This window comes from Numida meleagris, chromosome 4, assembly GCF_002078875.1.
Source record: "Numida meleagris isolate 19003 breed g44 Domestic line chromosome 4, NumMel1.0, whole genome shotgun sequence".
NCBI classification, from domain to species: Eukaryota; Metazoa; Chordata; class Aves; order Galliformes; family Numididae; genus Numida; species Numida meleagris.
In genome coordinates, this window is record NC_034412.1 from 34897705 (window position 1) to 35156734 (window position 259030).

General features: G+C 41.2%; 3 protein-coding genes and 3 long non-coding RNA genes across 22 annotated transcripts in view; 2 read left to right on the forward strand and 4 right to left on the reverse strand.

The window, feature by feature from the left end:
- Window positions 13338–132479, reverse strand: RNF150 (ring finger protein 150). 2 transcript variants are annotated; one of them, XR_002438174.1, is made up of 8 exons: window positions 131796–132479; window positions 65466–65716; window positions 58388–58459; window positions 57901–57983; window positions 50685–50781; window positions 44141–44351; window positions 21272–21745; window positions 13338–14497 (listed from the first exon to the last, which is right to left on the reverse strand). XR_002438174.1 is itself a non-coding variant. In XM_021395412.1 (7 exons), the coding sequence occupies exons 1-7, from the start codon at window positions 132259–132261 to the stop codon at window positions 21627–21629; spliced, it is 1299 nt and encodes a 432-aa protein (XP_021251087.1). In that variant the 5' UTR covers window positions 132262–132479; the 3' UTR covers window positions 16897–21626. The 2 variants fall into 2 exon arrangements, 1 of the variants encoding a protein (XP_021251087.1); XM_021395412.1 differs by lacking the exon at window positions 13338–14497 and having other exon boundaries at window positions 16897–21745.
- LOC110398183 lies at window positions 138512–158881 on the reverse strand. 3 transcript variants are annotated; one of them, XR_002438252.1, is made up of 4 exons: window positions 151161–151301; window positions 146612–146830; window positions 143026–143150; window positions 138512–139934 (listed from the first exon to the last, which is right to left on the reverse strand). It is a non-coding gene; the product is annotated as an uncharacterized LOC110398183 (long non-coding RNA). The 3 variants fall into 3 exon arrangements; XR_002438251.1 differs by lacking the exon at window positions 151161–151301 and adding an exon at window positions 158788–158881 and having other exon boundaries at window positions 138512–143150; XR_002438250.1 differs by having other exon boundaries at window positions 138512–143150.
- ZNF330 (zinc finger protein 330) lies at window positions 158848–169895 on the forward strand. 2 transcript variants are annotated; one of them, XM_021395612.1, is made up of 10 exons: window positions 158848–158978; window positions 161878–162007; window positions 162250–162269; window positions 162374–162444; window positions 164362–164441; window positions 165165–165291; window positions 166026–166130; window positions 167331–167377; window positions 168444–168561; window positions 169209–169895. In XM_021395612.1, exons 2-10 carry the CDS (start codon window positions 161888–161890, stop codon window positions 169481–169483), a joined length of 963 nt encoding a protein of 320 aa, XP_021251287.1. In that variant the 5' UTR covers window positions 158848–158978; window positions 161878–161887; the 3' UTR covers window positions 169484–169895. The 2 variants fall into 2 exon arrangements, with proteins under 2 accessions (XP_021251287.1, XP_021251288.1); XM_021395613.1 differs by lacking the exon at window positions 158848–158978 and adding an exon at window positions 158993–159685.
- On the reverse strand, window positions 192939–213993 carry LOC110398821. 5 transcript variants are annotated; one of them, XR_002438643.1, is made up of 4 exons: window positions 212815–212891; window positions 212656–212697; window positions 200312–202303; window positions 192939–193060 (listed from the first exon to the last, which is right to left on the reverse strand). It is a non-coding gene; the product is annotated as an uncharacterized LOC110398821 (long non-coding RNA). The 5 variants fall into 5 exon arrangements; XR_002438642.1 differs by lacking the exon at window positions 192939–193060 and adding an exon at window positions 194039–194118; XR_002438644.1 differs by lacking the exons at window positions 192939–193060; window positions 212815–212891 and adding an exon at window positions 213932–213993 and having other exon boundaries at window positions 196396–202303.
- Window positions 229251–259030, forward strand: part of IL15 (interleukin 15) — a 64065-nt gene continuing 34285 nt past the window's right edge. Inside the window, exons 1-4 of one of the 8 annotated variants that reach the window (XM_021395684.1) lie at window positions 243301–243375; window positions 243591–243752; window positions 244841–245321; window positions 255801–255930. In XM_021395684.1, coding sequence (XP_021251359.1) covers window positions 255868–255930 — 63 coding nt within the window. In that variant the 5' untranslated portion in view covers window positions 243301–243375; window positions 243591–243752; window positions 244841–245321; window positions 255801–255867. Of the gene's footprint in view, window positions 229491–243289; window positions 243432–243590; window positions 243753–244840; window positions 245322–255800; window positions 255931–259030 lie in introns of those variants that run through there. The other 7 variants (XM_021395690.1, XM_021395683.1, XM_021395688.1 and 4 more) reach the window with 7 other exon arrangements.
- Window positions 255946–259030, reverse strand: part of LOC110398223 — a 9505-nt gene continuing 6420 nt past the window's right edge. For both annotated transcript variants that reach the window (XR_002438268.1, XR_002438267.1), the window contains one exon: window positions 255946–258386. This is a non-coding gene — a long non-coding RNA (uncharacterized LOC110398223). The remainder of the gene's footprint in view (window positions 258387–259030) is intronic.

Genomic DNA, 259030 nt, shown 5'->3' on the forward strand with positions numbered 1-259030 from the left:
AAATAGAATGAGAATGCAGAAGAAAATATTTTAAGGAAAAAAAGATACATAAACAAGGTAAGAGAAGCAGAAGAGCACCTAGTGGAAGAGTATGGAAGGAGTGGAGAAGAATTAGAAGGGAACTGGCAGAAACAAAGAACTGAAGCAGCTTACAAGGGATAGTTTTTTTTTATCTACAACATACAGCAGACAGAGCTTTTAGTGGCACATAACCACAACAGGAAACCACTTGCACCACTTTCATTCATTTTTCTAGCTATGACTAAGTATGAAACTATTTCATAATACCTAAAGTAATGGACTTGTTAGTCTTCAGTCATGCTGTTAAGCATATTTTTAAGGTCTCTCCCTATATATATTAGCAATATTAGTCCGTAAAATATCAACTATGAATTATACAGAGCAGCCCATAAACAAGCCAACATCGGAAAAGATAAATCTCCTTTCTAAGTAATTTATGACCTAGCTTAGACCAATTCCAAGCTGAAATTGAGTGCAAAACATTGAAGTTTTCTATTAACAACAGTCCACCACTTTTTAACAAGTGAACATTTCGATCACTTAGAAGCTCTGAAATAACTGTTATTTTCTAAAGTTCACACTGATAAACTCTGTTGATTTCTTTAAAAATCAGCACAGGCTCCAATCATCCCTCTGGAGGTAACCATCCTCTAGTAGTTAAACTTGAGTTTGAAGAGTTCCTGATGGCACAAGGGCATCTTTTTCAGCAGATCAGAAGAGGGCAAGCCGTTTGTCAGTGCAAAAGAAGAACATAAGCTCCTTCCAAAGGAGGGACTTGACCCCAGCCTCCCTGCTCTATACTGTGCAAATTGCACACTGAGCAATGTTACTGGTTGGCCTACACCATCTATATTGGAGGTCAAGACCAAGCGAACAACCTGGTTTATTTTTAATCTAGGATAAAAAAATCTTCTCATCTGTGACTACTGAGTGGATATTCCAGCAGGACTGTTGCCACACGACAAATCAGCCTATGCTTACTCACAGGGGAACTAGATAGAGGATCAGGGGTTCTATCATACATTGAGCAGGGCTTTGCTACTCGCAAATCTAAGTTTTGTCTTGTGCTCACATGCTTGGCTACTTTTTAAAACTAGATTTAATTCCATTTTGATGGTGAGTACATGCATTATAATTACATGGAATCACTGGAAAAAATCTCTACTTAAACCACAAACAGTAACAAAACAAAGTTTTATAGTAAGTCCCACATATATATGCATGTGATACATTTAACTGTAATTTTCACAACAAGAAGTTCAGGAGAAACGGTTACTTTATATCTCAGCACAGTTTCTTTTTAAAGGGTAACTATATACATGCACAGAAGTGGGATTTCCCACCAATTGTGGGAAATCAAGGACATAAATCATACAACTTTGGACTGAAAAATATTGAAGGTAATCGGTCAAATCCACTTCACTGAAGAAAATATTGATTCAGTTTTACATAACAGTCATTAAACTAGGTACAGTCCTAGCACATTTCAAAAGATACACATACATATGTATATAATTTTATATATTCATAGTGGAAAAACCCTCAGAAGTCTATTTACTGTATTTCGAAAGAAGGAGCCACCAGGAATAACTTCAGTTCTTTGTATGGCTGCATGACTTATTTTATTAGTGGTTTATTCTGAGAAGGTGAAATGTAATTGCTCTCAAGGCAAAAAGTGACTGAACTTGTCAGGGACTGGAAAGTCGTGCGTGTCTTGATCAGACTTTTGTCCTTTTAAAAGACACGCATGACTTTCCAGTCCCTGACAAGTTCAGTGTCTGTTCTTTCCTTGAGATGACAAAAAAATAGGGAAGAAAACTTGAAACAGAAGCAGATTGTTATAGAAGGTGAAGACGGGCTCACATACACGTGCACACAATGAATTTGTGTAGCTGAAGTTCCTGTTGTTACATGCAAGTTTCAGCAAAGCAGTCACAGGCCTTCCTGCCTATTGTCGGCGCTTGGTCCCGTTACAGAATTCCCCCAGTCAGTGTGGCATCAGAATAACAAGTCCTCTGAATAGCAAGTTCTCAGAATAGCAAGTTCTCTTAATAGCAAGTTCTCTTTATTGTGTTTTACACACACCTTATATATCCTTCACTCGTAAGCAGTAAATCCACTCACGGTTAATTATCCTTAAGTTCTTCACAACAAGGTAGATAACAAAGGGTTGCTTAACTGTCCCAGAAGTGACCACATTAGCTCTGTGCATACTAAAGAGTATTCTGTTTACACCTTAGCCCTGTCTCCAGACTCCGGAGGCCTCATAGAGATAAGATCTACTAGAGTCTGTTGGGCTCTTTGTTGTTAAATCTCCCCCCACAGCCTATGTATTTTTTATTGTTTTCATTTTATATATATTCGTATTCATATTATATATATATTTTTTTATAAAAATTGATGATATAATCTGAAATGCCTTTGTGTCAACCCTCCTAGTTTCTACTACCTCCCCACTGTAACCCTAGATGTACTATCTGTTGGACATGGCTTTGGCTTTGGCACTGCTTGTGCCTGTAGGAGTATCTGACATCCTTGATCTGAATCTGTGAGATCACAGAGTGTCCCAAGAAATATTAAAGGAACTTCTCACGTTTTGAGACAAGAGGCATCAAACACCAGGAAGGGCAACAACTTGAACCATCACCACCCTTGTTGATCATTTCCTATCATAGGTGGTCATCAACAAGGTAAATTCAGTTTAAATTTAGAGTTGTCCCGCTTGGCTTGGCAAATGCAGAACTGTACATTCTTAATGCAGAGGGACCTTAAGGGTGCTCATCTGTGTGGGCCGTCATCAGGATGAGAGGACAGTGCAGGCGATCCATAACATTTAGTGTACCCCAGAAACAGTTATGATCACAAGTGGAGAACACGCAAAATATTTACACATCAGTTTCCTCTAACTTTCCTGTAAGCGGATAGCAAAACCAAAAACAAACAACTGATTTATAGAGGCATTTACCTTCAGATAGTCTTGATAATAAAATGTGAGTACTAATTTTAAAAAGCAAGGGAAGTAGTGCTAGCACAAAATTACAACCTGGTGAGTTTTCATGGGCTGACAGTCAGCTGTATCAGCATTTCCCATGTGCTCTTTAGATCTTCAAAGACAAACTCAAATGTAGCGAGCAACCTGTATTCCAAAACAACTCAGATATTTATTTAATAATAATTTTACTTCCCAAGCCCAGACGATGTCCCAAGAGCTAATGTCTCAGCCACTCCTGGAAGAGTCCAGAACAATGCCTGAGAAACAGTCAGTCATGGGAGTGGACCTGGTGTCACCTTTTTTGTTTGGCTTGTGGCCAGTGACTCAACCAATCCTGAAATGGAACCGACTACAATTCCAAACAGGGGCTGGGTCTGCTGCTGCTTCCCTTACGTGCCATGTGGAACATCCCTAGTACCAGACTCGGGATTGGCCCTTTCATTTATTTCTCTCTTTTTCCTTTTCCTCTTAAAGTTGCGAAGTAACACAAGGCTTACTTGAATTTCCTGTAGAACCACACAGTTTAGGCAGATGTAATTGTGGGAGGGCCAGCACACACAGGATAACCATTTTGTAGAAATCTCCTGTTAAAGTTGATATTTTTTCCTTTTATGTATAGACCTTGAGTGTCATTTCACCTTAAACTAACAGAGGGGATATGTGAATCTGGATGCCACTTCCTCCCTTCATGACACTTCCATAAATTTGAAAGTGAATTATACTCATCTGGATTAAGGGATTCATTTTCCCCCAGAATAAAATAATGCTGCGAGGAGTAATTCAGGTACAATTGTAACAGTATAAATTCACAGTCTTTTAATTTTAATGCGTTGACCTATGCCTTGTGGAAAGAAAAAGCTAAAAATGATTGTTGTAATGGATATTTTCGAATGCTGTGTCTTAGTCAATTAATCACTGATAATCTAGAGACTTGGATCTCATGCAATCAGTAGAAAATGAACTGGTGGCAGTTGTTGCTCATTTCAACAGAACTAGACCAGAGTAAGACTGGAGTGAAAATAAAATGAAAGCAACAAACAGCTTCTGCCTGCTGCAGATCAGCACATCAGACTTATGCTGTTGTATTTCAGATGCGTATCTCTGGATTATCTTGATATATATTTAATGACTTGATATTTTGTTTCCAGGCATCCTGTCCTGGCCTGTCTGCTTTCATACCGACAGCTTAGATAGCCAGAGGCACCCTAAACATGTTCACCTGCATGTTTAGATAGAGAGCAGTCTAAGAGGAGCCAGAATAGCAAGGCCCAACATTGCGGGAGTTCCTTCCCTCCTCTTCTCCTGTCTGTGCCCATGGAATGTTTATTTGATGAAGCAGCACTGTCTGCTTAACCAATCAAGACTTTCAAAATTATTTATGAGGGATGACAGACGGAGTTACAATGTAGAGGAAAACTGATAGACAGTGAAAGTATATTACCATAACAAGATGATATGCAAAATTATTCTTTGCTTATTGAGAAGGAACAGGCCCCCCTAGCATGCATAAGCACTTCATTATCTGCTGCACCTTCATTGTCCCCAATGCAGGAATAAGGACAGCCGAAGCAGGGAAATGTTATTGCTAATCTGCATTTATTTGGCTTATAAAAGTGCATCTGCTTAAGCCTGAAGGTCATGGAGGAATACTTATTTACAAGTCCCTTGGTAGAAATATTTTCTTTTATAGCATGCATATCAGTACCAAGCAGTAGCAGTGGAAGATTTAAACGTTTCATCCTTTTGAATATTTAAATCTCTTCCAAATAACTGCATTAGTTCAGATACCAGCCAGGTCACTTCTCTGGTCTCCCTTGTACTATTGGTTCCAGATCCTCAGCCCTGCCTTTGCTCCAACAGGATTTGGATTTCAGAGTGCAGCAACCAGTCCCCTTCCTCCTCATCTGCAAGTCCTCTATAGGACATAGCTACTCTCCTGTCCACTTTCACCTCTCATAGCCTCCAGGCCTGGATAGGAGCTCAGAAAGTGGGGATCATTCCACTTATCTTGAGAGCGCACCTTTCTGTGGCGCTGTGGGTGAATGGTACAGATTTAAGCCACAGAATGCGCTCCACCGAACCCAACTACCTTTCCTTGCTGGGGCAAAAAGCTTTTTCACTGTGTACCAAGAAGGAGTTACCTTGCTACAGGAGTCAGGCTTCAGGATGTTAAAAACAACAAGAAGGTATTCTACAGGTACATAGGTCAGAAGAGACAGGTCAAAGAGAGCACACCTCCTCTGCTAAAATGAGAAAGGAGAACTGGCTACATCAGAGGTATGCAGTGTGTTCTTTGCGTCAGTCTTTGCTGGCGAACAGGATTCTCACATCCCTGAACCTCACATCCCTGAATCTGAATCTCTAGGTGGGAACTGAGGGAACAAACACCCACCCACTCTAAGGGTGGAACAAGTCTAAAACCTGCTCATGAGACTGAATGTGTACAAGTCCATGGTGCTGGATGACACGCATCCCAGAGTCCTAAGAGAGCTGGCTGATGTTGTTGCTGAGCTGTTGTCCATCATATTTGAAAAGTCATGGCTGTCAGGCAAAGTTCTTGGTGACTGGAAAAAGGAAACATGACTCCCATTTACAAGAAAGGGAGGAAGGACAGCCTGGGGAACTACAGGCTGGTGAGCCTCACCTCTGTGCCTGGGAAGATCATGGAGCAGATCCTCCTGGAAGTCACGTTAAGGCACGTTATGGATGAGCAGGTGATCTAAGACAGCCAGCATGGCACCACCAAAGGAAGACCATGCCTGACAAATTTGTTGGCCTTCTGTGATGGAGTGACAGCATCAGTAGACAGGGAAAGGGCGATGGATGTCATCTACCTGGACTTCTCCAAAGCCTTTGACAGGGTCCCTCATCACATCCTTCTCTCCAAATTGGAGAGGTATGGATTTGAAGGATGGACTGTTTGGTGGATTAAGAACTGGTTGGCTGGTTGCAGCCAAAGGGTTGTGATCAATGGTTCTATGTCAAGGTGGAGGCTGATCATGAGTGGTGTCCCCCAGGGGTCGGTCTTGGGACCAGTGCTCTTCAACATCTTTATCAATGACATAGATGATGGAATCGAGTGCACTATATGATCTTTAAGGTCCTTTTCAACCCAGGCCATTCTATGATTCTATGATTAACATACAAGCGGGTAGCCCAGCCAGCAAAGCATTTGCTATCCAGCAATAGCTGTCAGCACCAGCACCCAGTCTGCTCACTGTGATGCATTCTCGTCTTCCCTTGTGGCAAGTCCGATGCCTTCTGATGCAGGACTTCCCTCCTGATTGCACCTAGTCAGCTCTCTAGGCATGGGAAGGGAACCACAGCTGCACCTCCACCACATTCCACAGCCCAAACTTGAACTTTCCACAGACCATCTCCTACCCCTCTGAGAAACCACATCCACGGTATTGTACTGCCTCTAGAGTCCAGAGATTTGCTGCATCTTAGCTCCTAACAGGTTTTAAATTTATTTCTCACTCTTCTTGCTGTGAAGGGACACTCCACACTTCCAGACAGACGGTCCCTCTAGCTCTTTCCTGCTTAACCATTATCACTCATACCTTCCTGGCTGTACCAGATGTCGTGCAGTTGTACCCATGGACAATACAGTCACCCAGTTTTTAAATTATCACTTCAGACTAACCAACAAATAACTGTTAATTTCAGCTCTACCCGGGGGCCACAGTAATAGCTTGTACTGCACATGCTGCTAGATAGACCCAGAAGATATGTGGAAGTCTGAGTCAGGAAATCTGCAGCCAATATCCTGTGCAACTAACGCAAGTCAGTTTGCCTTCGTGTCTCTGCTTCTACACCTGCAAAATGGGAAAGCAGATCCAAGAAACATGATAGTTTCATTGCTTCGTACGTTGGAAGCACCCTGGATTTGCCAACAACCAGCAGCACAATAGCATTAATTAGAGCTGCTTTGTAATAATGCAGAAAGAGCTTGTTCTATCATTTTGAATATATATTTACATATATATATATAAGCACCAACCCATATACGTGTCTTTTAAATAGCTCAAGTATATAGTTAATATCAGGTGTGTATCTGGAATCATGAAGCTTCATTTTTAATCAGCCAATGACTTTGGCTAGGCTGACATTTTCCTGGCTATTTTTAGAGCATGACTCAGATGCTGTGCTACAGAGCCTGCAAAATCCCTGTAGGCTGATACCAGAGCCTCATTCAAAGCTATACTGAGCATCATGCAAGAAAGGAAAGGAAGTCAAAGAGGACAAAGGCTTTGTTCACACAACGTGAGGTCTTTCTGTACAAAAGGAAATAAACTTGAAAAACAAGGTGTTACAGCAACATAGAGGGATACTTGTAACTGCAAGGGAACTCCTCCATACATGGCTCTCAGCATTTTCATAAGGAATCACTGGCCTGGTAGAAATAAAATTGAGCCTTGTAAATGCTGTTTCCAGATGTGACTGAAAACCCAGAAGAGAGAAGTGTTGAATTTTCAGCCAGTCCTGTGGGTAATTGAATCTCTTGCCTCCCTGTGCGTATCAGAATCCATTGCTCACCTCATCTCCCTGAGAGCAGCTGCCATGAAGAAGAGACCCACACACCTGATCAGTGACTTTATTTACTGAAGTCCAAGAATAAAGGAGCTACTGAGGGCAGGGAGGGGGAAAAGCAGGCATTAGAGAAGGGGATCTTTTGTGAACTGGCTTGTTCTCCTCTGTAACTTTGTAATGCATCACTTCAGAAAGGGCTGATATCCTTGGAGAGTAATTTCATACAGGTTTAATTCTCTATGCAGTCTCCAGGAGCTGCCTAATGAAGCAGCACATAGCTGGAGCAAAAGCTATTCCTGTGAACTAGGTTTCTCACAAGAAAGATAAGGAACTGAGCCTTCATCCATCAACTTTAATATGCAGTGAAAGTAACCAAAATTCTCAAGAATCAAATCCTTTTCTCCCTGCAATTCCTGGGTTTTATTTGTAGTTATTTTCCTTTCCGATAGCAAACAGAGAATAAACATCCTTCATCTGAAGTGCAGTGGAATCTCTGGCTGTGTACTGGGAAGAAGTCATGTGAGCAGTTCCTGTTGCTTGGTCTTGCTTGGAAGATGCCCTGAGCATGTATCTAACCCAAGTGTAAGCAGACAGCAAGGTATGGATACGTGGTTTGGATAGGGATAGCCAGGAAGCTGTGTGGGTGGCAGAAAGACCAGGAGCTCCTCCCCACCAGCTCCCACAGAGCCTGACCTTCTCTGTACCCTGAAAACAAGAAAGAAAAGCTGCTGTAAAGGCAGAGATGGCTATGTGCAAGTACAACTTAAATTGTGATTGCAATGGATGGCACTGGCAGACTGTTCCAGCCCTGCTTGAGTCCTCTGCCAGTGCTTTTTGAGGGGTGCTGGCTGTTTAATGCAGCAATAACATTTAGGGAAAGGTTGAGCTGGCACCTTCTTATCTCACCTCCTCCAGCTCTCACTGCCCAGCCTGCTAATATCTATCATCTGGGTTTTGCTGGGCTAGTTATTACACATCAGTGTATTAACTGAGGATTCAAATTAAAAAAAAAGTTTTTAGCAACAGCTTTGTAACACATCATAATTAAAAGTAGTCACTTAGTGCTGTGGTGCTGCTGATTGCCCCTTGACTGCAAATGGACGTCACCTGTACAAGAAGACAGCCATGCAGCTCTAAGCCATTGCAGCCATCCTGTGTGTTGGCAAGTAGGTGCACCACTAGTAGGAGACAGTATGAGATCCTTGCCAATGCTCCCACCTCCAGCACAAGGCTGAGAGGATGGGTAAAAGCTACCTGAGCCCACAGCAAGGGCAGCCCACCTCTGAAGTCAGTGGTGCTATATCGATTTATATCAACCAATGGTCCGGCACTCAGCCTTCCCAAGTACGTGCTGGAAGCTACTCTAGAGCGAAACATAAAAGATTCATAATACATGTAACCAAGCACTGCGGTAAAGTGCATAGATCACAGAAAGCATTTCTTCAGCACTCAACAGAAAAGCATTAAGAAAAATTTACGTCTGAGAAGCTTGTGTTCTCATCCCATGATTGTTTTAATTCTGGTTAGTAAAACTAGAAGTGTTATTTGTGGCACAGTCATCCTAAGTAGCAGTGTAATCCACAGATCAATAGGGCATTGCAGTATAGCATTACCTTTCACTGTTCTTAGGTGCCTTTATTAGGTGCCTCTTTCCTGCCTTTATTTCAGACAGGAGTGAAAAGCTATGATTGCTTTCTACATTTTAACTATCTTGAGCTTCCTGTACAAGCCATCCAACGAGCTTTGGTACCTACAAAGTTACATCTCTCTAGGTGGTTCCTATGGCAAATAGCTTTTGAATTCTGCTTAGAGATGCCTGAGAGCACTGCAGATGCAGGACTTCACACCAGCTGATACGAGCCCTGTTGCAATTACTGGCCCTTCTGAAATATGTGCCACAAGAGGCACAGCCCTCAACAACGAGTTATCGCCTCCCCTTGCTAACTGCATTGCCAGCAGGTGTTTTGTGTAACATTTGAGTAGAGCAAACTTCTGCCATCAGATTGCCCAGTAACTTTACTTTCTAGTGCTCTGAGCAAGCATGCAAGCAATGATAAATGGAAGTGGATGGCAACCATTACTACAAGAGACAGCTGGCTACTGACCTTTTGTAAATATGAACTGGAAAAGGACAACAGACTCACCATAGCCAAGAAAAAAAATAAGCTTTCCTATCAGAAAAAATAAAAGAAAAAAAAAGCTATAAACCAAGAAGTACTACACAAACAAGATATATCCAGTGTACTTTAAACTCGTTTATATGTACTCCAAACACAAAAACCTTTTTTTCTGATAAGCAAAAAACAGGCTACAGTTGTGAGCATAACCAGTGCAGGAAGATACTGCCATGGAAAATCTCCTCATTTATGACCAGAAAACAAGCACAAAAGAAAACAGAGGGTAAAAAGTGTCATCTTTCTGAAAAGGATTAAACGAAAGTATGAACGCTGTTTGAGCTTGAAATACCTTAATACTGTTCTGAACCAGGTTATTGGAGTAATTGCAGCTTCTGCGTGCGTTATTTGGCATCAAATGACCACAAGCCTTTGAAGGGATACAGCAAAGCGAGGGAGAAGGAGAAACAAGAACAACCAATATTTACTGTGAAGTAAAGCAGAAGAAAAGCATTTGACTCCCTGCTTACCATCAAGCATTATGAAGCCCCAAAAGTAGAAGCTATCTCCATTTTCACCCAAATTAAAGAATAAACAGTACAGATAATATTTCCTAATAACAGCCAAGTAATGGTATTTAGGGAAGTTTCTGGTATTACAGTCAAGAGACAACAGGAGCAAGCTGACACTGCTAGAAAGAAAAAAGTAATCCCATTTACACAGCATGCTGTTTGCATGTAATGTGTGTCTTTCGTGCAGAGTCAGATTTCATGTCTTGGAGACAGTCAAATGCATTTCTGAATTGCTCTGCTTAACACTCAGATGGACCAAGAGTGAGATCCAGTAGCGTGGATTCACCCCCCGGCTGGCCAAACCAAATCCCTGGAGAGATGATCTCACAGCTGCATAAAATTACCTTCAGCACAAAAGAGAGAAACTCTCACGGTCAGAGCAAAGCTGCTTCACCACTTATGAAGACTGGTTGCTGACAAAACAGGCATGCAATGCTCAAGCAATAGCTATCAAAGCAGCAGGCAATTTACTGCTTATGCGCTCTTTATGCTCTCACTCAGTTCTCTCAACTAGCACAAACAATCGATTTATTCAGACTCACAGATTAAATCCCTACTTACATAAAGATCATCACTTGCCCTACAGCCCCCACAGACTATCACATTCCCAGCATGCTGAGCACCTCCATCCCCACACACCTGGATATACAGCTGACCTGTGCTGGTCATTGCTCATGACTCATCAAATACATCTAGGGAGCTTTGCTCTGAAAAGGATTGTTAGTGCTGGAAAAGCCATTTCAGTTTGCCTACACTCTGTGAAGTCCTAAACCCAAGCAGCTGGCAGTTTCCTAGCTGAAAGTGTGTGTAATTTGCTGTCATTCCTCCATAAGAAACACCACCCCTCCTTCTCTATTTCTTTAGATCAATTATAAAAACAACAAACAAAAACCACCCAACCCCCAAACCACCACCCTCATCAAAGTAACACTGTAAGTAACACACCCTTTGTGTGATTCTTCCCATCCATTTTTTTGTTGCTTTTCTCACTCTAAAACCCAGCCACCTCCAGAGCAGGGGACAAAAGCTGATCAAGTATTTCACATGCCAAAGCATTACCACCACACTGTGTTTTATCTCTTGGGCCTGAAACCTGGCCCGGGCAGGTGCAGATGTTGGCTGGAGGTGCTGAATGCTCCCGAAGTGCCCCTGAATTTCTGTTGGGTTGTGCTCCTGTAAAGGTGCCTGTGTGCAGCCAGGGGTTTCTCATGGTTGGGCTGCAGCAGCACCCCACAACAGGCATCATGCTTCGGTGTGGCTTTTCTCTTCACCCAAACCCCAGCTTTGGTTCGCGTGTGACTTCTCATGCAGGGTGGCCCTGGCACTTTGTGGCCAGGCTGGTTACTGAGCCAGACCGATCCTCGGTCAGCTGAAGTCGTGCCAAAATAACCCGCTTCCAAGTGAATGTAAGTGCACGCACACACAGAAGTTCAACTGATTTGCTTTAAAACCACTCCTTAGCTAAACCCTGGCTAAAACGTGGCATCTCCTTCATCCAGGAAGCTTCGGCTGGGGAGCTAATTTAACTAACTCAAAACAAAACAAAACCCAAACAAATCTCAGCGGACAGGATCACAATAAACACGGGCACCCATCGCCGTTGCCAGGACGATAGCTGAGGCTCCGACACGCGGCTGCACGGCGCCGGGAAACGCATTTGCAGGGCGAGAGAGCCTCCTGTCGGGGAAACGCCGTCGGTGGAAAATGAATCCGGGTTTGCGGCAGCGGGTGATGGTCAGCAGCCAGCCTACACCTGAGGGGAAAGCGGCGTTCGTCCATCGGTCGTGTACACTGCGAGCTCTGGGATACCTCAGCCTCCTCTTTGCTCTCCCTCACAGTGGCTGCCTGCCTCTGTTTTCCCCGTTTTGCTTCTGACCCCCAATTTTGGCAGCCTCTGAACACCCACCCACTGTTGCTGGCTGAAAGGATGTTACCTGGTGCTTGCTGGCTTCAAACTGCCATGTCAGTATCTTGAGCCTTAGGTCTCATAGCTGGGACTTCCGTGCCGTGTAATTCATGAGAGGCTCGTGGGGTTCGGAGAAAGGCAGCAAGGATGTGCCAAGGCATGGCACAGCAACCACACGAAATGCAACTGAGCGAGCCTAGCCCCTGCTGCTAGGAAGCCCCAGTGCTGCAGAGATGTGCCAGGGACCTGAAAGGCCATGAGCAGCATGAAGAAGACAATCACCTTGGTTCTGCTCCTTTATGGGCATCTGCTCCCAGCCTCACTTGAGTCAGATATGGTTCGGGTACAATTTGGGTTGGGGCCAGCACAGCTGCCCTGAGCAGGAGCAGAGGAACAACCTCATCTGAGCTCTGACAGATAAGGGGCATGGCCAACACATCTGATGCATTACCACTCCCAGACGTCTGCTTTTCCCTCTGCCGGGAGCTACCATGCCTCCCAGCTGGAGCAGGAGGAGGACATGTGCCTGGGCTTCAGCCTCTGCGAGTCACTCTTGGCCTACCTGTGCAAGCCTGTCTGCCATCTCAAATAGGATGCCAGGCTACAAAGCCAAGCTGCTGAGATGTGTTTGTCCAGCAGGATGGCGGGAGGAACACAGGGGTGGCCTACAGCAGAGGGCAGCCCAGGCACATGAGATTGGTGATGCCTTCCTGCTTCAGCTGTTGCCAGGGCTTGCTTGCCCTCAGCTTGCCTGCATGGGGAGTGAAGGCCGAGGAATGAGCGTACTGCAAAACTGCACCCTGAGTTGTTGAGTACTGACTTCCTATGGCTCATCTGTGGTGGATATGAGTGCATTAACACATTATAGGTTTCTTCTTGGCCCTCAAGTCCTCTTATTCTTTGTGGGATGCCCCCAGACCCTCTCACCCTATGTTGCAGTGCTGCCTTCTCAGAGCCTTAGGCCCCTTCAGCTGTGCAGTACAAAGCTTGCTTGCTTTCCTGCCACATTTTGGGTCTCATGGGAGAAAAGGGACCCTGGGTTGGCTGGCACAGTGCAAGTCTGGATAATGCTCTTAGAAAAGACTATCCAGTCCTTTCTATTGATTGTGATGGGTCTGAAGGTCACCTCCTTGAATCATGGGAGTGAGTACATTTTGACTTATTCCTTTTGGAGGAAAAAAAAAAAAGCATGGAGCAGCAAAGCTTTATAGCTTTATTTCTCGACTTGGACTAGAAATGAAGCTCATTTGTGGAGAAAAGAGTGATGTAACCCAAGCCCTACGTATATGCTTGCAGCCTGGAATTAATTGCCTTACGCCCCTGGTTATTTATAGCCTTGATGCCATTCCCAGCAGCTCTGCACTGGGTTAGTGCTGCTGCGACACCCGAGCGTGCTGCCGCCCACAATATCTGCAGCAGCAGCAGCAGCAGAGGCAGCTGTGTTGTGTGTGCAGATCACATAGCAACTGTGCACCGCTGCCTGCGGGGAGAAACTGGCCCTGCTCTCTCCCATGGCCACCCCCGGTACTTGGACTTGGGACAAAGCAGGAGGGAGACGTGGGTCCTGGGCTGGCAGTACCTCAAACCTTCCACTGCAGCCCAGGGGTTGTTTTGGTGATGTGGAGCGGGGCTGGTGGGACAGGTTGCTCAGGCTGACACAGGTTGAATGGGCAGTAATGATTCCCAGTGTTGCTGACAGAACCACACTAAACCACAGCTGATTTCCTGCTCAGCGGGAGTGAGCAAGGCAATGAGACAGGGCAGTTTTGGGGCTCTGGGTCTGACCTAACCCACAGCTGCTCCTCGCTTCTGGGGGACGTGCATTAGTCCCCAGCAGACCTGGCACGTCCATGCACTTGGACGCACTACTGCGGCAGGGAGCAAGGCATGCCTTCCGGGAGCACCAGCCGGCAAGCTGAAATCATGGGCCAGCACACGAGCTTCTTGTAAGCAGCACACCTATGCTGCATGTATCAGTCCCATGGGCTACATATATGACAGTCCCATGACACCTTTGGGGACGAGGGATCCAGGGAGGAGCAGCCAGATGACTCCTCACACTGGCAGCCCCATTCTTCCTGTGGCATCACACCGTAAGGCTGATTTAACACCCAGTGCCTAGGGTGACCACAGCTCTCCCTTGGGGATGCGGAGGTGTTCACCCCCGCCCAGCTGCTGCTCTCTGATCAAAAGCAGCTGGGGCACAATGAGAGCGAGACAGAGGCTGGTGGCCAGGCTGCAGCTCGGGTCCCTCCTGGCTGTAGCTTCTGCCTTCTGCCGGTGCCAAAGTTTGCAGCGTCCGCGTTCAATGAGAAACCATCAGCGACTTTCACACATCAGAGAGTGCCAGCTTGATTGTCTGTTAGAAAACATGTAGGACATGGTCATCAGATTCGTTTTATTAAAAAACTTGCAATAAAATTCCTTGAAATTCACAATCTTAACTTTGATAGTTGCAATATTTTACTAGTACATAATAACACAGTCTCACATATTTACATTATAATCTTCTATATAACAAAAATAGCCGTGTTGTACTACTGAATAATGCTTCCAAATATTAGCCTTAATATTTCAGTACTTCTCCCAGCTGAGTCACTGTCCATGCTCTTTAGCATTTACAGTATGTAACAAAGCAAGATGAAAAAAAAAAGCGCGTGCCTCGTGATTTCAGGCAAATCCCTTTAGGATGGTGGTTCTCTGACTCCCACATTTTTTCAAGACAGATAAAGTGCATTGGAAGGGAAGATGTACACATTATAAAGTATCAGCAAAGAGTTAAGCTGTGTTTGCAATGCTGTACAGAAAGTAAACCTATAAAAAAGGCTTGCTTCACAAACTGCTACTGCTGTTTTGGCAGCAAATTCACAGGTAAGAGGGGGGAAAAAAAAGCTGATGGTAAGAAAAAGAACTGCCTATGCAAATGCCACAGTGTGATTTTGTCATGGTCTTTCCCTAGGTGGTTCCCAACCCAAAGTGCAGCCACTTGAAGAAAGGAACCTTTTTTTTTTTTTAACGTGGAGCTGGAGGGTCATTCCCACGGGCAAAACCAGCACAGCACCAGTAACAGCAAACGAGCTTCAGCCAAAACCGCATCCCAATCCTGATGGCCCTGCAGGTGACAAGATGCAGCGTGCGAGTGTGACAGCCTCGTCCTGTCCTCCTTGTTTTTCGGGCCGTCAGCTGGGGCATGGAGAGGCGGGGCTGAAGTACGCCTTCTCTCCTGGTGCCCACAGTGGGACCGACCGCCTCTGAGAATTTCACTGATGCAGAACGTTGTTTCCTAACTGGAAATCATTTTGGCAAGCTGTGCACCGATGCATATGGTATTTATTCATTTTTTTTTTCCCCTCCCTTTTTAACACTGGCATTTGCTGGTGTGGCTCTGCAGCATGAGAGAGGGGACGTCGCTGGAAAAAATGTTGGGGCCATCACTCCAAACCAGAAAACTTCTGCTCTGTTCACAAACCGCATACGAATAGAACGCCACATTGTTTTGGTTTGCTTATAAACTACTCTAAATAAAAATAATTCTCTTCTGGAAACGGATGGAATGTATATCTTGACAAGTACAAAACCATTTTAAGTGTTCACTAAATACAAGGAACATCTTGCTATAAAAATAACAGACCCTCCCACCCGCTGTCCCCTCTTTACATTTCTAATTACAAAATGGTACAGTAATTTCAGCTTCCTAACATGAAACAAGAAGGAAGGATGGCATTACGCACACATACAAAACGTTTAGACACTTTACATCTGAAATAGCCGTATACATTCGGAGCAACCAAGCATCTTGATCTTGCTATTGTTTTTAACACTACACAGGAGTGAAGAATTGGGAAATAAACAGAAAAGGAAAATGCTTTTTTTTCTTTAGATTCCTCTTCTTCTTCTTCGTCTTTTTTGGCTTTTGCTCCAGAAAGAAATAGCTTCCACCAATTCACAAAATAGTTGAGAGAGGCAAGATTAATTTCAGATGGAAAATCCATCCATTGTCTTTTCCCTCAAAATCTGCAACGCATTTAATCCATCTTTCCTCCTCTGTTTCTCTCTTTGAAATACAGCTCGTGCTGAGAAAGCTTTTTTTCCATGGAAAAGAAGTACCAGGGGAGAGGAAGTCAGGTGAGCAGCTCGGAGCCGAGATGATGCTGCACGGCAGAGGGCAGCCTTCGCCCTCGCTCGCCGCCTCCTAGCCCGCAGCTGCCATCTGCTACGTACGCATCCCGAGCAGAGCGCCCATCTGGCGCTCCTCTTTCAGCTGCACAAGTATCCGTCCGTCCAGGTAACAGCTTGTTAGAATTCAAGTGCTTCTGCTGGATCGATTGTCCCTATTAAAAAGTCCACTAAAACAACACACCCCTCCCCTTACGAGAGACACAGGCAGCACAAATGGCCAGAGAGAAAGCTGACTGGTGTTAGCTTTATCCCACCAATTCCCTTCCCTGCAATAAAGGCTTGCGCTGGAGCGATCCTTTGTGACGGGATGGATTTCTCTGCTATTTCACTCCTGCAGAATGGATGCAGCAGAACAGCAAACCAAGTCCTGCCTTCTGTTTAGACAGCCAGCTTGTCCTGGCCCGTATTTCTAGCAGACCAGTAACTTTCATCCTGCAACAAGGCTCTACAAGAACAACAAATGGTTAAAAAGTCTCCATTATTGCTAATGAAATAGAAGGTAATAAACGACTACTGGTTTTCATGGTTTGCACAGCCTGTGAACTCATACTCCTGGCTTATTTCAAACTATATGCTTAGTCATGAGATTTTCTATGGACAGAGACCAGGCAGGAATGAGGTTCTTATAAACAAATCCTGGGAGACTCCCAGCTGCCCGGGCTGAAATGCATCTCCTGCTGCCAAACACAACCTGTGTTGTCATTTCAGTGCAGACCAATTGCCACCACGAGGACCTGCAGCCTGCAGGTTGTCCATGAAGGCTTGTGCCCTGATCTTTGCCTGTTTGCCATTGAATCTCCTCTTAGGGCTGTAATGTACATTCCAAGGAAAAAGTTTGCAACGCAAAAGACTGGAAAATCTATACGACAGCTGCATTCCAGGTTTAACCAGAATGGGAACTAAAATACATTTTATGGAAAATCTGCCACTGTATACTAATGACACAGAGGTGTTAAGGGGACTACAGAAAGATATCTGCCAGGGCAACCCATCCAAGTGCAAACATCCTCTGAGCTTCAAATTTTTCAAGTTAGACGAGCACTTCTTTTTATTCAGCAAGGAGGAGAAGAGGCTGGATTTCCAGGTTTGACAACAAAGACTTTAGATCACAAAATGCATATTCTTTGTGAAACACCGAATTCTGAGCTAGATCTGTCTCCAGCGCTTGGATTCATTTTGTTCACAAAATAAGAACATATCACAAACTGGTTGTTCAACAGGAGACAAAGTACTGACCTTCTTGCAACAACATCATCTGGATCTGACCCAGATTTCGTTAAAGTAAAGTAGTGAGATCCTGGGGACCTCTTGTATGTGATTTCAGTATTTTTATTTGAAATAGCTTCTATAAAGCCTTTTTCTTTATTGCCATATTCTCTCACATATGGAAACACTCTAAAAATGGCAGCAGCTTGTTTTCACGACAGTTTCCATAGACATATCAATGTACTTACATACCCATATGTGGAAACGTAATTCTGTAGAATGCTTAAAGAACAAACTGTAGCACTACAATCATCCCAATTCTGTTTCCTGAGGCTCTAAACCAGTCAGGGAAAAGAAACAACCCCCCAAACCCACAGCAAGGGTCTCCACCAGCATGGGTGAGCTGAGGAAGAGATTCAGGACTGGTGTCTTGCACAACTGCGCACATACATTAGGTTGGTTATGAGCACAGAATTCATACAGTTGCTTATGTCTCCTACCTACGGAACAGACCTTTGGGAATGCAGCTTAGTGAAACCCACGAAAACTGAAGGGAATGCAGAGCAAGGGCTCTGCTTGCCCAGGTTTTATTCTGCAACACAGCTGGAATGAAGACAAGCTGGCAAATGTTCTCCCACATGCTACTCACTAAATGGAAATCAGAGGAAAGAGCCTCAGGTGACAGGAGCAGGAAGAGCGACAGGAACACTTCTCAGAGAGCTGTGCTGTCCTCTCGCCACCAGCCCTGTGGAGGAGGCAGCCACTGCCCCATCCCTGCTGTCCTGGCAGTAGGCAGTGGCTGCAGCAGTAAAGCCACGCTGTGCGAGTGTGCAGAACTGCATACTTGAGCCCTATTGGTCAGAGGGCACATGAGGATTTTATTTTTCCATCACTGCAGGCCAAGGGCCACTCTCTGTTCTGTGCCCCCAGCAGCTGAATCCCACCAGCTTAATGGCAGAGCCCCGGGCTGGTGGGCAACAGTAATGAAGAATTGCAAAATGCTCTCAGGAAAGGACTAATTTTGCCCAAATGTGCCAGTGAGGAGGTTTCATTTTACCCTGTGAAGAATCACGGTGGAGAGATTCACATAGGCAAAACTGTGCATGGGCATGCAGATCTGCAGAATTAAGGCTTTCGTCTGTTACAAACCAACCTCTGGGGTCTTAATATTTATGAAGCACCTCAAATTCCCAAGGCATTTCACAGGTCATAGGTACAAAAATCACTGGTAGCCAGGTCCTACTTTAGGAGAACATTTCCATTTGACACAGGGGCTTAAATATGTTCATAGGAGACCTGTTGAAAATAGTGTGATTTCAGTACAAGTCCAAAATTAACCATAAGTGCTTTTCCGAACAAGGATGGATTAGAACATTTACGTAAGTGCTTTCCTAGGTTCTGCCTTCAGTGATGTGCGACCTGGCTTTGCACTTGTGATCACTTCACAGCACTCAGAGCTACACAACACTGAAGGAGAGAGATGGAGAAACATCTTTCCTGAGCAAAACTGCAGGTAAACAAAAACCTTTTGTTTTTGGAAAACAAAAGCCAAAACACTCTTGGCCCAGATTTGCTAGGATGACTCTTTTGAAAGACTAGAATATGGTGAGACGTAAAAACATCTTACCCAGCCAAGCGCCGTGCCCATGAGGGTGGCCAGCCCTGGGCGCCAAGGGACTGATCTAGGATGGGATACTTAGGAGAAGTATTACTGCTCCTAGCAATATGGGCAGGGGCTCAGTTACTACATGCTGCTGCATTTAGCATAGCACCCTTTAACGATTTTGCCATGCAAACGACCCTCTCCACCATTAACTGGATGTTTCACCTCCTGCCTCGCCTTTTTTACAGCCTCTGGTGCAAGCACAGACCTCGTTTGCTGTGCTGTACTGCAGGGGACTCCATTATAGCAACAGATAATTAATCAATTTGTCCATTAACTTAATTCCTCTGGCGAAACAAAATGAAGACTTTCTGGCAGGTCCTCCGAAACTACAAGAGCTTTGTCTGTGTGCTGGGCTGCAGCAGGTGGGTGTGAAAGGATCACTGACAACTCGGACATCGTGTTCATGATGTTCTGTGACATGTAGCACCCAGGCTCCAGTGCTAGAGAAGATAATGTACCAGTATCTGTACTTCCCATTGGGAGACCTGTCTGTGTATAACCAGCTTCTCTCTTTTCCCTACAGTCATCAGCAATGTTTCACTACTATGTAAAGGGCCAACAGGAAGTGTAAGCACCACTTACATCTCGTTTCAGCACAGTATTCAGAGCTTAAGTGGAGCTGATGTGGTACTTTGTGTAAACTCTGTTGTGAAGAGGTAAATTTAAGCATTGTTCCCCTGACAGTGGGGGCCTTACCCAGAGTGGCAGGGAATAGAGAAGACATTAAAGAATACAGAAAATATAGTAACAGAAACACAAATATTGGCAAGAGTGACTCAGCTGCATCCTCCCTAACAATCTCTAATGTCCTTTTCAAATCAAACAGATTTCAAACCGCTTGCATCTCTTTAATTAAGGAGAGATGTTCTTTTGAATGGCTAATAAAAACGTAACAGTGCATATCTGGATCATGGTTCTCAAGCCTCAAACATACCCTACAATTCAGGGACTAAGAACATTAAAAAAAAAAAAAGCTGTAAAACGAATGGAATTCTAGCTGAACCCAAAGCATGGAGTATAATTCTTCTTTCTTCCTGCAATAAACAAGCAAGTTGTCCAGAATTTTAGGTACAGTTCTAAACACATTTATTCCTGAATAAAATCTGACGAGCTGAATTTTGGGTGGGAGCTGTTTTCCACAGCTGAGCTGTGGAAAAGGAAATTTAGATACAGCAAGAAACCCTAACAGTTGTGTTTTGAGATGCTGCTGTGATACAAGTGAAAATGTTTGACCTCTCCATGAAATTTCAATGTAAGATGAATCGTTGATTCTGCTGACTTACTCAGGAGGCAGTAATGTGATTCAAATCATCTGACTGTCAACAGAAACTCTTTACTCTTGTAGAACAGGAAGCTAAGAATGCTTATTCACAGTTGAATATTTTGACTGAAAAATGAAATCTTACGTTGAGCAAGTAATGATGAGCTTTTCCCTGGAAGCATAGTTCAGGATGGATTAAATGTAATCACAGATCATTATTATTTTGATGTTTTGATTTGTGTTACTTCTGTTAATTTCCAAATTCCTTCCTCTCTACCCAGAACGGTTTGGTATATGTATAAGCAAGTAGGTACATACTAACATGTAGTACGTACTGACATACTACATGTTAACATACATGTTGACATACTAACAGCATAAAATGCAGCAAAGGACTACGAGGATGAGGTGAAGCTTGATGCACTTCTTTGTCTCCCTCAACTCTGTATCATACTTGTCACAAAGAGAGCTCTATGTAGAAGCCAAAATAATGCTGTTTTGAACCAAATCTCAGAAATCTTTGTTAATTCAGAGCTCTCTTACAAATAAAGACCTTCAGATTACAACATTTCCCAGGCTCCACTTAATGTAAGCAGGTTTCACATTAACACAGGATGCTGGTGCACCGTCCCTCTGAAGCCATGTGTACTTCATGAAGAAACAGCAGGAAATGATAGATCCTGGAGTGGGATCATTAAGTGACCAGTGAACGAGGAATTCTGGTTTCTGGATTGAACTCTTGAAAAAGCTGGGGTCAGTCAATGAAAAGAATGTCTATTCATAACAAACTATAAACAAACAAACAAACATAACAAACATACCTCTTCAAAAAAAAAGAAACAAAAACGCGATCAAACAAGTGTAGAAAACACTCAAGCTGTCATTTCAGTTGCGTAGTTATGAGCCACTGAAGAGTTACATGACTGCTCTCAAGCACGTGGGCAAACTGGAAGCGTTCATCTCCCATATGAACATTATGAATGTATGTAGATGATGAAACTGCATCCAGGCAGACACAATTGTTGCTATTGCTTTTCGTGACCATCTCAGAATGGAGTGTGCAGGAGTGACAGTGATCTGGAGGCAAGTGTGTGACTGGTCCAAATCCTAGAAGGTTGACTCGGTCCCTCCCTGTGGCCCTCCCCTGTAGTTTAGTCTCAGAGCTCTGTTTGTTTTTCAAGACTTCACCTCTTCGCAGTCTTGGTCAGTGGAAAGCTCCACATCGGACAGTCCAACCTCCATGGCCATAATCAATGAAATATCTGAATCGCTGCTGACTGCTGGCTCCTGTTCATCTGTGAGGGCAGAAAAGACAGAAAAAGGGCATTATGCTCATATCTTTCAGTCAATATATTACTATTTTTTAAAATCTGCAGATATCCAAAGAAACCCCGGTTTCTCCAGAGCTGAAGTTGTGCTTAGTTTCCAAACTTTGCTCTTACTCAGTATATGTCTAAAACATTTCTAAAACATCACAGATTTGACACCACCAGTAGAGGGAAATGTGATGACAAGGACCCTGGATGAGTAGCCCTTTCTTCTCTTCCTCATCCTGTTTAGGCCCTTCATTTCCACAATCTTCCTCCCATGCACCTGAGTACTTCTTTCCCCCGCCCGTTCCTTGATGTGGCACCATCCTCCTCTCTCCCCCAAAGGAGATGAAATAAGGACAAAATCATGGGCACATGGTGGAATGGGTTGGTCACCACTTCCAACTGGAAAAAAATCTGTTCAGAGCCTCATTTGGTGCTACAATCTCTGTGACTTGAGGCTTTTAAGAGGGTGCAAGGTGAATTTTTGGAAGGAGCAACACAGGTGTCATTAGTTATGCCTCAGGCACGGGACCAAGATACCTGCCTTCTCTGGTGCCTCCCCTCTCATTTTTAGGCTCTTTTTCTATTCATCCTCTGCCTTGATTTGCAGATAACTTGCGGGTTCCTGATCCAGGCCCAAGAGATCTACTTTAATCCACCCTGATCCCAAACACAGTAAGAATCAGATTATTGACTTCACCAAACAGCAAATCCTATCAAAACTGCAAGTGTGGGAGGAATAACTTATTTTTCTTTTGATTCTGCAGTGCTTATTCTGTGTGTATTTACTAGCAGCTAAAGCCAACAGATTTGGGAGAACCGAAAGCTAATTATAATTCAAGAACAACCAGGAGAAGCAAAGCATGTTGGATGTCTGGGGAGATTTTCAAAGGCACAAAAATCACCTAGGTGGCCAAGTCCCTGAGAGAAAAAGTTGACAGTTCATATTTTCAAGTGGTTTAATTACAATAATGGTACTAATACTGTAACAACATGATGTATTTAAATGTGTGGCAGTTTTTCCTTTACATATTTTATTTTTCAGACAATAGAAGCAGAGCTTGACTGATGCTAAAACGTCTAAAATTTGTGTATCTAAGAAACAGTAAATACGAAAGATTTAGAAGCCAGGAAAACAGTAAGTCCTCACAATTTTAATTATTCACTTGAAGCTAAGGGAGCACAATTAGTCTCCTCTCAAGAGCTACATGATTTTTAAGTCAGTTTTAGAGAAAAAGCATGTATTTACTTGTGCTGTACGTTCTAGAGAAAAAGCTTCAGTGAGGTCTGCATTATTCAAACTGAAAAAAACAGTGTGTTCCTTTATAACTCTCCCCATCTTTCACCCTGGATTATTTTTATACTTTCTTGATTGCAAGATAAATAATTAATACACCCAGCCTCTCTGTAACTGTGTATTTTTTCCTAGTAGTAAAATGTTTCCAGGCACTGCTTCAGACTATAAATATTTCTACTGGGGACAGAGTGGATGCTTACAAACTGAATGGTATAGCTTGCAGACTTCAGTGGGCTTCAATTACATGTAACCGTGCAGTGAACTGATAGATCCAAGAGTGCAGAAGTGCAGCACATACACCTCCATGACCTAAAGCACCATCTGTAGTGGTGACAGCTCCCTGAGCCAGAATGATGTGCTTCCAGACCACTGGATTATTCTGCAGTCCCATATAACTAATAAAGTTCTCCAAAACAAAGACAATGGTGGTTTAAATGTAGGCCTAAGAGCGAGTTTGCATTTGCCTGACAGAGTTCCCAGGGCTTGGGAATTCAGCCTTGCTGAATGCTTGGAAGCATTCTTGAGAGAACAGTGATTTTCATCTGAACTAGCTGTGCAAGGAAAAACTGGCTGAATGGAGTGACTGAGCCACAGGCAAGCTGAAGGGGTGGTCTGAGCGGCCAAAACCAAGTATCAGAGTCAAATGAGACGCATTTGTGGTGCTGAAGTGCTATTTCAAGATTTGCTATTTCTTCCAGGGCTGCACAGCAGAAAAAGATCTCAAGTGCCTTCAAAACAGACAGAGCAGAAGCAGATCTGCAGCTCACCTACCAACAGTCTAACCCACAGAGCTACAGAAGCTCATGCTTTTCAAAATGGCAAACTTGAATTTTACGTTAAACTTTATATACTTAGAGGAATTCTTGTATCTTAGTCTTTACAAACTATGGTCTATGCAGTTTGTTTTCTTTGGGAGTGAAGTGCGGGTCAATAGGAACAATGAACAAAGGATCGTAACATGCCCATGTGCTAGCATTGCTTCTCCAGTGCTGCAGAAGTGCCCAGGAACACAGATGCTCCATCTCCCTTGCTTGCTAACAGTGCAGTTCTTCAAAACCCAAAAACTTCAGCCTGCTGCTTCAGCAGAATGGGGAGAAAAGCTCAGGCATACCACTCCTTACTCCTTCCCATTCTGCAGAGTAAGAAGAAGACAACACAAAGAAATTAATTCACCCCCCAGCTTTCTGCGCTCGATTCTGTAAATAGGTATCCTACTGCTGACCACAACACGCACACAAAGCTGTCTCAGGGAGACTGCAGAAGTTACACCAGCTGCTGCTGTATTTGGGCGCAGATCTGGCTGTAAGTCTTCAAATTGCCTCGCTGTGGCTCCCCCTCATAATGCAGGCTTCCCAAACTGGCATAAGGTCCCTTTTGGCCAGCTACGCAATAACATGAGCTAGCACAGTCAGGGGACTTCGTTAAAGGTAAGCAAACCTCAGCGAGACTGCAAGTGCCAGGAGCTTCGCCTGCATTCCACATTCCCAGTTTTTAGATCCTGTTTACAATGACAAAGTTTATACAGTCACACAGCTTCTACAGGACATGCCTGGCTCACTGTTAAAAATGTTTACAACAGTTTTGTAAGCTTTGTAAAATGTGGTATATGTCTCAGGTGAGGATCTCAGCTTTTTTTCTCTTAAAAATAAATAAAATTCGAGAAGAAAAAGGAAATAGTTGAGTTTTTTTACAACCCTAACTTTTAATCGGATCATATTTTGGAATATATGACTTGTGATTTTGGATGTTTGAGAATGACAGTCCTGCTTAACAACAAGTACTATAATACTCCTACTGTGTTCTATAGCATTTCATGCCACAGGCAAAAAGCCTTTTGCTTAATGAAGCAAAAAGCACAACCCAATCTGCTTTTCAGCCGGAGTGCGAGCGCCTACAGCCAGCAACTGTAGACCTCGCTGCCACATTCCTCTCATGTCAGCGAAATGCAATACACCACAGCATGCTGCCTCTTGCCAGACTTTTTCCACTCACTTACATTCCCTGACACACATTCATTTGAGAGAGGCACAGTAAAACAAACTCTTTCTCTAGTCAATGTTACTTTAAACTTAACTATGTTAAAGCGGGAGGAGTATTACCATGTAAATATGAACTGCCCTACATAACAGTAGTAAAGCCCTTACTTTTCACAAAGTTCATTAAATTATGTTTATATTTGTTTACAATTGCAATCAAACATGGATGAAAATAGCTAATTACTCTGGTGCTTTCAAACAGTAAGACTGCACACTAGTGGTTGTCTCCTGCTGCTGCTACTCCTAATACAATGGGTAAGTGTGTACCTGTGGTAGACTAATAAATATTCCAAAAGAAGGACAGACTACAGGTTTCTAAGAATTCCATACTGTTGCAAGAGTCCTGGGAAGGATTTAGGCATTCAGCGGTGAGTGAAAAGTGCATTTACAAAATGTGCAGGTAAACACGTAGGCATGGGTACAAATCGAGATACAGTTGAATGACCAAGCAAGGATGAGAAGCAAACCAATGTACCTGTGTTGGGTTTTGTACTCACAGAGGCCTTACTTCTGCTCCCCACTGTGCTCCCTCCAAGAAGGTTGCATCTGACACTGTACTGTGATGTCCCTAGGACATGGGCTGTGCAGCAGAGCTCTCCTAAAATTGCTCTTGCTTACCCCAGATGCCATGATTCCCCCTAAGCTCACAGGGCTAGAAACACTGCAGAACCTTCTGACTGGGCTAAGAGGCCCGCAATCAATCTGCATCCAAGAAAATTCAGCAGAAAAAGAACAATATGGAAAAATGTCATACAGCTAAAGCTTCTCAGCATAGAATGCAGACAACAGACTTGTTTCTTCCTCTAGACTTTCAGGTAGCTACCTCCTTAGGGGAGTAAACAGAAGCATTGATTATCAGATGTCAAAAGAGACCTGTCACCAAATGTGTAATTAGGGTTTTAAAAAAAGTGTAACCAAAGGCAGCAATCTCCTATTCTTGTGGATTAAAAACATGGTCTGCAGCAATAAACCATTCAGCTGGGAGTCAGCCTCCCTTCCCTCATCTATTATCAGTGCTCCGTGAACCAATTCAGCATACTAAGGAACTTAGCCTTGTGCTGAATGCAGTTAAACCACTGCACAGAGCTGTGCAGCTGCCAATGGTCTTTTTCACCTTACAGCAGGAATCAGAGAGTAGAAAAGACTGCTATTGTGCTACTGACTGAGGTGTAACCTACCTGCCTAGCTCTAAAGATGAACATTTAACACAAGCCCTCTTTCCCTTTTGGCCCAGATCTTCCATTCTTGATAGTAGATGTCCAGCTTTGAGGAGAAATGCATAATTATTGATTTCTTTGTCTAATGAAATGCTTTGAAAAGTGTATGTTACTACCCAACCTTAACTGAGAGAAACTGTACAGTGGACAATGGGACTTCATCTAAAACCTGGTTCCGACAACAAATACACAGCAAAAAATGAACTTTATTTCAGTATGCATGCCACATTTTTCACTGCTGTGAAATATATCCAGTTTCAGAACTTTTATCTTCTTAAGGTAGAACTAAGCCAAAACACAAACTCTTAGGTGACAGGTATGCCTTCAGGTACAAAGATATATCTAAGCTTTATGTTGAAGCATAAACCTTATTCTAGTCCAGTGCACACTTCTATTTAACCAACAGTGCTCCCAGTCAGATGTGTCTAGAAACAATTTGTTCCAGAAGAAATTAGAAATGTGACCACCAGTTGGAGCTATGAGGACTTGAGAAGAATATATATCCAGGGTCAATAGAGGCATTGAAATGGGATCTTTACCAAAACAGATTCTGGTCAGTACAAAGCCACAGAGACATGCCAAGGCAAGCAGTGCTATTCCAATTTTGCTTCCAGTATAACAACCTGAACACATTATCCGTCACATTTGATGTATGACAAGGAGAGAGGAGACATTTCTAGAGCTATTTTTCTTTGCCCAAGAATGCACTTTGTTATTACAGAGCTTACTGCTCCCTCTCAGTGTAACCTTGCCACAGAATCATGTTGCTGCTTATGGTCTACAAAAAAAAGGAGCACGGTCCTACGGACTCAGTACATCAAATGGCAACTACTCCACAGCTAAACAAATTTCTTTTATTGCTAAGACTCTTTTCTTTAAAAACACCGATTCTTCAATTTACTCTCAGATTAATCATCCAATACTTTCTATTGGATCATTTCACAATACGTGCAAAATTCCTTCCACATCATCTTGATAATCAACTTACTTTAGAACAGGCCATAACTGTGCTAACAAAACAACTGACTAAAAACATGCCTATACATTCTCTAATGCAAAAGAAGCAGTGGGAATACATTTGAGTAGAGAGGGTTATAAAAAAATGTGTTACTAATGAAGCCCTTTATGCAGAGGCTAATAAAATGGATGAAGAAGTCTGCAGCTGAGAATGAAGTACTGGGGAAGTATTTTTATTGATATTCCCTGGCATCACTGACAGACTTATCTGCACAGCGAGGGAAAATGTACTCGTGCATGGAAGGTCCTCTTGGAAGGAAAGGCAAGAGTTTTTTCCACAGATTACAAGCCAGAGCTCTGTGAATGTACTAATGGCAGCATTGCCTCATTCAGAAGATAAAGCAGCAGCACATGGAACACATTGCAAATAATACCCAAACATCAGCACACCAGAAACAACCAAATGCCGTGACTTGACAAGATTCATTTAAGAAATGATTTCAAAAATCTGTTTAACTGGATCAACCTCTAAGCAGCTGAGAGATATCCTAGGTGGGTCTGGACATGACATAGAACACCAGAATTCTACGCAAAGAGCAGAATTCTGCAAAGCTGACTCGCGTTAGCTTCTTATTCAGTGAAAAAGCAACATACTTTTTCCTTTAACTTTTCTTGAGGAGATGTATCTTGGGAGAACATACAGCATCTTTCATGGGAGACGGCCAAAGATGTAGCTCCCCATTTTCAAACATCCTGTAGTACAAAGGGTAACATCATTCTGGAGACAAGCTACTGAGATGGAGAGACACGGCTGTTCAAGGCATTCACTAACTCTGTGTGACATCCTAAGACATCCTAAACCTTAGCTTTCAGCTGTAGCGTTAACCTGCACACTGTATGCTCCAGGCATGTCTTTTGCTGCCTTCAGGTACAGCATTAAGTACTTAGCGCTTTTGGAAATCATATTCCAGTATTTCAAATCAAGAATAATAAAAAAAATTAAAAAAAGAAAAAAAAAAAGAAGGGCATATTATTAGTATTATCAGTAATGCAACCAACTTTCCAAAGCCTAGATTTGGAACATACTGTACTTCAGTGATAAACTTTGATTCCAGTTACCTGAAAAGACATCCTGTTATAGTTTTAGCAAGATCAATAAACTCCTTTTCCTAAACAGTACGGAAAGTGGAAAATATCACATGAAACACATGGAACAGATAAGTAAGCGCATCTGCAGAAAGCTGAGCAAAATGGAAAGAACATATCCCAGATGTTATTGCATTGAGACCTGGAGACTTGATTGGCCGGAAAAGCAAACTATTTTTTTTTTCATTTTACACACACACACATATGAGCACATACTCTTTATGATTTCGTCCATGAATTGGAAGATAAGTCCCGGAAATTCACAGCATGCATTAAAATCATTTTTGGAGTCCACATTTTGGACATTAGTCTTCTGCCTGTAAGAGGCCGGCTGACATTTTGGGAACTCTTCATCTTAGCAGGGAGCCGCCTGCCCTCTTCCTGATACAGTGAACACGCTTCTGCCAAGTATGACACAAGAAAACCTAGAATTTTTGCTTTTAGTACATTTTTCTCATTCTCCTTACTCTTATGGGTCATGCTCAATATGTTCCTGCCCTGCGACTGGCAAGGAAACTCCTTCTGTGGCTTAGTTACTGCATTATCATGTTATCCCCTCCCTATGACTAGTCTTTCCTCTTGCTTCTTGGAAACTCAGTAGAAATATAATCAGAGAAGTTACCTGACCAGATGAGACAGTCATCACACAAGGGTCTCTGCGTGGACCACTATTCCCTTGTATCAGCTAGGCCCCACATTTGATTGCCAGGTAAGAACCACTGTTTCCTTTACAGTAGGGCATTCAGACTCTTAACGCTTTGCAAGGCCCCTCAAAGCCTTCCCGCTGTCTGGAAGGAGAGAGTAGCCGTGGGAAGCCACTGTCCATGCCAAAACACAGTGCTGGCTGCACCTCTGCTCAGGACTGCATGTTCTGATGCCCCACAGCAAGTTTCAGAAATAAATGTGAACACATTTCGTTCAATGTACAGCCTGCTAAAGCACGCAGTTGATTCAAAATCAGAAAATGAGATTTCTCATAAAAAGAAAAAAGCTTCAAAAGTACTGAAGAATGGAACAGCAACCACATGACAGTTTTGATTCTTAAGGACCTTTGGTAACATTTTTAATACTTAAAAGATTTTTAGTTTAGCTCCTTTTGGTAACACCCTGCCATTTTCTACACTACTCTAAAAGTTCAAAGAAACAGTAAACTACATTTTCAGTTTAATGTCAAGCAAAAAGTCTAATTCAAATCTTTGCCAAATTAACTTACAAGAAGCCTCTTAAGCCCAGACTGAACCAAAATCACATGCAATCCCAAGCAGCGTTACGAACACATGTACAGGTATTATTCTTTGATCATTTTTATTAATCTGAAATTTCTGCATGAAGACCTGCTTTCTGACTCAGCTCAAGCACAGATTGGTGTAGGAGCAGCATGACAGAGCCAAGTGGTGAGGTTCAGCTCCCTGCCTTATCTTGCCCTCCTGTCACCTAGCCCTCCCATTCCTCTGGTTGGCCAGGAAGTTAACTTACAAAGATACCTGAAAACTAATTTGAAAAAAAAGTTTGCTAGATTAGCAACTGAATAGGCTGGCCCAGAAATGGGGCAAATAATGCAGCCAACTTCAGGAAAGAATCATAGAATGGTTTAGGTAGGAAGGGACTTTTAAGACCATCTACTGCCGCCCTTCCTGCTATAGGCAGGGACACCTCCCTCTAGATCAGGTTGCTCACGGCCCCATCCAGCTTGGCCTTGAACACCTCCAAGGAGGGGGCATCCACAACCTCACTGGGCAATCTGTTCCAGTGTCTCATCACCCTCACAGTAAAGAACTTCTTCCTAATATCTAGTCTAAATCTACCCTCTTCCAGTTTAAAGCCATTTCCCCTTGTCCTTTTGCTACCTGCCCTTAAAAAAAGTCCCTCCCCAGCTTTTCTGTAGGCCCCTTTCAGGTACTGGAAGGCCACTATGAGGTCTCCTTGGAGCTTTCTCTTCTCCAGGCTGAACAGCCCCAGCTCTCTCACCCTGTCCCTGTAGGGGAGGTGCTCCAACCCTCTGATCATCTTCGTGGCCCTCCTCTGGGCTTGCTCCAACAGCTCCATGTCCTTCTTGTGTTGGGGGCACCAGAAATGGATTCAGTACTCCAGGTGGGGTCTCACAAGAGCAGAGTAGAGGAGCAGAATCACCTCCCTTGACCTGCTGGTCCTGCTTCTCTTGATCCAGTCCAGGATATGGCTGGCCTTCTGGGCTGCAAGCGCACACTGCCGACTCATGTTGTCTTTCATCAACCAGCACCCCCAAATCCTTCTCCTCAGGGCTGCTCTCAAGCCATTCTCTGCCCAACCTGTATCTGTGCTTGGGATTGCCCTGACCAAGGTGCAGGATCTTGCACTTGGCCTCACTGAACTTCATGAGGTTGGCATGGGCCCATCTCTCAAGCCCGTCCGGGTCCCCCTGGATAGCATCCCTTCCCTCTAGCACGTCAACTGCATCACTCAGCTTGGTGTCATCTGCAAACCTGCTGAGGGTGCACTCGATCCCACTGTCCATGTCGCCTACAAAGATGTTAAATAACACCAATCCCAACACCAATTCCCGAAGAACGCCACTCATCACCAGTTTCCACTCAGACACTGAGCCGTTGACTGCAACTCTCTGAGTGTGACCATCCAGTCAATTCCTTATCCAGTAAGTGGTTCATCCATCAAATCCATTTTTCTCCAGTTTGATGACCAGGATGTCATGTGGGACAGCATCAAATGCTTTGCACAAGTCCAGGTAGACGACATCAGTTGCTCTTCCTTTCTCCACTGATGCTGTAACTCCATCATAAAAGGCCACCAATTTTGTCAGGCATGACTTACCCTTGGTGAAGCCATGTTGGTTACCACCAATCACTCCATCTTTATTTTCCATGTGCCTTAGGAGGGCCTTTAGAAGGCTCTGCTCCATGATCTCGCCAGGCACAGAGGTGAGACTGACTGGCCTGTAGTTCCCTGGATCTTCCTTTTTTCCCTTCTTGAAAATGGGGGTTATGCTTCCCCTTTTTCAATCAGTGGGAACTTCACTAGACTGCCATGACCTTTCAAATATGATGGAGAAGCACGCAGAAGAGGAAGGAAGGGAAGGAACTCTCTCCATTCAACATCTATCCCTGCTGCACCACAACATTAAACCTCTAGGCCACCAGGTGTGGCACAGAGACTACTTTTTTACTTTGTTTTCTTGGCAGCTGCTAAATGACCAGGGCTCCTTGGTGATGTTGCAAAACAAATAGCATTAAAGGACCAAGTTAAAAATGATTGTGCTTGGTCATGTTAACGGTGTGTAAGGAATATTGCAAGGATTTTTCCAGTAGCAGAGGTGAGAAGTGTCTAACCCCAGCTTGTGTTACTTGCTCTATGGCCTAGTGGCAGGCTGTCATAACAAAGAGACTTTTACATACAAGAAGTATAATCACACAGTCTAAGTGGGTGTATCTCTTTCCATGGGCTATCCTGGTGACTGCTATTGCGACTGACCTTTTTATTTATATTTTAAAAACCCCTGTCAGCAGTGTGCTCTGCTTCCTGCAAGCCTGAAAGGAGAAGGAAATTACAGGCTGACTCAGACACATAATGCACTGGATTCAATGAACAAGCATCTAATGGTAAGAGAAACTTCAGTTCCGTTCTTTTCTTAGGGAACAGAGGAAGAAACATCTTTTCACAGAGTGATCTAGAGACATACTGGCCAAATCCCTCACTGCAGTCACACAACACACAACAGAGATACCCTGGTAACCCCAAGCATGACGTAATATTAAAGCATAAGGCTTAACATAAGCTAGTAGTTGGCAAAACCTTTTTCTTGGTTTATTGCAGCCTCTCCTTGGGAACCTCCTTGGCAGAAGAAGCTGCACAAAACCATCCTTCTCCTTTCTGGTCCCTCTTGACCCAAGCTGTGCCTGTAGCTGGGAGGTGGCTGCAGCTCATCATGGCCTGATGGACCAGGGCCTGGGGCAAACCGCAGCCTATCGCTGTGATCTGCACCTAATGGCCCTGGCACGGCAGGATTCTGCACAGGCACCTAGAGCAATGGCCTGCCTAGGAATGTCACCTCTGATACTTAGGGGAACAGGAGAAGTGCGGCTTAGTGCCTGGAGGAGGCACTCATCAAAGGCACTACAGGGCTGGGACATCACAGTGGACGGGCAGAGCCTGGCCTGGCTAGATCAGTTTATTGCAGCTTTTTTTCAAGGCTGTCACAAACTTCTCACTCCTACTTCAGTTCATGTACAAGGTGGCAACTAGCCAGTGAAAATCTGCATGGGGGCAATTAATTCTGAGAACGTGGTGTGAAACGTAGGCTGCAGTGACAAAAGAAATCCATTTTTGCTTAATCACTATGAACTGCTTCCTCAACTACAAGCATGAACACAGCTGTAAGAGAAAACAACAGCTTGCTTTAAGGCAAACTCCTGTTAATTCTTGAATGAGGGGGTTGAACGAGCTCACACCAGCCTGGCTGTTTGCTTGTCATAGCAGCATGTGCACAATTTCATTTCTGCCTCTCTAAATAGTATGTACTGCAAAAGCTCTCAAAAAACCCTAGGTCACTAGCAACCCACCACACTGATGAATCATAGACTGAACTTTCAAGAGGAGTTACAACAAACAGACCTGTGCGAAGGCATCACAAAAATGGCTGTGCATATATTAGAGGATTTAACGAGAAAACAAGCACAAGTAGATGGCTGACAAAAACAACAGTGGTGGAATTACTCAAATAAAGCACACGCACATCTTCTTTCCTCCTATCTCCCACGTGGTCCTGCCTTCCTTTCCAACAGAGGGCTCCACCTGGGATCTCCAGACATTTCCAGAGGGTTAACTCCTTAGCCCAGTGTTTGAGCTTTGTGCATGTCACTAGAAATTTCTTTCTCACCATGTACGTTGGTAATGGTGTTCCTTTGCTGAAATTTCATTCCCTTCACACAGGGATGCCTACTCATTAAATATGGAAAGAATGCACATAGTGATGTAATTAAAAGAGAGAAAAAAAAAACACAGAAGGAAACACAGTAGAGGTTATGTCATCCTTACTGCCCTCACAAACAAAACACAAGTTTTAAAAGATGAACTTCCACCTTCAGCAGGAAACAGCCTTCCCTTCTTTATGATACAAGAGAATAACATGTCTGAGAACGGGTCTGGCTCTGCAACAGCTCCAGTGCCTGAAGCAGGGCACAGCTGTGGGACTGCTGCGCCTGCCAAGTCTGGGCAGATCAGGATGGCATTCAGTGGACATCCACAGAAGGCTCAGCAGCCTCTGTGCTACCCAAGGGCTGCCCACAAACAGCAGGCATGCACAGAGGCTGTAACAACGTATGCCACATTTCCCCTGCTGCTGCCTTTTCCTCTGACACCTTGCAGCAAACCAGTGTCCTACTGTCCACCAGCCCCATGCTGACTTGCAGGATTTGACCTTCTCTATTCTCCCAGCATATGCTCATGCCCCTGTAGAGCTGTTAGATAAATGCCCCCAAAACACTTGGAGATATGCGGCCAAAGCATGCTGCTTAGGTTAAAGATGACTTCTCAGGAGTCCATTAAGATGGAGAATACATCACAGAAGCAGCACAAACAGCCAATGAGAATAAGTTCTTGAACTTCACAGGGTGGCCCAACCTGATTTGAATTGGACAGCTTAATTATGTATTTTATTACAGGCCATGGCTTATCTACTTAGGATAGATATTAGGAGGAAGTTTTTCACACAGAGGGTGGTGACGCACTGGAACAGGTTGCCCAGGGAGGTTGTGGATGCCCTGTCATTCAAGTCCAGGCTGGGCGTGGCTCTTGGCAGCCTGGTCTAGTGGTTGGCGACCCTAGACTTGAGACTAGATGATCTTTGAGGTCCTTTTCAACCCAGACCATTCTAAGATTCTATGATTCTATGATACTTACTGTAGTTCATAAGATAAATATTGATTTAAGAGTAATTCAGCTGTGGAAGAAATCTCTTGTAGAAAAACAACAACACAGAATCATGGACAGAATCATGGAGCCTCAATTGCACAGTCTCAGTGACTCTGTAAAAGGCCTGCCATTTCACAGTCTCCTTCCTACAAGTTTTTTGCAGCCTTCATACACTTCTGAGGCCTCTAGGAGTACATAAAAACTCTGCAAGAAAGCCTTCTTTAATATTCAATTTCACAAAACCGTTATATAGGGAAATTTTACTCTGAGAACAGTCTAAATGTCACTTGTAGTGCACAATGTTCACATGCATTCTTGCTGGTACGTATGTCCCATCCTCCCTCATGCACACACAGAGAGCATAGCCCTGCCCTCCACTGAACAGGGAACACCAAAGACGACTCACTACCTACTGCTGGAGCTACCACAAATGTCTCCTTTAAAATAAGTAACCTGAAAAGAGTGAAGCATTTCAGATTTTTCATCTTTTATGAAGTCTCAGAGACAACACTGTTTTAAAACAATAATAGCAAGAAAAGGCAGACAGTGCAGAATTCATGCTTCAAAGCAACATTTTTTTTTAACACGTGGATTATTTCTTTTTATGTAAAGAGGAAGCTTCAGGAGACTTGGTCTGGAGGGGACGTCCTGGGTAGTTGAGCCTACTCTCTGCTATTGCAGTGGCTGCACAATACAATCCCTTTCAGATTCACTAGAAATCAGTACCATTCACTGTACAAGCTCCCCAGCCACTTTGTTCATCTCTTTGTCAGTGCAGAACCACAGGCAGGTATCAGTTAAAAGCTATGATGTTGAGTTTTCAAAAGAACACTTCATACAACAACCCGCAGAGATTAATTTTTTTTTTTTTTTACATCCAAGATGACAGATGAGTTCAGCTGCTAAAACCTCTCTCTTAAACCTCACAAACCCATCAAACCTTGCAACGCATTTTACATTCTGGTGCAATTATACAGGTTTTGAACAGAAATTATTCCCCCTCTGATCTTTTCTGCAGCCTACTCAATAGTTTGCTATTGGTAAGATTTTCCACCTACAGTTGTGACCATCTCTGCTCTGAGTGAGCACTGAATGCGACTCTGGACACAGATATAAGTACAAAATAACAATCGAGAAAAGCATTCATTAAGGAAAAAGTAGATAGTTTCTTCGAAAATGCTGCAGCAGTTGAACAGGTTTGTTTTTTTTTCCCATTAAAAATTAAATATTTCACCTATCAGGCCAGGCCTGCTACGTTTGAATCTTGTCTGAAAATATATCTATAAAGATGGCTTATTTAAAGACAAGTCAGACTTTTCATAAACAAAGATAGAGTTAAATATTTTTAATTAATTGAATTGATCCCCTCTCTCATTTCTACTTGTCTCTCTTTCCTCTCCAAAATGAACCTTTATAAACAAGAATACGGCACAAGCTTAACTGATGTCTTCCTGAAATGTGTTGCCAACTATTTTGTTTCATAACCCTGAAGCAAGGGTCCCAGCATTTTTTCACTCTTTATTTAACTAGAATCTCGTGCTTTCCTAGCTCTCAATTCACACGAGTAACTTCACAACAAAGTTAGCTCTACTTAACTGCGTACAAAATGCAAGATATGACACACAAAGCCCAGAGAGAGGCAACCATGACAATCAGCAGCAAGACTAACACAACATCACCCAAAGGCCACAAGAGCCAAACATCTCAGTCCTAGCACTCAGGTTACCTTTCCATTGGCAATTTGCACTCAAAGGCCTGGGGCTGGCTGGTAGGAAACCTAGTAGAAACATCAGTAAGAAGCCTGTCTTAGGTTACATAAACCTAGGGCCATTTAGCATTTCCCTTCGAATAAGCTTGCAGTCACAGCCTAGTTTTAAGTGAGCAGCTTCTGGCATCAGAAAAACCCCTCCAAGCCATTGTCTCACAATGGATTTTTGCTGACACATTCATGAGAACATGTAAAAGGCCAAGACAGAGATACCAGTTTCCGGAGTTTCTTCTTGGTAATGGAAGGGTAAGGTCAATTTAAGTTTTGACAAATTGCAGCTAGAACTTTACAGGAAAATATGGTCATTAGGTCACTTGGACACCACCACCATCATCAACACCTCCCTAACACTCCCCAGGTAAAACACTGGAACAGAGTAATTTTTAAACATTGTCCTCTGCATTAAAAAAAATTGTCTGTTTCAATCTCATTGGTGAATATATACTTCTATTCCACCTTCTTTTGAATTGTAGGTGTTTACACTCTTCAGAGAGGCAGAAGAGATATGCACTGGTAGGTACTAGGGAAAGATAAAATATCAACACCTGGAAACCAATCACAGAACCTCAGCAAAATGAAAATGCCTTTGCACTGACTCATTACTATCACTCTTGGGAACTTTACTGCAAAGTCAGAGTCAACATTTCATGACATTAAGTTCATTTTTAACCCCTTCTGCTCTTGCTTTTCCATTCAACACTTCTCATCGAGAATGATGGTTCCAGAAGAATACTTAGGCCTTGGGATGTTGCGTTTTTTTTTTTGTTTTTTTGTTTTAATCCTGAAGTTAAAATATTGTTATGTCACTTAGGAGAGCTTTTAGAAGGTGAATATAAATTTAAATTCTCTGTTATACTTTCTGTTTTTCCAAGGAAAGATGACTTGCTTGTTTCAATCATAATCAGGAAGAAAACTGAAGGATTGATTAAAAAAAATAGAGAAAGGAAGAAAGAATTACTGCAAATAAATAAATTTGTTTCCATCCTCTGGAATATGGAGCCATTACAACATTTTAACAAAGCACTTTTGAGGGTGAACAACTCGAAATACAGTCTTTCTATCACAGCTTCTCTTCAAAATTGTTTCCTATCAAGGGTACCTTCAGGCTGCAAGCTGCTCAACACCTGGGAGCATACATTCCATCTCCCAGAGCAGGCTGCAGAAGGAACTTTTCTAAAATCTCCAACTCTGAGACTATTTTGGCCTTACAGACAGAGAGCTGTTCATGCATAGAAAGACAATTTGCTGGTGCCATCACCTTTTCAACAGCAATTACAAAGTTTAGTAACATCTCATCTTCAATATCACCTGCACAAAGCAAAACCTGAAGCAAGGGTAGTCATATGCACATGACATCGCACTTGGAGGCTGTCTAGACAGTGGCAAATAGAGCAGAAATTCACTGCAGAGATCTCCAGGTAAGTTGTTTTGCACATTAATATGTGTGTTAACATAAGGTTTAATTATTGCCAGAACAGAGCATATGTTCTTGCCTGCTCCTCAGGTGCCTCAGAAATGAGTTAAACAGGAAAAGAACAGTCAAAGGTATTGGCACTTGTAAAGGTAGTCATAATAAAGAGGATGAGTTGAGAGGATATTCCATCATATATTCCCTGGCCACTTTGGGAGTCCATTAATGCAGCTCTGATGCCGCTGTGCACCACACCAAGTACATCCTGAATATGTTCCTCAGGATACTGCCCTTGCCACTTGTTCACAGACTATCCTAGAGGAATAAGGAGAAAACACAATTGACTGAAAACAGCACATCAGTAGAACTCTTGCCTGGCTTACTTCTTCATTTGAGTCAGCTTCCAACTCCTCAAGACGCTGTGGGAGCGCTGAAGCAAACGTACACTCCATCAGGAAGCAACGCAACCAGAACAGGAGAACATGCAAGCAGAATCAATGATGACTGCAGCAAATGCAGCACTCCATTCTATAAGCACCTCCAACAGCTCAGCCTCAAGTTTTCACCCTCCCACAGGCACAGTTGGCTTTTCACTGTCTTTCTTTTCACACTAAATGTATTAGTTTGCTCTCTATTATCTGTGAATGTTTCATAAGTGGCTTCATCCATTCCTCTTTGTGTATATTAATGACTGCTATAGTGGACCCCGACCCGAGGGGTCTCTGAGGCCTGCACAGTATAGTTGAGCACTAATTTTGCTTTGTTTATCTGCCTGAAATAACAGCAGCAACCAGCAGGACTGGCCCTGGAATCCTGTCTTTTCTCTGCCTGCCTGGCTGCTGCTTAGTCTGATTTCTTAACTCTCACTTTCAGATACTGATTCAAGCTCATTCCTTGTGTCTCCTACTTGTCTTTGTCCCTGAAATGGTCACAAAAAAATTCAGAATATCTGCAGCACACTGCATCTAAAGCAGCTCTTCCTGACAATTTCAGTGGAGGCTTTTGTGTAAAAACTGATGAGAACAAAAACTCCACATACATTGGAGATGGAAGACTGAATCCAGAATAATCAAGCAGATTGCAAGCAAGATGCTGAACATCCCTTGCAAAGCAAGGCCTTCATTCTCCAAGTATATCTCAAAGAGAACAGTTATTATTAAGTGATCTGGTCTCTCACTACAGTTCAGATTTGTATTCTACTCTACGCTGTTTGCTTTAAATACATGTTGTTCAATGCTTTATCTAGCTGTCTGTTTGAGATGGTGAAGTATAAGGAAAGATATAAGCTATGTTGAGCCTGATCCCAGTCCTCGATCCCTTTTTCCCCTGTACACGTATAAAGCACAGCCAGAGCAATTGGAAGTTGTAATTCTACGGACGTGTTTGTGTGCCATCACAGCTTTTACACAGACACTTTTCCTTACTGAATTTCATCACAACATGATAAATCTCTCAAGTCTTTCATATTCAGCGGCCACTAACAAAATGCTTGTATATGCCAGTGTGAACTTTCAAACAAAAATTGAAACGTCATGCTTATTCTGCCTATTTGTTTATCCTGATTTCTGGACAAAACAGACAGCTGTGCAGGGTCTCGCTGTACTTCTGAGATAGTGTGCTTGCTTTTGGCAAAGCTGGCTTATACGGCCCTCTTTTCTATTGCTCTCCACATTTCTTTCCTCCTGTTTACTGGCACAATTACTTCTGCATCAAGGAACTGATCCAAATGGAAAATAACCCAGAAGAAACTCAGCTAGCTTCTGGATTGGGCTCACAATGTAGCTACACAACAGAAGGGCAACACAGAGGCAGGAATAAGTAATCTGTGACAGAGAGACAAGGTGGTAACTGCCACAGCATTGGCATGCAGAGACAGACGTACTGAAGGAGAGTATTTTCTCCCCAGCCTCCCCAACCTTGGCTGCAGGGATGCCAGAGAACTGTTTTTGCAACAATTTAAAAATGTGTTACCTCAGGATTTCATAGACCTGATGGGATGTTGATTTTTCTTACAATTATATTTAAACTGCTAGGTAAAGACTGTCAGCCTCTTTCAGAATCAAAGCCTGGGCCAGGTCTTTCCTCTGCCACTTGCCCTTGGTTTCTGCAGGAGGGAAGCACAAGTCTGAGAGGCAGAGATGGGGGCACAACTGTATGCACCTACCCTGCACCTTGATCGTGACACAGGGACAGCTTAGTGTGTCTGTGGGGAAGAAAAGAAATATGGGAACCAACAGTTTCATTTTAGCTCTATATACAATGCCAATGTACACAACATGTGAAATCAAACAAAAAAAAAAACAGACTTTAAATTTGTTCCTTGTTTCACAGCATTTTTCCTGCTGTTTGCTCTACAGAAACACTTTGTAATTCACATCTCAACATATGGAAATGAAAAGCAGTTTTGTAACTGGAAAGCTTTACTCTTCACTCACATAGCCTGGCACGAGTTTCTGGGGTATATGTAACAATCCAGGGCACATTTTTAGTGCCAGCTAAGCTTCACTTGGTGACACTTTCAAACCACCACTGGCCTTCCAAACCACCAACGCTACGCTGGCAGTGGTGTGAGTCTCAAAATGGACCTAGGACCTCAGCTCACTGGAATTTTCAGTCCATGGTAACTATTTAGTGCAACATCCGCACAAGCTTTTAATAGAGCCACCAGGACTTATGTCATACTCCAGGCACACAGGGCCCAATCTGCTCAGTCTTTAACTAGGTCCCATCAATATTTTTTCTTCTCAAGGACTGTGCTAAGTGCTAATGCAAGTGTTAATAACTTTCAGTATTAACTAGTGGCTAGGGAATTTTTCCACCTTTTCCTCCCCCTTTACATCTGCTTAAAAATACCTCTAATAATAGCAACGAAGAGCAGTCAAGTGGTTGCAAGACAACAGTGGATCAGATTCTTACCATGCGCTTTCATCCTCTTCCAAAGACTGATTATTCTTCAGAAAGACATTTTAGATATACACAGATCAAAATAATTACTTGAGAAGTTATATTAATAGATTTAATGAAGAGCTATCAAAGAGAGCTGAAGGTGTCCTAACAGTCACGATGAGTATATGTTGCCAGGGTTTTATGGAAGGAACAAAATGGGAGGCAGAAGAGAAACTGCTGGTATTCCCTAGACTGGTCACATGGCTGTACAGCCTGCCAAACTCAGCAGACTTTGCAGGCAACAAGCTACCGTTGGGGAGACATTGTGTTTTTTCATATTAAATCCCCTCCCGGGTTTGCAGTAGAACTATCTATGAATATTCCTCCAACTGCAGAGACAGTGTAGGATGTAGGCTTGGATGTTGGTAGAAGCCAGCTGAAAAAAATTGCTGGTGCACATTTTAGTGCTCAGTGTTACTACACAGGAGAGGCTTGGTTTAGCAAGGCACTCTACAGGGAAAGGCCTCCAGATGAAGACAATCCAGATGTTCATAGCACACCATGCTGCCAAAGTTCCTACGGGAGACATTATCTATTCTAGAACATGGGGAGAAAAAAGAGAGGGAGAGAAATGTCTGCTGAGCACACACACAGAAATGAAAAGAAAAGCACTGGCTGAGTTCCAGAAATGAAAAACTAGCCTCACTGAAGAAGGTGGGAGCTTTGCCACCAGATTTCAATGGAGACAGAATTTCGCCCAATGTGAACGGTACTCTGGAAATATCCTCCCTCCAGACACACTGTGGGAGCTCTTCTGGCTCTGAATGCTCACTGGAAACACAGAAAGGGAAATTAAACCCAAACCAAGAAAACAATACCAGAATTATTAATCAACAAGCCAAAAGGATGCAATGACAATTAAGCAAAAAGTATTGAAGAAATGAAGGAAATTAGGCTGCAAGTCCATTACCTCCTGGAACATTGAAATTCTGCCTGGAAAAAGAAGGGATGCAAGGATGGGTGCTTACACTGCTGGCTATAAGGACGTCATGTCAAGACTGCATTGGAGGCAGTCAACAGAGATTCAGTAACAAGAGGAAGAAAAACTTCTAGCATGAATTCAGCCTTGCAGTGTGTTCCCATCACTAGTGCTATATAAAGAGGCCATAATCTAGTAACTTCAGCAAAGATTCCTAGGAGCAATCAGTGTCAGCACTTATAAATTCCCAGGCAGGATAGTTCACAGAAAGGGCGCACTCGGCAAGCTCTGAAGTTGTGTAACTACGAGGATTCTGGAAATGACAAATATAATGCCTGAATACAATAAACCAATACAACACTTATGAAGCTCCAACTATATGACAGCTATGACCCAGTTATTTAGCTTAAAGTTGCCCTCTGATTTAGTTAGCATTTAGTCTCATACCGCAGCTATACAGCGGTCCTAGATGTTTCCTTTTCTCTGCCTGTGATGCTAAGCTCTACCTTTCAGAGTGCCTGAACATGAACAAAGCCACATACGCAACTCAAGGGGACAAATTCCCATCACTGCTGGAATCAGCCTCTAGCTTCAAAACAAAGAGCTCTTCTTTGCTGGGAGCTCCACTACAAAAAGAGACCAAACAACTGCTTCTGGGAACTACTGCACATTGCACTGCTTCAGATGTGGTGATGACAGCAGGCAAACTTGCACACCTACAGCTGACTAGCATACAAGTACTGTACTCCATTGACATGAGAAATCCAGATGAAGATTCCTAGCTACATATTAAAGACAGTTGAGTGAGCTCCATGGTTTGCTGCCAGCTGTGTGCCTGGACAGATCACTGGCTTTCCTGCAAGTTCTTAGTCCGTGGACTCTGCCGTCAGCCCTCAGGATGGCCTAGTGTTAGTGACTATTGCCGAGAGATATCAAAGCTTACAGGAAAAAGGGAGGACATGAATGCAAAATAAAGCATCTCTACAGGCCTATTGTGCTCCTCTGGCTCAAAGCAAGTTTTTCAAACAGTTACTTAGCTGGAAACTTGGAAAATGAAGAACAAACGTGTTTGGACTGACACTGTTCTCCTACAGACTCTGGAAACAAACCTGGAGGGGAAGAGAGTGGCTGGAGCATTACTGAGCTCTTGTGCTCCCTGGCTGCTTCAACACCATTGTTACCACTGACAGCAAACCAAAGGAACTGCTTCTCAGCGTGCCAAGATCCTGGGATGAAAAGCACGCACTGCCCGCATACTGGGTTTTACACCAGGCTGCTGTCTCTTCTCAGTGTGGGCCATGCAGCTGTTGGTCTAAAGGTCCTGCCTTTCCTACCTGAGTACTGAGCCTTGTAAAGAAGAGTGGGAAAAGGGTACTCCTGCTAGGGGAGCTGCTGCCTTCAGGAACATTACAGAGGTACAGCTGAAACCAGAGTCTAGCTCAGTCTTTAGCAGTACTGAGATAATGTGATGTAAAACACCTCCTTCACAGTTTAAATCAGCCTAAAATGTATTTAAAAACCATTACTGGAAGGAACAAAATGACATCTCATTTTAAACAGCCCTTGCCAGCACCCAAGGAGGCTTGAGAAAGTCACAGCTGTGTCTATAACCTTGCTGGATCCAGGATTTTGACCATAAAAGGACCCAAACTGAAACAAGTACCTAACCCACAGGAAGAAAAATTAAAAATCCACTTCTGGGTCACTTATGGCTAAGGTCACAATAATCCAGTGTTTCACTGCCATGACACTGGCTATTATTGCTTGGCTTTGCACACAGTCCCAGACTAATATGAAAAATCCTCGATTTCTTTTTTCTTTCCCAGGACCCATGCTAGCTCCATACACAAACTTGAATTTTCATATTCTTCTAACTCCCCTCAAGTATATCTGATGATTTTCTACAATATTCTTGTCAATACTAATACATATCTGTTTGATACCAGTTCTTGTATTTTCTACTGATCTGCTATTTTACCTAAAAATGAGAGTTTTAGACTACTACAGTCCTCATTCAAAACAGCTGACAACCATTCTTTTCAAACTGTCGGTAGATTTTCAACAAAGATCATTTTTAGGAACAGAGTCACGCAGACATTTTGAGAATTACTAGCTGAGATGGCACTGAAAATATTCAAAATTCTCATTCTTAGTAAGAACTGGCAGCGTTGTTTCACCTTGCTCAAATTTTCAACTGCAGGAACTCTGACCATCAAGCCTTGCCTTATAAAATGAGAAAACCAAAAAAGAATAAATAACCAGATGAACTCCAGTTGACATAAGAAGATAAAAGAAAAGGCAAAAATCAGTATTCAGCTTTCTTTTTTTTCTTGACCAAGGGCAGTGGAAGAGATCGTTGCATTTACTATTTACTTTATGATATGCAGGAAAGAACAACTTCCATATGGTAGCACGTAGTCCAGCAAAGAAAGGCAGGCCAAAGGATGCATATAAGGTATCTGAAGACAATCATAAGTCTGTCTTACTTTGTACTGACTGAAATAGTTTGTTCTGTCCATGCAGGGGACTCCAACTAACATTTGTTATTGTATACATGGATTTGCACACAGGCAAACACTGCATGCAGTGTTTGTAGTACAACAAAATGACATATTTTTAACTACTTACCTTGTGGAGTTCCACTTGGCTTAACGTTAAGGCCCTGCTCCAGTATAAAAGCCCTCAAAGGCCACTTTTCCCCCATTAAGTATTGGTTTGTGATTCAAGTTTCTAACCATTTCTTTCTGTGCAAATTCTGCCAGGAAGAAGAACTTACTGCTTGTTGTGAAGTTACCCTCCCCAGCCTGGGGAAAGGAGTCTACGTCTTGGATTACTTGTAGCACTCCCACAGTCCGCACCGGGGGATCCAGGGCTACAGAGCTCTCGTTCACTGTTATATCACTGGCTCCTGTTATCTGGTTGGTTGGTGGTCCTCCTATGGAGGCTTCCAAGTCCGGAGGTATATCATCCATACAATCCGCGTTGGGCTAATGAGAAGGGGAAGAAGAAAATTGAGCTTTTACTTCAGAAAAACATTTAATTCACCTACTCTCACTTTTCTGGGCTTTTCCACTTTTTCTTAGGCCCACTGCTCCTATTGCCACTTTCTCGATTCCCATGGAAGTGCTTACAAACAAGTACTGAGAATGGCAACATATGATGAACGAACATGTGCATTTTGGGTGCTTGATACAATCTGTTGGAAGAGAGACCCAAAGCACGCATCAGAAATATTCAGTGCTAAACTCTCATTCACAGCTTCTAAATACCATTATTTATACTGAAAGGTTTTTGGAAACATGTAAATTGAAAAAGTAGTCCACTTATCAATATGATCTGCTCAACATAGGCAGACTGCTGAGTCAGATTATGAATGTAAACAGACAGTAACTGAAGGAGGATGGTCACTGTTTCCCTAAATATACATTTTATAGAGTGGATATCAGAGCTTCCAGGAATAGGAATTCACGGGAACTGCCTGTGGGCACATCTACATGTGAGGTGCAAAAATAGAAGCTAAAGCTGTTGATAAGACAAGTATTTTCAAATCACAAGATTGCCCCCTTTGCTAATGCTACATTTTCCACATAAATAGAATGATGATAAAATAAACAAACAAACAATAATGGAAAACTGAAGACTTGTTCCAGATTCTTCCTTGGTTTGTGATTCAGACACCAGGGATGGAATCCAGTTCTGTGTAATTTCTTCTCTTTTGCAGTTTAATAGTGAACATGACTATTCGTACAGAATGAGCCAAGCTCTTCAAGTCAGGTGTTTGCATTTTCACTGAGCCTACAGGGTAGAATTAGAGTACCTACTCATGAAGAACACAGAATTCAAGTAGGCACCAGAAGGCAGGAAGAATTGTTTGTCCAGCAAGAAGACTATGTCCAAGCTGGGCACTTAAAGCAGTCAGACTAATTTCTGCCCTTGATCTCTCTAGGCCTGTTCAAAATCTGATGCTATCATTCATATATCAGCAACTACTATGGAGCTCTCTATTAACAATGGTGAAAATCATAGAGGGAAAGAGCCTTTTTACTCCCAAGAGGAAACAGATTCTTGTGCCATTAGCCCACGTAGGAAGGTTTAGTTCTCCCCAAGACATGGAGAAAAATTTTTGGCATAACTATTTCAAGAACTGGGTTTTGAAGTTTTAATATACTGAAAAAAAAAAAGTTATTTCAGAAATGAAGATAATCTATGTCAGGATGTGGGGGTACAAAGCTTTTAAAATGACAGAGGGCCACTGCAAGGTTGAGCTGCATTTACGCAGATAGCTTGGTCATTTAGGAAATGTGTAAAGTTAAGTTGTTCCCATTTATCTTTATTGTCCCAGAGTCAGATGGATAGTCTGGATTAGTCATTTAGCCTTCCTCTAACTTGAATGACCTGAGATAATTCTGCTGTGTGATTCCTTCCCCTCAGTGGTTAAGTGGTATGAGCTGCCCCCTCTACCTTCCAACTGATCACCACTAAACCAAGAGAGGGCTTAAACTGCTAGACTGGAAACTCAGTGTCTGGAGGGCTAAAGTCAGAGGAGATGAACTCTGCCCTGTGAATTAGATTTTTGCTATGCCTAGGTATCTCATATGCTAAGGCATGTGTGTCCAACCTTTTGGCTTTTCTGGGATGCATTGAGTGAAGAGGAACTGTCTTGGGCAGCATATATGTAGGTCGCTCTGAAAATAATGCCTCCTATTTTTTTCCATGGAAATGACACAAGACACAAAGAGTATAATAACACTATTTAATAGAGCAAATTCTCAGCTGCAAAACACTATTTCAACATAGCCACTACCATTAGCTATGCATTTTTGCTAGTGACGAACAAAAGACTGCATGCCACGCTCACCAAACTCTGCACCAGTGGAGGTGACCCACTGTTGCTGTCACCACTGCTGAAACATGCTACCCACTGCCTCACTGTGCTCACATCCACTGTTTGGTCTCCATAAATATTCAGCAAGAGCCAGTGAATGTCAGTGGGTGCCACTTTTTCCATAAGGAGGAATTCAGCAACACACCTTTGCTTTGTATCCACTTCCATGTCAGATGCCATTCTGGTCCCTCTGCTGCCAGCTGTCGCACAGCAACAACACAGAATGGGATACTGGGGGGGTGCGGGGTGGGTGCAGCCACGGGTTGGACATGCCTGTGCAAAGGCATTTCTGAATAGCTCTCTACCTGCCTGCCTCCAACAGCAGGCATCTAGAAACTAAGCAAAATTTACAGCAAAAACATAAACACAGGCTTAGCTTTAAGCACAAGAGTAATCCCTTTGAACTCAGAAGGTTACCATATGCTGGCTTTTTTTTGCAGAACCAGGAACTTAGCGCGTTTTCTCATACATTCCTTGCCTGTTTGTTGCCACCTAATGACTATTTTTTCACACATGCTCCTGACAAAAAAGACGGGAATTTTACGCAACCCTCAGACAACTGATATCCACAAGCTGAAGTTTGCGATAAAAATTAAAACTGCTGCGGTCAGGCTCCAGCATAATCCACAAGCAAGGAGAGTTCCATGCAGCTGGGATAAAGGCTCACTCAGATATACGTAGCTTTAATGGAACCCACTGAACTTCTGCTTTCCTAAGTGAAATCCCAATTATTTATCTGTAGGACTTGGATTCAAAATTATTCATTAGATCTATCATTCTTTCCATTGCTTTTAGCTGTTATAACAAATGCCTTCAGAATTTCATTTTTAAATTAGATTTGGCTTTGAGGGCACTGTATCTTAAAGAAAAAAGACCTGTTTTTTTCTTTTTTACTACAAGCAAAATTATTTCAATTTTTTTTTTCAAGGGATCGCTTGTCTGTCCTTTGCTCCGATTCCAGCTATTCCTAGAATGGGGCTTTATTGCCAACTTTTAAACCTTTAAAAACAGGGGATTATAATTGAAAGCCAAACCAAACATTAAAGAACCTAAAATAACACTGCTCAGTATAATTAATCCCTTTACTCCCAAACGATTCTAGTTGGAAAAACACCCCAAATTAAGCAGCATACTATAAAATCAATGATATGAAATACTGATTGAAAAAAATATATTAAAGGTTTTGCTGTGAAAGTGACCCAGATCCATTTCCTAAGTTTAATTATACTGGTTTCACTCATTCCCTGCTTGTAAGTGCTTTGAGGGCACAATTCCACTACAGTCAAGGGAAGGCTTTGTATTGACTTCTGAGCACTTGGCTAAGGCTCTTAGTGAATAGCTTCAAGTCACCCAATCCACTGCCAAAAATGCAGCTGTCTGCATATCCAGCAGATATTTGCAGAAAGGAAGGAGAAGCAGAGGCAAAATATTTTATGTGATATGATCACCCCAAAAGCAATGTAGGTCTTTAAAAGTGAAAGACACTTCCACAGTCAGAAGAAGACAAGTCTGTGAGCTGGATTCACCAGCAAAGACAGTGGAAAAGGTGACACCAATTGTTTGCTGATAGGTATTTAGTTAATTATCCTCTTGAGCTGCAGAGTACCCCACTGAAAAGCTGGGATGTTAGGGTGCTCAGCTACCGTGAAAATCAGCGCAGTCACTCTGGTGCTTCATTGCAGCCGAAGAACCTGGTTTTAGGGCAGACAATCTGAAGTCTTTTTTACAAAGTGGAGAGTTTAGATGTGAACTGAATTGAAATATTTAGACTTTTGTTATTTTAACTAATCATTTCCCAAAAAATCCTGGGTCTTCCTGCTAAATGAAGCACAATCTATCCACAGTTGCACAACATGCAGTTGGCAGGAAAAACGGTAACAGGCCTGCCTACGGTAAGATTTCCTCATTCCTCCCATTGTACAAGTCTGCAAAGGATTTGGGCCATTTATGCTCAAGCCTCCAACTCCAACTCCCTGCTGTCTGCCTAAGGCTTCTTTTCTCTGTGTGGAAATTTCAGCTAAGATGGCTCAGCAAGACTCAAGAAAGTGGTTAGGGAACGGCATTTTGCTTTACCCGCTCTACAGAAATGTTTGCCACCTCTCGCTGAGAAGCCCTAGAGCTTTACAGCTTCTTCCTCAGAAATGCCTTTTCCAACAACAACCTCCTGACATCTAGATAAATTATGAGCCTCTGAAAAAATTAGTTCGTGTATGCTGATGGAGCCCAGCGACTTATTTGGGACTGACGACTACAGGGCTTTCTGTGGTGCTGGGAAGCTCTCTGGGGCACCAGAAAGCACCACACAGGAGCCATGTCCTCCTGGGCCACCCTCAGCTTCTGCCACCCAGCAAGGAGAAGGGTGAGGACGCACAGTCTGTGTGCAGCTGGAGAAAGATCCTGAAGTTAAGAATATATATTCTTCTGAGCAAACTCTGCTATTGGCACATTAATATCCAAGTGCTTTATTTTAGTGTTACGAGATGAGTACTGAGGTTGACTGAAATCTTAATTTGACCCAGTTGTGTATGTGGGTTACAACAGTATCCTTAATTACAAGAACAGTAGAATTATTTCCACAGAATCTCTACGTGGGAAGCTCTCATTGAGGGAAACAGAATGGATCCTCCTTCTGCTACACAATGTAGAGAGAACAAGACTGGGAGCTGTGAGAACTAAAACAAAGGCTGAGTAAACTGAATGGTGCTTTAAATTATTCCTGGCAATTAAGCTCCATACCTGCTGCTACAGAGTTGTTTGTGTATAGTAAAGCCAGTCATGAAAACCAGAACTTTTGCACACGGCCTCTATGTGTGTTCTTCCTCCCCTTGATGTACCAAGCCTCAGATAACCTGTGGCTGATTTGCAGACATGCTTGGCCTTCAGCAGCTGTCAGTGAGGTCTCTGAGAGCCCTCTCTGCATGTAAATATCGACTGAAGGTACTAGATTTTCAGGAAAGACTGTAACATCTCACCGCAGATCAGTGGAGGTCTGTATTTATTTGTACTGGTAATGAAACAAAAATACCAAAGGAGGAATGGACAAGCCTGAGAGCAGGAATTGCACAGTGTGCAAGAAAGCCATGGGATGTATGCTAGGTTTGGTAAAGAGGTGTCAAAATCCTGGGTGACTGCTCACTGGCAGGTCTATGAACTGCGTTATGGAACCTGGGGAAAAAATTCTGTATTTGAACCTGCACGAAGCAATGCTGGATGGCAGAGGCAGCCTTCACTGATCCTTTCCTGATGTTTGAAATACTGATTTAACAGTTGTTTCATCTGTTAGTATTTCAAAGATAATTTACACTTACAGTAGAAAAATTATCCCAAGTGTAATGATGAGTTACTCTAACTACAACGCTTTATGTAATTTTCCCACTGCATTTTTAGCTTGGATTATGTTAGGCTGATTAACATACTTGCCTCCTCCTATGAAGACAAACATCATCACTCACTGTAAAGCTTTTTCTGCAACAACCTGTCCCTTGTCTCCAGAAAAAAGGATCTTTTGGGGAGTGGCTGCATCAGCTTCCCTAATATGTTCATATGACCTATTTTACTTAATATAACGCTTTCATTTGTCAATTGACATGCCACCATCTGTAACTGGGGAGGGTATTTACAGCACCTGTTAATGTACTGACCAGCAGTACTTCAGTATTGAACTTCACTGACACGTGGTAAGGCTCACACACTGTAAGAAAGTGACTCACTTCTTCCTGGATAAGCCCCTGATCTCCGATAACTGCAGTTAGGAAACTGTATGGCAGACAGGATATGCACTATCTGAGTGGAAACATACAACCTGAAAAGATCAGTTATTTTAACAGATTCTAGCCACATCTAAATGTACCAAACAACAAAGAGCTTAACCATTTCTTATACGGCATGTGATCTGCCACATATTTAGTTACTGGTAGAAATCTTCCTAATCGGAATTAGCAGTACAGAACTTGCCACAGATGAACTTCAAGAGAAATCTGACAGAAAAGAGATTTGGCACCCTAGAATAAGCAATTAGCTGTCCTCGACTGGTGTGTCAGGGAAAATTTTATTTGTAGATACTCTGCTTTGAGATTTAAACTCCGTGTGGGATTATAAAAATAAATCCAGCCCTGATTTAAAACATAAACAAAAGCAATAGGAAGGAATATAGATCCACCCGAATACCAGTCAACGATACCCGGCTCCACAAACTGGGCAGTAACAGACACATGAACCCCAGTGCCCAACACAGACTCCTCCTTGCTAACATAAGTGGGGTGAAGGAGAGAGGTAGCTGCCCAGACCAGCTTGTATTATCCTTAGTAAATTAACTAACAAATCAATAACATGGTCAGAAGAGTAAGATGGGAGCAGACAGGCAAAGGACTGGGGATGCACCCAAGTGGCTGGTGTTCCCTTTCTGCCCCACACAGCTCCCCTGTGATGTGCTTACCGGGATCCCTAGAGCTTTTAAAATATTCATTTTGCACATAGGGCAGGTACGATGGTCGAGCAGCCAGGGGTCTACACAGGACTTGTGAAAAAGATGCCTGCAATGAGAAACAAGATGTTTTAATTCAAATCCGTGATAGCACAATTTACCACTTAGCATCAGATGCTTTTTTCTGAATTCAGTAAGGTGCAAGCGTTTCAAATAGTGTGGTTTGTGACCTCTGCAAGGACTGCCAGACTATATCCTCTGTAGATAAGGCTTTACAATGATTTCTGCAGCATGTCAAGCATGCATGCAAAGTATTACTCGATTGAGTTTGGAAAAGAAAATGTACACAATTAGAGAACTAGGAAAAATACAAGAATTTAGTACCAAAACACATATTCTTTAAATATTAAACACCATAAAGTAAACAAAACCTACTACAGGTGAAATCACAGTATGGTTTCTTGATGGTTCTGCAAACAAATCTGATCACACATTACACAAAGATGAAGGCACTGGGGTCCTGGTATTATTTTTAAGGATGCAGGCATAAGGAAAACAAGAGAAATAAATAAATAAATAAGCATATCTTCATTTCAATGGAAAAATCAGGATGATGCCTTTTAAAATATGTTCCCTGACTTCCCTGCTCTTTATAATTTACCCATCGGAGTGAGCTCCTAAACAATTCCAGCCCTGAAGGGATTGTTCCTAAACCCATGCTTCATCTGAAGAGACCACTAAGCAACTACCTGAGACTCATGGCTGCTGGGGGGCAAGGTTTTTATATATATATATAACCCAGGCGGAGGAACTCAAAACTTATTATCTAACTTAGCCTGACACACACTGTGATTGAACATGGAGATATTCAGCACACGAACCTGACTGACAGCGTTATTTTCTCTTGTTAGCATGTTCTGTTATCTTGTGGTTACAGAGGATGAACGTTAAAAAACACAGGAAAATAGGGCTCGGGATTTTAAGAATGCTGGTGAGGAGGTCAATTAGAGCAGCTGGGGCTCAGCATAAGGCAGAGAAGTTCCTCTCTCTTGCTCCTTCCTCCTTTTCTCTTAATTAAAAGGCCGTATATTTGGGCTGATAGTGGTGTGCCATTGGCTTATGTAATGCACCTGCTCTCTATTGAAAGTGCTTTATGGCTTGGGATTGTTTGCTCTTGGCTGGTCCCATTCCTGCAGAAAAGGAGGAGAATTTCCTACCACATTCATAGCCTCAGAAACTACACTGACACGTAGGAAAATCTTTTTTAAACAAAGAATAGCCTAAGCAAAATCGGAAGGGATTATTTTATTTTGTAATACGAGGATCAATATATGCAGACTTGCTCCAAGAGGTGGATGTTAAGACTTGCTTTAAAATAACACGTAGATCAGCTCTAACATCCCTAAGGCCTGAAGAGGTGTCCCACATCTTAGCTGGCAGAGCCTGAATGTCCCATTTCAGCCTGGTTGAACTTTCACATTTGAAAACAGGCAGGCAGAGGCTGGAGATTGCTGTCGCAGACAGTCACACCACCTGCCATCCAAGCCACCAGGTATCGGCACGGGGGCACAGGTCACAGCTCCCCAGCATACCACCTGGGCTCAGCAGCACACACAAGCCTCCAGCAAGAAATGCAATCTCTGAGGAAGTCAGAATCACTAAGTGCACCCAAATAATTTTAAATATTTAAGTGGTACCCATTCAGCTGAATGGGTCGGCTGCTGTATCCTGTCGCAGACTCTCTCACATAACAAGATACACGCAGCCTGTCAGCCTGATAGAAGACACGAGCTGCTCTTTCCTCAATATCGATTTGCAGCCACAGCTCATAGTAATGTGTGGTGGCCCACATACTGTCTGGTGTACTAGCTGACTTCAGTCCTAATAACACTAGAAATTCAAAGCCACAGCTGTGCGAAATCTCAGAATCTTATTCTTTTCTCTTCTATGTTTTTCTCACTGCTTCTAGAAGAGACAAATCCTTTGTGAAAAAAAGGCTTTGTGGCGAATTGTCACTTTGCTGCACTTGGTCTGACTTCACACAGCTACGGGAAAGGGCAGATCCCTACTAGGCAGTTTGACCTGTCTAATTATATCAGTTGGCTGCGATACAAAACTTTGACACACTCATCTGATCCTGTCTGTAAGCATGATTAACACAAATGAAGTATCGTGATACTTGAAGTTTAAGTCACTACTTTACTAATGCTACTGCAGTTCACAGCCCTCCTTCAAAAAAAGGCTTGCCTGACCAGATAAAAACACAATGCACTGAATTCCCATCTCTGTCCTGCATGACTCATCTTTTTATCCCAGGAGGGAGACATGCAGCACACCATCAGGCAAGCATTTTCAACACGTCAAAGTGCAACGATACAGGAGCATGCAATTCCACATTCAGAAGCCTAACCTACAAAAACTGCATTATTTCATGCAGAGTATTGAAAGTACATGTCTTGTTTTTCAGCTGTTTGAAAAACTACTCAAATCTTCACAGCGATTGGCTCTCTTCAATTATGTACTGACATCCATAAACAAATATGCTTAACTGCGTGGATGTGAAAAACATTGTGCCAAAATACAAATACAAAAAACCTGAGATATTTATGCTCTTGGGGAAAAAAAATCACAAAATCTGTTTTGGATTAAAAAAACCCACAACGAAGCTTCTATCAAGCCATTTTACTGTAGACTAGAAAGTCCTCTTTTGTTTTCAAGTTCAAGCTTTGCAAGCTTCAGTCAAGCTGTGGTTCATATTACAGCATTTCATAATGCTTGTTAGTCACCAAAAGCTTGGAATTTTCATGCCTCTTTAAGGCACAACTTCACAAACTGAAGTTTAGCATTTTTAAAGTTGGCTTCAACAATGATATTGTAAAAGAAATCCTACCAGTGCAGAGTAATTTAAACACATGACAGATCGTGTCATTTAGCACTTCTCAATACTACATTATTAGGGCTCCATTAATTTTAGATTTAATATGTACAACAGAAGGATCTTGATTATTTGACAAAATCTACACAAAAATGGAATGCTACTGAAAATAATTTTTGAAGTTTTGTATTGCATTATACAGTTTGAGAGCTTGTATTATCTACAAGCGCACACTTAAACATTTTGTGTGGAAAGCTATATGCTCATTTATTACGGCTTTCAAGAAGTTGATTGATAAATGTCCTGATGAGTTTACCATCTAAATTGAGGTAAAATAAGGATCTGCACAAAATAAGATAAGGGCGCAACTATGATATTTCAGCCATCCTAAGACAAAGATGTAAAATGATCAACTGCATTTCTACCTGATTCAAATTTTAAAAAGAAGGAGAGGGTAGAAGCATTATGGTTGAGTTCAGAATTAATGACCCATGCAGGGAGACAGTAAGAAAGATATTTCAAACACAGGCTAGGAATATGGCTTTGATAATGAAAGTCATAGCTGCAGAAAAGATGGCTTTCTGTTGTTGTTGTTGTTGTGTGCAACCACAAGCATTGCAAAATTATGGTGGTTTGGATGGGTTGAGAAGTTTCTCAGAAGGACTGTAATTGATTAGTTGAGAGAGAGGAAGGCAAGAGGAGAGATGTCATAAAAATCCTCATAGAAGACAAAGGTTTCCATAGGCAGAAAGGAAACAAACTGTTCTTCACCTCTCCTAGGGATAAGAGACACAATGATGTGTTTAAATTGCAGCAAGTGAGATTCAGGTTACACAATAGGGAAAGCTTCATCACTCTTAGGGTGGCAAAACGCTGTCATAAATTACCGGGAGAATCTGCAGAGTCTTCATCCTCGGAGGCTGCAGTGTGTTGGAAAAACAACTCGCAAGAACGACACGTGCACAGCCAGTGCCCCTGTACCCCGGAGCGGGTGGCCTCCCGGGATCCCTCCTGCACTGTTCTGTGGCTGCACAAGGCTGTGTACTGCTCACAGCGTCCAAAGCAAGAAAAAGAATCTCAAACATCCTGCAACATTGCAATTACCGTTATCTAATTAGCACTTGATATATTTGTTAACCAGAAATTATTTGTGTCTGAAATGCATTTCAAATTTTCTTTAAAGCTGCAATTTTAAACATACAACAAAAAAAAGAGATTTATTTTGGGCTAAGCCCAAGAATTATTATAAAAATTTTACTATTGTAGAACTGTTGTAAAACTTTCAACTTGCCAACAATTTTAAAAAACCTTTTTTTCCAGGCTAAGGGGAGTTGTTTTCCTCCCACCTTCCTGTTCTAGTTCCAGCTTTCTGACGTGCGTGCAAACAAACCTAGCAGTCACATGGGTTGATTGTTTTTTTTTCCAGAATAAAAGCACAAAAGGAGCCAAAAGCAGAAAGAAAGGTACATTTCTAGAGACCGGGGCTAAGATCATCAGCTGCTCATCCCTACGTCAGATGTCAGGCTGCAGCAGAGGACTGAGAATGGTTTTGATGAGAGACTGAGCAGCACTGAGTAACTGACAAGAAGGTTTGAGCTTCTGGGAATGGATATGAGCTACTGTTTGCTTTTTTTTAAGGCAGAAGAAGGAAGGACAAAGAGACATGATGATGAGCATAACTGAGAAAATGGAATAAAAAAGGAAGAAGTGCTGTGATGAAATGATTTTCACAGGAGACTAATGAAAAGAGAGGGAAGGAGTGGAACAGTCTGTGAAATCACAGTTGTTCACTAGAGGTTCAGAGGAGGCGTGCGAGCTCTAACAGTGTCTGTTGGTGACAGAAATGGAACAATCCGAAAAAGAGGTTACAAAGAAATAGAAAGTTCTCAGTAGAGACACGGCTGAAAGAGTTGTCCTCTCTCTCTGTTAGGAAAGTTAGGGGAAGTTTAGTGAGAGGCAGACAAAGGGGAACGACAGCATCAGTGATTTCTCCAAAGAAAGTGCAGAAAAGATGGAGTTTTGATGCTGGATATGGAATAAGGAAGATGCAGAAGGAAGTAGGGCTGTGACAAAAGAAGTGACTCTGGGAACAATGAACTTGCCTATGTTTGATTTTGTGTCAATGCCCTCACAGCGATGCATGCTCCCATTTTAACATAAAACCAGCTGCCAGCCAAGACTTTCTTCACTATCAAGTGTCAGTATATGTTTATTTAACACACTGTAGAGTGAAGTTTATTTATACAGTCAGTTGTGGGAGTTGGCTTCTGAAGAGGAAAGAGAGGAAGAAGCACAAATTAACAAGAATTCTCCTCCCAGCTCTCCAGCAGAAAGAGGACATTTGGGAAATCAGCCTCAAGTAACACAAAATATAATTTCAGACCTCATCCACTGAAATAGCATCCAGTGGATTTTTGGTACCAATTTCTGAGCAGATTCAGGACCCAGAAGCCTAAAAAGAAATCTGAAGATATACAGGGCTTTATACTGAGTGTGTCTGCTAGCCGCAGTTTTCCCAGTACAGCCTGCAGGACAAAGCAGCTGATCTCAGGGTGCATTTGGCTATGCAAGTAGAAAGTTGTGCATCTTGTGCAGCTCCTGCGCAGAAACACAAAGGTCAGCCGGCGCTGGTGTCATGGTGTAAGCTTCTGTCAGACTTGGTGAAATGCCAGCCTCTTATTAAATACCAGACTAACGCAGATACTGTACTGAAACTGAACTGCATAACTGAGGATGCTGAAGGAAGAAATCTACAGTGTCTGTAGGTCTTTATCAAGATACAAAAAAAGTGCTCTCCTACTCACTTAGCAGGGTCTGTTAAGTAGCTGCTTGAGAAAGATCTTTTAGTTTTTATAATTCAGAATTGCTCAGGCTCCAACTGTGAGCATTTTACAAGACAGATCTGCTGCTGCTAACCTTTTAGCATGAGTCATTTTCTAGGCGACCTTTTAAGTCAGCCAATAACTGAACATCACCTGTTAACTATGTGTTTCCTATTCACTCTGCTTGACTCAACACTGTGCATGACAAAGTCTGACTGGAGCCTCATTGAATTATGAGGCAAGACACAAGTGAAAGCTAGAGCTGAGACATTTTTTTGCTCTTGTATAACTACCTCTGAAAACTGCCTGTCCCTATCATGTTAAATGTCCAAACTTTATTATGCTTTATGAAAACAAGCTTGACGTCAAGCCAAGGTCCACATTTTTTTTCGATTTCTCTTTTTTCTTTTGTATTTCTGCTTCATGAATTATTTGCAGAAAAAAAAAGTTCATATTCAATTTGTCATTGTGGGGGATTTAGAGTAGGTCAAATTTATGATTAATCTGTTGCTTTTTGTTTGCCATTTAGTGATGGCAGTAAACAGATTAATGAGTCACATGAATGAATACAAATGGACAGCTTGTTACACTCAAATATCTACTAGGGAAAAACACAGTAGGAAAAGAAACAAATATTTCAGTTTTTCAAGCCAGTAAACATGTCTCCAGCAGAAGAAACTCTAAAAATCTATGCTCTGTATGCACCACATTTGAGATCACTGTTTCTAGGGAAATCAAACATTTGATCCTCTTCTCTTAAGGAAACCACTGTTTATAGGAAATTTCTTAAGAAATTGATTTCCTTTGAGAAATCTTTTGTTAGCTAACATGCCATGGAAGACAATACAATGGTACAGAGAGGTGAATGCAGCTCTTACTGCTGGCAAGAGGCCACACTCCTGCATCACATAATTGTGAGCATGCATGCTTTGCTGGGCACGTTCACACGAAGGGAAGAAAAGAGAAAAGAAAACCCCAAAAGCTCTTCTTGTCATCTCCATATCTCATATGTTGGGGAATATTTCCATGGCAGCAATAGACAACATTGCTCTCTCCGCACCTGGTCCCGGCACAGGAGAGCACAAGAGCTTCTAACTTCTTTCCGTGGGGAGCAGTTTGCCTGCTCTATCCCTGCTTGCTGTGCCTAGGACTCACCTTGAAGTCAGAGACGGGTTCTTCTAAGGGAGTTACTCTGGACTAACATAAAACCAGTGAAAAAAATAGAGGAAACATAACCTTTAAATTAAAATTCTACCGAAAACTTTGTAATATATCCAGATCACACACATTTCTGACTATCATGCTAAATTCAGGTTTTTACCATTACTAACGTTAATTTCACTTCAAGTAGAAAAAAAAAAGAGCCATTTCAGATATCTTTACAGAATAGATTAGGAACAAATCAAAACAATTAACTTTCCCATCTCCCCCAAGCTCTCAGGCAACCTCAGAGTGATACTCTGAGAAGAGAGCCTAACTTTTGAAACAGACAGACAATCAGAGTTAGAAGCTCCTTCACCCTTCAACTTACCTGCAAGGTAAAATTCTGACAACATCATTGGGTTTGTAACCTTCAATACAAACAGCACAGTTATCAAAGTCTGGTTCAGTTTCCTACAGGAAAGAGAACATCATTTTCATTTTTGTCAGCTAATCTCTTCAAAGGAGAGTCTATGTGACAAAATAAAACAGTCCCTGATGCATGCTGCATATTCAGTAATGCATTTCAAGAAAAGCAAGTTAGATTTTCAACAAATATCTGGTTGGAAACTTTCCCTGGGAATCATGCAGATTTAGGTAGCACATTTGAACTTCCAGGATTTTCTGCATCTTCACATAATTTCACCTCCTCTCCCTACTCCATTCCTCCCATAAATTACCAGTATTCCTCCACCACCTGGCGGACACATATGAGCTTCATAAGCAATTGCCATTTCTGTTCTTCCTCTTTGTCCTGATGGTCTGAAGGAATATTCAGTGCAGTGATTCATTTGGTAATGAGCAATTTGAAAAATTACCTTATCACCTTTCCTGATTGTTCTGACTTGCAGCTTGCTGATTGCTTTCTTTGCAGCATCTCCAAGCCGGCGCTGTAATACAAAATTTGTTCTTAAGCAAAGAGTAGCTCTTCATGCAGAATTCATCATTTTTCCTCCTTAGATTTCTTAATAATCTCAAGTAGCTGTACATGAAACCAGACAGTTCTGTATAAATGCGAACAGATGAGGTCAGTCATGCTGTTATTCAGAATAAGTGCACAGTAGGTATTTTAGGCTTGTTGGTAACCCATGGCTGATGAGGCAAAGTTATGCTAATTCAGTTCCAGAGAGGGCTGCACATGAGCCTCCTGTGATATTACACTATGGCAACTATACTATTTCAGTGAGTAGCAATGTACATAACAAGTCAGCTGTTTTGGTATCCCACTTCTTTCCTCTCCTTTTTTTAATGACATTTGTAAAAAATACATTTTTAAATGAAGCCTGGGCTGCTAAGCGTAATGAACGATGGACTTAAGATTCAGGAGGTCTTTATTCTTACTTTATTCCAGTATCAATTCATGATACCCAGCAAAATTTAAGTGTTGCAATTGAGGCAATAATTTGTTAATGATGACAAACTCAAGTTATCTTCTCAACTCTTTTGCTCTTCTTTTCTACTGCATAGAAGTAATGTAAGATATAAAAATGAGGCAAAAGCATCTGCAGTTTCTTACAGGTAAAACAATATATAGTCCTGCAGTAACATCCTGTTCATACCTAATAGTTTGCTTTTTCTTTTCACTCCAGCGGACTGTAAATTGCTTACCATGTGACAATTCTGACTGTTCTCCCATTTTTCCAGAACACTGTTGCTGTGCTGGGTGTCACTCGGGATTAAAGTAAGTAATAACAGCCTGATGCAAAACACTGTTCTCAAAAGTTGAAGATGGAGACGAGGCTGAGAACAATATGGGGCAGTTCCCACAATTGCAGCTCTGTGGAGCTACCTCTGCAGGCTTCTGATCTTGTGCCTGCATCAGCACTCCTAGGACTTGGCTGCTCACTGTGCTAACGCAACAAGGAGACTGGGAGACAGACTCACAGGCTGGAAAGGTCTTGGGGAGGTCATGGGCTCCCACCCCCTCTTCAAGGCTGGGTCAACATCAAAGTCAGAGCTATGTCCAGTCAAGTTTTGACTATCTCCAGGAAGGGAGATTTCACAACCACTGTGGATAATTTGTTCCAGCGTTTCACTGCTCTCGCAGTCTTTATCATTACCAAATGAGGGGAATTTCCCTAGCTGCAATTTGTGACTATTATCCTTGTCCTTTCTCTGTGCATCTCTGAGAAGAGCCTGACACTGCCTTCCCTCCAAGCATGCACTGTGCCACTGGAGGCTGCAGGCAGAGCCCTCAGCCTCCTCCTCTCCCAGCTTACTAAATGAGGTTCCCTCCACCTCTCCTCACTCATTGTACGCTTCTGTCCCCAGAACACACTGGCGACCCTCCTCTGGGATCTCTCCAGTTTTTTCTTGTCTGTCTTGCACAGGATCACACAGCACACTACTCCCATGACATCCTGTTCGTTTTATAACAGTTTATGATACAGTGCATTCAGAGTTGCTACCAATAAATGACTTAAACTCTTCTTCTCGCCCACTTTTCCCATCCAGTTTCCAACCATGTGCTGTTACTTAGGCAGGAGATTTAGGAGCTCTGGTGACTCAGAAGACATTCAACTTTCAGAGCCGGGAACACCGCCTGTGCTGGAATTCTGAGGGCATGTCAATTGGAAGCGTTTCCAGCTGGAAGGGTGAGAGCACGAAGCCAAAAATGAGAGGAAGCTGAACGCTGACTGTAAATTGGGACCTCATCATCACACAGATATGATTGATAAATCGCCGCTTTGTTCTTTGGATTCAATTAAAACCACTGCATTTAATTTAGAGGGTGAGTTTATTGGATTGGAAAGACATAGAATGTGTGTAATCCTGAAAGCAGCCAGCAATTTCAGGCCTGGCTAAAGAGATGAAAATGATCTTGGCTATCATATAAGATTTACGTATGTGCTTTCCAGCACAACTAATTATTACATGTGAGGGAGTTCCTTGTAGTTACGTATCTTTCCTTTGGTACATTTTTCTCACAGTCTCCCTTCAATAAACAGATCTGACAAGAGCTGGAAGCATTTCTTGCCAGCTATTTGTTTCTTCAATGTAAATCAAAGACAGACTGATAACACAGAGCGAGACAAGAGCCATTGCACCCTGCTTCAGGAATTGCTTGTGATTCCTTTTTATCATTATTATTACTTAAACTAATGAAATGTCTCAGCTTTTTTTTTTTTTGTACATTCTTCAAGGGGATAGGACAAGATTAAAGACTCATGTACATCTTTGATCTGCTTGTTTTCATGTTTGCATTCTCTCGTCTATCTTAAGTAGTCAAGTTCATGACTTAAATGCAAATAAGAATTATTTAATTTTTGAAAGAACGGGATTATCTTGGAGTAAAGTTGTAGTTCCAAAGAATTCTTCTATTTGAACAAAAGGCATGCTATCACTGACCAATCATTGTCCCTAGAAGATAAGAGGCATTACAATAGTTTAAGGGTTTAAAATGAAGCTTAGAGATTTATAATCATAAATCCTATAATCTCATTAGCAAGACTGCAACATTCAATATTGGACTGGAAGGAGTTAGATGATGCTACTATTTAAAAAAGAAAGGACGGTAGCATGGAAAGCATCACCCGTCTGCTCCTGTGGAAGTAAATGACAGTAGATGCTCTGCAAGAGAAATAAAGAGTGCCCCTCTCTTAATAGCCTTACTGAACTGTCACCTTTTGGGGAAGGAGATCACGTTGTGCCTTGAGCAGAATGAGGTACGCCATCAGGATGAAGTACCAGCCACATCGCCACAGATCTGATTTGCAGACTTTCATCATGGGAAGCATATTCCTAAGACTGCTTCAAATATGATTGCTCTCTCCAACAGCCCAAAACTCTCACAAAAAGTCATGACCATTTGTTTTCTTTCTCAGAGAATTGCCTGACCCTCCATACGCTGTCAGTTACACACTAAACTAGATCCTTCCCTGGATATTAACCCAGGACATGCAGTCCTAGTGGAATAACTGCCTGCTTTGGCTGTTGCCATCCTGCCAGACCGGAGCCCACCTAGCTTCAAAATGATTTTACATAAAATTTCTTCTTAACAAGAAGCAAATGGGAAGAAACAACATGGAAGAAATCTTGCCAACAGATGTGGAACTCAAATATCTCCTGCTTGCTGTCTTCCTATCCCAGGCTCACAGACAACAGAAAGAGATCTCTGATCTCAGAAAGAGATACTACTGGTGAAATATGAACTCTGACACACTCATGTGTTATTTTATTTTTTAAAGCCTGTGTCCTGGCTGCTACAAGGCTAAGATGGCAAGTCACAGTTTGCTGAATTACCTCCAGGACTTCACTTGTCATGTAATTTCAAACTGCTTTCAATTAGCTCTGCAACCTGATGTTGCTTGATACAAACAAGTCCCATAGTCTTTCATGGACACAGTCAGAATTCTCACTTTCAGGAGGGCTTCAGGAAAAAGCTGCTGAGGAAACAGGTTGACTATGCTTTTCTTTCTCAAAATCATTTGCTTAATATCAAAAGAGAATATCGCTGAGAATATCCACTTCCTGGACATTTTTTTAGGTGGGAAAAGAGAAGAAAAACTTGGGATTTTCATGCACACGAATATTACTACCTACCTTCTACTTTCACTCATATCATACAGTCATCTGTGCTAAAGACACTCTTAAAAGCTCAAAACATTAAAATAAAAATTGAAACATAACCATATTTTCTATGACTGCAGAAGCATGATTGTATCTGTAGATGACACCCTAGCTGCAGAAGCACAACCCCATAAATGAAAGACAATTTTAGGCTCCACTGCAGAAATTCCCAACTAAGTTTACATCTTCATGAGTGGGCCTTGGCATGCAGTGGGAAGCCTTGCAGTCCTGGTTCTCCACTCAGCTAAACCAGGCACCTATCTGATTCTCCCTTCTGGCACATGAGCCTGGATTTTGCATAGGTGTTGAAGGAGAGTGATAGCTGAATATATATGTATGTGGTATATGCCCAAGTTTCATCTCTCTAAGGAGTAACAGGAGTAATCCAGGAGATTCTTCGGTCTTCCTAGCTGCCTGTAATATTAGCCAGAATTCTTCTTGGAATTACTGTCTGATCAGCAATCTCATCTGTGCACAAGATGGGAAGCAGACCTGGGAAGCAGAGTCATTGTATATTGAAGAACAGTGATTGTATATGGAAGAACAAGGAGGTAGAGGTGGTTATGAGGCTTGACAAAAAGATGCTCCATGTTTTGCAGGAAACCAAGACACAGTTACACTGAGTCAGCTGGGAAGAAGTAAAATGAAAAATGACTTAGGGATACTTGAAGTAATCAATGAAAGATGTTCAGAAATCTTGGTTTTCTATAATTTGACTTTTTCTGCTGATCTGAATTTTGCAGTTGGCTACCCTGTCCCACTCCCTTAGCACAGAGCCCAGGCTACCAATCCCGAGGCTGAATTGCTCCTGGTAGCAGCCTTGCTATCAGCCAGAGCTAGGAAGGGTATGCGTGATGGAAGTTAGCAAAGAGGTAAGCGCGAGTTCTTCTTCAACTAAGAAAATACTGGCCCTCACAAGCTCTTGTTTTAAAAATGTGGGATTTAAAATCATTCAGATGTCAAAACAAATGTAACCTCCTTTTTTTTTTATTATTTTTAAAACTGAAACCTAATTTACGAGTCACAGCTTTTCACACTTACAGAGACAAGCAGTCAGCGTGCAGTTAGATCTTCAAGCACCCTGGGTAGGAACTGATGGCACAACTTCTCTCAATAGGCCAGCTGGCTCCCTCTTCACCTGAAGCTCTATTTGTACAAACATCTCAACCTTACCCTTTGAATAAACTTTAACTAACAAACAGAAGAAAGCACCTTTCTTTACGCTGGCCAGCAATGAAGGTGCTTACAAGAAATAAGCACAATACCTCATACAGATGGACAAATGCAAGCTAGAATGGCAAAAGCTTTTGAGATAAATGACAAAAGAATCATGTTCTAAACTCTATCCCCACAAGCAACAAAACACATTTCTCTTGAATATATCAGAATATCCAAGAATTTGTTCTTCCATCTTCACATTACAAAAAAACGATGCTCAAGTAAAAAAAAAAAAAAAAAAGCAGAACATTTGAAGAAGGAACCCTCATGAAAAAGGCAAGAGCAAATTGAGCTCTTCTGACAGCTACCTACATTTCTATACTCCACAGCCAGGACTAAAAAGGTCACTAACAGAAATGGTTGGATTTTATCCATGTGTGTCACCATGTTCCATTTTTTATAAGGAAAATGCAGTAAGGGAATTAGAAGATAGGCAAAACTGAGTGAAGAAAGTATATAAAGAAATTGTAGTTTGTCCTGTATAATTAATATGGCTTTGGAAAAAAAAAAAAGGAATAACTGCTTCGGAGGCCTGTTTTCTTATTCTTTTCAAAAACAGAATTAGTATTAATAACAAAGTTATCAAAACCTCTGCACAGGATAATTGTTCATGCACATGTTAGTCTTGTTTAAACTTTGGAAAGAAAAGATTGGAAAGAAAAACTGCTTGAACACATAAACTTGTAATTGCAAACTATGATGTATAACCTGAAGGGTGCTTCTTATTTTACTGGGTTTCATGTTTATGTATGTCTACTTACACTACTAATCTGTATAATTACTTGATTGAAAGCACACTCAGGGTACTCACATACATAAATTAGGCACACATGTGCTTTAGCAGCCAAAGCATCTGAAAATTACCACAGCCACTAGAGTCACAGTGATTCTGCTGCCAGTGATGCTCAAATTCCAGCTGGGATGGTCTCATTTTTACTATTCAAAATTTCATGGTCTATATTTAAAAGTAAAATATACTCTTTCTGTCTGTAAATACAGAGCAGCTGCTCTCTATCTCTGAGGATGCCAGAGCTTCAATGGGAGTGGTGAGGGATCCCTATACATTAAGTTTATGTCTGAGTACAGCAGTACTTTCTTCTGCAAGAGAATTATTAACAATCCCAGTTTGAGTTTTTCAGCAGAGCAAGCAAAGCAGCCCTCCTTCTGCTGGAACAGGAGTTTATTAAGGGTCCAGAAACATCTCTGAGTCACAGGGCATTATTTTTCCCACAGTAAAACGGTCATCTCCTCAGATTTCATACACTGATAACAGTTCCTACTGCACCATTAGAATGAAATGTAGAAGACTCAGTTTTGCAGTTCTGCTGATGCCAAGATTAGTTGGATCCGGTCAAGAAAAGATGAAATTTATTATCAACATCGCTACTAATATTCATTGCTGAACTACTATAAAGATTCAGTGAGCTTTATAAACCCAGAGGGCCTCAGGACCTACCACCCATCACACGATGCTGCTGGCTTCTCTCCAGCTCCACAGGTTTTGTGTCTCTTCCAGGGAGAGGCTGGACAAAATGCCATAACCAAAACCAAAGGTTTAATAATATGGGTGGCTACCACTGCACCACTTACATGTTCAGTGATCCCTGCCAAATGAACAGAAACATCTTTTCCTTTAAAGGCCCTTCTGAAGAAGCATGAAAACACTTCCTGTTCTTTTTAATCTTCCCACATTTTGCAAAACCTTATTTCCCACATATACTTTCACATGCCTCACCACATTTTAGTTATCATTTTGATCGTAAGCGTTTTTATTTTTATTCATTTCTACATCACGTCGCTATGTATAACAAACTAATCTTCTCAATAATACACATAGTCATTCTTTCTGTCTGTTTTATGTGTGAAAAAAACCCCACATAATACACACACTCTATATTCATTTTTTTTTCCTTAATCCCATCTATACTTGAATTCTTGGCTTCTTCCACACACGGGTATTTTTATATCCTCATTCTTTCCACCACTCATCATTATTTCTTTTTAAACCACACATTTATTTCCCTCAAATTTTACTTTAATGCTATTTAAAATTGAATCCCACGGTGATTATTTTATTGGAAACCAAGACCCATGGCAGCGCTAACTCACCTGATTCCTGTCCCTGGCATTTGCGTAGCGAAACCGCTGGATGTAGTAGAAGACCAGCCACGCCAGCGAGATTATCATCAGCACGATGAAGGAGATGGAGACAAACACCACGGACGTCCGGCTAACGTACTTCTGCAGGTTTCGTGTCCCTATTGTTATATACATCATCACAGTGATGTTCCTCTCCAGGAGGCTCACTATCTCTTTTCCTTTGGGTTCAGGAATCATTATTGCTACAACATCATCTAGGCCTGTCATAGAGGAGAGAGAAAAGGAACTTTAATTAGAACAGCTGAACGCAATGTAAGAAAATGACAAGACGCTGAGGTAAGGCAGTAAAGCAAAAACAGTAACAAAAAGCTCCTCTTTCTCCTGATTTTCATCAAGAAGTAAGCTGGATGGATGTGGTGAAGTTTTCAACCGGAATAAGTTACACAGTTCACTCCTATAAAGCTGATCTCTGTGAGATACATAAAACACGTTTCATGGTTTGACAAACACAGACATCCAGTTCTGCTGAGGCTTATCTAGCGGAATAGTGCTGTAATCACCACAGAAAGAGAGACGTGCTGGAGCTAGCGTAATTCCCTCCAACACCCCATACACTTATCATAGCCCATTTTGCACAGCCACGAAGCCCCTCCAAATTCCCACTCAGACCAGAAGTGCTTCCAGTCACCGATTCCCACAGGGCTGGAGGGTGAATGCACCAAAGCGCTGCTGTTTTTGCCCAAGGCCAGGGATGGGAGAGGGCTGCGGGGACAACAGGATCTCCACACGTTCCACGTGGAGCTCACAGCTTGCCCTGTGCCACCAAGGCACTCCACAGCCTGAGCCTACCCCGGTGTTTACGAGCCATGCTGAGAGTCAGCAGCACCATTTTATTTCATAAAAAATGTTACTGCTGCCCAGTTCAGCCCCTGACATAGTTTACAGCACAGCCCCACAAGGACATGTGTCAGCCCAGCCAAGGTGGTAAAGGGGTGTCCATTACTAGGATGGGGTAGGCTCTTTCTACTATCCTCAGCCCTTCTGAAGCCATAGCCCTGCAAAACTAGACCCTTCCATGACTCTGCATCATTTTTCCTTTATGTGTAGTGGTGGTTTTGTTTTATCTATGTTACACGCTGCTGAAACTATTTTCCTTTCTTTTATATGCCCTGTGTACACAACGAATAAAAGTCTGAAATTGTCTGGGATGAGGTGGCTTGTTAGATGCCTCTTCTAGCTTTATGGATAAAAAGAACTCCTCTATGGTTAATATTAAGAATAGTGTTCTTTCCCTACACAAAACAAGCGTATACAATTTTTACGGCTAAACTATATTTGGCAATGGTCAAATCCAGAACTATACTAAATAGCTAAGTACAAACAATATGTACTTTAACACAGAAACATGCCAGATACAATAGCATCTACAGTGATCATGAACTGGAATTCAGAAAGGAAGGTACAAACTTGAAGGGGGGGAGGAGGGTTGAAGTCAGAGAGGTGAAGCAGAGGTGAGAGCTTTGACATTTCAGCTGAAATCCCAGAAGATCAGTTCGCATGTTGTAAACTCCATTGCCACCTGTATTTTGACTATGGAAGGAGGACAAAAATCCACCTACTGTGGGACATTCATAGACGTGGGAAAGGATTGCCTACCTTCAGACTGCGTTTCTGACAGCATCCCCTTCCCAACCCAGGCAGCACCATGACCCTGTCCCCGTGGTCCAGCTCAGATATTACACCACCAAAAACCCTTGGGAAGTATAAACCAGGTTTTCAAAGGCATTTAGATACCTAAAGATTTCAAGAGGAGTTTCACAAAATTTCAGACATACTAAAGAGGACAAGTGGGTAGCGTTCTATGGAAAATGCTAACTGTGGTGGAAATTGTTTCAAATTCTGCTGGATGCCTGGGTGGCTTGGAGGTACTGAAATAGCCATGACAGACTGTTAGCTACTCACAGACAAGATATGCTGCAAAGCTGGGAACAGAACCCTCCTTTCTCAAGTCTTGGAGCAGAGGTGAAAATTGCACCACTTCTACGATGGAAAGCCTCACGAAAGGGCTACATCCCTGATTATGAACAGGCCAGTCAATGAATTGGGTGACATCACTGGTTTACCTGGATCAAAAGAATTTTAAATATCCATGACAGACAATTTAACCTTTCTGCTGATATTCTTCCATAAAGTGTAATGATTTTCAGGTACTTCCTTTTCTTGTCTAGTGAGGCTCCGCCTTCAGCAGTCAAGATAAATTTACCTTCGCAACATATCCGATACCTGTTTATTATCAAAGACTAATGCAGACATTACCCTAATGGGCTATGGAAAATTTGCCGTGTTTCATAATGGCCAAGAAAGGCACCGATGATGTGCCATGTCACTAATTTTCCTACGGTCAGTAAGACAAACTGTCTGGAGCACTGCTAGTCTTTTTCACAGCTGCTCATATGCCTTACTTAATTCCCTTTTTTAAAGAAGAATAACAACTTCAAATCACTCCATATGCAAACCAAAGCAACAACCTCACAAACAGCCACAAAGTACCCACAGCAAAAAATTCCACAGCCAAAAACAATGAAAATAATTTCATCAGCTTCTCTCAAAAGCCACCACTCTGATCCCCTTCCACAGAACGGCCATCTAACATCTTCACTGTGATGTACGATGTGGTATGGAAGATATTACCTGAAAGTCCATGCTAATGGGAGGGACAGATGCAAATATTTTCAGTAGAAAATACAGGTAGCGTCTTAACTGTTTGATTATCCTTAACCTAAAATGTCTTTAAAACATGCTTTTAGCATCTTTACTATGTCTAATTCATCTGAACAGAGCTCAGTATATTTCTGGAGAAATATATTTGATGGACAATGGCCATATATAACACACTGCAGTTGAAGAATCACACTCAATTAATTATGGCATTAATGCACCTATAATAACAAAACAAGGATTTCACAGTAATGTCCTACCTTCTTTCTTTAATATCAAAGAGAGAGACAAAAATTATGATCTCCTGGATAAGTTTGACCTCATTCCTGTTCTTCAGCACCTGCCCTTTCTGATCAAACTACAGTGCAGCTTTCAGTCTTGGATTCACTATGGAAGCATCATGGAGTGATGCTCCACTAATACGAACCACACATACCTTCTCTCTCGTCCTTCCATCTCACTGCTAGGACGACCTACTGCCATCTCTGGTCTAGGGCCTTTCACGATACACAAAATGAGATACTAAGTATATTGCCATGGATGTATGCTAAGCAAAACCGTGTTTAGAAATGCAAAGTCAGAAGGCAGCTATTTGCAAGAAGCAGGCAGCTGCTTTTATTTATTCAAACACTTAATGTACTCAAATTGTAAGCTATCTGGTTACTTTCTTGGAAAACATTACAGTTTGTAACATGGCATTCTTGGAACAAAAAACAACAAAATGTATCAGCAACAAACAATCATCAGGAAGATTTTTTTTTAGCGCTTTATTAAGTTTATGATAATTTCTCCAAGGCATTATAGAGCATGCCATTTGATCAATGAAGCTATTCAGTTTTTAATCTCAAATACAACAAATATTGGGAAGAAACAACGATTACCAAGTATTTATCTTCCTTTCCTCCCTCACATCACAATATTTTTATATTATCAGTGTTTCAGTATCTGATGGCACATGGGAAGCTTGTATATACAGGAAAACTATACATACTCCAGAAGAGAAATCATGTAAGGAGCCATCAAGGCTACAGATGATTTCTATGCTCAAGTACACATTTGTTCAACAGACTTCAGAAGAACTATCTGGTAATATGTACTGACGCTTCTCTTGTGAGCTAGATGCTAACAATGCCTTTCATTACATCCACAATGGCAACTGCACTTTGTGGCGCTCTTGTTACCTAACACATTTCTTTTCTTTTTCTGGCCAAGATTAATGCAGACTTTGACATGATTTTTTAAATAGCTGTCAGGATGAATCAGAGATTCATAAATCAGAGGTATTCAGGCTGCAGTGAATGGATTTTCTTCTTCTTCAGCTTAGGAAACACTTAACATATCAATGTTCTCTCCTCATGTGCCAATAACAAAACAAGTAAGGTAGAACTTGCAGGCATTCGGGATGTTTAAACTCCCTTCAGATTGTTGAAGCACATTCACCTCACCAAACATTTCTGGGTGGAGAATACACGCTGCTGATCTGCAGGCAGCAATTCAGCTTCTGCACTCTGCATTCCCTGCTATTATGTAGCACTGCCAAGGGGGGGCAGGCTTTGCTGGCTCCAGAGGGGCAACACTGCAGCGCTCTGTACAGGCTCAGCTTGGCTCCCAGTCACAGGGTAACCCTGTGGCTAATCCATCAGTGGCAGAACAGTCCTACCAAGCTGTGGCTGCTTTGTTCACTTAAAAAGAGTTGTTCTGGAAATAATTCTGAATTGCCCAGGCACTATTCCATCCAGCGTGGGTCATCCTGAACTCTCCCTTACCCCAGCCTGCAGGAAAAGGAGTAACATTTTGCCGCCATCCAAGGACAGGAGTAACCGTTGAAGGGAGGGAGGGAGGTGGATGCAAAGAGTCTGCAGCGAGCTCCAGCTCTCCTCTGCCTCCTGCATGAGGTGGTGCTCAGCAAAGCGGCAATAACATCAGAGAGTATTTTCAATGGTGAGATGCGCACTTAAGAAAAATACCTGGGAGAACCTCTCTAAACTGTCCTCCCCCTGCCACAGCACTTGGTTGTGAAATGCATTTCAGCTGGGAGGCTTTTTACGCCGAGTTGCAAACTTTTTAAAGTGTAACAATCTATTCACTGGTGACACGGGAAAACAAAGACTTTGGCTCTGTAACCGGTGGCTTTTATAGCCCTTACATCTCAAGAAATAAAGAGATTTTACGGGCAGAAGATGTTTGTAAAATTTTCCACCTTGTAAACAGGCTTTGGCAACAATCCTATCACGTTTCTTGAGTCTGCTTTGGGAGCTGTGGAGTGACATTGAAAATGGTCCTCTGGTCTCTCCATTAGCAAACAGGTCCAGCAGTGGGGGGCTGCTTCTTTAATGCTTTGTCAGCTTTTGATTGAGGCTCTAACAAATGGTATGTTTCTGATACATCTTGGAAAATTTAATTCTTCATGCTTGGCAACTGCCAGAAGTCAGAGAAATAATTAATTGAATTACTTGAATAGAATTCTAATTTCGGAGGTATATAGCTCTTCTCCAAGATGTCCTTTCAAGATGTCAATGCGGATTTCTCTTAAGCTGTACATCAAAATCAGCTACTAAAGTATTTCCTTTCACAGACTCTGTAACAGAAAACTCAGACATCATTTTAGAGTTCAGAAACTGCCTTAATGCAATATTGCTCATAACCTGGTTTGCGCTGGAGGCCAGGAACAGACGCCTCACAGGATGGTGCAAGAACCTAAGCAATTCTTCCTTGACACTTTAAAGAAACAATTTCATTTGTAGGAATCAATTTCATTAACTACCACCTATGGTGAAGCGGTGAGACAAATGCAAATCTAAACAATCTGACAGCCTGCCAGTGCCCAGCTCAGACTGTAGTGTTCTGGAAGCCCCACGCAGCATGAGCCAATTCAGCAGTTGTGCTTCCAGACAGCTCAGCAGCCTAGGCTCTGCACAAGCACTGGCTGTGCTGCCACCCATGTGGTTGCTCTCCTGCTACAGCCCTGCTGCTGCCTGAGTCTGCGCGAATTACAATACAACCCGGATTATGTGTAACATTTTAACGCAAATTTGGAGCAAAGCATGGACTTTAGGATAGTATTTTTTTTTTCTGCAGAACAGTAGCTTAGCTGGGAAATAAGCATCAAAGAGGAAGAAAAGGAATTCATGCTGATGGTGCCATACTTGTGATTGCCTAAGACTGTCTAATCAAGACTGGTGTGTTGGACTATTAAGAAGACAGGACCTTTTGCTACAGGCTTTGTTCTCTTTGAAAATACTACTGCTTATAATACTGTTTGGTTTCTTTACAATGAAATGACATGGGAAATAGTACATATGTTAATCAGATGGCATTTCAATTGAATGTTAATGCTGTATAAATTGTTCCAGTAATTTCACAGTTGCAGCAAGAGTAACGTCTTAAAGACCATCTGATGAGAGCCAGATCTTAGTTCTTCTTTATGGCACAATTATAAAATGACCAGAATATCAGCTGATCTGTTTTCTTTTCCCTTTAGAAATAAGCATAAGCTTAAATTACATTTTTGTGAGCTCAAAAATTACTTTTGGAAATCAAAGCAATATTTTAGGAGAACTCATTTCTGAGTCTCAACTGTTTCAGAGAAGTAGCACTGTAAATAACACTTAAAGTCTTGGAATTTTACATAGGCCAACTGTGAAGAACTATCTGAGTAAAAGGATAGTACCCTGCAGGAAATCTCCTTTATGCTGTATTTGCAGCACTGGTCTCAAATTGAAGCATTAGTAACTGAGACAAGAGGAAAAGATTGCCATAGAGAAGAACAATATATAGTAAATAACAGTAATACACAGTTGATATATCGTATATCTTAGGTGAAATGGCTACAGATTGTAATCTACAACCTCTTGCATAAAACTAGCTTGGCGCCAGAGGACTAGAAAAGACACCAATTTCTAATGAGGTTTCATTATAGGCAAATACAGGTACTTGCAAGTTATTCAGTAAGGTTCCTCACGAAAGACTCTTAAAGAAAAAAATGTCATCTAGCCATCTCTGAACAAAATGGGAAGGGCCTCGCATGAAAAAATAAGAGGTTAAAAGCAGGACCTTTGTGCTGCAAATCAGAAAGCTACCAAATAGCAGAGATACCCAGGAACCACAAATCGCTGGAGGATGAGAAGGCAGGACTCAACATTCACCATGCTTATATTATTCCCCAGTTAGGTACTGTTTTTGTTGTGTTGTTTTTTATTTTACCAGACAGTGGGCCACAGGCCAGACAGACCTTTGGGCTTAAACGGTAGACTTAACATAAAAATGTTAAGTAGGCATTAAAATTTGCATCTGCCCAGGACAGAAGCAAGATTAAGTCAGGTCTTGACAGCAAAACTACAGGGCCAAAGTCAAAGGTCTGATGAAGCCAAGAGGCCCCTCTGCACTGCAGTGGGGAAGGCACACCTGTTTCTGCAGCCTATAATAAACACGAGAAGGGATAGGGCTGAGACAGCTGGTGCCTCTTGCTTCCCAAAGCCTTTCCCCAGGGGAAAGGGTATGCTCTAGGTGCAGAGGCTCTCATCTTGAGGTGAGGGCAGGCTGCAGAGCAGGGTGGGATGCACGAGACTTTGTCCATTGCTTGCTGCCTGCGCCTGGGTGCCCAGCCAGGAAAGGAGGGCAAGAGCATAGCCCTCAGCCCTTGCTGCTGCTACAATGCAGAGCCAAGCACCTCCTAGGGAGCACAGCCAGAGGAGAAAAACACACAGGGGAAGGCCAGAAACAGGGACAGCGGAGCAGCACGTAACTCCATTTTGATGAGTGGCAGGGTAGATAGGCATGAGAACGCAAGTTTTCACTGTATGCTCTTTTCTCCTAATTACTCCAGAGCCCTTGCTTTGCAGTGACGTGGGTTCTTTTATCTCCTCTCATCCCCGTTCCCACTTTGCTTTCCTATATCTCTGTTTATAAGCAGAAAGAGATTTTCTTCAACTTATCCTCTGCCTCATTTCTCGCTTCTTCTTGGCACTGCTAGTGCCCTCCTTGGTCCCTTGCCCATCTTCCAAAACACTCAGCTGTAAATCAGGCCTCCTTATAAGGCAAGCACAGCGTCTGCTGGAAAGAGGAGTGACACCTTTTCCCTCCAGCGATTCCTTTTCCCTGTTATAAAAGAAGGAAACTCTTCCACGCAAACTCTTCTTTTTTTTTTTCCCTTAGACAATCTTATTGTCACAAATCATTTCTCTCTGCAGAAGTACAAATATCTAATGGGACAGTTAAAGAAAAAAAAACCACTGTATTTAAATAACTGATACTGAAGTTTTCTCTTTGGTCCTGAGGTGAACAACAATAACCTCCAGCTGAGATATTCTCGGTTCATTTCTTTTGATGCTGAAACTAGGAGAGGCAAGATGCTTCTGGCTGTGATCTTCTCAGCAAAAAGCAGTCTCGGGCACTTTTTATTACTGTTGAGGGAGAAAGAAATTTCTGTTCATGTTTTTGTAATCAGTGCTGATCTTATCAAGGCTGTAAGAGCTCAGAATACATTGACTTCCTCTAATTTTATGCAGAAACTGCAGCAAAGGAGAAAGAAGTAAACAGCTATAAAACTTACAAAATCCAGCTCAGCATGATAGCTGCATTCATCCTGGGCTTGTTTCCCATAGTGTCAGCTCACCAGAACTAACCAACACTAATGAATCAGCGTGTTGTTATTTATTCACCTTAATTACAGAAGAAAAAGGACGGTTCTCTGGGAGGTTTCCCCAAGCCCAGGCCGAAACCAAGGCACAAGCTTCAAGGCTTTCTTATCATAGCCAAGAAAGTACTTAATGATAACCCCTAATCATTTGTTCTGAAGGTATCTCTGGAAATCCCCTTTGTTTTCTAAACAATATTTGATGACACGTGCCACTTGCTCTAAGTCTTCCGTTCTAGAACTTGCCTTGCAATGCTTTGCATTTTCTTCATGTACAAGATGATCAGAGAGAATCCTTCAGGCAGGTCTTACAGCTAGGATAGACTTAGGCTCCAGCTCGTAGCAAAACATGCCACAGCGATAACCTTGTCAGGGCTGTGACAAGGAAGAAGCCTAAGCAGAAGCCGCCTTGCTAACTTCAGTGGAATTATGCCAAAAGAAAATATGTCTTGAATAGCATCTGAAGTAGCTGGGATAGAGTGCAGTCCAAACACAAGCCAGTTCCTGTGCCTGGCACTGTTAGAGCAGTATAAATACATTTTCATTTACAAATGGGGAAGCTCAAGCAAACATGTTGAACGACTTGACAAAGGATCACTGAAGACAAGTGCAGAGCATCTAAATCCCAGCCTCTGTGAAGGAAAGATGAATCAGCAGAATGGCTTGTGCTGCTCACATCCTCCCAGGGCTCAGCACAGCCCTGTGCCTACCTCAGCTGCCCTCTCCTCCTAGCAGATCGTCCTGCATGGGGACATGCACGCAGCTTGTCACAGCAGCTTATGTTAAGCCCTCCTCCCTTCAAACTACAGATCCCTTCTCAGGTATGTCTGTACTTTGGGTAATTAGGACGTTTGCACCGAATGGAAGAGAAAATTGAGGTCAGTAGGTAATACTGAAACTTGGGGAGGTCTGCAGTGGCTCCCACAGCACGCTACCCAGAGACATGCCAGCAGCCAGGAGCAGTGAAAGTTAACACAAAGCATGGCTTCCCACTGCAAACACTCAGTTATCCCACAGCCAGCTGCAGCACACACCTGGAATTCTTCCTTGCAAACTTTAACCCCATGCCTTGACAAGACCTGAACACATATGAAACACGCAGGTACACAAAGAGCTGTGGAGTACTCAGAGATAAAAACAGGAGAAGCAAATAAACGGTGCTGGAAGTAACTAGAGCTGCTGTTTGTGTAATTGATTAAGCTATATGGAATTACGCCCTGCTAATAGAGTTATGTTCTGCTTGTTTTGCAAAGTTCATGAGCAAGGAATATTGAAAACACACAGGAAATTAGGAAATAACCATGAGACTATACACAGAAAAAAAAATGTAGTCATTACCATGCAGATTAATCAACAGCTTTTCATCTACAGAAGCAGTGATTTTTTGGTGTTATAACAAATCCTGCTTGTTTACTCATGAAGTCAGAGAAGATGCTAAAAAAAAAAAAAATACTAGTGCCATATGCAAAATAAACAACAGTTGAACATGGAGAGGAAAATATAATTAGGAACTTTCTGAAGAATTAAAAAGAGGAAAAGAGAAAGAGAGAGAGAGAGGAACAGAGAGAAATGTGTAAAAAATCTCATTTCAGCTGAAACACCCAAGTTCTAAAACCACATTTCAAGCACTTCTAGCACAGCTGGAAATACCTCTCAAGCCCATGAGGTTTCATCTACAACTCTAGCTGAAAACTGTTAATTACAGAAAATAGATGGGGACCAGAAAAAATCATTGGTTCTCATCACTGGTCCTATGACTGGGACAGCATCAATTCCCAGCAGAAGTCTAGGCATCTTCAGAGTCTTGTAGCCCCCTCATACCCTCTCCACCTCTGCCTGCAGTACCTGGGTGTAGCAGATTAACCCACGGGTCAGCAGAGCTCTGGCTTAAGGTCGTCCACCTTGGCAACTGAATTAGCAAGCAGGGACAGCTCAAGAGTGCCATAGCTTTCCCATGACCTTCTCAGCCTCATTTTCACACTGAACCAAGGACCAGGCATTGCAAGCTGGAGGAAAGGTGATATGGAAACACTGCTGCTGGGAGAGGGGCAACTATGTACCTCCTCCACTTGTGCCATCAACCTGCCACTTGAAGTAGCTTTACAGGACACCTGATTTTCTCCAGAGAAGAGATAACTTCCCAAAAGAGGCCCTCAGACTCCTTTGCCTATTAATCCAACACAGAAAATCCCCAAACCAAAAGATTAAGTGTGCTTTTGAGCAATGCTGTTGGGCGTGTTCCAGTGTAAGTGAGTCCTGATCAGCTGGGCGAGAAACAGGTTCAGAGCAGCAATCCTGAAACTCTGTGGAATTGCTACAGGGGATTTCCTCTTTCATATCTCAGATGAAACTTGGCCACAAGTGGGAAAGCACCAGATACCTGCATTGCTCTGCGCAGGGTGGATGGGAGTAGAAATGACTGACAAGAACAGTGAAAGAAAATGTAGTGAAAGAAAGTGGTGGAAATGAATGGCAAATGTGAAACAAAGGGACAAATAAACCTCATCTCAGGCAAAGGGTCAAGAACACTTGGGCAAAATGAAACGAGAAATAAGCTAAATCTGAGGGGAAGTATTGCTGACACGCTGTCAAAGCCTCCAGAAATTGCTGTACATCCCTCAGCGTCACTGGATTTTTATGGGAGTTTTGCAGACCTCCATGATAGGAGCCCTTAGTCATCCCTTTGAGTCCTGTCTTGCTCAATCATTCCTCATACCTTCGAACATACTTTTCCATGTAGGGGATGGAGAGGTTTGATTAACAGTGGCATGTTTGCCAACACTTTTTCTAGTTGCTGCCATCTTAAAGAACAAGACTGAAGAAAAGGTCTTCAGTCATTATGCTCAGCTAAGTCGCAGCCACAAGCTTGAGCCTTCATCTTTGTCACCTCATGTTAGCATCACAGAGATGATCGATGCCACAAGTCTTTGTACCTTCCACAAAGGCGGCAGTCTAGCTTTCATGTAGAATTAGATTTCATTCGTTCTTAATCAGTGATAACAAATCATTCAGAAAACTACAAAGAAATGCTGAAGTTTCCTCAGTTCATGTAACCTTTCCCTGCACTGCTTCCCAACCCTTGGAAAAGCATACACTCCTGGGGGCCCAGTAAGAGCCGCACATCTGACCTGCAAAGAGTCCTTTTCTGAGAGCAAGTCAAGGGAAGCAGGACAGGCAGGGTGCCAGGAGCCATACACTGCACACTAAATAAAGGCAGACTTCTCTACATATGCTATGCTGCATTGAATCTTAGCAGCTCACTGTGCTATCATGGCCTTAGACATTTTCCAGCTCTCTCGGTACATTGTACTGCTGAAATGGCAACTGGTGTATTTTTTAAATTTCCCATCAGATCTCCTGAAGACCAGACAGAAGTTGAAAAACCCCTCAGAGAGTTATTTCAATGTTACCACGTGGGAAGATCCTGTACTGATGCCATGAGTGGCATCATCACTAGAGACTGGCTGGGTTAAAGGAGAATAAAACTGATTGGAGAGAGGAACCCAACGTGCTTAGTACCTCGAAGGAGACCAAGTGAAAAAGGACTTCAGAAGTGCCAGCTGCAAGTTCCCGTGTCAGCAGATACCAGCACCATATGTCTTCCAGGTCTGTAGACAATGGGAAAGAAGTCATCCTGGGTGTACTGAATGACCCCGAGCCGAGGAAGGAAAGGAAGAGAAACATGCAAGGCTGTGTCAGCTGCCTCCTTCAACATGTCATTCAACCAAACCACTGAACCCACCCCAGTTAAGGCCATAAACCAATTAGGAGGGAACATTTGTAGCCTCTGGCTGTTTGTGAGCTGTAAAAAAAAAAAACAACCTACCAAATGCCTGCAAATTTTGGAATTAAGCAAACACTTCAAAATAGAGAGGGGTGTGTCTTATTTTGTTTTACATCAGATATAAACAAGGATAATAAAGTCTGCCTTGTTTTTGCTGAAGAGGTCTTGTTTGCTCAAGAACTTTGTGAAGGAAACCTTCCATCCTGAGGAAGCGGCAGGACTGCAGAATCTTTGGGCCATCCTTTTCAGGTGCTATGGTAAAGGCTACTTACAACAAGGGACATGTTCCATATGCTGAAATCAGAAAGGCAAATCTAGGGAAAATAAGACAAAAATCATGGGAAAATGTATTATCTAGCCTGAATAAAACTCACATCCTTTCTCACAAAATTAATTTTTATAACATTAGTCTCTCTAATACCATTAGCTTTGCATTTCTCCAGCTGTCCATACAATCCCTTAGGTAAACAACACTTAAAATGTCTAATGTAAAAAGGAAAAAAAAATAAGATAAATGTTAGGTCTTAGGTCTTTCCTGTATTATAGCAAGCATAAGCTCAAACAAGATTGAATTTTGAATCAATAAGGTTAAATTCTCAACGCTGAGGCGAACCAGTTTAAAACCATTTTTAAGCACATCAACTTCTAAGAATGCAAGAGTACAATAAAACTTCCAGGGATGCTTCACACATCAGGGAGAAGGTCTGGCAGGCAAAAACTTCGATTTTTAACTATAATATTAGGGTTTCTAAAGACATAATTCAAGTAAGAGGTTGGGTTCATATGATAAAAAAAGAATAACATAAATAGAGATGTAATTGAGAACAACTGAAACAAAATTCAGAACAAGTCACCTAAAAACACTGATGGTGAGGGAGATGTTTGCTTCAATGAATTCCTAGATATTTTTTTTTTTAACTTTTTTGTTGTTGTTTGTTTGGTTGATTTTTTTCCTACCCTACTAAGCTATATTGGTATTGTTAATATTCTCCTGACTGATTCAACTGCCAGCTCTGTAGTTTGGCCTAGGGCTGATTTAACCATGTCTGATGTCTGCTTCTGTTCGGCCTAAGTCAACAACCAGCCTGAGCCCTGCCTCTCACAGCAGAACATGTGGCAGCTGCTGAATTCTCCATGTACCGTTGCCTCTGCAAAGCTCTCTCTATGCCAGTCTTTAGCTATACACTGGTGAGTTCAGCTGAGCTGCCTAGTGCCAGAGATTTGCTTTTCTGTATTTGACTCTGTCTAGAAATGATTTTCTGATTCCACAAAAAGGTTGGAAGATACTCCCTGGAGCAGTAACACTGAGGTCCTCTACGGCAGCTGTAATGAGGTAGGTAAATATCATCAGCTTAGAGAGGGGCAAGGTGTCTAAGTCACAGAGAAACTCAACAGCAGAGCTGAAACTGCAGCTCTGTTTTCCCAGCTCACCCATTCAGGTCTGCAAGCTCCCCTTCTGGCTTCACTAAAGCATAGGGATGAGCAACCCAAAATACCAATGACTTGCATGCAAAATAAGGAACAGTTTCTGATTCATTAGATCTTGCACTTACTTAGTGTAACTCCCCAAACATACCTAGTAATGCACTGGAGGATAACCTAGCCCAACCACGAGCCACGACACAGCCTGTTTCTCATACAAGACAACATAAGAAAGCAGATCGGCTGCAGGGGAAAGCTGTCATAGCTGAACTAGGCCTGGGCCCCTGAAGTGATACACAGAGCCTGTACTTGCCTACGAGCAAGGTGGTGCTTTGAGGAACCAGGAGCCAGGCGATGCAAACCAACACGAGAGGGGAAAAAAAAGAAAAAAAAAAAAAAGAGACTGAAATCTGGAAAGCAGTTAGTCTGACTGGACAGCCAACCAAACAAAAAAGCACCACACTGGGACAGAGTTCAAGGGTAATCTTATGGCAAAAAAGTATGAGCCGGGGATTTATAAACAGGAAATAGTGAGCAGAAGCAGAGGCACTGAGAGTAAAATCAGAATAACGCAACTGTTCACAGATGCAGGGAAAGTGTCTCAGGGAGGCACAAAACATATGCAGAGCTCGGTTTATTGAAAACAGGATCAGAAGGTGACTTGATTGTATTTATGCATGAACGTATCTCTATATATGCACATGTCCTCAGAAAGTAATGGTTAGTAATAGAGCCTCTGTCTATCTGGAAGAAAGGTATAGCTAGAATCAACAGCTGGAATCTTATGGTAAACTTTTCAAATTGTAAATAAAAAAAAAAATTCAACTGTGAGCGTTATTAAACAGGGGGAAAAGGATTTCTTTATTTACTGAGCAGGTCCTTTGGGATGAAGTACATATGCAGCTAGTACAGGAGAAATTGGCAGAAACAGATAAGATTAGAAAAACCTAAACATTCCTTTGTGGTTTTTAAAATGTGCACTTCAGCTTCATAGAATCATAGAATGGCTTGGGTTGGTAGGGACCCCAAGGATCATCAAGTTCCAACCCCCCTGCCACAAGCAGGGCCACCGCTTCTCAGAAGCCTGGAAACCTCAGGGTGGTAAACTTATCAGGTCTAATTTCAAATACGTCCAGCTATCATAAGAACAAAGTCTGACAAAATATGAACATTACTGAGTTTCTTTCCACGTGGACAAATGTCCAATTAACTCTTCAGCAAGGACTTGCCTTTGGTTCAGTTGCCAATATCTGCCATTAGAACTGTAACCTTTGGGGCTTAAAGTAACCCGAGTACTGAAATGACACTGTTAGATGGGAAGTTAAAGATCACCAGACATTGCCATTCACATGCAGCAGTCTCACTACAGAATTCCTTCACAGAGCTGGGCTTCCTTGGCTCCCAGAGCGTGACCAAAGAGGCACTACAAGCAGCATGCTACAGAACATGTACTATCTTTCATATGGAGATGTTCCAACCCCAGCACAGAGCAGAAATCCTGAGTCAAAGCAAGAATCAAAACAAACAAAAACAAGCTGAAAAGAGGAAAAACTCCAGAACTGAAATACAGCAGAAGTGTTTTTTCAGGCCTGAACTAGACAAATGAACTATGTGAACTGAGGAATAGTTGGCAGTGGTAACTAAACCGCAAGCTCTGCAAGATACATCCACCTTTAGCTAAAACTACACATCAAGCCTGAAAACGTTTGGAATATGTAGGTCTTTTCATAGCAGAAAAAAAAACCAACCAAAAAACCAACCAACCCTTAACAGCATGTAAAAGTCTGAATGTCTTGGAAAAAAACATTTATGCTTCTATAGAGGCAGAATGTTTCTCTCTTGATCTCATGTGGAAGAAGTTGCAAGAATCCTTTCTAATGCAACACAGAGAAACAATTATGCTTTGGAACCTTATGCTTATCAAATTCACGTGGAGCTTGGACACACAGCTTCTTTTAAAACTCTTTATAACATACACCTTGCTATGGCAGCAATATGAATATCTCAAAAAACACACTCGTAATATATGAAAAGCAAAGGCCTTATAAACCTTATTTTCCCACTTTATGAGCAAGTAGGGAAGGTATGTATTACTATTCATGGACCTTTTCTCCGTAAATCTAGTTCTCCCCGCATTAAAATTGAAGTTATATCTTCCACTGGTTTTTAATGACGCAGGGCCAGAGCCTTAGTATGTAAGGCTAATTATGTCAGGTCTACTGAAGAGAAGGAAAAACATACCACTACTCAAAAAAAGCTGGCTATTTTTATTTATACATTGCCTTTTAGACAACATGCTTTATGAGAGTGGCTTACTGGACTTATTTTCCTAGCACAGGATATGAGCAATTCCTATCGATTATGTATGGAAGTTACAGACATCCTGGAGAAAGGGAACAGGGCCCCAAATGTCCTGGCAGGTGTAAGAGAAAACTTTTTCTTAACGTGCTGCAGTATTTCCAGCATTTTACAGCTTGTCATTGTCAGCAAAGTACAACTGCAGTCTTCATGAAATGACATTTTAAACAGCAGCCAAAGGCACTGCCAGGTATATGCCCTGGCTAAAACAACTCTGCAATCTTATTTCAGAGATGTTATTCCCTAAGAGTTACTTAAAATAAATTGTAATTATTGAAAAACAGTCCCCCTCATAGACAAAGATATCCTCTTCTTCTGCTAAGTGTATCTTTTTTCCACTGTCAAATGCATGCAGGCATGATAAGAAGGAAAGGGTTATAGCTCTGATGTGCTTTTCAGATATTACATCTCTATTTTTCTTTACAGATGCCATTATTCTTATGTCACCATTACCAAATCCTATAAAGATGTGTGTTTCATAATTGAATGATACAGAGAAATTAATCTTCCTCATCCTTACATGGAGCATTTCGTAGCCTTCCAAGTATTGTTATTGGAAATGTAGACTTAGGAAAATGTGCAGTTCAACTCAAGTTGAGGTAGATCTCTGACCACACTGCAGTGGCTTTGCAGGATATATACACAGCTGCATATTTCTGTTGATATGTGCTACATTAGGCAAGGAAAATCTTGTGTTTCCTTAAAGTGCTACTTATAACATCAGGGTAGTTAACAGTAATCTCCCTCCGTGAAAACACCAGCCAACCGTTTTATTTCAGGCAGTCTTCTTAGCCAGCAGTTTTAGTGTATTTATTCATCTATATTCTTAAGACGCTTACTACAGAAAGGTTGAAAACAAAATAAGGAAATAAAGCAGCGTTACCTGCACCACAGGGAGGTACTCTGCATTAATCAGGCAGTTGTTGTGTTCTCCCTATCTACTCCCCAGGGAGCAGTCTGGTTTCAAGAGAAGAGTCACCATCACATAGATGGAAGGCCTAGATCTCACAACGTACTTGAAAAGACCCACAATTCTCAGAGAACATAGACCTTTTGTCCATACTTGATCTGGAAACATAAAACAAAGTTCTGCAGTAATCCTCTGGTCCTAGCAAAGAATTCAGCATTATTCTGATGCTGAATGTAGAAGGCTCAAAAATAGGGGTCCGGGACTTCTACGACAAGCACAGCATGAATGCAAAGCAGGCAGAACTGATGGTAACCTGGATGCAAGCAAAGATATAAGGACAGCAGAAGATAAGGTACATGTGGTTTTCTTCCATCAAAGCTGCACCTGCATCAGGTGTCAGAGCTCATCGAAAGGAAAAACGATTTCCTGAGAGGCCATGATACCAAACAATGGTAATTCTGAGAATAAAATGTTGTAAACCTTACTGTATTATGTACACATTTAATAACAATGCAGCTGTCTGCATGCTTGAGAGTTTAAATCTCTGTGTCATGAGACAGGAGCACTGTTATCCCATGGTCCTTCCTGCTGAGATTTCTGATTCTGCTCTGCTCACGTTCAGGATGGTTTAAAGCAGCACATCAGTTACCTAATTCTTATCAATATTTTGGAGCTCTTAGTATTTAGGCCAGGGCCTCACAGTGCCTCTTGCTTATGTTAAAGTCAAGTTTGACTAAGTCCCCTCTCACTTCTCATTTTGTTTCTGTGCACCTAGTCTTGAAGCAATTCAAGGACAGCAATTCAGCAAATTCTATGTTATTTATCACATTAAAGAAATTCAGAAATAAAAGAGGGAAATACCAAAGCTTTAAAAGGAATTTAGTCAATAAGCAACACTCTACATGAAGCTACAGTTTATGTAAAAATTTCCCAAAGCAGATGAGTTCGACGGTCTCAGAGACTGGTATATCAACAGACAACATGTATAGATAGATCTTCTACTCCAAAAATACACTCCAAACATTAAAACCTGGATAGCCACATCCAGAAGTTGGAATAAAAAGAATAAAAAGACGTCAAATTCAATTCAAATCTTCTCCAGCCCAGACTTTTGATGATCAGTTCTTTAACATTCTTTTAACACAAGACTGAAATAATAAAGAAGTACATTGATAAAGACTTCAGATTTGTAAGTAAATTCTTCAGAGTTCCTTTTCTCCCTGCCGATGGACAACTGTTTTGTTGTAAGTAGCACTGTCAGGTTACTAAGAACGTAAAAGGGAGGACCATGGATACAGAGCAGTAGTTTCAGACAGTTGTCGCATTTGCAAACAAAATAAACCTAGCTCAGAAAGAGTCATGCGTTTTGAATGTTCTAGTGCGTTGTGAAAAGCATTTAAGTCAGTACAGAAAGGGCATTGATGAGGAAGAACACTCTTTAATAAAAACACAGACCAAGCTTTGCATTCTGTGTGAACAACAATTACAGTCACTCTTGCCTTAAAAAGGTAGAGAGATGGCCTAAATGACTTTTTGAGGTCCCTTTCAATGCTATTTTTACATGATTCTCAGTTACTGCATTGTCGCAGGCATCATTGTAGTTCCCAAAAATATTCAGCTGGTATGTACTTGCAAAAAAAGAAAAAAAAGAAAGAAAAAAGAAAACAATAGAAACAATGCATTCTACCTGAAACCCTTTTACAGATCAGTTGCTTGTGAGTTTTTTCTCAAAATCTGAATATGGCAGCTTAAATCTTGGAAGAAAGACAAGAAAAACATGGATAAGTTATATCTACTATTCTAAATGTTGGATGCCTTAACATCACCTCAGTCCAGCTGGTAACAAGCTAGCTATGTCGATGTTCTTCCTGCAGCTTAAAAAGACAAAATGTTCACTCTATGCAGACACCTTGCTCTCTTCTTCAACAACAAATAGATCTCACCTGACTCATTCAGATTAGTGGCCTCACTTTTAGATAAATTGGGGAAAAAGAAAAAAAAAAGAAAGGATTAATACCCTCCAAAGCAATTCATACACTTAGGCAAGGGCAGGCTGGATGGGGCTGTGAGCAACCTGCTCTAGAGGGAGGTGTCTCTGTCAATAGCAGGGGGGTTAGAAGTAGATGATCTTAAAGGTTCCTTCCAACCCAAACCAGTCTACGATTCCACGATTCTATGACTAACCAAAATCTGCAGGTGAAGGAGGAACTTGATCTCCACACACCAAAGGCTGCTTTTAACTGCAAAGCTGTTTATCAGTTTACAGTAATTTGTAAAAAGTTGTTGCAAAAAGCCCTTTGGAAAGAATGACCACCCTAGTCAGCAACATACTTTGTTACAAGGAATGAGAGAAAGACCAGGAGTGGAATATGGTTTTATTATTATTTTTTTATCCTTCATCAGAGGTCATAGCAGAAGTGCATGTTTTTAAAAAGACAGGCTTTGTCAAGGATACAGAAGGGAGGTCACTAGGCAATTATCTCAGTAAGATGCATTGACCTAGAGGTTTGAAATCTGTCGGTCCATTCTATTTTCATTCCCCATTCAGACTTCTTTCTAGGAAAACATACTGTGGGCAGCTTTTAAATCAGTTCTCCCACGTCAGGCAGATTAGTACAAAACAGAGCACAAAAAGACAAACAAAGCTGACTTCCAGCTAACCCCAGAGAAACTGGGAGGACAAGTTATCCCAAAACATACAGAATCCTGTTTCCGAATGGAAGTGGTGGACTTTGCATGTCAAATGATAGCTGCTACATAAACACTGACAGGGGGTGCTACCATAAATGCTACAGAGCAGTAGGACTCTCCAAAAAAAAGAAAGCAGTTCATCTGCCATATTGCAAATCTACATCTAGTAGCTTTTGCAAGGTTGGTTATTCCAACTTTTGATTAACTGTGGGGAAAAAAAAAGTAATGGTTGGGCCAAATAATGCAAAGCAGCTTCCCTGGATCAATGATATTAGTTCAGAATAGCAGTGGAGCTTTGATTGAATTGCGAAGTTTTCAGAGCTCATGGGAAGAATCAGCTGACATTCTCATATCACTTTTATGTGGCGGTCTACAGTACTGGCTGAAAATAAGCCAAACGTTACCGAGTTGCATATAGGTAATGCCTTCTGCAGTCATTAACACATAATACTTGGCTGGAGTGCAGTGAGCTAAGATAATCAGTTCTGAAATTCTCATACCACTATGCCTGAGTAGAAAAGTGAATCCCATAAGATTTCCTAGGTTTGATAAAGTTTTCTCGTGTTTTAAGAACAGAGGGCTGATGTGTTACTCTAATGCGCTTAAACCACTGAGGTATTATCAATTCCCTGTTTTGTTTCTCACTCAAATGTACTTCAGCATTAAATGGCATGTTCTTCATTTGGCTGTAAATATCTGTATGCAATAACAAGACACCTGGATTACAGCAAATGCTGCCCTTTTCAGTTTCCTTGTTTATTCAGCCCTCAATAGCTTATGTATGTTATGTGAACTGTTCCTGGGGGATTTGGTCTTGAATTATGCATGACTCTTAAAATCTCTAGTCCCTAATACAATGCTTTCTACATCTTGCAGTAGTTGCTTAACTCAGTAACTCCCCTAAAACCAACTTGTTTACATTAGAAATGAACATTTATATACTTGCTGTTCTTTATTTTCTTCATTTTTTACAAAGGAACATTTGGAAAACTGAACTGCAGCTGTCAGAAGCCACCATTCTAAGAATCTGTTATATAAGCAAATAAGTATTTACATACTCATGACATACAGATGATTAATCTTCAAAATATCTCAAAATTAGCCAAATGCTGGCTAATTTTGGCAAAATCTTCCTGGTTTCTCTGAAGTTACACAAGACCAACTTGAAGGAGCTGAAGAAGTAGGACCCAAAAAAAGGCTAAATTTAAAACTGTAAGAACAAAGACTACTGTAGTTCTGTGTCTAGGGCCAAGGTGGGCTGATAGTGGGCTTCAAAATGAAACAAAATTGCTGCCTGAACTGCACATGGCCAAGCAGATGCTTTGTTTCTGTCAGATTTTCAGAGAAGCTTGCTGAATCAGAGGGAACGAGAGATTTCATGGCGTTGTGGAAGTTGGCTGCCCACGCTGAACCCCTCAAAATGTTGGATGCCAGCTCAGATTGACTGACTTCAATAATCAAATAAGGGCAAAAGGGCTACACTTGCAACAGGGCTAAGGGCTAGGGCAAGAGTAAAGAGGAGAGACTAGGGGAAAAAAAAAAAAGAAATTAAAGGAAAAATGTGAACTCAGAAAACAAAAAGAAGATGGAAGAACCTGGACTGCTCTAGCTTCCACTGTCTGCCACCCTTTGGAACAATGGGGTGCAGGGGAGATGGAGGACCACCACCTTGGATCACTGACAGAGAAGGCTTGGTTGTGACCCTCCTAGCTATTTGTCATCCCCTCCAGAACCACAGCTGCTCTCAGCGTTTTGTGCTGTTGAGGCCTTTCAAAAGACCAGTTGGCATTTCTCCATCTGTTGCCTTCGGGATTTTCTGAGGACCACAGTGAGAAGTATCATGCAATTCACACACTCCCCATGGACAGAAATACCTAGATACAAGCAAGGCAGGTGTATGAGACGGGCTGCTTCACAAGCTAAGTAAGCACAGCATCCCCAAATAAAATACACACACTATGACCATGGGACTTCATACTGAGATTTCCTGTTATTCTGGCAAGATTGTCTAGTCCCTGGCTTATCCCCTACAGTTATTAGTTCAGCCCTGTGACTGCTGGCTGAAATCTCATTCTGTGATATCAGAAGTAATTCCTCCACCATTTAACCTAGAGACAGAAGTTAAATGCAGTTCTGAAAAAGACGAGATAGAGTTTTAATGCTTATTACCAGGCTGATTATCTCTCAGCTTCCCCATAGCACTCGCTGCAACCTGTGAGACCTGCCTGTTGTTTTAATTTCATTAGGCTTTTACCTCCTGTCAGTTGCTATGTGTTAGCTAACATCATTTGTTCTTTCCTTATGAAGAGGCTTTCTGAAAGCTGAAGCTGCAGTCTGGATTCAGCCTGCACAAATACGCTGTGCTAATCTATTAATGCACTCGGGGTCTGCACCAGGGTGCCCTTGTGATGTGCTCCTCAGCTGCAGCAGTAATATGGCTAAGAGACAGCAAAGCCTCTGAGAAGCACACACAAGGCACAGATTTACTCATCTAATTAGACTTAGGTCTTCCCTGCCCCCCAATTATATCATGAAATTAAAAAAAAGACAGCTACAGGTTTCAGTATTCAGACATTATAGAAATATCAAGCACTGTATAAACTGCTACTCAGGAGTTGTCAAGATCCACAGACCAATGGACTTAAATGAAACAACAGAAAGCCAATGCAATAAACATTTTCAAAACAAGACCTATTTTCAGCTTTCCTCTAAGTCAGGATCAACCAGACTACATAGCTTCCGTATGCATGGTTATATACACTGAGAAATAGTACTCATTTATAGAAAAAGGAATAAGGTTAAAAGCAGCATAGCTCTCAATTCCATTCAGAAAAGACGCACACGTATCAGAAAGATGAGGGAATTGTGAATTTAACTAATCAGGTTATGTTCAGCATTAAAAAGTGATGAAAATGAGTAATCACAGCATTATAAGCTGGTCAAGGGAGTCTGGTAGTGATAAAGCATGGCTCGTTTTTTCCAGAAGGGAAGTTGAGGAGAAAAGCTAATGTGATGAATGTGTTGGCTGTTAATGCCAAATTCCATAGACAACAGCCTGAAATCTAATCCCACGAATCAGTAAAAGGAAAATGTTAGCTTCCAACAGCTTGCTCTCCTAAGTGCCCCTGCCCTGAGCCTGTTCCTGAATGAGATGCTGTCACTCAGCCCCCTCCTGGAACACATCAACAAAACAGATTAACTGTTAGATAATCTGATTTAAGGGGAAAAAATGGGAAAAAAAGAAACGCTACCCAGCAGCCATGCCACACACTGCTTAAAAGTACAGAGCACCAAGAGTCATGAAAATTAGGCTGCAAAGTCTGGTCCTCCCATTGCCTTGTACCAAGTTTGGAAGCATTCTTCTCCAGCCAAGAAAGGCAAAAGGATTTCATATGGTGACAGTCAGGTCCTTGCCTGAAATACCCATGAAGCACATGGATGTTGCCCTCTGATTTACGAGATTATTCTAGACAGATAAGCATTGCAAGTTATAAAAAAAGTTGCATTCTCTTTCCTTCTTAATGCATAAAACAACTTTATGTATGCTTTTTAGTAGACGTTTAGACCCTAGTATGCCATCATCTTTTTATTTTGCTTCCAGCAGTTTTTTATTAGTTAAGCCTATTCTTCTCTATCCTTGCAGCAATCCTTTCCAATTGGTTTTACTTCTTGGTATCAAGTCAATATAAATGGCTGCTGCTGAATTAGAGAGATCTGCTTTTCTTCGTCCAAAGAAGTTATATCATGAAGCACCTTCCACAAAAGAAACACGAAATGGAGCACAGCAGCTGCTCCTTTTCCAGAGGAGCTGGACAGCAACAAGCTGAAAACATCACAGCATTACAATGGCTTTTCAAAATTAGGACACAAGCTTGCTTTTTGTAATTTATTCCTTTGCATACTTACACAGGTGCAAAGAATCTTGATTTGCTTTGTCTGGGCTTCAGAAACAAAACCAATATTTTGTGTGCCTAAGTGTTTTATAAGTATTGTAAAAGACTTTGAGCTCTTAAGTGCAAAAGGGGAAGGAGATGTGCACAAAGATACTGGGAAATACCTGATTCTGAAAGTCATATCCCAGACCATCCTATGCCATCTTTCAGGATAGAGAAAGTTTTTATGGATTTAAACAGTGATTAGAGAATTATTAAAGTGAAAGTTTTATTCCATTGATTGTTATTTTAACAACTCATTTATAATAATCCTAAAGTGAGGTTAAGGGCCAGTAATTTTAGCTCACCAAAGACTCCATTTTTCCTTACCTGTAGGTATCACAGAATCATAGAATGGCTTGGGTTGAAAGGGACCCTAAGTTCAAGTTCCCTGCCACAGGCAGGGCCACCAACCTCCAGATCTGGTACTAGACCAGGTTGCCCAGGACCCCATCCAACCTGGTCTTGAACACCTCCAGGGACAGGGCATCCACAGCCTCTCTGGGCAGCCTGAGCCAGTACCTCACTACTCTCTCTGCTCTGTGAAAAACTTCCCCCTGACATCCAGTCTAAACCTTCCCTCCTTGAGCTTAAAACCATTCTCACTTGTCCTATCATTATCTACCCCTGTAAAACGTTGATTCTCCCCCTTTTTATAATCCTCTTTTAAATACTGGAAGGAAAATATTGGAAGGCAATTTGTTTCTAAGCTTTCTTTTCCCGGTCATTTTGTTTCACTTCTAACTGTGTGGAATATCTGCATTATAATACTGAAGCCAAAAACTTTCATAAGACTGCCCTCAACATACCTGAAGAGAGCTGTCAGCAAGAAATCGCTCTGTCTTATCTCTGTCCTGGGGACCTGAGCAATGATGCCATTGTAGCCCTGTATCCTGGGGCTGCAGCTTAGAAGATCCCTACAGCCAGGAGACATACTGCTATGCAGGTGCATTGGAGCCAACATTGCATGTGCAGGGCGACACTCATCTCTCTCCATACAGCAACATTCACATTCACTTGCATATGGGACGTAGGTTCCCCATGCAACAAACCCGCTTCCTTGCTCAGTTTCTGAAACAACTACGAAGGCCCTAAACTGGCCCACACGGATTGTGCAGGTGAGAGAATTTTACTCTGTAAGCCTGTTTACCACCTTGTGGACAAAGAGGCAGCTTAGCACAGCTACCTTAGCAATTAGAGCAAGTTAAAGGAATGAGATCTGTTCAGAGAAGAAGGGGTATTTGAGGCTTATTCTTTGTACCTTCTCCCCAAGTTTACTTCCTTACAGTGGCATAAACTTCATTTAAAACTAGAAAAGCAACGATCCAGACTTAAATTGTCAGTACAAACTCTTTTTATTTTGTTTAGGCTATTACGTTACATGCTAGAGGGTATGGAAGCATCACCCAGATTTTGAAAAAATGACACATACTGACAAAAGTAGACTGCACTGTTTAGTACAGAGGACTAAGTAAAAGAGGAATTTTTAAGTACGGCCTAAGGACTGATTTAGTGCATATGCAGGGCTACTAGATTACAGCTGAATAACAGCACTGACATGCTGTTCTGTACCCAACGTGTCCAGATGGGTGAAATAAGATAAAAAGAAGCTGAAGGAAAAATGACCTTCAAGCTACAGAACAAAACAACTGCTCACCAGCACATCATCCATGCAACATATGTATGGAGAGCTTAAGAGAGAGAGGTGAACAAGTGCACATTTGGCACTCATTAAGAGTTAGTGCCTGCAATTAGTCAGAATCCTTGACCATTAATCCTAGAGAGTCCTTGATACAGAAGATGTTCAGTCATTTGTCCAGATGTTTCTGACACAGCCTTTAAGAGGAATTGCTGTATGTCTGCATCATAAATATTTGACTGTCTTAGTCATTAGACAATGGAACTTTATTTAACCAACAGCTTGTTAATAAAAAGACAACAAACGTACAGCTTCCTAGGGATGTTTTAGTTCTTTGCCATACAAAAATTGCAGGCAGCATTCAATGAAACAATACTGTTATGAATCATTTTTGCAGGGGAGCCATGAATCTACTGAAATCACAGTAATGATCTCTTTGGCTAAAGTTGTGTGAATTATTTGCTGCCTTTATTGATTTAGAAATGTACTCTTGCAATTAAGTCAGGCAGCTAACTAGCTCTGTTAAAATGAATAAACTACCACAGCCTCAACGCGCATATATTTTTTGAACAAGATCAATTATCACTTCAAGCAAATAAACAAAAAATATTCAGAAAGTGGAAGCAGAGATTAGACTAAATGGAAAAAATATCTAACAATGCTTCACACTTCAAAGCCTATGAGAAACTCATTTCTACTTTTCCAAGGAAAAAGAAAGCAGAACCCATTTTTCCTTGGAATGGAAATGTGTGTACTTGAGTGGAAACAGTAAAGGGCCACGTGTGCAAATTTCTTCCACCACAGTTTAACTAGCAGAAGCCTGGGTGATTTCTCTGTAAGTATACACTTCAGTTGTTCCTGGATGCAAAGTCTCTTCAGAAATCCAGGCACTTCTGTACTGTTAACACAAAAAATCCAAAGCCAAATCCTTGGATCTGAGCACAGTCAACCTCTGAGGACTATCTATGTCTAAACAAAACAGAAAACTGATACTCAACAGGGCAAAATTTCAAAGATAACTGTAGCAGACTTAAAAAGGAAAAAGTCCAAAACAGTCTTTTGCATGGTCACATGTCTTCTGTACTCAAGATATTCTTAAGTTATAACAAGACGTGTAGACCTTCAAAATATTAGCTGAGTTTCTGATCCAACCTTTTCTTGGTTGTGAGATTTTATGCTAATTCTAGCCCAAAACAGGAGAAATTATGGACAAACCTCTATTGCAAATCTAACACGTCACATATCACACTGCAAGTGTTAAATGTTAAGGCATTCTGTATTTTATGGTCTATGTGTGTATAGCCACTGCCAAGAAATACACATTGCTATTTGAATCTTCAACTTCTGTGTGTAGCCTTCGGGGTTTCCCACAGTAGTTTTTTTTTGAAAACATTAGCATACAACTTCTTGGATCCCTCAAATCTGATTAAGGAACCACATTTTTTTCCTGTTTATAAAATTATAAATTAGCCAAAACACTCATAACAAGGAAAGGAACATAACCACAGGTAAAGAAATTGCCTTTCTGTTAAGCTGAAGAGATTTACTGCACGCGATTCTTCATTCCCCATATAAAGTTACTTTTCCTTTTTAACACGCTGTAAAAACCATTTCAGCGCCGAGGCACCTTGTATGTAGTGAAAAATAATGGGGGATGTAGAACCAGATAGCAAGGAAGCATGTCTCTTTAATGAGGTGTCAGGGAAAGATGTTTAAGTTCCTCGCTCTCAAGGCACCGGTTCAAAAGAACAGAACAGAGAATTTAGAACAGCCACCTCAGCTTTTCAATCTAATTCTTTAGCTTCTTCCTCCTGCCCAAACAGAGGCAGCTGGACGAAAGGATTTGGATCCCTGCTAAGACAAAATATCATTTATCTTTACCTTTGTTTTTGTGTCCAATAAGTCTCAACAGAGTTTGGTGTCAACAAATGAAGTTTTGTTAAAATCAGAAAATGGAAGGGTAACAGAAGTTCTAAGATAAAAAAGCTACATTTTATGAAGGACTTGCAAGAGATACATTCAGTGACATTTTTCACCACATTATGCTGCACTGTATTACATTATGCTCACTAAAAGCAGTCACTGAAAATGTTCTATGGTTTTCTGTGTTTCATTTTTTGAAGCTTCTTATAGTACCATTTAGGAATCCAGTGTTTAGTAGGCCCACCATTCCCTGTAGCATGAAAAGGCAAAGCACTACGCAGTGTAAAGCTTTTACTCAACTTCTGCCAAGTGGCATTTGATAGATGACCTGCATGTCAAGTCAATCTGGCCACCGTCGATAGATCTGTTCTGCTCCACAACTGCACAAGTATATGGTGCAGTTTTCAACTGCAATCCTGTACTAAAGTAGACAGTCTAATTATTCTCAGAACAAACCGTTTTCAAGAAAAAGCTGGATTAAAATACGAAACTAATAAACTTCCATCACAGTGTTGCAGTTAAGCAGTACATAAGTTTCTCATTCAAATTTTGGGCCTAACCCTGCCACTTCTGCACTCTGCGAGGATCCTAACTGAATGAGTAACTGATGAACGTGAAGCAGGAAGCAAAATGTGACATTTTATGACTAATAAGTAAGAATTTATTCCATCTTTGTTCTTTTCAGTCTGCTAAACTATTGTAACCTAAGTAGTGGAATATTAGCTCTGACATATTTATTTTGTTGGATATACTACAGCCGAAATCAGTTTTCCACCCTTCAGTAAGCAACGAAGAAACAAAAGTTGCACAATTCCCATTTCTCCACTTCCATTCTTTCCTCCATTCTGTTACTAGCAAGGTGCATACAACAGGCTTGTTTTCTCTGTTGAGACTAAGCACAAACCAAACATTTCTGTGCCATATAGCCCTGCAGTCCATTTAAAAACCAAGGTTGTTTTGCAGAGTTACAGCTTAGTGCATGCATAAAAGAGAGTGAGAGAAAAAAAAGCATCATTCTGTGGGCATTACTGTACCAGCAAGCTGAGAACAAGCAATCCCTAACCCAGCTACTGAAATAAATTGTACTGTATTAGCATTACATTTTATCAGAATGATGTTCCATATTAGTGGAAAATGTACACAGATGCAAGAAAACCCAGCAATTTTTCTATGGCTTCAAGAATTAGTAATGTTGCTTTGCTTGATGTTTATGTGCATACTGCATTTAGACATAAGTAACTTTGTTACAGCCCATCTGAGAAAACTGGTTATAACTTTTATCATCATTCTTACAGTCCTTCGCTCAGAACAGTATTCTGCACTCTTCTTTAACCAAAAAGTGGTAGAAATCTAGGAGCAGAAACAACTGGTGCAAGGATTCTTGGATCCAAATTTTGTTTCCTGTGGAGTAAGTCATCCATGTCAACACATAAATCTCTCTCTCTCTTTTTTTTATTTATATTAAAAATATTAACAAGACTTTGCTGGAGAATGAAAGATGAAACTTTCTATGAAAATTTCTACCAAGTGTTCTGCCATTTTCATGCATTTTCCTACCCAAATCAATCCACATTTGATGTATGCACATTTTCCTTAAAAATTCTGAACAAAAAGGCCACCTTTATGTGTATAGAACCTAAGTCTGTCTTTCTTTAATAATTTAGCCTTCAAATTAAGATGCAGAAGAATTTGGCTTTTTTAATATCAGTTTAGACCGTGCATTTCAAAGAAGACAAAGAAAGAAAGAGTGGATCCCATAATCTTCTTTTTTTTTCTGGAACTGTATTATATTTCTAATAGTCATTACTCACAACTGACATATTATGAACCTCATGAGGTAGAAAAAAATATCATGATGGCTCATCACAGCATGCTCTAATAGTAAAAGATTTTTCCTGAATCTTGAATCACAATTTATTTGATTTTCAGTTATGACTTTCCTTCTACAACTGCTTTTCAGACACAAGTCAGGTTACAACCAGAAATACTACATTAAATCAAGAAAATAAAACCTTTAAGGCTGTTGTTGTTTTTTTGTTTTTCATTTTCTTTTTCCAATTGGCCTATTTTTTTCCTCATTTTAACGCACTATGAAAATATGCTTTTGCTATCAATGGCTTCTGCATTTAAAGCACATGTATGAATCTTTCCAGGATCACTTATTATGTATGTGCTGCAGGAGTGGTAATTCACAAGCCTGGATGTATGCATCACTTCAAGACTTTTCTTAGTGAAAAGCAGCGCAAAATGAAAGACTTGGGAACTCAGGTACTCTTGCTTTCTATGAGTTGTCTTCTGAGAGCTTTGGATGAATAACTCATTAATATTCCACTGGGGGAGAAAAGGAAGAAAGAGAAAAGTTACAAGATCTTTTTCTAACAAGTACAAAGTGTGAAAGAGTATATTTTCAGAGCAAAGCCAACAGCTCATCTTTCAAAGAACACATACATCCATAACACAGCAGAACTGTAATAACTTATTTGTTGACAAAGAGATTATTTCACACTTAATTTGGAACTTTCATTTCAACAGTGTAAAAAATAGCTTAAAAAAGAAAATCTTCAAAGAAACACATGAAATGACTGAGAGGAAAATGACAAAGCTAACAGCACGGTACAGCTACAGTCTTGAATTTTTGTTAAGACTCTGTAACAAGAATAGTTACTCTTAGGAACTAGAATCACAGTTTGGAAAAATAATGAAAAATCTGAATGCATCCACAACTTCCATGTACTGGGCTTGATAAATTTCTCATAAACATAACTGGAAAACTGACTGTAATGGGAGGCCTGATGAGGGTTGGGAAACGCATGCAAGTATTTAACAAGTTGGTTTTCCATTCACGCTCTTGACTTTGTATATGCCCATGCCTCCCACCTGCAAACGTCACTACAAAGTTGGCTGGAAGATATGCAGCTCTGCAAGTCTGTCCAGAAATAAAACATCATCTGCTTAGCATCGTGCCTCAGAAGCTGCACATTCTCACACCTTGTTGAAGCTCTGGGTAGTGCCTGTGGGATGGATGACAAAACATTGAGAAGCTGCAGGAACATCCTGGTGTGGGATGCTTCAGCAATCCCTTACAAGGCTGAGGGTGTTTGGCCTGTCCAAAGATAGCGATGGGGCCAAGCTGAAACCATCCATCTTCTCTCCAAAAACAAATCCTCAGAAAAAGGTTGATCTGAAAGTAAGATGGCTAAATGGAAGAGTTAAGGGGAGTAAAAGGACACTGCGTGGAGGAGGGAAATATTTAGCAACAGCATGAACCTCAACTTTCTTTAAAAGATGTTTCTGGAGCTTAAAGCTTTTTCAGGGAAGAAACAATAAGCCTTAAAAAAATGTGAAAGCATAAAACTACACTTCAAAGTCTCGCACAAGAAAGTGGCAAAGAAGGAACTTATAGCACTTTTATTAAAAAAGAGAGAGATTCACCTTTTCTCATTCTACTTTCTCACATCCCTAAGTCTTTCTCACAAGCAATGTTATGTAAAGATTAATTACACAGACAAATAAGGCTCTTACTCAAATTTACATAAAATTCTATCCTTTTTTTTATTTATTCAAATAAATGTCACTATATAACAATCAGAACTCTTACTGTTTATTTTAAGAAGGATTAAGTAGCATCACTACTACTACTTTTATTTTGGGAGATTTTTCAGTCCTCAAAATTCAGAAATCTGACTGTCCCAGCAATTTTGTTCTCTGTGACACAAACGTTACTTGCTAAAAAGGTTATGTTATTCTACTTCCCCTCAGCAGAGATGAGGATGAAAAAAGGCTTCTGTAAAGTGCCAAAATGAAAAGTTCAAAACTGATATGAACAGAGCAGGGAAGCTGCTTATTAAAAAAAAAAAATCAAATTAAAAAAGAAACAGAAGGAAAATAAAAACAAAACATCCTCTATGCAACATTTATATTTCTGCTTGTGGAAATCAGACAGCTGAATGTTTAATCTACCTATCTGCACACTTCTCCATCATCAGTATTCATCTTTTGTTCTCTTCTTCCGTATGTCTAACTACAACATGAGCTTCTCAAGCATGTCTTTTTTCTGTCTACCTCCTCTTTCCAGACTAATGCTGATAAGACTCGTGAATAAATTCTTAAATGGTGGGATAGGAGTATATATCACAGGCCTTCTCACTCGACAGCTATGATCAGCAGCAAGCAGACAGATATACTTATGTTTTAGTAGTGCTAGACTTCATCTCCAGACATCTCCTCTTACAGGCTGTAAATGAGTCTTAATACTTTCACCTTGTCAAGGACAGGCACAGAATTTGTAAATGATATTTTTCCTTGACTGAAATATTAGCCAAGAATACGACCCTGGAATTTACAGATGACACAGAGGAGAGGCAGTGGCTGCAGCTCCTATGCAAGCATTCAAAGTGGGGAAATGAAGGTAAGCAGCAAAAAGGATATGCATTAATACAATGTTCATGTTTAATGGTGAAAAAGGGCAAAATGGTTGAGAGAAGGAAATCACATCAGTGAAAGATCCATGGTAATCTAAGAGTATTAACGATTTATCTCAATATATCATTGGAGAAAAAAAGCTTGAAAACGTGTCAAAGAGGGTAACAAATGTTGCAGAAAAGGCATAAGCATTAAAATGAATTAAGTAAATTTAAATGATAATATAGAAAGATAAAACACTGTATGGTCAGTCTCATGTTGATCCTCTGCAAGTCTAGGAAAAAAGGTATGCGGGATGTACTAATAAAAAAAGAAAGAATAACAGCATCAAAAAATTAAAAGAATGTATCTCTTTCTCAAATGGCTATGTTAAGCAGATGTGATATGATCTTTATGCTATCACAAGGTTAGAAATGTCACTGATACACAAATATTAAACCTGACCAAACACATCTCTTGGTCAAGAAACAATAATAACTGACCTAAGCAAAACTACCTTTACAAAGCAGATTTAAAACCAAGCCCTGCTGTCTCTAGATTCACAGCTACACTTGGTCACAAAACAATGTCATCCCTTCTGTTCAGTGAAATGAACTAAATTTGACACAGCCTTTGACTTATGGAAGAAAGACTTGCATTTTCTTTCCTTCTCTAACCAGGAAAGAGCATCCAGAGGAGTTGGGGAAAAGATGGTCAGAATAATGTTTCATTGTTTTAGTTCTACATAATCACCTAATTGTAACTCCACAAGTACAAGAGAAAGAAGAGTCTTTTGCCATGCACTGAAGAAACAACCCAAATTTTGCCGCGGTGTATACCCAGATGCTTACAATAGGTAAAATGAGTTCAAAAACTATATCCCAGATGGAGTAGCAGAATACACAGATCTTTTTTTCTCTTGACAATAAAATAAAATAAAATAAACCCACAAAACTACATTTTTTTTCCTCTTATCTGTTTACTTTTCTACAAGAATCAGAAATTTTGTGACACTTACTTACAGATCTTTATCAGGTTACTAACTTCATGTGCTAAGTAGCTAAGCTGCTTAATTGCAAGGTTTTAATCCATTGCTCCTCCTCATGGCAAAGTCCTAGCAGAAACTACCAAACACAGCAGTTACTATTCAACAATGACACCTTGCTAATATCAGCCTTACAACACCTGTTTCAAGGATATGAGCACGTCCTGTACAGTTTGCCATTCAGAGTTCAGAAAACACTTGAGCCTGGGGCCTCACGCAGGCATGTTCTACACTAGCTTAAGCCAGAATGACTAGTATTTTTTACAAGAGCCAACAAAGATGTTGGCTGTGGAGGGCCGGACACCAGTGCACACTTGGAGAGACCTGGAGCACCCAGTGCTCTCCAGACACCTGCTCCTGGGCATATCCTGCAGCACCTGGATGCCAACAGCCAAGGGCTGCTCACCAAACAAAATAGGGCTGTTTTCTTCTTCACTGCCAGAGGCTGGAGCAGGAAGCATCTGCTCCTACATTTGCATAGAAATACTTGCAATACTTCATCATGTTATTTTGAAATCAATGCAATAATTATAAAAATACTCAAACTCAAATGTTCTGCCCACACATTGCTGGCTAAGACTTAGGCTAACTGAGCTCTTGACCGCTCATGAACAATCACAGTAACTCGGTCACTTGGTGCTGCTCTCAGCACAGTAAGAAGGCGCCACAGACAGTGCCAGGCTACAGGGACATGGCCAGCAGAGCAGTGCAGCCAAGTCCAAGCTTGGCCTCTGGGCAGCTCAGGCCCACGCAGCCTTAGCCCACTGAGCTGCTTGCTCTCAGACTGTTTTGCCTGTGGCCAGTATCTTAAATGTATGATCTTATTATTTAAATTCATTAACATTGCACTCATGTCTTGGTAGTTTAAGCAGATCTTGCTTCCCACTGCAGCATATATGTGCTACATTTCTTTCCATGTGGATTTTGGTTTTTTGAGCATGGCCTAGTTAGTGACATCATTGCTAATGGCTTTCCAGTCATGACTGCTGCACGCATCTTCTTTTCCTTTATTTTTGGCTTTATATTTTCTCTACTTCAAAACATTTCTGAACCATCAATTTGGTTCACATATGCTACATACAGCCTTGACAAATAACGTGACTTTGCAGACTGCAATTTTGTCAACAAACCTTAGCCACGGAACAACAAACTACAAGCAGGAAAAGAGCTACTGAAAGACAAATCCAGACTGAACTACCTTTCTGTTGCTCCAGGAGGGGAGCAGTTAATGTGATTCCATCAAGAAACATGTCAATTTATAAAAATCAGGCTACTATGTTTTAAGTTTCTTTAATTATCTGCCTGTTCCTCAGCACCTACGCTATTTCCTTCCTTTGCCTCATGCACACTCCCCTTACAGTGCACTCTGGCTGTGCTCTCATTGCTGCCCAGCACTCCTGGCATTTCTTCCATAAGCCCTCCCAGCAACTTTCTTTTGCTGCAAAATTCAAGGACGCAAAGAGCGGTGCCCTGTGCCACTGCAGGCTTCCCATGGTATATGAAAAAGCCACAAAGGGCCTGCAAGCTTGATGCAGGCCTCTGGGAACCCTGAGCACCTCTGGGCAGCAGGGTACGTCACAAAGCCTTAAGGAGTAGTGGGTTCTACGTTTAAGTGACTGAATCCTGCTCCAAAAGTTGTCTGTTTTTGTTCTAGATAGCAAACACCTAAGCCACCCTACTGACATCCTTTGCATCTGAGAGGGCATACACATAACCCATGTTTTCCGTAAGTACAATGTGCTTTTAATGGTTTGTTACCCATATTTTCAAGATCCATGCCTTTTCAGAATCAGACGTCAAGTAAAGTCTTAAATGCCAGCTGTGATATATAGGTGACAAAGCAAAGCTGGGCAGAACAGAAGAACAGGTCCTACTGGTTCAGTGAACGGAGGTTGTCACACCTTGCTGGGATCTCTTTTTCAAGTATGCATTACTCTTATTCTAAACTTCCCTATTAAAACGCAGCATTTCCAGATTTGAAGCCCCCTAGTTGTCACTCAAGAACTTAAATTAGCAAACAGAGAGAGATACAAGAGAGACAATGAGAAAACAGAAGCATATTAGAGTTACCATTAGATTTCATTCTCTTAAGAAGTACATTAAAAAAAATACTCATCAAAACACATCTGTTTGTGTTATACCCTGGAACTGTGGTGAGGACAAAATGCCCGTTGAATGGGGATGTAACAGACACTTCATCAGCAGACTGCTACAATGCTAATGTCTTCTGCGGAAGCAGTAATCATGAGCAGAGAAATACTGCTTTGTGGGATTCTTGTCTGGAACAAGAAACAGAAAGAGGGAGACGGAGGCTAAGGAGGAAACAGAAATCCCAAGGATTCTCTCATCTTTCTGTCTCCCTGAAAACAAATGATGGAGTTCTAGAATTTGAAAATTTCACAGCATTCATATGTGAAGTGTCTGTATACAAGCACGTACGTGTGAGGAGCAAATAGCCTTACAAGGAAAGCACAAAGACTCCATGAGAAATCAGACAGCAGAAAAACAAAAGACAGAACAAGAAAAAAAGATACCAGATTTTACTACTCTATTTTGTTTGAAAATTATCAGTTTTCAACCAGTCATCTCACTGGTCCCAGGTAATGGTGTTATTCAGCTTAGTCAACCACCCATACTTTGGCTTGGCAAAACTATAAAACAGTCAGATTCTTCCAGTCACACACCTATGAACTTCATTCTTATTCTGACCTTCAGGACTTAATCAGCACATTGATCCAACTTTGAGATCAGGGCCCAAGCTTCTGCTTAAGCACGAGATGAAGAAAATTATTTCTTTGCAAAGGATGCACTGTGAGAGCTTGGTTATAAAAGCAACGAGGAAAATGACTGTAAATGAACATAATGACTCCTCTTGGAAGGGAGAGGAGACATCACTGCATGCACAACATGACCCTAATTTTCTGTTTGTACCAACTACCACTGCCATTCTTCCTCAAATGGAAAGTGGCAGATAGTGTGGCCCAGAAACCAGCAAGACATCATGAACGCTGCTTAGAAGAGCTGTTTCATTTCCCAAAGGCTGCAGGCATATTCCTCATAGAGCTGTCTATCTAAAGCTTACACATTGAACAGGAGACCAAATTCTGGGACTGAGACCTACCTCATTAGTAGAGCTATATATCAAACCACAGAAAAAGCAGCCTCATAGACAAGCACATCAATTATATAAGCAACCTGCTGGCAGCAGTTCACCCTCTTCTGCTTCCACTGTATTTGTACTCAGTTTATTTAAAAATTGCCTGTATATCTATATATATGACTCCATGCATTCCTTATGCTTACGTGTTGTTTACGTTACCTTTTTTAGTGTTTGTACTCTCTGGCCCATGACCTGTTTGTTATTTAAAATAAAATACTTGTGGAGTGTTTACAGGAAAAACCCTCTACTCACAGTAGGGGGGAAAACTGCCATGTATGCAAAACAGTGCAATGACAAACCCATAAAATTACAGGGTATTCATATTTTTTCCTGTAACTATCTTTGTATTTAGCTTTTGAAGAAGGGAAATTAAAAATAAAGATGACCACTCTGACGTTCATTCCCAAGAAGAATAAAAATGAAACAGAACCAACCTTAGCAGCCAGATTTTTCTTATCATTTCCTTTTCTTCTGCTAGCTTTGCCATGACAATACAGCATGTCTTTTTACAAGACAGAGGGCAAAAAGTCTCACAGTGTTCAGGTGTAGCTGGGAACAAGGATGAACTCTGCTCCTCCATTCCCACTACACTGCATCAGAGCAGATTATTCTTTCAGAGGATGTTTTTTAGATAATCTTTCCCTGCAATGCTTTTTCTGGTGGTGGCAGCAATTTGTCCATTTGAGTGCCAGGAAACAAACCAGCAGTTAGGCAAAAATGTGACTGCAGCTGGCAGAGAGTCTGCAAACAAAGCATACTTATGGCATGCTGTTTGCAAGGCAGTTCTCACAGTTTATGCTATCATATTTAGATTAATGATGCTTTTTACTTTCTAAACAAGCTGAATTCCCTCCCTCCTCTCCATTTCGCTTGCATCTCACATGCAGATGCTTCCATCATAAAACTCCCTGCCCGGCTAGGTATGATTTAGCTACCCCTCGCTACAAGTCAGTGTTTGATACTGAACTAAAGGAGTTTGATCTGAAATAGGCTTCCAGAGGCAGCAGTAGTACTGTGCCTTTATAGCTGTCCAGTCGACCTTTGCTCATTAAGCAGCACTAAATAGTCTCTGCTTAGTTCCATCAACTCAGATTAAACATTCTTTCAAAGACAATGACTTTCTGAGGAAAACTCAGCATCTTCCATGACTAAATGCATCTTCACAAGAACTTAAAAGCCAAATACAGTTAAAAATGTGTCTGTTTGGTTTTACTACAGGTGAATGGAACACTGAAAAGGAGGTTTTTAAAGGGTGGTTAAATAAACATTCCATCAACTATTTAACTGCTGAATTGACAATGACATTCGAACAGCACTGAAGTCATGACACAGAAACCAACCACAGCCAATATTGAAGTCTGCTGTCCCAGTTACAAAATCTGCTGGGAAAGCATCCTGACTATGTCAAAAACTAAGTGGAAGTCCAGGAGCTGTTACATGTAAGCAGAGGTCTGCTGTGAGAATTCTCACATGGCAAATATCACTCAAACTGTACAAGTTTTGGTCTCACTTGCATCCTACCCTGCTGACAATCTTTTCCAGGTTCATCATTCACCATTCCAAAGTATGGGATATATCATGAGGGAGCTCTGTCTTACAAGGCTGTAATTTTATCCCATCGGGGGTCACAGTCACCTAGGCACTTTAAATGTTACACAAATCCTCAGTTATGTCCAGTTTTCCGAGTCCTTTCTGTTGCCAAGCTATCACACTGGAAACACTCCAAAAACAAATCAGTACATACTGGGAAGTTCCTGGCATCCACTTCACCCTGAAGAGAATGTAGGTAAATTACCACTGCTGTGACGTTACAAGTGTTCCCGGTATCTAAACCTCCATACTAACAAGCCTTGTTGCACCTTAAAAAAACCAGCTCTCTCAGAAATAAGAACTGCTCTTTCCCTGGAAATGATAAAAGCCATTTGGTCAACATTAAAATCGAAGGAAATGGACAGTCCAAAGACAAAAAGAGTCCATAACATTGTGACTCTTCCAACAATGACATGCATGTAGTTCCTTTTCCACCTTCCTCCTAGCTTTCTGGTAACTGCATTCCTTCTTTTTTTTTTTTTTTTTTAAATGTTCTGTGGAGCAGAATCTCATGACTTCAAGTAAACAAAAGCATCTTTTGTTTGCGTATCATCCACTCTTGTTTGTATTTTTGGCTTTTAAGTGCCTCTGTAATGACATATGAAAAAAGTGAATTTTGCTTATTTATAGGTATTTGTATTCTCTGACTAAGCTGAAATGAAAACTATTCCATTGCTGCAATAATCTCCTTAATAGGCCTGAATCACTGAGAACATCATTATAAATAAGTAGTGCTAAGAAAAGCATACTCAGGGATAGGAAAAAGGAGCCTTTCAATCCAAATGCTGTAAAGGACTAGCTAGAAAATCTTCATGTTCAAAATGTTTCTGTTGCTCAAGGTTTGATATTACTAAACTGATGGTGATGCTTTCTCGGAGAAAGCAGCCTGGGGATGTGCTATAGGTTTTTCCGTGGTCACAATCATTGTGATTGCTGAAAGACGCGGAACCACCATGCTCCTAATCGTACATTGGAGAATTTGCACTGAGATAATCACTTACTTTGTTAATAGTTCTGAACTATGACAAGAAATGGGATTCTGAGGACCACAGCTGTTTTTGAGTTGACTGGTGAACTCCTTTTCAGAGGGCCTGAATATCCATTTTTTCTACTACATGGAGAAAAAATAAAAAAAGAATTGCAAGTGGTCTCTCTCTCTCAAAATAAAATAAAATAAAATACAAGACCACACACACAGGCAACGCTAAATCATGAATGAAAAGGACACAGCTGTTTTAACTTTCAAACTGGAGAACATATAATAATGTAAATCTCTCATTAACACTGAAACATAATCTGAAGCACTGACAGGCAACAGAACAAACTTAACAATGTCTCCATGTGCTTAAAGCCTATGCATACCTATGCGAAAGAACATACACTTAAAACAGGAAATCACATTTTTCTTTTAGCTAGTGCGGAAGAAACACACAGAGAAAACTGCCAAACTTTTAACCTGAACCTGACCTCAGCAAAAACAAACTAATTCAAATACCTCGTAACTGAATTTCTGCTTCACAGGACAGAACAGTTTGGCAAAGGTGAGTAGTCCTGACGATTCAGTTCAGCACTGAACAAAATTAGCGTCTATTAATAGCGTAAGCATGTTCAGTCCCCAAAACATACCACTTTGTCACCTGTGGTGAGAGGCTGCACTGCATGCATCTCAGTGCATATCCCCCTCCTAAGTGATCACTGAAGAGCACTGCAGCAGCCATTCAGAACAGCTCATCCTATCTGACTCACCATACTCTGCAACGTTCACGAATAGGCTGCTGCTTCCACGAGAGCTGGTGAGAAATGGCACAGGATTACGTCTACCCCGTTAGCTAGAAAAGATACATCTATGTCACAAAGCAAGCATATTATAAGGATTTATTTGTTAATAATTTTTTCCGCCTGAAAAAAGACAGCATTGGTTCTCTCAACGTACTCTGTGACACACACTGTATTTGCTTGACCTTTACTTTATTATTGTTTCTTGTTCAAGTTTTTTTAGTCTACTCATTCCATAACTGGAGAGCCCCAGCTTGGTGTGGAAATAAGAGGGTAAGTACACCCAAGTTTCTGCCATCAGATCATTTCAGCCTGGATGCGAGCGCAACGCAGTCACATCGCCATTAGTTGCTGTGGGACAAGTTAAGCACTCATTTTCCTCTCAAATATAATTCTCTATCAATAAAAAGAACACTGCCATTAAAAACAAAACAATCTCTGTGCCCCAAGCCCCATTTTAATGCATAAAGGGATAATTTTTCAGAGACAGACGTCATTACACATTCCAAATTCTGACTGAGCTAATCTGCAGCACTTAATTTTCCATCTTACTCCATCAGCGAGCATTTTCTCTACATTACAGCAATCAAAAGCATAGAGACAGACAGGATCTTTTTATGGTAAGGAAGAGAGCGCACTGGTTCAGCCAGTAAAGCTTAATCTGGAATTAAAGTCTGCAAGCGTGCTGTAAATGCCACTTCCGCTTTTCATCCACGTTATTTTCTCTTAAGTTTCTTCCTCTGAAGCAAACAGAATGTGATTTTGAATTGTCTACCACCATGTCAGTGCTAGAGTTAGCTGCACTTGGTTTGGGTCAGTTTTTTTTTCTTGCTGTTAAGATGTGTTCCAATCATTCCAGATCTTACTAGTGAAACCATCCCAAAATAGCACTGTCAAGAGCTTACAAGGGCAGACGGTCATCTCTGCAATAAAAGAGACTTGTTGAAGAGCATTTCTGATCAAAGCAGAATTCTCAATTTATGCTAGACAAGGCACTTACAGCTTGATCCGGAGCCACAGGTGCTCAGCACCTGAAAAGTTGTTCCAGTTAAGAATGGGGAAAGATAAAAAAAAAAAAAGGATACTGTGTCTTTCATTACCAGATTAAATGGCATTCAAAAATAGATCAACAGTGTTGACAGACTGCCGAATTTCATCTTAGTTCATGATCAAAATATATCCCACTGTTATTTTTATCCCAAAGCCCAGATATGGATTATTTTTTCAGGTTTGAATTTCATGAAATGTCTGATAGATTAAAATACCAAGTACATTACTTATGTTACCATAGCTGTCACGCTATAGGTGCATCATTTCTAAGCCGTGGCATTTCATATATTTTTATCAAGTTAACAGATCATGAAATAGATATACGTGTAACAAATAATGCTGACCTTTTTGAAAAACCAACAAAAACATGCAAACCAACCACAGGCCAACACAAGCACATAAGGCTGTTGTGCTATACAAACAACAGACCCAGAGTAGGTACCTAGATTCTTTTAAAACAAATTGCTCTCTGTCACTGTTACAACATAATTACGTAATAGTGCTAATACTAACCTTTTTGACTACAGTGACAGGCTATTTTTGATAGACAGTTTTATTCCGTATGGAATTTTAGAAAACCGATACACATGAAATTTTAACTACCGCTTTTCAAAAATGCGCATAATAAATGTTCTTAATCAACAAGCAAGCTTACATCTCACACTTCGTACATAACAAGTGTATGAGTCAAGCTTTGTTCTAAGCATTAACTACTGGTAAACCTCCAGTACACTTCAGCCTCCCTGTGGGGCTCTGAAGGACAACCGTTCACTGACCCCCACTGTAACAGAGACAGGCCTAAGCATAGGGGCAGCTGCCAGTACATTTACTACCAAGAGACAGCACCAGCTGTCCTCATCTTTCAAAAATCTTACAGAGAACGACCATAAACATGAATTCTTTTGCTTGTGCACAGAAAGATGTCTTCAATATTGAAAGATATCACACCAAACATTACTTTTCCTGTTAAGAGGCTCCCTTTAAAAAGTCAAATTGAATACTTCTTCCTTCTACCTTGTAATAGACACCAACCCTTCCATTCCACGCACCTGTACATTTCCAGAAATAACTCTCAGGTTTTAAATCTTGGGATTATGAGTAAATAGAGACATAAGCCCAGTACCTTAAAATTGCACAGATTTGTATGCAATAAATTAGGCCGTCTTGCTAAAAAGAAACATGCACAAGCAGTACAGGAACTTGGATGAGGCTGTAAATATAAATTTATAATCCATGTTAGTTGTGATGCAAAACAAATCATAAAAGGAAATTAAAATACAAATGATGAGGTTTCTAAAAAAGATTTATTTTTTACCATTTTGAACTGTCATTTTTATCTCTATATACAAATACATACATAAATCCAGAGAGGGAAGAGTTTTATTAACTTTGTTACACAAATATCCTCTTCTGAGGGTTTATTTGCAAAACACACATTTCACGAATCTATATACAATTTAAGAACCAGTTTGTTGCTAATTAAATCATTTTTTTCAGCAAAGCAATTGCCCTCAGAAATAAAATAAAAACACCAAACAAAGTTTTATGCTTACAATCATGGGTATCAAAATTCTATCATGATTTCAGGTGCTCTAATCCCCCTAGTTTTAGGGATACTAAAACATGGGATGTAACTATTTTTCCTCAGCTAATGTTAAACCTTCATTTTTAAAAACAAGGAGAGCTGTGAATTAGCCAGGACCAGCCCACTGTCAAGGAAGAATTAACTTTGGGATCAAGAGCAACGAAACTGAAGCCTAAAAGGCACATTAAAAAAAGTTACCAACACCAAAAACAGGGATTAATGGAATAGCCTCACCTATCCTATTTGTACAGATAGCATGATGTTGTATTTAGTTCTGTAATTCTAACCAATTGCAAAGGACTATTTTTGTGCCACAAATTAAATTGCTCTAAAACACATCCACCCCCAGTCCAGTAACAGGAATGGTAACAAGTTATAACTGGAGCTTTTGTTTGACCAAAATGAGAACGACAAGGAGTCTGTGACTGGCCTGCACAGTGTGCAGGAGATAGGAAATAACGTGCAGAGGCTGCTGCTTAGGATGCTGCACCAGCTTGATGCAAACCTAACTTGCAGCACTTCCTCCCCACTGGGGAGGCCGCCTGCCTTCCAAAGGCTCCGTGTTGGGCACCCATCTGCACCACAGACCTGAACGAAGGATCCAGTGAGTACCAGAGAGCATGAATTACAGGCTGGACGGAAGGGAAGAACACAAAAGACAGGATCCACAGTGCAGATGTCATGTTTCTTGTGCTTTGCTTAGGTTTAAGCCCCTACATGATGAGCCTTTTCCCAGAGGGAAGCAACAGCGCGAGGAGTGGGGAGCAAGCAGGGTGCTGACAAATAACATCACTAACACCAAAAATGTGGAGTATCACTGAAAATTCAGGGAACATGCATTAGTAAACAGCACAAGAGAGGCTGAGCACAGGCCATCCCATTTCAGTGCAGGTGCCCGATGCTCTGAGTGCCCACCGCTACCACCAGGTCCGTACCACAGGCACGCTTCTGCTGTCTGGGTGAGGACCACCTTAGCTGGCCCATGCAACAAAGCCGGGCTGCAATCTGTTGTTGCGTACTCATTGTATTAGTATTGCCTTCAAAAGACTTTATTTTATAAGGGTTTCTTTCCAATACATTGACAAAAACAAACATTTAAAGTCCTTCTTGCATTTCAAACACTCTGAACTTTTCTACTGAGTGCCACCAAAATTACCACAAAGCTAATCCTACATAAGGCTACAAACCCGGGATATTTTGCTAGCTTGCAAGCCTTTATCTGGGAAAATGAGTATAAAGAGGAAGTAAAATCACCTTTTCAAGTATAATCAAATCACCGAACATCAGCAGAACAAAAAAGACCTTAGGAAATGCTGTAATCCACTCACAGTCTGGTGATGATTCCTATCATGACAAATATTTCAAACTTCCTTTTTCCTTCATAAAGATTTCCTACAACAGCACACCCTCACATACTTCTCTTCTACTTATTTCTGCTGTTAATCTGGTCTTTCTTTGGCAGTTCCTGTATTAGTCTTCTGGTTCTCCAAACATCTGTAGCTTTTTATCATTTCTATTTCTCTTTCCTCTCTTTCAGCACTCCTCCTATTCAGAGCTCCAAATAGCTCTGCAGCATGCATGCCTGCCTTCTCACAAGACTGTTCTCCTGGCAGGAACAGATGAAGCACAGTGTTGGCATCCAGCCTCTGATGAGTCAATGAAACTTCGTGAAATGATAGTGGAGCACGTGTAATTTTGAGACAACGTGCAACACAATAAGGAAACATGGACATTTATTATGAACCTTTCTGAAAGCTCCTTATCACTGACCCATCGTGATACAGCAGGGCACTTGACTGTATGTCCAACCATGGGAACACGTTGTCTCCTGATTTTAGATAGGACAACTTCAACACTCAAAGTCTGCTGTTCCATAGGTAGCCTTTATTACGGTGAGGTATGCATTGGACATTCAACTGTATCACTGATTAAACACACAAAATAAACAATTGCCTTAGACCATAAACCAGTCTCCTGCAAGCAACTATCAGCACTGCTGGCATTGTACGTAACGCCTCTGGTACACATGGCTCTTAGAAAACTAATACTGGAAGCAGAAGGGGAGCAAGATCACACAACATTTAATTATGCCTGGCTCTTGTCTTTTCATTTGGTAACATTCTTTTCTTCTAGATTCAAAGAGAAGGAATGCATTCTTCTTGCATTAAGATGTAATTATTGCATGCTGGGTATGTGCTTCATAACGAGATTTTGTGATAGCTGATTTTTTTTTTTTAATAGCACTGCTTTCCAGCTGGTGATGACAAGCTTGACAATAAGCCTATACTGACATCAAAGTCCAGTACCAGCTTTTTAACCCCTCATCCATCCTCACAGACCTAAGAGGTATTTTTCTCCCAATCTGTACGTAATCTGCAGTATTTGACGTGCTAAAAGCAATATTTAGTGATGGCAGCTGCTGTTCTCTGCTATCAAAGGCCCTTTGTTTTTTTTCTAAAAAACAAAGATATCTTCTAAAGTGCAGTCATGAGCACATATTTTAAATGTACAGTACTCCCTGGACTCTGGGAGATCAAAAGAGCAAAAAAATAGTAATGCATGTTTACACAATACTGAGGTCAAGTACACTGATGCTGTACACAGATCTTATGCTTTGCTTGATGGTTCTTCAGAAGAAATGTGGAAACATATTCAGCTGCATTTTTAGCAAATTACATCTCTCCTCTGTAGAATAAAAACCTTTTCATTTGCTGTGAAAAATGCTTACGGTCTTTGTTGTGATCTGTGATTACCTTGACTTTTTACCTCCTCTTTTCAATCACCACAAATTTTCACCTTCACTAAGCTTTCTAACAAAATTACAGAGAAAATCATGCTAATGAATCGATAGTACATCTATGATGGGAAGACAGCAGAGGACTAAAGATACAATCTATAAAAGTATTTTCATCATTTAAAATGCATTAAGTGTGCCCAGAATCTTAAAGACAGGTTTATTCACAACGTCTCACTCAAAACTGGATGCTGCTTTAGAATTAGGTTTTTTATTTGTAAGCATTTAATATCAGTTCTGTAAACTTGCAAGAAAAATAAATGAATAGAGCAGTGAACAAAGGAGAGAAGCCATCCGCTGCCAAGTCAGCATGATGAAGTCAAATTTAGTCAGATCGTGTATCGCCATTAGCAAGAGATGAGCAGTTGGGTACTGATGTACTAGACTGATCAGATGTAATTTCATAAAATAAGGTCTACCTTGACTTTAAAGACAGACTGTACTATACCTGTAACTGCTCAGGACTAAGCAGAACAGAGAGCCATCAATGCCAGGTCAGCACCAACCTGGACTCATGTTTCATGCAGCTCTTCATGATTTTGACACAATTTGCAAAACTCAGTTTCTGCTAAGTGAACTTCTGGTAGGTCTGAAAAGCATCCGATGATTCACAGACGCTGGTGACTATAGGAGTTGGAGCAGAAAAACATAATGGCTCCCTGAAGCTACAATGAGGAAGCAAGGTTTTATGCACATGAAAGAAACAGTGAAAAATAAAGAACGGTGTTCTTCAACGAAGTCATAAAGGATCGAAGGAAGATGCCTAAAGAGCAAGCTACAATACTTTCTATCTTGATGAGAAAACCTCATTTTGGGAGAGCTGCATTTGACTACGCAGATCACTTGTGTGCTTCTCCATATATGACTGGGGCATGGATTGGAGACGAACAACCACACAACCATGTCATGGAAGTACAAATGTCAACACTGAATTTCTACACATTATTCGGAATTATTAACATCCCCACCACCACCAAGGTGGCACAGATTTACCTGGGATGTGTTCGTAAATTATTCATCACAACCACTTTTGCCTGAACTTAGCTACTTTTCTGTGAAAATCAATCATTATCCTTCTCCCTCCCTCTCTTAACCCTTTAAATGCTTTGGATGGAAAGGCAGACATTTTACATTTAGCTCTACTACTATACAGCAGAATATTACAGCCGTTTCAACAAGCTGCAGCTGCTAAAACTGTTTAAGAAGATTAGAAACCACCCTTAGGAAAAGCATTGATTAAACACGATCAGGCATGCACACAGCTAAGAAAGAGCAAATGCATGCCCAGCAACAGCATGACCATGGCATGTGACAAAGTGATAGTAAAGAAAGGAAAGAGACTGAAAGCGAGGATGAGTTGGTAGTGGGACAGGAGGTCATAAAAGGTATGATAGATGTTCTGAGGGAACAGACAGCTCTGCTAGAACAGAGAATATCGTCACGCTAGCCAAACTGCAGGGTGTGCCAAGATCTGGGGAAGGGAAGCTGCAGCTGGTGTGACAGAAGTGCTGTCAGACAAAAACAACGTGCACAGCCTAAGGATGTATACATATAATAGAGAAAGAATATGCCAGCTGCCTGAGATTGGGAAGCTGGGGCATACGCACACTAAATGGACAGTCCTATACCCATAGGAGACGTGCAAGTTATTTACACAAATTCCAGTCCCTTGTTCCTCTAACAAAGCCATCAGCTGTCCTTTCTGTAGCCCAAAGCATTTCGGATGACATCTGAATACACAGCAGATTTACATGCTGGGCCCATCCTCCAAGCTGGAAGTTGAACCCAGAAACAGGGGAATCCTTTCCCGTCTGACCTCAGATTAGGAAGCAGCTAAAGGGCTTTTGAGCTTTGCCTGCACATTACTGCTCTATTTTGTAGACAGTGTAATAAACACAGCTGCACTTGATGCACAACTCAAGATGTAATCCATATGCAGTTCCACTATGCATTCATTTTGGGAACAAAGCCATTTTATGAAGTTCCTAGCCCTTCTCACCAACAGCTGCCTGCTCCTGCTGCAGCAATACCATTCACCTAACGTTCATTTGGGCCAACACAGCACTAAGGGACTGAAGGTCTGATGTGACCTAAAAATAACATTTTTGGTTTTTAAGTCATGGTCATTTTGAAACAGCTGAAAGGGCAGAAAACTGCAATATGAGAGCGAGAAACAAAAACACAAGCAAGAAGGAGAGCAGGGGAGAACGAGGAGAGACTGCTAAGACTTCCATGCTTCTGAAGAAAGATACTTGCTCTAGGTAATTAATTACCCTGTTGTCCCACGCCTTCCACAGATAGTCTGCAGAATACCACCTATGTGAGGAGTTCATAAAGGCAACAAAGCAGGCAGTGCCATGGACAAAAGAGCAAGAAAAGCTGAGTTGACTGATATAAAACTTCTAACACTCTTGAGGTTCTCAGAAAAATTTTAAAGTCAATCAAAATGATCTTGCAGAACCTTTTCAAAGGACATTTCCATTTCAACTGCCTTCTCAGAACAATGGCAAAACCATATGTTTTAAAAAATAAATGATTTATGACTAATATACAGAAATTATAGTAAAGGCAAAGCCACTGCTGTGAGTGAAATGACTAAAGAGGCAGTATTCCCTTCTCCACTGCTTCCCTGTAACTTCTGGTGTCTCCTGAGATAGTAACTTACTAGTTCTAACAACTTAAAACTTGTGCAAGTTCATTACATGCACGAGGTACCTGCCCACGAGTATTTTCAACATGGGGGCCCGAGATCATAGACCAAACCTCTATAGTTCTCCTACCAATAGCCTCTTCTTTTCAGCTGAGAAGCTAAACACCTTAACAGAATTCTTAAATTTTAAGAGCTGAGCTTTGTCATGGAATACACATAAGCAGATGGAGAAGAACACAGAGACCACTCTGACTCATTTCTAATCAAGCAGTTGGAACAATATGGGAACCAACATTTGTTTCATTTTTGTACTATTTTTGTATAGAAACTATTAGAAACTCATCCCCAGATGGAGTCTCTTGCTTCTAGTACTCTGAAGTGCTAATAGAAGGCAAATTCCTGTCCCCACTTGTTATGTGTCTAGAAGTCGCAGGTCTGGGTAGCATTGTTGACTGTGTAACACATTTTATTTAAATTCTAACACCTTAAAGGTTAAGGTGTAGAACTGATTAAAGACAGTTTTTTTCCTCCCTCTCCTCTCCCTGCCCCCAGGTCCAGAAAAGAGCATAGAAAAGTAGCTTTGAGAAAACTGTCCATAAAATTAGAATAGCTATATTTCCTGCCCCTCCCCTCTCCCCCACATTCTACACAACTGCAGTTGAAATGAATCTCAAAGCAACCAGCAAGAGTACTGTCCTATGTGGACGTGCAAGAGGGTCTGTTCCATCTACGTAGATTATTCACTGGCAAAATAACTCCATCAGATACCTAAATACATTGGTTCATCCACGAGTTCAAGACCAGATACTAAATGAGCATCATCTACTGTAGCCAATCTCTCCGGAAGAAGCTACTAACTTTTTTATAGATAAATCTGTGTGAATGTGGATACCTAGACTTACCTTCACATCTGCGTCTATGGATAAAGGACTTGTGCTATTGGCTCCCGAAAAATTGTTTACAGATGCCTAAATGGAAGTTACATGCTTAAGTGAGTCCAAATCTATTTTAATCAGGCAGAGTCCTTCTTCTGTACTGTTCCTTCTACAGGAACGTGGAAATACAGACTTTGCTTCTGACTATTCAGTCAGAAATAAATTCCTCTTAACACATACTTACTGGGCAAATTCATGACGCTCTACTGAAATGCTCTCTTCAGAGTGTGTTGCAGGTGCTCATATTTCTAAAAACAAAGCATTTGTCAGTTGCCTCTCAACATTTACAGGCTTCACAGAACAGTACATTTTTGCCCACGTTACATTTCGTACAACTGTGACTGATGTCTTTACATGGTTCATTATATGCTTTCTACCATTTCTCTGTGAGATTTAGGTGAGCTTTGAGGACAATGAAAACATCTGCACTTAACATAATGCTGATATCACACTACATTGCAAATTAGATCCCTTATTTTTAATTCTCAAATGCCAGTGCAGATCTCTTTTCAGTACCTGCTGATTTTAAGGGTTCTCCAACCTGCATCTATCTATAATAGATAAGGTAAATGCCTCCACTGAAATCTGATTGTCTGAAGATGTAGCAGAGCCAAAAATTTCATTTTAGAATTCTAGACTGAGAATGAATGTTGTAACTCTTTAAATGACTTGAAACAAGAATTTGATATGAAACACTTCAGATCAATAATGTTCAGAAACCAAATCTTGCACCAAATTTTGAAAATTTTACTATACAGATTCACTTGAAGATGCGAAGGGGATATATTTAAGTTATACAGGTGAGACCAAGGTTTATTTTCAGCTAATTTTAGTTGCAAGGAGGACTTGAAAAGAGAGTAATACCATTTACTCTGGTTCCTAAGTGACAGCTTATGTTCTCTCTCTCTCTCTTCTTTTAGCTTCTATACCTTGGATGACTCAGTGCTCAAGTATCAGCTGATCAGAATTACCAGCTTAAATCATGAAGTTCAGCTGTGCTGTTATTTCTACGCTGAATCACCTATCAGGATCCCTCCTTTGATTTCTAATTCTTTTATGTAATTGTAGCATTTCTCTTAGCATAGCTGTGTATTTTATATTTCCATCTGCATTTAGCCTCCTACTATTAATGGGATCAAAGAGATCAAAAGCCAAAATGCCTGCATTAACTGAGAGACAGAGATTTCTCACTTCTCACCTCTATAACTCATGCTGAAAATGTGCAAAGGGGCTAAACAACTACAAATTTCCAAAATTAAGATGTAGTGAAGACTGAAAATAAACCATCTGCAGTACACATCACACCATTCAATATTTTGTCATCAGACCCTGGAAAGAAAAAGCGATCTGAAGCATGTTATAGGAGCCAAATGAAATTAACATAACAGTGGTTTTGAAAATCCCACAAGCTCTCAAAACAGATCAATGTCACTCAAAACACAATCTGCATACTAGAACAAAGGCACTGAAATTGCCATGCAGTTGCCATATTGTCATACAATGCAGGCATTGTAGTCCCTTTGACTGAACTGTATTTCCAGGAAAATTAAGAAGAAAGAAACAAGTCACCAACCAACCAAGCACATATTCCAAGATTTTACAGCTTATCTAATCCTAACCTACAGCGGTTGAAGGAGGTGATTCTCTCTCCTTCTCTGCTCCATTCTCATGATTCTCTCCCCTGGAGTACTGTACACAGCACTTGGGGCCCCCAGTATGAGTAGTACAGACCAATGAAGCAGGTCCAGAGGAGGACAACAAAGATGACCAGAGGGCTGCAGCACCTCCGCTGAGTGCACAGGCTGAGGGAGCTGGGCTTGTTCAGCCTTGGAGAAGGCTCCACGGAAACCTTATAGCACTCTTCCAGTTTTCAAAGGTGGCCTACAGGTAAGTGCAGGAGGAGCACTTGTCATGAAACGTAGCAACAGGACAAGGGGTAATGGCTTTAAGCTAAAAGAGGGAGGAAGTTAGAAATGAGGAGGGAATTCTTTACTCAGAGCACGGTGAAGCAGTGGCACAGGCTGCCCAGAGAAGCCGTGGGTGCCCCATCCCTGGAGATGCTCAAGGCCAGGGTGGATGGGGCCCTGGGCAGCCTGAGCTGGTGGGCAGCAGCCCTGCCCACAGCAAGGAGGTCGCACTGGGTAGATGTTAAGGTCCTGTCCAACCCAATCCATTCTGTGATTCTATGGATTCTCTGTTTGGAACTGGTTAATCCTGCGTTAAATGCCATCTTAACTTGTTATGATTGGAAACAGGTAAGGAATGATCTCTGTTAGGCTTCACATGGATACACTGTTTCTGAATTTCTGTGACAAAGGCCCACATTTATTTGGCATACAAATGGATGGTGTAAAAATGTAGATACTGCTCCTTCCTTGGAGACTGCAAACACTACATTTGAGCACTCTCCTAACAAGCCAACAATAACTGAAGCATTCCTCCCATGACAAGGCTGTCACCATTGCCATCCCTTCTGAGAATACCAGTTAGTGAAGAAAGGTGTGAAAACTAGATACTTACCCTCCAAATATAGAATAGATCTTTTTGCCGTGCGTCCAGCTAGTACCTGCTTGAGACTCAGAAGCTTTAATTTGAACTATGACTTTTGGCAGGCAGTAACATCTCCTGCAGATGTTGTGAGGTCAGCTGATCCCTTCTCTTGGAGATAACTAGCAGGCACCTGAATCTTGCAAACCAAGACTCTCAGCCTCCTTCTGCAACACAACTGTAACATACACACATATACATCCTCCCTTGATTCCTTTAATTTCATGCAAAAGTCGTTAAGCCTTGTGACAACTCCATTTCAGCTGTCGGTAGGTTTCAGAAAAATTTTTGAAACCCGCTATCAGAAATAGATGCAAGATATTCTCAAGCACTTCAGAAAGTAAGAAAATTAACTTCTACCTGTATCAAAAATTTAAAAAAATTGTAGCAATGGCTAGAACATTTATATCATCTCTTGAGGCTAGGCTGATCTTTTATTAAATGAGCTGGAGAACTCACGCAAGTTAATACTTAGAGCTTCAAGGCACTCACAGGCTGGTCCACAATTTCACTCAATTACAAAGCAACCTTTATGAAGCCCCAGTATTGTTTGTTGGTTACTTGAATCTGATTGATACGTGCAGTTCATATGACACGCAGAATACCTATACCTAACTCAGACTGCTGCTGAAAGACTGACATTATTTAAGTTGGGTTGTGATGAATAGGAGCCTTTCCATGCTTGGCAACAATGTGTTAGATACTACGGGAGCAGCAGAAGATGTACAGTAAGTTCAGGTATTTATTTCCTTGCTTTAACTGCTTAGCAATGAAATCCTTAGCAAGATTTGGCACTGACTTCAGCAGAGTTGGGATTTCAGAAGTAGAGGTTACAAATTAATGGCATAAGTAAGTGCATTGCTGTATATCAGCAAACATAAGGCAACTTTTTCAAAAGGATAGGGGTTGGAATTTTACAGGATGGCTATTGATTTTCTCTTCACAGCATTAAAAAAAAAAGTAATAAGGTGGAATGAGGACTCTGGAGACTTTTGAAGTGATAGCAGAAACCTACAAGTTGAGAAATCTACACATGAGCTGGCCTCAAAGCAGTTTGAATACAGAAAATATGGCCTGTGAAAATTCAGTTTAAAGCCCAGTCTAATCCCACTACCCCAACTAAAATCTACAGAGACCATCACATTGGTGTTGGAGATTTTTTTTCCCTGCAATCTTCCTGCAACTATTTTCCAGCTAAGCTCCCTGTGTGCATCTTCAAAGTAAAGAAAGAAAAAGTTATGAACTTCATACATTCTTGCAGTATCCGTAACACCGGCTCTGCACAGTGTAACATCTTTCTGCCAAAAAAACAACAGACAAACCATCTCTTCATTGCTATGGTCTGAGTATGCTTAAATGCTGTGTATATTATTCCTTTTAGTGATAGGGACATTACCATTATTAAAGATGGATTTTTTTTTTTTGCAGCCAACTGAATATTGTATACTTGACTAACTAACACACTCTCAGATCCTGAAAAATATTCCTCTGCCACCAGGTGGGTATGACTGTTGGATAAGAGTATGAGCATCAAGCTTATTTTCAAATTAACCAAGCCTACAATAATTCTTTGATGGATGGATTCCAATTCTGTTGTATTAGATAAGGAGACGCATAAGAAGTTAAACCAAGGCCTAGGCCAATGAAAAGCACAGAAGCTGCAGACAGATAAAATCACCTCCAATCCCACTGATGTCTGTGTGCACTGAGGTAATGGAGGATCTTTGAGGCTTCTGGTGATGAATGCAGATTTTCAGAGCATGGGAGACACTAATGAGTTACCTCAGGCATTAATATTTGCACACTATACATGACTGTCTGGCAAGTCTTACTGTGACATTAACATGGTTGTCTTGGAGCACCCTCACTTACTTAAAGATTATTAAGAATTAAGTATTTAATTATTTCCAGACAGATCTCTGTAACTAAATATGACAATTAACTTGTTAAGAATACCTCATGGAAGAATATCCAATAATTGCACATTTTGGTTTTCCTCAGTTAATGTTTCCCATCCCCTCAACATACCCCAATCAGCTGTCTGAGCGGCTGCAAGAGCTGTTCAAAACTGGTACATACCATCTGGAACATGAGGAAACCTGTCCTGAGTTTCTCAAAACAAAATAAAGCTGACAAACTGATAAGGCCACAAGGGAAAATGAAAAATTGTATGTACTGGAAACAAATCTGCAAAACATTACAGTACTATTGACTAACTGGAATGAGTTTAAGATATGGAGCTGCAGTGCATCTGAAAAGCCTCCGATATGCATGTATTTCCAAATTAGGAACTCCCCAATTAGCAAGTAATACTGTGGGGCTATTCTAAACTAAACGAACTTCTCTTTCTGGTTAGCCAGTACAACTGATTGGTTGATATCCATCTCTAAGTCATCTGCAAATAACTAACAAGCTGTCCACACTTCTCACAACTACATGCACTGGTTATAGACAGCAAATATAATACATGTAAGAGGAGCCAGAGTCTGGGTTTTAAAGCATTCAGGTGGTCAGCTCTTCCTCAGTCAGAAGGGAAGTGCATCACTGAAATCTGCGAGCCATCTTTGCTTCACATGGTGATGCAGACACATCTGATAGCCTGGAGAACAACAGCCAATTAACATGGAGACATGTAAAATAATTATAACTTCTATTTCATTAGGTGTTTATAAAGCACTTGCTTTATATGTATTTCATATACATAGGTTGCTCCGAAAGTAATGCCTCCCATTTATTTCCATTGAAACTACATCCATCAGATACAGAAAGCACAACACACTTCAATAGAGCAAATTCTCAGCTACAAAACACTATTTTTCAACACAGTCATCACCATTAGCTATGCATTTTCACCAGCAACGTACAAGAGCCTGCATACCACGCTCATAAAAATCTGCACCAGTGTAGGTGACCTGCTGTTGCTGTTGCCACTGCTGAAATGCACTACCCACCACCTCACTGTGCTCGCATCCACTGTTTGGTCTCCATCAACATTCAGCAAGTATCAGTGAATGTCAGTGGGTGCCATTTTTTCCACACGCAGGAATTCAGGTACACACTTTTGCTTCATATACACTTTCACATCAGACATCATGGACCAAGACAATAAAATATGAGGTGTTACTTTTGGAGCACCCCACATACATATTCTAAATAAAACCATTTTGCTGTTGTAAGGATGTTGACAATACACAGTGCACAGTGTTACAGGAGGCCCTAAGATCCCACGAGATTACCATGGTAACGTTCTTAGTATTAAATCTCCAGGCTACATCAGGCATTTATTCCTCTTTCATAGACAACATTTTCCCATTAAACCACTTTCAGCCATGCTTATTCAAGGTGCTCAACTTCCAGCCTGTTCTTAGCGAGAACTAAATGCAAACTTAGTGACGAGCATTTATGTAAACCTTGTCCTCAACTGGAACATGTAGCACTCTCCAAATTACTTTATTGTAATGTAGGCATGACAGCAAAATTGCCATCTTAAAGTGAGAAGCGACTTTCAAGTATCAATAAAACTTGCGAATAAGAGATTCTAGAAGTTGTCATATTGATCTGCGTACAGAGCGAGACATAGTTACACCTTCCCCCCTGCTAACGTTACTACCAAAGTCTATGTTTTCACATACGTGCCGTAGCTCCTGGTCTGCAGACTAATCCAAATATAAAGCTGGCTAGTCAATGCCACAGCCAACAGCTTTGTGATAAAACTAGTGGTGATCTTTGAATTGACCTTTAAAAAATATTTCTGGACTATGGACATAAAATAAAGTGATCAGAAAAGACCAACAGCAGCCAATGTGCTGACTCAGCGCAGTACTGCTTGAGAACAAAGATTCTACATGTCAATTAAGAAATAATAATAATTAAAAAAACTATTCTAAAAATTCAGTGCTTGCTTCCTGGTTTTTTGTAAGCCTAAGAGCAGAAAGATAGCTACACAAATCAGCTAATGGGAATGAAACCCTTAATTACTGGGGAAAGAACAGAAAGGTCATGCATACTTAAACTAGATAATATCAGTTCTCTGTTACCAAACATTTCCTTGAACTACCATCCATTAGAAATTATAAATTCAGAAAAAAAAATAATTATACAGTCACATTTCTTTTCCCCTAAGAAAAGTCCAACAAAAAGGTTGTCTAGGACATACATGAGTAAAGGAAAGATAATGTCTCTACAGAAAAAGAAAACAGAAACAAAATTATTTTCTCATGTAGTTTCTTAAGCTTTCTTAAGCAGGGTTAACAGGACAGGGGAGTGATAATGATACGTGAGTTCCCGGAAGAATCAATATGCACTGGGGGATCCTGCCTGCCTTTGGTGTAGCTCTTTTCTTTCCCAGGCACTTAAGTTGTTTGCTAGCTTTCTCCAGCTCACTCTTGATTGCATTTAATTACAATATTCCCTTGTGCTGACATTCAGCATTTAAACAGAAGTTTTGGAGGAGAAAGGCTTTCAACTTATTTTGCCACGTGACACGGCATCTTCCATAGATGCTCTGGCAAATGCTTATTTTGTCGAGGCTTATAGGCAGTTCTCTGCATTTGTTGGGTATCCAGACATGAAAAATAGAAGCGGCTCAGAATATATTTTTCTTCCAAGTGTCTTTTCTTGCAGCTGCTTCTTCTATAAGTAACAATCACAAAGAAGTAGCAAGCTGACACTGGTTCATCAGTACCACCCATTTATTTCCTGGTGATAAATGACATGCTCAACATAGAACTTGTCTTCAAGAACAGGTCCTTCAGGCCGTAGCGTTTATCTCTGCCCATGCAGAATTTTGCAGAGCATTTGCCACGACACTCTCATGCATGGAAAAGTGTTGGGTGGTAGTTCCAGACAGGTACAGTCACTAAAGCTGAGAGAATTACCCCGATCACCTTCTCTAACCTTTCTTATACACGTACTGCCTCAATTTCCCACTGGATGGGCAAACGTTTTCAGTATATGACTTAACAGCCATTCAAATAACATCAAGTCTTTTTAAAACAAACAAACAAAACTTGGTTGTCTGGATAACCACTTAAGAAGTTGCATCTTAACCACAAGCCTGAAATTGCCTAACTTTCATTGACAGCTACTGATCCTTGTGATGTTTTTGTCGAAGTAGACATGCTCTACCTTGTATCAAGTACAACTCCCGTGTGTATCTAGACACAGTGTTAAAATTGCAACTAGCCTGCGGGTAAGGATATAAACAGAGAGAGAAAGGGTCAAAGCTATTATAGCTTACGGACTGCTCTGTGGGAAGACCAAGCTGTTGGCATTCTGGCACGTGGAAGAGAAATTCATCTTTGCAAAATTGAGTTCAATTTCTTCAAATACTTCTTCCAATAAAATGCATGTATTGATTCTCAAAGAAGTGTAATATTTGAGTAGGGAAGAAGTGAGGTCTGTGCTCCGGGTAGGAACTAGTGTCTACAGCTTTTGAAGCTGATTAAAATGTAATGTATCCAAACCCAACTGGCTTGGGTTTCAGCTTTCCGAACCTGAAATCCTAAGAAATTATGTGTTTAGTAAAATGAAATCTTTCTTTAAACTTAGAATTTTAAGATCTTTTCATGAGAGCAAAGATTTTCCAAAACATTTTTTGTTAAAAAGTCCATTCAACTCCTAAAGTAAAATCATTTTGATGGAACAAAAAATCCTTGTCAGTTTTTCTAGCGCCCAACAGGAGAAACTCAATATTCTCTGAAAAAAACAAGAAAGAGCAGGAGCTGCTTCTTATGTGGAAGGGACCATAATTCAGAATTGTAAGAGTTCACGAAAAAGACTTAGTGTTCAGCACAAAGCCATTCCATGCATGGCAAACGTGCTGTCTTCTTGGCAGCCTTCCATTGATAAACAGCACTGCCACACTTCTGACTGCTGGTGTCCCACTCCTCCAGCTGACCCTGAGCAGCAGACAGCAGTCTGCATCACACTTTAAATCCAGAGCCAGCTGCAAAGCAGAAGCAACTGAAAGCACATAATCCTCCTCTGATTTCCTTTACAGCTTTGGCTATTTCTGTCAACTGGGGGGGGGGGGGGGAAGGTAAAAAGGTAAGGTAAAAAAATAAATTAAAAAAAAATGTAAAGGAAGAAGAAAAAGAAGGAAAAATAAGTGAGTAGACAAAGGAAAAGATTCATTGGACCTGGGAAAATTAAAGAAATCATCAAAAAAAAAAGTAGAAAATGAAGAGGATTGAAGGAAAAATAAGGGAAGTGAGAAAGACTTCAAAGGCAATATTGTATGTAGACATAAGAGATTTTACTCAGCTCCTCAAATTCCAGAGTGAAGAGTCTTGAAATAGTATTTAGTAAAGGTACAGATTTCAGGGACAGCCAGATGGTGCTTCAAATACATGGACACACAAAGAGCGATAAGAGACCTGGCACAGAGATTACACAATCTTGCAAAAGCTGCCTCACACAACGAACATGATACTGGCAGGTAAAATTAGGAGATGGGAAATGCATTATAAGAGCTTAAAAAGGCACAAGAGGGGAAAGCACATCCCGTACAAGTGTAAGAAGCAATCATGAATGAGACTACAGCCTCAGACAGTTCTGTTTCAAAGATTTTTTATTCATTTATTTATTTATTTTGAGTACAAACACATACATGCCTCAGAAACATGGGTGAAGATTTAGCGTTCTCTAAGACAGAGATTGCTGAAAGGCCAAAGGAAAAGCAGAAATACATTTCCATCTTTTAACAGAAAAGACTGAAAGGGAACACTTAACATTTTAGCCAGCTTTGCAGGATGTAAAACCATAGAGATCTTTATCTGATACTGATACAGAACTCTTGTATAAATGGAAAAGCCACTGCATCTTCTATAGCGAGGCTTGTTAGACACAGAGCTTTGATCATGAGGCTCTGGAATCACTCTGCTAGTATGACAGTAACAACTAGGTGCAGAAGCTGAAGAGCTTCACATACCAATTTAAAAGAAAGCATAAACCCATAAATCTTATTGTGCTGCAACCCACAACACCACAACACTTATTAAACTGATGTCTATATATTTTACAGTAATCTCGAGGTGAGACGTGTATGTTAACTGAAGATGAACCCATCTGCTAGGCTCTTGAGCCCAGTCTCAGTGCTGCTGTGTAACGCCAAACACACAGAATACAACATAGCAGTCACTGTGCTGGAAATGCATATTTTGACTAGGGCTGAAAGATCAAGCAGTAAATAGAAGAGCACGGTTTAATGATGTGTGAGTTATAAAAGACGGAAGCTGCAGATTGATGCGATACCTAATTCCCTTTAAAATACAGCATTAACTGATGAGATATTATTATAATGACTTGCAAAAAAAAAATGAGGTGCTTTTTTAGGAGAGATATGAACAGTAAAAGGCAAATCAGTGAGCATATTAAAAGAGAGGAAGACCAAAGCTATGAAACAAATTATGAGGAAAAATAGTATCTTATACCATTAAGCAATTGCTCAGGGACAAAAGATGATGGTTCTCAGACAAATATATCAGTAGCAAGGAGGTGATTTGGTAGAAAAGGATACAGAGAACTGCTCTGTTATGGAGCACTGGTACCACTGCCTGCCATGCTAAGCAGTGTTGTCTCTTAGCTCATCCCTCAGCCTGAATTCACTTACTATATGGTCTCAGATTGCAAACTGACATGCTACCCGGGGCCAGGGGTCCTCTCACATGATAAAGGCTTCAAGATACAATTGATTATAAATGCCTTTTTAAAAGCTACATCTCATTAAATGTGTAACACAGTGGAGTGCTCACCAACTAATCTTATTCTGCATTTTCTTGCAGGAACTGCATTCCTGTGCAGTTGCAATCCTTCTATCCATGTTTAAGAAGCATACAAGATATAATCAAACCATGACTCTATGGAGTTACATGGTTGGAAGTTAAATTTCTCTGATTTGGGAACTAAAAAGACAAACATTTTTCCTTCAATTTCATCTCAAGATGAAAATACTTTTTTTTTTTAGTAAGTCAAAACAAACGGGTTGCCTTCCCAACTTACAACAGGGAATACTACATACACAAACACAGCTAAGCATCAAATTTGAGATCAAAACTCTGAGACTCTTATGTCTAGCAGTTCAACTGAATATCACTATGATTATACTGTCAAAAGTAAATGAACAAGCACTTCATTTTATTGATGTTATTTGTTAGTCACTCTTGAGAAGGAAAAGGAACAATTACTTGAAAAAGCTATTTTATCTTTAAGTAGCAAAGCTGCTAGCTTTTCATTTTCCATGTAAAACAGGAGTTAAACTAACAGGCTAGTCTTTTCACCCTCTCCTTCAGCTCTCCTCAGTTCAGTTTTCTAAGGTTCATCCCAAATGATTTACTGAAGGGGAGCCAAAATACAAATAATGCCCTTATCAAGCTTCTCTTGTAAATAAATAAATAAATACACAGCTGCACAGTGTTACTGTTTCACAGGCAAACTAATCTTCACAACCTTTCTCAATGTACTAGAACTGGTGTAAGAAGAGGTGTTTCCACATATCCATTTTTGAACTGAAAGCCATTATTTCTACCAGGATGGTAAGTTCACCTAAGTCAGTGATTTTTGACCTTTCAGTACAGGAGAGATATGAACGTGTTGGAGTGTGTCCACAGGAGGGCCACAAAAATGATCCACGGGATGAAACATGTCTCCTACAAGGACAGGCTGAGAGAGCTGGGTCTGTGCAGCCTGGAGAAGAGAAGGCCACGAGGTGACCTGAGAGTGGCCTGTCAGTATCTAAGGGGAGACTGCAAGAAAGAAGGGGACAGACTCTTTGGCAGGGTTTGTTGTGATAGAACAAGGGGAAATGGTTTCAAACTAAAACAGGGGAGATTCAGATTAGATGTAAGAGAAAAGGTTTTTTTACAATAGGCATAGTGAAGCAGTGGAACGGGCTGCCCAGACGGGTGGTGGATGCCCTGTCCTCAGAGACAGCTATGGGCAACCTGATGTAGCTGTAGGTGCCCCTCTTCACTGCGGGGGAGTTGGACTAGACGACCATTAAGGGTCTCTTCCAACTCAAATGATTCTATGGTTCTATGAAATGAGGAGATAATTGGGTACTAGTGAAGTTCTAAAGTTGCATCCCACTGTGCAATCAAGACACAGCAGAGTAAGCCTGCCTGGACACAACCAGCTACAAAATATCTCCTCTTTCTTCATACAATTGCCATGTACTTCCCTGAAGCAGTGCTGGATAATGGTTACAGTTGGCTCTAAACCTTACCCTATAGCTGTTATGTCCCAACTTCCACAAAGGCATATCAGCAATGAGAATATTATTGCAAAATACAGTATTGCTATTTAACATCCTCCTACATTTTACTTCTCGTCTCAGCACTATACAACCGCTCACATAAGCTGCATTTGATTCCGATGCATTCCAAGGCTTCTTTAGCAACATGATAAGCAAAAAGCACTGTGGCAGTAGTAGAAGGCAATACTGCAGGAAGCAGTCCTGCGTCAGTAATGTGACAGATTACATGGACTACTCAAACTGTTCCATATCTGATTTCTGTGAGTCAATGATTGTATTGTTTTCTCACTTTTTCAAAGAAGTCATCAAGTGACTAGTACTCAAGTGCAATTGAAAGGGCAGAAGTGGGGCTTGTCTTGAAATGAATGCTGTTTCTGTGCAGGCTTGCTATGGAGGAGTTATTGGGAAGCAGAGATATCATTGGGCAACCCCTTCATGAAGATCTGACTCTTCATCAGCCTGACTTGTGGTGCAAGATGACAGAGGTCACTTGAAACTCAGCGATCTCACATGACAATGCACTATGAGTTCCACCAATTAACTGTGGCAAAATAATGGGTTCTTTCAGTTCCTTGCTTACATGAGAAGGTTAGAAATTTTTACTTCTCTAAGCGGGAAAAGACATGCTTAAAGAGATAACACCGAACTAACTGTAGGTTTCTCTCCTCTTTTTCTTCAAGTGGCCATGTGCCCCGGGAGGTATCATGGAGGGTGACAGCACAGAAGTGTATTGGCATGAATTAGCAAGCTTCAGTGGAGGTAATACACTAGCCACAGACTGCCACAGCATCCTAATAACCCAACTTAATGTGTGCCATTTTAAAGTCAAAATACCTAATGAACATGACAAATCATCACTTGATCAAGATCAAAACCAAGGACAATAGACCAAAAGGAGATGCTCCAGATTAACACAAGTGATTATAATCAGTGCTGATATAAATTCATTCCTAAGGAAGATTTGCTTCCTGCCATGTCTCCTCGCTGCAGAGAGCTGAAGACAGCAATTGTATGAAAATCACTGTGAACAAATGCCGCAGATAACTAAAGGGCATGCAGAGATCTAACTGCTTTGGCGATCATTAAGTTTGTAGGATCAACACAGTCTTCAATGAATAAATACTTCAACACTTTGTAGAGAAGGGTCTCTCTTATGTGACCAAAGCTCAGACTCAGACTTTCTGTCTTTTCACCATCTGCAACAGGCTCTGAAGGAGATATACAAGCCAGCAGTAAGGTTTGAAGAAGGTGCAAGATTCAACACATGTAGTAACAGACACTAAGATTATTTCATTGCTCTAGGCTCTGTCCAGTCCCCTCAAATTTGTCCTTTGGAACTTCAAACTAACCACAAAGCCCCTCACCACTTGGCACATCTGAAGAATCTGCAATACAGAAGTCCATACAATAACAGAATACTCTAAGTTGGAAGGGACCCACAAGGATCATCAAGCCCATCTCCTGGCTCTATGCAGAATCACCCAAAAGTCAACCCATTTTTCTGAGTAATTGTCCAAGTGTGCCTTGAACTACAGCAGCCTGGGGCTAAGCAATGCCCCGGGGAGCCTGTTCCAGTGTTTGACCACTCTTTGGTGAAGAACCTTTTTCTAATTCCCAGCCTGACCCTCTGCTGACACAGCTCGATGCCATTCCCTCAGATCCTGTTGTTGCCATCAGAGAAGTCAGCACCTGCCCCTCCTCTCTCCTTGTGAGGATGATGTAGCCCACCATGAGGCCTCCCCTCAGTCTTTTCTTCTCTGGGCTAAAACAAACCAAGGGACCTGAGCCACTCCTCACATCCTTTGCTTGTTAGATCCTTCACCATCTTCATAGCCCTCTAGCAGGTTTATGTCCTTATATGATGGTGCCCAAACCTGCACACAGTACTCAAGGTGAGGACACACCAGTACAGAGAAGGGCAAGACAGCTCCTTTCCTCAAGTGGCTAGCAGCACTGGGCCTGACATACCCCAAGCTATGGCTGGCCCTTTTGGCTGCCAGGGCACACTGCTGACTCATGTTCCAACTTGCCAACTCCCAGAGCTCCAAAATCCCTTTCCAAGGGACTGCTCGAGTCTCTCGTCCTCCCATCTGTCCGTTCCAGGTGCTGAATCCAGCACTTGCTCTTGTTAAATTTCATGTGCTTGGGGATTTCCGAGCCCTCTAATTTGTCAGCATCTCTTTGTAAGGCCTCTCTACCCTCAAGAGAGTCAAGAGCACCTCCTAGTACAGCACTGGTCCAGCTCTGAACCACAGCAGAACTAGCAGGTAGAAGTGTGTCTTGCTAGCAAAACTCAGTGGGACAGCTTGTCAGCACTACTACTGGGTCTAGTCACTGTTATAAATCTCTGATTCTGGTAAGGATCAAGAACCAGATTTACAGGAACTGTTGAAAGCCAGGCTTACATGATAGATCCAGGTGCTCCTCTTCATTCCTATGGCTGGCAGCACACCTCAGCCATGCCCTGATTTCAGGATTGATAGACATCAGTACACTTCTGAGATGTATCTCCCTCTTCCACTAAGTCAGTTCTACTGGAGATAAATCCTGGGTGCCTGAGCAGAAGAAGATTACGGCAGGGCCTGGAAGCATCAAATCTCTAACCCTTATTCATACTTATCCATAACTGAATTCATTGTGAATACTATCAGCATATTTTTCTTATTAGAACACAACAAAAGTTTAGAAAACAATTGTTTTAGGAAAGGAACAAATGAGGAACTCACAATATTGAATAAAATCTGTAAAGAGAAATCTTCAACTTCAGTGTTTAATTTGCACATCAGTACAAGTCATATAGAGGAGTCGCAACCCAAAAGTACTAACAACACATCCCAAAATATGTAAAAAGCAAGACTACTAATTGACCAGGGAACAGAACTCTGAGTACAAGCAAGGAAACTGTTACTGAAGTGAATGGGCACAGATCAAGAACAGCTACATGTGCAGGGATCCACCTGGTTTTGCAGTGGGATAGTGGTGCCTTCCTCATGCCATCTGGTGCACACATGCTGGACTTCAGGCCCAAGGAGGAAGGGAGGAAGTCAGAATCATCTCAGACCACACAGGAGATTGATGCCTCAAAGATATGGCTGCCAGTTGCTGCCAGTATGTACATGCCATTAATAAAACAGTGAGGCATCTGGCTTTCATTGAAAACAGGCTGCCATACATGCAGCACACAACTAAAAAAAGCAGAATAGTGAGAACACAGAACTGCCTGACTTGCATCTGCTTGTGGTGCCAAGTACTTAGGATACAATTTACTTCAAATAATAACCATATCAATTTAGCGAGATACTCGGATGCACTCCAGAATTCAAACTGATTGTTACATATGGTATTGATTAATACAGACTTTGACTTCTATCCACATGTGAATTCTGCACTGGTCACAGAGCTAACATCCCACCCTAGCACCAAGTCAGGGGTGGTCAAGCTAGGATCCCTCAAAAGCAAATGAGAACCGAAGAGAGGGAAGTTCCCATCTTGAATTGTCTTCGGAAACTTCCCCTTGCTGTCTCTGCAGAGCACAGAGAATGCGTAAGGACACCTGCTAAGACAGGTAGTGAGAATAATTCCAGTTAATGGCAAGTTATTAAATGCAGACACAGCTGCTAGAGACTTTTCAAACCTACGTAACAGCTAATTTGTTGCAAGTAAGAAAAAATGGCAGTCAGAGCCCTGGATGACATTATTGATTATTCTCCTGGAGGAAAAGGAACATCACCTCTCTGTTACTAGAGAAATTGATACAGGAGAAACTAAAAGCACCTGAAGCAGAAATTCTAGATGTTTTTGTGCCTCCTCTGGTTATAACCTGCTTAGTCAAAAGCAAGCACAGTTGGACTCACAGCTCCTGTACCATATGTCAGGCCAATAAAAATAAAGATACCGATTCATGAGAGGTATAGATTATAATGCAGAAAATAAATGTGCCCTAGCATGAGAATCACAGAGCTCTGCAACACAGATGTCACAGCTTTCCCTCATTCTTCTGAATGCGCAAGTAGTGACCTAAGAAGGGGCTCCAAGAAAGCAAAGGCTTTAAACACAGCGAATAAACTGGTTCCAATAGAACACTCGGTTTGTTCCATCTGGTGCACAGAACAAATCCTGGAAAGCTGCATCTCAAGATTTGCACAGCAGGCTTTCAAATAATACCACCTCAGTTTCCATTTGAGGGGGTGGAAGGGCTAGGGGTGAAGGGACAACTACCAACAAGGGTTCAGATTGAAAAGTATCTTGCCGCAGTTTCCTACAGATCAGGAGGTACCATTTTAGCAAGGCGTCACCGTAACTGAAAACAGCAGTGAAGTAAACCTTTGGTAGGAGGTAGGAGATACAGAATAGTAACAGGTTAACATGGTCAAGAGAGGGAGTGAAGCACAGGAGTAGATCGGAAGAATTAAGAGTGGGAGTGAGAAAAACAGAATCAGAAAAAGAGAAAATGACAGTGAAAGAAAGAAGGCAAAACATACAAAAGAGAAAGGATGTACATGAGGGAAAAGAGTCAGCTGTCTCAGGAGGACCAGCAGTGCTTTCATGAGGGCAGGAGCCGTGCTGTTCTTCAACAGGACATAGCATTTTCTGTATAGAAGGAGTTTATTAAAGCTTGTAATAAACCTTAAAAAAAAAAAAAAAAGTCTGCAGAAGGACAAAAGAGGAAAAAAAAGATTTACATATTTCTTTTGGCTTCTAAATTGCTTTTCAGAATGTATTTCACACACACCCCATGTCCCTCCCCCCACCAAGTATTTTCCAGGATGGAATTTTCTTCTTCCCACTCCAGAATTTGGCGTGGGCAGAGGACTGCAGATGCTCTACTCAGAAACCAAGAACCTGATTCATTCTTCCCTTGAATCTTGCGCTATCACTTAGGCTAGGACCAAGCAAACAAGAAAGGCTGCAAGTCAGAAAGATAATTGCATACAGCTTATATGTTCATACTCTGCAATGCCCGTTTCAGCCTCCACAACTGTGCAACTGCTGGGTATCAATTCACACTCAAAAAAGGATTCTCAGAATAAGCTGCAAACGGTCATATGATATCAAATAAGCTGCCCCCAAGATAAGCGATACAGTGGTTGGATTTTTGAAAGCAGAGGCCGCTTTCAGTAAGAGAGATCCCTTGCTTACTTCATTTCAGACTCTAAAATAAACAAAAGCTCTACCATTTTAAAAGGTTAGACATTTTTTCTCCCACTGTTCCTTAATAAAACACCATTTGTGTGGAAAAACAGCTTAGTGCATGCTTTAAAAACAGGCAAACCATTAATTGATCCAACATGTTGGCAGTTTGAGAGAAACTTAGTGGACGTGCACAAGCGATATGTCTTAAGTTTCAAAACAGCCTAAGATAAACTTTAAGGGTGCATAAGCATGCCAAGGTCCTACTCTGTTATACTGCTTAGTAGATAATCTGTCATACTTCAAGTACCAAGGAGTATAATCGGGACAGCTACTAAACTACATGCAGTTTATAAAGCACAGTTTTAAGAAGATCAGGCGGTTAGGAGTTTGGTGTCTTACAAAACCAGTGGAAAATAAGAATGAAAATCTTCTGCGGACTCCATCAAAGAAGCACGAATGTGCCCAACAAATCTCTTCAGGAGGTGGCACAAGAGGGGTTCCAAAAGCACCACTTCTGCACTGGCATTATCATAACGCTTGTAAGGCAACAAATTGTTTTTCAACACATCTGGGCTAGCTACTTGAATGAGGGACTTGAAAATCTCATTAGAATAATATCCTGTTTTGCAGCCTATGTTTCAATTTACTCACAACTCTGCTAAGATTCAACTGGTATGAGACAGCTGGGCACGATTAGTTACTGGATGCAAAACACACCGATTTCATAATAGGTGGCATTTTAGTCCCCACAGAACAAGCTGATGGTATAAAAGAGCAGTGACTCCTGGCAGAAAACACTGTCCCTAAATAGAAGTCTGCTGAGCTGTTTCAAAAACTCATTTTTTTCAGATCAAACGTTGTCACAAACACAGTGAGTTTGTCTGTGGGAATAACCAGGAGTTTGCGTTGTTCCTGACGAAGAGATTTCTGCTCCATTAGGCAACGAGCGTGTTTGGAGCCAAGCACCCATGTGCTGGCACTGCAAACTGATGCCCCATCGGAGGGTCCTCCTGGAGAGTGGACCCCCACAGATGTCAAAAACGGACAAAGCGTCACACGTTCCCACCAAATCAGACACTCACCACTCCTGCCCGATCCCCCGGCTTCTACATTATCACAGACAAGGCAGCGGTCACCGCGTTCCCCTGAGAAGCGTACACCACGCACACCCTGTTTCTCTCCGGAAGGTCTCAATCACACCTGCTTCCACACGGCACCCGATAGAGGATCCTCTCTCTGGCCACAAGAAAACGCCAGTGCTCCCCAGCGGACTCGAGGTCCAGCCGTTCCTCCAACTACCCCAAACTCGGCATCTCCCAAACTTTTTGCCACCGGAGCACACGCCGCTGCGGAGAAGCAGGGCCCGGCCCTCGGGGTGCGCCCACGCGGAGGGGGCAGGGCAGCTCACCTGCGTAGGGCATGGTGATGGTCTCGTTGGCGTTGCTGGAGCCCACGTTGTAAATGACGACGGCGGAGGCGTTCTGGGCGGCGGCGTGGCGGATCTTGTCCTTGTAGGAGCAGTTGCCCCGCGGGATGAGGGCCACCCAGCTCTTGCCCGGCGCCGGGGCGTTGAAGCGGGTGCCGGGGTCGCAGGCGTAGCGGTCGGCGGGCGAGGCGGAGAGGGCCACCTGCCCGCGGGCGTCCTGCTTGGGCGACTGGTCGCCGTAGCGTCCGCACTCGCTCTTCTCGCTGCGGAGCTCGGCGCTGCCGCCCGCCGGGTCGGCGTAAGTGATGTTGACGAAGGCCGTGTACCACTCCTCCTTCTCGGCCACGGTGAAGTCCAGGCACAGCAGATGCACGAAACAAAAGGACAGCAGCCATGTTGAGAGAGCCAGGCTGCGGCACGCTTGGATCACAGACATTGCCATCTTCATCTGCCGGCCCCCCCCGGCCGGCCGGCCCGCCCCCGCCGCCTGCCTGCCTGCGCCGCGTGTGCGTGTGTGCCCCGACCGCCGGCTCCGTGCGGGGCGGCGCTGCTCCCGCCGGGCGCCGTGCGGGAAGGGCGGGCGAGGGGGACCCTCCCCTCTGCAGCCCGCCGCCTAATTCATGTCGGGGCCGTTTGATTTCCTCGGGCTGGCCCCGTCCCCGCCCGCCGTCCTCCCCGCCCCCCCCGGCTCGCTTCCTCCTGCCCCCCTCCCCTCGCTCGCCCTGCCCGCACGGCTGCCTCCCCCGCCGCTGGCAGCCCGGCCGCCCGCCGGGCGGGGAAGGCGCGGGGGAGGGGGGATTTCCACACGCACACGCGGCGCCGCGCCCGCTCCGGGCCCGGCCCCTGCGGACGCCCGGCGCGGCCGCGCTCCCCGGGGTACGGGGCGCCGGGGGCCGCGGGAGCAGCGCGGCGGCGCGGGAGCGGCACCTGCCGGCAGGAGGCGGCCGCGGCCGACGGACGTCAGCGAGGGCAGAGCGCGTGCCCGAGGGAGGCGGGGGTCTGCGTGCTACCCGCTCGGCCGCGGGCGTCGGGGCTCTTCCCTTCCCCGACTGCTGCAGGACAGTGGGCAAAACCGAAAATCTCACCGCCTCTGGTTTTGCCCAGGTGTCTGCCGAGCGTTACTGTACCCCTTATAGGGAGAAACACTCGTCGTCTTGGCAAAAGTTCTGATTTAAGCGATCGTGCAGAGGTTTTAGAACCCAGACCACCTGTCCGCCTCAGTGCAAGCAAGTGGAAAAAATTATGTTTCCATGGGTACGTTCGGTGTACCAGAAGGACATCTCACGAGATTTTAACATACATTGCCTACCCTGACCACCTCATTATTAAAACCTGACACGAGAAATGCCATACCCTTTGGCTGAAATGAGATGTATAAATATCTCGCTGCTGGCAATATTTGCCCATTTCCAGTTCAGGTTCATAGCTGCCATTGATCTCAGCTGTCTTCTGCTGACAGCCTTAACCCACGAAAAGGTGATTTCCCCAGTGTTGACAAAATTGAGTTTGGGAGGAAAATGTACAAATGTGGGAATAAAATAGAAAAATGTATAAGGAAATATAGCAGGCTGCCAAAAAGCGGTAAGGCTACCACCAAGCAAAAGGACAATTTTGCTTGGAAGCCAACTCCTGGAGAAATGAAGTCAGCAGTTAAGAAGAAAAAATTACCATGTAAAACTAATGTTGGGAAAGGAAAGTAGATGGCGATCAACATTTTAATTAAAAAGTGTTGAGATTTCATAAGGGAAGCTAAGCCAGCAAGGAAAATCCACGGTTGGGAGGGCTAGGGGCAATGAAGCATCTGTATATTTGGGAGAGTAAGAAGTACTGTTAGAAAAAAAGGCAGAAAATGTATAAATGATTGATAAATATTTCAGGTTTATGTCTGGAAAGAGAAGGAGGATGTGTTTCCCAGATTATTGACTCATAAAAGAGAGATTAAGAAGCATCTACTAAGAACATACAAACAAACCAACCAACCAACAAACAGAAAAATACCACTCGTGAATCCAAAAAGAGTGGATGGGGAGCGGAGAGAATAACCAGAATCTTGGCATAACAGGAAAATCTTGAAAGAGTGACTGCTCAGTTTCCTTGAAAAGATTCAGAAAACCGAATTACAGTGACCAGATGGTTACAGGCAGCCCAATGTTAATCAGCCCCAAGAAAAACAAAATAGGAAAATTCAGTTGTATGGATGCCAGAAAGGGTGCTTTTTTGGTTTGATTGGTTGATTTAAATGGGAAGTAGCCTGCCACGCAAGCATGATTTATGTTTTTGTGAGGAAATTGTCAGTGTTGTTACACAGACATTACCCTAGCAGATTTTTTAATGGTGTGTTATTCAATGATATGTGATATTATCATTACATGCGTAACACATGAAGAATCAGGCAAGAAGAGCTTAGTTGCAGCAGAATGCCTTCATATAGCTCAGTGCAAAAATATGACTCCGGGAAACCAAACCCACCAACCACTCTGGAGCAGAACTGGGGGCCATGTGAGGAATTTCCTCCAGATTGCTAGGCACCCGTGTTAGGACAATTCTGTGGAGTTTTGTGAACCTCTGTCTCAGCCTGTTGGGACAATCATTGCTGAGAGAGAAAATGGCTAAGGTTTCAAGTTAGGTTAGGCTGTCTAAATTCTGATGAAATAGGGATTTGCCTGGAATTTGAACATCTTAACGCAGAAGAATGACTGGGCCTTGACCAAGATGGCGTGACTGAGTATTTAGAAAGGTGCACTGGCACCTAAATTAGGCACTCTGGCACCCTTTACTGTTAATGGAAAGTGTCTCCAGCAAGCAATTCAGAACATGCAAATGTGATACCTTATTAAGTACAGGACCTAGATGCTCCCAGATGTTGGTGATTCTATGTTGAGCTGGACACAGGCAAAAGCAAAACTACCAAAAATATACACTCCAGGGCAGGAGAGAAATTCTTCCTCTCTCTTCACTTAGGAGGCTTCAGTTGGCAGCTCCATTCCCCCTGCTTTCAGCACGGTGACCCCTTACAGACCTGGGGCCCGAACGGGTGTGGGCTCGGAATGACTTGGGGTAAGAGCTAACTATAAGGCGGCCTGAAGGCTTTTTAATGCTGATGGACAGCAGAAAAAGTTGACTGAAATATGATCTCTTTGCAGGTGCTCAGGAAAATGAGTTCTTTCTTCTTCCCTTGCTATGAAACTGAAATTGAGTCTTGCTTACACCTGGAGAACAGAAGAGATGTTAGCACTGGGAAACCACACAAAGGGTAAAGTGATACCATTGCCTCACCCATTTGCTGCAAATACTATACTTTGCATAAAAGAAAACAACGCATTTGTTCACTATGAGAGTTAATTGAGCAATACACATTTCCCTGACCTAACTGACACTGTTAATATTCCATCCATCTTCCAATTCATATGCTAATAGCTACATTGCTTGCTACTGAACTTATTACAGATTTGAATACTTCTTCATTCTTCCATAACATTGTTTGAATTACTATAGTTGCTACTGAAGTTCTGGTTTCATTTACTTAAGTCAATTGAATATTTTTGATAAAATTCTAATGCTCTAAAGAAACACTCAGAGTAAAGTTCCAGAAAAAAAAAAAAAAAGTGTTGCAGCCAAGATAAGCTCACTGTTGCCATAGGAAAGGTTTAGCAGAATTTATGGGGAAAGTGACATTTTCATTTAAAAATTATGAAAAGTGTTGAAGCAAGCTTTATCTCGTTTGATCCTTATTAAGTTTTCAGAGTGAGATGGTGCTCCTTCTGTCCCAGAGGCAAAATTGCCACGTCTTATCACATTTGTTTAGTGTCTGCTTTTGTTATAGAAGTTTTTTTTGTAAACTACAAGAACCCAGGAGATTGCTGCTGATGAATGCCATTCTGCCTGTTCCTTCTTCTGTTATAGCCTCTTAAAAATAAAAACATTTGAAAGAAACATGTCTCCTTTGTGCAGTTTCTTTCTCTTCCATGATAGCTCACTCAGCTCCCTTAAAATTTCCACATTTTTATTGTTTGTCATTAATTCATGTAGAGGTTTACTCAGTCCTCAAAGCATTGGCTTTTCCTTTGCAACGTAAAAATATCAAAAGCTAGCTTTCTCCAGCTACTTTATTATTTTCCTTGCTCTCTTATAAAGGGAGTCTCTTTAATGTCTCACTCAGAGAAAATGCAAACTTGACAAAAACCCAGTCCCAGCTCTGCAGTGTAGCCCAGGTGTAAGCACTCGGCTGGTATTCCCTGCTATCCCAGCTGCCTGGTTCCTCCTGCACTGTGTCACTAACCTCTTGATTTCAAGCACTTACACTACTGCTTATTTTCTTTGTTTCAAATCAGAGCATGGGTAACCAAATAGATAAAAGGTTTTACAGGACCTAATAAGCTACCGTTATTAACTTACCATCTTCCATAGTGTAGAGCACAGGCAAAGGGATGGGGACTACTGTGACTAGCAGTCCCCATCCCCACTCCCTCCAGAAAATTGGAAATATATTAGCTATGACTGTGAATAGTAATATTTGCTGCAGAAGATGCATAGGAATGTGTGATTAAAGATCATCTGTGCCTCATGCTGGAAGTTCATGTCATCTGGAAGGAGGAAAGTCATTCTAAGTGCTAGTCAAGTGGCTCATAACTTGTGTTGTATAATGATGAATCTTGGAAGTAGTACTTGCCAGCTATATGCCGCTCTCTAACGCCTAAAAGAAATACATAGTTCAGTCTTTGTGCAGGAAAACTTGGATCTTGCCCATTGTGGACTGTGTATATTAAATGCTGCTATGTTTTTCAATTAATGGCAGATTTCTGCTTCACATTATTTTACCTAAAACATTTTAGCAAATATGTTGGAGAAGTAGTATTATATGCAGGGACAAGCAAAGTAATTCTCTCAACAGACATCTTGCTTCTGAGGCTATCAACAGTGGAAGAGGGTGCAGAGCTACAAAATGCAATGTTAATCTCGTGAAGGCTATATCATAAATCATGAGTTCTGAGTGGCATAGTTACACTGAAAAGATTTTTTAGTGGGAGGCACAGCTTTTGAAGGACACTTCTAAAATTCTTCCATGATTTCTGAAATGAAGCTATTAATTGCCAGCACAGAAGGCTACATATACGCATTGTAGCTACGATTCAGATTGCCACTGTTGAGTATAGCCAGTGACACTGAGCAGCTACTGTTTGTCAAGGCTCCCACCTACAAGACTCTGAATGGAATAACAGAACAGATAGACCCAGGATTATAGTGGGGATATTTTTCTGGCACAATTCGGACATATACAGAGATTCCTGATCTCAAATGAGAGCTAGGAGGTACATATTTGAATTAACTGGGCATTTTCCCTCACTAATACACCTTGCTGCTGAACTTATTAGACCATTTATAAAGAGCTGCACAGGTCTCTGGTGGGGAAAAAGAAAATGATATTTAAAGTAAATACAGATACTTGTCTAAATGGAAGATATAAATATGTTGTCCTGAAAAAGATGTGTGGGGTTACTAATGGAGTTTTTACAGAGGTGACTTCTCGGATTGATCATCTTTAATATTATCATTAATGGCCACAGCACACACAAACAAAATGGGAAAGTACTAATGAAATTCATCGATGACATAAAATAAGGCGCCATTGGCAATAGAGAGAAAGGCCTATACAGAATACTGAATAACTATATTGATTGGGCTGAGAGAGAGATGTGATGAAGTTCAATAATTTGTAACGCCAGGTCATGAATTCACAGACTGAAAATACCTATTTCTGCCCATTGGTTGGGATATTGCTTCGTTAGGATGTCAATGTCACAAAGACGCCATTAAAAAAAAAAAAACCAACACAACCCTACAATGCATTAGCAGCCTCACCAAGTGATGGGGAATAGAAATCTGCTCACATGAGGCCTCAAGGAAGCCAACCTGGAGTTGTTTGTGTAGTTCTGCATAAAAGGAATTTTGCAGCTGGAGAAAATGAATGAAAAAGTGACTAGGAGAGTGGGGGAATGAAGAATTATTTTTCAAGAGAAAATTAAAAACTTAGCAACAAGGGGAAAACCAGAGGGGATACACTACCGGACAGCAACTGTATCTGGAGGGCTAGATGCAGTGGATGAAAACCAGCAATTTAGGATAATGGCTGGTGTTTGGCACTTAAAGAAAAGATTGCAAGTATGTAAATGAATACACACAAAGAAGGAGGAAAGTTTCTGATTATTTTTACTAATCTACACTAAATCTATTTACTAATTACTAAACCTATAACAGTGGCATTAAAGACGGCATGATAAAGTGATGTGATGGAGTTATTAAATGATTGCATCCAATAGCAGGGTTTGGATAAGATGATCCAGGATATCCCGTTTCCGATCCAAACGTCACTTAAAAGTTGCCAGGATTGTATTTCCCCCTCCCTCCCCTAAAAGCAGCCTAACTAACATTATTGGAAGACACCAGAGGGTGCTGTCACAGACAGCTTTCTACATGCAGTATGCCTAGACTTTCATTTTTACAGCTTATGGTTGAAAAGCTGCACAGCTGTGTTGCATTTAGCATACCTTATAATGTTCTTGCATATACCACTGACGTTTGTTTTCTACTCAAATCTGTGGCTGAACAGGTTCTTAGAAGCACTGCTGCTTCTTAAAGGAAACATTTTCAAATGTAGATACTAAATGACCTCATCACTGCCTTGAACAGAAATTGCACTGAATTCTAAGGATGCCAAGCACATGAAAAAGATGAAAACCCAGAATTTTGCTTTTTTTTTTTTTTTCATTTTCCTTATGGATTCCTTCTTTAAATTTAGCGGAAGGATATTCCTTACCTGATCTCTGAAGAGCCTATGAAGGCTTTGAACACAGTTAAAGAAAAAAGTACAAATAGATGTTATTTAAAATTCAATAGAACTGAGATAGTTTTTATTGGTTTGGGGCTATTATCACTTCTCATTCCCTTTGTACTTTTCCTCCTTTAAGACTTGCCTTCGAAAACTGAGTGTTCTGGATTTAACAGTTGAATATTTCAGAGAATGCATTTAAATTTTAGATAATAGTCCTAGCTGTTGTATCTTGTCCTGTTATCTCGTACATTTACTGGTTGTTTATCACTGCAATTAGAATGACAGAAAGATGGTCCATGCAGTATAAGAACTGATGAAAGATTTATATGTACTTTTAGCAAATAAGCAGTTCAAGGAAGTTTGCTCATCAAATTCTAGTTCTAATCTTTTTGTTTGTTTGTTACATAAAATTGAGCACAGCAGTTTGAAATAGTGCTGCCTTTTGTCTGACAGTTAAAACTCGAATCCCTTTATGACTCTGCACCTTTATTTGGCATATGCATTAGTCAGTATCTTGTCTAAAAGCTTCTTTTTGCAAAGAGACTAAAAGTTTTGTTGTCATACAAGTCAATTTAATGGTTCATTATAACATTGTCTTGGGAGAAGAAAAGGCTTTTCTGCAGTCAGCATGGTTTGTTTGTTTTTGTTGAAGACTGCAAAGTCTAATTAGGATTCCTGTAAGAGAATCCATTATGATTCCCCATTCCGATTTTTTTACAACACTAATGATGTTATTAACATTTAAATTGTTAATATTGATTTTAATACTAAATATCACTCCTAGGTCCATGATTTATGAGACATTTTTTAAAAAATGTAACTTTTCAACTAGTTAGCGTTTCAAGAATTTGCATTGGGCTTCTACTCCATTACACGTCTCAAACTTTAGATACTACTATTTGATCTTCAAAGTAGATTTGTACTAATTCATTGGCAGACTCTGAAGCTACCCATGAACACAGGCAAATACCACTTCTGTTATAAACTGTTTTCCTCTGAATATCCAATCCATTAATTAAAAAACAGCAAAACATTTCAATAGGTGGGAAGGCTGATATTGCAGAAGACAAAAACAAATATAAATGTAAAATATGCATTTATAAAAGTACCCAAGTTCCTTCATAGGCATAGCATGGCCTTGTTCTGGTTTCTTTGCCTCGAATGCTTTTGTTCTAAACAGAGCACTCAGTTTGGTAATTGAATGCACCTACCAGTTCATGAATCTGACACGTATAAGTCAACAAGTAGTCCAAAAAGTTCTCTTCCCAAATGCCTGCTTGCTTCCAAATAGTCTGGAGAGACCCAAGAGAAATATTTTATTTATCTGATTTCAAGCCTTTCACAGTCCAGCTTAAAGAAAATCAGCTATTAGAAAATCAGCCTTTAGGCAAGTTTTTGCAAGACAGGAGGCTTGAAAGATTTATCAGGAAGCCCTCAACCCTTCAGTCTGCTAGGACCTCCCAAGTGGCCAGAGAAAGCAGAGCTCTCCTCTCCACCCCAAGGAATGAGAAACCTCACAGCCTCTCCTCATCTCAGGGTCAAGTTAGGGCTCTGCATTGGAGGGGCAAAGAGAAATTTACTTTACATTCTTGAAAGTAATTATTCAACACTCTTAAGAGTGGTGGAAGATCATATGATTGTTGATGTATCTATGTGTGCAATTTTCAGAGACAGTTATACTTGTGAGTTTTGTGCCAATGCTCAACTGTTTTCTGTTGTCGTTGTTTGCTTGCTTTAATTTTTACTATTTATTGGCACCTTCTGTGTTACTGAAAGGTCTTCTGGATGAGTGTCTTCTCTCGGAGCAAAAATTGTCTTGATCTTCCCTCTCTATTTTAAAGCAGAAGGAAAAATCCAACACCATAAAAATGCTCCTCTTCCTCTGTGAATATATTTCGAACTTTTAGGGCAGTTAGGTGGTACCTGGTGGCCAGTTCCTCTGTGTGAGGAATTTTATGGACATCCTCAGAGCTCATCTGTGGCTGTGGGTCATCGCCCTGAGGAACTGTCTGCTCTCATAAGTTGCTTCAGGCTGCTTTGCCTGATGCCAGAGATTGGACCAATATCTGTTCCCTCGCAGCATTTTAAAGTAAGCTGCAAGCTTCCAAGAAGTAGCAATACTGCAGCATTACTCTGTCTTTCTGAACTGCAGGACCACAGAGGTCCTGTGGGCCATGATTAGTCCTGGACAACTGGCTGGGTAATGCCACTAGAACACTGAGCCCACTAGCCCTGGAGACACAGCCACTAGAGTAGGTGGAAAATAAACAAATCACATACTTGGTATGCTGCAGTACCACAGATAGTGGCAACATCTTCTCTTCATTTAGGAACTATCTATGCTACCTTCATGTGTAGCAGAGTGATTTGTACAGAAAGAAAATTGTTTTCTTCTGGCGTTCTATTTTTTCTGATGCTCAACACGGTGACTTATTCACAGGACCTTGGAAATGGATGGATTTTAGAAGCCATACAATCCAGAACAGCATCCAACTTCTGTATGGCTAAAACAAGGTAACACACTGGAAGGTACGAAAAGCCCTACGATAAATCAGTGTGAGGGGATCTTTCCCCTTTGTTGCTTCCAGTTCGTGTTATACTACCTTCCACAAGTGACTGTCTTAAATCTTGGAGCCCAAGATCCTTGCATTGTGCTAGCATCAGCCACCAGAAATATATGCCTCCAAGTACCTCAGTTCAGCCTCTGAATTTTGCTCTGAGTTACAATGATACCCAATGGGAACAAAGCCTATATCCATGTTCTGAACAAAGACTTGCTTCCCAAGATTATTCCAAGGTTTAGATGTGCTCCTTCACCAATATAGTGAATTAGAAATTTTTCTACTGTCTTCTCAATCCCACGGAGGGCTTAATCCCAGTTTCAAGCCAGTCAAAAGAGTTTTAACTTTCAGATTATAGTTGAACATGAACAGCTTAAACTTAAATAACATAAATGTTTTGTATTATTATAGATAATTTTCTAACTCTTAGGGAACATACTGAGCATGAAGTATTGTTAGAAACACAAGCCAACCTGAACGTAAGTTAGATTATTTACATGCAAGAAAGGAATACATTTTTCACCAACCATCTAATGCAGAATTTTTCGTCTCTGTACTTAAGTTAACATAAAGAGTGAAAATACGGTACTTCCCTGTAGGCTAGCACACTGCCGTAACTTTTGGTTTGCACAAATTCAATAAAAAGTCAAACTCCTTAATAAACGGGATGTGAAATTTAACCGTGTGACCACAAGAGGTCATCATTACTCCATGTGAACAGTTCTCGGGCGGTGTAGTACTAAAAACATTGATCTCAACGCCTGTGTATCGGATTGACTCAATATTTACACGAGTTAAAGAGCTAACCATAAAACTGAGATTGTTTTTTTCATATTCATTAAAAATCTTATGAAATAAGTCCTAAGTGATTACCCAAATGCATACTTTTATCTTTAATCTATATGTTTTCTCAATTTCCTTAAATTTCATTCTTGAATCTTTTCATACGCTTGTCATTCAACTTTCACACAAGGATAAAGAAAAGGTGATTTTATGGGGTATTTTTCTTGGTAGGAGAAACATTTACTTAGTGCTCCAAAAGAAATGACTTTTAAGATCACAGCTCGTACTCTTCCTCAATACCTCTTGACCTTCTACAAGTAATTGTGCTCCTTGTCCAACCACTAAAATATTACAAAAATGCTTCTCTCTACTTTGTTACCTGGTACCTGGCTGTCTCACTAGCATACAGAGGTAGAAAAGTTTGAAAACTGCCTAGAATCAGAGCCCTCCAGAGATTCTCTTACCCTGATTACATGTAAATCTTGCCAATTTTATTTTGCAGAATAGTTTGAAAATTACAGACTTTCTTACCCACATCTGCACCTAAATATTCATATCTAGGCACCCATCTCATGTCCTAACAGGAGCCTCACACATTTTGTCTTTACAGGAGCTTCCTTGGCCTGGCAAATGCAATCTTGGCTTGTTTAGGTCAATTGAGAGTACTGTTATAAGATCATCATCATCATCTTCTGACTGACCCTTTCCTCCTTTTCTTTATCTCTCTCAGCTAGCTCTCCATTTTCAGTCACACCTAATTGTTGCTACCAACTTCACCTTCAGGGACATCACAGACTCTCTCAGGTTTGCCACTGCTGCATCCTCACCCACCTCCCTGCCCATGCTGCCAGACTGTGCTGCCTGCTCATTTGTCAAGAAGCACTGCCATGCTTTCTTCCAGCCGCTTCACAGGTACAAATCATTTTGTCTTTCTTCAAAATCCTCCTCGAGCCCAATGGCAAATGCTAAAATGGCAAAACACCAAACCTGATGTAATACGGCAACCAAGATGCTGTAACCACTGACTGCTACTTCTTACCTAGTTCTTTCCCACTTCTTCTCAAAAGGTCTTGTGTACCCAGCTGTAAGCTCATTGAAAGGGAACCATCTTCCATACTTTTACAATTCTTTATGCAGTAGGGTCCAATTCCATTCTACAGGCTCCTATGCAATGAAATCAAATAAGCGCAGATTAAGAGTCTGGGTTATTAGGGAAATGGCTTGCATAACTTATTTACTGTGGAGATGTGGTTGGCCTGGGTATGGGTTACAACGTCAGCAAAGTCTGATGACTTTTTATTTTATTTTATGACTCCACAGTATGTTTACAAATCCAGCCACAACAGAGACCATGACAAATTCACTGAAATCAACATCAAACTCCCATTCATTTTCAATAAAACAGGGATTTCATCCTCAGCTAAGTACACAGTTCAGAATCACATCAGCACAAAGAAATTGTTGTAGTGTCCATATTCTCATCTGGTGATATCACCATGGAAACCTCATCGCAGATTAAAGCTAACAATCCAGTACCATTCAATTAGCACAAGTGTCATGCTACTCTCATGAGCAGCTATGAAAATATATAGTTTCTTGAGATCCTAAAAGCTTGCCGCACAGATACCCCACATGGGAAGAAAAGTAGTTCATTAATTTCATGGATATATTACTACATGCAAAATTTATAGATGAAGAGTGTATTTGTCATTGTTCTTTAAGATGACTTTTAAATAAATAATTCCAAAATCAATATTTATTTCAGATCTTATCCACCATAACCCTCATCTTAATTCTTTTAACTAGTATTGTGTTAACTGAGATTGGAGAAATAGAGATTACAGTGGAGAAATTAACATACTGCTGCTGCACACTTAACTTGCAATACAGATAGAATGTGTTAAATGTTCACCATATTCCTACACAACCAATGTATAGAAAAGGAAAAGTGATGTGGCTTTCATTTGAAAGCTGTGATACACTGACTGGCTCTATCTAATAGATGATTTTCTCCTCATGAAGAAATTTGGCACTATATGAATTATAGTCTAATGTTCAGCTACTCTGAATACTGTATTACTTGACTTAAAAAAAAATATGTTACATTGAGAGGAATGTGATGAAAAATAGCATCTGTAAGTTTCTAACTTATTACAGCTACTTCATGCAGTGTAACTAGAACAACTCCCACTGTTTACAAGGATATTCCTTGTGAACATTTCAACATACTTTAAGAAGGTAAAGTTCTCTTAATCCTTATATCAAATATTAGTTCCAGTGTAGTATCTCATACCTTCCACTTGCCATCAAACTGTTGACTCAAGTGATTTTGTGCATATGCACAGATATTCTGCTAATTACTGGCTGAACATTACAAAACTATGTTAGTTTTCATTGCTCTGCTAAATCAGTTACATTATGGCCAGACAGACGACTCCAGTGCAGCTCTGCTACCAGTAGTGAATCCAGGCCCTTGTAGTTAGTTTAAAGTTCAACATCCTCCACCCACTTCATGATATGAGGAAAAATGGATGGAATTTTGACTCCTTTTTATTCACAAGTCCTATATGAAATGCTGATTTGTTTTATGTTCAGGTGAACTTTCCTCCACCTCCAAATTTGTCTGCCCATAGCTTCAGTCCACCTTCAGCATCTGACCTCAAACATGTCCTACTCAAAGTAATGATATTTTTTGTAGGTGCATCTGGTTCGTTGCACCATCTCAGCTTCTCTGCTCCATCTGCCAATTCGCTGCAGATGGCTAGATAAATCCAGCTACACTTTTTGATTCCTTAGCTCCGAAAGCTGCACAAACTTTGTCTGCATGATGAAGTATTACATGCACAGGCAAGGTGGCAGGGTCTGAAGTGAGAAGGGAGAGGGGTGCTCATCCCTCTTCCCTGCTAACAGAGCTTTCAGCTCTGCTCTGAATGGTGTACCTTCTACACCAGCTACGTGTTGCTCAGAAATATGACTTCACAGAGCCATTGCAAGTGGAAGGGTTGGAAACTCCATCCTTTTGTGGCAAAGATGTAATCCAACCTGTTCCAAAACAAAGCGAAAATAAGTTTCCCACCTTCTTCTTTTCTGTGTGATAGCTCTTCACAGATGAGATCTTTGCACATTCACTTGCTCAAGATGTCAGGGGAATGCATATCTTGCCCTCTTCTCTCACACAGCTCTTCCTTATGGAAGCACACACGCCTGGCATGCTATGTGTCCTTCTTTCCCTCCCTCTGTCTTCCACAGCCCTGCTTTGCCCAGTTTTATTTAGTCAATATTTGAAAGCAAATAAATTAGTAATATGACATATTTAGCAACTAGAAATTCTCACATAAGAATTGCAATTTTACTTTTCCTCCTGTTTGCAGGAATCGTTTCTGAGACGAGCACAAAAGGCATGAAAGGCTGCAAAAGCATCAATAGGAAAACACAGAAAAAGGATAACGTCATGGCTCAGGAAGTCTGCAATTCTGTAACTGTGGGCTGACAGGGAATCGGAGTGCCAGCCTTAGGCCATGCAAGCAACCTTGCTCACTCTGTACATCCAAGAGCTGGAACATGGTTAGTTTTCCATGGACCCATGGCCAGAAACAGACTGAAACAACAGCCAAGTTCTGTGAGCTCAGAACAGAATGCAGGATGCTTCAAGCCAACACCTGGGCAGAGCTGCTATGAGCTCCAGCTGCCGCCCAGCCAGAGCAGATCTCTACCACTTGCCCCTGAGGAGGAGAAATCCCCATCTTCTGGTCAAAGTGGAGCATTCCCACATTATTCAGGACTGCCTCAGAGTTTTTACTGATCAGCCATCTGTCAACAAGCCTCTGCTAGGGAATACGTCACAGCCACTGACTCACAGTGAGTCGGTAGGCAGCGATGGTGTTATTTTCAGACAATAATAAGCAAAAGCTTTTGAGGGCTCCTAATGTGTATTAGGCTTAGGAGCTCCATCTTCTATCAGAGAATGGAAGTGGAAGGACTGTTTCTGTAAAATTCCCAAAAGGAAAGGCAAAAAAAATTGCATTGCAACTCATTTCCAAGCTGGATAATTGCATTACATGTTTATCTGCATTTATCTCTGCGTTCTTCTTTTCCAAAGATGTCTGTAGTATTCCCACATGCTATTTGTTAGCTACAACAGCTCCACAAGAGAGAGAGCTGCACAACAAAGATAGGTTAGCAAACTCTCTGCTGATATTATTTGACCAGCTGTCAGTAACTACTTTTATTTCAATACTTTGACTCAGGCTTTTCTTGTAGATGGGCTCTGTCACACAGAGTTCTCTGTAAGCCTCTAGGGTACACTCATACCTAGCAAGGATAAAATATCAGCAATAAGAAAATGACTCCAAACTTTATATCAGCTTCACCTCTGATGCAAACACTGCCATCTGCTAGCCCCTAATCATTCGGATGAGATCAGCACCAGGCTGAAGAGCAACTGTTGTAGTTGAATCTGAGGAAGTCCAATGTAATTACAGATAGAAGTTACTGAAAGGGAAGAATTTATCTTTTTTTTTTTTTAAACTTCCAAATCACTCTCCCATTGCTCTTTAAGTGGCTACCTAATTATCAGTGGAAAAAATGACACCATTCTCTAATGAGTCAAACTTCAAAACTTGTACCTTGCCTCCTGAGGGTCAAATTTGGATTCATTCCTCAACTTTGTGACACCCGTGCTGAAACAAACAGCATTTTAGGAAATCTTCAGTGAGTTCCCAGCAGAGGTCCATGTATTCAGAGCTCAGCCGGCAGCAAGCACGCTGCACGAACATCTGGTTCCTTGGGAGCAGCAGGTGACTGCAGAGTTCTGCATCCCTTGTGAAAGCCCCCATGGGAAACGCCTGTGACAGACAGAAGGAAACAATGCAATGAGTGCAGGGGCTGTGGGATGCCAGGGCAGGCACAGGGAGTACCTTGCTGGAAAAGCCAGATGCAGCAGGGATGCGTGAAAATGCAGCTAGGTGGTGCAGAATGTTAACATATGCTCAGCTAGTGAGCTTTGAAACCCTTGTACCCCTCAGCAAATATTTGCAGGCTGTCGTTCACGTTTTACACGTACTGTCCTCATTGCCATGCACTGTAATCCCCACCCCACCAGTGGCTGAACATGACAAGGCCCGATGCAGGGTGAAGCCAGACAAGTCCACCAGTGGCCATGGAGATGCTTGTGGAGCTTGAGAGCATCCCACAACAGGGGATGTGTGCACAGGACACAGCGAGCACATCACTGCTACCTTTCACAGAGCTGATCCCATTTCTATTTCACATTTTTAAGGGTCTTAATTAGGGGTCGCTGTCTTCCTTGGAACCTGTGAGAAGCTGCTGGAATACTGAATTTACTTCAGCCCCCGAAGCCTCATGAATAAATTCAGCAAGATATGTTTTTTTGACAGTGCAAGTTATTTGATAGCCTTGATTAAGCCTTTTCAGAATGACTGGAGGCTCTGGATGTTATTTATTCATCTTCAAGCATGGAAACAGTCACTCGTGCATAAAAATCCTCAGCAGCTCACAGAACGATGTGCTTACTTATGCATAGGGATCCTCAGAAACTTGCACACTGGCCCATTCCTGCCCCACCATACTGGGTAACATGCACATTGACAGACTGGCCCAGAGCGCTTATTTTAGAAATCCCCCCAGGCTCCCACCAAGTCTCAAAGCTGAAAACAAAACTCCCCAGCAAATTCAGCCCCTGCTGCCAAACACTCGCCCACCCCCATCTCTCAGCAGAGCTTTTTCTCACTGTTGTGGCATTTCCCTGCTGAGGGTTCCCCTAAGGTCGCTAATGCACTTATGAAAAAAGATCTCATTTTCACTACCATCACATTTTAATGTCTTGATGTCAAGGAGATGCTGTTCTGCTTTTTAGGTTTTATTCCATTTTGTTTTATATGGAAATTTTATATTAAACAAACATTACATGCCAGTCAAGGGGATGAGATGGCTCAGGAGATCGGTAATGGGCTGTGAAGCCTTCCCTTTCTAGGCCAGCACTCCAATTCATTCTAGGTTGGTTTAGCTGTATTTAACATTAGAAAAAGCATGCTCATTTAGAAGGTCTGAGCTCTATGAAAATAATTAGATTTAAAATGAATTGACTGGTGACAAGAACACCACTTTGCAAATAAATTTCACCATGCAGGCACTTGAACTTGAAAAACCACCACCATACGAACATAAGTAGCATTTCACTTCAGATGGCTAGTAATACAAATGGGAATGCTCTAGAGAAATAAAGAAAGAAGGAACAATGAGAAAGATAATGAAATAAAAAAGAAAGAAAGAACAATGAGTAAGAAAGACAGTTACAATAAACTTGCACTGTTTTCATAGAATCATTAATTTTGGAGAAGACTTCTAAGATCCTCTAGGATCATCTAGTCCAATTGTCCACCTATGACCAATATTGCTCACTAAACCATGTCCCTAAATACTACATTTACCCTTTCCTTAAACATCTCCAGGGATGATGACTCCACCACCTCCCTGGGCAGCCTGTTCCAATGCCTCAACACTCTTTCTGAGACGAAAGTCTTCCTCTATCTGAAGTCTTCCTGCTATCCAGCCTGAACCTCCCTTGGTGCACCTTGAGGCCATAACCTTTCATCCTATTACTGTTACCCGGGAGATGAAGCCAACCCCCACCTTGCCACAACCTCCTTTCAGGCAGTTGTAGAGGGCACTCAGGTCTCCCCTGAGCCTCCTCTTCCCCAGACCGAACAATCCCAGTTCCCTCAGCTGCTCCTCATAAGACTTGTGCTCCACACACCTCACCAGCTTCGTTGTCCTTCTCTGAACACACTCCAGGGCCTCGATGTCTTTCCTGTAGCGAGGGGCCCAAACCTGAACACAGTACTTCAGGTGCAGCCTCACCAGCACCAAGTAGAGGGAGATGATCACTTCCCTGCTCCTGCTGGCTGCGCTATTTCTAATACAAGCCAGGATGCCATCCACCTTCCTGGCCACCTGGGCACACTGCTGGCTTATGTTCAGCTGGCAGTCAACCAACACCTCAGATTCTTCTCCTCCAAGCAGCTGGAAAGCCATTTTGCCCCAAGCCTGTAGCATTGCCTGAGGTTGTTGTGACCAAAGCGCAGGACTTGGCACTTGGTCTTGTTGAACTTCATGTCATTGGCCTCAGCCCAGTGATCCAGCCTGCGCAGGGCCCTCTGAAGGGCCTTCCTACCCTCAGGCAGATTCCCACAACTTGGTGTCGTCTTTTATATAAAAACTTATTTGCGTGAAAAGATGCAAATAAAGCCTTCGTAATCTTTTCACGTATGCTTAGGTAATGAATTTCAGAATAAATTTAAGGTAACATAATAAAATGTTTTAAAAACTGTTCCTTAATTAGTGATGTTTACCAGGTTTACTCTTGTGATTTCCTATGTTGCTTGTAATATTTTATGTAAGGCACTGGGAACTGCAATGTTTGAAAGAAAACTTTGTTCATCAAACCCAAGAAATTTAATGGGTTCTCAGTACGCAGAGAAAAGCAGCCTAACTTCAGTAAATCACTACAGTTGACCGTTACAAGACTGAGAGGAGGTACCACCGTATTTTTCATTAGCATTTTCTATTACTCAAGTTTTTCAACAACTGAATTTTCAGCACTGACTGCCAGAGGCAACTCCTCCATCTTCCAGCCTGAATCCACTTCACAACTAGCTTTTGTGGGGTGCCTGGAAGGTCTTCAAGCTTGGTATGGGCCACACCAAGAGAAGATGGAAGATGCCAGTGACCAAAACTTATTGCTATCTAACTTCACTTACTCATCAGCAGGCAAATAGCAAGCTCAACCAGAAGACCCTTTTATTTGGACACAAATATTTAACTTCAAAATACAGAACCATATCTTAGCTGGGGTTGACATCATCATTTGGTACTTGTTCAGATTCCCAGACTGGCCACTGACACAAGAGCAACAAGAAATAGAAAACAAACAACCCCTCAACCACCTTGATACTTCCACTGGCACATCAGACACACACTCACTCCGAAGGGAGAGAACTCCCTCTTGTCAAAAAGAATAATAATCTAGGAGAAATGGGTAAAGAAATTAGATGCCCATCCAGGATGCTGTTTTTTTCTTGTCCCTCTTCTGTAGTTTTACCTCAGGTACATCAGTGTTGCAGTTTTCCACCAGTGTTTTCAATAATACATACATAAAGTATTTCCCCCTTATGCTCCACCAAAAAGGCTTTTGCTCTGCTTTAAAAAAAAACACATGGAATATTTTCTATAAAATGAAAACATGTTTTACAATACATCACCCACCTGCTGATAAATTCTAGCACAAGGTAGGACTAGAGATGCATTACTCCATACTAAGTATAAATAAGAAGTTTAGTGAACACTGGTGGCATGACTGTAGTGACGCTTTGATCATTTTAAATGTTATGTTGATAATTGATAGAACCGTTATTACAACACTGCACTAGAATGAATTCTAGTATATAAAATATAAAAGAGAATAAATAGAAACTACTGTTGGAATATCAGCTAAGAGCAGTGGAACATAACCAAATAGTTTTGTTTTTAAATCAGTCAAAATACTGAGGGCTGATGCCCATGTCTAGAAACGGTTCTAAGCCTTGTCATAATTACCTGCAATATGCATGATGCTGTTATAAGCATGATGCTGAGTGAAATCCTTTATCCATAATGCTTTAGACAAACACGGTGAAGAAAAAATAAGGGACCTTTTGAAGTTTGCAAAAGAAATGATGGGAGCTCCCTACAATATCAGGAATTGAACTGGTGATTCAAAAGATCTCTTTCAGTCCCATGAGCCAACAGTTAAACCACCCACGTTATATGCCATAAAGCAAAAAATCCATCCTTCAGCTTTCATTAGGCGAATACATTCAGTATTTAATTCAGCCAGTCCTCAGTACCACTGATGTTAGTCTCATCTAAATGGAGCTATAATTAGACAGGAAAACCATTCAGTTCATATTTGCATAAGATTTCTACAACTGAATGCTACTGAACAAGAAAAAGCCATAATTAAAGGAGAAAAATTACTGTCTGGATAAGAAGTGACACAAAAGGGGAACATGTCGTGCTAGCTCGATAATTGAGGAAAAACGTGAAACAGCTGAAATACTGAATTTGTTACCACAGACATTTCAGAAAAAAAGATGGCAAACAAATATTCTGCCTCACCTAGGCCATAGTCCAGCTGCCTTTGAAGTCACTTGGATGTTCCTATTCAGCAGACACTGGGTCCTTGCAAGGAGAGTTGTTAAGCTTGGATAAAGGCTGCTCAGAGCAGTTGTGCAACCTCCACCCTTGGCAACATTTGAGATTCAGCTAAACAAGGCAACCTTATTTGATGTGGAAATTTTCAGCGGGAGAATTGAGTGGGTGAGCTCCAGAGGTCCCTTTCAACCTAATTTATTGCATTATTTTACTAATATTTTCTCTAAATTAGAAGAGAGTTTCTTGTCATCAGTGTATGAGGCTGTGGCACAGATTTTCCACTGCTTAACCACCATCACTGAACAATATTGTTCCACATAGAACTTACAATTCCACTTGCTGCTGCTTGTGTCTGTTGACTCTCACGCTTTCACTGCTCACCCTTTAGAAGAGTCTCTGTCTTTTTTTCCATAATTTCTCTTTAGGTCCTTGAAGACAGCAATGAGATCTTTTCAGCCTTCCCCTCTCCAGATTAAACAACCTCAGGTCTATTCATACAACACAAACTACAGCACTTGAATCTTAACACTCTCCCATTGTCACTCTCCCTCTTGTATTGTTTGGTCTGTAAAGCTTCGTATCCGTTTCCTTTTGTGACAGAACAGGCTTTTTCCTCGCCCCCTTACTTAGCTCACTGATTGAAAACCATCCTGCTCCACGCTGACCTTTCAGTTTGTCAGGTATGGGACATTTTTTAGCCTTCTCCTAGGTGAGAGGCTTCCTAGTTTTCTGATCACCTTAACAAAATTTCCTTTCACATGGCTGTATTTTTTTTTTTTCTTGAACAAGGATTAATTGATACTAACTGCTCCATACACACAGTGTAAGACTTACGGAAAGTCTACACAGACTTGAGTCCCAGTTCCTCTCTGCTTCAGCATCCTCCGGGGGAACACATCTCTTAACTTGTGTGGCACGGCTACAGCTGTAGAGCCCTCATGTTAGAACAGGGTTAAACAACAGTACTAAATATTATAGATAATGTCTTGTAAGACCTTTCTGATACCACTAACTCTCCTTTAGCTCTATTAGAAACACCACCTTAACTACACCCTAGGATTATCATAGTTCCATTGGCAATGACAGCCCATAGACACCCTGGAAGATTTCATGGCCCCTAGCTTCACCTAGGTCTGAAAAGAGAGATCATCCTGTCCTGAGAGAAATGACTGACCTCCTTCAGGTGCCTATCTCTCTCTATTGATTAGAGTGAGAGGCCAAGCAACAAACTGAGTGGTGAGCTCATTGTTACAAGGCTGAAGCTAGGTGAATTAATCTCATCTCCTGTGACCAATTAAAATATTCACATTTGTCATTCCCCTACGTCACTTCCATCTGACAGGCCTCCAGCACTGCAAGAGAAATTCTTTTTATTAGCCATCCAGTCTGACCTGGATTTTTATTTTTTTACTTCCCCCATTTCTGTCACACAGGTACTCCTGTTTACTTTTGTCATCAGGTATCTCCCTTCTGTTCTTCACTCACAAAGCCTCCCAGTTTCACATGTGCAGAAAATTCATCATCACGTGCCACCCTCTTGATGGGGTCAGATGGAAGAGAAACAAGATTATTTATGACATTACAATCTCATCATGGAGAAACTACACTAGTAATAACTTGCCACAACCCAACAAGTTCATATTCCAACAGAAATGATTATCAGTTACTTCTTTTGTTAGAAGAATGAGGAACTGATTAGTATTGCACTGTTCCCTCACCCCAATCTTAATTAACCTATGATAATTAACATATCATAGAATCATAGAATCATAGAATCATAGAATCATAGAATCAATCATAGAATCATAGAATCATAGAATCATAGAATCATAGAATCATAGAATCATAGAATCATAGAATCATAGAATCATAGAATCATAGAATCATAGAATGGCCTGGGTTGAAAAGGACCTCAAAGATCATCGAGTCTCAACCCCCCTGCCAAGTGCAGGGTTGCCGACCACTAGACCAGGCTGCCCAGAGCCACGTCCAGTCTGGCCTTGAATGCCTCCAGGGACGGGGCATCCACAACCTCCCTGGGCAACCTGTTCCAGTGCGTCACCACCCTCTGTGTGAAAAACTTCCTCCTAATATCTAACCTACATCTCCCCTGTCTCAGCTTAACCATTCCGCCTTGTCCTGTCGCTATCTACCCTCACAAACAATCGATCCCCCTCCTGTTTATACGCTCCCTTCAAGTATTGGAAGGCCACAATGAGGTCTCCCCGGAGCCTTCTCTTCTCCAAACTAAACAAGCCCAGTTCCCTCAACCTTTGCTCATAGGAGAGGTGCTCCAGCCCTCTGATCATCTTGGTTGCCCTCCTCTGCACTCATTCCAAAAGCTCCACGTCCTTCTTGTGCTGGGGGCCCCAGGCCTGGACACAGTACTCCAGATGGGGCCTCACAAGAGCCGAGTAGAGGGGGACCACCACCTCCCTCTCCCTGCTGACCACTCCTCTTTTAATGCAGCCCAGAACATAGTTGGCCCTCCGGGCTGCCAGCACACACTGCTGGCTCATGTCCAGCTTCTCGTCCACCAGGACCCCCAAGTCCCTCTCCACAGGGCTGCTTTCGAGTACTTCTTCCCCCAGGTTGTATAAATACCTGGGATTGCCCCAGCCCAAGTGCAGCACCCTGCACTTGGCCTTGTTGAACCTCATTAGGTTCTCGTGGGCCCACTTGTCCAGCCTGTCCAGGTCCCTCTGGATGGCTTTCCTTCCTTCCAGTGTATCGACTGCACCGCTCAGCTTGGTGTAATCTGCAAACTTGCTGAGGGTGCACTTGATTCCATCATCTATGTCATTGATAAAGACATTGAAGAGCACCGGTCCCAAGACTGAGCCTTGGGGGACACCACTTGTGACCGGCCTCCACCCTGACATAGAACCATTTATCACAACCCTTTGGCTGCGACCAGCCATATCATACCACATTAAACACTTTTTAGAAGTCCCAGCTACTTAGCTTTACTGCGTGACTTTCACCTTAAAACAAACAAACAAATGAACTGCTGCAATAAAATGTACAACTGTTTGTTGAAGTGATGGGAGCAATATGAAGATGTGCAACATGGCTATCATAGGAAAGATGAATACATTTTAATAAAGAAGTGACAGCTGAGAGGGCTTCCTGAACTGAGACTCTTCTCTTTTAACACCAAATTCTCTCATCGTCTTTTTCTCCATTTTTTTTCCCTTTTGATACATTTCACACTTTGCCAGACAAAATAACCACTTAGAACATTTCATAGGAAATCATTTTGCAGAGCTAAGAGGACTGGAACACACAAAAAAAATCTTTCCAACACCTAAGAAGACCTGTTTTAAAATATTCTATTTGGACGTGCCAATTCACTATACATCGATAAAGGCTCTTGCAAAGGCTCTTGCTCTTCTTTTCTTTGTCTCCCTTTTCTTCATATAGTGAAATCAGAAAGGATGAAATTATCTTACATCAAACAAAGATTGATATGACTTTTAAGGTCAGTTGCTGCAAGGCCAGGATTTAAAAACAAATTAAATGTGATGTATGATGCTTGAAAGGTCAGTTAGAATGGTATATGCTGCGCCCATTTTACAATGCAACCCCCAGGGAGGTAAACATATTGAATGCTGCAAGGAGACACTGTAATAATGAAGATAATTATGGTAATAGGTAGTTAGGTAATAGAGGCTTAATTAGATCAGAACAAGTGTGTTATTTAGAGAAAAAGAAATCACAATGTATTAAAGTAAAAGTAAATTACAGCAATTCAGGTCGGTATTTATTTCAAGTTGATAGCTAACATGCTTTATTGTATATTTAAAGGGACTAAGATACTGCAGCAAAAGAAAGTAAGTATCGTCCATTCTCACCTAGCCACAGCCCAGCGTCACTGCAGACAAAGGTCCTATTTCACCCAGAATATTGCTGCTCTGACAGAGGCTGTACATGCACTTAATGTTCTGATTTTCCTACCTGATCTTAATAATTTTCAATACTGGAAGTGAAATGGCATGAACTCTTTGTTATGACTTGAGTAGCTTATCCAATAAATAAGTACCCATCCTCCAAAGCAGCCCTCACTGGAAAGAAAGGAGTTCTACAGGATGAGCAGTGCAGGACTGAGAAGGGAGATTTCGAAGATGATACGTGCTGCAACGATACTACTCAAAGCTGTCACTGGAAAAACAACTCCCACCTTCACCTAGACAACAGTGCCCAACACATTTTTTCCTTTTTCACTGAATTATTCCAGCTTAAGCTGCTTATGAATTTACTGCCTAACAAAATGTAAGTCTGACCAACAATCAGTATGTAATCCGTAGTACCGCTGCACTGCCACACAACCCTAAAAGGTGAATGAATGAGCAAGATGGGGAGAGATTGCATGAAATTTAGCTGTAATCTACATATTCCGGGGTAATACTCTGCGGGGTAATAAGGAATGACGATGCTCAGTTCGGAGAGACGCACACTCTCCTTCCATAGCTTCTCGTACAGAAGTCGCTACAAACACCTCTAAAAGCAGGGGTGACTCCCACTGCTTTCTGCACAGATCTTTGAAAAGCAATAGTCTGCAGTATCCTTGCATATTATTTCATTACGTGCAAATTTCCCAGTCGTCCAGGCTTGCTAATGGAAATTGTGTAAGCTCTAAATTGGCTATCATCATCTAATTTTCCTCTTATTCACTTGTATTACAGCCTTGGGCTGCTTCTAGCAGTTCTGAAATCAACACGTTTCGCCATTCACGAGCGAAGTGACTCCTGCCATCTAGAGGGTGCTCTGTGGAACGTCATCGAGGAGCTACAGTATCACAGGATCAACAAAGGCCCTGCTTAAACGCCATTTAATTTATGAGATTAAACATAAAAATTCTAGATTCTAGAGGCAGCATACCTCCTTTTTTTCCTTTTTTCATTAGTGCATTTGCACAATTATGCACTCAAGTGGGAAGACAGTGATAATATATGAATGTATCTGAGAGTCCCTTCTTTAGCAAGTCCATTCATTCATGAAAGCAGGTTAGCTGCCAAGGATAATTATTCTAAAAGAGATTAAAACCTTCTGTTTATCTTCCCCACTCTCCTCCAATGCTGAATCAGTTATTCCCATTGTGCCTAAAATAAATGGTCACAGCCAACCAGAATAAAATAATATTAAAGATTAAGGGCATTCATTAAGAAAAGTGAGAATGACACAAAAAGCTCTAAGGTCCTGCAAAAGATCACATTTTCTACTTTGGTTGTTAGTTAAATAGTATGTAGCTATAGTTACAGAATAACGAAAAATTACTTCTCATACCTTCTTATAAGGAGAAATGTTCAGTGAAGTGATCATCATGAATTTTTATCTTAAGCAATCATGCATTTTTCTGTGTGCTCCAATAACCTGGTGTGAAGATAACGCCTTGAAAACAGTTTGGGGAGACACACTCCTGACTCGCTGAAGTAACAAGAGTCTTGCTGAAAAAGCAATCGTGCCCACTAAATCCCTGTCTCTCTCTTTAAGCCAAAATCACACAGAAAACCAGCAACCACCTTTTAGCACAGAAGGCACGACCAAGCACAACACGGAGCAACACAACCAGCCCACTGGAATGGATGCTTTGACAAGCACACTACAAATTAAAATATGTTCTAAGATAAATGTGACTCTCTAACTCCAATGCGGTGTTAGAAAGCAGCAGCATTCCTTTATTCCTTATGGTACGTACTGGGCAACTTGGCAAATCAAGTGCACACTCTCAGAGTTCAAGTTCTACATTTAAACAGTTAAGACATACATACATAGTACATTGGCATACAAAATTCATTTTTTTCCAAGACCTCATTAATATATGCAAATGTCCCTCTGTGCATGCGCAGTTGTGGCCTCTGGTAGTCTTTGATTACTTACTTTCTCCCCATTTTTCCACTAAACTGATCCCTATTGCTAAACCAGCCTATATCAAAATATATAACATGCCCCTCTCATTCTAGGTCAAAGACAATGAATTATACTGCATCATAACTGCTCTGTGAGCCTTCCACTCATCTTCATTTAAACAACTATCTGATACTTCATCTAACGATTTCAAAAAAGGGATTTCTAGGCAAAATGCTCAAAGAACTTATAGTATTAAGAGGAATCAAAGACATCCTTGCAACCTTTGTTTCTACTTCTGCCATATGCCACTTACGATGAGGAGTAAAGTGATTTGAAGAAGTAAATACACAATATATTTTAGTAGCATATTTTTAGAAATACAGCTGTTGAATTGTTGTATTATGTGATTAGTTCTTGCTTGCAAAACTGTAATAGCTTTTAGACGTTGCGAATAGTTATGGATGTAGCATTATAAACTAGAAAGCATGTTGTAAGGCTATTCTGTTTTGACAAGAGACCTTCAGCAAAAGAAACACAATAATGAAATGACGCAAGTAGGCTTATCAACTATCAAATGAAGCCAGGGCTTCCACACAAGGCCAAATTGTCTCACTCCAGGAGTGGGTTGGAATGCAACAGGTAGACATCAAGATACTCCTCCCTATCCTCCTTATCATAGAATCATAGAATGGCTTGGGTTGGACGGGACCTCAAGGATCATCAAGTTCCAACCCCCTGCCACAAGCAGGACCACCAACCCCCAGATCTGGTACTGGACCATAGAATCATAGAATCATAGAATTAGCTAGGTTGGAAAAGACCTACAGGATCATCCAGTCCAACCACCCACCTACCACCAATAACCTCACTAAACCATGTCTCTCAACACTATATCTAAACGTTTCTTCAACACCTCCAGGGACAGTGTCTCAACCACCTCCCTGGGCAGCCCATTCCAGCACCTGACCACTCTTTCAGAAAAGTAGTGTTTCCTAATGTCCAGCCTAAATCTCCCCTGGTGCAACTTGAGGCCATTCCCCCTCGTCCTGTCACTAGTTACAAGAGAGAAGAGGCTGACCAGGTTGCCGAGGGCTCCATCCAACCTGTTCTTGAACACCTTGAGGGATGGGGCATCCACAGCCTCTCCGGGCAGCCTATTCCAGCACCTTATCTTCCAACACCCCAGTATATGTCATTAAAAGACAGGCTCCCAAACTTATCTCTATCCAAGGATGAGCAGACATTCAGAAATAATGGCTGAGTGCTGAGTGAGAAAATGTTCTGATTTTGGTACCTATGAATTACTTACAGTAGGCATTCTCCTACTGAGTATGTGTCAATGAAGAAAGTTCATCTAGAGGGCAAGCGAGGGAGACCACTGGATGGACTAAAAGGCTGCTGACTGCCATGGTGCTAAAAGGGCGCTGGATGGTAGAAGAGACCATGGAATGGAAGACTGAAAGCCTCATAAATCACTCCCTGTGATAGGTGTGTATATGTTAATTGTCTCGTGGGTAATTGATGAATGTGTACTATGTGTGGAAAAATAATGGACTCTGAATCATCTCGTCTTTGAAGCGCTTACGGTGGAAATATCTCCAGTGCTTCCCAGCACTGCTAATAAAGAATACCTGTCTTAACAGTAACAAAACTTCGCTGCTAAGTTTCTACGCATCGATTTCTTCGATTCGTAATCAAAGGCTCACTGTGCATAGAAAGGTATAGAAAACTGCAAACCCACGCAACCACTGAGGGAGTGAGGCCCAACAGCCGTCAGCGCGGAACCTTCCCGCCTCGCCGCGCGGGCCGGGCGGGCAGCGCACCGCTTCCGGTTTCCGCGCCGCCGTCGGAGCGCGGTGGGCGGGCGGCGGGGGCTCGGCTCGGCTCGGCTCGGCTCGGCTCGGCGGGAGGCAGCGGCTGGCTGCCGCGGAGGTGAATGCCGAGCGCGGTGGTCTGCGTTGGAAACGCGCCTCGCGACGCGGTTAGGGGAGCTAGGTGGAGCGGCTGAAAAACTGACATACGTGTGCGTTTGCTTTAGAGTAGAAAGCGTCGGATGGAGAAAAGCCCTCATTCAGAAGTGCCGGTAGCTCGGGTGCTCTGCAGGTCAGCAGGCTGCTGACTGCTCTGACAGCAGCGCTGTGAGTGAAAAGGAGCAGGGTAACACCGTGCCTGTCAGTCTGCTTTCAGCCAAAGGACCGTGTTTAAGCAGAAGGTCCACAGGATCGTTCCAGCGTGTGGATCCTAAGTGAGCGGCTCCTTGGAGCTGTTTGCTTGATGGTTGGACCTGCTCAGTTAGGTCCCCCCAAGGCACTTCTCTCTCCCATTGAGCCTGCTGGGGAGCTGGGCTGCACGCAGATGGCACTCTGCCTTTCCCTCTGAGCATCTGGTAACTGTCACGGTGCCTAAATACTTCTTTGGTCATCCTCCAGCCTCAGATTACAGAAGGGCTGTTGGAACTGTAAGTAGAACGTAGTGTGTAGGAACTGATTAGCACTTGTAAAAGGCACAGTAACCTGGTCTAGTACCAGACCTGGAGGTTGGCGGCCCTGCCTGTGGCAGCGGGGTTGGAACTTGATGATCCTTGGGGTCCCTTCCAACCCAAGCCATTCTGTGATTCTATGATTTGAAAAGAATTGCAGGTAAGCAAAACTTTTACTGTTGCAATTTCTGGTGTCATAACAGTATTATGCTCTAGTCAGAAAATTAAAAGACGGTCAGTTCCCTAAAAATCTACGATGTAGGGCAAAGGCAACATCTTACATGGAAGCTTGGAGAGGAAGAGTGACAGAACATCAATCTGTAGGGTGTTATTGTTTGGAAGCCTGGATTAACTTGATAGCTTTGTTGAAAGAAGCTGACATCGTATTTCTGTTGTTGATAGTGCAGCTTTCTAATGAACTACAGTCTTCAACATTTCTCATAATACATGTCCTTAGTAGTCATTCAGAGTGTTTATTATGAGGAAGATTTGTCTCTTCAGTGCTTTCAATTAGGAAGTAATGTGAAGAAGCCAAGGTATAAATGCTAACCATTAGATTCTATTGTTAAATCAGCATTTGAGCAGTTTGAAAATTATGTGCGATCTCACATTGGACTTCCAGTGTCAGAAATGTCATGCTCTAGAATAATGATACTTGCCAGCAGGCAGCTAAGCAATACAGTTTTGACTACATAATAAGGCACTTAAACATGGTACAGAATGCTGCAGAGCAAGCAAGCTGATTTATGTGTGCTATCAAAATCAAGTTTTAATATTTGGTCAGGACAATATCTTTCTTTGTTCAGGAAAGCTAAGACCTTTTGAAAAGGGATACTAATTTTTCTTTAAAGTTTAAGCTGCTACAGTTCACTGCCTTTTGATGCCGCAGCTGTCCTTGCAGCTGCCAGCATGCACGCCTACACATCAGCTTGATGTTAGGGGTGAAGCTGGGGAGAGCAGGAATTGTGGATTAGTTGTGCAAGGCAAGGTGTGTTGGGGCATCTTGCTAGAGAAGCCAGGTTTTCCCAACACAGGTGCTATAGTCAAGTAGCAAACATGGAGCTAAATGGCTAGGATGGCCAAATTTTCACATCATCTTTAAGCATGGATGGTTTAGTAGCTACAGCACAAAGAAATTCATCTCCTATAGATTTGGGAGCGTCTTTTACAAATATGTTTAATAAGGCAGTGATGTTTTTTCTTTGCTTGTGTGTATGTCAGTGGAGAGATCCTTGCCTCTTCCTGAGCTGCTTTGTTTTCATGCTTACTGAGCAAATACCCTTCCACCTTTATCATTGCCTTGCCCCATCGGTTGTACAAATCTTGGCTTTGGGGGGACATTTGTTTTCATTTGATTCACTTTTTGTTTTTACCCTGTATCTGGTTTAGAATGTGACACCAACACCAGTTACATCAGCAGAAATGATGAAGATTGCGCCTAAGGAAGGATGCCTAACTTGAGTGCCTGCATTGACAAGAGAAATTCTAATGTCAGACTGCACATTTAATCTGAGTTGTTGTCCATGTCATTAAGTCAGGATAATATTGGCCTAATGTATTAGGAGCACATAGTAAATGCAGCATTCGTGAGCGTTGTATACTTCATTGTGCAGATGACAAGAGTGCAGTGCCCTGATTGATTTACTATCTCACCACTGCCTTGCATTGGTTCCCTCCTGGACTGTTAAAACAGACGCACGTTGAACCAGAGGAATTAAATTAGCATAAACCTTCTTGGGAATCAGTGGCATCTTTAGAGCCACATATGCTCATGTCTGCTTTATTACTAATGTGCTAGAATTATAAATTGGTGTTTGAGACATCCCTTTGTCATAGCTCTTAAAACTAGAATAGTAACATTTTGCTCTCTAAGCTTTCACAAAGTGTGCCCTTGGCGTTTTTGCAGCAAACCATGACTCACTTACCTGAGGAATGTTTTTTAACTGGTTGAAGTAGAGAGCTTGAGAAGAGAGAAGTGAAAAAGAGCTGAGTATTGTCCTTATTAAACAGGCAATAAGGCAGTCTAAAAGGAGAGGCCCATCACAAACAGTTCTACAAAGCACATTATTTCTAAGGCCAAACACTTAAAAGATAGTTAAGCACAGAGTGCAGGGTAGCAAAATCCTTTCCAGATCACAAGATCGATCGTGGTTCATCATATGATCCTCCATGGGGGACAGGAGCCTTTGTCTACATTTGAAAATATTTTAGGAAAGGAAATGAACGGAGATGAAACATTTAACAGATGGGAACTCCAAGATCCAGTTTAAGTGCTGGATATGTCACGTGTGTCCGTGTACTTACATGTGTAGTTCTGCATGCATTCATTACATACCTTTTTCTGTCCCACAGACAGTGAAAAATGCCTAAAAAGAAGACTGGTGCTCGTAAGAAAGCTGAGAACCGGCGAGAACGTGAGAAGCAGATAAGGGCTTCAAGAGCCAACATAGATTTAGCCAAACATCCTTGTAATGCTTCAATGGTAAAACTAACTAAAATATTTTGTGTTACAATACTTGATTTTAAATTATGTAAAACCAGTGGTAGTACATTAACTATGTATGGTACCACTAGAACAACATCCTTTACATTTAAGATGACATTTGTATCAGAGACAGTAGTACTTGCATAAAATGTTTGGTTCCTAATCAGAACTTAATTCAGAGTTTTGTATGCTCTACGTAGAATACAAATCATTATCAGTATTTTATTTCTTTTCTTTAGGAATGTGATAAGTGCCAAAGGTAAGCATTTTTTCCCTTCTAAAAGCTAATGGTTTAATTAGCTTCAACCATTTTACAGGTCTTGTCTTAACATCTTATTTTTTCCTCCCCCTCCGTGCGGGTAGACGACAGAAGAATAGAGCTTTTTGCTACTTCTGCAACTCTGTTCAAAAATTGCCCATTTGTGCACAGTGTGGTAAGTGGAAATAATGAAGGAAAACATGCTATTCTCAGGCTCTTTTGTGTTTTTTAACTCTGCAGTTAAGGTTCCTTTGTCTTCAAGTGCTTTTGCAATTTTTAGAGCAGGTTCTTTTAAATCCATTTTGAATATCTTCCTTGAGAGGAGGTTCTTGCTCAATCACACAAACTTATGAATATACCTGCGACCCTCCAGGCTTTGCAAGACTGGGCCATAGGCTTGTCTCCAGTATTTGATATTTGGAAGAATTTTACTCACTGCCTTTTGGAGTGAGAACGTATGACTGTTTCCCTAGATTTACATGTGGGGTGCTGTTTCCTAGTGACAACAAAGCTTATAAAGTTTTGTAACATAAGCTGTTGGTGCCAAGAGGGCTGATGCTTTGAAATCGGATGAGAAGGACACTTAGTGATATAACTGGGTTCTGAGTCAGGCTAAAACACCCATTTATGCAACTTGCCTCAAGGTGAAGTTAATAATAATTTTTAACTTTGAAGTCTTTTTTTTGTTTTACTGTTTCAGTGTATCATCACAGACTTTGAATTTTTCATTAAGCAGTTTGGCCATTTTGTAGTCTGACACTCAGAGCTGCTGACATCTGCAGCTTGCAGTGCCTTTGTTGGGACATCAAGATACCGGGCACTTTGGAAGCCAGACTGACTGTGTGCAGTGGCACTGCGTCATTCTTCATAAGTCTTCCTTCTGTCACCGTGCTGTGAAGTACTAAAAATATTTTGTCTGTTTTACAGTCCAAAGTTGACTCCTGCATGTTGAATTTATCTTAGTCTGCAGTAAGTTTCTGAAGGAAAAGCATTCCTAATCACCACAAAATGATGCTGAGTCCCCTAAGGTTTGCTAAGACAAAGACCATTAGAACTCTTTGGTGCTTAATCAGGTGTTGGTGACAGGGCCCATAAACCAATGTCATCTTTCCTAGGGAAGTCTCTGAAGGATGGGAGAACAGTAGTTGTATTGCACTGCTCCAGACCCAGTAATATCCCTACCACATTATATTGCCCAGCTCTGACCATCAGTGGTCATTCCTCAGTGCCATTTGGTATCTGAGACATGGTTACATCAAAACCCTCCTGCTGATAGTGCATACTGGGATTCAGTTGCATTTGCAGAGTAGAATTTAGTTTTTTGAACTCCTGAATAGGTTTGCAGGGAATATCCCCTTTAAGGAGGCAGTAATAGAGACACCAAAGGGGTCTGTGACAGGTCAGCTTAAACCAGTGATAAAAGCCCGGTGCTACAACCTGGGCTAGCTGCAAGTATTTTTGCTTACATAACTACATACCAAGTGAGCATCTTCCTGATAAAGCTAGTTACTTCAGGGGAAAGCTGTCACCCTAGTTGCTTGCCTGTGTCAGAATGACTTTGAAGTGCAGACTGTGGCTTTTACTCCCGTGCAAGCCCTGCATTTAACGAGAATTATTTTGCCATCTCCTATTTGTTTTAAAAAACAAACAGACAAAACATATTGAAAGCTTGAGCATCTAAGTACGTAAGCAATTAAATCGTCAGGTACATGTATTTTTTTCAGAGGTTCTCAGCCTCTGCCATGCCACTTTTATGGTGGGACTAGCAGCAATGTTAAGCACAGCTTTTTGAGATGTTGTTCCTTGACTTACACATTAATTATCTTGTTCTGTCATTTGAATTTCTTGCCAATATATTCAGCCTGCCTCAAAACATGCAGCACAACAACCCACTACCTCATCTCAGCACTGGTGCTGAAAACAGGCCATAATTAATTTGATCTAAGAGAAGTGCATGGGGAGGTTAACAAGTTTTTACTTTTATATACAGCTAAGTACAGGTGTTTACTTGAATCTCTGTTTTTATATGAGCATTCTTTTGTATTTTTATATATTTTTTTCTTCTGATTGTTTGCTACTTGTTTTTGTTCAGGAAAAACCAAATGCATGATGAAGTCTTCAGATTGTGTCATAAAACATGCTGGTGTGTACAGTACTGGACTGGCAATGGTGGTACGTGTACAAAATGACAGCTTATTTTCTAGTATGGGGATTATTCTATGCAAATCTTTATAAAACAAGGTACAACAGGTTTACACAGTGATAGCATATACCGTGCTAAGATTTTTCTCTCATCTTACCATTACTGAAAATTAAAATTTTTCCTTTTTAAATTCAGCTCCTGCAAACCCTGGCTGGTAGTTTGTTACCTATGGGCTGAGAAGGCTTCTTAAACACTATAATTATGTATAGTTGATCTTCTGATCTCGCACTTGAACTAAAATGAAAATGTATTATTTATATTTCTGATGAGTTATTTCACCTTTCCTGTCCATGGACCTGATGCTCTGATATAACATGGTTTAACATCTGTAGCTTTTTTTTTTCTTTAAATTGCATTTTTGCCAGAAAATTGCTATCATTTACGATGCTCGGGTTTTAGCTAGAAGACAGCTTTCATACATAAGATTTAAGATACAAATTTTAAAAGATAAAAACAGAAAAGGAGGAAAAGAGGTTATTTTTCATTATATTTAATCCTGCAAAAATGAGTAATGAATTAAAAAAAAACATGAAACCTGGAGTGGTTTGATTGGATACTGATTGTTTCATACTGTTTTACTCGCTTGGAATAAACCCACTGAGAGAAGAGATAGTCAGATACGTTCAGGGTTTTGAAATAAGTCTCTCTGGACACTGTACAGGTCCCAAGCTGCCTTCTTTCTGCAATTGCAGGGTGCAATCTGTGATTTCTGCGAAGCCTGGGTGTGCCATGGGAGGAAGTGTCTCAGCACACATGCATGCGTCTGCCCTCTGGCAGATGCAGAATGTATTGAGTGTGAAAGAAGTGTCTGGGATCATGGTAGGTTGCTCACAGTTAATGAAAAAACCTAAATTATGCTTTTCCTCTCTTGTTACGTAAGTTGTTGTACCTGTATGCTTAGCATAACATTTTTGATCTTCGAGATTAGTATATTTGGTCAAAGCAAGGCATTCTCCCCATGTTAAAAACAGATATGAACTGGGGAATGTAAATGTGCCCAAGAACACCTTCTGCTTAACTCAGGGAGGACATATACATAATTAATTGTCCCAACAGCTGAATGCTTCACATAGTTAAGTACTGCATCTGATGGTCAATGTGCAATTTTCTGCCATTCTCACTCCTTTCATCCGCACTAGTCCGGGTGTTTGGGTTCCCAGTTGCCTGGCAAACCATACTGATCACCGTTTGTGGAATCCTTTCAAGTGTAATTTCAGCGTTCATCAGAGGTGAGGGGGTGGGAAGGAAGGAGTCTGGATGAGAGAAGATCTGATACAATTTGAATAATACTCAAATGCCATAGTCAAATTAAAACAACTACTAGTAGTACTTGTTTTATATTTACACTGTCTTGTCTTGTAGGAAACATGGTATTTTTCAGTGTAATAGCGGATGCTAATGTCTAATTTAGAACTTTCTGTTAGAGCCTTAGACAGAGGGCAGGGCTTGTCTTCAGTAAAAAAAAACCAGCAAGTAACTGCCTAAGTTGTTAGTGGAGCAGAAGTTGGTGCCTGTGCCTCTTACTGGTTATTTTGCCTTGATACATCTTTCAGGAGGCAGAATGTTTGCCTGCTCTTTTTGCCACAATTTCCTTTGTGAAGATGATCAGTTTGAACATCAAGCCAGCTGCCAAGTTTTGGAAGCAGAGACATTTAAATGTAAGTTAGTTGTTTGTAGTCCTTTTCTCAAAAACTAAGCAGACTCAGATCGCTTCCTCCATGTTCCAGAATATTCTCCAGAGCCTTTTCCAAGTAGGTGATGCCTTATGCCATCACTGGAGGAAAGTACCTACAGTCTTCGTATAGAGGCAGAATTAGAAACCTGAACTTCTACAGAATATATGAACTTCTAACTGCAGTCGTACAATTGTAGTCTCAATCCCATTCTAGCTATGAAAAAAGTTCATCTACTTTCCAAGACCGAGAAGGTTTTGTTAAAGCACAGATGCTCTAGAAATGTTTAAATATATATGCATTAGCATTTCCAATTCTGTCTTTAAACACAGAGTGCTAACTCCCACTGCTGTTCTGTTCACATGCAAAACTCATAACACTAGTTACTTCAGATACAAGAGCTTCATTATAGTAAGCGTGAGGCAAGGTGGAGAAAGTACTTGCACTGAGACTGAAGACAAAAGAGTGCTTTTGAGGAGCAGCTATTCACTCAGCTTCATGCTGCTACCAATTCCTGTGTGGTTGCCTTCAGCGTACTCCCTCTAGCAGAGTAAAGCGATCAGTTTGAAGCTTCAAGACAAGTTAGATTTTGAGAGCGCTGATTCTGCTCTTTACAGCTCACGTGCCAGCTGTAATTATTTAGCAGAGATAGATAGGATTTCACATTAAGTTATATGCAATAAAGTACATTTCTTGAGGATGAGACAGAGTATACAAAACAGCTTCTAGGTTTGGAGTTTGCAAGCTCTAAGTGTCCTCACGTTCCTTTTAAATGAGATAAAAGCTGCAGTGGCATTGTTTAAATGACTGCAAAATGCTAGTGCTCCTTCTTCTGACATTGTGGGACAAGAAAAAGAAATACCTTAATACCAAGCTGATTCTGGAACTTCTGTTTTGAAATATTCTAAAAATCAGGAAACTGCTACACTTTTTACCTTCTTCAGCTTACACTTTTTGTGTCAAATTGGTTTCATACAGCAAGTCTTCAATTTGAAAAATCTAATAAGATAGAGATTAAAAAAATGTACCGGATGGTGAAATGACCAATTCAGGTTTCCAAGAGGAATTAAAAATAAGTACATTGAATTTTTACATTATTACATACTTCTTTCTACAGAGTGTTAAAAAAAATCACATATCTACAGTTTGCAAGTAATGAGTTTTACATATTATTTTCACCAACAGGTGTTTCCTGTAACAGGCTTGGGCAGCATTCATGCCTGCGTTGTAAGGTAAAGATGATTGCAAGTAGTTACAATTTTAGACTTGTTCTCCTCAGCCTCCAGGGCTGGTACCAAGGTCACGTCTTCCTCTGCATGATTAAAAAAATAACATTGATACTTCTGGTATTCATTTCTGAAGCTTGGGGGTAGACTTATGCGGGTCAAAAGGGTTGTAACTTGTATTTGCCCGTTACCACAAGCCAGTTGTGCACCCTCTTGCCAGGTGAGGTCATATTTATTTGTCTGGCTCTGTGTTTAAATCGGGGCTGTACCACATTTAGACCTTTTCAAAATCCAAGCCTTTGGAATATATTTTGATGTAGCATAAAGCCAAGACTGTGTAATTCTTTCAAACAGTCAAGTGATGAGCCACCCAGAAAACACCGTAGCATGGTTAGAAAAAATTGTTTCCAATTTTACACACGCACAGATAATTTGTTCAAAACCAGACTTTTGTTTTCACGCAGTCAGAAGTCATGTTGTATAAAAAGTTCCACCTGCTTCACCATCAGCATTGCCCAGATTTCTCCGGGTGCTGGTCTGTTGCCTGCTCTTGTTCTTCTTGCCCTCCAATTTTTTTTTTCCCTCCGTTCTCCATCACACCAATTTTGTCTTGCAAATTGTTCTTTTCTCCATTTATCTTCACCAGCACCCTGGTGCTCAAGACATGAAATTTCAATCTCTAATTCATGCCTTCAGGTCACTGCGTTGTTACATTCTGACGTACATCTCCGACTGCATTTTACTTAATCTTGCCAAGGTAAACCAGAATTTGCCAGACCCCTTGTGGGCAGCACTGTAATCCAGTCTTTGAACACATTACTTTTTCTATCTGTTTATCAGCACCTATATGCAATCTCCTCCTCAGATAACCACGAAACTACATTTAACACAGTAGTTCAACTTTGTAAATAGCGTGCAGATTTCCAGTTCCACTGCAGATAAAAGCTCAATAAAGTTTAATCCCAACCAGAAAATCCTGCTGCTGTTAGACACATTTTCACTTGCTTCTTGCTTAACTATGTGCTTCTGTGATTAAAACATTTAGCCTTTTCATTGCCTTTTCACCCTGCAGGCTTGTTTTTGTGATGATCATGTGCGAAGTAAGGTTTTTAAGCAAGAAAAGGGAAAAGAGCCTCCCTGCCCTAAATGTGGCCATGAAACTCAGCAGACAAAGGATCTGAGCATGTCAAGTAAGCCTGCTTCCCTAGCTAACAAGCTGTACAGGCACCACCAGTGATTACTTCTCTGCATGGGAACAATGAGAAAATATCATTGCTTTCAGCTGTTTTACAAAGTTTTGAGGCATTTGTTCTTGGGGAAACATTATGTTTCTTCTTCTAGAAGCGAGCATCAGAGTCTTTCCTAATTGTTAATTGATTCTGACACAGTAAAAACTTTTGTTTAGTTTGAGATTTTAGTCATGGAATAATTACGATCCTCACTTATACCTGTATTTCATCTACTAAAACCAGGCTAATGAACATAGAAATGTCATTTGGTGACGTACATTGACTCTACCTCTTAACTACACTTCAGTAAATCAGAGCATGTGCCATGTCTGCAGAGCACATCCAATTACAGCTTTCCTTGGCTAGAGTACTGAAGGCGTCCTAAAACCTGCATCGTACTCTGGAGACAGTTACTGATGTACAAACATGGCTGCAGGAGGAGAGACTGCTTGTAGTGGAAAGGTTCTGTTGGAGCACGGATTTAATCCGAGAATATCAGATTTAGAAAGAGGTTGAGTAGCGAGCAAGGATGGAAAAGAAATGTCAGATACTCTTCTCAGATTGCTGTTGAAGGGTGAGAGCATGATGGTCTTTCTCTGTGCCTACAGCACGCTCTTTGAAGTTTGGCCGCCAGACTGGAGGTGAAGATGCAGACGGTGCTTCTGGTTATGATGCCTACTGGAAAAACCTCTCCTCCAGCAAGGCTGGAGATGCAGGTGATCGTGACGATGAATATGACGAATATGAAGCAGAAGATGACGATGAAGATGATGATGAAGGAGGGAAGGATTCTGATACAGAGACCACAGATGTATTCAGCAATTTGAGTTTAGGGAGGACGTACGCTAGTGGGTACGCACATTATGAAGAACCTGAAGATTAGTTTTAGTGTGCTAATGTGCTAGAACCTTTGCGAGGTTGCACCAAGCGGGTGCATCGTTGCTGAGTTGTATACATGCCAGTAGGATAGTTCTATCAGGTACTTAACATATCAGAGGTTGACAATGAAGTCTGGGACATCTGTAGTAACTCCAGGTGAGATTTGTTGGTATAAACCATTATTGGATTTGGGACTTGGGGGAGAAAGTGGGGGAAATATTTTTATTCCCTTAACCACCTGAAGTGGTGGTGTCTTTCAGCTACTGAGTGTAACGGTTTAATGCCTTGTTTCTGTTTATGCATCAGAAGTTATTTTTACAGTATTTGTTAACTGATTTCATAAAATTTGTGTATTGTTGGGCTGCAGACTGCATTTCTAGGGGGTCAGCGCAATAAAAGTCAACTGCATTCTCGAATGAGTTGTCTCCAAATATTGATGTCTCTTAAATAGTTGGACAGCAGGTTGTACACAAAATATAAACTGAAATTAAAATAACTTCCCAGTGTACGTAGGTAAGGCAGATCAATGTAGTTCTCTGCGTACTTGAACATTATCTTGCTGGTAGGTTTTAGTACAAGACAGAAATCAGTGGGGTTATTTGAAATCCTTGTAAGTGCTCCCCAGATAACCCTAAGTGTTATTGCAACACAAGCGTTGGTGCCACTAAAGTCTGCACTGTTTCTCATTAGATCAAAATGAGACTGGTTTATTCTGTGCATAGCATTCAGCTCTCTTCCTCGCACATAATATAAAAAAAATAATGGGAAACAAGCCCTCTGTATGAGCTGAAAAGGTGAAAACACAAGTGTCCTCGGTTCTGTGCAAATGTACTGGTACAAGACAAATGACCAGCACACCTGAGCTGAGGTGGTGATGCTTGCACAAGCGTTTGAAGTGATTCTAATCTGTAAGTCAACATGCTTGCTTTTAGTTTCCTCCTGCAGGGGAACACCAAGAAGAGAGTGACTTTAACAGCAGACAGATCAAGATAAAAAGGCAGCCATCTAAAGCATTACTCCAGTTTTCTAAATACCACACTTGAGTGCAAAGGACCTAGTTCTTGTAATCTGTCAAATATCTGAACTGTTGACAGAATGATCTACTTTTGTTCTTTCTCTGTTGTTTCTCACTCAAACAGCTAAGGGTCATGGGTTGATAAAGCATATCGTATTGAGGATAATTTTTAATGATGTTAGGACTGCCAAATGAGTATTTCCTAACAAAGCAGTACTGAGGAATCTGGCCCTCATACCAAACGCATAAAAGATGTGAGCTGGAGAGCATTCAGAATAAAAACAAACTGGCAAACAGGGCAACTTGGTTATGACAACTGAAGGAAAATAAACTGCATTAGGGAGGGAGTGACCTGATCGGTGCATTTTAAGCGCTTGCCTTAAGCGGCAGAGAGGAAACCAGCTAATACAGTGCCTGAAAGCCAAGTCCTCTTCAGAAAAAGGACAACTAGGTCTATATGCTAGCAAAGACCTGCCCATCTTATACTCCATACCTGACAGGGATCTTGATTAGTCTGTTGCATAACCAAAGTTGAAGTGATGGAAGTGAATTAGGGAGTTAGGGGCCCTGAGTTGGGTCTTAGTTTAACTGTCCACTAAATTAGGGGCCCTGAGTTGGGTCTTAGTTTAACTGTCCACTAAATTGCTTAGCTTATCTTCACTGCCAGATGAATTAGGGAGTCAGGGGCCTTGGGTTGGGTCTTCACTGCCAGACATTGTTTAGTTTAGCTCTCCATTATCAGATTGATGCAAGTCAGTAAGAGAAGAACAGGAAAACAGTGAAGGGGGAACGAGTATGATAAGAAACTACAAAGGCATGCAAGATAGGAGAGCCTCCCCTGGGACAAAGGTCAAGATGAAGACTCCTGACTTCATCCAAGAACGCCCACCGAATGGGGAGGAGGACGTCGAGCCTTCATCCAGCGACCACCAGAAGGGGCTACAATGCATGCGCAAAGGGGAGGAAAAGTAATGAATATGTAACCGGGCTCAATGAATATGTATAAGTTTGGCTTTTAAATGTCTAACACTTTTGTCTAGGGGTATGCGAGTTTGGTAGGGCGGTGACCCCCTCGCATCCGGTGTGGGCGCAGCACCATAATAAACATACCTGCTTTATAACCTAATCTCGGGTTATGGAGTTTGATTCCGCAAGTCAGAAGCAGGATGCCTGCTAGTCCAGCAGCGGTTACCGATCTGTGAAACTGGCACCTGCAATAGCGTGTGTGCTCAGCTTCATGTGGTCCAAAATCTTCCACAGTTGAGTCCATCTGCCAGTGGTCAATTCCAGAAACAATCACTTTTTATCTTGGCTAATATATCAAATGCAAAATAATTATATGTCATTGCAATGTCTTATATGAGATTGAGGAACAAATGTGCCTTTCTGAACATATTTAAATTATAGCTGCTTGTGTGTAATTTGTTAATATCATTGCTTAACTGCACCAAATTCCACTTGAATGTTCTTGGCTCCTGAGTTAGGTTTTTTCCCCGTATGAAATCTGTTGCTGTCACTGGCTGTGCCAAAGGCTGCTGACGTAACAGAATTAATCATCATAATCAGAGTAAAGAATTATTAATTTTCTCATTGAATGTCCTTGCACTGACAGTTTGGTTGAGAGCAATCCTCCAGCGCTAATGCATGTTCCTATCATACTACAGTAGGAGAAGGCCACGGCACAGATGCTCAGGATACCTGCTGTGATTTAGCAAGGTCACCGCTCAGCGGACAGAGGCATTTATTTGCAATTTCTCTTTGGACTGCTCTTCATACCACTCAACTATGAACCAGACTGGAAACAGAGCCAAGGTATGAGAACTGTGGTGGCTGGCCTTTGAAGGGTCAGAGCAAGCAGTTCTAAGCTGCTTTAAAGTAATCTGGTGGATTCAAGCTGGAATAGACAAACAGCTGCTTTTTCTACTAATGGGGTTGGTAATTTGCAACAGGACAGGCAGGATATGATGCTATAGGTTGCACTTTTTCATCGTCTGCTTATTCAGTAAAGTTAAAAGCATGGGGATAAGTACTCAGAGCCTGATTTCATAGGAAGTGCATCACTTTAGTTTTCAGCTAAAAATACGGTATTATTTATTGTGCCCGTGGTCCCTGAAAAACAAGAGTTCTGGTCACTTCTGCAAGCTCTTTTCTGGCATTACGGTGTGTTATAATGGTGACAGCACCAGGTCATTACGAATTCATTGGGTGCTTTTGTGGATTTAATGTATTTCCATTTGTATTCGTGTGTAATTTGGTACCGGTGACGGGGAGTCATTTGGTCAATCCTGTTGCACGGTTACTGGTTTTGTTTCCAGCAAGATTATGCGAAGATCACTGTATTGTACCCAACAGTTTCAATTGCCAGCTGATGAGGCAGCAGCAGGCATGCTGCGGAGAACCAGAGTACAAGCTTCAGAAGTGTTTAGAGTCTTATTTCTTGAGCCAGGAAGCAAAGACACTACATGCATCTATCAAGGCCCTGATCCCATTTCCAGAGGAACCAATGGCAAAGCTCCCATTTATCCAAATGGGGGCAATTTAGTACTCTTCAGTATCTACAGTTCATCTTAAATTGCCAGCGGGTGATAAGGAACGAAGCACAAGGATAAGCTTAAATGAGGAAGATGGAACAAAGCTTAACATGAGATATACGTGCCATCATCAGCATAAACATACTACTCCTAAATTCTAACTGTACTAATTAGGTGTTTTCAAGATTGAGGGAGGACGCTCTTTGAGGCCAAAAGAGATAATTCTGCAAAATTTTTAACAAGATGTGGAAATTTAATTATTCGGCACCTGAAAGTCTACAGGTAGCCAATAAATATTTGCTAAAAGCTCAAGGCAATTAGGAGACAGACAAATTTTATCATCTCTGCTTTGTAGGTGTGTAAATAGAAAACACAGTAATTAACAAAATCACAGCCTGAGTGATCCAGTTGGCAACAGCTCTCAGCAGCTTGGCCTCTCCATCTCGTACCCAGGAAACTCTAGAGTAAATATATTTTATAGTTAATGACACTTCTTTATTAAGTTTACGCATACTGTAATTAGCTACCACACATCTGAAATCTGAAGCAGGGTCGAGTTTTCTCTTTCAGCTTTCATAGCCATAATAGACATACAAAATAACAAACAACAAGAGAATGTCACAGACATGAGAATCATTCCACGAAAAAGCCGTAGGTTTCCCTTTGCTGAACAAACCATGGGCTGACAAGCCTGTTCTTTCTCTTCTGCAGTTATTTGCTTGATTAAAAACTGATGCAATTTGGAGGAAAAAAAAAAGTCACATTTCAACCTCACCAAACGAGGCTGCAAATAAACACGCAGTTTTGCTGTTAGTTTACAACCATCCTATTTTTTAGTAAGAAACTTATTATTTACTTATTTTTTTTTTTTAAGAGAAACAACTGTCATGCAATGGAAAAAACCATTTGTAGCTATCTCTACTCCCATCCTTCTTTAACACTGAGGTACACTACAGTGTTTGCTGCATTCTTTTTAACCCCAGTTTTGAAGCCATACAGTGATTCTTCTAAAGTACCCCCAGCCTTAACAGTCAATTGAAATTCGCTTCTATTTCCTTCTGAAATGATAAATACTGAGTGCCTACAGGCTTCAGCATTATTTTGACTTCACCATGATGTTACATGACATCTTCTGAAGGTTTTCAGATTGATTTTCACTTCACAAAACCACTAATTTTTTTTTTTTTTTTTTTNAGGGTTTTGTTTTTTTTTTTTTTTTTTAACTCGAGGCCGCAGTTCTTTGTCGCCCCAGTGCGCAGGGCTCCGTGTAAAGAGCAGTTTCATAGCGGCCATTTACTTCAAAGGACCTCCACAGAAAAAGAGCACAAATAAGCCTTTTCTTTTTTGCATTCTTTTTTTTTTTTTTTTTTTTGAGAACTCGAATACCAAAGACCGATCAGATTTCTTTAGGAAGTAATATGAATGTTTTCCTGCTATAGTTGCCCACTGCTCTTCCTGCTATTTTATTTTTGGCACAAAGAAGTTAATTCTCTTGCAAGTCAATCACTGTTAGTCAGGCACATAACCCTTGGGCTGCCTGCAGCCTGATTTCACTTCAGCACCTTATTTGGATATCAAAGACAATGACGAGCCCCTTAGAGATTTTCCCACCAGCAGGAGAGGTGTGCAAGGTCTTCAGCCTTGACGTCAGCATCCATTTGAAACACCGCGGTCTCCTGCCAGTTCAAGGTGGTAACAACTAAAAGGTGACCTTTCACTAGCTTGCTTTAGAAGCCAGCAGAAACTCAAATGCTGCAGCCTCTGCCTGCCTTAAAATGTATCTTAGCTGGAAAAGCAACTCCTACTAAGATGAATCCCATAAAGTTGGTATTTCCACTCTACTTCTGCCTTAGGGTCAACAGACTGCATCTGCAGCTTTATACAAAGTCATTATCAATACTTTTCCCTTATTAAAACAAAGGAACAAAATCTGTTGAGTGTAGCTTTAAGTGGAAGAAGAGACAGCATCAGAAAGGTAAATAAAGATGTTACGATATCAACAGCTGAAAACCAAAGCCATGTTGTGCACTTTGGAACAGAGGGCTGCAGAAACAATACCATATGCTCACAATTGGCTTCTCCTGCACCATCCTCTTACGTATGGAAGCACAGGCCAAAGAAGCGTTACAAAGAGCTTAACCACGGAGATTACGTTTGCCAAAGCACTAGCGGTTCCAAGGGAACTTTGCAAGAAGCACTATACAATGTCCAAAGGGACATTTAGCATGCACAAGCACCATGACTGGACTTGGAACATAAGGAATCTTTTGGAAACTGGATGATAAATTGCACTCCTTGCATATTTTCCCTGCTTGCTTTACATGACATATATTTCAAAGTAAGATTCCATCACGACATTTACATACTAATGCTGCACAAACACACTCCTCTGATCTGCCACCAGAAATGACTTCCAACCAGATACTGCCAGCATAAATCATAGAAGGTAGTCCTGAGTTTATCACACTTTTAAAGGAATACAGTCCTTCTTCTGTTAAACGCTTCACAGAGCTACCAGGAAATTCACAGTTTAAGAAACTTTTCCAGCAAGCGACATTTCTGACTTCAGCTTAAGTAAGTTTTAGTCAACAGAGAGTGGACCCATCCCCACACAGTGCTGGTGGGGATGGGTCACGGAATGCTTAGACCTCACTCCAAGCTCAGCCATAGGGCTGCAACACGCAGAAACAGGAACCTCACGTGGCCCGGCATAGCTACCCTTAGAGACATCAGAGCTCATGCACAGAGAAAGCACTCTCCACCACCAGCTTTCCCCTCCTCCTGACCAGGCCTGTGAAGCACCTCTGCTCATTGCCACAAGCTGCCTTTGTAGAGAGAGCTGCACCAGCACTTACTCCTGGGAAAAAGAGCTCTGGGACAGGACCTCAGATAATGCTCCTCTGCATCAGAGAGCTCAAGGCTCCCTAATGCACTCCTCCCCTGTTTATAACCTTCCTCCTCACCTGCTTCCTCAGGGCCTGCTCTGATAGGCCAGGTGAGTGTGGTCTTTCTGCAGCTTGTCTCCAGCATCAGCAAGCCCCGTAATTACCACAGCCTTTGCCTGTTGCTGTCAGATGAGCCACCATGGCGCCTCTCTACATTTGCAGATACCTGTGACAAAGTACTAAGTCCTGCTGCCCCTTCCTGCCTCTTGTTACCTCAAAAGAAAAAATGTTGCAGCATAAAATATAAATATCATCGATCGTATTTAAAAAGTGTCAGATCCCTCATGCTATGCTGTTTCGTTCTATCTACAATGAATTTGCAAATGATACATATTTTCTACTGACCCTAGGTGGTGTATCATGAAAACACTAGCACTTGCTACAATGCCATCATAATATATTAATATGACCATCTCAGCTTCCAGAAAACTAAAACGTAACCTCACAGTCTTTTCTACGCTGTAATTTGTCTTTGGGAGTTGAAGAAATATTACAGCTGTATCAAATTATTATGAGCAAAAATGAGGCACAGTGCATATAGTGCCATTAAACATGTCTGAAAATCTTTGCCCCGTTGCAGATTTCTGGTTCTCACGTACTCAGCTTGCTCCCAGCTTTATACAGAACGTGAAGAGGTCTTCCCACTTGCTCTGTTGCTGGCCTCGTTAGCTGCAGCCCAGCAGGGGAGCGCTTCCTGGGGTGACAGATGTTGCTGGAGCTGACAGAGAAGCGCCATTCGAACCAATCAGTGATCTGACCCGCGAAGCCACAGGACGTGGGATTCTTTTGCCAGCCAAGCACATCTTCTTTGGTGAAATATCCTGAAGTGAAAACAAAAGCCAAATGATCTGTCGTGTTCTTTACTGGAGTAATTGCAGTGTCGGCATTTTGACGTGTATGGAATGCTGTCAAACCACATTTAATAAACTATGTAAAGGATGGGTATTGTGTAGGTTTTCCTGAACCTGCCTTTTCCAGCCCACCAGCTCTCTGCTGTATGGGACTCTGTGGGCTGTGACCCTCATCTCGGTCCTTTCTCCTCCTGACAAAAACCCCACTGCCACCTATTCCCTCTTAGATTGCCTTGAATTGAAGCCTAACACCCAGGAAGTGCTGACTGTGCAAGGATGAGCCATGAAGCCATGAAGATTGTGGGCTGAGTGAGCATGGTCTTCAGGCACTTTGGCTGAGCCTGTGGCAGCTCCTGGGGTTCGGTTCACCCCCCAGCTGTGGGGCTTGGACATATCTGGACTGCATCTAGGGATCACACCTTTGTTTTCCCCTTCCTCCCATGTCAGTGCTCCTTCTGGCACTGATATTGATCATTTAGTGCATCAGACTTCGATGTCCTGCAGGTTGATTTTGCAGCATGTGAAGTGACGGAGAGCCCAAGTACAATTTGCTTTTATTTACACATCACGGGCAGCTGGGAGCAGCAGAAGGCAATTCCTAGCTCAGCAGTCTCAGCCCAGCACCAGCGTCTGATTTCTAGGGAGCCATTTCTGCCTGAAGAACTGAGTCTAATCAAGGCCCAAGGCAAAGAACACACGCTCCCGCTGCTTGCAGAACCTGTGCTCCCTCAAGCAGTGCCTCTGCACAGAGCCTGGCAAACCAAAGCTAGTGGCACGCTGTGTTCCTATCTGAAGCTGAATAGAAAGACCGGCACAAAAAGCCTTTTGCATGCTTAGTTTTTCTTTAAACAATCTGCAGGATTTCTCAGCTCTAGACATTCAAAATTATGGAATATATGCAGCGATAGAATTAGTGGTTATGGTCTAAAGAAACCCTCACTTGAGGTTCTGGACAGACTGCCTTTGTGTTTAGTGTAGGGAACAAGCAAACGATAACCGCTCATCCTTCAGACAAAGGGAACAGCGCTGAGCCACCAACTGTTGTCTTGCAACAGTTACTGCACGCACAACAAAATGCATCCCTTCTAAGTGCCCAATCTTAAAATAACTTTTCCAAACTCAGCTTTCACAAACAGTGAGAGACCTCCAGTGCCATCTCCATTTGATGCTCCTGGCACCCTAGCTGAGCTGTTTGCTGTTGCAGCCATGCTCTGCAAGGAAGAGCAAATTGATGCGATGCTTGACTGAAGGAAGGCCTTTAAGTGATTTGGAAGATTAAGCAGAGGTGCCAGGGGGTGGATTTCCCAGGTCTACTGTATGTGTTGAGGTGTGGGAGTTGTATGTCTTCCACAATTGTTCAAATCAATCCTGAACTATGACTGCACCAGAAATCCCTGCTCTTTGCTCTTATTCCCACCACAGACAGACAAATTTTTAATGTCACTCTTGCGTTCTGTTAGCCACCATGAAATGTTCCATCGTGGCCAAAAGGGTGAAAGCTATCTTTCCATCTGTGCCTGTAAGCCATGCAAGCGCTAGCTTTTGATATAAATAAGCCCGAGCTCAAGATCCAGCAGATTTGCAGAATTTTCTGCCTTTACCAACATCTCTAATCCACACGCTATAAAGTTATCAGCAGAAGACTAATAAAACAGAGAGTTCTATAAAAGTGGCAAGTGAGTCATTGCAGTTGCTTCAGGCAGTGTAACCTACTTCTGCATTCAGTCACAGATGGGAAAGGTTTACTCATTGTCTCCATTTTAGGTGCCTGGAAAAGAAGGCGAAGCACAAAAGGAATCTTGCTTCCTCTCCACTTTGTCCTCCCCTTCAACCCCAGCAGCCAAAAAATCAAATAAGTTCCTTTTAAAGGAGAGGGATCTCAATGGGACTGCACTGTAAGGCAGAAGAGACCTTTGTTAACTAAAATTATATTGCAGTTTAGGGGAAAAGCCTAACAGTCTAAAGATATTGTGAATTTCAGGAACCCAAAATATAGTCATTTTAAGATGTATTTCATATTTATTAGACCGGGAAAATGTGTTACTTTAGAGATAAGGCAAAAGTTTTCATAGCGAGAGATGTTTTCTGGCCTCTCTCTGTTTTGATTTAAAAGATGCAGCACCCAAGGGCTCTGCTTGTTTAGTAAAGGCATCTGGTTTATTTCCAAAAGAAAAAATTTAAAAATCACCTTTAAAAAATGCATGGCAGAACTGGAAGGACAGGGTTATTTATGTCTGTGACGGCTGGGGTCTGTTCCTACCCTCTCTGAAAGCGTCTGTTGCTCACACCAGCAGTCATGCTAACTCCTGCAGCTTCTTTACTGAGTGAGAGGCATGGAGTACATCTATTGTGACCTTCACAAGTGTGGTTTTAGCCTGTGCAAACAAACCTGAACGAGCTGTAAAGTGGGAACAAAACCACCTAAGGCCAGCAGATGAGCTCTCAGCTGCTTGAGCCCGAAGTGTCCCAGCAGTAGGCAGAAGCCAGGCCAGGTGGTGGAACACTTCTTTGGGTACATCTTTGTGGGGCAGCATGGGCCTTGGGTGCCCTAGAGCTGATACGCTCCTGACTTGTTTATGTTGCTGCTTTCTGCCCCAAACCTTATCCAGCTGGATTCTGAGAAATTGCTTTATTTGCCTGGTGTATTTGAGTGCCCACTATATCTGTCACCAATGGAAGGTGTAGTGCTTCTGCACACAGATTGTGTTGTACACAGTAAGGCCAATGTTACCACTCAACATCCGACCCAGTGTTGTAAGGCTGCAACCGTTACTTCTTGACCTACTCACAGCAGGGTCCAAAGCCTTCCCTAGAAGAGCCCAAGCCAGGCTGGATGTGCTGTGCCTCAGCTCCAGTGGGAGAAGAGACCAGGCTGCTGCACCCCAGGCACATCAGTCTCAGAGCAGGAGCCACATGAGTGCCCCCCAGGAGTGCATTGAAAGCTTCATACTTACTCCACTTGTAATGTGGTGATCACCTGGATCAATGCCCAGCTGAGGCTTGCTGATCTTAACGAGCTGCTTGCTGTGCTTGAGTAAGACTCGTTACTAGGGCCAAACTCCTTCTCCATCATATCTTTTCTTGAACAGACAATGAGGAGAGAGTCCACACTCTGGGCAACCGCTGCTTAAAAATGCTTCCGCTTTTCAAATCCCAGTATGCCCGGTGTGGAGGAAAAGGCAGACAGGCACCTAACTGTCTTCAGATGTGTTTCATTTCCCCTGTCATTTCATGAAACCTGAACCCAGAACACTATGAAAAGTGCATCTGAGGTTTGAATTTTCTTTCTTTTCAGCAGCCTACTGCCTGCTTTTAATGTTTACTGAGCTTTTGGCTGTAAAAATGTAGCTGCAGCACATGGTTGAGAGGTTTCTCTCAGTCTGTAGTCTCTGTCACAAAGGAATTCCTCCTCCAGACTCCTTTGCCTTCCATTCTGAGCTCCTCAGAGACCTCTGCTGTGGTCCCTGGCAGCAGATCAAGGGGAAACAGCTTCAGTAAAAGCTCTCATTGTAACAACAAAACACCATTGATCAACCATGTTCAGTGCCAACAGCTTTTTGAATCTGGCATTTTTTAATGCCCAGCTTCTGCTTTCATTCAAGTTTCAGGTATCCTGTGTAAAGAAAGCTTCCTGAGATTTGTTGTTGTTGTTGTTCCATTCTCTGAGTGGAGTTTGAAACAAAAACCTGCAGCTGAACAGCCCTGAAAACTTCAGTCCAAACCCATTTCAGGCCAAGCCTGGCAGGGCCTTTTCCTGCCCTTCAGTTCTGTAGGGAAGGCAGAAGAAAATATGCTGAAGCACCAGCTGAATAGCTGAACACCTGGCAGAGAGATCCGCTCTGCTCAGCAGAGCAGCTACAGCTCAGGCAGTCAACAGATGCAGGAGAAAGGCAGCGACATCAAGATGCACTCCAGTGAAAACTGGTAATTAATCTGTTCTGCCAGGGCAGACTGAAACACCATCCTTCCATGCTGGAGCTGTGGGCAGGGTGGTGGTGACTGACTGTTATGAATGCTATTTGCAGAATACCAATGCAGTGCCCTTTCTCCACTTAACAGATATTGCATATTCTTCAGAGGGTGACTGTGGAATCAGAATAAACCAAAACCCATTCAGAAAGCTCCAGTAAATGCAAACACCGAGGGAGGTATCCCTCACCTGGCACCAGGCAGCCATTTAGGAATCCCCAGTTTCCTACACTGCTCCTGTATCTGGCTGAAATTCTCCGCACAGGCCAGCAAGCTGCCAGCGGCTGGTTCAGAGCATTGGGTGCACAGGGCTGGAGACATTCAAGTTGGTGGGACACATCCTGGGTTGGTCCTCAAACTCGGGGTGATCCTTTCAACTACACTGGAGATATTCTGGATTTATATCTACATGCTTGCTGGCAGGGCTCAGCCTCTTGTGGTGAAAGATTCTGATCTTTCTTTTGTCCCCACGGGATACTGACTTCAGTAAAATACTCCATGCTTCATTTCCCAGTGTTGCAATACAACTTAATGGATCATACACTTAGGGGAGGATCGTACACTTAGGGGAGCATTTCCATTAATTTCTAGCTAACATTCTACCTCTCATAACACCAAAATGTCAGCAGCTTTAGCCTTTTCAAAACATTTCCTCCAAGAGCACACAAAGTAAATAGAAGGCAACTCGCAGGCTTCTTTAGCTAAATCCAACCTTATGTCGCCTTTGAGGATGGTGGAGGAGTTACACAAAGCCCCTTTCACTTACCTTTCCTCTGAGCACTTAGCCCTTGATGACTGACATTTGCTTGTTTAGTGTGGCCCTGATCCTTTTCTTTCTTGCACGGATATCAAGCACGAAGCTCTGCCATAGCTGACGTCAGTGGCATTTTATCAGCCAAAGAGCAGACAAAAGTGCAGGTACAGCTGACAGAGGAGGCAGGTCGTGCAAGCAAAAATATGCATTTGCTGTTACCAAAATGAAGCTTATGCTTGTCTATTTGCAGCTAGAGTCCTTTGAAGCATTACAGAACCCTGTGATAACCTAGATGTTAGAGACTGTATAATCACTTTTAGAGAGTTAATGTGCATAAACACATATAAAATGATTGTTTGCATTATTCCTGCACAGTCTTTTTACTGTATTACTGCATAAATCAGATCTATTTTACTTTCACTTGCTAATCCTTGTACTCTTTTTGGAGCATCTCAGTGAATGAATACATATTCCATATCCTTACAGCCTTAAAAACAAATTTACTTGTATGTTCACAGAAACATCTTCCAGAAATTTTTTCTACAAAGCAGATTATTCAAGACAGAAATGGAGGATTTGATGGCTCGGGATATGATTTCCACCCTGTAAGATGCATGACAAGTCTGAGTGCAAAGGGGCATGCCAGAGAAGAACAGCAAGTCTTGACAGGAAAACTGAAAGCTTATATATAGGTCCTGCACTCCTTTGGTGGCAGCTGCCATTCTCTGAAGATCATAATCTGTCCTGTCTTGCTCCTGCTGGGTACCCAAGAGCATATGGCAGGCTTTGCATGGATGAGACAGCCACAAGTCATACCCATGCAGAAACCAGGAGAAAAATCAGCGGGATCATTTGAAGCATATGGATCCAACGAGGCTTGAAAGCCAGGCAGAGTGGAGGGGTAAAGCATGCTCAGCCGGTAGCGAACGGCTGTGTTGCTCAGAAAGGATGATCCTGCAAAAAGTGGGCTGGAAACTGGTATCCCCCGGAGGGATAACACTCATGCTAGCTGGAACTGAAGGCTGCTTTATATTGAGAGGACAAACCAGAGGGAGTGGTATGCAAGATGCTGCCTCAGTATTAAGCTCTAATTTAGCAGCCTCCTGTGGGGAAAAATATGTGGCAGGTTAGGGAGAAGTTGTGTAGCAGACAAGAGATGTGCTTACAAATATTTTTACTTTAATTATTCAGAGGCTTCTTGCAAAGCCACACTGTACTTAGCTTTGGACACCGCAGCAGACAAACACTGACTCAAAGAGTTTATAAAATGCTAAACGGGGTATGAAGCACACATGGAAGTTCCTCTCGCAGGGCCAAAATCCAGTGGCAAAGATGAAATATGCACACAGTTTTTGTTCATGATAACATAGTCCTGTCTGTGTTGGTTATCATGCCCTCAGAGAGCTGCCTTGCAGGCACGTGGCATCGTTTGCCACAATGATGCCTTTGACTGCATTTAGCATGTAGAACTGATCCTGTATGGGCACGTGGTATAGAGGCACCAGCCCTCATCATGAAGAACAGTCTGACAGTTCTTAATTGCTGCCCTAAGGTCAGTCATGGCTCTCTGTACGTGTTTGTATTTCAACCCTGGCCCAACAGCCTTGCAGATGGATGCAGAGCTCGCGTATGGTGTGGACACCAGTGGTGCTGGGGAGGAGGGACTCTGTGGTGTCCAAAAATGATTAGCTTTACTTCCAAAAGGGAATTCAGAGAGAAAATACATTGCAGCACTCAGTCCTGGCACTAGCTGTAATGTAGATGTCAGTCTAATGGGCACTGGTCTAAGACCAACAAAATGCGATTCATACAGGCCACTGAGCAGCTTCTCGTGTTAATGACTTCTGAATGCCAGTGGCCTGAATTGCATCTGTATTTTATTAACACTGTTTACAGAGCGAGTAGAATTTCAGATGGAGCATAAAGTACCTTTTTTTCTTGTTTTTCCCATAATTGCAAATGCTCAAATTGCACTTGTAGCTGTTTTATGACTTGACATTGACCTTATACTCTTTGCATCTTCTACAGCGGAACACTGCAATTTCTAGGGAATAGAAAGGTTATACAGAACTGGTCAGTGCTCTGTGTGATGCAAATAAAAATAAAGTTGTGAGCATTTAAGCAAGTATTTCTTTCCATTTGGTCTTTGAATTTTTATTGCTTCCAGCCAGGTCACTTGAAATGAAATTGTCCTTCACAGTTCAAGCTACGGTTGCCTTACAGATGGCATAAAGACAGTGCATTAAGGTCATTAGAGCCCTGAAGATGTTAGAGCAGTCCAGATGATTTGCATCTCTAAGGGAAAGGCTTTTATTTCTGAACTGTTCACCTAATATTGATTTGAAAATGTACTTTTTTTTCTTTTTCTCATGAAAATGCCTGTCCCAAGAATGAGACCTGTTTCCAGCCTTGATGCGTCTCCTCTCCTAGCAGCTCCCTGACCTGCTGCACTTTGGGTGGCAATGATGGCAAAGAAAGAAAGGAGCACTTTGGGCCTCAGAGCTGCAATCGATCTCAGACAAAGTGGGGGGAAGGAGGTGGGTGCCTCAGCTCCAGCTCAGGGACCAGAGGCACCATCTGCTTTGTACTGCACTTTCCTGATGGGAAGGCAGCCACTTCCACTGACAGCTCCGGGGAGGAGGAGATTTTTTTCACCTTCCAGCTTGCTGCTAGTGTGGAATGCTGTGCAGCCTCCCGAAAGTTTGAATGTGTATTGGGTGTTACTGATGGTCCCGCATGTCCCCTGTCCGATAGGAGAGGCAGTGCCTCCACACCTCAGCTTCTGTCTGCACCTTCCCTTTCAGCAGTGACTTCGGGGTGTGAGGGGAAAGGATGGAAGTGCAGATCACAAACTCTTCAAGAACTGAAGCTAGCAGCATACTCTAGTACGTGGCTGTTGGAGCTCAGACACGACTGTCCTTTCTGACACGACTGCAGAGAATCTGTGCAATGCTTCTCAGAAATATTTTGCTTCTGTGTTAGGTCTGCTTTTGCACAACGGGGATACTTGCCTCAGTCAAACCGGTGGCTGAGATCTGAGATTGGCGTGTTCAGGAGGAGAGTGAACTTCCCGGGGATACCTTTAGATGTCCCCCTTCTCGTCTGTCTGGAGATGACAGCAGGTGCCTCCTGCAGGGGCCGGGCAGCGGCGCAGCCAGTCAGTCTCAGAGGGCAGATGACGATTTTTGAAAACCGTCTAAAGCAGAAGTTAGTGGAAAAGAGAGCCTCATTGCTCACAGATACATCATTACTTTTCTCAGGCGTTCACAAAATAATAAAATGCATTTACTACAGAGGAAGAGAGTTTTTCCCCCTGTGCCCCGTGCTTCAGTCTCTACCTCCAAGCAATTGTTTTACTTACTACAATTTCAACACCTCTTTTCTCTGAAGTACAACCTGTGCTGTAGTTATATCATTTCCACTCACGCTGTGGAAATAAAACTTACGACAGTGTTGATTTCTCAGATCGGCTAGTAGACTTTGAAATTCGCATTAGATTATTCTAATCAGTTAGCCTCATTGTATATATTTACACAAGCACTTTTGATGTTTAAACAGACCGGGCTGTAATGAGATATACAGGGGGAAATAAATACCCAAAAGAAAAGGAAAGTTGTCTTTTCTCAGACCACATATTAAACATGAAATGTTCAGATAAAACAGAGGGTCAGTGCCTTTGGGATCTGAGGGAATGACAATAAGGCAGGAAGCATGGAGGGACGGATCTGCCTTCAGCTGTAGCGGGCAGAGAGAAGAGTGTCTGGGTGCCCGTGAGGGTGAGGAGTGTGCTGAGGACCTGTCCTTCTGTGCCCTTCATCACTGCTGTAAGCTGCATCCTAGGCCATCCTGACACAAGAAACTATCCCACCTGAACCCCAGATGTCAATATCCATGGACACAAGTTTCTAGAGGCTGAACAGGGAAAGGATTTGCCGGCTCCACTGAATTTAGTGGGAATAGTTGCAGAAACAGCAAAAAGTCCTGGGACTGTGGTGCAACTGTGCTGGCTCAGTCCAGATGTGCAGGAAGTCCTGCAGCATTGCGCTCCTGCAGGCAGGAGGCCTGGGAAGCACAGCAGCCACCCACTCAGGTTAACTCAGCCTTGAGGCTGGCTCTGTTAGATCAAGAACAAGAGGCAAACAGAAGTAGCCCTTACATAGCAAATGTGCGGGAAAAGGTGGAGGAGTAGACCAGGTGAAGGAGAAACAGAAATCTTATGGACTGAAGAAGACAAGAAATCTTACTATAAGATGCAGGAAATTGCCAATTTTCTCATTTGGGGTTTAGCTTCACAAAGGCCAAGGGATCATATTTACATCTGCGTGATAATAGAACACAAAGGATCCTTGCAGTTCTTGCAATAGCAAGGGGGAACATTCTGGATGACCCTGTTGTTGACATAGTCTTGAAGTGGAATCTGGAACAAATCAGCCATTACACAACAAACTACTCAAAAGACTACAAAAAACTGTGTGTCAACAGTTTTAATTTTGTAACTGGAATTGGTGAAGTTTGTGTGTAAGAAAGAAAAAAAAGAAAAAAAAAAAAGAGAAGCTTGTTCTGAGAAGATACACTTCCATAAACTCAGTGACAGATGAGAGCAGACTTTGTAACTCGCACACTGAAACTGATCTATCCACTTAGACATGCAAATGTCGTTTTGAATAAGTCTAACATTTTGAATTGTCAACAGCGAAAAGAGGGTTCTCTGAAGGCAAGTTGGATTCTTCAGCTATCCTAAGCTTGTAAACCATGTAGAACCAAGGGAAAAAAAGAGAACAGAATTGAAAGATTCTGCTTTACTAGTATTTGTTGACTGAAAGGGTTCATTAAGATAACATTTTCCACTTTATAGCCTCTTCACAAACAAATATTTCTGGCAGCACTACTCCCTTCAAACCTAGGGATACTTTAAAGAGGGTAGCCAGGATCTTTGCTTGGGACGGAAGAGGAGCAAGCACATGGCCAGTGCTGTCTGGGCAAGCTCTGAGCACATTCCTCTGCCCTCCATGGATGCAGCAGCAGAAACACCCCAGGGCTTTCATTCTAGCTGACTTATTTTGTATTATTCCTAACTTGCAAGTTCCGTGTCTCGCTACACTAGTAACTTCATGAGACCCGGTGACCCACGTGAGGCATTGTCAGAGACTAGCAGTCCCTCTTCACCTTAGGGACATGCATTTGTGAAGTGATCAGAAACACCAGGAGATTCTTAACTTGTCTCCTTCATGAAAGCATGGCAAGACATATGTAGCACACACAGTGGGAATCATGTCATTTTCCCTCAGCAGTAACTGATTCAGCAGCACCATCCTGACTTATGCCAGCTGCTGTTTCAGCTCCTTGTCTGTAGGAGAGACACAAATGTGCTTTGATAGCTATCCAACATGAGCAGAACTCTCCCATGGTGGACAGGTTTGGAATACTCTAGGGCTAACAAAATGGGAGCTCCTATCAGTTCCACCCTGAGATCTCAGGCATACCTAGCATAGCCTTGCAGCTTCATTGTGACGTTACATCAATCTTCCATCACGACCAGCATGATCCTACTCAGATATTCCAGGTGCTGCCCTGTCCCCTCCTCCTAAGGGACAGCCCATGTCTGACAGCAAAAGCAGATTTCAACGATGTTCCTGATTTAAATCCAGAAAACAAGATCTCCATGAACTCAGCTCCATTCTGTACCAGAATGCTGCACATCAGGGAGGGGAACTGAATTTTCCCTCTCAATGTCTCATGACCTGAAGTAGAAAGACTGCTTTATGCTTATGGTTGATAGGGTGCACAATGTGTACAGAGAAATCACACTTCACCTTGCAAATTTATCATACCATTATTCTTTTGGGACGCATTGCAGTTTTTTTCTATAGTTAAAACCTACAAATTGCTAAAACTGCTACCACTGTTAAATGCTACTCAGATCTAAAGTATGACTATAGTTATCAAAACTGAGCTGTGAAGCCAATGGGTATAAGAGACCTAACTGTGAAGCTCTTGCTCCCGGTTACTTTCTGTAGTTGGTAATGGAAAGAAGGAAAGAAATATTTGCATTAGCAGTTCTGTTCTAACCTGGACATAGTAAAATTGAAATCATTTTCATGTAAACTTCTAATTAAGCTTTGAGTTCTAGTTCAGTTTTGGAAGCAAGTTCTGAAAATGAGAAGTACTTACAACAAGGATTAAAAGATGTAACGAAGGGACAAGCGTCTTGAAACAGCTCCTGAAGTCAGGGTTGCTCACCTTTCTGCTTCCCAGTGAGGGCAAAGATAATAAAGTGAACTGACTGATCTGCTTGAGAAGTTTCCAAAAGCATTGGGACCTTTTCCTGAAGCCAGCTAATATGACAAAAAATATCCCTTTCCTCTTAAAAAAAACAAATGCATATAAAATGCGCAGATTTCAGCACTCTTCTTCCCTGAGGCTTTCTCAGTCTAAAAAAAAAAAAAAAGATGTCTTTTTCCAATTGCCTGCAAAAGGACTGCATCTCTGCCAGGTGGTTTGCATCTGACAGTCAAATACTGCTGATGAGAATCATCAGTTCCTTCAAGGACTTGACACCGCATCCAATTTTTTCTCAAGTGACTATGTAAGGAGGTGACTGGAGCTATTATTTTGTTAGATTTAGACAAAACATCCCCAGAAGAGGTAGGAGGGCATGCTGGGAATTGTTTGGTGAGCCTACTGGGAAAATAATTACATGGCCAGCAGTTTGCTCACTTTATCTTCTGTAGCGCTTTCTTAGTGCCTTTTGTGCAGTTTGAGTACTTGGCTTTTTGAATTAAAGAATATTTACTGCTATTGTCTCTCCAGCTAATTGCCAGATTATGCTGTCTCAGATGTTCATTCTGGGATGCTTCAGTGTTATGTGAAGTATTATAAAATTTAAATATTTTCTTCAATATTCTCTTCCTTACTCAAGATGAAATTTTCTGCACCATAACCATGACTGCACTAGGAAGAGTTGCCTTCTTATTACAATACTTACACAGATCATAGGACCAATTCTGCTGTAATCCTGCTGCTCTGAGCAGGATGAATGTCAAAACTTGCAACTTCAGTACAATTCTTGGGGTTACAATTGCACACATAAATGTAGATTTTTTTTTAAAAATGTAATATTTTACAGCTTAAGGCTTTCAAGAGTAGCCTAGGTACCAGGGAAACAAAGATCTGTTAGAATTTCAGTTTGTTTCAGCAGCTTTTGAAAAAATAAATGGGTATGAGCCTCTGGAAGACAGCATGTGGAAGTATTACCAAAATATTAATTCTGAAGTGACAGGAAAATCGAAAGCTACAAAAGGAATCACAGTAGAAACTGGAAACTGCTTATTCAGCTGACTACAAGGGGGTCCGTGACAGCAGTGGGTGCCTTCCATAAGGCATGCAATAAGAAAGGTGGTAATAGCAAACCTCATCCAGCAGTCCACCAGTCAAGAGCAGTCTGACTGCTCCTCTCTTGACCTGTTCTCTTCTCAGCTGCTGTTCCTGATCCAACAGACCTGCCTGCATGTATCCTAAGCCAGCATCAGTCTCCACATTTCTCTGGTGGGTGCAGTACATGTGCTTTTTGGCACTCCAGGAGGAAATACATGGCTGCACATCCCTTGTTTTAAATAAATTGAAGTGAATACAAAAGAAGGAGAAAAGAAAGTAAAGAATGTAAACATATCAGAGCCTTTTGCTGCTAGATATATGGATAAAAAATATTGCTTGTGACTCCAGCGAAATGAGCCCGCTCTTAGAGAGCCTTCTACAATCTATCTTGTTTGAGCACTTTAGACTTCAGAAGAACTAACTTTATTGGAATAGAGCTGGAAACATTGGATCACTGGCCAAAGCTTTAAAAAAAATGTTTCCTAGCTATAGAAAGAACATTAGCATTCTCACAAAGAAGGTTCCATAGAAACAAGAAATATATTTTTACAGCAAAACTCCCTTTGATGTGAATCTTGAGCAACGCACAAAAAAGGGCCTGTGGGATTCTATTTTCTTCTGTGTATGCTTTTGCAATTCCTTTTTTTTTTTTTTTTTTGCTAATGGGCCACCTGGGATGTCTTCTTTCTGGTGACTGAACTAAGGCACCTTAGCAGGGTGGCAGGGATACAAAAGATTCCTCAAAGGAACGCACTTGCTGTAAGCAGCTTCTCAGAGGGGAATATTTCTGCATCCTTTACCCATCTTTTTGGTTTCTTCACAATGTCTGCTTCACCTTGCGCAGCAGAAGTGCAACCTGAATTACCAGCCAGCATCAGCTCCAGCAATCTGCTCCTGACAGAAGCTAGCGCTGCAGAAAAATTCAAGAAATAACCTTATTGGCGACAAAGAAATGTCAGGTATATACATGGAAAGTTTCTCTTTTTTCCCCTTCATTCGAAATCGGGCTTAACTCTGAAGTGTGATAGTTTTTATCCTTTTTAAGTGTTTAGTATATTAAGTCAATCCATATCTTTCTGAATACTGAATATATGTCAGAGGTCAATTATTTCTTTGTTTTCCTTACAAGATTATTTTCTCCAACACTTTTATCCCATGATCTTTCAAGCTCTCTTTAATTTTCTTTTAAAAAGTCACTACAGCTCAGGATTACATTATGTAAAACTCTAAATTTAATTATCATTGTACCTAACTTCTTTTATATTGATGCTAGGCTCACCGATCTTCAATCTACAGCGACTGATGAAAGCACTTAAAAAAACCTCTAAAAATACTTTGCTAGATAATAGACAGCAGTAGCAGGATTGCAAGTAAAGCTTTTTCTCTTTTTTTTTTGGTTATTGAATTGAGCATTTTGTCCTCAGCCTTCCTCTGAATTCTATTGTTTACCACTGTCCAATCTAGCAGAGCTTTTTAATATTTTTTGTACTGATATGCCACTATCTGCCTTTACCTCAGTTTTACTACCTAACTATCAGACATAATTTCAGTTGTAGCTTTTAATATATTTTGGAACACATCTTTAGAAATTGGAAACTTTGTGTACATACATGTGCCTTCAAGTCCATGTTATGCATGCATGTTATACTGGCAGTTGGATCTTCGTTTTTAAGCTCACATAGTTATGAATTACGCCCATTCCTCCTTTATTCTGTTCAGTATATCACTACTGAAAAATAACAGATGGCAGAATTTGTCCTGACAGAAGGAACATTCAAAATTCAAAAACATATTAGGTAGGAATTGTCTAAATACCTTGTCGGCTCTTCATGTCAGCAGTTTCCTAAAATTGTACAAGACTTTCTGTGAGAGAAATGTCTTTCATAGTAATACTGCTTCACCTGAGCTTTCCTCTCTGTTACAGTCTTTAAAGGTTATTATTGCACTTCTCTCTTTTTGAAGCTTGGAGAGTCTATCTCAAAAAGTCAATCTTCAGTCTTCGAAATTAAGTCTAGTTTGAAGAAATACTAAGAATGGGAGTTCATAGGGTGCTTTGAGTTCCTGCATTACTGAGTTTAGACGCAGCAGTGTGTTTCTCTAATCTCTGTAGCCATGAAAGTCAGAAATGGAGAGAAAACCAGGAGCAGAATGTTTGGAAGTGCCAGCTCAGACATTTCGATGAGCGAGTCTTGAAGCTTTCCAACAGTTCAAACAGGTCAGTGGTGTGGCAAGTAGTTTCTGCATCGCCCATTGCTTGCCTGTGCAGATGATGGATGCTTACATGTCTATGTTTTCTTTATTTAAAAGATACTTGCTGTTCATCTTGACTCATTATTCCACAAATCTCTCTGTAGTGAGCTGCATTATCTGTTTTCTCTTATATTTTAATGATCTAGAAATGGCAATTCCAAAATACTCAGTGGCACAGAGTCTGGAGAAAAACAGCAAAAGGCAGCGTTTGGGCAGCATGAGACTCATTAAAATTCTTCCACATTCTGCTTTTCTGCTCGTCCCTGTCCTGCTGTTCCCTGAAAAGCAGGCCTCGGTTCAAGTTTTAAGGAAACATTTTTGACATCCAAGAGATAATGTATTTGCTATTTGTTGTCTTCCCATGTCATTTTTGGAAGGTCCAGCGTAATAAAGGAAATGCGTTACATATAAATCCCCTGGTAGTGCAAAAATGTTGTTTGAGCCAAGAGCACTGGAATAATAATTGTGCCCCGTGCCAATAGCATTTTGGATGTCAAGTGAGATTTATTTTGCGGGCAATAAAGATGTATGCAAGCTGGAATCATTTAAATACAGGAAAAACAGTACATGAATCAACAAAAAAATGCCCTATGGCCTTTTTGACTTTGTAAATACTATTATAGAAATGACAACAAAATAGTCTCACTGACCTTATGCTTTGTCTAGTTACCTAAAAAAACCCCACAAAATCCATGCAGTTGTGTTGGAAACCATGCAAAGAAGTCTTAACGATTATTTAAGGTACAAATGCTCTGCTTATTTAAGTCTTATTTTAAACAAAACTGTAAAAAAGTAAACACCAACAAAGCAGACTCTGATTAAGTAACTCAGAGATGATGGTATTCAATTGAGTTAGAACTTTCACAGCTTTGTCCTTTATTGTTTTCTTGACTATTCTCCCATCTGCATTGAAACCAGAGGAGTGCAAGGTTTTCCTCCAGATATTTCCAAGAAGTCTGAGGACATGAACAAGGAGGCATTTGGCCTGTCATGCAGTACGGGAGAAAAACTGGTAGCGAAGGCTGGCTGCAAAAGTTAACTTCCCCAAGGAAAAACACCTCATTTATCATCACAGTCTAATAGTGATATCACAGTAGATGAAATCTAGACCCTGCCAGCCTTGTAAATTCTCAGCTGCATGATGATCAGTGAAACTAAGAGGACAAAAGGGCAAAGAAAAAAAAGACAGTAACAGTACAACTACCGACAATGGATTTTGCTGTTCCTAGCTCAGATGAGATGTCCCCAGCAGGGGACATCTATGCGGAGCATCTTACATGCCCTGCAGAACATGCTGATGCCAGACCTGCCTCTACAGCTCGATGCCACAGAAGTGCCCAGGGGACTATGTGGGCTGTGCCTGGCAAGCAGTGATGAAGGAGCTACAGACTCAGCTTGAAACGCTTGGCTCTGTAACTTTTCTGCTTCCACCTGATATGGGGGTACCTCTTCACTGGCTGCTGCATTCTGTTCAGCAATATTGGAAGCAGAGCCTAGGAGGACACAGCTTTCTTTTGTGCAAGCTGCCTCTACAGTGCATGGGAAGGCAACCTGATCAGAATTAGATAGCCCCATGCTCCCCAGGGAAGTGCCTGCAGGCATCAGAAGGCAAAGCTGGCATGGAGAGGTGGGATTTTCCTCAGGGATTTCCAGGGAGTTACCTCCATCCATTCTCCAGAGTGCCAGACTATTTCTTTCAAAACCTGTGCAGAGAACAAGTCTTTTTTTGACTGGGAGTGGAGAATCGCAAACAGTGTGGTGTTCTCATCAATGCCGGGTGAGCTAATGTCCTCAGGATTGAGGAGACCTTCATTTAATTTTGCCCTCTCTGCCACAGGGAGACTTCAGCCCACATGTTTTCCTCTGTTATCCCTGACGGGCAAGTTTCTTCACTGAAAAAGAAAAAAAATAAAATAGCTTCTGAGTGAGAAATCAAGAAAGGAAAACAACTTTCTTGCCTAGGGCTCCGGAGACCCTACAGTAAGACTGTTTTTACTAATATTAAATTATAACCGCATAACCAGAACAGGGAAAAAGAACCAGAAGTCCCCAGAGAAGGGCCTCTAGCAGGCTCAGGAATTACGTGCCTGTTGTTTTTCTTTCTGACAAACCCAGCTGGACAATGTTATGAGCATGGTGTGAGGCAGTGTGCGCTATAGGCTCCCACGCAGAGCTTCTCACGCTTTTAGGTCTATAGGGTACCAATATTCAAAAACATTCCAATTATGTAAAAATAAAAAAAAAGGAGGATTGATGTAGGAAAGTGTGAGTTACCCACAGCGGTAAATGGATACCACTAAATCAAACCCATGTCATACTGTAACTATGTTGCACTTCACTTTGATGGACAACATTTTGTTTGTTTTGATTTTTATTTATTTTTAAGGTAGTGGATTTTTTTTTCCTTAGGAAACTAAGGAAAAACTTATAACAGACGCTTTATTTGTATTCATTTCAGTATGAATTAACTCCTGAGTTTCTGCAAAGCTTCCCAAGAGCTATCTTTATGTGGTGGGTTACATCAGAAAGCTTTGAATGACACTTCTTATATGATTAAGTGCTACACTTACTCATAAGCAAAGCAACACTTCTTCATTCAAAAATATTACTAGTGAAATTCTATTACAAAAATTAATTCACGTTGGCAGAAAAATCAGATTTTATTGACATCTGACAAGAATTTGGACAGGTGAAAACTGTCTTAAAAACTGTGCCATGGAAGTCACTACTTTCTCCAGGATAAAGCAATATGCTGCATCTGGGGGATGAAATACCATTCCTGTAGCAAAGAGAAACGTGTTTATTAAAGGTCAAACCAAAAGGAATGGAAAGATTTCCTACACACTGGAGTTCAGTTCAGTTATTCCACACCATTGCTCATCTCATCGGAGGTAGTGAGCTCCAAGACAATTCAGTGGCAGAAAAGTGGAGGTTCTTTAAGCAGAAAATTCTGGTAGGATAAGAAAAGAAATAACATAGGAAAATGAGCAGTCTAATACCTTTTAACAACAACAAAGAAATCACTATTTCCTTTGAGAAGTTACAAATGTAGGTCAAGTTATGTCAGACTAAAAATATTAGCAAATTAATTCCCAAATAATAAACTTGCCAAAAATCTCAGTATCAGAAACTGAACTATAAATCCACATCCTTTAATCTGACCTGAGTGTGAACGTGACTGGATGCGTACTCAACTCTGTGAGCACGAGACCATGCCCAAGTTCTGCAGTCCACCTATAGCCTGGTCCTGTAACTGCTGTCTGTGAATAACAACCATACAGAAGGCGTGAAAATGGTAGTTTGGGGTGAAGTGACCTGTGAAGTGCGAAATGAGCTTTACAAAAAGAAATGTCTGCATCGGGACAGTTTATTTTCAGAATTAGTTTCAACACTCACAGGCTTATGCATGCAAGTGTCTGTTTATTGAGATGTTTATCACTGGATATTCCAACTTCGGTGTCAAAATCAGGAGGCTGGTCTCTTGGCAGAGAGAAAAGGATCCCTCTGAAAGGCAATTCAGAAGAGGAGTCGAACTTGGGTGGTTTCTATTCTTCTGTACAAAAGGTCCTCTCTCTTTTAATTTAAAAAAAAACCAAAAAACAAAAAACATAAGAGAACCTTCCTCACTGTTCAGACACTATTGATAATCGCCAAGTTATCTTTTACCAATTACTGCCTAGCCCAATACTTTATATATATATACGCTGTATAAAATAGTCTTTGAAAAGAAGATATGCACCAAGAGCATTTTGCACTGCAGATTGTAGCTGAAAAAATGTTCATCAAATGGCTTCTCTGTTCTTTAGTTCTGACATTCTTGTCAACTGGACTTCCTAAGGACTTGTGACTGTATGACTGCCTTAGTACAACTTAGTAACATGCCCAGATACTACTTACCAGAGGTACCATTTCCATGATTTCAATTTCTGACAAGATCTATCTTCTTGTGGAGGTTTGCCTAAGTAATTTAGGAATATGACCTCCAAGAAATATTTAGAATGGAAGAAACGGTGCTTTAAAATGGAAGTTCTTTTGAAATGGAAACCAACTTAGAATAGGTTGCTCTGAGAAAATACAGGCAGTGGTACAAAGACCTACACACAGAAAACTGGGAGAATTTTAAGTGTAAGTAGAGATTTTAAACATTTTTGCAGCTCCTACAGGAATATATTTCTTCAAGAAAGCAAGAATGCCAGATCCATTTTTTTTTTTTTCTGATGGGGGTAAAACCCATCAAGTATGAGTGCACAGTATAAAAGCACTGCAAACAAATTATGGAACCTTCAAAAGGTCAGGGCTCTTTTTCCCCCACCTTCCCAAAAGAGAACACATTTGAAATTTCTTCCTCCCTTCCTCCCCCAATTAATTTCCATATATCTGTCATACATGAGGCAAAAGTTAAGATAACAGCACAATTCTAAGGCAAACAGGTATTCTATTTTTATAGCAGAAAAATCTAATAGCTTGAGATTTTTATTACAGCATTGAATCTTTGCTGTGGTACCAATCTCTTTCTGCCAGTGGACAGCTGATTTAGTGACTATCCAGGCCTTTCCTGCATACTTTAAATCAAAGGTAAAGGAACTTTCAAGATTATTGTTCCCATCTGGTGTATTTAAGCAAAGCAACAGTGAATTCTTTTTCCCTCTCTTACAGAATCAGTATAGAATAGGTAATTAAATTGAAGTGTGATTTTTGATACGTTCATGTTACTGTGCAGCTGGCTGCTTTTGCTGCATACACTACAACTGCTGTAGAGGGAAAAGAGCTGCAGTTGTTATGCTGGCAGGAGCACTGTAGTAGTAATGGCAAATGGGAAATCTTCTCTCATCCAGAATGCAGAATGTGAATATCAGTAGCTACTGTGCACTTAAGGAAAAATTAAGTTCAGATGCTTTCTATGTAACCTCTACAAATCCAAATCTATCTAACAAAGATAAAAAAGGTTATTCTTGTTTTTTACCTGATTAAATCATAGAATCATTAAGGTTGGAAAAGACCACTAAGATCAAGTCTAACCACCAACTCATCACCACCAATATTGCCCACTAACCTCAGTGCCACATCTCCACATTTCTTGAACACAAGCAGGGGATAGTGATGCCACCACCTCCCTGGGCAGCCTGTTTCAATACCTGACCACCCTTTCTGAGAAGAAGATTTTCCTAAAATCCAACCTCAACATCCCCTGTTGCAGCTTGAGGCCATTACACCTTGCCCTATCACTGTTACCTGGGAGAAGAGGCCAATCCCCATCTCACCACAACCTCCTTTCAGGTATTTGTAGAGATAAGGTCTCCCCTGAGCCTCCTCTTCTCCAAACTGAACAATCCCAGGTCCCTCACCCACTCTTCATAAGACTTGCGCTCCAGACCCCTCATCAACTTTGCAGCCCCTCTTTGGTCATGTTACAGCACACCAATGTCTTTCTTGAAGTGAGGGGCCCAAAACTGAACACAATATTCGATGCGCAGCCTCACCAGTTCTGAGTACAGAAGGTATGACCACCTCCCTGGTCCTGCTGACTATCGACCTTTCACGAACCCATGCTGGCTGGGCCTGATCCTTTGGTTGTCCTGCACATGCTGTATGATCGCACTGACAATGATCTGTTCTATAACCTTTCCTGGCACTGAGGTCAGGCTGACAGTCCTGTAGTTCCCCAGATCCCCTTCCAGCTCTTCTTGAAGATAGGTGTCACACTGGAAAGTCTCCAGTCATCTGAGACCTCCCTGATTGACAAAGAACACCTATAAATGAGGGAAAGCAACTTGGCAATCACTTCCACCAGGCTCCCTCAGTACCCTTGAGTGGACCCCATCTGGACCCATGGACTTGTGACACTCCAGGTGAAGTAGCAGGTTGCTAACTGTTTCCTCCTGAATTTTGGGGGGTTTATTCTGCTCCCTATTCTTCTGAGTCTTCTGGCTCAGGCTGACTACCCTGAAGATAACTGGTCTGACTATTAAAGACAAAAGTGAAGAAGGCATTGAGAACCCAGGCCTTTTCCTTGTCCTAGGTGATGATGTTCCTGGCCACACCTGATAAAGGATGGAGATTCTCCTTGGCCCTTCTCTTGCTGTTAATGTATTTGTAAAAACATTTTTTTTTATTATCTTTAACAACGGTGACCAGATTAAATTCTTGCTGGGCTTTTACCTCTCTAATTTTCCCATCTGTTGGTTGATATTCCCATATCCTAGCAAAATCCTTGTACTCTTAGCAAGCTGCCTGTCCTTTCTCCCCAAGATGGTATACTTTTTTTTTCCCAGAGTCTCAGCAAAAGTTCCCTGTTCAGCCAGGCTGGTCTTCTTCCTCATTGGCTCATCTTATGTCACAAGGGGACAGTCTGTTTCTGCACCTTTGGAATTTCCTTGAGCAATGTCCAGCCTTCCTGGACCCTTCTGGCCTGCAGGACTGATTCCCAAGGAATTCTCCCAAATAACATTCTAAACAGTTTGAAGTCTGCCCTCTGGAAGTCCAAGGTAGCAGTTTTGCTGACCCCTTCCTGATTTCACCGAGAATAGAGAACTCCACCAGTTCGTGGTTACTATAACTTACCTATATTGTCTATCTTATTGCTAGTTAATCTGCAAGACACCATAAAATGCTGGCTTGTCTCCCCGCCACATGTTCAGTCAGCACTGCAGACTAACAGGCAGCATGAATTTTTCCCCCAAACTCTGCATGAAGAACTTGAAGCACGTTCTCATGAAGCAAAGCAAAACCTTAGGCAACTTTGAATACCAGGTTTACTGAAATTATTTTCTCCTGATAAAATTATTTCTAAAAGCTGGAAAAGAAAAAACAAAAAGCTGAGACAGTGAAATCGGTAAGTTTTTGTTTCCCTAGGTTTTTCTTCCAATGGAACTCAGTATGAAGACAGTGTCTTGGTATAAGCTGAAGCAAGTTTTTACAAGGACTGTGATTGCGGGTATCCTGACCATGGATTTGGCCATAGATAATTTAGGATTTTATATGAAGTATAAGAATTCCAGGACCATGGGTCTGACTTAATATAGTGAAGGAAATGAAAAACAAACTGAATTAGCACTTACAGAACAGTAAGTTATATAAGTGCATGTTCACTTTCCCATAGTCCCCTCTTAGCAGACACAAGCATTTTTGAGAATGGATTACACTATGTGGGGAAGCTGAAAAGCTGCCTGCATCTTAGGACTAAAAATTAAATTTCCATCAGTCCTGCTCATAGCACTCAAAAAAAAAAAAAAAACAACAACACATTCCCACACTCCCGGACAGTGCTAAAGTTACAGAATAGTAAGACAAACTTACTCTTGCTCTGCGGCCTGTTTTGCACTAGTGCTGCATACTGCTCACCATGGTATCATCCCAATTTTGTTTTTCCTTAAATGAAAATAAGGGAGCCCAATTTTAGCCTGCCTGATTTGAAGCTAAAAATCAAGTTATTCTTCTGACACTTCTCTGTTCTCACCTTCATCATTCTGAACCTCTGTCCAGCTGCAATTCAACGTGAGAGAGAAAGAAAGGTCTCATGTTGTCTTTCAGCATGTTTTATAAGTAGGTAGTGAGGAAGAAACATGAGTGACAGACTTATTTAGATACTAGTGAAAATATACAGTAACTCATCATGGGGACACAATTCCACAAAAAAGCTGCTCATGAAACTTCACATTATTTTTAATGAATTTGATAACAAGAGCTGATCACCGATCAAAGCCATACTCTGTTGAGTTTTGTACACAGATAATCTCTGCTTTACTCATTTCATAGAACAGAAATCAACAAATCAGCAGTCAGTAATGTTGGCAGTACTACGGTACACAGCCTGCTATCAGTGCTTTTTCAAGCATTACCACAAAAGGAAATTTTAAAGTAGGATGAAATAATTTTATTCTCTTTCGTGGGTCGTAAAACATAATCTCTTCATGTAGTAAAACAAAACTCAAGAGACAGAAAATTGCTGCTTTCCTTCTTGTTGATACCTCACTAAGTCAGCCACCATGATAAGGGAACACCTAAGTGCATCCAGTTCTATGTATTGTATTTGAAAACTTCAAAGCCAGCAACTTGTATTGCCTGGTGGTGACTCATTCAGTTTACGTTTATGGTGTTGTGCCTAATGATACTGTCCCACCGCTCTTCCAAGCTCTATCCCTCTATAAGGAAAAGCACTAGGAAGGTTTTGTGTTACGATAGATTTCAGCCAGCAGAACTGAACACCCCCGAGACTCTTGCTCTTTCAGCCTTCTTCTCAGAATTAGTGGTGTGCTTGTTTAACCCTTAGTGGAAGGGTTTCCTTCAGTAACAGTGTTGCATCATGTCCATGCACTTGCACAAGTGTGTGGGGCAGATGTATCTAAATTGAGTAAATGTAGACATACAAAAGAGAATGCCAAGGGAAAGCTGAGCAAAAAGATCCCAACAAAATCACACAATAAATCTGTGTACAATTCAGACAATTATCAATGTTGTATGCACCTTCACCTCTCCTTTGCAGTTTCAATATTTTGTTTGTTGGAAGGCTATTTCCTAAGGAGCACATCAGTTGGAGGGCTGCGTTTGCCTGAAGAAGGTGGTGATGGGGACGCTGTTGAAAAGGACTGAACCCTCCCAAGAAGAAAACAAAAGGGATGGTGTGGGGTGTGTGGGATATCAGCAGGGAAGAATGAAACTGCGTGGGAGGAAGAAACTGAAATTCAGGAGGAAAAAAAAACTGTGCATGCATCCCCATTTAAGTTTACTGAATGCAGTACAGCTGGATGGAAACCTCATGCAGGGGAGAGAACACACAGACAATCTGGGGTGGTTTGGGCTAGTTTCTCCAGATTTGTACCTCCCTTTCTGCTAACTATGGAACAATTCATTTCTGTACCCCTCCTGAAGTTTATGCATCTGGCTGAGCTGGCAGCCCCATTTGCACAAAAACGAGACAGTTAGGCTCCAGATCCTTATTTTCTCCAGCCTGTGTCAAAAAAGCGAGAGCCTTTTTTTTTTTCCCCCCACCGGAAACATCAAAACAGACTGTAAAATTTCCTTTCCGTCTGAGAATAAATAGCAATACAAAATGTTCCTTTCTGTTCTGGTTCCAAGTTGAATCCTGTTATTGTCTTGCAATGGGAACAAACTGCTAAACCAAACAAAAGCCAAAGGTATCATACCTTCCTTCCCCAAGCAGCTCAGTTGTCCACTCCTTCCTGACTGATGTTCTTCAGGAGAGACAACTGACTCTGGTGATTGTGTTTCCTCCATTTGACCATCTGCCTCCCGTGTGGCGTGTCTCTTCACCTCCCTTGTGATTTCAAACCAGAGGGGTGAAGGGTCATTTCTTACACTGTAGACTATAAAGATGAATCCAATACAACTACAGCTTATGCTAAACAGAGAACACAAAAAAAAAAGTACACTTGGAAAATCTTCAGTCGCATCTACTGTAATGGAAATATCTCTTCTCTACAACTGTAGAAGAGAGTTTAAGTAATTTTTCAAGGTTCCAGAGATTTTTTTTCAGCAAACCTTGATATTAGCTGGAAGAACATAACTAATTCTGATTTTTATTTTTGTTTCATTTTCCAAAGTTGTTTCTTACTGAAAGTATCATTTTGGCTCACAAGAAGGTCTTGATTCAAATTATGGCAGTTTGTAGGATACTTGAAGTAATCTTGGCACTATCAAGACTTAACTTTACTCATATTGGTCTCACTGACATCAAAGTATTCCTGCATCAAAACTGATTAAAAAAACCAAAGAGCTGTGTGAGTTTTTGCTTTTAGTAGTGAAATAAACAAAAGAATAACAATTCAGAAACACAGTTTAGGCAGTCTTATGCTTTAAGTTCTTGAGTAAAAATCTTTCAGTGTATATGGCCTAAAACAGAACCATACAAATATACTGAGCAAGAGGACTTTTATGCTGACATAATGGTTATAACGGGAATAATGAGTGAAACAAAAGTTGCAAAAGCTTGTAGGTTCCAGCAGAGGAACTAATTTCAACAATTAGAGGAACCAAAGCAGAGGAAACTGAAGTAATCAGACCAGCTTTATTGTAAAAATTTCTAAATAATGACAGGCATGGAAACGCTCACTAGTTTTGTCAGAGAAGTAACCTGAATCACAAAAAGCAGCATTCTCTTTAACGAATACAGCTGGCAAGAGAAGAGGCAACCTGTTCTGCACAAATCCTATTCATTCTTCCTGCAAACTGCCTTGAAAATCCAGCCTCTTTTTCTCGGGTAAAGCTGTGGTTCGGGTCTTCACTGTTTTACATGTTGACAGCTGAAGCTTCCTCTTTCTGGTTTCAACAAATCTCCTTGCTCTCCCTGCAAAACCATTTAGCACATTGCGGTAAAACATATTTTTCTGACTTATCGCTTCTATTACGCTTTCACCCGATCTTCATGTTTTGTGTACTGCTTTCTTCTCCTGCTGCAACAAACAAGCTCTGTACCTTGTATTGCCCACTTCCCTCAAAGCACACCCCGGTCCTTGCAGCTGACCAATAAGCACCAGCTGCTAGTGCTCTCACAGCACAGCTCATTCCTCTCTTATCATGGTCCTTTTGCAAAGGAAAAGCTTCCCATAAAGAAAATCTGCAAAGTCACTTGAGCTGCCTTCTTCAGAGTTACTGTAGCCTTCCTGTGCCCATTAACGCCTGATAGTGGCTCATTACCCCTATTCTGCTGTTACTCCCTTCTTGCTTATTCTAAAGTCTTAAGCTCAACCAGACTCTGCCTTTGGCTTTGCGCATGCTCATTTTCTTACCACGTACTCAGGTGCAAGGTGAGGTCTGGGCTTTTTTTCCTAAGTAAAAACTCTAGAAACACTCCATTACAAGATGAGAGATTAAGCTTCTCAGCCCATGTGAAGCCTGAGACACACATTGATGAAACCCAGCTTCTTCATGTGCTCCAGAGATTGTTGAGCTTCTGAGCCTGTACATGGTTTTGAAAACCAGGAGAAATTAATAGTTGTACACAAAATAGAGTCTGTGCACCTGGTTTTCTTCTCAGAGCCAAACTGCAGTCCCCAGACTTGTCCACGAAGGAGATGTCTCTGCTGCACGTGTGACAGCAAGAGGAAGGAGTGACTTCTGTAGGACAGGAAAGACTGGACTTCTGGATAGCCTCAGTTCTTCCCTTCGCAGTCTTCAACCTTTTGGGGCACACATTAAGGGTCAGCTGTTGATACATAGGAAAATCTGCCATCATGTGAAAGTTTTCACATAACCATAAAATTCCAGATTTTTAGCTTTAGCCATTCTGATCCTTATTCATGGAAGACTCAGCATAGCTGCACAGCAAATCAGTACTCAGACACTGTTCACTGACATCAGTAATTTTTGAAGAAACAGTGTCTTGGAAGGAAGTCTGATGTCTTTGAGAAAAGAAATTCTAAATACGTGCTACTGAAGACAAAAATACTAGAAAGAGTGTGTGTACACTACTCAGATGTCATCATCATTGTAACCAGTCAGGGACTGACCACAGACCATGCTATACTGAGATTAGAAGGAAACATGGAGGTAACTGAGGTCGTCCATAGGTGTCTACTGGAAGAATGTAGATTTTACACTTGTATTCTGCATGTGTTTGTACATGTACACACACATGTAGAATCACAGAATCCTTAGAGTTGGAAGGGACCTCTGAAGGCCGTCTAGTCCAACTCTTCTGCCATTAACAGGGATGTAGAGCCATTCCTTGTAAAGAAAGGAAGAGTTTAGCAGAGAAAAAAAAATAGAAAAAGGCGAAAAAGGAAAGAGGAGAAGTGGACCAGACAACTGTTGCAAAAAATGAAGAAGATTTGGAAGTAAGAACAGGAAGTCCAGCAAGAAAGGACTCAGCCATCAGGCACCTGAGGCCGCTTCCTTAATCCCTGCCTGCTCAGAGCTGATCTTGCTCCTTCCAGACTGAACAGAAACTATGGCAGAGGGCATTCACCTGTGTTCACCAACTGCTTATGAGTAGGAGATGCACCCTATGCAGACCTGGCAGAGGCCATAAGATCTCCAGCCCAGAACATCTACACATCCAGGTCACTGCACAGTGACACGCTACTGACAGTTAACAGAAAGAAAACCATTTCCTTCAGAGATTAGCCCTGGAAAATGGGAATGACTGTCCAGGACCCAATGGCCTATAACAAAAGCAACTTCATTTTTCATTATTGAGCTCCTTCCCTGAGTAATTAATCTTTTCAGAAGACAGAGGACCCTTATAGTTATCTCCTCTTGTCTCTGTGGAACAGTCTTTCACCAGGCAAGTAGCCCAAGTCACCTGCAGGAGTGTTACCCCTCAGAGCAAATAGGGGCAGCAGAAGCGAGCCCTTGGTGAATCCTGCCTGAATGCTGAGGAACCATTGCATTTATGGTAGCCTCCTCTTCATTTTCTGAGGCTTATTTAACACTGATATTATATTGCAATGTTAGAATTGGAATGTCATTTCAGGAAAACCATAGCCACCCATGAAAGAAAAATATAAATTACAATAGAGAAGTCAACATGAAAATCTCCTTGTGAGTAACATAGAAACATTTGTAAATAATACAAATACAGGTTTAAAAGAAAACTATCCCACAGAGAAATCACTGAAACTATGAGAAAATGGATAAAAGAAAAATGTGAGATATATACATTAGTACTGAGGAAGAATGAGGACCTTATAAAGTGACATGCTCAGCAAGTATATACTCTAATTACACTTTTATAGCAGTGAATTTTTTAAGACTTTTGTTAACTAACTACAAGAAGTTTTCCCAAATATCTGGTCCAGTGATTATCAATTCCTGCTGATCTGCTGCTTTCAACGATCCCAATATCAACTAAAGCACAGCACTATCATGATACTGGCCCAAGTGATGTAAGTACAATATGGAAAAGGACTTTCTTACAGATTTTCCCCACATCCTCTCTTGTCATTTTTTCCTTTCACTTTCAGCTGGAATTTTGGAAGATGCCTTTTTCTTTCTCTTAAAATAAACAACAAAATACTGCCTGTAAATTTTCCAGAGGTTTTACCATAGGATATTTCAGGCCTTTTAAAAATAAGTAAATAAATATACATTTCTTTTAGACGTATAGTCTTCTTCTTCATTCTCTTAAAATCTGGGAGCCTTGGAAAACATGGTTGAACACCCAGGGTGTAGTCAGTGCAATCACTTACATTTTCAGAGCATGTTATGACAGTGATGCTCTAAGCATTGTCTGATCCATCACAGAAAGCATCCACCTGTGCTTTGTACTGTAGTCCAAGGCACAGCTAACAGCAGCACACCAGCTCATGCGGAGCTGCCTGAGGCACAGCTTGAGAGCTGCAGGCAGGGCAGGTCGAGGGGCACTGCCTGGTTGCACAACACTGTTCCCAGGTTGGTTTTGAGTGCTGAGCTCGGTAGCCCCTCTCTGTTCCATGGAGAGCAGAATCTCTAGCTGTGCTTATGATATGTTCCATAAAAAAATAAGGCTTGATACTTGGGTAAATTTGGGGGTCACTGGGGCAAAGACCACCTTTAGTCACCATTTCAGTTAGCTAGAGAAGACCTCCAGAAAACTCTTTGCTGCATGACCTGGACCAAGGACTCCAGCATTAATGGCATTTAATCCTTCTTTTATCCAGTACATTGAAAGTTTGCATCTACCCTAACATTTCTTGGCATCTCTTTTTCAGAATTAGTGATTTTTTCTTTTTTAAACATCTGAACTGCAGAAAGGGCTCCATTTTAAAATGTGACTACAATTAACTTGGTGTTTTGGTACAAGAAGATATAATACATCTCTGTATATACTATTGCATACTGTTCAATTCTCTGAATAGCCAAAAGGCAGACAGCGGTAAGAAAGATCAGCTATCAGCCTCACACCCGCTACTGGCATAAACTGCTTGAATGGAGCCCTTCTGTGCTCCATGAGAAAATGTTTTTTTCCTCACACTTTGTAATTTAGCCTGTCACTACGGACAGGTGTCTTAATAGTTCAGATGCACTTTCATATGGTATAACCCATGCACTCCAGATTGTCCCCTGGAGCTATTCAGGAGGTTGTTAAGGGGTATGATCATTAAAAAAAAGAGTGTCAATCTCATACAAGGCTAAGCACTGGAGAATATAAAGAGGTGGGGACTGCCTGAGAATCTTCCTTGATCCAAATAGCACAACAGCAGGTGATGGCAGAAATTAAATCAAACAAAATCACTTCTGTCCAACTTATTACTCACCACGCTGATCATGGCCTTGGCCTGATAAACAAGTTAGCTGACTTTTAGAAACACAAACAGGAATTCATTGGCTCAGGAAGAACCTAGAAGAGTGTTCTGCCTTGCACATTGTCATATGAAACCCAGGCTTGCACTATTCTTTGCAGCACTGCGTGCAAAAAGGACTGAACACCAGAAAATAGCCTGGGGAGAACTAGTCTGCCTCTTCAATTTGCTTGGGACATCAGTTTTAACTGTCTGCCTTGGCTTTGGCTGGGATAGACTTAATTTTCTTCCTAGTAGCTGACACAGAGCTGTGTTTTGAATTTAGGATGAGAATAATGTTGGTAACATATGAATGCTTTAGTTGTTGCATGGCAGTGCTTATACTGAGTTAAGGACTTTTTAGCTTCTTGCACTGCCCTGACAGCAAGGAGCTGGGGATGCACAAGAAGCTGGGAGGTGATTGAATCAGGACAGCTAGAACTGGCCAAAAGGATATCCCATACCATGTGGTGCCATGCTGAACAATAAAACCGTGGGGAGTTGGTCAGGGGAACTGCTGCTGCTTGGGAACTGTCTGAGCATTGGTCAATTGCTCAATGCATCACTAGCTTTATTATTTTTTTTTGCTGTTTTTTTTTTTTTCTTTATTAAACTGTACTTATCTCAACCCATGAGTTCTTCACTTCTTTTCAGTTTTCTCTCCTATCCCACTATGGCCAAACAGCTGTGTGGTATTTAGCTGTCTGCCAAGTTAAGCCACAACACTGTCTTAGGAGAATTCAAAGCTTTACTGGCAGACAAGACAACTGTGTCACAGATAGAAGTTTTTTTTTTTTTTTTTTTTTAACTGCTTGTACTGGCAGATCCATCATAAAAAGTTCCTGTTTTTCACAGTGCACAGAACTATTCTGGATCAAAAGTAAAGACAGAGCTGGAAAGAGACTGAGACAAGTCCACACCTAAACCCCTAAAAACAAGATGCATCATATGCACTGCTCATACAATTATTCTCTTACCACAAGAACAGCTTTTAAACTCAAGGCCACCCTTTCCGAGCATCTAAGTCATGTATTGAGAGCATGTCTGGATAGATCTCTGTTCCTTGGGGTGCCTAGAGAAAAAACAATGACATGGCTCTGTAAGAGACAGCTTAGCTGAATATGCAGCTGGGATTTTGGGCAGCTTTCCACTACTGACCTGTGGCTGCTCCCTTTCTACTACAGTCAGTGGGACTCACTCAGCAGACCTGCTTTGATACTGCCCCACAGCATCTGAACTGCATTGAAAGAAAGAGAATAGCTCTGTCTACTCAGAAAATAGTCCAAATCAATTTGAAAGCACAAACAAATTACAAGCAGGTGTGCAATAAAATATACTTAATGCATAGCCCAAATTATAGGTTGTACGAGATTAACAGAACAGAGTGGCTACATCCTGAAGATTCAAATATCTCTTCCCAGCACTTCGGTGCCTGCTAAGCAGAGGAGAAGACAGCAAAGGGATGGTGCCTAAATTTTCATTCTGCTGTGATGGTCAAATTGTAACACCTTTCAATAAAGTCTGAAAAATGACTGCTAGCCCATTCAATTTTGAACAGAGAGAATGTTGTGTGGTACTGTTTTGCCTGTTTTTTTCTTCTTTAAAACAAACGACCTCTCCCCAGAATAACCCACAGTTCCCCAGACTGAGCTATTCTGAGTGGTAGTCCCAGCAATGATGGCAATTTATCAGAAAAACAACATTTTCTCCTCAAAGGATATGGTCAGAGATATTTACTCTTGGGAAATAAAGTTCATTGCTTTTGTAACAGATCTGGCAGCACATAGCTAGTCAAAACGGAACTATGTAACGTGGAGATAAGAAATGGACATGCCTAAGCAACGTTGTTCGCTCTCAACCTGTCTTACATGTCCACAAAGGGCTGCAGTGAAAAAATCGTGATAGCAGGACTGTACCAAGAGCATTCACATGACTTGGGGTGACACCTTACCTTCAGAAACTAGAAGCAGGCAAAGGTACAAATACTAAAAAAAAAAACAACAGAACACAAGTGAGAGTCATTTCCCAGATGACAAAGCCAAAGTCTGCTGGATAAGGCTGGGGTAAGAAGATGCTAGTTCTGTGGGCTCAAATATTTTTTGCAGTTCTCCAGCTTCCCTATATGACATTAGCCATGGGTCAGGAGAAATGAATAGCCAAACCTACAGCATGAATTCTGCTGAGAGCCCAAATGCATCTACTATTAAATATTTGTCACTGAAGGTTCACTGTCATTAATGCCAGGGCTATGCATGATCACCTAGCAGCACTCATTTGATTTGGATCACCCATAGTATTTTTGGAACATTAGCCAGACTATACATCACAGAGTGCTTTTTATTCTGAATTTGTGAGAATGAGCAATATCTGATCTGACATAAAGCATGCTAGTACAGCATCAACCAGTTGAATCTACTGCTTTGAAACAAATCTGAATTACCTGTGTGAGTTTACACTGGATCACTGTTGCCAGAACCTCTCTTATCCCACCCTCAAAATTACGAAGTTGGATTTACTATACAGTCAACAGATGGCCTCAGCTGAACTCTTAAAAATGAATCTTCTCAATGCATTGCACACCACCTGCTACCCTGCCAGTAACCACATCAGTAAAGAAGTATGCTCCAATGTCAGAAGGAATTTTCCTATCCCCTATTCCTCTTTCTTCACCAGCAGACAATATCCCAGAGGAGTGAAAAAGGGTGAGCATAAGGTTAAACCCATTAGCGATATTCTTAGAGCATTTAATTTCTGTCCTTGTACTTGTTTAGATGTTATTTGTGGTGTATCTCTTTTTTTTTTTTTTTTTTTTTCCTTTTTCCAGCAAGGACTGCTGAGATGAAACTACACAGGCTAAAGTTAAAAGAGGTCCAGTGAAAAACAGGGATGCAGTCCGAGGCAGCAAGTGTTGAGGGCCAGGAAATATTCTGGAAAAACATCATGCCAGATAGGAAGATAAATATGCAGCTGAGAGGCAATGATGCAAGAGTTACGGGAAACAGCAGATCTAGGAACTGTTACCACAGCTACTTCAGGAAAAGCAAACAGTAACTCATGTCAAGAAGGAATGCTAATGAAGGGGTGGCTGTTCGTAGTGTTGCAAATGCTGGCAAAGTTACTCAGTTCACATGATCATAGGCTACAGAAGCTGGCTGCCATCCTTGCAGCCAGGCTATACAAACAATGGGCAGCTGATTGCAGCTGGCACATAATCTCGGGATCAGTGATAAAGCAGCAATATTAGACGCCATAATTAGAGGAAAGAATTAGCCTCATTTTGAAGCTAAAGAGCAAATCCAGTTTCGAATAAGAAAATTCAAAAAAGCAAGTCATGCCATTTAAAACACACAGAATATCAAACATGGATGGCCAGCCAGCAGGCTGTAGGCTTGAATATTGAATTAGGTATCGTATTTCTTTTGAAAGACAAGATGGATAAAAACAGAGATCATGAAGTTTCCCTAAAGCCACTGAACAGGGCACTGTAAATAACAGAGGACGCTAGACCTGCCCAAACAAGCCTTCCTACTTTATATTCTTGGGCCTTCTGTGGTATGAAACAGGGTTTCTATGGTGACAAGAGATACAAATCCAACATTCAAACCTTTACCACATTCCCAGGTACAATTATTAAAGGAACGCAGGACCTCAGCTGCCTGCCAAGGGACTCCATGTCAGCTGAATGGGATCCAGACAGACACGTTCCCTTAAACATCACCTGAAAATAAGAGAGGTTGAGAAAGAAGACATTATGGTGTGACAAATATTAAATGTGCTGGGAATTGATTATAAAACAAGATCTTTACATGCTGTAGCTGAAGAGAACTGGAGTCTCCTAAACCTTAGTTATATTTCGAGGAACTAAGAATCATTAAGGACATACTCACAAGATTCCAGCTACTACTGTGTTAGACACTCCCACAACTTGTAAAGCTTTGAAAAAATTGGTTTACTCTGAGTCTAACTATTCTCACAGCATTCAATAACTTAAATCTGAAAAACAAAGTAGAGGAGTTGTGAATGACACACAAATTTTAAAGTATTACATCCTTTTACACTCCTTACAGCAACAGTTTCTTGCCCCAAAAGGCATCCTGGGAAGAGAAGAACTGATGTAAAACTAATGATCTATAGGATAAGTTAGTAGATACACACACACAAATGCGCACATTTTAAAAAGTAAGAATAGTCTCTGCTTTTGGGCATGGAGCGAATATTTTGCAACACAAAGTGGATAAATCACAGGGCAATGACAGAGCACACAGTAGCACTGGATAAAGCACAATGACTGAGCAATTCACGAACTGTGGCAGACGTGTTGTATTCAGGAGCAAGCACTGCATCTAGATGCACTGCTAAAGGCTCTGTAAAGCTGTAAGTGCTCTGTCTACACAGAAAAATCTCTCCGTTGGGCTTTCAGTGAGCCAAAACGCTCACACTCTAGATCTGCCCATGCTGTCAGAACTAAGTGCCATAGAGCTGCTCTGTAAGGATAAGAAGATATTCAAGCAAGTAGTAAAAAGGGATAAAATATAGTCCAGCAAATTATGGCTTGGTTACTTCCCACTTGGGACATCACCCACTTCTAGGCACGTCACCAACACGGGACTCCAAACTAGCTAGTAATTCTTTTCAAATGATCAAGGTATTTACACAGTACTGCCATTTCTTGAACTGTTTTAAGTTTAGTGTCATCCTAAGAATAATTTGTTAGAAGAGGCATTCCCATTCACCTCCTTTATTTGTTGTGAAGTGTCTACAAAGGAGTAGCATGCAGTATTTCAATGTTAGCAGCTGTGGGTACACATTGTCTCATCTGAAAGAGGACTAAATCCAAGACAAACTTTCTAATGTCCTTTCAGGTCACTTACATGATATTTGAAGTACATTTGCCCCACCTGAACCAGACAAGGTATGACACAAACATTCTTAAAAAGCTTTTTGAACAGTATTTTATCACAGAGCTGTCCAAGACATGAAATGGCACATTAGTGACGCAAACAGCTTCTAACTTGGTAAAATCATTCTACAAAATATCCCTCTTTTTTTCCCTTCCCTCTCTCTGGAAAATAGCCTCTACATACTTTATTGATCTTTTCTATTTCAAAGCCTATTTATGCAAGATATTTCTGAAAGCTTGTTTACTTGCTTGCAAACCATGGAAGTACTACATGATATTAAAATCAGATCAACAGTGATTTCATTGTCTCTCTTGAAACTTTTATGTTTAATATCAATCTCCACCACTGTTTTCTAATAGTAGCCTTGTTTAAGCTTGGTACTTGAGGTCAAAAAGAAAGCAAAGCTCCAGCATTTCAAAGGGAAAAGATGCACTGAATTGACAACATGCACACTGACAGATTATGTATGTACACACTGATTAATTACTATATTGATTAGACATATCCTCATTAACTAGCAGCTACATAGTTTTCATGTTACAAAGGCATACGCTTGGATTAACACTTACATGGCTTTGCTTGTACAACAGGCTACCAGCCTGCCACTATTTTGGGAGAAGGATGTGTAGAAACTGCAGTTGCCTTCATGGATTGCCTCAGAAGGGAAAAGACTCATGAAATAGCCATGTTTCAGTTATTTACTATTATGTATTGTTCTGCTTGTCTATTTTCCTGTTTTTCTTTTTTTCTTCTCAAGATATTATTTGAGCCAATTGGCTCACATTTACATGTTGGAAAAATTAACTCACTGCACACCAGGAAACTAGGTTTAATACTACAAAGCCTATGGGTGGCGCGTTTCCAAGTGATTTTTTCTTTTCTTCCTTTAATAAGATATCACCTGGTACTGTGATTGCCAACTGACTTGCTGGGTAAAAAAAAAAAGCAGCTGTAGTTCAGTAGTGCCTCATTTAAATTTTTTACTGGTCATTGTTACAGTCAGTCCAGTCATGGAAGAATAGTTCTTGGCTTGGGTTGGAAGGGACCTTCTTCAAACATCACTTACCCACACCCTATTAAACAATAAGAAGTCATTTCCCAGCATAAGAGCAGAGCTATGTATGCTTCAATGGTATGGCAAATTAAGTCAGGATCCTGTATAGAACCTTCCACAAAACGTCCATCCCAGCAAGGTAAGGCATAAACGGTTTAAGCAAAAAACTTCACAACAAAGAGGCTACAAAGACAGAGGCAACAGAAGGTGGAAAAAGGAGGAGTAAAAATTCAGAGGAAACCTTAAGAAATTATACCCTACTTACTCATGCCTAAAAACTATATCTGAAGCACCTTGGTAAATAGGCATGTAGTAGGCAATGAATTCATACATACATTCAGCTCACTTGCACAAATTCTGCACACATACGACCCACATAAGGGTCTCAATTTTGTTTAAGTATATTCCCTTCTGTTTTCCTTATTTATTTTTTTAGCTTTAGTCAAGAGAAGTGGATAACAACATGGACAGTGGAATAAATGAAATACAGATATCTAAAGCTGTTCAAGCCAGCAAATTAAACAAAGTAATTTGCTGAATTCCTTCCAAACTTTGTGCAAGCCTATGCAGAAGAAATTCTTCCACGCTAATCAAGGAATGTTTAATGTGAACCAGAGTAATTGTTTATAACACAAAGCAAACAGTGTCAGTAACACTTGAGACCATTTTGTTTTTTTATGCATCATGAAAGAAAGAGGATCGACCTTCAGTTGTGAAGTCTATAAGCGGAACTTATATATATGCCTTATCTCAGTTACAGCTTTGGAAGTGTAGCTAAATATGTTGCAAGTGAACAAAAATATATATATCTGTGCCTTTGTAATAGGATTCTCATGGGGCTCTGACCATTAGACTGTGATTTAGCAACATCTGGAAAACATTAGGAAAATGGCCCAGGAAAAGGCTACCTCTCTGAATGGCTTAATTTTCAAAGAGCATACAAAAGACTCAGTGACTGCAAGAATTTATCTTCAGTATCTGTGTTCCTCTTATATAATTTGGACTGCTGCCAGTTTCTGAAGGTTATCTTAAAATGAAGATCCTTTGGGGAGAAATATTCAAATACTTCAGAGCTTTAAGGAAATACACTGCAGAGCCTCCCTTGGACAGTGCTAACCAAAAACAGAAATACAAGTAGAAAGGAGCTTACTGAAATATTGAATATAAAACATAACAGATTGCAGAATGTTCCAGTCCAGGAAAATAAAACTGTCTACTTCATTAACCTTTCTCACTGAATAACAAGATAAATGAATTTTCAATGAAGAGAAAATATATATATTTCCAGTAAATAAATAAATAAAAACCCAACAAACCAATGAACAGTTTTGAAAGCCTGGTCCAATGTCCATTTTTACCTGGAACAAGATTAGGGAGAGGATTAGAGATCTGTAGGACTGAGAAGTTCGAAGTCCTGTTGTTGTTACAAGTCAATGAATGTTTACATTGTTAAGGAATCAGGATCATAGACTCACAGAATGCCTTGGTTTGGAAGAGACTTTAAAGACCATCTCGTTCCCACCCCCCTGCTGTTGGCAGGATTACCATCCACTAGATCAGGCTGCCTAAGGCCTCATCAAACTTGGATAATAAATAGCACAACATGATTTTAATTAATCAGCAGCTGAGCTTCTTACTACACTGAAGTAGACAAATCTTTGAGCAATATGGTTTTCCCTCTTAGGGATGACTTCTTACTGAGACATCTAAACAGTTTTGACATCTACATTATTGACAGATTCTAAAGATGGTTAAGGACATGATTGATTTGACTGTGAAAGAGCTGTTTTGCTAAGCAGTAAAAATTTGCAAGAAAATCTTAGACTGCTTCCACTTTTTTTTTTTGAGATTGTGTTAGGGATCACTTTATTAGTTTTCGAAATCCATTAAAAGACTGGTGTCAATTCAAGCTTTTTAGAGTAGAGTAGATTTCCTGCAGAAATGAATATTCTTATATCATTTTTTTTTTCTTCTATGCTCTTTCTTCAAACAAGAAGCAAACAAGCTACATTGCACTGATTGGGAAAAAAAATATCTAATTTTCCATATCCGTGCCCTGGAAAAAAAAAAAAAGTAGATGAAAGGATGGTGTTGATACTTTACTCAGTAACACATCAAGCTTCTCACCATGTCAGAGTTTATCAGCAAAATGGCATGCAGCAGTAATAGTTGCAACATAGCAACTCACAGCTCAAGAAAAATCAGAAAGGTAAGTCTGTTTGCTTCAGATCACCAGTAAGTCTTTAAGAATTGTAAGAACCTGGTGGCAGCGAACCACCAGACATACTTGATTGTCAAGGAACAAAGCTCTCATAATATGAGGGGCAATGTCACAAAAAAGCATGAAACTCTTAAGTAGAATGAATTAGTCTTCAAAAAAGGAAGGCATCTGATCAAACATCTAAACTATTAATCAGTTGTCAAGCAATTTCACTGCTCCTACTAAATTCAGAAGAATATTATGACTAATTTCAACCTCATACCATCTGCAAAGCAGCCTGAATACTTTGCTTCCATTCTGGCCTGTACAACAACAACAGATTACTCATTAAACAGCTTAATGATCTGCTCAGAACATTATGGAAAACTTACTGTAGTATTGGTTTATTGGAGGCCATTAGAGAATGGTGTTTGATTCTGCAGACACATTGAAATCAGCTGGGTTGCTAAGACTAGCCAAAGACCTGGTTTTGTGTGTGGGCTAATCTCTCCTTAATCACTCCCACATGGACTGAAGTTTGTATTTAGTTTTGACAGTAAAAGAGAAGCTATCACTGGTAAGAACAATTCTACTCACATATTGGATCAAGTTCATTCCTGAAATAATTCTAGTTTAAGCTGTTCAGACTACAATAGGCATTAATTTAATCCATTACATTTGCCCATTGCGTGCTATCTTGGGTCATCCTCATATTCTCACTAACCAGCAATAGATAGCACACTGTTAAGAAAATATTTGCTAATAACTGATGTCAGCAAAGTAAAAACATACGCTAACTAAATTCTAATATGTGAAAGAAAGTGTGTTGGCAACTGCAGCAAATAACACAGTAAGTGGCATTCTCATTTCGCAGTGTCTGACAATACAAAGCTTAAGGAGCAACTAGAAATCTAAAGGAAAACTGAAGATGCCACCCCTGAAGAAGAAATCTACAGAACAATCTACAATAACATTTTACAATAAAAGCACAGAAAAATATATATAAAATTCCATGAGGCACCTCATACCACCCTTTTTCTCATATGCAATGAGAAAAGTACTCAAACCTCACCTCATCCATCTGAATAGAGCTCAGTAAGAACTCTGATCTGGAGGATGAACAAACCTTTGAACAAGTCATTTGAGTAATGCAGAGAAACTTACCATGATGCAAAAGATAAACTGGGACTTCATATGCATCTCTAATTGCCCTATTCTACCCTAAACTAAAAATTTAGTGAAAAAAATCTTAGGGTTACTAAATTAATCTAAGCTAGAAACATCATATTGTGCAAGAATTTTGCCCAGAAACCTCTCTCACTGCTCTTAAGCAAAGCTTAGAGACTTGGCTGCCCTGATTGACAGCAGCAAATTTCCTTTAGGTCACCATACATCAGCCCATTCTGAGGCAAAACCACTTCTAATTTGTCAACACATTTCCTGCAGTAAAGGCTACAGAGAAATCAAACTGTAATGCAATTCATCCCATGTGTCAAGTGTCCTCATAAGAATTAGCTCTGTGGAGCCAAAGACTGAACACACGCTAAACTGAGCTCATCCGGGCAATAGAGATCACATCCCACCACAATTTTTTTGCACTGTTTTCATGGAACAATGGTGTCGTGTCTGTCTAGTCAGCTCCTTGACAACCTGCAAGCAAACTACATAGTCAGGGTGGGGGTTACACTCAATAACCCTTTCCTAGCACAAGTGTAGCAGAGCTAAGAGATTCTGGCTTTCCAGGACAATACTGTCTTCCCCCTTCCCTCCCCCTGTCAGCCTCCCATTGTAATATTGCCAATAATTACTGTTTCTCTTCACCTCACAGGGCCTAATGAACTTATTTCCAGCATCCTAGGAGATTCCTTTATTTCTATGAAATCACACACTTTCCCCTCCCCCCATTAAATGTTCTCCCTGGTCAAGGCATTTTTTTTTTTTTTGCTTCTACAGTAGGTCAACATATAAAAATAAGCAGTCTCACGCAGCCAGACAGTAGGACAACACATAAAAGAAACAATTCCTATCCACTCAGAAAAAAAAGAAAAAAGAGCCATGCTGAAATATTTATTCTCCTCTCAGAAATCCATAAGCAAACCTGTAGACTCTGGTTTACTTTTACACGGAGTCTGTCCGCATTCAGAATAACAAAGGCCGTAACAATTATGTGCTGCTTTAGTTTTCAAACCACTGCTGCTGTCTAGTAACTCTGGCAAACTTTATAGAGGTAGCTGCAGACTAGTGAGCTGTTCTCACTTATGCTGTCGTAACAAGAGCAGCATCTGCTAGAAATGATAGGCAGAGGAGAAAACTCTGGATTCAGGACACAGCAGGAGATGAGCAAAAAGAACAAATAGTACTTATTATCTGCTTTGAGCATTTATAAAATAAAGATCATCTAGTTCCAACCTCCCTGATAGAGGTAGGGACACCTTCCACTAGATCAGGCTGCCCAGGGCCCCATTCAACCTGGCCTTGAACATCTCCAGGGATGGGGCAGCCATAGCTTTTTCAAGGCAGCCTGTCCCAGTGCCTCACCACTCTCTGAGAAAAGACTTTCCTCCTAACACTTACCCTAAATCTACTTTCTCTAGTTTAAAGCCATTACCCCTTTCTCCTATCACTATACTCCCTGATAAAGTGGACAGCTTTCCTGTAAGCCTCCTTTAGGTACTGAAATACTGCTATAAGGTCTCCCCAGAGCCTTCTCTTCTCCAGGCTGAACAACCCCAACTGTCTTTGTAGGAGAAGTGGTCCACTCCTCCAATCATTTAATCTGTAAATTCACAGCAGCTGGCAACGTACATCCACTCTCAGAACACCTAGGGTACTCGAAAAATAAGGATCAGATTTTTTTTTCCCATAAAAATAAGCCATATTATACTTCTGTCCTCTTTTGAAGGCACAGATATTTAATCTCTATTGATCTATTCAGCTAACCCTTTCCTTGTTGGCATTTGCTCAGCACGTGCACTTGGGTATACAAGTGCTTATTATATTCACTTAGATTTCTAGTACTTGTACTGAAGAGCTTTTTACAAACACAGTAGTGTCTCTTGTGGTTTTTATAAAAGACATTTTCATGGCATGACTCACTTAGATCTGCAGGTAATGCTGTGAACTATTTATTTTTTTTCAACTATCTAGGCTATGCAATTACCGAATGGCAAGCTCACCTATATCACAAAACACCTGTCAAGAAGAATATTGCAAAATCATCATCCCTCAAGACTTTTAAGGCGGGCTGAAGAAAGCAATATTAAATATGTAGCATGAAACTGGCTGAAAAACAGATAAGTAAATATTTCCATCTGTAATCTCTCTGACACGTTGATTATTGCTGAAGTTTAAATTCTGAGATTCACCATCTTAGCATTTATTCACTTCTAACTTGCATCTCCTCAAATCTTGCCAAGGGAATGCCACCTAAGGCTAACTGCCCTCAGATCTCCACAAGATATGCACAAACATATAGTTTGTGTAAAAGAGCGAAACAACTTCCAGAAAGGATTCCAGGTCATTTGTTGAGTCTGACTGGAAATAGCATGGACCATATCTAGTCACATTAGTCATTCCAAAGCCTATTCATAGAAACATTTTGGCCTGATTGCAAGATGCTGTGTCAAATCTCGGTAAACTTAGTGTTATCACAAAAACCCATCAGCAGGACAAAGTAAATGAAGTGCAAATACTAGAAGATGAAACAGTTGTTTTTCATTGAACACAGAGGAACAGTAATTACAATCCAATTTTATTTCCTTTTTAATAGCTTTATGTCATCCACTTCCACCATGCGTGCCTTTGCTGGGGAGACTGTATGATTCAAATTAATCTACTTCTGGTCTACAAGGTCTTTTCAGTAATGTATTATTGGAAAGTCTCATTTTGATGATTTATTAATCTAATGTATCATTATAGAACTGTCATGCCATATAGTTCCATCCTTTCTTCCCGTCAGGTACTTTGGTGACAGTCTTCCTGAACATGCTTGTGGCCAGCACTCATTTCTAGAAATATGTTAAATGCAACAAACAACAAAGATGAGATAAGGAATTGCAGTTTTATGCTTCCTCACAAATATAAATATCAGAAAGCACAGAAGTTACTAAGAAGGAAAGGACACTAAGTGAAAACTTGCTGAGAAATCTGTGCTACCACTGTCCTGCCACAAAACAACAGTATGTCAGGTGATCATGGAGTGCCAATGCACAGGAATGTAGGACAAGTCCAGCTGGTAAGACTACAGGAAAAAAATAACAAACAAAACAAAAAAAAAAATTCAAGAAAGCATTTGTAGTAGCCAGAAGATACCAAGCAAGTTATCAACTAACAGAGACCATTTCTATGCCTATATTTAGACTAAAGAGATCTAATTTTCCATGTTATCAAAAAGAGCAGGCTGATATTGCTGTAAACCTTTTAGGTAGAAAGAGATCTAGAACCAGTAAACATAATTTATCTTATAAATAATAACTCGTATCACTGCATTCAGTGAATGTTCTGCAATAGGAAAATTCTCTTGGGATTTCTAGGTAAATACGGAACACTAAGTAATAAAGACAATAGGACCTCACACCAAGATCACTAAAGACAGTGAAATAAAGAAGCTAGTCAGCTTCAGTGACACCAGGATCACTAACAAAATACCTAAATTTGATTACTACTAAAACAGAATATTTGGAATAAAATTCTGTGTTGGGACTCACGAAGTGAAAACAATAACAATAAATTTTTAATATTTGGAGATGTTTTCAACTTTTTTCAAATATGCGGCATTATTTTTTTTTATCTTCTTTATTATCTTCTCCTCTTTTTTTCCTAAAGAATAAATATGTTGCTTTCACACAATTTCTTAATGTATTTGATCTATTAAGTTTCCCAATCAATTTCATTTAGCATCTGAAATGCAAATAGTTCACCTGCCAGTTACAAAATAAAAAGGTTTTAGGAACTTTTCTGAACATATATTTTACTGTTTATACTAAGAAGTCAAAAGGAGCGGAGAGAACTTCTCCTCTAGGTTGCATCAAGAGAGCTAGCTGCCTTTACAGTGATAACAGTGGTAATTCATGTACAGAAAATGTATTTGTGGCCAGTGGCATTTCTACATATCAATATTCATTCAGAAGAAAGAATAAAAACAAAAAGCTGTGCTCAGGAGAAGAGCTGATGTGAGCCTGTATTTAGTTACATTAATTTCTATATCCTGGAACAGATTTAAGCATTTCAACATCCTCAGTATTCCTGTTGGTAACTAAGGAAGTTCTCTGCAAGTCAGACAGAGAATCCATTAGGTGCCTAGTTAGTTAGAATGCCTCCACAGAGCACTGCATTACTAAGGGAGGAAATCAGAGGCTGCATTTCATGGTCCTCACTTTCTTTGGCTACTACAATGCTAAATGGAGTTTAGGGTACCTTGAAATACCTGGCTTTCAAAGTGTCAATTCCCTGAGTCAGTCAGTCTGAAAGAGAGCACATAATCTGTCACCTCCAAATTACACTGTAAATATCCAGTTAAACGATAAATTAAATAATGTTCCTTCTGGTGACACTCCACATTAAGGAGCAGAAAGGGAAGGGGCACAACAATACATTTCACAAATACAGGAAGCAGTGTCTGGGAATGATTTCCCACGTTAAACATTTACCATCCAATCTTCTGTCTGCTTGCCTCCCCTGGCAGTGGCTGGTTTACGCTTCAGTGTTTGGAGCACCAACAAGAAAATCTTCAAACTTCTATTGCAGACCATGACAACTTGGTTATTTCTGAGGCACATAATGTTCATTTACATCTGTCATTTCCAATTCTCATGCTACGATTCATGCACATTCTCTTTGCTTTTTGGTAATAGTAAGAATAAAAACTTCCATCTGAAAAGCTGTTCCGAAATACCTTTCAGGCAACAAATACCAGAGGATTGCTAAACTGGACAGAAGAGAATATATTCAAGACATGGACTTAACATCATCAAATGCATAGGTGATCCATCTTCATATTTTGTTTTTGAAGTTTTGAGCAGTACAAGTTGTTGATAAAACTAGTGCGGCTCAGTCTGTTCTATTTATTGCTACTGAATTCAGGCAAACTTAATAAATATATATCTATCAAGCCAACATCATCTTGCAGGAGTTTTCTTCCCTGCCCTCCTTTCTACCAATTGACCTTTCTTCCTTCATGTCATTTGTAATCCTGAAGTATCCTTTTAATTTTCTTTTGAGTCACACTGACACTGAGGATTGTTTTTCATTGTTTTCTTTGCTTAAATCTCACCCTATCTGCCTTTAACTTTCTCAGCCTCTCTACATCTCAACGTGCTTCACAGCGCATTCTTGTATTCTGATCCCAGGAAAGCCTTCTGCAATTCCATCTGTCTTTCAAAGGCACTTATCCCTGTAAGATACCAACTGCATCTACGAATAGACTGACTACAGGCTGCAAACATAAAGCTATTCTGCATGAGATGTAGGAGCTAACTCTACCCCATATCTCAAGATTGCACCCCTTCCTCAGCAATGTGTGCGTCCCAGTTGATGAGGCAAATGGGGACAAGGCACGGACAGTCATTTACAATACTTTTTAATGTATTCCTCCAAGATGACAAGGAAATTCTTTGGCAGGCTGTTAATTACTCACATGATCCACCGTGACACACATTTTGTTCTTTACAATACCCGAAATTAAGACAAAAATCAATGCCATGATGTGAAAGAATTACTGCGAGAAAATGCTGGGATCAAATCAGTGTTTCCATAATTTAAATTAATATTTTAAATAAATATTGGATCAAAAGTCAGTAAACCTAGAGTCTGGGGGAAAAATACACTGAAAAAGAAATTGATAATACAACGAAGAGAAAACAATGAGCAAGAAGGGGGAAGAACAAAGCCACAGGAGGGCCTGTTTAAGGATAGGCATAGAAGTCTGGCAGTGGTGTATTTTGTTTTTGATGTTGCAGTACTGCTGCAGCTACACAGGCAAGAACACAAAAGGTATTCCCACTGCTAGTTCTGGACAGCTGGGTCAGGTGTAACTTTGGCTCCTCATCTTCACCTTCTCAGATGCCTGTACAGTCATTACAGAGAGATAAGGACACAGATGAATGCTCATCTTGGCTGAAAGTAGACAGAAATTGATGAGTAAAACTCCCTGTAGAGAAGAATATGAAGCAATGATACTTCAGCTGGCTTTCACAAGCTAACAGGAATAACGTAGCTTTGCTGACTTTCCAGCTAGATAAAATGAGCCCAGAGACAGCCCCAGAACAATTGTATCTTAGAATCATAGAATCATAGAATTAACTAGGTTGGAAAAGACCTACAAGATCATCCAGTCCAACCATCCACCTACCACCAATAACCCCACTACTAAGCCATGTCTCTCAACACTATATCTAAATGTTTCTTGAACACCTCCAGGGACGGTGACGCAACCACCTCCCTGGGCAGCCCATCCCAGCACCTGACCACTCACTCAGAAAAGTAGAATTTCCTAATGTCCAGCCTAAATCTCCCCTGGCGCAACTTGAGGCCATTCCCCCTTGTCCTGTCACTAGTTACAAGAGAGAAGAGGCTGAGCCCCAGCCCACTACAACCTCCCTTCAGGTAGTTATAGAGAGCGATGAGGTCTCCCCTGAGCCTCCTCTTCTCCAGACTGAACAATCCCAGCTCCCTCAGCCGCTCCTCATAAAGCCTGTGCTCCAGACCCCTCACCAGCTTTGTCACCCTCCTCTGCACATGCTCCAGGGCCTCAATGTCTTTTTTTGCAGTGAGGGGCCCAAAACTGGACACAGTACTCAAGGTGCGGCCTCACCAGTGCTGAGTACAGAGGGACAATGACTTCCCTACTCCTACTGGTAACACTGTTTCTGACACAAGCCAGGATGCCATTGGCCGTCTTGGCCACCTGGGCACACTGCTGGCTCATGCTCAGCCGAGCATCGACCAATACCCCCAGGTCTGTTTCCTCCACACAACCTTCCAGCCACTCTGCCCCAAGCCTGTAGCACTGCCTGGGGTTGTTGTGGCCAAAGTGCAGGACCCGGCACTTGGTCTTGTTGAACCTCATCCCATTGGCTTCAGCCCAGAGATCCAGCCTGTCCAGATCTCTCTGTAGGGCCTCTCTACCCTCAGGCAGATCGACACTTCCTGCCAGCTTGGTGTCGTCTGCAAACTTACTGAGGGTGCTCTCAATGCCCTCATCCAGGTCATCAATAAAGATATTGAAGAGGACAGGCCCCAGCACTGACCCCTGTGGAACACCACTCGTGACCGGTCGCCAGCTGGATTTAACTCCATTCACCACCACTCTCTGGGCCCGTCCCTCCAGCCAGCTCCTTACCCAGCAAAGAGTGTATCTGTCCAAGCCATGGGCAAGAGTTGTAAGAGTTAACTTTTTAAGCTCAGGGATCTGCATTTGTTTGCCTTACTGTCAAAGTTAATATATAGCACTTTTCGCATAACAGCCAGTAACGCTGGTGCAAAGGATGTCTCTCAAATTGGAGCCCTTTTCTCTTTGCCTTTTTGCAGGCATACAGAAAGGAAACCTTAACAATTTCAAGCTAGGACTGCAAGATATTAAACTTATGAGACCCTTCTCATTATCTACTACTTCCATTTAATTTTCAGATCAAAATAATTTAATTTGTACTTATTACTTCAGTATCTACAATGCTATTCATTCCTTTATGGTGGTCATCCAAATGATCCTATCTGTTACATGAATTCTATGAAGAGCAAAGATGTGATTCCTACTTAAAAATCCCACACTAATCCTCATCTAATAAAAGGATCAGTGTGTATTAGTATTAAATGAGGAGCCAGTGACAAGATGGAACACTCTGCACTGAGATATATACTGTAATTACTGGATGGACCGTACTCACAAAATGTTCTGTTTGGTGCAGGACAGTCTCTTATTTGCATCTGGTTATTCATATGTAACCTGGAATTATAACAGCATCTCCTATATTCCATCCTTCCCCTTTTCTGCATGATGCTTGGACTATAAAGATCAATGGCCCTGAGACAGCTTTGCTACTGCAGGGTAAGGAAGCCTCTCCAGTGGTCACATGCATTCCAGATAGGCCTGTGCAGAGCAAAATACTATGACTGAACAGACAAATTATTCCTTTAGTTTCAGTTTTGTAAAAATCAAAAAGTAGTAAACAATTCTCCTGTGGTTTTCCGCAAGTTTCTAATTAAAACTCTCCCATCTTATTTTTTCTTCTTTTTTTGCAAAAGACAAAGAAGAGATCCTACATACAGACATACATGGTGAAAAAATCCCACTAGATCTACTAAGCTTCTTTTACTATTAATGGCAATTCTTCCTTTTCTCAAGAGGAAATGTAGATCTAGTTGAAATCAGAGTAGCAGCAAAGCACTTGTTCCAATTCAGTGCATGCAAACAGCAAGATCTATCAGTAACAGAGGCAGCTGTAGACAATGGAACACAGGTGTGAGGCACTTAACTCGTCACAGATAAGATGCACAAGCTGCAAGCACAAGGGTAAGCTATCAGTTTTCAACCAAGCAGGAAGTTAATTGAATGTCTAAAGTTGAGAAGAAGCCAGATATGTGGCAATACTTGTAAGAAATGAGATTTGTAGCATGGCATATAAGGAAAGCAAGAGAAACTATGCTAAGTATGTTCAGAGAAACAGGACTTGCACATGAATTGGTTCATCTAACAAAAATACATCCAGATAATGGCTACCTTAGTGTTATCGTTCTTTGTCCCAGAAGCAACCCTAGGAAGCACTTAAGTCATAGGAAAACTACCGCTGTTTTTTTTTTTGTTTTTTGTATGCAACCAACTAAAGTTACTTTAAATTACCTTTGAGAAACACTAGACCATAAAGTACCCTTGTATTATTTGTATCTGTTACCAAGAAGACCCATCCAGGACCTCAGTATACTTGAATCTGTCGGCCAGATCTCTGGGTGGCTTAAGAGCTTAACAGGAGGATTTACAGAATTCAGGAGGCTGAGCAGAAAGCTGCCTATTATATACCCCTATGGTGTGTGATAAGGAGAGGCAAGCAAGACCTCAGCAATGCTCTGGGAAGGAAGTATTTGATCTTTCTATTTCCTGTTCTGAAATTTTTGAGAGTTATGTCTGCTACAGAGAAGGAAGCCCCTAGAAACATTTTCCTGCCTCAGCCTCTTTCCGACCTTGGAGTTTTCCTACTTTACTTACCATGTGGGGTGCAGTGGTCCTCTGATAGCCATCAGCGATTTTCCTCCTTCTGCTCCTCAGTCACGGATTTTCCCAGCACAGCCCACCATCCTTGTCTGTAGCTTGTCTTGTTAGGGCTTCGTTTTCCCTTTCATCTCCAACTGAGGAATTGCATCCCTCCTTAACTTTGCTGCATCTCACAAATTCGGCAAGCTGTGCTGGCAGCTGCCATCTTTGACAGATCACTGAAATCCTTTCATTTTCCCGTCTATCAGCTTCTGCACACGAAATCATATCCGAGATTAAGGCAACACTCTGAGAGGGCCATAGGATTTTTCTAGAGCATGGTCAAGCTTAATGACTTGTTACAGTCAAATAATATCCTAGGATAAAAGTGCTCGCCATCATTGCCAAATTCAATGAGAGACAATCATTACTGGAGCAATCTTCATTTAACGGCATTCAAATATATCATAGAATGGTTTGGGTTGGAAGGAACCTTTAAGATCATCTAGTTCCAACCCTCCTGCTATAGGCAAGGACACCTCCCTCTAGACCAGGTTGCTCACAGCCCCATCCAGCTTGGCCTTGAATGCTTGTAGGGAGGGGGCATCCACAGCCTCTCTGGGCATCTTGTTCCAGTGTCTCACCACTCTCACAGTAAAGAATTTCTTCCCAATATCTAGTCTAAATCTACCCTCTTCCAGTTTAAATCCATTTCCCTTTGTCCCGTTGCTACCTGCCCTTCTAAAGAGTCCCTCCCCAGCTTTCCTGTAGGCCCCTTTCAGGTACTGGAAGGCTGCTGTAAGGTCCCTGCGGAGCCTTCTCTTCTCCAGGCTGAAGAGCCCCAGCTCTCTCACCCTGTCCCCATAGGGGAGGTGCTCCAGCCCTCTGATCATCTTTGTGGCCCTCCTCTGGACTCGCTCCAACAGCTCCATGTCCTTCTTGTGTTGGGGACCCCAGAACTGGATGCAGTACTCCAAGTGAGGTCTCACGTCAGCAGAGTAGAGGAACAGAATCACCTCCCTCGACCTGCTGGTCACACTTCTCTTGATGCAACCAGGGATATGGTTGGCCTTCAGGGCTGCGAGAGCACATTGCTGGCTCATGTTGAGTCTTTCATCAACCAACACCCCCCAAATCATTTTCCTCAGAGCTGCTCTCAAACCATTCTCTGCCCAACCTGTATCTGCGCTTGGGATTGCCCTGACTCAGGTGCAGGACCTTGCGCTTGCCCTTGTTGAACTCCATGAAGTTGGCATGGGCACACTTCTCAAGTCTGTCCAGGTTCCTCTGGATGACATCTAGTTTGTCAACTGCTTGACTCAGTTTGGTGTGGTCTGCAAACTTGCTGTGGGTGCACTTGATCCCAACTGGATATCAATCGGAGCCTGCCAAAGAAGGTGCAAAATTTTTATGAAAGTAGGACTGTAAGGTATAACTAAATTTTCTTCACAAATGGTACTGGCTTAGACACCCTGCTTGAGGAGGAGAATGGACTAGGTGACCTCTAGCATCTCTATCAATATTAATTTTCTGTGATTTCTTATCGTTTCATGGTGAGCTTTCTTGGAAGGGCTGAACACCTGGTTGGGCTAAAAAGATAATTATTTTTAATGAGAGCATGATTCTGGTCTCACTATGTAACGTCAAGGATGCTGCATAGTGCTAAGTATATAATTCAGGTCCTAGGGAGCTTTCCCAAGTTAAAAAAACCCAAAAACCAACAATAATACTGCAACTGTTCTCTACCTGAAGTTCTATCTGAATGGCATCGTGGAGTTCTTAATGACACTGACAGCTTTTCACCTCTTTTTTTTTCCTGCTATTTAAAGAAAAAAAGGAAAAACATAGTTATGGGCTCATTCTTTCTGTTGATATTTCACTATCTTCAGCGTACTTAGAAAAATCTCTAATGTTTCTACATATTTGCACAGGTAGGAAGTTTGACCTTTCATGGGGATTTTGCCTTTATTGATATCATCTGACACAAATGAAGTCCGCTCCTTTTCAAAGTAATTGGATTAATGCAAACATTTTCTAAGCCTACCACAAACTAGTATAAATGGTCTGACATTAAATGAGGTTGAAAAGTCCCCTATAAACTATCACTGCTGCTATTAAATTTAATTAAGATAGAAAAGCAGGCAGTTTAAAGGGGAAAGTGTTGCACAAAAATGGCAGCACAGAAAAATGAGTCTGATGTTGCCATTAAAGGTAATTGGAAGCAAGGATTTCTAAATGACAGTGTAATTAACAAGCTAATGAATACTATATTAGGGTTGTTATTAACAGTGAAATTTGCAAACATTCATAGAAAACTAGTTACAGATAACACACAATTAGAGATATTACAAGGAAAAACTCTACTACCGAATTATACAGTACTTCAGCGTCTGCTGATACAGTGCTCCTACCACACAGCAGTAATAAAACCTTTTGTCCTTTCACCCCTTTCTTCTACCAAATTAAGCGATAATTACCAAAGATTTGCTATAAAATCTGTGCTTTGAAAAAAACTCTGCCATTCTAAAATTCTGCATAGATTTCACGGAAGTAGCTGGTATAAGATGTAACATGCCTTTCTCACTGAGCATGGTTTGTTTCATTCTGTTGCCAAAAAATGAACAACTATTGTTTGAGCACGAATACTACCTTTGCAGGTTCGGGTTCAGGCATGTAACTAGAAGTTCCCATTGCCCTTATTCCAATTGTTAATAGCTGATATTAGTTTTAGTCAGAAACAAGAGGCAGCACTGTGATACTAGAGGCTCTTCTACAATGCAAAGATAATCAGTTAGCAAGAAAGTTAATTAAACAGATTTGTGACAGATCTTTGCTTCTGGTTAGTTTCTGAAACATTTTCATGTGTGTTGTACAACCTGCTCTTAACAAGATATGTTTATCTTCTGTTAAAATTGTCCACTTGCAGGACTGAGTAAATAGACCTGTCTTTCAAAAAAAGATAGAGAAATATAGTCTCTAAGGACTTATCATATTCAAATACATTAATGTTGTTTTCCCAACAATGTTGTCATGGTTTTATGATTTTTGGTTATTGGTACTCCACATCGTAACATCATGTAGTGAATGTACCTGGTTCTCAGAAGAGAAGGACTACTACAGTCCCCACGGTACTTTGCTCCTCTGTTACCATTTTCCAGCCGGAGGGAAAAGATAAAAGCTCGCAGTATAAAAAACTTGCGGATCACGAGACCTCGTCCCTTTTTCTGCCGTCTCTCGTCTTGGCAGCACCTCACTCTCCAGCCGTCTTATCGTCGGTAGTAGAGTAAGGCCTACCTTGATTTTGGGACATTCTCTCTCTCTGTATTGGATTTATCAGCTTAAATTGTAATTACATTGTATTATAGTGTGTTGTTTTGCATTCTGATATTTTATTTAGTAAATTAGTTTGTTTCTCCTCAGATTGTTGCCGCTGTTCTTTGCTCTCAGGGCCATCTCCCTACCCTTTTCCCCTTTTCCCTTTTCCCGGGACGTGGGCCCGTGGGTCCCCCATCCCCTTTGTCACAGAATCGGGCCTAACGCCCGTAAACCGTTGACAAAACTGCAAATGGACAAACATATACACCCAAAAGGAATATAAAAAATGTCACATAACAACCAAAACAGCTGGTTTGTGTTTGCAGAGACAACACATGCCTAAATTCAGGATTTCATAAAAAATCTGAGAGGAAAAAATGTGAACTGCTGATTACAATCTTAAGACCAGAATTGAAAAAAAAATGTTTTACTTGCTGAGAAAATACGATACAAAACTAAATGCGTGATTACAAAAAGGAAGAAAAAAATCATAAACATTTCCCAGGAGCCACACTGGACTGATTTTTTTCAGATAACTTTGCAAAGAATTCCAGTTTATGAGCGTTTTTACAGTTCAGAAAGGCTCAGCTTTCATCAAGAGAAAGAATTTTGAGTGGTCAGATCTGAAGATTCAGATTATAAAATTATAAGCTATTAAATAAATCAGTATCATAAACAATAGGCAATCTGCTGAATGGACACATGAAAATTTACACAATTTCCTTTGTTTGTTCAAATAAACATATGTAGATAAAAATATTTCATCCTTAATTGGTCCACTCAAACAAACTGGAGCATATTAAACAAAGTGTCAAAACACATATTCAAACCAACTCAAATATTTATTGTTGGAAACAAGAAAAGCAAAAACATCTGGAGGAGACAGCAAGAGAAGCAAACTAAGGCAATGGCAATCTGGAGGGAAAGATGGTTCAAATAAACCCAAGGTTCATCTTGTATCCGTCGACTCAAAAACTTTAATTTCTTCATATTCAAATATTTTCTTCACAGTAATCACTGTGACACAAAGAAAATTTTTGAGCAACTACTCCTTTGCTGGTATCAAAGACACTGACATATTTTAACTAGAAATCCCTCTATTAAATCCTTGCTCCACTTTCTTTTGTAAAGCCAGAACTTTAAGCTTCGTCCATGCTCAGTTATGTGGACGGAATGAAACTGTTAAAATATCAACAAATTGTCCATACTGAACTCCGAAACAGACTGCACCTTGCAAGATAAGAATTACTTCGGCAGTTCCCAGGATGACATCACATCAAAAAGTGAAAAGCTGTGTTTGACATACACATTTTTAAACTTCTAATCCCCTGGAAGGAAAAGGTATATCTTTACTCTTCGAATGCTATTGAAGTGAAATGAACTAAAGTAGTTTAATTCCCAAATGGGAGACAATGTATCACAGGCATTTGAAACTTTTTGCTTATGCATATTGCTTTAATTGCTTTGCCTTATTTTCCTGAATCTCTCTGCTCTTACATGGGTTAACATCAATGTTTTTATGACATGTTCAGACTTAAGTAAAACACTTCTTGGTTGTTGACGGAAATGCAATGTGATAAAATAAAAAAACCAAAACCCACATTATACTACTATGTCGAATGCCCTAAAGGAATCTTCCTAAAACCGAGAGCAAAAGCAGAACTTGTAATTCAGGCAAGTATGTTTCCTGACTGAGCCTTGATGCTCCTCAAAGCCAGTGGGAAAAAGCCCTGCTTGTTTCAACAACCTGGAAATCAAATACTTCTCATCTTTACCTCAGAGTAAAGGATCATCTTAGTCATGCTATTGACAGTAACAATATAAGGTTTTTTGGAAGTAGTCAATCCTTTTTCTGTTTTGCTGTATGTTGCTTTATTTGTCTGAAAAAGGTTGACCTCTGTACAGTTCAGAAAATACATGCACACACTGTTTTAAGCTACAGCAGTAGCAAAGATTCAGACCAGCTAGCTTTCTGTCAGACAAGGCATGTTTCAGCAAATTTAGGGCTACATGGGTTTAGCGTGTTTCAGTAAATTGAGGGCTACGTGGGTTTATAAGCATTAAGTCATACTTTCACAGGCACAGACTAGCCCTGTTCTTCAAACGCGAGGTTCAGCGACTAAACGCGACGTACAGGGCAGTCTTCGACCAGTTCCTTTACGCGGGGAACCCCGAGCTAACAGAGCGGCCCCGCAGCTCTCGTGAGAGCTGCTGACGTGGCGTGGGCGTTGCCAGGGCAACGTCTCTGCAGCCACGCCCCTTGCCTTAGAAAAAGCCTCTGGGAGCGTAGGGACGGAGTAGGAGTTGGTGGGACGCGGAGGAGTTCCTGGGACGGAGTAGGGGGAGTTGGTGTGTGCGTATCACGAAGGCCGTTCGAACGCGGTGAAACAGTAAGCCGCTCGTTTGTGTGACTACACAGTGAGGAGGCCTCTTATCTCACTGAGCAGCAAGTGGTAGGTGTAGATGCACCTGGTAATGGGCTGGTAACACGGTTAGGGCGGAGCCAGCGCTATCGGCAACAGGGAGGACCAGACCAGTTACACCTCATTAAGGTTGCCCTAGACTGTGCTAGTGTCAGGTGGTTTGCTGTGGCTGCCTCCCGGCAGAAGGCTATTTCCAGGAAAAATGTGGGGACCCAGACTGAGGTCCCATGCACACATGAAAAGAAAGCCGCTACCAAGAAAAAATGAGGAGACCCAGACGGAGGTCCCACAACAACATGCTAATGCTCAGGTTTTTGGCTGCAGTGAGTGCTTGAGCCTGGCCCTTGCAGTGCAGGGCGATGGAGACAGCACTTGTTAGTGTTAGCACAGTTAGATCTGACCAGCTAAATGATTTACTTAGCCTGGTGGCTGACCTGAAGGAGGAAGTGGAGAGGCTGAGGAGTATTAGGGAGTGTGAGCAGGAGATTGATTGGTGGTGCCAGTCCCTACCGTCCCTGAGATCTAGGCAGCCAGCTGTGGCCCTACATGGAGCATGTCACCCCCTACCGTCTTGCAAATGGGTAACAGGGGGGAACCAGCAGGCAGACAGTGTTCCTGCTGCAGTGATCCCCCTGTCCTCTCTCCATCTAACAACGGTGATGAACTGGGGGGCAGGGGGCAATGGCAAAAGGTCCCTGCTCGGCGGTGCAGGTGCACTCGCCCAGCGATTCCCCTCCCTCCTCAGCTGCCTCTGCAGAACAGGTACAGTGCTCTGTGGGGACTGCTGGACAGTGGTGGAGATGATGGTTCTTCCCACTTGGAGGTGTCTCCAAAGCCTAGCAGGATTACCCCTAACATTAAAACATCCTCAGCAAAGAACAAAAGACGGATCATTGTTGTTGGTGACTCAGTGCAGAAGGGAGCAGAAGGCCCAATATGTAGACCTGACCCTCTACACAGGGAGGTCTGCTGCCTCCTGGGAGCCTGGGTTAAAGATGTAAGGAATAAACTTCCTTCCGTAGTACGGCCCTCAGATTATTATCCTCTGTTGTTGTTTCAGGTAGGCAGTGATGAAATAGGAAGAACTTCCCTTAGAACTATGAAAAAGGACTTCAGAGCCTTAGGGCGTCTGCTCAAGGGTTTGGGAGCACAAGTTGTGTTCTCCTCTATCCCTCCAGTTATAGGGAAACATGATGGGTCAACAGATTAATATCTGGCTCTGAGCCTGGTGTGCCCAGCAGGGGTTCGGGTTTTTCAGCCTCGGCTCGATATACACAAGACTGGGGCTGCTGGCAACTGATAGGAATAGCTTATCCCATCAGTGGAAAGGGGTTTTACAATGGGAATTGGGAAGGTTCATTGATAGGGCTTTAAACTAGGCATGAAGGGGGGTGGGGGGGGGAACCAGGGTCACTAGTAAGGAACCTGTATGTAATGAGCCAGTGCTTGTGGGAGGGGGTTGTGCTAGTAAGATCCCACAGTCTTGTGGGGTGAAGGAGGAAGACGGCACACCTTTTTGTAGGAAGAACACAAGGGATGATGTGAGGTTGGTGGCTATGAAAACACGTGAGCATGGTCAAGAGGGTATTAGGGCTTCTCCCACTCATAAGGTGGCCCAGCTCAGGTGCATCTACACCAATGCACGCAGCATGGGTAACAAACAAGGAGGAGCTAAAGGCCATTGTGCGGTCAGAAAACTATGATATAGTCGCCATCACGTAAACATGGTGGAATGACACACACAGCTGCAGTGCTGTGATTGATGGCTACTGACTTTTCAAAAGAGATAGGCAAGACAGGAAAGGTGGTGATGTAGCCCTCTATGTTAAGAAAGAATACAAATGTATGGAAATTGATGGTTATGATAGGGTTGAGAGCTTATGGGTTAGAATAAAAGCGAAGGCCAATAAGACTGACATAATCGTGGGTGTCTGCTACAGGCCACCCAACCAGGATGGAGAGGTGGATAAGGTACTTCATAGACAGTTGGGTGAGGTCTCAAGGTCTCTACCCCTTGTTCTCGTGGGGGACTTCAACTTCCCAGACATCTGCTGGAATTATAATACAGCAGAAATGGAACAGTCCCAAAGGTTCCTAGAGTGTGTGGGAGACAACTTCCTAACACAGCTGGTGAAGGAGCCAACAAGGGGAAGCAAAATCGTGGACCTGCTGTTTGTTAACAGAGAAGGTCTTGTGGGGGATGTAAAGGTTGGAGGCCGTCTGGAGCAAAGTGATCATGAAATAATAGACTTCTCAATCTTTGTTGAACCTCAGAGGGGAGTCAGCAAAACTGGAACCTTGGACTTCCAGAGGGCAGACTTTGGCCTCTTTTGGAGCATGGTTGAGAGTCCCTTGGGAGGCAGTTCTAGAGGGCATGGGAGCCCAGGATGGCTGGGAATACTTTAAGGAAGTTATTTTAAAGGTGTAGGAGCTGACCATGCCCAAGTCACGGAAGACGAGCCGTTGGGGTAGAAGACTGGTCTGGCTGAACAGAGACCTTAAAATGGAACTCAGGAAAAAAAGAGAAGTTTATGGTCTTTGGAAGAGGGGGCATGCAACTTATGAGGATTACAAGTACATAGTGAAGCTGTGCAGGGAGAAAATTAGAAAAGCCAAAGCCCATCTAGAACTGAACTTGGCCACTAAGGTGAAGAACAACAATAAATATTTCTATAAATACGTCAACAGTAAAAGGAGGGCTAGGGAGAATCTTGATCCCTTGTTGGACGCTGAGGGCAACACGGTGACCAAGGATCAGGATAAGGCTGAGGTACTTAGTGCCTTCTTCGCCTCAGTCTTTAATAGTAAGACTAGTTGCGCCCTGGGCACACAGCCCCTTGAGATGGCAGATGGGGATGGGGAACAGAATACACCATGCAGAATCCACGATGAGATGGTTTTGGACCTGCTCCGAAAGCTGGACGCTCACAAGTCCATGGGGCCAGACGGATTGCACCCTAGAGTGCTGAGGGATTTAGCAGATGTGGTTTCCAGGCCACTCTCCATCATCTTTCGACAGTCCTGGCTAACAGGGAATGTCCCGGTTGACTGGAGGCTAGCAAATGTGACTCCCTTCTTCAAGAAGCACTGGAAAGATGATCCTCATAGCTATAGACCTGTCAGTCTCATCTTGGTGCCAGGGAAGTTGGGGAATGGATAATCTCAGGAGACATCATGGATCAGTTAAAGGTCAACCAGGGGATCAGGCCCAGTCAGCATGGGTTTATGAATGGTAGATCCTGTTTGACAAACCTGATTTCATTCTATGACAAGGTGATCCGCTTAGTGGATGAAGGTAAGGCTGTCTATGTGGTCTACCTGGACTTCAGTAAGGCCTTTGACACTGTCCCCCACAGCATCCTTGTGGAGAAGCTGGCTGCCCATGGTTTGGATGGGCACACACTCTGCTGGGTGAAACACTGGCTGGATGGCCGGGCCCAGAGAGTTGTGGTCAATGGAGTTAAATCCAACTGGTGGCCAGTCATGAGCGGTGTCCCCCAGGGCTCGGTGCTGGGGCCTCTTCTATTCAACATCTTTATCAATGATCTTGATGAGGGGATTGAGTGCACCCTCAGTAGGTTTGCAGCTGACACCAAGTTGGGAGGGCATGTTGATCTTCCAGAGGGTAGAAAGGTACTACAGAGGGACCTGGATAGACTGCATCGAAGGCCAAGGCAAACCATATGAGTTTCAACTGGGGCAAGTGTCGGGTCCTGCACTTTGGTCACAACAACCCCAGGCAACCCTACAGGCTCAGGGAGGAGTGGCTGGAAAGCTGCCTGATGGAAAGGGACCTTGGTGTGCTGATGGACAGTCAGATGAATATGAGCCAGCAGTGTACCCAGGTGGCCAAGAAGGCCAGTGGCATCCTGGCTTGTATCAGGAATGGTGTGGTGAGCAGGACTAGGGAAGTCATCCTGCCCCTGTACTTGGCATTGGTGAGGCCCCACCTCAAGTACGTGTTCAGTTTTGGGCTCCTCAGTACAGAAAGGACATGGAGGTGCTGGAGCAGGTCCAAAGAAGGGCAACAAGGCTTGTGAAGGGCTCGGAGAATATACCCTACGAAGAGAAACTATAGGAACTGGGGCTATTTATTCTGGGGAAGAGGAGGCTGAGGGGAGGCCTTATTGCTCTCTTCAAACACCTGAAAGGTGATTGCAGTGAGAGCAGGGTTGGTCTCTTCTCAGTGGTGACAGGTGACAGGACAGGGGGAAATGGCCTCAAGTTGCTCCAGGGGAGGTTTAGGTTGGATATCAGGAAAAACTTCTTTACAGAAAGGGTTGTGAAGCACTGGAACAGGCTCCCCAGGGAGGTGGTTGAGTCGCCACCCCTGAATGTGTTTTAAAACCGTTTGGATGTGGTGCTCAGGGACATGATTTAGTGGTGGGTTGTTAGAGTTAGTATGGTTAGGTTGCGGTTGGACTTGATGATCTTGGAGGTCCTTTCCAACCTGAGCAATTCTATGATTCTATGTTAATGGTGGTGACTATGTTGAAAAATAGTGTTTTGTAGCTGAGAATTTGCTCTATCAAATAGTATTATTGGGATCTTTGTATCTGTTGGAGTTGCCATGTAAATAAATAGGAGGCATTACTTTTGGCAGAACTTATATGTCTGTTCACTGTATCTGTCCAAGAGACTTTAAGATACTGTTACTGAACTGAAGCTTGTCTAAAAACTTACAAACATGAAATTGCTGATCTGCTCTCAGCATTTACCTTTTTTTCAATTTTGAGATAAATAATCAGTTTCTATTTCCTTTCAACACGTCCTTTTGACCTCTCTTCCATTCTGAAATAATGCTTGTATATTTTACTAGAATGGCCTATTATTTCACACTGTCCCGCTGTGAACAGAGTCAAAGGTTTTAGAAAACCAATTAAGTTGGTTGTAGTTTTTACAACACAAATCTTTTTAAAGCCTTAAAGATATCATCTGCATATCTGCTAACTCACCCCGCTAATCTGACACAAAGAATCATCAATTTTTTCAAGTCAATGTTTTCTTCTGTCCTTGTAATTCCTAGATATGAAGATCTTCCATAAATCCTCCTCAAGAAATCCATGTTAATAGTTTCACCCACAGAATCATTATTTCCAGTACTGACGTTCACACTTTAAAATATGTTTATGTTTCTGCATGACAGCAATGCAAAAGTGAACTTTTAAAAATGAAAACTCATCTTAGGAAACCGACCCTTTCCTATAAATATCTATTCAATACATGCCAATTGGCAAGCTGATGTTTATTTGCTATAAACATGAGCTACTATAACAACAGAGAAGAAAGCCACATAATATTTTGCATTGTGTAGAGATGTAGTTACTCTGGAAGTAGAAATTTTAAAATCATCTGTACTGGAAGACAATGATCATGTAGTAGCAAAACTGCAGGAGATAGAAATTTATACTAGCTATTTCCTTAGCTGACATCTGGATCATTGAAGTCATAGAAGAAAACTTAAAAAGTTTAAGAAGCACGCTCTTATGAGCACTAAAAGTGCAGAGAACTGATAGTGAACAAATAGGAACTATGAACCATGCATGACCCCTATTTAAGACCCGATGTGAATCACTTGACAGCTTGCAGCTTTTTCCTGCCTGAGACATCTCTGAAGGACATAAGGGTAGCATTGGGAAGAGTCCCAGCACCCTTGCTCTGCTCTCATTCTCTCCCCAGATGCTTCTGGCCAGTGCAAAGTAGGCAGATTGAATTCTGGTCTTTGGGTTTGACTGAATGTAAGATTTCATTTTCCTTCCCTTTGAGAAACTCTGACTGAAGTGTTAGAGTCCAAGCTGGCAGAAAAATGGGTACAGAATGCCTATCTTCAAAATAACAGTCCAGACAGATAACCTTCCATTCTTGAAAAATTACCAGAAGAAACAATCAGAGAAAATGGGAAAGCACTGACTGAGAAGCCAACACGTTTTGATATGGACCAATTATGCCAAATTATCCTTCCTTTTGTGACAGTTTAATGAGTCTAAATGCTAGAGGAGAAGCTGTAGCTGTTATGTTGTCCTGACTTTAGTAAGGTATTTGACACACTGTCATATGAAATTAATATAAGCACGTAAGGAATTTGCCAGTGTGAATGGGCATAGCTAGTTGGAAGGACTCAGGAGTGCTTCTCACAGAAGAACTAATGTAATATAAAGAAAGGAAAACAGATGAGTTACCCAGTATTATTCAAGCACTTTCTCTCATGATGCAGCAATCAAATGAAAGCTGTGCTGACAAAATCTCAGACAGTACTAAATGAAAGGAATGAACCATTTTGAGAAGGAGGAGCAGGCTGCAAAATAACAATGAAAAACGGAAGTGTCCCAAAATACAAGATGAAAAGGGTGAGTGGAAAAAATGCTTAGTCAGGTGCTCAAATAATGCACAGAGATAACCAGCTATGGCCCACCTCTGGAGAGGGCAGTCAGTCGCGATCAACCATGTGGTGACAGAAGCATGCAAATGAGAAAAACGGGACCAGGAGTAGTCTACAGACAACACTGGAAGAAGAGCTGCTGCTCAGCCAGAGGTTAGAGAGGAGTCAACAAATGACAAACACCACCAGGAGATTCTGAACAGCTCTTAAATATAGAATAGGCATAAAAATACTCAATCTTTCAACTAACTCAGCGTCACTAGGTCAGAATGTGTATTTCAAACACATCTCCCTCTCTGTCTACTCATTCTTGCAGGAAGGAACATCACCTCTGGGCCTGAGTTGGAGCAAAAACTGTTCACTTTTCTCTGTTCCTCTAGAACCTCTGCTCACTTCTAAGACCTGATTCTCCATTAGATGTTTTCTCTTTCTGCTGTTTTCCTGTGTTTGCCACAGGATCCTACCTCTGTTGTGCAGCTCTCTTGTGTGCTATATTCTGCTACATCTATGAAGTTCTCAGTACACAGGAGGTTTTGTAGAGCTCTTCATTAAAGATCTGTAAGGTGTGGCTTAGGCACCCATGATCATGCCTTTGGTTGGAAGGAAAGACTAAACAATGTTACAAAACCATATCACAAAATCTTTACATTTCAATTTTTGATCAGTTTTAACAAAGAGGAAGATGATAACACTGAAACTGTTTTATACATACAGTGGAATAACACTCTATCCACATCAGAAAGATCAGATGCATTTTTAAGGGGAATATTAAGAGAAGATGTAATCAAAGATGAAAAAAATCATTTATCTAAATCAGAAGAGGTAATCTCCTCGTTCTTAAAAAAAGTGGGAAAAAGAGCAAGTAAATGATTATGTTCTTGGTAAAAGCACTGATCCTAATACTTTTAGACAGAGACAACTTGAATGTATACTGTTATCTCATGAATTACTTGGCACGGGAAGCTGCCTGCTCTTGATAGAAGTTTATGGTGAGTGAAGTTGCCTCCTTATGGTAGCAAGTGCTCTTCAAAAGGGTCAACATGATCATGAAACCTAAATTTTGCACTGATAGAGAAAAGGACAGGTGGAGGCTAGTGCTATAAGAGCTGGGCTTCCTATTTCATGTGAGCATGTCTTTGGCTATTACCAGAAAGCAAACATATAAATAAACAAACAAACAGAGATCACAGCATGAACAAGCATGGGAACTCAGCTGTTCTTCTCAGATGAGGAATTACTTATTTTTAAAGGATCATGTGAATTGCATTTACATTTCCAGTACTTTTCAACCCTTAAGTTATACTTCCTGTCCTTCAGCAACCACGCAGTAGCCATTTACATCCACTAGTCTGCCTTGAGAAGTTCACAAGTTTCATAGATTCACTCCGCTTCTGAGAAATGTACAAATTAGAAAAAAAACCACATAATTTTAAGCTAAACCTTCTGTTTTGGCTATCGAGCACAAAGGATTTTATTAAATACTGGTCAGTGCAGTTACAGTTCATTTGGGTGACCAGTGAAAAGGCATTCAAGACCTTGTGGTTTAGGGTACTATGAACTTGCACCATCAACTTCATATCGCTTTTTCATATATTCAGTGCAAGGGCTTAGCCCTTCCCTTTGCCAAAGGCTAAATGGATCTCTTGCTGCTCCAGAGTGCCAAAAGAAAACCATGTTTATCAGTATCTTAGGTCTAAACCTTCTATTGATATGTGTATTGGAATAGATTAAAATTGATTTGTTACATTCACCCAGAGATGAAACAAGTAAAACACATAATTATATGTACTAGCTGTATGTAGTATAAATCTCAGTAATCACGGAATCTCCACTGATATAAGTATATGGAAGGGTTTGCAAGCAAGTGTAACATCAGCAGGAATCCAGTTCAATCCCTCCCCTTAAGCTTCACAACATACAACTTAAAAACAGGAAACTAGTTACAGTGGGAGCTGCAGAAAAGTAGATGCTCTTTGGTAAACCACTTAAGTGTTTGGTTTTTTGTTTGTTTGTATTTAACCAAACAAAGAGTTACTTCACAAGGAATTCTCTGGTAAAACAATCTAGACATTCATAAAATGACAAGAAATGTCACAATTCTGCATCTCTAAGATTTTTGATAGATTTTATCAGCCTTTCCAATGTGACATCACTGTTCTTCTTACATATACCTACACTGACTACTTTTACCTGCCTTGACAGTTTATTACCTAGTATCTTCATCATATAGTACTTACAGACTAGCACAAGCATTATTCCTGAATTTAACTTTGATTTGTTCATTAAATGCATTCATGCATTCTAATAGCCACGTATCAATACTTGCATTTTCAATTGCAAAACCTTCTATAGTCTCATTAATTCCCTTCCATCGTGATAAAGCCTTGACTCTTTTGCAGTGAAAAACTTTATTTATTATACTGATAAAGATGTGCTCATTCAGTGTATATTTATGAATTTTATTTAAATTTTGGATATTTCTGGATGCTACTGTTCGGTTGTATTTGACAAAGTGTGTAGGTACACCAGTGGAGGAAAACTTAACAATTCTCATAATATTTTTTTTACAGGTTCTATTTTTCCCTACATTTTCATCTCTGCAGAGAGTACCATAATCTGTTGAGCTACTTTCATCTTTTATTTTAGTGCACAGAAACTTTGATCCAGCCATATGGACAAGTTTTTGGCTTATTGTCAGTTTCTCCAGATCAAAAACAGATCAGAGATAGGGAACTTACTGAAATTTTCACACAGTTAAGTCACTTTGCATGGCTCATACCCCAGGGACCTTTCTGTTTCCTGCACGATGGCCATGCCCTGGCCATGGGTCCAAGCTGGACAAAGAGTTCAGTGGCCCTATCCCAGAAATGTTGTCCATAAATATCTTACCTGTTTTCAAGATGCTTGAAGTACACACGGATTAATCGGGGAAACACAGATTGGAAAATCCCTGCACATTTGTTTTTATATGCCCTTCTATGATTTCCTATAATGAAATTCAGTAACTTTGGCTAGACAGGAGAGTGAGAAGGAGAGGTTAAAAAATGGAGAATTTCTGCTCTTATGCATATTGAACATTTCTTTGTCCCTTGCAGTGCCAGTGAAAGCAATGGCATGCCATTCAGATGAAGCTGTTTCTTCTGAATAACAGATGCTCTGGGAAAATGTAAGAAATAACATACAGGAAAAATGGCCGACCTGAGGACAATAAGCTATAAAAAAGCCCCAACAAAACAACAACCAGGATTAAGATTGATACAGCCAAGCAAATTGTTTAGCCAAACTGCTCTGAGGAAGAGAATTCCCCCACATCATTCACAAATCATCTAAGTGTTTCAGCTTCTTTCTCATGTAACATTTGATTCTTCAATTCACTGTTCTGGAATTTCTGATGAGAAACACTTATAAAAGGCTTGTCTAGTAAAAAGTCTCAGTTTTGACTGACACCTGTCTTGATTGTTGTACTTTAAACTTAAGAATGACATGCTTTCAAGGGGACACTGAGATAGGGATTCTGCCTGGAGGCATATCCAGTGTAGTCAAAAATATTTAAATCCAAAAAAGGCTTCTACAAGCTCTGTTACTTGGCTCATTTAGGAAGCGCCACATTCAGGACATTTCCCAAGGTGCTGCATGGGGTTCCAGCTACTTAGATCAGAAGGTTCCCAATAATCTAAAGTCAGGTGGCACAGCATGTCACTTCAAAAATGCATTTAAGTAGAGAGTTTTTCCTGTGCTACCCAGCTGGGAGCTTACATAAGGAGTAGGTTCCCTGACAGTTTTTTGGGTTTGGCCTGCAGGTTTCTACATCAGTGGCCAGCAGGACTTGGGAAGTTACCACCCTCTGCACTCAGCACTGGTGAGGCCACACCTCAAGTACTGTGTTCAGGTTTGAGCCCCTCACTACGAGAAAGACATCGAGGTTCTGGAGTGTGCCCAGAGAAAGGCAACAGAGCTGTGAAGGGTCTGGAGCGTAAGTCTTATAGGGAGCAATGGAGGAAACTGGGATTGTTCAGTCTGGAGAAGGGGAGGCTCAGGGGAGACCATATCACTCTTTACAACTGCCTGAAAGGAGGATGTGGTGTGGTCGGAGTCCGCTTCTATTTTCTCAGAAAGAGTGGTAAGGCACTGGAACAGGCTGCCCAGTGAAGTAGTGAAGTCACCATCCCTGGCAGTGTTCAGGAGACGTGTAATATGTGGCTCTTAGGGATGTGGTTTGGTGGGCATGGTGTCCAACCTTAATGATTCTATGGTTGATTCTATGACCACAGAGGTAGTGTGTGCTGGGAGATTTTGTGGTCTGTTCCAGGCTGATAAAGGAGAAATAACACAAGTGTAACTTCAGAGAACTGTTACAGTGATGTGCCTTTTGGGATGCTAGCCAAAGTATATTTATACACATACTTTATTCTGTAGGATTTTTTGTATTTATAATTAAATTTATGGAACAACTCAATACTGGAAAACTTTTAGGCTACAATATTGCAAATACACTGTCGAAATAGAATAGTGTTTGTTCTCAGGGCATTAAACATAACACTTAAAATCAAAGGTTCCTCACATGAATCCAAGCAGGAACTGAAGATTACTGTGCACTTTTCTGTGATAGCTTTTTTCACAGATTCAGAAACATATTCCTACTAATTTTAAACCTTAAATGCCTTTCCCTTTGTTTTGGTTTTGCAAACTTAGCAATTGATATGATTTTGCTTGGAAACACTATCCCTTTAAATAGGAATAGCTCGTAGTTAGTGGCAATAACTCATAAATTATAACTTGCCAGAAATACTATGCAAACTTCTGAAAGGCAGAATATTAATGTCTCTCCACATGTGCCTAGAAATTAAATAGCATTTGTGAGATGAAAGAAGTTTTTAATAACTAATATGAAGAGTCTATAATTTAGGACACATTATAATGTAATATGAAAAAAGAGACAGACTATCTGAAGTGCTTTACCAACCATGAAGCAGAAATACCTAGGTTTTCAAGAAGGCACACATACATACCTAGTCATTTGTTTAGTATATTACATGTTCTGTTACAGCAATTACTCTGCCACAAAAGCGTTTCAGACTTGCATATTGGTTTATGTGCTGGTATGGAACTGATGCAGGATAGATTATAATTTACAGAAATGGACACTCCTTACACATACTTAGAATGAATCATAGAATGGTTTGAGTTGGAAGGGACTACTCTGCCCTCTATTTTTCAGGGGTAGGGAACTTTGCTGCTGTCACTACAAACAAAACTCACCTTAGCTCAAATGCCCCAGCTCTTAGCATACTGTGATGATGAATGCCAGTGAGATGACTAGGATGTGACTCCCCTGAAGCTGAGTGCTTTTTCCTCCCGAGTTACATCCACTGGCTGCCACAGTGGAAGTAGGAGGAGATAAAGTTGTCCCTGTTTATCAGATATACATATCCACTCTTTCACCTAAGGGAAGAAAACAATAGTACTTTCAATCTCCTATGCAGTAATTCATAAGACTGATAACTGAGAGTGTAGTAGTTCAACTCTGCAGAATAAAATCAAGCATAGCAGGAGGACACACTATTTAAACTGCAGATACTGTCCTCTGCACCCACACATACATTTGGTTGTAAGGAATTTTGGAATTCAATTTATGAAAATCATTGTAATTATCAAAGTATAATGTCTTATCGGCTCATATTTCTTGTCAGAATGGTTCAATTTCAAGATTGGTTTTTGAAAAGAGTCAATACTGAGATAGTATGTGAGAAAAAAATGGTGCAGTCTCGTCTTTAAGCATTTGGAAATTTAACAACAAAAGCTGGGATTGAGATGAGCCAGTTCCTCCACAAGAGCTGCAATTTTTTTTCAAGACTACCTCCAGAAAATTCAGCATTTTTGTTATCACCCACAGAAGAGTCTTCCTTTCTTCCTACTTCTTCACTTTAGCTCCTGTAGCAATACTTTGGGCTCCTTTTTTTTTCTACTCTAGTGTACAGCAGCAGAACTAACACCAATTTCATGCAAATTCATTTCATGAGACTACAGGCAAACTCTTAAGAGTAGAACTAAACAAAACCTGCAGTTTTGTTCACCTGTTGTGAAACTGCACAAAAAGTTTGGGGGATATTTCTTCAAATCAAGAAGGTCATGTTTGAATTTTCAGTTATTCCATTTTATTTCCAAAATTATATTCATATGTCTGTTTTCACTTTACAGTTTACATAATGTAAGTTATTCACAATCTTTGTCACTGCACTTATAATAGCAAATCACAATTTAGTAGCTTTTGATAAGAGTAATGACCAATATCTTGTCAAATAGTCTGTGTCCACTATAAATGAAACTTGCATAAATTAGAAGGGGATATTTTGCTTGTGAGAGAGCATAAGAATGAACACCTTGATACAGATACTAGCATTTAGATGACTATAAAACGTCCCTTGTGTATTTAGGAAGCACATTTTTGTGTAATTAAGAAAGAAAGAGAATGCAAAATTGAGGAAGTGCGGGTGGGATTGCCACCTTCTTGTAACATAATATATATTGACACTTGCATTATTTTTGTATATAACTACTGTAATATTTAGGAACAATCTTTATACTAATCTAGAAAGGTATTTATTTTAACCTCAGAAATGACAGTAAAACAGTTTTTAAAAAAAGAACAAAATGAGAGAGTAAAAAAAAACCTCAGAAAACTACTGCACATATTTTGTGGTGTTCAAGTGAAATTGTTTGGAAAGTGACTTAAAAAAAAGATAAAGTTGAATGAGTGATTTCTTTCCTTTTTGGATAGAATACCTAAAGCTTTGTTTGTTTTGTTTTGGCTATTTGCTTATACATTCCCCCTAGATAAGAAAATTCTCACAGATTATTGTTTAGCAAAGGTATCACACCATAAAGCAAAGAGAAAGGGAAAATAATCTGTTTTCTTTTAGTTTTTAAAAGTTACAAATAAGAAAGTATCTGAGATTCTGAGTTCAAATGCAGAAACACATGTATCTGTGAAATAATTTACTCTTATTCCTGAAAAAAACTGTAAATTGAAAGAAACTTGTCTTAGCACAAGTAAGTGCCTTTAGCCACATGACAGTTAATCATAGAATCATTGAACCATTGAGTTGGAAGGGATCTTTAAAGGTCATCTAGTCCAACTCCCCTGCAATGAACATGAACATCGACAGCTAGATCAGGTTGCCCAGAGCCTGGTCCAGACTGACCTTGAAAGTCTCCAGGGATGGGACATCCACCACATCTCTGGTCAAACTGTTCCAGTGCCTCACCACCCTCACTGTAAAAGACTTTCTACTTTTATCTAACCTAAATCTACCCTCTTTAAGCTTGAAACCATTTCCCCTTGTTCTATCACAACAGACCCTGCTAAAGAGTCTGTCTCCTCCTTTCCTGTATCTCCCCCTTAGATACTGAAAGGCTGGTATGATGTCACAGCAGAACCTTCTCTTCTCCTGGCTTAACAGCCTCAGCTTTCAGACTGTCTTTCTAGGAGAGGTACTCCTTGGATCATTTCTGTGGCACTCTTCTGGACACACTCCAGTAGGTCCCCATCTCTCCTGTACTGCGGACTCCATGTCTGATGAGTCATTAGATGAGTATGTTCCTTTGGTTTAAATATTCATCTAGGCTGGTGTTTTTTCCTGCAACACTGGCACATCCATTTTGTTTGCATTACTGCACTTTGTCTTAGCAAGAATTTCAGCCACGTTTTTACTTTTATTTTCGCTTTCTAATGTTGCCTTTTTTTCCAACAGCTGCCAGTGGGGGCAAATTTCACCTCCCATGCCTGCACATCAGTTTATAAAGTGATATTAACCCTCCATTTAACCCTCCATAGTGAGACAGTCTACAAGGACCACGATACAGTGATCACACCTACATGCTGTCATGTGAATGTCCCTAGAAAGCACGAATTTGTGAGTTCTGCTTTTTTGGCTTGGGTAACATTATTGTAAGTTTTTTCCAGGGTAGTGACTCTGAATCAGTTCCTGTACAGAAGTTAGTCAGTGTGGCTATATTTTATTTTCGTGCCTTCACTGCTGAAAGAATGCTGGGCCCAAGTATTGGACCAGAGGATATAATGTGCACTTGCTCTGAGAAGTGGCAACAAGCTGCTTCATGTAATGATTTTGCCATGCAGCCATCTAGAACTGCTCTCTGGAAACAGTTCTAGTCCCTGCTGCTTTATTTTATGATGGTTGTTCAAGATATAGAAGTCTCATTTGGGTCCTTTAATATATTTTCTGAGTCTGGCTGTAATAAAATGTTTGAACCCAAGAAACTAACTGGTATTTTTATAAATAAATGGCTTTATAAATAAATGGCTTTATAAATAGTGTTCCTGAAAAAAAAGTTATTTCACTGAGAAACAGGAAGGAAACACCTAACCCTAGAAGCCCATCTCTTCCTTGGTTAGGAGACAGGTCCATTGCTAAAACCTTCTCGTTGAACTGCAGAGTATTATTACCACCTCAGAGGGTGTGACATGCACAGAATTATAACCAGCACCCAGGGTATTGCAGAAGGAGACTGCACAGATAGGAAGCACTATTTTCACTCTTGCCTCCAGATTCCATGGCCTTTATGTATTTAAGTAATGATGCCTGGAAACCTTAGAGCACTCCTATGGCTACCAGGTCTCATCAAGACTATAGTGTAAGTTTAACTCACAGTAAGAAAGGGTTTTCATCATGAGAGGTCTATGCAGGACTGCAGGATTACAGCTGCTATGTTATCATAGGCACTAAACCCACGTTTATCCTAATGGCAAAAATCCACAATTTTTCTAGCTCAGTGCAATTCACAGAATATTTTTTCAGCAACTTTAGAAGGCTACTCTTCTGATGTCACTTGCGCCTAGTACACCCCTCTGCCCTGTCATCTCAAAGCAAGCTAGGTGCTGTCCCTTTCAGAGAAGCTCTTTTCTGTCTTGCCAGCCCTCTTCCATGGCCATGCTCTTCTTTCTTGATGTTGCCTCAAAAAGCAATTTCTTTCCCTCCTGCAGTGTCTGCTTCGAGAAGAGGAGGAATTACAGCAAAAAGCTGCAGCTTTCAAATTCAGCAAGTCTTTGGAGTTCTGGCTGGGAGAACAAACTTATGCTACAAAGAGGACTGTACAAGGGCACAAACTATGTGCTTCCCACCTTTTATGGAATAAGACGTAGCATGCATAACTGTTGTTACTTGAGACAGTAAGCAGCTGCTCTTCATACTTGCCTGCCTCCTAAATTGGAGATATACTCGACTCCTTGTTGTTTTTCTTTTTTTCACCAAGTTCAAGCATTGCTCAGAAATGGAGTTGGGAAATCTGCTCCCTGTGGTGAGAATAATTTCCACAGTGTATTATGTATAACCACAGTCCTAAACTATTATATAACAACTGAAAGTAAAACAGAATGGAGCAGGGGGTGGAGCACTGAGTGCTGTCACCAGTACAAACTTTATCCCAGTTTCCGTATCAACTTGCTACATAGATTTCCGAGGCTTGTAAGTATTTTACAAATTTTAACAACCTCTTGCTTTTTTCAAAATTTCTTTCTTGTACTGAACGGATGAGGGAATTCATACTGCTTAGCTTCAATTATTTAATTTTTTTTTAGTTGCCTTTTAAGACTGTTATAAATGTAAGAGATATACTTCAAGTGTTATATCTAACCACCTACCCGGTGCCTCTTTCACCATTTCTACCATAGGAAAGACATTAGAAAGAATGGAAAATTGGTGCTAGTCAGTGAAAATTTGTCATTGTTTTTTAACAAACTCACAAAGAAAAGAGAAGGAGGAAAAAAAAAGACACTTCTGTGAGACTAGTGAACATAGCAAAGAGAGATAAGGGACTGGGAGAAAAATTATTTACCAACTTAATGTATACTCCTGAAAGAACATTAAATGTATGTAAGGAACTGAAAATTGCATTCAAGTGGAATCCTACTGAAAATGGTGTTACAGAGATAGAGTAGCAGATAGCAGTATGCAAGGAAAGTATTGTCTGGTTAGTAAGCCAACTGAACAATTGCGTTCATGAATTTGCTGTCAAAATAACACTTTCTGCATAATGAAATCCAAAGGAAGGAGGAAAAGGATGTGTAGGGGAGGAACTTGTGAAGGACTGTATTTTTAAGACCTGCAAAAATTACCTCTGTAAAACCCAGAAATTCTCCTAACTGTGCATGTACACAATATTTATGATTTCTTCTATATACATCAGGTATATATGTGCTGCTTTCCTTTAAAACTGTGATATTGCAGGAGAAATTCTTGATTATCATTACTTCATTATGTTTTGCTGTAGTTTCCAGATAGACAATAGCACAGAAGTTCCTTTGCCCATTATGAATGTGTTCATTTCTGCTTACAGTTACTAATTTATTTGACATGTGCTTGACAAATGGAAAGATATCACTCAGTTATTTTCTCTTGGAAAGATATACAACAACAACATCGATCGACTTACTATAAAATGATCTTTGAACAAATGGAGGTATAGAATTCCTTCTTTTGGAGCCTACTGGACTATTCTGAACTCTAAGAATATAAAGAACTTTATAGCCTGTCACAATTACTTTAGCTTTGCAGATTCTAACAATAAAGGTCACCTTTGCCAACTCCTCAGAGTGTAACATTATCTATCCTTCTGCCTTTAAAATTGTTTGATTCTCTGGAGAAAACAGTATTATTGTCAATTCCATTCTAAGGTGTCCTAGACTTTGACTGAAAATAGAAAGGGATTGCAGGGAGCAGAGATACAGGCAGATGTGGAGCAATTGAGTAGTATGAATAATATGCTAGATTTGTTCTGAAGAATGAAAAATCCCATCTCACTTCAGCTTGCTATTACGTTCCTTTGCACGAACATCTTCCAGGCTGTGGCCAGTAGTATATTTAATACAAACTTTCTACTGTCAGGTGCACAGTTCTGACAAATTCAGTGAGCTCAGCTTTGTGCAGCCAGCACAGAAAGGAATGGAAATATGTGGGAATAATTTCTCTGTGTTCTTTCAAAATAATGTGCTTTATGATGTAAAATAGATCATTTCTGCAGGGAGAGGCTAGCACAGGGTATCACTTTCAGGAATCAGGAAAGGGCTTTCAGGAATCAATAAAAGACAGCAGCCCAACCTCAACTGTTGGAATAAATTTGTTAGTCTGCACATAAGTTCATTTTTTTATCTCAGTTGTTTTTCTACATTACAAGGTCTTGTTGCTACATCCTGTCATTCATCACTACACCATCAGCAAAAGCTAAAACCAAGGACAGTAAATACCCTTGCAGTCATGTTTTTATGTACACTTTTAAACTCATAATGAAGGATAGTGTTTTTAAAGATTAATTAAATTACATCAATATAATGCACTAAGAATTCTCAAAATATGCTGCCAATTCTCTAGAGTAAATCTATAGTGTTTTAGGCATAACAAGAACAACTCAATCATACCCACTCACTGTGTATGCATGCTAAAATATTTCTGCTTTTCAAGTGTATTGTTTATTTACTTTCTTTTCAGAGGGCAAAATTTGCAGCAACTTCACACACATAAATGCAAAAAGGGCGCAGAGCAATTGTTTTTACTCTAACATATTAGCTCTAAGCAGTTGTATGTCTTAGTTTGCCACAGAATCCCAAAATAGTGTATTTTAGTACATGGTAACAGTTTTTTGGCTGCTGTCTTAATAAAAACAAAATTTTATCTATGAGATCTTTTAGGACAAATTGGAATTATCTTTAGGAGCTGTTAAATTCTGAGTCTCCTAATCTCGATGAGGCAGATCTAGCTATTTTTCTATTACAATTTTATGATATATTACCTATAAAGATATCACGCATTAACAAAGTTGTTCAGTATCACTGTCATAGATGGATCATAACTAGTGATGATCTTTTCTGCACAGGCCATCATGACATGGTAAAACATACTGTGCCTGAAAATGGAAATTCAAGTTGTTATCACCAGTCTATAAATACTTCTTGGCTCTCAGTGTGAAGTTGTAGTGAGTTGTATACAACTGAGGTAGCAGGAAAAATGCCACTGCTTGGGATGGCAAGCTGCCTTTTGTGTTTGTCCATCACTAGCCTGCCTTTTAAATTACAGACATTTGTCTTTCCCTTAGTTTCTGAAGTTTGAAAATTGCTCAGAAATGGAGAGGGGAAGTCCCTACCATCTGTTATTTATTATCTGCTATTTATCACTCTGAGAAATGTACATGAAGCAACATCTTATTTTTTTATATGTAGTTCCCAATTTTTTTTATTCTTTATTTTCACACAGCCCAGATTTCCAGTTTCCATTCTACAGACTTTGCTAGAGCAGCAGTTAACTCTGGGAATAAATGTTGACATATTTGCAAACAAGCTGACACACTTCTCTCTGCGAGGGCCAAACTTGGGTAGAACGGACTGCTAATGGATCATGGGAATAATTGCTCAAAGATCTCTTTTAAGCAGGAGTTCAAAGGGATGGAATTATACAGCAAGTCCCTAGTACCTAAACACACAGATTATTCTTTCATAGACAAAGGGGCCTCTAATTCTACATAACTGATGCCAGAGCAAACTTACTTTCTCAGTGTTTCCTTGCTGAACAATGAACCTTAATTGATGCTCATTTCAAAGGCTCCTTAGTAGCGAAGGATCTTCTGCTCTTCTTCAGCCAGTGCCGTTACCAAAGCTGGTGCTATGATCCCATGCTCTGAACGAATCTGAAGGAAGAAATATTGCAGAAAGATATCATTTTCATCTAAGCTGTCTGTACTGTCTCAGTGTAAGCAGAGATGTCACTTAGCCAGGGCCACCTTTTCGATAATATTCTGCAAATCTCTGTGAGAGGTCTGGACTGGGACATCTTCACATCCTTTAGCTGACCAGTGTTCTGGGGCTCCATCAGGATTCATGGGTAAATAAGGACAGTTCTTATATCATGATAACAACACAAAGAATTCAGGCACCTCAGCAGCTAATAAAAGCTTTTTGTCTTCCATTCATAAATTAATGTACCAGTGTAAAATCAGGAAAACGATTTTCTTCTTTTCTTTTTTTGGTGAAAAAAAAAACAAGGGAAGAGCAGCAGAAGTATTTGGAAGCCAGTTATTTGCCAGCAGGAGGTTTAGTATTTAATTAAACTGTTGTCCTTGCTGGTAGGTTATTATCAGCAGGTAACAAACCATCTTACAGTGTTTCATGCTAAAACAGATGAGATAGGCCTTTAATGGTAGCAAAGGGTGATCACTAAGAAATTGTTGTGAAAAGAGCTGCTATAAGTTGCAACCTATAGTTTAATAGTTCACCAATTAACTCTACCACTAATGCTCAGAATCTCTTTAAAAAAACCCTCTGATTATCCCCCCAACCTCCCTCTAGAACTGTTTTTGAAAGCCTGCGTTATAAAAATACCTGTAGACTATAAGATTAGACTCCATGGCAAAAATCTTATATCAAAGTTGCTAGACCAACATAGCCATGACTGGAATTTGTTGTATATTTGGGGTGCCTTTTTAAATAAAAAAGACTGAGAAATGAAGTGCTCAGTGATTTTCTTCCCTACAGTTGAAAAAAGAAGCTCAGGATAGTGTGGTGAAGTTTGCTGTCTATGTCGAGGCAAGGACTTAAGCTCACTGATAATGTCAGATTCTTGTCTCTCACAAATATCATATGTACAGATAAAAAATATGACAATGCTCTTTTTGATGTAATGATTTTGGAAACAAATGATCCTGTAGAAGACTCATTTTATGTAAAGGAATAACAACATTGACAAGTTTTCACTTGTCACATATTACATACTTGTCACATACCTAAATGTCACATAACTGTTAATATGCTGTTAACTACTATTAGCATATTATCAATTTTGTACTCCACATGATGGAAAAATGGGCACAAATTCAGTTGCCTTCCTTGATGACATATTGCCTAGTTAAGAATTATAGCACCTGCACCAGTAGTGCCCGCTTGTACCTCTAGCAAGTGACAAAGTGTTGTCGTCTTCCTAGAGGGGGAAATAACAAGAGGACTAGGGGAAGGTATTGCAGGAGCATGGAAATCTGTGCTCCTGACATCTGAAAGCTGAAGCTGGTTACTGCCACCAAACTCCTTGCAAGAGAAATAGGTATTGCCATAGGCACTCTGTCATAACTATATCTGGAACTGGTTGCGTGAGTCATACTGGCTCTCTTCCGCGTCTCTCACATGGCACATGCAGGACAGCCAAATTATCAGAAGTAGCCAGTCTTTGAAAGACAGGTCCTGCCTGACTGAACTTATCTCCTATGACAAGATGACTTGCTTAGTAGATAAGGCAAAGGCTATGGCTGTTTTTTATCTGTTTTTTAGTAAAATGTTTGACATGTGAGCAAGCAGTGTGCCCAGGTGGCCAAGAAAGCTAATGATTCCTGACCTGCATCAGAAATAGAGTGGCTAGCAGGACTGGGAAAATGACTTTTCCCTTGTACATGCAACTAGTGAGACCTCACACTGCATTCAGTTTTGGGCCCCTCACTGCAAGAAGGACACTGAGTTCCTTGAGAGTGTGCAAAGAAGAGCAACAAAGCTGGTGAAGGGACTAGAAAACAAAAGTTACAAGGAATGGCTGAGGGAACTGAGGTTGTTTAGTCTAGAGAAGAGACTGAGAGGAGACCTCATTTGCCTCCACAAGGAGAGATGCAGCAAGGAGGGTGTCGGACTCTTTTGTCAAGTAATGAGTTAGAGCACATAGGGAGATGGTCTCAAGTTGTGCTTGTAGAGGTTTATATTGGACATTAAGAAGAATTTTTTTACAGAGAAGGTGTGCAAGCATTGGAATGGGCTTTGCAGTGAATGGTGGAGTCCCTCATCCCTGGAAGCGTTTAAGTGTGGACATGGCACTAAGGGACATGGTTTAATGATGGGACTCAATAGGTCAGACTGACAATTGGACTTGATCTTGAAGGTGTTTTCCAACCTAGATGATTATGTGATTCTATGAATGATGTATTCCCAGCTTCAATGTCATGTTAGCTTGTCTAAAAGTATTTTAAAACTACAGGCACCTGCATATCTGTTTAAACTGGGTGCATGTAATATGGTTTTAAGGATGTGGGAATGGGAGTCACAAAAATCTCCTGCAGGCTCATCTACTGTAGCCTGTGTTGGAAAACAGAAAGTATGGTTTGTTTCCTTGCTTAGTGTACTTTGGTAATGCTGTAGTTGCTAGGTGAAGATTTAATTTATGCTGATTCTTGTAAGAGTAATTAGATCAAATAGTGTTTCACATTCCTGGAGCAGGATAAGTCCTGACATAACAGAATAATTAGCTGTACTTAGGGTTGCTATGTGCAGCACAAATTACCAATATGCAGCAGAGGGGATGAGAAAGAGAGTGGTACTGAGAGCCCACCAGGCGTTGCACTGATCCCTCTTTTCAAGTCAGGCTGGGGATTCTGGAAGTTAACAAGGTGTTATGACGACCAGCACCAGACACTGGTGATGGCAAAAGTCAAATGCATTGGTGTTTACATGTAGCCTGACTGCTAACAGCTTTCTTCCATTAATTTGATTTAATTTTAAATCTTTTTTATTTAAAGAAGACTATAGCCTAAGTATCCTCTGTATTTTATATTATAGTAATTAGTTACATGGGCACAAGAAATGAGATTGTACCCTGTCTTATAGATATAAATATAAATACAATAGAAAAAGCAGATATTCTTCTTTTGTACATCCCCATATATGATTTGCTGCACGTTCCTTGCAATGCACTGTAAATGTAGAATAATTAATCTTATCTTTTTTTTTTGCCTTCCATTTATAGCACTCAGCAGTACAGTATCAAATTGCTACTTGAACATGAATTAGTTCATTTTCTCAAATGCCCTGAAGGATAATGGGGGCTGCATTAAAAGAGGAGTGGTCAGCAGAGAGAGGGAGGTGATGGTCCCCCTCTACTCGGCTCTTGTGAGGCCCCATCTGGAGTACTGCGTCCAGGCCTGGGGCCCCCAGCACAAGAAGGACATGGAGCTCTTGGAATGAGTTCAGAGGAGGGCAACCAGGATGATCAGAGGGCTGGAGCACCTCTCCTATGAGCAAAGGTTGAGGGAACTGGGCTTGTTTAGTTTGGAGAAGAGAAGGCTCCGGGGAGACCTCATTGTGGCCTTCCAATACTTGCAGGGAGCGTATAAACAGGAGGGGGATCGATTGTTTGTGAGGGTAGATAGCGACAGGACAAGGCAGAATGGTTTTAAGCTGAGACAGGGGAGATTTAGGTTAGATATTAGGAGGAAGTTTTTCACACAGAAGGTGGTGACGCACTGGAACAGGTTGCCCAGGGAGGTTGTGGATGCCCCGTCCCTGGAGGCATTCAAGGCCAGGCTGGATGTGGCTCTGGACAGCCTGGTCTAGTGGTTGGCGACCCTGCACTTAGCAGGGGGGTTGAGACTCGATGATCCTTGAGGTCCTTTTCAACCCAGGCCATTCTATGATTCTATGATAATGAAATGGGAATTTTATTTTATAAATGGAAAGAGATGAGAAGAATCTAATGATTTGAGGTCTGGTATGTGATACCTGGAGATGAATTTTTTTAAGAGACTGTTAAGCATTCCCTAGGATTGTCTTCAACTGTACGTAGCCCTCAGTTCTGTTGCTGCTGTGATAACTCAAATATTTTTTGAATTAAGATCTGTAGAGGGCATTTATTTCTTCAAACTGTAACCACCTGCACTGGAGGAACCTCCATCTGAGCTAGCTGACTGTAAGGACTAGAAATACATGCTTGGGGAGCATGAGGCATGTCATCCTAAAGGTAGACACACAAAGCAACTTAAAACCAGTATTTCATGTAGGAGGGAAATGATAGAATCATTAAGGTTGGAAAAGACCTCTAAGATCATCTGGTCCAACCATCCAAATTATTGATGCTTGTGAAAAATCTGGGTTAAGTAACTTGCCCAAATCACATGGAGATGGTAAGATGAAGTCAAGGTTGAGATTGTTCCTCAGAGCTGCACTCATCTGCTCTTGTCACCGAACCTACATTTTTCTTTCTGTTATCTTCTGCTTTCTTTTGTATACATCTTTCTTTTTTCAAATTAAGAGATTGATACAGTGTCTTTCACGAGATTGGCCTGTTCAGCAAACATAATCCATTCTGGTCAGAAATCCAGTGAGAGAAAAACAAAATTATAACACCATACTGTGATTAAAGATTTAGTAACTTTTTAAAGTTACGAATTCACAGGAAGGTAATGAGAATAGGATTTAGTTTCCATTTCTGGAGAAGAATATACTTCAGTGATCATAAATCCTCCCACTTCTACAATAAAACTCTCCTCCTTCCTTTCACCTCCACTCTCTTTTGTGGGCCCTCCATTCAGTCATGTTACTCAAATTCTGCTCTTGTGTTACAAACAGCATCATTGATTTCTGTTCCCTGGTTTTCACCGCATTGCTCCTGCAGGAAACCTTTTTTATACCTTAAGTTCTGCTTGCCTCTGAAGATCTGAGATGGAGTACATTCATTGTGAAGAGACTGCTGGAGACCAAATAATCATTGCCAAGAAATCTCTTCTGTAATTATGTGAACTAAACACTTGTGACTTTGTGAACTTTGGTGCAGATTTTCTAGGCTGCCAAACTTGCACACATTACTAAAAAGCAGAGTTTTAATTAAATGGTTATAAACATTTTCTTTAGTTCTTTTATTTGCTCATTTGTTTTTGGAAATGACTGAATTACTTTTGATAATACTTTCAGTATAGGAAATTTGAGATCTAACAATTTCATCTTGACCAAAGTGAAAGTGACCAAAAATAGTTGTATTGTTTGAAACACAGCTACAGAAGGCCCTCACAAGACTGCAGGCAATAGCACCTTTACATAAATACAAATAGGACTGTTTCCCCCGTCTATACGTTTGAAATTAGCAGTGTTTAATTTAATATCCTAAGAAAATAACATCCATCCAATCACACATCTCTGCATGTTTTCATATTCTGCTTCCCTCCTCTACCACATTATTTTTTAATCCAACACCTAATTTCATAGAAGAATTTATATTGGATGAGGTATCCAAAGATCATCTCTCCCAACTTTTCAACTACAGCAGTGACAACATCAGCATTAGAGTAGGTTGCCCCAGGTTTGGTTAATTTTTGAATACTTCTAAGAATGGAGTTTCCACAGCTTCTCTAAGCAGCCTCCTTTGCCACATAACTGCCCTTGTTGTGATTTTTTTCCCCTCATATCTGGTGTTTTCTCCAGTTCTTTTACTGTATATCCCTGGTAACAATTTATATCTCTCTTCTCTATAACTTTCCCCCAGTGGAAAAAAAAACAAGTAGATCTTCTCTGCCTTCTCTTCTCCATGTGGCACAATCTGAAGTCCCTCATTCTATGTGTTCAGCCTCCAAATAATTTAGTGCCAGACTTTACAGTTTTGCAGTCACTCTTGTATGATGGGGCTAAAACTGTACCCAGTACTTCAGGTGCAGCCTGTATCATATGGAGCACCACTTCAGAAACATAATAGATTTTTTGTGCCCTTCATCATGACTTTCCATTAGATGCTGGATAGCTTAATCCGGTCTGCATATGGGAGAAGTCTTCTATTTGTTTAAAAACAGCTTCATTCACGTCTATGATCCAGCATCTTTTAGCAGACACTCACTGTCATGTCCACATGCTGATTCCTCTTTTCATCAGGCCTCACACAACTTGTACACCAGAGTTTCCTGCACTGGAGCTATGCACCCTCTGGTCTTCTCTGCTCATCTTTCCTTACAAGCCTGTATTGAGCCATCACAGCACACTGGTGATGTGAGCTGTCCCACCATAACTCCTTAATGCTAGCAAGGCCATTGTTCTGTGTCTGTGTGAACTGACAGTTCCTCCCACTTCTTTCACAAAGCGGCACACATAACTATACAGGTACTTTAGGTGGACACTCAGCTGCTCTGTTTACACAAAGTGGAGTTTAAGAGCCTTCCTCATCACCCTGTTCCATAAATTCCGAATCTGGAAAAGCTTAAATCAGGCTTAAATCTAAGAAACTAAGTCAATTTATGAGACAAATGATCAGAAAACCAGACTTTGCAACTTCACAGGCCATCTGTACAATATGGAAAACAGTAAATAAATCTTGCAGATTATGTTGGGCTGCTTTTATCAAAAATACAAATATTAATATCCAGATAAATTTTACTGCCAAAGTGTCTTCATATTTTTCTGCTGTATGCCTTCAAGGTCTTGCTGTGAATACAAAATTCACTGTTTGAACAAAAGAAATCGCTTGTTTCTCCAACCCCAGCACCTGCAAGACTTGCAAGTGAATGTAGAAAAAAAGTTATAAAGGAGAAGGAAAATGTGCTACTAAGTTTTTGTCATTTCATCTATAAAAAGATAATAAAAAGGGGAATGAGCCAGTTAGCTGCCACAATACCTACTATGAAAACACTCCTTAAAAGAAGGTGGCATACTGGATTGCTGCTGACCTGACCTCATTTCTATATAGTTAGCCTCATTTATTCTCTTCTAACTTATCTTATAAAATAGAGGAGAACTAAAGTAAAATTGCATAGCTGGACTGACACATGAAAAGCAACTATTAAAAACAAGTGTCATGCTCTACTGATGTACTCAGGGGAACTCTTCTAGCCCTTTATAAACCACAGAGTTATACTGATGTTAATGACTTTCATATTAGCTAATTTAGCTACAACTTCTAATTTTCATCAGAAGTTATAAAAAAATTATTTGATGACAATATTATCTGTTCCAGAGTGACTCTCCTCCCCTATATTGCAGTGTTCAAAGATTCAGTCTAAGATGGGTCTCTAGCCTCTAGATAAAAGTAACCCTTTTGAAAAGACTTACCTGGTGCTTCTATGAAAGTTCTTTGTGAAATTTCAGGTAGTTAGTTTGAATGCTCTTGACAGACCATTTGAGAACCACTTGGAGCTTTATTGCAGCATTAAATACATATTTTTTCCACTTCTAGGTACCACAATGTACTTGCCTGATCCAGATTCTGTTCTTCTGTTCTGAGTGACGTTCCAGTGAGCAAGATGCTGGAGATGGCACAGCCAACACAAAACTCCGCTGGAGCATGCAGTAGGTTGGAGAATCAGGTAAGTGTCATTTAAACCATCTGACATTTTATGAAGTGTCAGCAAAGCTCTTAGTGTTACTTATATAGCTTAACAAGAAAAACAGTTAATACAGAAAATTTAAAGCTTGGAGATATTTCCAGTACTTTAGACAAGATCACTAGCACTCTATAATTTTGTGTTATGTTCTTTTCACACTATTTTCTATTTTTTTTCAGCCTCAGGTCTGGATTTTTACAGATCTGTGTCTTTTTTTTTCCCCCCCACAGTTAAATTCTAGCTGACCTTCTGCAACTTGTGAAGCTGTAACTCCTGACCCCCAAGTCAGGAATTATAGGAGGATAATTCTTGCAAGTGTTCAGCCTTTCTAGCACTCCTCAGAGTTCCTCAAACACTTTCTGGATCATTCAGTGTCAGCTGCATCTCTAGTAAGCAGCATGGCCAGGTGGCCTCCTAATAATCCACAAGGTGCTAGCACATGGAATTCAGTATCCGCCAGGCTTCCATACAGCTCCCTACAGGGAGGCTGGGACACCTGTATGCAAACTCACCTGACCATTCCCTGACAACTCGGTCAGCCTCATCTGGGAACTGGACTGCTAGGTGGCCCAAATACACCAGCCTCCTCTACATGCTGGAGGTTACCAGAAAAATAATGAGTGTCCCAGCTGTGGGAACTCCATTGTGCAAAGGCTGGAGCAGGTATCTGAGGCAGGCAACAGGAATAGCCCGATCCGACACCACCTTTCCTACCACTGTGCTGTAATGTGGATAGACACATCCCTATGTAAAGCCAATCTGCATAAATATGCAGATTGTGAGGAAAAAAAAATACCACATAAGAACTGTTTGAATGGTCTTCTTCCTAATTATAGCAGTGAAGTTGCTGCTTAGGACAGGGTGATTCCTTTTACAAAGATTTTTGATTCTTTTGCTGTTTATCTCAAAGCTTCTAGATAAAAGTCTTCCATTCTAAATGTGTAACTGCCCGTACTTTAATCTATGCCTCACCTTTTCCACTTTTTGCAGGAGTCATAGTAACAATCAACTCAAAAACTGGGTTCATCTTTGATTACTCAATAGGTTCATATGACTTTATGCAAAGTCTCAGAGTGATAACATCATAGTCTTAACCTCTAGTTGAAGCAGGAAGAATATAGCCCTCAGGAATATGGAGAAAAATCTGGAAATCAACACCCACCACTTTAGCTCAACAGGATGTGGGGAGGATTAGAGCAGATGATCACAGTTTACGGGACAGGTGAAAGAAACAGCATAGCTAAGTCACACAAATAGTCATGAGGTTAAAATAGTAAAAATATTTCCATGTTAATTGACTGGTATTTATTGTACCTGCAACTGTGTCTTTTCTCATTCATTTAAGTCATAGTAAATTTTCCTACTGGAATAATAAAATTTGTCATTAGCTTCATCTAAACCAAAGAACTCAAAAGCTCAAATTTTAGCATGCCTCTTCCTAGGAAAGTCCCAGTTATAGGGAGCCTTTGGGTGATACCATTTTTAAAGTACCTCTGCAAACCTCAAATATTTTTCTTTTGGGATCCTAGGGCCATCTGGGCAGGGCCTCATCAGCCAGGGTCTGTCCTACTGCCCCATGGAGGGAGGAGTGCAAGCCATCAAGGCAGTCAGGACAAATAAGTTCATGATGAGAAAGCGCAGAATTAGGCCAGAGCTTTGAGTAAGCAGGTCAGTATGAGGTGCAGCAATGGTGATCAAGATGAGGTCTACAAAGGTGGCCAGGAAAGACCACAATAACAGAGAGGTTTGAGGTCAAAACAGGTACTCCATCCACTGGCCAGGGTCACATCAACAGTACACACAGCAAGGTACAGGCATGACTCCTAAGGGTCAGCACCCAGGGCCCTGATGCTTATAACCTTTGCTAGAGTCATAGCAATTTGCCTACAGGGAGTATTTTTCATCAGTTGAAAAAGTCATTTGCTATGAGGCTTCTTTTGTGCATTTATCTAATTCCTTACAATTCTGCTATTTACATTCTCTTGGGAGACTGTGGTAAAAGACTAACAATCATTGTCAGGGGATCATAGTATCTTTCTCCTGCTGGCTAGATTCAGGTGTACTGTGAATTAGAATACTGCATGTATCTGCTTGGCACTAAGCCTTTCAAAAGCTCATCTTGTTAAAGTGCTCTCAGTTCTAAATCTCCTCCTTTCTGATCTACACTTCTACTATTTTCTTATCATATTCCAACTCTTCACAGCAGACTATAACTTCCTGAGCTGCTGACTACTTTTTCAGTCTCCTGCTCATGCTCTCACACAAAAGTGCAGTTCCTAGAACTTCTCAGATGATGCCGAAAATACCATATTATACTTGACAGTGACAGAACAGGTCAGAAGCCAGTTGTGAGCCAAGGTAGATTACTGCATGTTATTTTCTCCACAGTGATTGCAGGTGGCACATGAGTCAAATCAAGGTTATTAGCTATTCCAGGCCTGTAAAAAATTTCAAATTAATCATAAGTAGATATTTTTTTAATTGATGCAGATAATTTCAAATACAAATTCATCCAGTGTTATTTTGACTACAGTATTTCCCCTAGTGCTCTTAAAGAATATATAAAGCTGTCCTAAGTCTGGCTGGGATAGAGTTAACTTTCCCCACAGCAGCCCACAGAAGCTGTGCTCTGCACCTGTAGCTAAAACAGCCTTGATATCACGCTGCTGTTTTGGGTTTTGCTGGCTTCCTGTCAAGGCTGGCTCTCTATACGCTGTTCCCAAAGGCCAGTAGGCTGGGTGTGGGCAAGATGTGTGAGTGGCACAACCAAGGCAGCTGGCCTAAGCTGGCTAAAGGGGTATTCCATACCGTATAACATTACACTTAGCTTTAAAAGCTGGGGATCAAGAAGGAGAATTATGAAAGTGTTTGTATTCCTGAGTAATCAATAAACATGCTGAGGTCCTGCTCCCCAAGATGTACCTCAATACTGCTTGCTGATGGGAAGTAAAGAATAATTGTTTTCTCCTTTTGCTTCTGCATGGCTTTTGTTTTGGTTTTGCTTTTGTTTTATTATTATCTTGTTTTTATTTTCCATTAATTATGAGAATTGAATACAGCAGCCCTGATCCCATCCCCTCCC

Excerpts from the sequence above, each read along its gene's own strand:
- ZNF330 (XM_021395612.1), top strand. The coding sequence starts at position 161,888 with ATGCCTAAAAAGAAGACTGGTGCTCGTAAGAAAGCTGAGAACCGGCGA. Across the intron at positions 162,445-164,361 it reads GCCCATTTGTGCACAGTGTG|GAAAAACCAAATGCATGATG; the intron begins GTAAGTGGAAAT and ends GTTTTTGTTCAG. Across the intron at positions 167,378-168,443 it reads ATTCATGCCTGCGTTGTAAG|GCTTGTTTTTGTGATGATCA; the intron begins GTAAAGATGATT and ends TTCACCCTGCAG.
- RNF150 (XM_021395412.1), bottom strand. The coding sequence starts at position 132,261 with ATGAAGATGGCAATGTCTGTGATCCAAGCGTGCCGCAGCCTGGCTCTC. Across the intron at positions 50,782-57,900 it reads GTCAGAATTTTACCTTGCAG|GCATCTTTTTCACAAGTCCT; the intron begins GTAAGTTGAAGG and ends TTCTCATTGCAG. Across the intron at positions 21,746-44,140 it reads GGGTAACTTCACAACAAGCA|ATGAACAGGAGCCAGCAGTC; the intron begins GTAAGTTCTTCT and ends CTGCCCTCACAG.